The sequence below is a fragment of the Sciurus carolinensis genome, chromosome 3 (genome assembly GCF_902686445.1).
Source record: "Sciurus carolinensis chromosome 3, mSciCar1.2, whole genome shotgun sequence".
Lineage (NCBI taxonomy): Eukaryota > Metazoa > Chordata > Mammalia > Rodentia > Sciuridae > Sciurus > Sciurus carolinensis.
Window position 1 is genome coordinate 123,954,235 of NC_062215.1, and position 215,888 is coordinate 124,170,122.

The 215,888-nt window shown below is 36.8% G+C and overlaps 1 protein-coding gene and 1 non-coding gene across 5 annotated transcripts; one reads left to right on the forward strand and one right to left on the reverse strand.

Annotated features, from left to right (window-relative positions):
• Nucleotides 1-7,438: 7,438 nt before the first annotated feature.
• Nucleotides 7,439-182,230, reverse strand: Chn1 (chimerin 1). 4 transcript variants are annotated; one of them, XM_047547156.1, is made up of 14 exons: nucleotides 182,026-182,230; nucleotides 181,713-181,893; nucleotides 142,880-142,918; nucleotides 138,715-138,770; nucleotides 115,414-115,445; nucleotides 111,750-111,863; nucleotides 79,724-80,012; nucleotides 51,462-51,539; nucleotides 30,079-30,163; nucleotides 19,164-19,337; nucleotides 18,108-18,185; nucleotides 15,590-15,727; nucleotides 9,676-9,781; nucleotides 7,439-8,328 (listed from the first exon to the last, which is right to left on the reverse strand). In XM_047547156.1, the coding sequence occupies exons 2-14, from the start codon at nucleotides 181,729-181,731 to the stop codon at nucleotides 8,157-8,159; spliced, it is 1,380 nt and encodes a 459-aa protein (XP_047403112.1). In that variant the 5' UTR covers nucleotides 181,732-181,893; nucleotides 182,026-182,230; the 3' UTR covers nucleotides 7,439-8,156. The 4 variants fall into 4 exon arrangements, with proteins under 4 accessions (XP_047403112.1, XP_047403113.1, XP_047403115.1 ...); XM_047547157.1 differs by lacking the exon at nucleotides 51,462-51,539; XM_047547159.1 differs by lacking the exons at nucleotides 138,715-138,770; nucleotides 142,880-142,918; nucleotides 181,713-181,893; nucleotides 182,026-182,230 and adding an exon at nucleotides 137,195-137,212.
• Trnav-uac (transfer RNA valine (anticodon UAC)) lies at nucleotides 142,473-142,537 on the forward strand. The gene has a single exon. It is a non-coding gene; the product is annotated as a tRNA-Val (tRNA).
• Nucleotides 182,231-215,888: the final 33,658 nt, after the last annotated feature.

The window sequence follows — 215,888 nt, forward strand, 5'->3', positions numbered from 1 at the left end:
TTCCTCGTGTGAGACCTGTGTCTGCGGAGTGTTTCTCTGGGAGTTATCGACAAACCATAACTGCCCCTAACAAACTGAGCAAGGGAATTTAATTTGGTTTTATAGAGAGAAAAAGGCTGAAGAAAGCAAAACAAAACCAAAATGTGGATTGGTCATTTCAAAGTGACTTTCCTTGTAGGATGGAAACAGGAAAAACAATAGAAAAATAACTGGTTAACATTGGGTTACTTATTTTGTGTGTGTAGGGATTAGGGCAGAGGGAACTTCTTTATCATTCCAATTGAAACTGGCTTGTTTGGGAAACTTGGCTGTTATTTCTCTAATCTGGATTTCTCTAAACTATGATTTAGATAAACAGGTTAGATAAACAGCTTAATTTCAACTTGGTTGAAGGGGAACTATAGCCCAAGTGACTCCATTTTGGTTTTTAGCCTGGTCTGTTGGGGGCCTAGTGCAGGAGTTTAGTCCAAAATAGCCTCCTGCTGTAAGTTTTATGTAACAGTGGGGTATTTATATTCACAACACTTCTGAAAGCAAATGTGTGGATTTTTTCTGTACCAACAAGTTCTCTGACTGTCCAGACACCAACTGGGTATTCTATAATTCAATTCAATCCTGACGTCATCTACCCTGAGTAGATGCTACAAGTTAAAGGAGTGAGTCCCACAAGACTTCCCCCATTTCAGACACAGGTTGCAAGTTCCTGGGTGCCATCCATACTTCTGACTGACAGGCTATCAATCAAGGGTTTCTACAACCCCCTCCTTAGATGTGATAACTTGCTGGAAAGGTTGTTGGATCAGGAAAATACTTAAGTTTATTAGCTTACTATAAAGGAGATGACTTAGGAACAGCCAAATAGAAGATGTGCATAGAGCAAGGTCTAGGGGCCAGGCAGAGGCATGGCGCTTCAATGTGTTTGCCTACCCTGGAAGTTCATCAAACCTAGTTGTTCAAGAGTTTTTGTAGAACTTAATCTCCAGGACCTCTTTCCCTTCCCAGAGGTCAATGAGTGGGACAGAACATTCTAAACTTCTAATCACTTGTTTTTTCTTATAGTCAGCTCCATCCTGAGGCCATCTAGGAGCCCCACCCCAAGTCACTTCCAGTTTAATCAAAAGGGGTTCATTATGAATAATAAAAGACGCTCTTATCACTCAGGAAATTCCAGGGAAATTTTATGCCAGGAACTGAAGACAAAGACCAAACGTCTTTCTTATTACAGTAGTGTGCTCCCTTATCTGGGATTTCACATTCTAAAATTTCAGTTATCCGGTTTATGAAAATATTACATAGAAAATTCCAGGGGAAAGAGCTGGGGAGATAGCTCAGTTGGTAGAGTGCTTGTCTTGCAAGCACAAGGCCCTGGGTTTGATCCCCAGCAGCACAAAAAAAAAAAAAAAAAAAAAAAAAAAAAAAAGGAAAGAAAAGAAAAGAAAATTCCAGGGGAAAAAATGTCAAGTTTTAAATTGTAGGCTGTTCTGAGTAGCCTGATGACATCTAGAGCTGTTCTGCTCCAACCCAGGATGTGAATCATCTCTTTGTCCAGTGTATCTATCCATGGTATTCTGCTCTGGTTACTTAGTAGCCATCTCAGTTATCAGATTGACTGTCCTGGTATCACAGTTGCTTTATAACGGTCTCAAAGTGCAAGTATTATGATACTGGCAATTTGCATATGCCAAAGTGAAAAAGTAGAAGTTCTTGCTTAAGGAAAGCTAATCTTATGTTGAGGTTGCTGTTACGCCACCTGCAATTCCCCTCAGTGCTTGACAAGGATTCCGCTGAGTAATAAAGGTGTTTGCAAAGTCTCATTGTACTAGGAATTCGGTTGCAGACTTTCCTTTCTTGCTTGCTTAATATGTGTAGGTTTACTATTAATATTTTATGTGTTTTCCCTGAAAACAGGGGTCTTAACAGAACCAGGGTTAAAACATAAAAATCAGACTTCTTATGGAACAGTGATTTCAGATTTACTCATTTGCAATGAAACTCTGAGTAACCAAGAAAATACAAAAACAGATTCTAGCTGCCGATCCCTGTTAACTACTCTCAGATGACCTGAAACACGTAGGCAAATAATTCCAACCCCATCAGGAAGGAATAACAGGAACAGAAGAAATAAAGCATTCCTCAATGTTAATTTCACACAGTATAAGATGATATCATATATTTGTTAGCTCAAAATGTCTAGCATTTATTAACTGCAGCAGTAGTCACATGACTGACGTTTATTCAACCCTACTGAACTTGCTTTAACCTTTATGATCAGTTAAATATTAATATGTCTTATTGTTTAGTTATAGGTTATCACAAGTAAACAATTACTAGAATAATTAGAATACTTCATTGTCTAGTCTAGTAATGATCATACAAAATATTTTTGTTTTTCTCCTTGTGACTTTTTCCTGTTCTGAAAAATCATGTGTAACTGCCTACCTTTTAATGTATAAAAAGCTGGCTGGGAAAAATAAAATTTAGAACTTAGCATCCATTCCTTGAGTTCGTGTTGCTTTGTTTTCCACCTCCCCTACGCCTACTCCATCACCTGTGAACACCATGACCCCTGCTAGGGCTGGACCCCGGCAGGTTGCTGAGTTGTATGGTAAGAACAAATCTATCCATGAAATTGTGAAGAAGGAAAAAGAAATTAGTTTTGCTGTCACACCTCAAACTGTAAAAGCTACAGCCACTAAGCATGAAAGATGCTTAGATAAGGTGGAAAAGGCATTAAATTAGTGTATGTGGGTATGTATGTGTAGGAAAAGAACATGGTACATGTGGGTTTAGTACTCCAAGATTTTTGGCATCCGCTGGTGTTCACACCCTGTATCTCCGTGGACAATGAGGGTAGTAACTGTATACTGCAGGGAAACTCCAAGTTGTCAGGTTGAGACCATTGCTTGTCGCAGAGTGGCCATCCACTGTGCATGGAACTGGCCAGAATGAAGGAGGGACCAGGACACAATGGGGCTGATGGCACATCTGGCGAGCGGAAATGAGCGACTAATGAGTCCACCACCGGGACGGAGGGGAGGTCTCCTGTGACTGATGTCCCAGTACAGAGAGCACACACCCTCCCAGAGGGACAGGTAACTATGTGGTTATGCTTTTGATAACTTCCCAATAAGTTCTACCTCTGGTGAAGGCATTTTCATTTCAATCTTCTTTCAAAGGAATATTTAAGGTCAACTGCAAAGTACCAAATACTGGTGAGCTCACATTTCCCCAAAGAAAGGCAAATCAGCTGTCTTGTTATGCTGTCTTGGAGGCTTCTGTTGGTGTCTTCTGCTGAGGTCCAGAGGGGACAAGATGCACAATGAGAAAAAGTTCAAAATTAAAGCTTGACTGGAGTTAATGGACCCAGTAAGCTTCCTGAGAACTGAGGCTGCTCTTGTCCCATGTCCTAGCATGGTCCCTGGCACACAGGAGTCAGTAAGGCAGGTGCTCCAATGAATGAAGGAATTGGTTAGTATTATTGTTTTTAATTTGGAGAGACAGTGCAGGTATGAACTAGCTCTCTAAAAATTAGAGAGGCTGATGAAGACCTGACAATGCTGTTTCCTTCTTGGATTCCTACAGTTCACCACAATGCATGCCAGTCCTGTCAGAGTAGCCCAGAGGTTTGGGGAAGTGTGGTATGTGATGATACAGGCAAAGAACAGCACTGCCTTGGCTCATGGAAGGAAATGCCTCACTTAACCTGAGTACAGCAAATGAAGTTAAAAACCCTTAAAGATTTCTCTAAGAAGTTAACTTCCTAATAACTAGAATATACAGGCAGGAGAAGAAATATGGGTACCCTGAATTTCCAATGTACATTAAAAAAACTGCTTTTCAAGTGGACTTGGTAATAATACCTAATTATCTTTGGAGTGATAAACCCCAAATAAATTTTATTAAAAAATGGGAGGGGGGCTGGGGAGATAGCTCAGTTGGTAGAGTGCTTGCCTCGCAAGCACAAGGCCCTGGGTTCGATCCCCAGCACCGCAAAAAAAAAAAAAAAAAAAAAAAAGGGAGGGGGCTGGAGATGTAGCTCAGTTGTAAGTACCTGCCTAGCATGTGTGAGGCCTGGGGTTCAATCCACTGCAAAACAACAATAACAACAAAACCGCACAAAATCTGGGGATGTGGCTCAGTAAGTGCTAGGCCCTGGATCTGATCCCCAGCACTACTGGGGCAGAGCTTAAACCTGATGATTGGAACCTTGAACCTCACTTACTCAGAAGCTTTCCCTTTGAGCTTATTGAATAATAGAAATTTTGATAGATATCCATTTTAAAATCTCAGTTGGGCAAAGAATTATTTCTTCTGGTCAGTTAGTATAAATAACTGGCATTAAAACCAAAAATTTGTGGAGAAGGGAAAATCCTTGATTTAGCAGTCATTTCTTTAAAGCTTTAAACAGAAATAGGAAAGGAGTGGGCACTTGACATTGAAGATGGTGGTGTAGTGGATGACCACGAAGAGGTTTATTATTGGCCTCTCTGAGATAGAAAAGGATAGACAATTGAGAGTAGGGAAGGGGTAGTAAAGGTCGACAAGAGGGCAAGAAGGAGGACAGCCATTTGAACCTGCCCTAATGAGTTACAAAACGGTTCCTGTTTCTCAAAGGGCTTAAGTTTCCATCTCCCCTAAGAGCAACTGTGGAATCTGGCTGGTCACCTCCCCCTCCCCCACCCAGGACAATTAAAATATCAAGAACCAATTAAGAGGAGCCTATCAACTTGTCCTTTTATGCCTTTGAAAAAAGGAATGCTTTAAGACTTAAAATAGCAGCTTGCCCTACCCAGGCATGCTCATAAAGAATTTTGAGTCTTTCTATCACCTTTCTTTTAAATAGCATTCCTAGCCCTAAGCTGTGGCACACATCTGTAATCCCAGTGACTCAGGAGGCTGAAGCAAGAGGATCTCAAGTTTGAGGCCAGCCTCAGTAACTTAGTGAGGCCCTAAGCAACTTAGCGAGACCCTGTTTCAAAATAAAAAATAAAAAGGGCTGGGGAGATAGCTCAGTAGTCAAGTGCTTCTGGGTTCAATCCCTGGTACCAAATTCCTGCTTGCTTGCTTCTTCAGGGTTCCTCGTATTCAATCTTCGAGTCTGTGGAACACAACATCTTTATCCACTCCTGATTGGTGAAAACAGAAACCTACCTCCTCATGAAAGAGCATTATTATTGGGTGCTGGGGATTGAACTCAGGAGTTAAATATCTGAGCTACCCACCTTTTAAAAAATTTTCTTTTTGAGAGAGTCTCACTAAATTGCCTAGGCTGGTCTCAAACTTGTGATCCTCCTGCTTCAGTCTCCAGAGTCCCGGGATTACAGGCCTACAACATTGCATCCTGCCAAAAGGTCACGATTTAAGACATCTCCCATTGGCCAGAGAATGACATGTATACAAGTTTCAAGGTAATTATTGAGCAAACCTCCCTGAGTGGTTGGGAATTATTTATTTCATGGAAGTGTCACTCAACGTACAAGTGTGTTCTTAGCTGAGGGAGCTGTGATTTGTGTGGTGTGCCCTGAGTGGACGAGCCACACACCATCTGTTAGAAAAGCAACCAAGGGCACTTTTTACAGGGTTGGCCAACAATAACCATGTCTGCAGATGGGCTCAGAACTTTCTCTGTACATCTTAATATTTACTAAGACAGGGCAAGGAGGGTTGGTATCGTCACAGGTGTTGCTTCTCTTCAGATACACCTCTAGTTTCTAGAAAGTACACGCTCTTAAGTCAGATGCTTTTTTTTTTTTTTTTTTCTTTGTGTGATACTAGGGATTGAACTGAGGGGACACTCTACCACTGGGTTACATCCCCAACCCTTTTTATTTTTTGAAACAGTGTCGTGCTAAATTGCCCAGGTGGGCCTTAAATATGTGATCCTCCTGCTTCAGCCTCCTGAGTAGCTGGGATTATGGGTGTGGGCCACTGCTCCCAGAGAGCACATCTCTTTTTTTTTGGCGGGGGTGGTATTGGGGATTGAACTTGGGGCACTTGACCACTGGGTCACATCCCCAGCCCTATTTTGTATTTTATTTAGAGACGGGTTATTTAGAGTTGCTTAGTGCCTTGCTTTTGCTGAGGCTGGCTTTCAACTCTCAATCCTCCTGCCTCAGCCTCCTGAGTTGCTGGGATTACAGGCATGTGCCACCCTACCCGGAAAGCACATCTGTTTCATCTTTTTTTTCTCCTTTTGCGGTGCTGGGAATGGAACTGGGATCTCATGCATGCTAAGCACGTGCTCTCCCACTGAGCTACATCTCCAGTTCTTTTAGGAAAAACACAGGGTGAGTGTATTCTAATACAGTATATTCCTTCCCAACTGAATTTCTCCTTCAAAAGGAAGACCAGGTAGAGAACAGAGTTTAGCAATGAGCATGTGCAGTGTGGTGGGTAGGGACAGTTCACTAGATCAGATTTCTTTGGCAAGTGTATTTCATGGGTCAAAAGCATTGCCTTAATATATATGGCCTTTAAGTGGCCTCTAAAGAAATTTGTTATGTATAATAAATCTCTATATTTTATCTGTGTATTTGATGTTGCCCAGTGCAATGGTATTTTTCACAGGATATTGGTTGAGAAGATAGCTGTGATGGGATATGACAAGTAACTCCACTTTTCCCAATGTAAACATTAATGAAAGTGTACTACCAACTTTCCACTGTAGCCTAGGGGTGAAAATATAGAGTTGGAAAAACTCCATGTTTTATTCAGTTCCCATTATCTTTGGGGTTGTCTTGAAACTTCAGAAATGTCTTAATATTATTTGACTTTTTTCATATGGGATCTTACTATGTTGTTTGAGGCTGGTCTCAAACTTGCAATCCTCCCACCTCAGCCTCCTGAGTAGCTGGAATTATAGGCATGTGCCACCATGCCTGGCTATTAATAGTGTCTTATTTTTATAGAAGAATAGAACTTGGTTCTAGATGAGTGCTCTTTTGACAGACAAGGAAAGACTCTGGAGGGTCATTTGCTCAAAACCACATGGGTGGCTAGTGACAGTACTGCCCAGATCCTGGGTTCCTGGCATTTGTGCAAACAGGGTGGGACTCTCTCCATGTGGTGGTGGTGTTTCAATGCAAGTCAACCCCAGACATTCTCAACAAACAAATATTAGAAAGAGTCACTTTTTAAATTAACCTCCTTTCTTCTGATGAATCTAGAGGGACCTCTTGCTTGCCCTCTCAAAAAAGTAGAAAAAATATTCTAGATTTCTGCCAAAGATATATGAGAAGAAAAATAAATCCAATGAATGAGCATTCTGAATCTAGGCAGTTTTAAATTATTATCTTGGGAACTCACCACAAAATTTTTAACAGTAAACAAAAGGGTGAGAGTAAAGTACTTGGTATTAGATAAAAGGCCACATTTTTCCAAGTACTCTCACTCATGGAAACCTGCCCCCACCCCGAAAAAAAACCTACCAGTATTTTTGATTTCTAAAAGCCAATTTTAATAAATTAATAAATGCATGCCAGATAAAAATACAAAATTACAACTGAAAACCAAAGATAATTTAACAGAAGATGCTCTGTGTTGTACATTTTTATTGGTAGGATAACTTATTAAAGTAACAAATCTGAAAACACATTTTGCTTTTGCTGGAAAGAAAGTACTATGTTAGAGAAGAGCTAAGAAAAACTGGAAATAAACCATCTGTGGAAAGTCAGCATATGATATAGTCTATGGTAATACGACAGCCAGGGGTGCTGTTTATCCACTCGTGTGTGCATGTTTGTACAAGCATTAGAAACCAAAGGCATGGACCCCAAAAGCAAAGTCACAACAGGTTTACTCTGTGAAACATGCTGGATCACAACCACAGACTACCCAGGATGGGGAGGCGGTGCGGGTGCAGGTCTGCTGTTTCCTTGGCATGGAGTTTCCTTACCAAGTAGGGGGTAATCATGCAATAGCTTGAGTTTCTCTTAACATGATAAACACCCAGGATTACTAGAACCGGAAAGCGTGTGTTCACTGTTTTACAAGGACAGCTGAGCAGCGCTACAGAAACAACAGAAAGTTCCTTCATTTTAATCTGGTTATTTGCCCAAACCTCTAACGGAGAAATAATTCAGCTAATGGAGCCAATTAAATTACTATAAAACATTCCTTCATCTGTAAAACATTTCTTTCCCCCTGAAATTAAAAATCTAAAATAAAATGTCTTCATTTTTGATAAGCAGCTCCACCACCAGTCTCTGGTATCGTATATCGTTCAATGCCGCCATTGCATCTAGTTCTGGGGATCTCATAAGGGTTGGACCGAAAACAATTCCAAGGTTTTCTGCACTCATAAGATTTTCCTTTTCGTGGAGGGTCACCCTGCAAAATACAAGTAAAGGAACAGATGACTTGGGGTTCTCCATTGTGCCTGAGTACTGAAACAAAAATGAGACTCCCAATAAAGGCTGGTGCCCACTTACCAACTTCCACCAGGTTATTTCTCTGTACTTCTCTTTGACTTTGCAGTACGGACTTCCCTTCAAGTAGATTATGCTAATAAAGAATTTAAACTTCTGGGAATCACAGAGGCTCACCCCCAATTCTGAGTGAATGTTCTAGGCTATGAGTTCATTTCAACTGTGGGTTCTCTTGCCTTAGCCATAGTGCAGGGGTGCCTTTGCTCGGAGCAGAGCAGTCCCCATGACTGCTCCATCTGCCCTCCCTCCACCCTGGCTCTCTGGTTTCCTAGGCAGTCTTTCTGCAAGCGGAACAGTTTATTGAGTGCAGGGAGAGAACAGTTGCAATAGTAATAGGAAATGGCTCAGAGTAAGTGACACCATCAGGAAGTCTGTTTCTAATCATTTACCATCATAGCAATAACACAGACTATAATTTCACAGTTATTCCTTTGAGTGTGGAGCACTTAATTACATCCAAATATGAAATAAACATGAATTTATAAGGAGATGTAAGCATATTAAAGGTTTTAACTCACAATACTTTTAAAGAGGGAAAATGCGAACATTCATGAGTGACTAAAATATTTCAAATAACTGCCTTTCAGGCATATGATTTTTTTTTTGTTTCTAATTGTTTTTATATTTTGAAACCCTAAAACCACTAACAATATAATTATGAAAATTTTGCTTCAAATGGTAGAGATCAAGCATGACTAAGCAGGAAATAAAACTTCATCACTGTCAATCATTTTAAAGCATTAAACTCAAACTAGCTGAAATATTTAATTTTTCATTTCTTTTGTTATCCCATCACTTTTCGCACCAGTTTCCAGCACTGGCAACATTAATTCAACAATTTAAAACTCCATCCCTAACTCTGATGTTGTTGTTTTTTTCTGATGTCCTTATTTAGCAGCAAGTGGGTAAGTAAGCCACCTTGTAAGTTGCTTTTTTCTTGCTTTACTGTGCTACTCTCTTTACAGCTTTAACCCTTTACCCTTCCACAACAATTAATTCATGCCTTGGTGGAATATTGGTATTTCTAGCATATTTACGAGCATCCTGGAACTGCCAATACATTCAAGTCAGAATCTGGTCTGCACTCAAGACCACAGTACAGAATATTTTTAGCATTCAAGTAGTGCAATTTCTCACAAGAGACAATATAGCTTTATGCATTTATTCACTCAACAGATCAACTGTCCTTTCATTTTATTCTTAAAATCTGGATGCAAAACAAGTGTAAGATTCCAAGTCTGTTACTCACCTCTTTAGATGAGCCATGAGGTACCGGAGGGTTTCGCAGTGAGCAGGGGGCAGGAGTTTCAGTGCCTCATGAAGGGTTTCCAATTGCTCGTCAGGATCCATAATCTCTAAAATAGCAAGTTAAAAACCAAGGAGAAAAGCTTTAACAGTAGACTGGTACAAGTGGCTGTTTGGTGAAACTCTTCTAAAACTTGTAGGAAATGCTTTCTCACAAGGTCCTTGCATATAGCTTTGGGAAATGTTTTTAAGGTTCAAGTCCCAGATTTCCAAAGGTTCTGAGTTTCAGTGAAGCAACACTGTTTACTTGGATTTGGAGGGTGGACAACCATTTTTTTTTTTTTTTTTTAATTTGTATGTCTTAAGAGTCTGGCAAGTATGGAACTGGATACCGAATGTAGATATAACTATAAAAATATTTAGATGTATAGATATAGATAAAACCTTTTACACTCGAATTCATTAAAATGAAGTTATCTTAAAATATTACAGACAGGGCTGGGGAGATAGCTCAGCTGGTAGAGTGCTTGCCTCGCAAACATAAGGCCCTGGGTTCGATCCCCAGTACCGCAAAAAAAAAAAAAAAAAAAAAAAAAAAAAAAAAAATTACAGACATACATAAGGGTGGTACATTGTTCAAAATATCTTAAAAATCCCCTTTCACTGACTGTATATAACCCATGCTGCACCACTGTCCACTGAGGCCCCCTGGTAAAGTCTTATTGATATTTATACTTAAAAAATATTTTTGTTGTTTGTTTTCTGTGGTGCTGGGTAATGAACCCAGGGCCTCGTGCATGCTAGGCACTGAGCTACATACAGTCCTTTTTCTTTTTAAAATAAGAAATATCCAACATGTACTGGTTTTATGCATTAGACTGTTATAAATTACTGTGTGATATATACATATATTAAATCTATCTTCAAAACACGAGCACTTCCTATTACTTAAGATATTCAGAATAACATACTGCAGTCTTAAAAGCAATAACATGTTTTTCATGATGGTGGGATCCCTGAAATAATGTGATTCTTCCAAAGTTGACAGCCTTGAAGGGGAACATCATCATTAAGATATTACAGTTCAGTTTGTATGGGCCCCAAACCCAGCACATTCCTTTGAGGTCATGGGTTACATTTAATTCATCAATCACATCTATCATGAGAAATAAATGATATTTTTGGAATTCTGTGCTCTTGAAAGTGCACTACAGAGCACCTCCTGGCTTCCACCTGAATGCCAGGAAGATGGGGTGGCTTTTAAATGCTGGGTTTCAGTGCAATTGCAACGGGACCCAATTTCTAGTCTTAATCAGAACAGCAGCCTTGAAATGCTGGGGAGGCTACATTTGACCAGAATGTAATGTTCAAGACACAAGGCCACCCCACTCAACCCACAAAGGCCAAAACTTTTAAGTCTTTCTACCCTATTATATGAGCCAGCTCAGTAGTAATGTATGACTCTGGTAAAAACTAGTGTAAGATGAATGGGAAGTTTGTACCATTGGCTGAGCAGATTTGATAAATTTCAGAATATGAATAGTGACTGAAGCTTTTAATTCAAAGCTTCTGCCCAAATCTCCACAATTCCTGGTTCATCTTTGCAATGAAGAATATATTATTTCCCTTTTGCCATACTAAATAATGTATGGTGTTTGAACCTTGGGCCTTTAAAGACTGTCAATTCATAATACCAGTACTATCTCAGGCACAGAAATTCAATAATTTCTAGAATTAGGAGAACAAAAATTTATTTATTATGGAGAACTACTTCGTTTTTACCATAGGGCTACTTAATTTGAATTATTAAATTTGAAAAAGATTTTTCTTTTAATTTCTACAATTAATTTTTAGAAGAATTGAAAGTGCCCAGGGTTCATAATTTCAAATGGGTGGTCAGGAAAGACCTGGAGGAGAAAGGCTGAGTGAAGCCTTTGAGGGAGTGAGGGAGCGACCGCGACCCCATGGAAAGATGGAGGAAAGATGGCCGTGGGCAGAGGAGCCACACATGCAGATCGCGAGGGGAATATGCCTCTGAGGAGAGGTGGGGAGCAAATGTGGCTCAGGAGAGAGGAGGTGGCTCAGGTACTCTCTCATGCAGTGTCTGTAAGCAACTCCAAGGACTTGGCACATATCCAGAAAAATGGCAACGTTCTGAAAAAAGAAGTACCAAGAGTCGGCAATCACTTTTCATAGTTCTCTCCTCTGGCTGCCATGTGGAACAGACTGTGGAAGGGCAAGAGTAAGGCAGAAAGACCATCCCAGTAATCATCACAAAGATCCAGGGGAACAGGTGACAGTAGCGCGAACCAGGTGGTAGCGGTGAAGGTGAGAAGTTGGTAGATTCTGGGTGCATTTTGAAGGTAGAGTCCACAAGATTTCTCAATGAAGGATGAATAAGAAAGAGAAGAATCAAGAATGATCCAAGTTTTGGGTTTAGGTAACAGGAATATGGAGCCTCCATTAACTGAGGACTTGGCAAAGACCAAGGCGGGGAGAGGGTTTGGTGGGGTCCCTTGGAGAGGCCCACCAGACATGCAACAGATGTGCTGGATACAGATCAGCCTGGTGTTCAGGGAGACGGTATTTGCACCTCCATGGTGGAGATGTGAATTTGGCCTGTATAATAAAATACACTGAATATGATAGTATCAAATGGACAAGAGATTCTTCCCTGGAATTCATTCTTCCTTTTCTGCTACATACAGAAGTACTGCCCATTACCATTTTTTTTTTTTTGACAACATAACTCATTAGCCATAAGAAAACTATAGCAAAATTTAAGAGGCAGACAGACAAAATGAAATGTGTTCAGAGATGAACAGCCACCATCAGTTGTCACCAAATATAGAATGAGGTGAGGCTAATGCCACTGCCAACAGAAGGGCACTAAAGACGGACAGGTTTCTGTTGCATAGGAGCAGGGCTTTACGACTGTTACCTCTGTCCACCACAGTGGACTGGCTGCCTATAGAAGCAGTGATCTTGCAGTTACTGGGCATTTCAAAAAGAATGTGTGAGAGGAGGAAGTGTAGCTACATGACTCCTTAGAATATATAAAGGCTTGCTGGGATTCACTGGGATTACAGGCATATGCCATTCTATCTGGCTGTCATGTGGCTGTTCTAAGATCTCCTAGGAAGGCGCCTTTGATTCCTGGGCAGGAGGACCAGCCCTGGTCCTGCCAGGAGTTCCCCTGTGGCAGTGCGGTTTCACTATGGTCAGGGAGCATCCATGAATTATTGAGGGTGCCCTGTGAGAAACCCTGCACATACGCATTTAGATTATGCACAGGTGTCATGCCTTTGTGTTCTAGGGCAGCAGTGTCTTGGTGGGTGGGGAGAGGGAGCAAGAGGGATGGACAGGGCAGACCTAGACTGCACAGTAGGTTCAGAGGGCAATATGCAAGGCACAGGGAGGCCACATGGCTTGCAGACAGGTTGACCTGGCCTTTTCCAAACTGGCATCTCTTTTCACTTCCTATGGCCTCTCCCTCCCAGCTTTCACACTGAGCCTCTCCAAGGGAGACTGCAGAACAGCAGAGATCTACTAGCTTTTATAGAAGGAAGTTTTAACATGAACTCCGACTTTTTTTCTGTTAGCAAAGGATTCTAATAAATGCCAGAAACATTTAAAAAAATTTTTTTTTGTAGCTGTAGATGGATAGCATGGCTTTGTTTATTTTTATGTGATGCTAAGGATTGAACCCAGTGCCTCACACATGCTAGGCAAGTGCTCTGCCACTGAGCTACAGCCCCAGCCCTAACCCTGCCAGAGACATTTTCAGGGGTCATTCCATCTTGTCCTTCATTTGGAAGGGCTGCTTCCTCATCCTTCCTCTTTCCTTGTTTAAGTTTTCCTGGTCCCATCAGGTGGGCCAGGCAGTGTGCACAGTGAACAGAGCAAGGGCTTTAAGGAGGCAGAAGTGGGTTTGATTGCCAGGGGTGCTTCTAACAATGTGAACCATATTTCCTTTCCAAAATGACACCAGGGATATAAAGTGACTGATCTGATTTATGGTATTTCTTATGTGCTCTGTAACTGTTAACTTCTCTTATCTTCCTTTTAAGACACGGCTGTGTCTATACATCTAAAGAAAGAAACAGACTCCATTGCTGGAAAAGACATGTATAAGGATATAACATCCCATAATGTTATCACTATCAAACATGCACCACACACATTTGTATTATGTACAGGTTCTATGCCAGGCTTTTTGATGTTGCAGAAATCACATTTAAAATAGTTGAAATTACAATAGGAGGTATTTCTACCTTGATTTAGGAAAGCTACTTTCTTATGTGGTTTTAAGAGTTCTCTCAGGAGTGAGTTCAAGGGGGTTTTGCTGACTTCAGACAGGAAGGCTGTTTCAGAAACAAATCGTACAACAAAGGCAAATGGTTTGGAAGAATAATATAAGAGGAGATATTCCTCAGCAACTAGGGTAGGTGTAGGGAGAGAAGTAATCTAGAACTGTGGGGTCAAAGGGCCTTGAAATCCAGCAAGGAGGCTTGGATGTTCCCTGGATAAGGTGGTTGTGTGAGGTCCAGAAGTGGGTTTCAATCAGTGCTCTGTCCTCTGCTCCCTGTGTGCCCATGGCTTAGGCACTGAGCCAAATTTTAGTTTTAGTCCCAAGAAACACAGGGATAAGACACTGATGCAGTCCACCCAGTGCCGGGCTGGGGTCAGAGTGAACTGGACAGAGCAGCCCTTCACAGCAGAAGTGCCCGTCAGACTTACGATCTTTCTGGGGAACATTTGCTCCACAAAACAGGAGCCCATCAGCTCTCTCAGATAGTTTTCATGATCAGCACCAAGACGAGAGGAGTGAAACCACCATGGAGGAGACCTAAATCGTTTGTGCTGTCTAACTTGTTAATCAGTGTCAGTCTCACGGCGGTTCTCCTCACGAGAGCTGACCTGCGAGAAATGAGGGCTCCAAGAAACTAACCACGAAAATTCTCAACCAAAGCTGAAGGTGGAAACTAAAAATCAGGACAAAGGCAGTTTGTACTTTCATAGAACTTAGAAGTCAAAAATTAAATCATAAGCTGGTGTGGTGTTGCATATCTGGAAGCCCAGCTACTGGGGAGGTTGAGGTGGAGGGATGCCAAGTTCGAGGCCAGTCTGGGTAACTTAGAGACCGTTTCAAAATAAAATGAAGAGGGATGGGGATGTGGCTCAGTGATGAAGTGCACCTGGCTCAATCTCCAGTATTGGGGGAAAAAAGAATGCATATCAGTGTTACTAAGGAAGTGATGTTATTATTTAAAGATTAAGACAACATATGGTTTTAAAGAGAAAAGCAAAATGACAAAAATAGCATATCTTTTCTAAAAAAGTCATGCCAACATTTAAAACCTGTTAAAATTTCCCTTCTTTAGAAAGTGAAATGTGAATTACAGGTATGATTTTTACAGCATAAATAAAATTTGGCAAATGAAACTTCACTTTTTTTTCATTTTTATATTAAGTGGAATTTTTTAAAAAAGTCTCCTTGATCTAAAATGGTGCTCTCCTTGAAGTATGATTTACAGACCAGCGCTAGTTTGTGAACTGTTAGTGGTCAGCATTAGCTTATACATATACAGGGTAAGTATAGAAACTGAGAACAAGAATTGAGAAACAGTAATTTTTATGTTTGTTGAACAAAACGGTTGGTCTTGTTTTTTTAAATTTTATTTTTCTACTTGTATTTTACAAAGGTTGACACATCTAAGGTATAAGCTTATTTTGGAAAATTGGTATACTCCAAAGAAGCTTTTGATGGTAAAAGTCACAGATTAGAGAAGAGTCAAATTTCCTGCAAATATATTAACCATGGAAGATGTGAAGGAGAAATATTTCATAACATGTAGACAAGAAACTCAGCAGGAAGACCAGGCAAAGTATTTACCAAAGGAGGCATGTGTACTTACTGGCAGACTCTATGAACTTAGGGTAGGCATCATATGTGATGAGTGGAATTGGCAAATCCCTGAAGTACAGTTTAAGCGCACCAGTGATAATGTTGATATCTTCATACATGTTCACAGAAATATCTGCTTTCTCACCATCTTTTGAGGATGTTAAAAGAAACAAAAGTAAATATCTTTACTGTTTTAATACACGACAGTATTTGTACATGATTAGATATTAAAGATAAACAATGCTTCAGTTTTTAATATCAAACTCAGTGTTCAGCCATGGCGTGTGCCCATAATTCTAGCAACCTGGGAGGCCCAGGCAGGAAAATTTCAAGGTCAAGATCAGCCTCAGCAACTTAGCAAGACTGTCCCAAAAGGTGCTGCTGGGCCCTCAGATTCTCAAGCAAGATTGTCTTCTTCAGAATGGTCCCTTCTGCACTGCCCTGCATTTAGTACTTTATTTTGTTACAATATCTGAATTTTCACCTACTAAAGACTTAATTAGATCTATTCTGAGTTAGATCCTAGGCTAGATTTCTTTTATTTCATTTGGTTCATTAGATTTCTACAGATTACAAAGTAGCCTCTTCACTGCTATTCAAATGGCTAAAATCTAAAATACTGACATCAAAATTCCATGAAGACATGGAGGCATAGGAATTCTCACTTACTGCTGGAGGGAACGCAAAATGGTGCAGCCACTTAGGAAGATGGGCAGCTTCTTACAAAGCTGAACAGTGTCACATACAATGCAGCAGTGCACTCCTAGGTATGACCCAAATGAGCTGAAAACTATTGTCTACACAAAAACCTTGCACAGGTGTTTATAGAAACCTTGCTCATACTTGTTAAAAATTGGAAGTGACCAAGATATCCTTCAATAGGTGAATTGATTAACTATGGTTCATCCAAACAGTATTATTTAGCAATAAAAGAAATGAACTATCAATCCACAAAAAGATACAGAGGAACCTTAAAAATTCATCCTTGTTGGGCCATCTACTCTAATAAATACACCACACTAATTCAAGATGTTAATAAAAAGGTAACCATGGGCATGAGGGAGGGGTTACATGAGAATGTACTTTCTGCTCCATTTTTCTGAAAACCTAAAGCTACTTAAAATCCAACCTCTAAAAAACTGCAAAAACCTCAGCCTTTTAGACACTCACGGTTGTGAATCTGATCACCAGTGTCCATCTTTCACACTTGGGTTAAAATCATGTGCAATAGTGGCACAAATTGGGATAGAGTGCTTTCTGGAAACAAGTCAATGTAGACTTCGTCACTGGGGGACATTAGGAAGCATGTAAGTGCTGGAGTCCTAAGGACCTGGAGAAGAGGCTGGGAGAGCCCAAGGGAAGGCAGAAAAATGACCAAGGCAAGGACCACCTCTATCGAAATTTTTACTCAGCAAAAAGAATAAACTTTCTTTCTTTTCTATTATAGGGCTCCTGCTCTAATGAGTCATTTTTTTCTCTAAGAATCCAGATTTCAAGTATCCTGTTTCCAGGATACAGGCTACTTATCCAATTTTTATCTTGGAAAATAAAGTCTCCATTCTTATAGATCAGCTAGATGAAGGGCAAAACAGAATTGAGGTTGGTCTGGGAACCTTCTACCATTCCAGTAAATCTATGGGAAGCTGTCATGTTCATGATAGCTCAGTCTACTTACTCTCCAAGCATGGATGCCAGCAGACTGACTCAGGACTGTGACAACTGAGACCTACAATGATTAGATCCTCCCCACCTTTCCTCTAAGTTTTTAGTGTATTTAAATTTTTTTTTTTTTTTTTTTGGCTACTCAATCCACATACAGTCAATTCCTGTTCTTTAGGTTATAGTGTAAGTACATAAATATTTCTTCCTTGGGGAAGCCTCTTCTGATCTTCAGTATCCTTCACCTGCCTTAGTATATCCTGTTCCCTAGTTACTAATATTTTCCTTTATGGCATTTATTAAAATAAAACCAATAACTACCTTATTCCAATACTCAAAGGAAAGATACATTGGAGAGCCATGGAAATATATTCTAAATGTTATTTGAAAAAATAAGCCCCACTGAGCATCTCTGACTGACCCCTTTCATAGTGAGGAGGGCTTAGTCCAGAAGCTTCTCAGTTTCTCTTAGCTTTCTGGCCCTAACACATGAGCCAAAACCTGGATCTCAGTCAGCAAACAAGGGTGCCTAGGGAAGCGTGATGTCAGCAGATTGACTCAGGCCTGTGAGCTGAGACCTACAATGACTAGATCCTCCTCACCTTTCCTCTAAATTTTTGGTGTATTTAATGGATCTGTATGTCTTTTGGTGAACATGGACCAGACACAGATACACAAACCACGGCAATACAGTTAAAATGTATGCTTTCTCACTCTGAAATTTGACAGTTGAATGCTTACAGCTAATACCAAAATAAAATGCAAGTTAAGTCTTCTTTTGGGCATAATGGTCATCAATGATTTAGAAAAATAATGCAAAAAAATAGCAGAGTAACTGTCTGAGTTAATGACAGTGCTAAAGAACACACCTCTGTCAAAGGCCATCTTGACATCTTCAATTAGGTCACTAAATCCTGATACTCGGTATAGTCCTTCAGAATTAAGACCTGTGAAATAAGTACATAGGTAAATAAAGGAAGAAACAAACCATGGGAGTTAATTAGCTTCTTTGGAATTATGCCTTTTCTTCAAATTTTAACTTCTCTCCATATTCAGGCTGGGGAGTAATACATAAGAATAATAAAATAGGCATGATTAGAAACTTTTCACATTTTCTTCCTAAAATAAAGCCATTTTATTCACAGATTTTTAAAATTCTGACCTAGCCAGGCATGGTGGCGCATGCCTGTAATCTCAGCAACTCAGGAGGCTGAGGCAAGAGGATCAACATTCAAAGCCAGCCTCAGTAATTCAGCAAAGCTCTAAGTAACTTAGTGAGATGTTGTCTCAAAATAAAATATAAAAATGGCTGGGGAATGTGGTTAAGTGCCCCTGGGTTCAATGCTTGTTAAAAAAAAAAAAATTCTGACCTACTGTGACCTGGATATTTGTAAATTTTGTTCATTCTAATTAGATCAAATAATGTTAAGTCTTAAGGGAAATAATTCATCAGCTAATTACACTATAAATTCTTTTACATAACAGAACAATGAGATGAACTGTATTTCCAGGCCTGTAGCAGTTTTTTCCCATGTGGGAAAGAATAATTAGGGTGCAGCTCTAGTTTTTGGCCTTGGATAGTTTTAATAGGGCATTTATATCTTTGCTTCTTGGACCTATGAAGCAAAGACTGAAATGTGAATTTATCTCTACACATCTACTTTTGTAGACAAGAATCACTATCTATAAATATATTTTTAAGCATATTTTTCTGTAACTAGTTAAATGTACCTTGAAAGCAAACTGTTTACTTGTTAATTCATTCTAGATGTTCTCAGATGTTGAGATAATATGACATCTGAAACCATTTTCCCCCAATTTACTGAGTAAGACAGAGTGCTGTGCACTGATGCACTGGGAGAGACATCAGGAATTGCAGTGGTGGGAATTTAAGACTACCATGCCCCATGCCGGAAGTGCCTCACCTCTAGACTCGATCTCCCTGATGCACATGTCCACCACCATTGGCCGCTTGGTGATGTGGGCTTTCACAAGTGTCGTAAGATCACAGCTATACACCTTCTTCACATGCTTCAAGTCTGGCTTACAGTCATTTGGGACCATCTTGGAACACTGCTTATGAACATTCAAACCACAATCTAAGAAAACAATTAAAAAAAAAAGGAAAAAATTCATTATTATTTTTAGTTCTGAGCATCTTACAATGTCTATTTTAGCAAAAGACACTCCAGCTTGAATTAGGTTTTAAAAAGGACCAGTGTTCAGCATTCCTTGAGGGGGCAGAAACAATGTTCCCCAAAGGAAACTTTGGGAAAACTTTGGTTATAACGGAGGATACTAGAATGCTAGCCTCAGGACTCATCATTTACTTGTGATATGACCCCAGGAACATATGAAAGGAAAAGAAAATAAAAGTTAATGCATTTAATTGAATGTTTACATTTAATAATATTGTGCCAAAAGGTCAATGCTACAGTTTGAATGTGTTTGTTTTCTATAAAATTCATGTAACAATGTTGACAGATGGGGCCTTCGGGAGGTATCAGGTCATGAGAGCTCAGTGCTCATGAGATCAATGCTGCTATGAGGACATGTAGATGGCTTCTCCCTCTCCTGCCATGTGAAGACAAAGCATCCATCTTCTCTTGACTTTCCACCTTCTGCCATGTGAGGATGCAGCAAGAAGGGCCACATTAAGTGCTGGCACCTTGATCCTGGACTTCTTAGATGCCTGAACAGTGAGAAATAAATTTCCGTTCTTTATAAATAACTTAGTCTGTAGCATTTTGTTATAGAAACACAAAATGAGCTGAGACAGCTAACTAAAACTCAATTTCTTTAAAGTTACATAAAAATTATATTTAAGCTGACCAGGTTATATTCTAATATGCTTGATATGATTGCATCTCCAAGAGTAAGAGTATACAGGGCCCTCTTAAAAACAGTGTTGTTCCCATGTATGTCTATTCGGAGTCCTTTCTACATATGAGATTATGTAAAATCCACCCAGTAGCGGAGAATAACTATAACTGTTATTTGTTACTGCTGTTACCAGCTAACATTTATTGAGGGCTTACTATTGCCAGGCATGGTTCCAAGTGCTTTATTTTATTATTTTACTTAAACTTATAAAGCTCTATGAAATAGGTACTTTTCTCCTTAGTTTGTATCTGAAGAAACCAAGCATGTAAGCATTACATAATTTACCTGAGGTATGTAGTGAAAATGGGATTCAAGCCTTCGGATGATTCCAGAGTCCACATTTTTAACACCTATATCATATTGTCTCTACTGAAGTTATTCCTTTGTTTTGTAATTTTATTGGGCTATATAACAACAACAACTTCTTCTTTTTTTTTTTTTTTTTTTGGTACCAGGGATTGAACCCAGGGGTGCTTAACCATTAAGCCACATTCCCAGCCCTTTTTATATTTTATCCAGAGACAGGGTAAGTTACTTGGTAAATTACTTAGGGCTTTGCTAAATTGCTAAGGCTGACTCTGAACTTGCAATCCTCCTGCTTTAGCCTCCCAAGTCACTGGGATCACAGGCAAGTGCCACCACACCCAGCTGGGCTATATAACTTCTAAGATGCCAGAACCCAAACATTTTCTGGTTAATATTTCAAAATGTTTCTGGTTAATATTTCTGGTCAGTATTTCTGGTTAATACTTCATCTTTCAGCTACTGTATGGTAAGGTTTTATAAAGGATAAAGAGAAATACAAATATTTTGCAAAATTAGACTGAAAAGTGATAAAACTATAGCTGAATAAACAATTCAACTAAAATAAATGTCACTTTTTATTCTTAAGTTTATAAAACCTTTATGTTGACCTTTTGCAAAATCAGTCCAAATATGGCATATAACAGCCAGGTCCTAATTAAACCAACTTGAAAACCATACAATGCCATCATGACTGTGGTCTCTGGGTAAGCTTTAGCTTTTCTTGCTGTTCCTGGTACAGATGGGGCATAATACACACCTCAGAGAATTGTTATAAAAATGACTAAGCCAACGTGTTTGAATGATTTGCATATTGCAAAACTAGACAAATGCTGATGACCATCATTATCATTATAAGTTTTGGTAAAACTTAAAAGCTGCAGTCTAGTTATTAATGGAAGTAACAATACAAAGAAAATTAGCCAACACATAAATGGAATTATTTTTTCATTACATGCTAGACATGGCCAAATGAAGAACTTCAAGTCTGCAGCACCTAAAGGAGGAGTTCATATGTATGTCTCCATGTGCAAAGCCAGGTTAGGTGTGGAGGGAAGCTGGGCTGACATGTGTGTAAGTGACACTCTGGAGATGTTATCACCTGTTCCAATTATGTCCAAACATCACCACCACTGCTTCTTTGACTGCAAAAAGGCTTCCAGCGTGAAGAGTTCAATCTATACTAGTTGAAGAAAAAAATGCAGCACTATTCTATAAGGTTAAATGAGATCCAAATGACTATATAACCATAACTCAAATTCCTCTTGATGTCTGTATTAAATATGTAAGAATTCTGATTCAGTTATAAGGCAAACCAATGGCAAAAATGTACACCTAAGATATCTCTTTCCCCTAAACATTTTAATGTTTTGTATGCCCTCTATAATTTAGAGTTTGGTCTAGAATCTATGAGCTGTGTGATTTCGAATGCATGATTTAAGCTTTCTCTGCCTACATTATGTAAAATGGGAATAATATTAGTGTTTATTAGAGTCCATATGAGGCTTGAATGCTAATATATGTAAAGTACTTATGTACAGTAAATTGTGTTACTATGTTCTTATTTAGAGGAATGAAATAGCATTTTAAGAAGCCTTCTCAATGTAGTACCCCAAGGTTTGTTGTACATCGTTGTCATAGTCAGCATAAAGTTAGAAGCTAAGATGAAGTCAAGGTCAATTCTATATCTGTCAGATATGAATGTAAGGTCCTGGAAAGGGCTTGGAAACGGGATATTGACTTCCACATCTGCACTGTTCTTAATGTATTTCATTTACACAAAAGCATCTTCAAGTAAGTAGTGCACCATTTCTTTCTGCTCTCACCAATTTTAGAGAGTTTCATTGATTATTTTTTCAAATATCTTTGCAATTTTACTCTTCATCTTCTTTCATGGTTCCAACAACACAAATGTTACACCTTTTGTTACTGTCCTGCTGGTCTCTGAGGTGCAGTTTGTTTCTGAAAATCTATTTTCTCTCATTTGTTTGAGTTGGATAATTTTTGTTGACATATCTTCAAGTTCATGGAATCTTCCTCTGTCATCTTCATTTTGCTATTCAGTCCCTGATCCAGTGAGTTCATTTCAGTTATTACATTTTTCTAAATTTCCTTTTGACTTTTATTTTAATCTTTATTTCTCTTCTGGCAATTTCTAATTTTTTTCATTTGTTTCAAGAGTGTTCATCATTGCTTGCTGGAGCATTTTTATGCTAGTTCCTTTTCTTGACTAATTCCAACATCTACATCATCTCAATGTTGGTATCTGAAAACTGTCTTTTATCATTTGAGTCAATATTTTCCTGGTTCTCAGTGTAAGTAGATTTGAACTGCAGTTTGGATATTTTGAGTGCTGTTCCTACTTCAATCTTCAATTTCAGCAGGCAGTTAACTTCTTTAGATTTAGAATGCATGTCTGGGCTCATTTTTATAGACAATGAATCTGATGTCAACCTAGTTAAAAAATCTTTGTAATGCTATTTGCCTCCCTAATTTATGTTATCCAAATGGCGGGGATTCTATTCCACATCTCCATGGTGTACCACCTAGTTATTGCAGGTATAGTGGAAATCAGGGCTGTGCCTATTAACTTGACTGGATAGGAATGCTGTTTTGCATGTAATTACATGGTGGCCAGGGAGGACAGAGTTCTGATCTGGGTCTCAGCTGCTTCATTTCTACAGATCAGGGATGAAGATGTTTATGCTCATAGACTTAGGCTGAGAGGGTGCTATTTCTACCATAGGGTGTGAATAAAAGTCAGGGTCCTACCCACAGGTTCAGCCAAGGAGGGGGTGCCAATTTCTTACTGCAAAGTAAGAATAGATGCTAGTGCACTGTCCACAGATTCACAGAAGAAAAGCATGCCCTCCTGTTGCAGGGTAGAATGCAAAACATTGCATCCACAGACACTGCTGCTACTGCAACCACTGGGGATAGGCAGTGACATTTTTTTTCATGGTGTTTACCTAGAGAACAGTAGGTATGGCTAAAAGGTTTATTCCTGCTGGGCTACCTTTTCCCAGTGAATTGGCTAGGAAAAGTAGGCTTTCTGCTCTGCCTGCCTGCTAGCACTTATGGGTTGTGGGTTTCCATAGTGTCCAGACTGAGATATATAGGAAGGACAAAAAACACACTACGGGGGATCTCACTGCTGGGTTGTTCCTTGAGTCCTGAGGTTCCTATGAGCCCTCCTTATTTTCTCTAAGTTTTAGAGACCTTCATAGTTGATATAAATATCTTGCTCAGGGTCTCTTGTAATTGTATATGTGTGGAGGAGTGTGGGGGTGGCGCTGGGTGTTATAATTACTGGGAGGAATACAGTGAAATACATTTATCCATCTTGTCAGGAACTGAAAGAACTCTTACAGTGTGTTTTGAAAGTATAAAATTAAGCAAAATTTCAGTCTGTACACACAGGTCACAGTTGGGAAAGAGTCCTTGGTAACAATGTATTTCACAGATGAAGACAATGAGGTTCAGAGGGACTAAACAAGTTGTTCAAGTTATTCAGTGAGAAAAGTGGAAGAACCGAGAGGACTGCCGATCCCAGCCTGTGCTGTTCCCACTGAGTCACTCCTACTTCTTTCCACCAGCAGTACACCATGTACTTTGAGGTATTTTCTCAGCACTGAAGATGAATTTGCTATCTTTAACCTCTTATTTGATAATGTGTATTGTACCCATTATCATATATACTTGAGTTTAAAAACCACTGCTATATTTTACCCAGTCTTACACTTATTGATGATTGACTCTGATAGGACTTCTAAAAACATTTATAAAGTCTAACTATTATATTTTTGTTTTGTCATATTATTTCCCTATGCATAAACTCTAACTGGAAATCCAGGAGAAAGCCAAACAGCAAAATTTGGATGCATGCATATAAAAACATCTGAGTGGCATGATACTCTGATATTAATTTTTCTCCTTTAGTGTTTGGAGACATCTCTCATTTTAAACATCAGCAGGCTCTAAAACTTATTTGTGAATCAGTAAAAACTGAATAAAGTAAGATGACTGAGTTCATATTTAGGTATTTAAGGAAAAAGGCAATGTTCTGAACTAATATTCCTTTTCCTTTGAATAATAGAAAACCATGGGAAAATATATTATGCTCAATTTTAGCAATAAATATCAAGGCCAAATTTTTGACTATATTGAATATGATGAAGTCTTTACAAGACCACACTGATAGGGTGAAAACATTAAAATAAAGCATTTTTTTTTATACCCTTAAGTTCACAATGCAATACACCAGCCTTGAGCCTGCCCTAAAAATTGCTGCTGCAGGACTTGCAGTATATCAATATTTCATTTGCCATTAAGATTTTATTTGGTTTTCATACTTATTTATTAAAGTCATATAACTCCTATATAGTTCCATTTCTTCCAGGGAAGTTCTACACTATAAATGGGGGGAAAGTCCATAGAAGATTTCATTTGTTGCATCTCTTGGTTTGGCAGGTTATTTTATGTTACCATTAAACCACATTTTCCCTCTCCCAATCTCTCAAGTTAATAAGCACAGAAAAAACATATGAAAGGAGGAATAAAAGATCTGAATCATCTTATTCTGCATTTAATCAAATATTTCTATTACGCAGACTACTAACATCAGGCTCTTTTCCTATTTTCTGGGGCCTGATATTTCTAATACATATATATGATGCTATCTAGAATAGAGATCTATTTTTTAAAGTTAATTGCTAATATTGTTTACATTCTACTGATAGGATTATTATGGTGATGTATGTTTTGAAAGAAAAGATAATTATTCATTCTTTTCTATGCCTGTTTATTTTTAAGTAATTATAAATAAGTTTTACTTTTTTTTTTTTGGTGGTGCTGGGGATAAAACCCAGGGCCTTGTACATGCTGGACAAGCATTTTACCACTGAGTTACACTTAAAGCTAATGAATTTTAGTCTTAAATATATTTCTTATTTTCCCCCATAAAAGTAGAATAGCTCATATTTAAATGTGCATCACAATTAACTTTCATAAGCAAAATGAAGAGGAATGCCTTGTTCTTTGAAATATTTATGAAAATACTGCTTTCAATGAAGAGGCTACATGAAACTTAATCAAGTTTTACCAAATTCTCATTGACTTATAAGGACAACTGTGACTTTGAAGTACAATCATTGATGTAATAAAAGATATCACTACTTCTTTTCTTCCACCTAAAAGTTAAGTGCTTGTATACTTGAAATAATAGGTTTTATTATTAGGAAAAAACTGCTGCTATTTCTGTTTGGGGGCAGCAATGATAATGATACACTAAAAATACTAAGCCATCTTAATAATTAATGCTAAGTTGAAATGTCAGATTTAAAATAATGGATCATCATTCTTAATTTCTTGTTTATACTCTGATAAGGCTAAAATAAAAGCATTTCAGGAATGCTGCTGGAACAATGGTCTTTTCTGGGAAGGAATGACAATCTCAGTGATTAAAAAATAATAATACATTATTCTAACCTGTAAGCTTACTTTTTATAAAGAAAGGAAAAACAAAGCCAAACCCCAGGGGCTGGGGAGATAGCTCAGCTGGTAGAGTGCTTGCCTCGAAAGCACAAGGCCCTGAGTTCGATCCCCAGTACCGCAAAAAAAAAAAAACAAAAAAAAAACAAAAAAAAAAACAAACCCCAATTTGGGGAAACTAATTGATTTGAATGATCATCCTTTGGTTCTTTTTTTTTTTTTTTAAATCATGCTTCTTTATACACACACACACACATTTTTATACATGTATATATATATATATATATATACACACATTTTTCTTGAGTTATCCATGGAACTTTATTTATTTATATGTGGTGCTGAGAATTGAACCCAGTGCCTCATACGTGCCAGGCAAGTACTCCACCACTGAGCCACAACCCTAGCCCCTGATTCTTACTTTTTAAAAGTTACCTATTTGGGTCATAAATAATTTAGCAAGAGGAACATCAGTTCTGCAGATAGATATTCCCTTCAAAGAGTCATAAATTTACCCACTTTACGGGAGGTTACTACAAGGGGGAGGCTTTGGCAGAGGAGACAGCTTATGCTTCCCATGTCACCTGATATCACTGGGTTTTGAAAAGATTGTGCAATGTAATGATTAGCATTCTTACAACATCCCTGCTACTCCTTCAGCTCCTCCACTGTAGTGTGCTATGGCAAGCCTAGAGCATTCAGTCCTGAAAGGGCAGCTTGCTTGTCACAGAAGTAACTGGATTCAATGTGACTCCTACAGCAATATTGCAGACCAGGTGGTTTTGACACCACCCAATACTTTTACATAATATTTTTAAAAGAGAAAAGGTGTGGGTGCAAAGGATTAAAAATTGTATCTTTTGGTCAACACCCCCTTAAAAATTGCTGACAGCTGGGCACGATGGTGCATGTCTGTAATCCCAGAAACTCAGGAGGTTGAGGCAGGAGGATAGAAAGTTTGAGGTCAGTCTAGGTAACTCAATGAGACCCTCAGCAACTTAGACCTTGGGAATATAGTTCAGTGATAAGGCACCCCTGGGTTCTATCCTCAGTTCAGAAAAAGTAAAGAAAAAAATAAAAAAGAAACCAGAACAAAGCAAGTTGTCTTTGGGATCAAAAGCAGATAAATATATCTCTTGTCTGACAGGTAACGGTTCTACCATTTTCTTTGGATAATATTTTTAATGTTTAATGGCTATTGTATTAGTTTCCAATTGCTACTATAACAGAGTGCTACAAACTCAGTGGCTTAAAACAACAGGTATTTATTACCCTACAGTTCTGGAGGTTGAAAGTTCAAGATCAGTTTCCCTGGCTAATGTCAAGGTGTTCTTTCTTTCTGTCTCCAGGGGGACAATCTTTCTTTGTCTTTTCCAGCTCCCAGAGGCCACCTGCATTTCTTGGCTTCTAGTCCCTTCCTCCATCCCCAAATCTAGCTGCATAGTATTTTCTCTCATCTCAGAAACATCACCTTTCTGTGACCCTTAATCCTTTGGCCTCCCTAAGAACTCCTGTGACTGCAATTCCACTGGGCCCACTCTAACAAACCAGCGTCATCTCAATATCCTTAATTTTGCATCACCTGCAAAATTCCTAGTGCCCTGAAAGGTAATATGTTCGTAGGTTTCAGGGATTAGGAAGTGGAAATCTTTGGGGACCCTTATCCAATGCCTACCACAGTGAGTATGTATTCTCTCTTTAAATTCCTGATTCTTTGCTCTGTTTTAGATAACAGATGGCTCAAAGGATATATCAGTCTGAGTCACTTCAGACCTAAGAATCTCACTGTCAATCCAAATGTGAACAGTTGTCAAAGAAAACAGAACTAATCCAAATCTCAACTCCAACCTCTAGGGGTTTTTTTAATTTGTTTTATTTTGTGCTGGGGATTGAACCTAGGGGAGCTTTATCACTGAGCTACATTCCCAGTTCTTTTTATTTTTGAGACAGTCTCATTAAGTTGCTGAGTCTGGCCTTGAACATGCTGATCATTCCCCTGCCTTAGCCTCCTGATTTGTTGGGATTACAAATATGCACTGGGCCCGGCAACCTCTGCATTTTAAAAAAATGTGTTTATATTATATATTATGATTCAAATCTCAAAGAACACAATGCTTTTAAGGACAAGATACAACAATAAAATGAAAAATATCAAGGCTTTTCTTTCAATTCTTGCCCTTCACTCCCAGTAAGAGGGAGAGGTTATGAGTGTGGGTGGCTGTGGAGAGGGGGGTGGATCATTGTCTTTCTCCTTTCTCCACAGTTATTACTGTGATAGATGTTCCTAAACATTTCTTTCAAATATGATTCAGGATTGTAGTGTACCGCCACAAATTATTCACGTATGTGTTCTACTCATTCTCTGCTGATGGCTGACACAGAACTCCTATGTAAATGGCCTTCGCACTCTCAAGATGTAAATGGCACAATGTGTTACTCCCTTCAGAGAAAAGCTTATAAGGTAGTGATGGTCATGAATTGCTCAGGAAACTGTTGCAGAGTGTCAGCTGGTCAAGGATGTCTCAAAGAGCATACCAGGCTAATGGAGACCCTTATTCCTTGGCAGGCAACTTTTGATTTTGAAAGATTAGTTCATTTGCCTTTAGACAACCACGAGGAAGACTGTCTTAATAATACCACTTTATCAACACTTTCTATACCTCATTTTCCCGTCCAGTTCAAAGGCACACCCACAGTCTTTGTAAGGACGGTTCCTCATTCTGACTCCCCAGAACTCAGCCATAACAATAAGGTTTTCCTCATGACTCTCTCAAACTATACCCTGAGCCTTGATGGACAGTTTTGCCCAGTACAAAGTCTATATTTGCAGCCCTCTTACCCAACTCTCCATAGCAGGGAGCTTCCTGGCTGGCCAGCTAATGATATATGCCTGAAAACTTACTAAGCCCTAGTGATGTTTAGGAAATAATAACTGAAAGAAGAGTGACTTGAAATTTCACATGCAACACACATTGTACTTTGCTATTCAAAGAAAATGTAATTTAGATATATGAAAAATCCGACTTCAGAAATTTATGCACATAATGGACAACAAAAATATTCCACTTAAAAATCATGCCACAAAAGAAATAGGGATATTTCCAGTGGGAAGTCTGTTACTACAGTTACCATTTTGAAATAAATTACTTTTAGTATACTTTTTAGCATAAAGCTTTATGCTTAAAGACATGTAAGAATATATTAGTTTTACAAATTAAATAACAAAAAGAAACTGATGATCAAATACTGTATACTTAAAATTTAGGTGGTCATTTTAAAGCTTATGCTAGAATATAGAACAGTTTGAATAAATGGCCAATATTAAGTATATTCGTTCTATACAAATAAATTCCATGTTAATAACTACTTCATTTCACAAAGTTTTTCAACAAATCCCTCCGTGTGTGTGTGTGTGTGTGTGTGTGTGTGTGTGTTTGTACACATGCTAGTAGAATGAAGAAAATTACATTTATTTGGGGTTAATTAGGATTGTAATCTGCAAAAACAGATTCAAGCAGTCTCAAAAATGTGCTCTTGGGTATATGTGTAGATCTTAAAGCTTCTAAACCCCAATCTAAAGTACAAGGTCATATTTTACAAAAAATATGATATATAGATATATTTGAGATTTCAAAAATGTCATAAAATATTGTGACTAAGTGGTTTTTCAGAATTTAGTAACCATCTTTGAAGATAAATTCATAGAGTTTTTTTTAAAGGTTTGATTTAACAAAAAATTTAGTAAGAACAATCTAGCTTAGCAAGTTATCTTTAAGATTCAGTTTCCAAGGCAACAATCATAGGTCCTGGTACACTGCTTTTTTAAAAAGCATTTTTATAAATTTAGTTACTGCAACATCAAAGGCAAGTATTAATATAACTGCCTTACTTTTATCTCCTTTTATTGGACTTTTTAAACAAGCTAATGTCTTTTTCTTCAGTGGACTAAGACCATATTCCTAGTCTTCTGCTCATCAAATGCAAGAAGGTTAAGGGCAGATAAAATTCTAATTTCCAAAATGGCTGCCTGAGATCACAGCCATCCGACGTGTGTTTGAGTAAACAGTGACCCAATCTGTTGTGGATGCACGTAGGTGAATCTCCCAGTGCCCTGAAAATCACTTCACAACTGACTCCTTGAGCAGAGGAGGGAAACACTCTTACCTGCACATTTCACTCCCTGAGCGATGAGGCCCCACATGAAGTTGGCACAGTATTCACACCAGTGTGGTCCTCGGAATGTATGGACCTGGAAAAGAAGAGGAAGTGAGAAGAGAGGAAACACACAGATGAGGAGACACTTTCACATCAAAGCACTAATCCACAGCCATGTTAGTACCCAATAGGCAATACAGCTACATTTAGAAGAACTTTGTTTGAGAGGAATTAGCAAGTAGTTACAATTTTTTCAGAGTTTGAATTCCTCTTTGTTTTAGAAGTGGCGATAAATCAAACCAATATTCTGCAATTTACTGTGGAAAACAATTTCTACAGTGGAATTTTCCTAAGAGTCTCCTCAGGTACAAGCAGCCTCATCTATGTGTTATACAAATACTGGCATTTCTGAGTACTATGACATGAAGAAGGATAAGAAGCAATATCAAGTATGTTTGGATTCATAAGGATGGGTCACAGATGCAAAGGTGACACTGGTCACAACAAAATCATCAAAACACTTAACACGTTAGAAAAGAGAATTAATACATTTTTAGAAACTATAGAAGCTATAGTTAATCAGAAACTCTGAGTAAAGTGATTATTCACTGCTCATGCCAGCTCAGAAAGGTTTTACTGAATTTGATTCCTTTTTCCCTAAGAAAGGAAATCCCAAAGCAGAAAGGATTTTAAAAATGCTAAGATACATATAGATTTTTACATATACAAAAAGAAAGTATTCTAGTTTAACTCTGTGAAATTTTGCTAGAATAGGGAAGCACTGAATTCAATCCCTAACATTAAAGAGAAAAAAATCTTGAACATTATCACTAACAATTAAAGATTTCTGAGCACATATTGCCTGAAAACGTAGTAGAAAAATGACAGAAAAAGAAGTTACAAAGAAGGTACAGGGCTGGGGAGATAGCTCAGCTGGTAGAGTGCTTGCCTTGCAAGCACAAGGCCCTGAGTTCGATCCCCAGTACTGCGCAAAAAAAAAAAAAAAAAAAAAAAAAAAAAAAGGTACAAAGAAGTAACTGATAGGTATCAAAATGAATTTACTTTAGATAATTTCTTATATGTATGATTTCCTCCTGCAGAAAATAATAAAGCAAAAGAGTGAAAATCACAAAGTATGATAAATAGCTGCCAAATAGCTACTGCACATAGTGCAATTCACAGCTAAGACAGTCATCTTTTGTAATTGTTATATTAATTTTATAAAGTAGGTCTTAGAAACCAAGTGATTTTAAGGAGTGTGTGTGTGTGTGTGTGTGTGTGTGTGTGTGTAGGTTATAATATATCTTATTTCTTCAAACTTAAGATGCCATATATGCAATATACCATTATTTTTTCTTTAGTGAAAATATGCCAATTAAATTGCAAATCACTGATTATGAGATAAATTCCAATTTCAGTGATGTTAAGATGCAAAATAAAATGTACTTATTAAGAATCAGTGAGGGCTGGAGTTGTGGCTCAGTGGTAGAGTGCTTGCCTGGCAAGTGTGAGGCCCTGGGTTCAATACTTAGTACCACATATAAATAAAATAAAAGATCCATTGACAACTGAAAAAAAAAAAAAAAAAAAAGGATCAGTGAAATATGGTATATCAGATCAAAATACTACTGGCCAAAATATCCAAATAAGGGTGCAGTGGATCACACAGGGTTCATTCCAAGTAGGTCTGTGCCTGTGATGATGTGCCAAGTGAACTTGAGTACAAAATTTTATGTTAATTTTGAGAACAGGCCATAAATCCTTCCATGTCTTTCATGGAAAAAGGCCAGGAATGCAGACACAATTGCTTCTGGATTGTTAATGATATTCCAAGTCTGTAAATCGAAGGCATTTCCTGGAGTTGCTGAAGCAGAGCCCAAGTTCAAAAGTCAGATTCTGTGTGATGTTCCTGTGCTTGTCTCTACTCCTCAGAGTGAATAAAATTGAATAAAGTGTGCAGTCGGAGGGGAATATGTGAAGTAGGTAGTGCTGACTAATGCAAAGAATTTTGTAGTCATGGAATCACTAAAGAATTGTGAAATTACTTTTCGACAAAGTCCTTGGGATACAAATTGGATAAACCAGCATTACTTACTTGGTAAGATGAATACACAATATACACATATATAAAAACATAAAGTCCCAAGAATTACATTGTATCTGCCAGTTATCTCATGTAAAGTGTCTGAAAGTTACATTGGGAAAGTGAAAATAAGAGTATATGGTGTTTCATTTGTTATTACTTAAACAAAAAGGTTTTTGGCAAACAGCATTGACTACTGAGATGTTATAACAAAACTCACTTCCTTCCCGACCTTCTGGAGAACAGTGGCAAATGTGGCATTCTGAAAAGCATGGGAACATTTCTTCATATTACATATGCTATAGAAAGGATTTTAACAATCTGCATGTTTTTTAATTGAAGGATGAACATGTATCTCAGGAACTGTTAGGAAATTTTTGTTTATGCATTTCATTCTTGGTCAGTTTTTTTGGGGGGTGGTATAGGTACTGAACCTACTACTAAATTGAACTGATTAAATCTCAGTCCTTTCTATTTTTAATTTTCAGACAGTATCTCATTAAGTTGGTAAGGCTGGTCTTGAACTTGCAATCCTCCCACTTCAGCCTTCCCAGTCTCTGGGATTACAGGCATGCACCCTGTCTGGTTTGGACAGCTTTTTAAATTATTATTATTAATATTTTTTTAAAAATAAAGGCATCTTGAGTCATTAGGGGCTTCCCCCGCCCAATTACGTAGAAGACAGGCCTTGCAGCACCACAAGATTACTAAACTTCTATTTGTATAACATAGTTAACTGGATCCTCTTTTGAATTTTGTTTTCTGTTTTCTGTGACCTATATGACTCCATGACACTGGACAGTTTGTACATTTGATTAAAGATTTTTTGTCTACTTTATTCCTGCAAGGTAATCAAAAAAGAACTTCATTCATTCAGCACTTTATTCATTCATAAACATTTATTAAGTGATGATATAAAGATAAAAAGGCTCAGAGAATCCATGGTAGGCCTTTCCTGGTAGGAGGTGTGAAATGCTTCAACAATAATGCTTGCAGAGTGTGCCGGATGCTGGAGGGTGGGGCACTGCTCAGGCTGAAGATGTGGCCCAAGGGCTGAGCCCAGAGTCAAGGCAGGTGATTAGGCATGTGGGACTAGGCATGTGGGACGGAAAGGATGCGTTTCTTGGCCCTGTTGCAGCTGGTGCATTAGGGAGGGCTGTTCCATGGAAATCCAAGGTACAACGCACCAGAGAGAAAATGTGGTGTTGAGAGTTACATCAAAGTTCGGGGATGGGGGAGGGAATGACGGGCATGGTGGGAGATGATATAGGCAGATGGGACACTTTCCATGTCTACAAATGTATCCTTGGTTCCCTTAACGATGTAGGGCCAGGGGAGATTTTTATTTTTTTGGTATTGGGGATTGAACCCAGGGTAACTTTGCCACTGAGTTATATCCCCAGCCCTTTATTATTATTATTAGTAGTAGTATTTTTGGTGGTGCTGAGGATTGAACCCAGTGCCTTGTGCTTGTGAGGCAAGCACTCTACCAACTGAACTATATCCCCAGTCCTCTTTATTATTATTATTATTATTTTTTTAAATTTTGAGACAGGGTCTTGCCAAGTTACTGTGGCTGGCCTTGAACTTGTAATCTTCCTGCCTTAGGCTTCTTCATTGCTGGGATTACAGGCATGGGCCACCCACAGGGCCCATGGGAGATTTTTAAGACAATAAGAGGGCAAGGCTAGAGGAAGACAGACTAGGGAGGATACCATGGCAGCTGTCCAGGTAACAGGTGATGTGGTGATGATGAGAGAAAGGGACAGACTGGAGTGATTTAGGAGGCAGAATCAATAGGGCTGATAACTAACAGAGCTGGAAGCAGAAGAGAGATGAAGAAACTAGGCTAACGATGAGGGTGTAGGGGTCCACCATTGGAAAGGATGACATGAACAGAGGCAAAAGTAGAGGAACTGTTTTGGAGTGAAGCGTGGGGGCGCTGATTGAGGATTCATGGGAAAGAGGAGGTCACTGATGAAGCAGGTTCCCGAGGGTCAAATGGAGACAGGAACTAGGCAGGGTGGTTAGGGTTGAACAGGAAGAGTTGGGAGGGAAAGAAAATGGCCTTGCAGGATTACTGGGGTCCCCAGCTCTGAGAGTGAAGGGAGTTCATACCTGATAGTGTGCACTCGGAAGTCAGTTCTGTTAGATGCAAATAAGGATGCTGGGGAAAGTGGGAACCAAAAATTGGAACCGGCAAGGAATTCAGAGAAGGGCTGCTGGACTAAAAGCAAGTTTCTTTCCTTGTGACACTAAAATCATACTATACCAGTGACAAGAATGTTAAAGAGTGAAGTGATATTACTTAAAAAAAAAGGGGGGGGGTAATTGCTGTATATTTGAGCTTTATCTAAATGTTTCATTTTATATTCAGTTTTATATTATCAATGATGTTTACAGTCACATACTTAACAACTCAGGAAAAGATATCTTAAAAAAAATCAACTGTACAAACTACACAACTTAGACTGGCTCTTTAGTTTGGAGGACCTTACGTTAAGTGAAATAAGCCAAGCACAGAAAGACAAACACTAAATGTCCTCACTATAATGGAGAAGTTGGAAAAGCTGATCTCATAGAAGACATAATAGTGGTTACCAGGGGTTGAGGAGGTAGAGAGGATGGTTAACAGGTACAGGGGTGTGGCTGGAGAAGAGGGAAAACTTCTAAGGTTCTATAGCACAGTTGGGTAATCATGGTTGACAACAGTTGATTGTGTATTTTGAAATAGCTAGGAGAGAGGTTTCTGAACGTTCCCAACATGAGGAAATGATACTGTTTGTGATGATGGATGTGTCATTACCATGATCTGATCATTACACACTACACACATGTATTGAAACAGCACACTGTACCCCCAAAATATGTGTAAGTATGTGTCAGTTAAAATAGCTCTTTAGTTGTACTGTTCTATCTAATATAATCCAAACAGGTATTACTTCCTGCAGTCAAGTCTATAGGCACTGACATCTGCTGATAATTTTATTCACTAGGTTTGGTTATATTTTAATTACAACCATACTTTGTAATTAAAAATGATTCAAAATGGAATGGGCATTCAAAATATAATCATTAAAAGGTCAAAAGTTGCACCTCAGGGACTCTTTCTGCTTAGGAGGATGCTGAGAAAGTACAAGGTGGGACAAAGGGGAAAGGAGGCCTGGAGCAGGTCACATGGAATATGGGGATTTGGGCCTGAAACCTGACATCATTCCAGGGAGTGACTCTTGCCTGGAATGCTCTACCTATAGTAGAGGTCCATTAGCCATCTGGTCAGCACCTGGGGGATCAAAACTTACTGCATCTGGCAATTATCAAGAATACAAACAACAGTAAATGTTGGTGAGGATTTGGGGGAAAGGTACACTCATACATTGCTGGGGAATGCAAATTGGTGCAACCATTATGGAAAGCAGTATGGAGATTCCTCAGAAAACCACGATTTGACCCAGCCATCCCACTTCTCGGTTTATATCCAAAGGACTTAAAATCAGTATATTACATTGACGCAGCCACATTAATGTTTATAGCAGCTCAATTGACAATACCTAGATTATGGAACCAACTTGGGTGCCCTTCAACAGATGAATGGATTTTAAAAATGTGATATATATATATATATGATGGAATATTACTCAGTCTTAAAGAAGAATGAAATTATGGCATTTGCCGGTAAATGAACAGAGGTGGAGAATATCATGCTAAGTGAAATAAGCCAGTACCAAAAAACCAAAAGTCAAATGTTTTCTCTGCTAGCCAGATGTTAATTCACAATGCAGGGGAGGCTAGGGGGTATAGGGATAGGAAGGATAGTAGAATGAATCAGACATTATTATCTTGTGTACATATGTAACTATACGACTGGTAGTATTCTACATCATGTATAACCAGAAAAATGAGAAATTATAGTCCATTATATATGATGTATCAAAGTACATTCTACTGTTATATATAACTAATTAAAATGAAAAAAAAATTAAAAATTAAAAAAACATACTGCATCTTTTACAACATACACAACTAATGGAAACTCATTGTGCAACACAGAAACTCATTGTGTTATTTTTATAGGATTTTTAATACAATAGGCCCTAAATTTTTGTGTTTCCCTAAGTCTGTGTTTTAGTTTTCCTGCCTCTTCTCATTCTCCATGGCTGTCAGTTTTTTCTTTCTAACTGGTTTCTCCATTTTCCTATCACAGATTCTTAGTTGTGGACCAGGAAATCTAATAACAGAATTTTGCTAGCACTGGATGTAAACCAAGAAAATGTTCCATCTGCCTCTTAAAAGGCCTTTTGAACAATGAAAAACTGGCTCCTTGCCTGTGTTTCTTATAACTGATGCTAATGGAAAGGACAGTGATCTTGTGATGAATGGGACACTAACAGCATCTTACTTTATTCTATTGCTTCCACCAAGTTGTTAGCGACTGTTTCTTACAAGCAGAAACCAGCCTCTGCTTAAAGACATACACTGCTTTGTAAGGTGGGAGAGGATCAAGTCCTTTGTAAACAGCACTGTTTTTTTCATTAGAAGTATTTAAACAAATTATTCCATTGACTTACAAAAATCGTTTCCTTTGGGGAGGGTGTTTTGTTAAGACAATTCTGAAGGGCAATCAGTGCTAGCATGTACATTGTAAGTGAAGTCAGGGACAGTACCAAAAAAGCAACCGTATAAGTGGGCCACAGATATTTTTCTAGGCCATCTCTAAAGCTTTTGGTCCATCTTGACAAATGGAAGTGACAGTACACAGCACGAATTACACCTTAATGAACAAAGGGCATAACCAACTAATTTTAAAAAGCCCTTCTCTTTTTTGCAACTCGAAAAAATACAACTTTATTATCATGGCTTTTGGGATTGCTTTTTGCCTAGGAACAACTCCTTTCCATGTTAATAACTGTTAGAAGTCTGTCCAGAAAAAGACTGGATTAATGAATGGACTCCAATCAGTGATGACACTGGTCAGAACTAGGGAACAGGGAATGAGGTGGGTGGGATACTGAGGGGTCCAGGGGCCCAGGACAGTGTTGCATATCTCCTGTGCACTAACATAGGTAAAAACTGCAGCTATTCTCAATTGGATCTGCTGACCAAAATCCTGGGTTATATAAAGAAACTAAAGCACCTGCTTCTCATCATGTTTTTAGCATTCACACCTCCAGTTTGAATGCCAATAAGGGAAACAGAAAAAAAAAAAAAAATCCATGCTATGGAAAGATAAATTCAGCCGTGTCTTCATTATCCCTCCAAACCAAACACATTCCCTTGAGAAGTAAGAATAAATGCAAACAGCCATGGAGCATGCCTGCAAAGCCTGCTGCAAATGTAAACCGTGGTGTCAGCCACAAGAACACGTAGGGGCAGGGAAACTCTGCTGGGAAAGGTGGCAATGACATTTGAGCTGCAGTTTTTCATTTGGGCAACTTAGCTGAGTTGGTCCTCCAGTGTGGTATTTTGCCACAAAGGGAGAGAACAGATGACCAAAATCAAAATGAAAGGAACGGGGTCTGGGTTTGTGGCTCAGTGGTAGAGCACTTGCCTAGCACGTGTGAAGCACTGCGTTTGATTCTCAGCACTGCATATAAATAAAGTCAAGGTCCATCAACAACTAATAAAAATTTTTTTTTTTAAATGAAAGGAATGTAGGTAGCAGGCAATTGGGCAGGAAATTCCCTCTCACCCCTATTTTTATCTTTAAGGCAACCAGGATGCACTCTTTTAAGTGACTAAAGGCAGTCTTACCAGTTTTAAACTTTTGATTCATATGATATGAAAAATGCATGAAATTGTATATGAGGTCATGCAAAAAATGTGGGGAAAGTACTCAAATAAGAGTGTCTTTGTAGCAAGGTGACAACTTCCTGCCTGTTGTTCAGTTAAATTTAGTCAAGGCTACTGGCTGCAACTCTCGAGAAAAATCTATAGCAAACGGTGTGGTTAAGTACAGTTAAGTCATCAGCATTGACATTATGCTGGCCTTTCTGATGAAATGGAGGTGTAACGTGGTACCACAGCAGGACAGGCAGAAGAACTGTGCCAGGCACTTGCTGAAGCATAGCTTTAGGCAATGGTTGGCACTGCAGGTGCCTGGAATAGGAGGAGGAGCACAGTCAGTGGCCAGCAGCAGAGAGAAGTGAAGGAGGCGCTGGACAGCTGCAGCAGGGCCCAGGCGCTGACACCCTCTGTGATGAGCTGCTAGGAGATGATCAGACAGGGGAGGATCTGCAGGGTCTCTGTGAGGCACATAATTAACTGTGCAAGTTAACACAGCCAGGAGCATCACTTTGATCCAGATGACAAATAACAGAAAATTGGTGACCTAATGTTTTAAGAGTGAGAAAACTGTTCAAAATTGAGGGAAATGCCTTAAAAGCCTACTGGACTTCCATTGCCCATACCACAAATAAATGAAGTCCTGAACTATGAGAAGCAATTACAGAGAAAAATTTATATAATATTGCCCAGACTATATCAATACTGGTCTTACTATACCAGTATGGTAATTATTAGGGCAATATATTAATGTTTTCTACTTCCACATGAAGAGCATTTTGAAAATGCTGTTTATTAAATGGTGTATAAAACACTACTTCTTTAAACAAACAAGTAGAAAAATAATGAATTATCAATTCTACTCATAAGAATACACTCACCATGATTCAATGTAGGGTCTTATTTATAGTTTAAAATTTCTTTATGGAGTCCTTCATGATCTATCCACTCCCCTAGTCAATGCCTTGCCAGTGAGGGAGAAATATCTCTAACGTTAAAGGCGAGTTACTATAGCACAAACAAGTGAACTGGCTCAGAATCATACACAAACATTAATGCTACAACAAAAACATGGTTTCTGGTGTCAATATGCTGGTCTAAGCTGAAAGACTGGTCAACAATTTGAACTAGAGTGTTTGTTTTTCTGTGTTTTTTTTTTTTTTTTTTTTTTTTTTTTTTTTTTTTTTTGATGCTGGGAATAGTATCAGCAATTTGAAACCCACAAATCAGGAAGTAGAAACATTAAGGTTCTCAAAGCAATCCTTTTATCCATTTTTTTTGGTCATGCAAGAAGCTACAGATTGTATAACAAAAAATATAGTAATTATAACCAGATATTCAGAAACACTTTCCATTCCAAAATATGGATATTTAAAGTATTATAAAACTTGTAAGTTTAATTTCTTTTTAAATTCCTTTCTTCTAATAGTTTTACTGCTAAATTGAATCATACTAAAGGCTTTAAAATGTCAAATGTCCTAACCTAAAACACTTCTTTGAAAGTCAGCTTCATTACTTGGATAAATGAGTTTGCATTCAAATATCGGTAGTAAAAAATCAACAAGTGAATCAATACCTCAAAATACCAATCCTCTAAAGTTATGTTATGTAAGTATAATAAGAAAAGAAAATAAACGGACCAGCTGGTTGTGCAATAAAAAGCACTTTACAATTCATAGCTGAGTGACAGAAAATCTCTATACCATATTATAAATAGGTAAACTGAACACTGAGAAACAAAAAAGCCTCAGACCAATCCACATTACTTTATGATCCACAATTCCTTGAAGCCAAGTCTGCACTAATTTAATATTTCCACAACCAGGTGTCAATATTTCTTTGGCTTGGTTGTAGAAGTGTTGTCCAGAGACCTACTGTCAACACACATTACAATACCAAGACAGGCATCTCTATAAGACACCAGGAAGCAGGTTTGACTAAATGCACAGGAAATTATCAAACTATGTAGGCTGGGATGTATCTCAGTGGTAGAGTGCTTGCCTAGCATAAGTGAAGGTCTGGCTTTGATCTCCAGCACTGCATAAATAAATAAACAAACAAACAAACAAATAACCACCCAATATGTGGTTAAAATCCTCTTAAAAGTCTCAGTAAAAGAGATCCTGATTTTTCTCTATTTTCCCCCCCTAATATCACTGATTGCTGCTCTTTAATATTTCTTTCCTTCTGTTACTTTGTGTAATTGGTTCTTTTTCTAGTCTCTGAAGGTGGAAGCTTAGCTCACCAATTTAAGATTTTTTTCCTTTTTCTAATGTAGGCACTCAATGATACATATTTTCCTATAAACTATATTTTAACCACATTCCACAAATTTTAATGTATTTTTTCAATCAGTTCAAAATATTTTGTTTCTTGTGATTTCTTCTTTAATTAGTGTTATTGAGAAATATATTATTTAATTCCTAAGTATGTCATACTTAGAAAATTTTCAGATATTACTGATTTAATTTTTAATTGTAAGAGGATAGTTTTTGGATGAATTCAATTCTTTTACATTTACTGAGACTTGTTTTATGGTCCAGAATACTGTCTATCTTGGTGCATCCTCCATGATCACTTGAAAAATATGTACATTATGCTTTTGTTGGGTAGAATATTCTATAAATACTAATCAGGTCAAATTGGTTGATACTGTTGTTCAAGTCTTTTATATCCTACTAATTTTTAGCCTATTCTATCACTGACAGAAACGTTGAATATTCTAGCAATAATTATGGATTTGTCTATTTCACTGTTAGTTCAGTTGTTGCTTTCTGTATTTTGAACCTGTTATCAGGTATATGTAAATTTTAAATTATGTCTTCCTTCATTCCCATTGTTGGTCTTAGAAACTTCTATATTTGATGTAAATATACAATCTAGATCTAAGCCAATCAGCACATTCCATTCTTCTGACTGGAGATACTGGTGCAGAGATAGGCATGTACTATAACTGGATGAATGATTGCTAGGCCCAAAACCTGAACAAACAGTCTCTCTTTGCTGTAGACTATAATATGGGAGGATACAGAGCTGAGTCTCTGTCACCAGAGGAAGTCTAAAACTAGAGATCTGGGAGACAGGATTCTGGGGCATTTTAAGCCCTGAGTCGATGGATATCTTCAATTAATGCTGGACTGTTCCTACTATGTGACACAATAATTTCTCTTTTTGCCTTAGCTAGCATGGATCAAGTTTTCTGACATTTGCAATATAAAGTCTCCAAATGTTAAATATCATCCATGGGTCTCCCGCCACCCTAGCGACGTCATACATTAGTGGAGTAATGAGCTGTCGAAACAATAAGCAAAACATACTAGCATAGATGGACTTCTCTTTATGAACAAGGGAATGTTTCCTAAGTATGCAGAGATTAGGGCTATGTCACATGGAAGAGCTAGAGTTCCAAACAGAGATAGTTCTAAAAAAGAGAACAAGTGAACATGACATTTTAGGCCAGATTCAGGCAAACTGATTCACATGGATAACCCAAACATCATCTCTAATACAACAGACCGGAGAAGGTGACCTAATATGACAAGAAGCCTCTGCCTCCCATGATCAAAAACTAGATACATTCTTTTTATTTCAAACGTTTATGTCTGGTTAGCACTGCATAAAACATACTATTTCTGCTCCCCAAAGAAAATTAAAATATAGAAAATGAGCAATTGATGCTGCTGCAGGGATTTATTTTTCATTTTTTATTGTTTTTAGTTGTAGATGGACACATACCTTTATTTATTTATTTATTTGTTTGTTTTAATGTGGTGCTGAGGATGGAACCCAGTGCCTCATATGAGCTAGGCAAGCCTTCTACCACTGAGCTACAACCCCAGCCCTTGATGTAGGGTTCTTCAGAAGTATAATTCCACTGGATAACATCCTGGCTCTTTACAGGTCTCCTATCCTATGCCCAGAAGACTCTTAAGATAAAGAGGAGGGATTAGGAAACCTAAAAATACCCTAAATGATATGGTGTTTATCAGAAAAAGAATTTAATGTTTTTTCAGGTACTAGCAGTTCTGTGGTATAATATTTAAAAAAGAAAAGCCAGTATCTTTTTTCCCACCCCCTCAATACTGGGGATCAAACTTCACATAAGTTGTTCTAATACTAACCTACATCCCAGCCATTTTTATTTTTTTATTTTGAGACAGGGTCTTGCTAAGTTTCCCAAGCTGGCCTTGAACTTGAGATTCTCTTGCCTCAGCCTCCCAGGCAGCTGGGATTACAGGTGTATGCTACTGTATCCAGCTAAAAAAGCCAATATCTTATTTTAAATATTAGATTCCACTTCCTTTGTATATGACTGTCTCTTCTCCCTTCACCTTCGCTTCTCTAATGGAAACAATGATTTTTTTGGGGTGTGTCACAAACTATTATCTGATGAATGCTGACTAATGAGGATGCTAAGTTTACTGAGATATAGGGAATCTCATAATATAGACAATAAATGAGGTAAGATGTTAGAATGTATATATACTTTTAATCATCCCCATTTTAGTTAAAAAATTTAATGATGAATTATAACTATACATAACAGTAGAGTTCATTTTTATATATTTGTACATGCGCATGATGTAACAATTTAAGTTGATCAATTTCATTCCTCAGTACTCCCCCCCCCCCTTTTTTTTTTTTTTGCGGTGCTGGGGATTGAACCCAGGGCCTTAGTGCTTGCGAGGCAAGCACTCTGCCAACTGAGCCATATCCCCAGCCCAGTACTTCCCCTTTCTTTCCCCTCCTCCTTTCTCCTGGTTCCCTTCCTGTATTCTACTAGTTGATCTTCTATTTTCACGATTCCCTTTTTTTTTCTCTCCAGCTTCCACATATGAGAAAACATATGACCCTTAACTTTTGAGTTTGGCTTATTTCACTCCACACAATGCTCTTGAGTTCCACCCATTTTCGGATGTAAACATACTCTTTAGACTCATGCTTTGACTACCTTATTAAAGTCATGGTAGGCCTTGCTTCTAATAAGACTCTTGGTCTTCTAGGGAAAGCTGACATAAGAGGGTCAAGGAAATCTGACAATCTGTCAATTAAACAAGGTTTGAAACTAGAGATATGAAATATTACATATGTATTTCTCTTAATAGTTTAAAAACAAGCAAAATAGAATAAGACCCAATCCACAATTGAATCTGGAAGGGGAGAATGCATATATGATTTAACAGACTACAAAAATTAGACTTTAAAGTATCAACATGTACCAAGTATGGGAAAAACTAATCCTTGTGTGTGGACACATAAACTAAAGAGAACAGAATTCTAGAAGGAGTGACTTCTAAAATTTTTTGAAACTTTTTAGTTGACAGATAAAAATTGTACTTATCATGTAGAACATGATATTCTAAACTATGTACACATTGTGGAACAGCTAAATTGAGCTATTTACATATTTACATCTTTAAAATCTTGAGATTTTTAAGACCTGGTACCTTATTATTAAATACTGGAGTGACTTTTATTGTGTGTTAGTCCTATGAGTCTACACCCCTAACTTCTTGTGTTAGAAGTCACTTGCCAGGCTGGTTCTCTACTCAAGCATAAATTTTGGAGAAAATAAATTTTCTAAAATAACAAGTTGGCAGGTGGAAAAGGTGCTGTAGGTAATCAACACTGCATTAGATGTAGTTGTGTGCCAGAGGAGCTCACATACATTGCTGGAAATATGGATCAGTATTGGTTTTGGCAAGACAGGGTCAGGTTCCCCTCCTTAGGTATTTGAAAGTGACAACCCCAAATCTTGGTTTCATAGGTAGCCATGAGATTTTCTTTCTTTTTATTTTTTTCTTCCCTAAAATGTTTGTCTTGTTAGTGTTTACTTCCACAAAAGAAATGGAATACCTCGAAAGTTCCACTAACAGTCTTTTGATCAGAAAAACTTACAAATCTAACCATATTTTAAAACAACAAAAGTGCAAATAAGTGGGACTGTAGCAAACTAAAATGCTTCTATCCAGCAAGGGGAACAATCAATGGAGTAAGGTCTCCTATGAAATGGGAGAAAATATCTGTAAATCACACTCTTGTTAAGGGGTTAATATCCATATATATATGGCCAACAGGCATAAGAAATGAATGTATAATATCATTAGTCATCAGGAAAATGCAAATAAAAACTACAGTGGGATATCATCTCACACCTGATAGAACGGCTATTATAAAAAATACACAAAAAACAAGATAACAAGTGTTGGTGAAAATGTGGAGAAACTGGAATCCTTGAATAGTGTTTGTGGGGAAAAAAAGGAATATAATTGCTATAGAAAACAGTAGGGAGATTCCTTGAAAAATTAAAATAGATCCAATGACCCTACTTCTGGGAATATAAATATAAAAGGACCGAAATCAGGATCTCAAAGAGTTATCTGCACTCTGTGGTAAAGGCAGCATTATTCACAACAGCCAAGCTATGGAAACAACCTAAATGTTCATTGATGGATGAATAAAGAAAATGTGGTATATGCACACAATGGAATATTTATTCAGCCTGAAAAAAGAAGGAACTCGTGCCCTACGTGAAACAGGGATGAACCTGGAGGATATTTTGTGAAGTGTAATGAGCTGGTCACATAAGGACAAAACTACATGTCCACTCAGATGAGGAATCTAAAATAGTCTAATTCCCAGAGAATGTTTGCCAAGGGCTTGGAGGAGGGGAAAATGGGGAGCTGCTGTTCAACGTGTTTAGAGTTTGTTATACAAAATGAACATGCTCTAGAGATCTGCTGTACTATACTGTGCCTTTAGTTAAGAATACCGTGTTGAACACTTACTTTTTAAGAGGGTAGATCTTGTGTTCAATATTTTTAGTATAAGGGGGGAAAAAAAACCCTTACTAATATTGCAAATTATGCTTTGTATACTTTGTGTGTATGTAGTGCTGGGGATTGAACCCACATCCCTGCGTACACTAGGCAAGGTCTTCACCACTGGGCTGCATTTCCTGCCCTGCATTTTTATTTCTGCTATCAGTTTCAAGAAAAGATGTCATTTTAGATAACAACCAGTTAACATATTTGTATATGGAATACAGAACCATGAAGAATATGGCATCATTAGTTATACATAAAAACTGGCAAGTTAAAACACCTTTAATTTTATGTGTCATGAATAATACCATCATGTTCTCCTCATCCTTCTCATTGCATTGATATTTGCTTTTCTTTTGTGTATGTCCAAGTAATATGCGTTACATATTACTTATCCCCTCTGTCTATGTCTAGCAGAGTGTATGCACATAAGAGTTGCTCAATAAATACTTGAGGGATGAGTAATGAGGAAATAGAAAAAATATGCCAGGAAAGTCAAAACAGTCTTTAGATTAGGGAGGTAATGTGGGCAAGATGTTTCAACATTGTTAATGTTGTGTGTTAATGGGATTTTTCCCCACAGAGATTTAGTTATTATGTCTTCCAGTAACACATATATATATATTGAGTCAGTTTTTTCTGGGCCCACATAGACATGGTAGGGACTTCTACAGACCAAGAGACTGGAAAGGAGAGTGTTTTCAAAATATGTTTCCTCCACTTAAAACATTTTAAAAATGAAATACCAGCAACTTGAATGGAATAAAACTAAAAGATACTGTTATATAGTTTTACAAATGGTAATTTGTCCTGGCAAGACAGTATCACAGAGAGAAGTAACATTGTGAAACATGGGGAATAAAGACAGATTATGAAACATCTTGAGAGCAAACGTAACAGTCTATGAAAATAACAACATTTTGAGTTTCTCCTGAGTGAAATAAAGCACCATAAATTCTATACCCTATGAAATGGCTGTGAAGAAGTAGAACGCAACTATGTGCAAACCAACAAGAGTCTTGTGATGTGTCCTTTTGGATTATTAGTGGCAGGAAATGATCCAGATTGACCCTTGAGGTGTCACAGCCAGTTTCTGAGCAGCACTACAAACCATCGGAAGGACAGGCGGGGCAAGGCTGAGCACCCCCAGGGAAATGCACAATGAGTCCTTGTGGTCCTCCTTACACACAGCATGGGGCAGAAGTAAAAGGTAGAGTAGTATCTGTTCCCCATTTGGCTTTCACAACAGCTGATAAGCACGATACCAGAGAGCAACAGAAATGCAGGGCTCACCGGGACCTTACAGATGATCTTGTTCAGTCTCCCAGTTTCTTTTCATCAGCCCTTTCCATGTCTGACTGCCCTAGGCAGAGAGAACCCATGCTATGCACTTATCTTTGCTATTTCTGTCTTCTCTTGCACATGGCCCACATTCAAAACTAGGGAGAGAGAGTGTGTGTATATAATTTAAATATATATAATTCTTCCATTTAACCTCTTACTTGGAGAAAAACTTTATTCCTTTAAAATGTCTATGTCGATACTCCATGTTCATATGCATAAATGAAGAGTGACATTATTGCAGAAGCTTAATGAAGCATTCCAGGTTGCCTTTTCCATTCTGTAATGTTGTATGTTTCTTCCTTTACATTACTATTAATTCAAAACAATATTCAAATTGCTGAGCACTTAAAATGTGCACAGAGATTCTCTAGTTAAATATGAGATAACATGGTACCTTGAATTTCATGGCATTTTAAAAATTTAGAGAAATCTGATTTTAAAATACAATACAGATCTCAGGATCATTAGCAGAATTTATTTTTGTATTGAAATTCCCTGCTATCATGAGAGTGGTTTCAAAATAACAACAAGTCTACCATGCTGTACTGTGTACTCATTTAGTCATTCAACAAATGCTTCTTGAGCATCTACTAGTTACAAGCATTTTACTAGATATGGGGAAAGGCAAAGAATAATGGGGGAAAGGAGAAGGCTTTATGATGGCTGGTGGGTGTAACATAAAGGAGGTAACAGCCATGTTCCTTGAATGTGATATTTCACTGCTATTCAATATAACCAGTTTTTAAAGAACCTTATTTTGTATATAGGTTAATACTTTTCAAATGAACATATTGAAAATTTTGACCCATATGGACTTTAATAAAATTTTAATTATGAAAAAATAATTACAACAAATATTATGTGTCTCCACATAATCTAACCAGACTTTTAGAGAATTTACAGATCATGTAGTGTAACTCCATGATTAATTTAAAAACTATTTTTAGGGCTGGGAATGTAGCGCTTGCCTAGCTTATATAAGGCCTTGGGTTTAATCCCCAGCCTTGATGGGAAAAAAGGAAACAAACAAAATGCTCTATTTTTATTTGTTGATTCATTTTGTACTCATTCTCAAATGTGAATCAAATGAAAGACCAGTGGGCCTGGATTTGCCTGTGACACAGGAGAGACAGGAAAGACCACTTTGAGAAGAACTGCTGGTCACTGCTACCCTTCAGGTTATCAAATAGTGGAAGTCCAGGGAGGCTGGGTGTTCTATTATTTCTTTATCCTAGCAATCCTGAATCAGTAATATCATTAAATAGTTTAAGGTTCGTGGTATAATGTTATTTTAATTATAGTATTGATTCACATTTCATTCATTGATTCCCTGCTTGCATATTATCTTGGCAACATTAAATCTATTAATAATAACACATCCTTAATTTACATGCAGAATTTTGGTACTTGAAACTAAATTAACCATTTACCACTTTCTCTTTCTTTTTGTGGTGTTGGGGGTTGAACCCAGAGCCTTGTGCATGCGAGGCAAGCTCTCTATTAACTGAGCTATATCTGTAACCCCCCATTTACCACTTTCAAGACCACCTTAAAAGAATTAAATTTATGTGTTAAAGTATCTACTCACTACAATTTTCTTTTTTGTGGTGCTAGGAATCAAATACTAGGCCTTGCATATACGAGGCAAGTGCTCTATCACAGAGTACACCCCTGTCCTATAATTCTTAATGTTTTTAAGTACTTAATTTGCCTATATAGCCAGGCTTCTGCTAATATAATATTCTATCTGACCTTGCATTTCTGTTACAGAGTTTTCAACATTAAGCAACAAACTAGATGAAACATTTCACAGTTCAATTTGGAGGAAGAAAGAGAAATAAAAAGGATTTCACTGTATTCTGTGGTGCATAAAAAATGCAACTACGCTTATGTAACACCTACTCTGCCTGGGAGCAGGGAAAGAAGCAAATGCTTTCTTCAGCCCCATCATGCCAAGGTTCTCCTTTGCACCATGACTTCTGCAAATGGGGAGGAAAAAAAGGATTCAGAATAACCCTAAGTATACATATATTTCTTAGTATAAATTCAGAAAAAATTCAACTAAGAGGTGATTTATAATAACAAAAAAGTGGCTATCATGTCCTATATGTACCAGGAACTCTATATTTCTGATATAGAAAGAGAGGTTTAGAGAGATTAAGCAATCTGCCCAAGTTGATACAAGCTCCTGAGGGCAATGGCTGGGACTTATTATCATTCTATCCAGAAAACCTACAAATGTAGGAGGCAATCACTGCTGGGAATTCAATGTGGTGGCAGGGCGGGTGGCAGGGTAGAACGCCTGTTTTAGTTTAAAATGTCAGAGGTTTTGTTTTCTCTCTGTGTGATATTAGGATAGGGTAAGTTTGGAAAAGGAGAACTTGGTCCAGGGTACAGTTAAAATTATTTTTACTCTAATTTTTAACTGATACATAAAATTACACATATTTATGGGGAACCAGGTACCATGTGATATTTCAATACATGTATAGATTGTGTAATGTTCAAATCGGGGTCAATATATCTATCTCTTCAAACATTTATGATTTCTTCATGATGAAAACATTTAAAATCCTTTCTTCCACCTTTTTTGAAATTTCACTCAATTTATATCACTCTCAATTTCACAGTTTATATGGTAATCATTTTTAAGGGATGTGGTACATTTATCTCTAAAAGGACAACCTCCATAAGCATCTATCTATCCTTATGATAGATGCTTTATCAAATCCCCATAAATAACTACAGAAAAGAGACAGTCAGAAAGAGAAACTGTTACATAACAGCAAAATGGGAAACCTGTTTTTTCTACTAAAATGCCCCAAACTCAAATACCTCCAGAGTTTGGAGTCAGGTCCAGTTGCTCTGTTTGGCTTCATGGTGGTGAACGTTTCACCAAAGGTATATGGTACTCCTGGCTTCACCCTCCTGTCCCCCACTCCCCAGAAAAGATTTGACAGCTGTTCCACCTCACTGCATTACATAACAAGGCAGTTCAAGAAGCAAAAAAGAAAACCATATTGAAATGAGGCTTCTGTGAGTGGGCTGGTGGTTAGACAGAATAAGCTGTTACCAACACAGAAAATAGTCACTGGCAAGGCCACATGAATGATTATCCTCATGGAAATGTTCATGGTCTCCCCCACAACAAACCTCTGAACTGTACATACACATCACAATTAGTGACCTTCTAAGTGAGCATTTGTGTGGGAGAGAACTGCTCCTGCCCCAGAGTCTGAATTCTTTTGGGAATGTTCTCAAAGTCAAGTATGACCACCCTCCTTTACTTATTTATTTTTTATAATGCCACACCACAGACACATTTTAAAATAATAGTCATTTTAATGAGAAGAACCAATCTGAGACTTCAGATCTCATTAGCAACTCTAGAAAATATGTAATGCAACCCACTAACATTAGCTCTTTTCTGAGCATACTATTTTTAAAGAGCAAGTCCTAGCTGGTTTTAATGTTTTAGTTTTTTAGTTTCAGAGAAGGATTTATGTACTTGGAAAAGTAAACAAACAAACAAACAAAAAAAACCCCAAGACCCTACTATCTTTAAAGCAGTTTGGGTACCAGCTGGTAAGAGTCACAACTGGTTCAATAAATACCACTTTCTAGTTGTATAGAATTTGTCCATAAAGTCATGTGTGAAAGTTCACCAAAAACTAGAAGATATAATCTCAGCAAATCCTTCAACAAATATATTTGCTTTTAATCAATATTGATAAAAAGCACATAAATGAACTTGACTTTGTATTAAAATGGCACTCTTAAAAGGTCTGTTTCTGCTGACCAAATCAGAAGATACATCTTTGGAGAAATATCTTAAAATCACAGCCATTTTTAAAGAGTGTGCATGTAATCTTTGCTGAGGAACCTAAATAGCTATTTTTGTGACTTCACATGTATATAACTTTATATTTGCAGAAGGACCTATTTGGGATCATTTTCTCAGTAAAAGTTCTATAAGACCAGGTTATACATCAAGGAAGAAGAAAATGAGGCCTAGTAACCTGCATGAATTATTTGGGTTCATAATCAGATTTGTTTTCCATCAGGTATTTGATCTAATAGTCTCTATTTCATCTTTAAAACAAAGATATTGGTTGAAGGTAAGGTCCTTCGGAATATATTTAGAGAAGAAGAAAATATTATTGGGTTAGCATAGCCTACACAGTTCAGAAATATTTTTGTTAAGTAACTTAATCCTTTACTCCAAAATGATCTAAAGATCATAATAATCTACTCCTCTCTATGGAAAATACACAGCATATTGGAGGCATGGGATTAGCATTTGGGTAAAATTAATGCTGGTGTTAAAAAGCAGGATGAATTGCAAATTTGGAATGAAATTAGTACCAAGTCTGAGGTATTGTGTATGCTGACTAAATTAATAAATAAATAGAACATCAGGATTTCCAGCTTTAACACCTTTTGAAACCAAATAGTTCCTTCTTAACATAAAAGCTAACAATATTTTGTCTAAAATGAACATACTCATGTCTTATAGAACTGCATCATGAAGTTGTCCAACTATTGGGAAGTTGCTATATAAAAGCCAGTGCATCTACCTAAGAGCAGCTGGGCCTCCTTATGTACGACTTCACATTATATATTCTCTGAATTAAGATGCAAAGGACACAACTTCAAGGCCTTATATCATGCTAGAAGCACAGGAAAGATCTATACACCGCCTGCATCAATACACATATCCTCCTGACGAAAGAAGATTCAGGTTCAGTTGACAAACACATTAACACAATAATTAAAGAAGTACATACACAAGGTGAAGGCAAACACTCAAAAAGTGAGGAGAAGCTGCTAGTGTCGGCAGCATCACAGTCCCACGGTAGCCATCCTCCTTTCATCATGGTCAATTCATTAACAGAGAAAAGACAGAAACTATGGGAAATGCAGACCATCTGCTCAATCCAGATGCAACTACACATGCCTCTTACATCCAAAGCCTTTTAGCAGAAATGAACAGATAAGATCTAATCCTCCCCTGAAATAGCCAACAAAGGTATTTAGGCACATTTGCATCACAAATAAAATAAGGCCAAAATCATTAAATGAGACCTTTTTAATATTAGTCAAGACTTACCAGTGTCTATACACTGATTAAACAGAATATTAAAACAGATTAGAGAAAATGGTGATGATTTTGTATTAGCTTTTTTCAGTCATTCCTTAAATAAAATCAGGCTTAAAACATCTTCTTTCCCTGAAGAGCAAGAAAATTTTAGTCAAGTCATCCTAGTTTTAAAACGACATCAGAAGATATTCTTTTAGCATTACATATTCCAAATAATGAGCATTTCTTATGAGAAAAGGCTAAAAACAAACATTCTTACCTTGAAATTGTGAACCTTTTCATATTTTGGAATTTGCTCATTTTCTTTCAGAGTTGCTCTTCTAACAAGTGATGTCAACTGCGAATAAGCAAAGAGTTTCAGAGGTTGCCAGATTGTCACAGACGACTTTTGAGAACCCAGTTTCATTCCCAAGGCTGCTATCAATAAATCTTGCTGACGGCCCTCTTGTTTTGATTTGTGAACTGCAGCTCTATTAGTTTTCCTCCCCGACCAGGACTCTTTGGATGGCATTTTGAAATTCAGAGGAAAAAAAGAAAACCTGTATTGGTCTGTGTCTGTCGATGGAGTCTATTCAGCTCACATGAGCATTCTGCAGCCAGCACAGAACCCTAACCTACAGAGCTGCGGACACAGCACGGAGAGGTGGAGGAGGGTGATGAAGCACTTCTTGAAAAGAAGCTGACTAACCAGACAAATTCTTTCTTCTTCGTCTTTTTTTAAAGGGCTCTATATTTAAGCTTCTGAAAACTTAAGAGTCTGAGCAGAAAAAGAGTCAATGCTAACATATAGAACATTCAGCATCTCTCTTTATCCCTTTTTAAAGACATGCAATTATAACAAATAATAGAATTCTAAAAGCTTTCTTCTTTATTCAATACATTAATGTCCATTCTGAATGAAAGATGCCTACATACTGCTTGCAGTCAGTTTCTAGCGACAAGACACCCTGTGAACCCTCTAGCAGGGAGGACTGGGGAGGGAGGGATTTGCCGGGGAAGGCAGGATTAGACTGGCTGCCATAAGAAAGGAGATAACCAATGAAAATCAAGCAACAGTATTTAAGTACTCTATTCCTCAGCTCACTCTGTTTCTCCCTCCTCTCATGTAAGATTTTCTTGCCGGCTCAAGGAAAAAAAAAAAAAAAAGAAAGAAAAGAAAAAGAAATAAAATCAGTGGGAAGATAATGAGCAATGAATGAGTCACGCATTATTACAAAATGAATTTTTTAACCTATTAAAAGCAGAGGAAAATTAACATACAGTTAACATACCAGTTTTTTTTTAATGTTTTAGTAATTACTAGGTAATTTATGAAAGGTTAATCTATACACCTCTTTGTTCATTATGCTAGGCATGTACTCTACCACTGAGCTATACGTCCAGCTCCCTTCTTCATGCATTATAGACTAAGGCTAACTAAAATCCAATTTTATTTAAGGTGAAGAAAAACTGATAAATACTTTGATGAAAAATGAGTTTAACTAGGTATCATGCTACTTTCATGCAGAACAGAGAGCATACATACAAAAGCATGCATACAACATTATTAATATTCTGAAGTGGTCAGTTTTGCCTCTACTATGTGAAGTTTTATTGTGGGTCTATACTTAAGTAGATAGTCATTATTTTAATTATTTCATCTCAACATTTTTTATTCAGAGAACTTGAGACCAGATCAAGAGCCAGCTGGGAATAATCCCTTACGTTCCCTATATATGTATAGGTCCCAGATGTAGTAACTATGTTTTTAAAACCCTTGGATGTTTGTTGATAGAGGGTGCTGGGTAAGACACTCAAACTCAGCTCTTTAAGACCAAGACCTCCATTTTTCAATAAGGTGCTATAAGAGGTTTCAATTGTCCCATTCTGGTTTCCTGACCATCTTCACTTGGTTTCCTTATGCTACAATAATTAATTTTAACCTACTATGTTTCTAATATTATACTTTAAAGAATAATATTATACTGTAAAGAATCTTAAAAAATCAACATTTAAATACATTAGGTGTTGGGGGGTATAGCTCAGTGGAAGAGTGTGTGCTTAGCATATGCACAGTCCTGAATTTGATCCCCAGCATCAAAAACAATTAATTCAACTTGTAGGGCAAGCAATTTACTTAGATTTCATAACTTACAGGTGATATGAGCCCAAAGTATATTCTAGTTTAATAAGGGCATGAGTGCTCCTTAAACTGTTATTAAACTGTGTTAGGGATTAGGAATATTAATTGATTTTTCTAAACATCTCCAGTTTGTTCTTATTTTCTTGAGTCTATAGTCCCTTTTATTCTTTAAATAATATTTCTAATAAAATGCTAATATTTACTTTTACAGAAGATTCAATTTCACAAATTTATACCTTCAGATGATTAATGAAATATAAAATGATCCCATTTCAAAAGGAAATACAATGGAAAAAAATTCCTTTGCCTAACCTGCTCTTCAGCTTAGACCTAGTTTGTCATGTGATTACTAAAAATATAAAGGCCAACCAAATCTTTAGGTATGTACAGTCTAAAGTGACATTTATTCAATTTGCTGCAGGCACCAGAAAAGGAGACTCTAAAGGCAAGTTTAACAGTATTTTTCCCTCAAAAACATTTAACACCAAGTTCTTAAGTTAAAACAATCACATGTGTAACCTTAATAGCATTTTTTCCTGAGTATTTTTTGGTCAAGGGCCTGTGTTTTTGATTACTCCAGTCCTTAAACAAATATTAACAAATTCAACTGAGCATGAAAACATTCACAGTAGAGTTATCCAGAATATTCATGATGGCCTGGTAAAAGTGAACATTTTGCTTCTGAGAGATAAGCTTATTGTAGACATGGCAGAGTTATACTGTCTTTCATAATTTTTCCACTTAACCAAGAAATATTGGATTGAGTTGGGGATGTAGCTCAGTTGGTAGAGTGCTTGCCTCTCAAGCACAAGGCCCTGGGTTTAATCCCTAGCACACACACACAAAAAAAGGATTAATATTGGATTAATTATGATCTGGGCAGCTACCTAGGGCAGTAAGGAGATAGAAAATAACAGCTTAGATTTAAAAAGGTCTTATCTTCTCTCAAATGACTTACTAAGGGTTTGGTCACTATTATTCCTTCAACACAGCAGCAACTGCACTTCTGAATTAATTAGGGAGATGAGCTTACAAAACACAACACTAACTCTCTAACTGAACCACTATCAATGTTCTGATGTTCTAGATAAATGTATATAACTCATGCTTTACATTTATTTGGCCATATCTATCTATTTAGATAATAGTTATAGACTTTGATAATTACAGGGACTTAGCTAATCACTTTACACAGAGAATCTCATTGAGTACACAGATAAACCCTATGAGGCATACATTATCCTCATTTCTCTTTGTGTGTGTGTGCGTGTGCGTGTGCGTGTGTGTGTGTGTGTGTGTGTGTGTGTGTGTCAGGGATTAAACCCAGGGGCACTTAACCACTGAGTCACATCCCCAGCCCGTTTTTTAATTTTGAGACAGAGTTTCACCAAGTTGCTCAGGACCTTGCTAAGTTGTTGAGGTTGGCTTTGAACTCGAGATCCTCCTGCCTCAGCCTCCTGAGCTGCTGGGATTACAGGCATGTGTCGCCGTGCCTGGCTATATTACCCTCATTTTATAGTTGAATGAGAATTTAACAGAACTAGTAGGTGATAGAATTGGGTTCTTAAACACTGTGCAATATCCACCCAGGTGAGAAAATAAGAGGAAACTATGGAGTCTGAGGGTGGTTGTTCTGTTCTATCTCAGGTAGTTTCTCTGGTTGTCTTCTTTCAATTTCAAAGAGTACCAACAAATGGTAAAACAGAGCAGCACTGAGGAACAATGGATGCTAAGGAAAAGCAATAACTAAGATATTCTTGAATTCAGTATGTAGCCCACATAATAGGAGAAGCAGGTTTCATTGCTCAACGCACTCCCACCTTCATCAAGCCTTTGATGGTTTGCACCAGTTAGGTGTGATCTTACCTATGAATCTCAGGGTGCTCTGCTTGTTCGTTAACTATAAGACATCGTTATTACCTTACGTACATGTATGATTATATGAATGGTATGAATCTACATCATGTACAACCATAGAAATGAAAAGTTGTACCCCATTTGTGTACAATGAATCAAAATACAGTCTGTGAAAATGAAAAAATAAAGAAAAAAAGAAAAAAATTACAAGACATCACATTCTACTTCATATCTCAGTTATCTGTTAAGCTGTTTATGTAGAATTGGGTCTTATATAGCTTCATATTAACCTAGAATTTGCATGGTAGCTTGCACAAAAATGTTCAATAAATAATTGGTTAAAAAAATAAAACCAAATGAAGGTAGCAGATGTGAAATCAAAAGCTAAAGTTTAAGTACTGGCCTTGGGAGATTTGCTTGGCGCCTTGATTAACTCTTCTACATTATATGGCTAATAATAGCTTTTTATACTTCTCAGAACTGGGGTTGAATCCAGTCTTCAGTATGCTAGGCAAGCACTCTAGCACTACAGTGGTAGCCTTTCTTATTTTTTGAGACAGGGTCTTGCTAAGTTGCCCAGGCTGGTCTCAAACTTGTGATCCTCCTGCCTCAGCCTCCCAAGTAGCTAGGATTATAGGCCTGGCGAATAATACCTATTTTACAGGTTACTGGGAAATTTAAAGATGACATGTATTAGATGAAAAGACTATAAATAGTAAGTGCTCAATAAATGATAGCATTATAGGAGTGCTGTGCCAAATGTTAGCTGCAGGGGACACTGCAGAAGACAGCATCCTTAAGGAGTTTATAATCTGTAATCACACAAACATTCCTAGAAACTCTTGCCCTTCCCTTTGTCTTAAGACCCCTACCCAATTTCCCATATTCCAGTTCTAATCTTACCTTTTAAAAGGCATATAATGACATATGTTCTAGTTGAGGAAGCAAGGTTCGAATGAGGGGGAAAAGCGGAAAGGAAAGGAGATTATCAGTACATGTTAAGGAGCAAATTACTGCTTGTAACACTGCTTAACACTTCACACGACTGTCCAATTTACTGACTGCAAGCATTCTGGGAGGTAATGTTATTTATGGTCACTTTAAAGATGAAGAGCCTGGGGCTCCCCAAATGACTTGCTTAAGGTCACAGGGACAGGAAGTGAAAAGTCTAAGATCTGAATCCCTGTGTTTTTGTCTCCAAAGCTGACAGCTCTTTCTACACCTTATAATGAGATGAGATTAAAAACAAGATGTTAGAGATACAGTGCCTCTCATTCTGGCTCTATAAAACAGAAGAAGAGAGCTAACTGGGTGGAATCTAAAGTGATGGGACACATATCCCACCAGGTCATTCTTGCTGGAAACACCAGCAGGATTTAGCTTTTATTTCACTGGGAGTCTTTGGCCAGTCTTCAGACTTTACTCTGCCTACCCTCAATACTGATGCCACCTACATATATTTATTTGAATGAGGACAACTGGTCTGGAAAAAGGCATGGGGAATTGGCAGATTCCACAATCCCTCTTTCTACATTTGTCCATGCCATCTGCAGTACAGAGGACTACAAAAATGGCAAGGTGTGAAGTGGCAGCGGGTAGTAGGAGGGAAAATGAATGGATGGCCAAATAAGTGACCTTGGAAAGGAACATGTTCACTGCCTTTCAAATAAAGACACATCTGCCAATCTTATCGCCCTGCTGTTCATCTAGTAATGAAACTGGATCTGTATTGAACTTGCCTCTCATTTTCACCAAGTGTAGTATAATAGAAAACTTAGGCTCTGGGACCACACAAAAGTGCTAACTGTAGCCCTATAATTCTGTGGCTGTGGGATGTATGGTCAAATTACTAATTTATTTCAGTTTTTATTTCCTTATGTGTAAAGTGGATTAAAAATTCAACTTCAAATTAATTAAATGAGATAATGCATGTGAAGTATTCTGCATCATTTTTGGCATAGAAAGTAACCAATATATGAAAGATTCCCTTCTTTTCTCCATATCTGAGAACCTGTATTTCCAAGATTAAGAGTATTATGTGTGACTATGACATGGATTAAAGACCTAAGACCACTGAACGCTGTGAGCCTCAGGATATACTGTAAGCATCACCATTCTGTAATTTTTACCTTACTCTGGCGATCTTAAATTGCATAAACTCCTATGCTCAAACTGGGAGTAATTCGATCAAACTCCACTTATAGGAAAGGACTTTAACAGATTATTCACACCAACATACAAATGACTGATTATACTTCCTTGTCCATAAGCATTTGGTTTTTAAATACAGGACTAAGGCAAGCCAAAGGAATAAATCTACAACTATTGAAAGCCAGGACTTATGTACAGTAAGAGTGTTTTCTAGGAAACTGAAAGGACCTCATGCAATAAACAGCCACCTCCTTTGAAACATCATGGTAATATCATAGACTGATTAGCACAAAGCTAAATTATCTAAACCAAGTCATCATTCCTTCCAAAAAGCACTCAGAACAATGTTCTAGGTGACACGGCCCTAAGCCTGGGGAAACAGATTAACTAGATTAAGTCCTAGGTAATTATGGTTTCTGTTCTAATTGAGTGAAGTTCTGCAGTTTCTATAAAATGTTAAAAACTAAGTCATAAACAACACAGTTTTTCTGAAACTTCCAACATCAGATGTAACATGAAAACCTGATTCTATTCAACTCACCAAATATTTCTACCTTTATCCCCTGAATTATAATGGTTACACAATTTTTCTCCATTAAGCCAAGAGTGGAATATATTCTAAAATACTTAAAGACAATATGTCAGTTTCCATTCACTGACAAGAGCATGACAGTAGTAATGTTTTACAGGTGAAGAAGTGGTTTAATTGTCAAAACAGTAGATTTATAACTGTCATTTTCTAGGTGAAAAAACAAGCTCAGAGAGATTAACTACCTTTTTGAAGGTCATCTAACTAGTAAAAAGTGAAAGGACTTGAATCTAGATCTCCATGACTTCATATTCCATCTATCCTCTTGACTATTCTGCCTCTTATCTATTGTTGACATGCAATTTTGAAAGGTTATCAATGGAATGAATTTCTAGATCATTTATATTCTAGTATCTCAGATCACTAGGCATTTTAGTACTGACATATTTGAATTTATAGAATCTACCAGATTCAATACTTAATCAAAATTTCCAAATGCAGTATAAGTCAAACATTAGAGACATCTACTTTAGAACTCTTAAATTCCTTAAGTTACATTGAGATAAATTTTTATGTTGCAAAGGAAACTCTTACATATTTTGCTAGAGCTCTAAATCTTTATGTTACTGCAACAGTAACACCATAATTCCCAACTCAATCTTTATTACATAGTTTCCCTAGCATTAACATAATATCCAACTAAATAGATAATAATAATAATAAGGCACATCAATGCATTCATTTCAGTGTACAATAAACTTAAAACACACTAAGCTGATATCATCACTACCAAATATCATCTACTCTGACATGCTCCCTGACAGACTCATATATAATACTATTAAAACACGATATTTGAAGACACAATGTAAACAAAAAAGTAGTCCTTCAAGAAACAAGGAAAATATGATGAATTTTCCCTGAGATAAGTTTTGAGGGAGCTTTTCTACTCCATGTGAATAACGCCATGCCTAGGGAGGAAGGGTGAAGTGGTATGTGGGTTGTTTTCCAGTCCTGGTTCTTACTGATATTGGCCAGCTCTTTTAACTTTTCTAAGTCCCAGCTGAACTAAATGAGCTTTGTGATCTTCTCTATATTTTTAAAAGAAATTCAAAAGGAAAAAGGAAAATTAGTACACAGGGACTTGCTGAAAGAATTGGGTATGTCTATGTGGGAATGGCTGGATGGCTCTATCAAGTAGGTCTTCACAAAGTAGCTCTGGCAAACTTGTAATGGGCTGTTTTTGTTTTGTTTTGCATGACTGGTGTCCAGTATGGTAAGCTCAGAAACTTAATTTATCAATATAAAGAGATTATGTCTGTTTCTCAAGGGGAGATTGAAATTATTACCAAACTCATGAAACTGATAACAGTGATCATAATTTGGTAGACCAACATGCTCTTATTTGGTAGCACTCCTACACTGGAAATGAAAAATCATTAAGAAGCTGGTGAAAATGGAATCGGAACAGGGGGACTAAGTTAGATGAACAATATTTAAGGCAATGAGTTAAGACATATGAATCCTCTACAACAAGGATGGCCTTGCCAATGGACATCAAGAAGGGCTCCCTCACTTTAGGTCAGTGCTTAGATGGGTATAAGCAACTTCTACCTTTTATGAGTCTCCTTTTTTTTTTGCATATCTCTGCCATATCTTATGGTGATATGATGATTCATAAGACACAGTCTAATTTTTTCATTTGTAAGTTCTTAGAGGGTGGTAGGTTGTAGACCTGATACACTGAGAGTAACAGCACTTTATAGTGATACAATAAACAAATGGAACATGTTGTTCTTATCCTGCATTATCTATCTATATGTTAATATATACAGAAGTCCAACACACCTAATACTTGGTCATGGGCAGTGATGATTGTCTGCTGAAGACCATAACAACAGTCTTCCCTGGCTCTCCCCAAAGAAAGGGCAAAACTGGCTTCCATGGGAACTACCTTTCCATGCCCTACCACCCAGGGAACCTTAGGGCCTACTTGGAAAAAGTGTCATTATGTTTTTATCTTTCATTTTAACTGCTATCTTTGATCCTATTATCTGTAAGACTTAGAGAACCACTGTCACTGTTCTGTAACAATAGAGAAGGAGAAGTTAGAGAAGCCCCAACACTTTATCAATTGCCAGGGGCCTTATATTCAGTGTGAAAATTGTGAATCATACATGTTTTCACTTTCTCAAAAAAAGCTTTTAGTTGTAATACACATTTAGAAAATATAGCTAAAAGTAGACTCAGGTTATTACAATTAGGAGAGTTTTCAGATTTTAAACTGCCATGTGAGGTTATTTCAATTCACCGCAACTCAGTGAACATTTTGCACTCATCAATCCAGTGTATCAGAATAAAAGCTAAGCATCTTATTTTTAGTTTTCTCATTCCTCCAGTCAATTTTGTTGGTTAGGCTAGTATAAAGCCTAAGTGATTTGGTTATTTTAGAAAGGACCTGTTATAGATATATTTAAACTTAAGTTATAAAATCTAGCTTTCTATATATAACAAAAATAAACTGTGGTTTGATTAGGATATCATGGTTGCAATTTATTTGAGATGTTCATTTTAAGCCCCAATAACAATAAATGTTGATTCACGATATGCAGAAGACTTGTGTAGTTCAAACATACTTCCAAAAACCTGTTTTATTACTTGGAAATGGCGAGTGGCCTGAAGGTAAAAGATTTAACTTCCACAAACAATTGCCTGGGAGGAAGGGTAAGCAGGAGCATAATTCATAGATGCATTAATTGTCCTCCTCACTGCCAGGTTTTTCTTTGAAATGGCCCTGCTACACTGCACGGTTGCCATCAAGATAATGATGTATAAAAAGTAAAAATAACTTGCTTTGGGGAACTTTCTAAAACAAACTCTTTATGTCATGTCCATTATATTTCACTTTATACAATTACTGTTAGTTCAAAGGATCCTAATGAAATTAACTTGGATTCTCGTCTTCACAGGATAGTCATTAGATTCCTTTTTAAAACATGTACTGTGTCTCATATGGAACTTGACATCTTAAGAGTGATTTGAGGCATCTGCACAAGGCCTGCAAGTGGTGAGTATGGTAGAAAAGAAAGTTTGACTGTCTGCAACAATTGGCTCTAGAGAGGAAGAAGAAGAAGATTAGTCTGATTTAATTTCTATCTTTGGGTGATATTTTAATGCATTGAGAAGAGTCTATCCTGCTGATACCTTCTTCCACAAAGGATAAGTTAGTGGGAGATAGTTTAACAATTTATTTACCTTAGGTAAATAAGGTCAAATGCTACTTAAGGCTCTCTAATCAGTTGAGGCAAGTGCTTTGCTGCCTTTTCCACCAAAATGTCCTAACAGCAACCAAGAGTGTGAATGGGGATGTGCAGGGACCCAGAAGAGCCTCTCTAAGTTCCCTAGAATGTACCCATGCTTGTTTAATACAAACATGTTTTCAACCAATTACTAATGAGTAAAACTGATGCTCTAGGGAGATAGGTTATATTTATCTTTAGATTTATTTATCCACTTTTGGAACAGGTTTGGGTGTCTGAAAGAGGCCTTAGAAAATTTCTTCTAGCCCTAGGTCTCATTCTATAACCATGTTGTATATGAAGAAATGATTTGTGAGGTAACTGACTTAATTATCCCATTCTAGTTCTATTTTATAATAATTTAAGTTACTGTTTTCTGCCAATCTAGTTAAAAAATTTGGGCCCAGCTTTTACAAAGTCTCCAAATCAGCAGTACTTATACAGGACTCTGCTTCCATAAAATGCTATGTCACATAGACTATTTCATGGTGTCCTCACATTTGTTTTTCAGAAAGGAGTTCAATGGTGTTAAAGTATTTGCTTAGGGAGCAGAAAGTCAGTAATTAAAGCAGCCATGGTGAAAACTCAGGCCTCCTGATTTCACACTCCATTCTCTCTCTACTCTGCTGTACTTCCCTGAGACCTGAGGACAGGACCATTCAACCTGTGATGAGACTAATGATTAACCCTCTATGAGGCTCAATTTTCACAAGGACAGTCCAATCAGAAGCAGAAATACTTAGAGCTGAAAATGACCATTGCTTACTTAGTTCTAAGTCTAATGATTGGTTTACAACATACAGAAATATGGTCAGTGTGTTAGCTTTCCATTACTGTAACAAAATACCTGAAATAATCAACTTAAAAGATTTATTTTGGTTCATGATTTCAAGTTTCACTGCGTGATCACTTGGTGTTATTGTATTGAAAGACCTGTGGTGGCAGAGTACATCATGACAAAAGCATTGGCAGAGTAGTCCTGTTCACTTTATGGAACAAAAGCAGAAAGAAACAGGAGCCAAGGTCCCAATATCCCTTCAAGGGCATATGCTCAATAGCCCAACTTCTTTCCATTAGGCCTCATCTCCAAAGGCTCGAGCACCTTCCAACAGTGTCACAGGCAAAGGACCATGCTTTAACATATGGGTCTTTGGGGGGACACTCAAGATTTAAACTATGAGCGAGGTGCAGAGGCACATGCCTGTAATCCTAGCAACCTGGGATGCTGAGGCAGGAGGATCACAAGTTCAAGTCTAGCCTCAGCAACTCAGCAAGACCTTGTCTCAAAACAGAAAACAAAAAGTGCTGGAGATAGCTCAGTGGTAAAGCACCTCTGAGTTCATTCCCTAGAACCAAGTATGTAAGTAAGTAAATAAATAAGTAGCTCAGTGGTAGAGCCCTTGGTATATGGAGGTTATGGGTTTGATTCCAAGTACCACAAAACCAAAAACCTACTCTCCAAAACAATGAATTGAGAGAGTAGTCTCTTGATCAACAGACTCAGCTGTCTTTAGAAATAATTAAGCTTTCCATTAAAATTCACCATATAGACATAATTTACAAGGTGGAACACTATTCCAGTCTCAAGGATAAATAATTAACTAAGTTTTAATATTTATAATGGAGATTCTAGATTGGCTAATGCAGTAGTTATATAATCAGGATTCATTTTATTTAAAAAAAAAAAAAACATTAAAAAGAAGAATTTTGAATACTAGAGAGATGACCTGAAAAATTATAAGTACTTTATAAACCTTACAAATTTATTAAATGAAGGTAATAAAATGTTCAATGTAAATGTACATAATATTAAGCACTTATAAATAATTTTCATTCAACAAATATTTTATTGGATATCTATTATGTGCTGTGATTTCACTAATGAAATTGTGGTGAATACCAAGGAATAGAGATGTTATTTTCACAAGTGCCAGATAGCTAAAAAAAAAAAAACATATTTAATGAATAAATTACAATTGGGATAAATAGTGGGTAGATAATAGATTTTTTAAAATCTTAGTTTAATAATTCCATTTTGTAACAAAGGTTGAATTTATGTATTAAACTTATGTCTGTACCCCCTTTGAAGCTGATGCCTCCTCACCAGGGTCTTCTGAGACTGTAACAGGTGATTTCTATTCCTCTCTCCATTCCAGATCTCTCTATCCTTCCAATACAAAGGCAACTTTAAAATTCCTCTAAGGCCACAACCACAGGGTAGTTTATAATCACTCCCTGGAGTCCTTATACCAGAAACAATGCAGTCAGGGGGATGCAGTTTATAAGCCCTCTCCCTCCATCTGCCTAATCACTTGTTCCACAAGGAGTTAAAATAATTAAAAAAAAATTTTAAGTAAACTTCAGTGTTATTTATATTTAGGTGGTTAAAAGCTTGCTCTTGAGTCAAGACAATCTGTAAAAGAATGTCAGTTCTTTGATCAATTTTGAGTTGACTTTCGTGCAAGGTGAAAGACAGAGGTTAAATTTCATTCTTCTACATAGGAATTTCCAGTTTTCCCAACACTATTTCTTAAAAAGGCTATCTTTTCTCCAACTTGTTTTGGGCACCCTTGTCTAGTATCAGATAACTGTATTTATGTGGGTTTGTCACTGTGTCTTCTATTCCATTGGCCTTGATGCCTGTTCTGGTGTCGGTACCAGGTTGTTTTTGTTACTATAGCTCTGTAGTATAATTTGAGGTTCAATATGGTAATGCCTCCTAAAGTGCAAGAAGTAAAATAAAAAATCAATAAGTGAGATGGCATCAAATTAAAACGCTTCTGTACAGTAAAGGAAACACGAGCATGAAGAGAGAACCACAGAATAGGGAAGACCTTTGCAACAGCTTCTCAGGGAATTAATATCCAGAAATACAAAATACTCAAAAACTTAACACCAAAAAACCAAATAACCCAGTCAATAAGTGGGCAAAAGAACTAAACTGACACTTCTCAAAAGAAGAAATACAAATGGTCAAAAAATATATGAAAGATTGTTCAATATCTCTAGCAATTAGGGAAATCCAAATCAAAACTATATTGAGATTTCATTTCACTCCAGTCAGAATGGTAATTATCAAGAATACAAATAATAATAAACATTGGTCAGGGTGTGCGGAAAAAGGTACACTCTTACATTTTTGGTGGGATTTAAAATTAGTGTGACCACTCTGGAAAGCAGTATGGAGATTCCTCAAAAAACTAGAAGTGGAACCACCATATTACCCAGCTATCCCACACCTTGGTATACATTCAAAAGATTTTAAATCAGCACACTACAGTGACACAACCACATCAAAGTTTATAACTACACAATTCACAATAGCCAAGCTATTGGAACCAACCTAGGAATTTTCAACGGATGGATAAAGAAAATGTAATACACACACACATACACACACACACACACACACACACACACACACACACACAGGAGTATTACTCAACCATAAAGAAGAATGACATTATGGCATTTGCTGGTAAATGGATGAACTGGAGATTATCATGCCAAGTGAAATAAGCCAGTCCCAAAATGTCAAAGGTTGAATAAATCTCTGATATGTGGAAGATAGTCCAAAATAAGGAGGGGGAGGGATAAAAATTCTTTAAAAAAATAGATAAAAGAAAGAAAGACAAAGGGAAAAAGGTGAGAGGGAATTTCATCAAAATAGAGGACAGAGTACTGAGTGGGGATTGAGGAAGAGGAGGAAGGGACAGAAAAAGTAAGAACAACAGAATGACTCTGACCAAACTTTTGTATATGCATGCATGGATGTGGCAATGGTGGGTCCAAGCATCAGGCATATTCACAGGATGTAATTTAATAAAAGAAGTCGACTGTAAATGGGCTGAAGAGGGATGGGTCGAATGGAGGGGAGTTGGGTAAGTGGACGGCAGCAGGGGAGAGTTGGGGACTGAAATGGAGTGGGTTGTGTTCCATGCTTTTGTGATTATGTCAGGGTGTATCCTGGTGTTGTATATAACTAAAAAGAAAAATGACAGAAAAAACAATCTTGGCTCAACTTATTAGTTATGAGAACTTAGCTCTAAATCTCAATTTCTTCAACTATAAAACTGGAATGATGACTATACCTATACCTCACAAAGGTACTGAGAGGATGAAGAGATAATGCATGTGAAATGTACAGATTCCGCATATTTTCAGTATGTAGTATGCAGAGAAAGCACAAAGCTCTCAAAGATGAGATGGTGGTGATGTTGATGCCATTGTCAACACTAGCATTGTTCTTATTTCCTTAGCACAACACTTAGAAAAAGTAGGTACTAAATAAATGTTGAAAGAATGAGCAGGCAAAGTTCAGGGCACATTCATAAGCCTCAATGAATTTTTCAGATGCATAGATGAGGATCTGTCTGAATGATTCCAGCTTCCTCTGCTTACATTGTCAGAATAGATTTAATACAAAGAATATGTCTAATTTTTTGTCTTACAGCTAGGTTATTAAAATGTAACGGCTGGCTAGAAGTGCAAGGGAAAAAGCATTTTAAATATTATTTCCTCATTTGACAGCCAAAATGTATGCAAAACTATGAACTGAAAACATGTTAAGAGAGAAAATCTGTGATAACGTAGGTATCTTAGCAACATAGCTGATTAAAGGCAACACTGAATTGAAAACATTTATAATGCTAAGAGAACATGGGCCACCTAAAATAAGGATGCCTGGGATCCAGGAACTGAGGTTTCAGTTCTAAAGATGGATGAGTTATTGTTGTTCAAATTAATCTGCCAGACCAAAACAACTATTATTGGAGGAATAGTGCAAAGTGCCATGAAAATTCCTTGATGAATAAAAACTCTCTGCAATGCTGAGTTCAAAGATGATGATAGAAGGAAAGAAAATTTGGTTGCTATTATTTACCAGTATTAAGTCTTGTTCAAAGTTAGATGACTTTCCTTCTATGTGCCCATAAGCTGCTATAAAATTGCATGATGAAACTGTTTCATTATTTTCAAATGCATGCCTTAATAAAGAAGATATTAAAATAAGAAGTTCTCTTTTTTTTTAAACTTGCCTAAAGTATCTATAGGATTAGCTATAAAATGTTTTCAAGTGGATGCTCTTGTTACATTTTCTACTGTCAAAATATCAAACCACATCATCAGTAGAATAATGTTTCTTTGTTGTTTTCATTTTTAAAAGAATCAGATCTTTGAGATATTAAGTCTAGAACTGAATGCACTATATTATGCTTTTAATGAACAACAGCATATTAAATTAATTATCATTGGTCATGGTTTGTTTCTTTTTTTCTTTTGACATCTCCTCTGTTATACATTACATTATGTTTAGAGATTTACACCTCCTCATTCAAAAACTCTCCAAGAGAGAAACATTCCACCTCATATCAGACGATGTGAAAGGCCCCTGGTTCCTTCTACGGAGAGTTGTCTTAAGGAAAATAACTGTTCGCGTTTCAAGTTGAACTAGCTACTTTTCCACGAAATGACATTTTTTCACTTGAAAAAATGATCAACAAAAATTTTAGTTATTCAGGTTGGGGTGTTTAGTATGTTCTAAAAGTCAAACCAACCAAACAAACAAACAAACAAATGAACAAAGTGAGTCTGCCACCCCCACGAAAACGCCTGGTAGGCACTGATGAAATCTATACTTTCAAGTGAAAATTACGGTCTTGGAAAATCTGTATCTGACACCCCCAATCTGACAATTTCCCACTACTTAAGTGACTTTCCTGATGAGATCAATGATGACATTAACAACTGTATATAAAAAAAGTGTTAACATTTCTAAGAGCTACACAGCTCAGTACACCAATATTTTCCAAATAACAAATACACATATTATCACAGAATCGTGTGGCTGACAGATTCAAAGTTCAATATATACCAATGGATTCCCTTGTTACAGAATAAGAAAAGATTCCTGATAAGATTTCAGATTCCATATTGCGACTAAACTTATTTTGGTATGATGTTTAAGAAGAACATCCACAATTACCTGAAAAGTTATTACAAAACTCTTCCAACTGCACAATACGTGGGGTTAGATTTTCTTTGTATATTCCAACCCAAACAATTTATTACCACAGATTAAATGTTGAAGCATTTATGAGAATCCATTTTTCCCAATATTAAAACATAGGTTGGAGAGATTTACAGAAATGTAAAACTATGCCACTCTTTTGAATCTGTTTCATAAAATACTTTATTACTAATTATACTATTATGTTAGCATGTGATTTTTATTCATTCTCTCTCTCCCCCTGCCTCCCTTCCTCTCCCCTTCTCTGTTTCTTTTTTGGTACTAGGGATTGAACCAAAGGCACTGTACCACTGTGCCATATCCCCCACACTTTTAACTTTTTATTCTGAAAACGGGGTCTCACTAAGTTGCTTATGGCCTTGCTAAGTTGCTGAGTAGGGCCTTAATCCTCCTGCCTCAGCCTCCCAAGTCACTGAGATTACAGGTGTGTGCTACATGTGGCAATTTCATTGTTTCTTGAATGAATTAATATTTTTAAAAAATATGTTTTGGGGCTGGGGAGATAGCTCAGTCGGTAGAGTGCTTGCCTTGTAAGCACAAGGCCCTAGGTTCGATCCCCAGCACCAAAAAAAAATGTTTTAATTTCCAACATAATGAATACCAATAGATATAACCAACATAAGCAAAACCCCTTCTGAAGCCTACAATGATTTTAAAAGCATAAAGGGGCCCTAAGTCAAAAAAAGCTTAAAGAACCACACAGTTGTAACCTTTACTGTGCAAAAAAAAAATCATACAAATATGTATACAGAAAGAGAAACATGATGTCTGGGCTCCATGTTGAGCCTACTGAATCAAAATTTCTATAGAAATTTCTATTTTATTAGTAAGAACATTGGTCTGATTTAGGTTTTTAAATGAAAACTATTTATCACCATATATTTCAAAACTTCTCCCCAAATTTATGTTATATTATTTTCATTTTTTTATTTCTGCAAAGTACTATCATTAGTAATAACATCTTTTTATGAAAATTATGAAACACAAATCCCTATCCATTGTTATTGTTTTCCCTGCCTCTGAGAAATACCATGGAAAATTGTAAACTGCTAAATTGTACTTAACACCTGAGAGGGTTTTGTTTGCTTGCTTCCTTTTGTTTTTCTTTTTCCTGCCTCTAAATTATAATAAACTTTCTGCAATAAGTTTTATATATAGCCTCTAGCTATGATTTGAAAAGCATTTCAACTGTCTTAAAAATTCTGTTTATTTAGGAGGTGACTGTTAACTCAGAGGTCTTTTGTCAGTTTCAAAGAGCTAAGTAAGCTTCAGCTATAACAATGAAATGCTAATAAGCACTTTGAAGACAGAAATGATGAAAACCTGAAGTTGTCAACCTGAATTTAAATCATCTGTTGAAAATGTAAAAGTCTGTGGACTTATCTTAAATATAAATGTGATGTACTTTATCATATTATAAACTCTATCAACAGATTTCATTAATATGAAGATCAATTATGTTCATAACAATATGGTACAAATTATAAAAAGTTTAAAGAAATTTACCCAGATCTTATTCTTCTAAGTATCCTGTCATGTATTTACTTTTGTTTGGTTCCTAAGAAAGGAACAAGTCGTTGAATCTGTACATTTCTGTGATACTTAAAGAACAGAAGGTAGTGTTTGCCATAAACAACAATTAGAGAATTAAGTTATACTAGAAAGGAATGTTGTTTTTCTATATTAAAAATTTCAATAGTAATAAGTTTTCTAATTCTGTACAATGGAATCTTTTTTATTCTTTTTTCATTAGAGAAGAGTTTATTTAAAAACTGAACATAAGAGTTACAGTTCTAGAGTGACATGCCTTGGTGGATCAAGGGTCCATGTGAACCATGCTTCAACTCTTTTAGACAGTTTTGGGGGGTTCCAATTTCTCCTTTTTGAGTAATCCAATCACTCAAAAGTCAAGGACCCACTCAATTTAAATACTAACACAGTCCAATGTTTGACCTCTATAATGACACCGAGGGCATTTGGTGGAAGATTCTGGCTTATCTTCTGGAATTTTATCCTCAAAAATAAAACAATTAAAACACACCCCTAGAGTCCCTTGATAACTCACCATAAACCTGTCATCCCTCCAGAACTGTCTAAAGAGAATTGAAGCATGGTTCAGATGGACCCTTGATCCACCAAGGCATGTCACTCTAGAACTGTAACTCTTTTTATTCAGTTTTTATATAAATTCTTTTCTAATGTAACTATCATAAAATCTACTGCACAAGATTTTCACAAAGATTAAGGGATATTAACCTGGTTTATATGACTTAGCACAATTTCTGATATATAATGGCTCAATGAATGCTTTTATTTCTGTTTTTATTCTTAGAATTAATCCTTAAAAATGTATGGTAGGGGGCTAGGAGATCTTCAATTTCCTGAGGTCAAAGGAAATTATGTGTCAATCCTAGTCAGCAGCAGAGTCAAGTCTATACTTAAATCTGCATGTTTTCAGTCTTTTCTACCTCTTACAAAGTCCTCAACAGTAAAGAATATGAAGTCTGAAAAGCCTCTTGAGGGTTAACGAAGAGAACTTATGGGCAGAGAATTTTGACAGCCAGGAGGGACCTTGTGGTCATCTATGAAGCTGGGTTCTTCATTTTAAGACTGAGGCCCAGAGAGGTTAATGACAGGCTTAAAGCAACACCTTTAGAGTCATGGACTAGGATACACATCTCTTCTTCCAAGGAAATGCCCAATGAAAAATACTGGTTGGTTTTGTGTGTGTGTGTGTGTGTGTGTGTGTGTGTGTGTGTGTGTATGGGGGCCAGGACTGACGGGTCATTCAAATACAACATAACATGATACTCAATGCTTTTTCTGAAGTGTTTCCATTTCAGAAATAAAGGTGGAACTTTGTGAAAAACAAATCTCAAAAAGCACTAAAGAGAAGAAAGAAATGGCAGAAAGAGCGCTTCTGAACCAGGTGCTATGGATGACTCCAAAGCCATGACTAAACACTAGCACACAGAACTATAGTAATTTTTTTATGAGTGTTAATATCAAATGTTAAAGACCCATTACTATTTAAATATTCTGTTCTGGAGAGAAAAATAAATTTAATTAAAATATTTAGAATATTTTATATGATACCAAAAGTGCCTAGACCTGTTCACAGATACTACACACACACAAACACACACACACACACAGATACTTACATATATGTGTATACACACAAACATGGTGAATTAGTGCAGATAAAACATTTCCACAATTTCTGCTGCTTTGGCACTCTGATACTGTCTTCTTCCTGTCAGTATTCCCAGTTCTACGAGCCTTAAGCACAACATCTCCAGAACATGGCCAAAAAATATACAGCGTTGCAAAAAATGTGTCACAAGAAGAGACTTTAGAGCCCAACAACTGCTTGCCTAGAAAGAAGTTCCAGGTCATGGGAAGGTCTATTATAATCAGGATGTACTGAAACCAGTCACTGAAATTAATATGCAAAAGTCAAATTATATTAATATAGATTCTGCCTATATTAATATTCCTCTTTCATTTATATTCCAACTGGTTTTCTTCAGGGAGACAGGTGAACAGCTATAATTTTTCCAGGAATTTTATACAACTCACAGCCCACACACAGGAGTTTTTATTGAGGAGAATATCATTCTTCACTCTCGACTTGGGAGAAGAGAACTATTCCACAGGACTTTTGAGTGGGTTGCACCCTATGGTTTCAAAGACTGAAGGGAGAGAAATCTAAATGTATTTCCATGGGGGATTCTGGAATCATACCACTGCTACAATTTTCCCATTTGAGTGAGATTAGACTAGTGGTACCATGTGGTTCAATTTGGACACAGAGAGTTGAGGACATTCTACTCGCTCATCAACTGTGTGCATGAGTAACTCTGGTGGGACCCATCCCAGGCCAGGGGAATGGCAAGGGTTAAGGTGAGCTGGCTGCCTTCTGGCTCTGGAGTGCTTCCAGTTCAGGACAAACATCCCAGGGAGCAGAGGTTCTATCTCTCTGTACCTAGGAATTCCCCCTCACTGTGTACTCAAATTTATTAAAGGCTTTATTGCAGACTAAAAGGTAGAGAGTCCCTAATAATGAGACCGAAATCTTCAACAAGTTATAGTGCATTACAATCTCTGCGATACACCTATTGTACCTTTGTTGCTCATATTTCCCTAAGAAACATGATCTGAAAAATTTACAATCTAAAGTCAGAGATAAGGTAGGTAGGTATTCAAAAAAAAATTAAATGATGTGTTTATAAGAAGAGAAGATGAAAGGAAGAAATGCTACAATTATGAGAAACTAAAACATTAAACAGGATACTGTTGTATCAACAGTTAAAAAAGGATTCTTGTCCTGACAGAAATATAATCAGAGGTTGCTCTGAGGTCAGGGATGGGGTGGGATTTTCTACAAAGGGGCATGAAGGAACTTTCTGGGGTAATGCAATATTTTGATTGTAGTGGTGGTTACATGAGTATATACATTTGTCAAAACTCATCAAACGGTACATGTAACTACCTACAATTTACTGTGAGTGAATTATACCTCAATAAAGTTGATTTTTAAGAAAAGTTTTTCTTGGAAACATGAAGATATGGGCTCATTTGTAGTTTCCTCATTATAAGAAAATACAGAACTTTCTCAAGGGATATGGGACTACAATTTTTTCCTCACTATGAACTTGGGCAGCAACACAAAACCATTCTCAGGTTAATAAGCAAACAATTCCCAGGACAGGGACCCCTTCCTGTTGAGTGGGTGAGTAGAAGGGAGGTGTAAATCTCTTAAGAAGGTGCTAAACAATCTGCAGTTTATACAAAAGGCTCTGCTTCTGAAGGGGAGTTTTACAGTAGGTGACCTTTTACCAAACAGTGCTTATAAATAACTACAAGCCACAAATATTCAGAAGTTATAAGAAAAACATTTAAGTTGGACAAAAATGTAAAGTTTAATAATGTAAGTTTGGTCATCAGTAAACCTTACAGCATTTAGTGAATTTCACTAAATGGTTTTAGAAGTTAAGGAATATACAGAACAAGGTCAGTTCATTCCCATTATTGACAAACCGTAATGTAGCAGTTCATTTGTCCCTTGGTATCCTTAGGGCATTGGTTCCAGGATCCCCATGGATACTGAAAACTGTGGATTCTCAAAACCCCTTATATAAAAGTGCTATATTTGTGTAACTTTCACACACCTTCCAGTATACTCTAATACCATCTCTAGAATGCTTATCATACCTAAAATAATGTACACGTTGCGTAAATAGCTGATATGCTGTATTGTTTACAGAATAAAAATGAGGGAGAAAGTGTGTGCAAGTTCAGTACAGATGCATTTTTTAAAAATATAATTCTGGGGCTGGGGAGATAGCTCAGTCAGTAGAGTGCTTGCCTTGCACGCACAAGGCCCTGGGTTCGATCCCCAGCACCGCCAAAAAAAAACCCACAAAAAACATAATTCTGCATGGCTGGATGAACTTAGGATGCGACCCACAGACATGGAAGGCTGGATACGCATACTTAAAAGGAGACACACAAACAATGGCAACATCATAGCCATTACAGACGTCTATAATTTCTTGTTGGCAGAATCAAATTACTGCAATATGTTTCTTTGTGTGTGTGTGTGGTACTGGGCATTGAACCCAGGGCCTTGTGCATGCAAGGCAATATGTTTCTCTTTGAGAATTTTTGACCAGTTCTAGTGACTTGCAGGAAGCCCCAAATAGTTAAGAACTAATTTGTGAGGCTATATAAAAACAAGTTCTCGTAAGTCAAGAAAAGGTTAGAAAGCAAGGTTGTGACTTTCTAATCCCCGAGAGGTTCAAATATTAGTAGATAAGAGAAATGATTCCAGATAAGAAAGGGAAATATGATGAGGCAAAAACTTTAAGATAAAATGACACTTTCTAAATTGTTGAGTATGATACTGACGTTAAGGATTAAAAGGCTGGTTCTTTTCAGAATTGTCTACAGTTTGTCAAAAAGGTTAAGGCCAGGTCAGAGCTTGATAGTTTTATCATGCTTTGTACCCTAAAATGGTATCACCCTCCTAAAGTCACCAGAGTTGATTTCTGTTTCAAAAATTAAATAGATGTAGATTTTGCCAGTAATGATTATTTCTCCACCAAAATGTAAAAGACTCTGAAACAGTAATTATGGAAGAATTTCTAATAGCTTCCTTCCTTTCCAACACTCGAATCAGTAATTTAAGAGTTATTTTATTTGTTCAATTGGCCCAGATACAGAAATCTTTCCTAAACTGCAGCTGGCTTAGAAAAATATAATTTGGTCTTCTGTTGGCCTGGTTCTTTGGAGCTGAAGAACTGATGTGTTTATCTTCCATCTTCCTCTTTCCATCTGGTTTTCCCTAATGGCTTTCAATTACTAATCTTTCCTGTGGGTGATACGATGGAAGGGCAGATGAGATTCACACAAATAATTTCCTGGGCCCCATTGGAGTTTTCTTTAATAATTATAGCATGGGATTCTCTGGTGAGGTCTAAATAATCCCAACACACAACTGATAGCCAAGGGCTTGGGGAAGTGTCACTTACCATCTTGTCTTCTTGGACAAATTCTAAAAGAGGTGCATTTGCTACCACCATCTCAAACTATCTCTTGTCACAAAGACAATTTGGGGGGCCTCAGATGCTTTATCTATGGAATGAGAAATGGCCCTCCATACTTCGTAGGGACATTCTAAAGATTCTGAATTCATGAAAAGAAAAATACGCCGGTATCAAGTCAGGCTGAATTACTATACATTTCTTTCAGTCTCAGGATGGGTTTCTATTAGGGCCTTGAATTTGGCTAAGTTCATAAAATATACTCATTTATGTGTTCATTCATTTAGTCGCTTGACAATCATTTATATAAAATTCGAGGTGCCGAGTCAGAAGTGGAACAATACTGAGGGATGAAAGCCTTGGAACAAGGGTTGGAATGCCAGAATTTTATACTGATTTCTGATCCATGACTCTAAAAGTCTCTTTTGGTTTTGTTTTGTTTTTTTCTATCAATGTGTTTTCTATGATCTGCTGAGCTATTATAGCAGCAAACTCAAATTGAAGGGAGTTCAACTTAATACTCACTGAACTTATGTGATGCTTTACAGATGATATGCGCTGCCTGCATTCTGCACTCCAGATGCCTAAGTGTGAATAGGTGGAAACAAGGAAATATTAAAATGTAAGTTCTTTGAGACAGGGCTTATATCTTACAAATTTTTATTTCTTCCAGGGTCCAGCCTGTTTTCTTGCAAATAGGAAATATAAAATAAATGAAGAACTAAATGCAATTAATCTTGATAGTTGACTTAGTTCTTAGAGACTAAAGAAGAAATGGGGTTGATATTCCTGCCTTGCTCTTAATTTGTTTAAATTCCAAGATAACTTCTACATAGCAAGAAGAAACTGTTTATATAGATGGCTCATGAAAGACTATTTAGAAAGTGAAGTGTGAATATACTAAGGGCAAAGGAAGGAGTACACTGACCCAGCTGGAGTCAAGAAAATAGGTAAACTGAGAGGAAATGTGAAAGATTTTAATGGGTTCAACATGGAAGGCAGGTTCAATAAAAGTTCATAGGGACTGGGGAGTTAGCTCAGTTGGTAGAGTGCTTGCCTTGTAAGCACAAGGTTCTGGGTTCGATCCCCAGTACCCAAAAAAAAAAAAAAAAAAAAGTTAAAAGTTCACTGACAGGGCAGAGAAGCAGAAAGTGGTGATGTCTTACATTCAGAGAAAGCAGTAAAATAACAGTTCATACTAAAATGCAAATCTCACACATTTTGGCCTTCAAAGCCATTTTCTTGGGCAAAGATAACATGTTGCCTGATTAAAGATAAACAGAGGTATCACATTATTATTAAATGAGAAAATCCCACTTTCTTGATGAAGTATTTAGGAGCCTTTTGACATCTTCTTAAATGAACTTAAAGGGTAGTTCAAGCATGGAACTACCATGGAAAGAAAGATATAATTAGATGGTAAGGTGGTAAGTGACACTTCCCTAAGCATGGAAAAAGATGGGCCTCAAAGAGAAACCTGAACATGCTATTTCCAGCACAGGCTTAGAACAGATAGTACTCAGACCTATGAATGGATGGGTGTTCTGATCCCAGAGAGCAATAATGCTCCATGTAGTGCTTTGCATTTCCAAGAAAGCCCAAATTATATAATCTCATTAATACTCAAAACCACCAATGCAATAGCATCTGTAACCTCATATCAAAAATTGTGGCAAGTTCAGACTGGGGAAGGTTAAGGGCTTACTCAAGATCACTCACTAATACATACTGGCCGTAAGACTTCTGTTTTTAAAATTGTGTTTTCTTGCCTGGGGCCCTGAGGAATGGAGCAGGCCATCTATGGACTAAGACCTCTGAAACGGTGATCCCCCAAATAAACTCTTCCTTCTGTAATTGTTCTTTTTTTGCGGTGCTGGGGATTGAATCCAGGGCCTTGTGCTTAAGAGGCAAGCACTCTACCAACTGAGCTATTTCCCCAGCCCTATAATGGTTTTTGTCAGGTGTTTTGGTCACAGCAATGAAAAAGCCGACAAATTGCTTTGTAAGAGACTAAGTTAGTTAGCAGAGTAGGCTGTTCATGCCCCTTTTGCTGTTCTAAGGACAAAGATTCCTACCATTTTATAGAGGAACCCAAAGAATTCCAGTAGTTATGGCAGTTTTTGGTAGGATCCCAATTACATCTCAACTTCTAATTTTAAAAGGCTTTTATATACATATATATATAGACAGACAGACAGACAGACTGGTGATCCCAAAGTAGGCTTTAAAACTTGGAACTTAAAAGTTCAAGAAATTTCTTAAAAGAAGTTAATATGACAATATGTCAAGCATTATAATCATTCCAAATTTACAGAAGAACACAAACACACACACACACACACATGCGCATGCACATGTGTGAAGTTGGAGGGCACATGGGTTATTTAGCTTGTTGAAGCTTCATAGAATAACAAAAAAATTTATTTGGCATACCCATGACATCACAGGTATCACAGGAAATGATTTGGAGTTCATATGATTAATGCAAAAGTAAAGACATTCAACCTAGATGCAGAGTCTTGGCTCATAGTGTGGTTTCTGAAATGAAACTTGTATACTTTGTTTGGCACTTTATATTATTAACAGTTACATGAAACATTTTCTACAGCATAGTTTTTGGAGATTTAAAAATATATTATTAGTAAGTATAAAATTATCATAAGAACTAATGAATGATACTGGTCCAGTATCTGTTGAAGTAGATATATTCATTACTTGGAACAAGAAACTATTCAGATCCAATTTCAAGATAAATAAGTAAGTAAGAAAGTTGGGTTCTTGGCCAGTCTGGACTGCAAAGTTAAGCCACTGTAGATGAGAAAAAAGTCTAGCTTCAATCACATGATGTAATTTAGGATCAAATGTATTGCAATGTTTCAATAATTTTTTGTTTCCATTTATTATTTCAAGCTGAGAAGCAACTTAAATAGTTAGTGAGAAAAAAAAGGTATACTATCACTTGGAAAGAAAAAAAATTTTCCCTCATAATAGGCCACCAATAGGAATAAGGAATTCACTTCCTGTAGCAAGAAAATCTTCACAGCCATAATACTAGTCAACCAATTTTTTACAAAAGCTCAGATGCACAACTTACACTTAAGGACTGCAACAAACAAACACATGCACTTGGAATTCTTATCCTTAAATTCTGAAAAAAGAAACTTTAAAGTGATTAACTTATTGAGAGTCTCAAAGTGGGTTTTATAAAATATTATTTTCCCCAAAATATTCTTAGGTGATGAGTGATTCAAATAAGTTTGGGAGCACTCTTGAAGAGTTATAATCATATTAGATCATTAGTGAAGGCATCTAAAAAAGAAACAAGTTATTTTAAAATTTAATTTCTGTCCAGCCTATTTGAGTACAAAACCTTTTTTCAATAAGTGTTTATTAAAATTCTGTGGAATTAACATTTTATAAAAAATACCTTATCTCATATCAAAAAACTCAAGTCCCGACAGAATGACACCGAAGTCGTACAATTAGCTGGTGGATAAGCTTTCAAGATCCTACTAGGGTGTTCAAGTATTGTGCTGTCTCTTTCCTGTAACATTTACAATTCTCGAAGGATTACAGACTCTAAAAATCCTATTTTGGAGATCATCTGGTTCAAACCTCTCCCATTTAAGAGGGGGAAACAGTCTTAGAAGTGAAGTAGTTGGCCTGACAAGACACAAAAATCCACTCCTGTAGCAGAAATAGAATCCAGCTCTCAATTCCCATACTAGAATCCTTTCCATAACAGCATACTGACTCCTCTTTTTTTTTTTTTTTTTTTTTTTTTTTGTGGTGCTGAGGATGGAACCCATTGCCCTGGGCTTGCAAGGCAAGCACTTTACCAATTGAGCTATCTCCCCACCCCTAAGCTAAGACTTTTTGAGGCTAAGAATTTTCAGACAAGAGGGGATTTAGCTACTAAGGACCCATTAAAATACTTATTAAACCATACTTGTGTCAATAGATATTTTAAATTAATTAAACATGATTGTCTTTACTTACAAATGTCATCCATTGTGACAGGGAATCAATGTTTCAAGCTGTTGAACAGGTCATCATCCCTGTCCTGTTGGATGACACCTGTAAATAAAATAAATCTATTTTTGAGTGAGTAGACTTTAAGCTAACTAGATTTAAGATGCATGCAGTTTAAAGGAAAGAGTACTTTTTGAATCATTCTTAATTAAGTCCTACTGGAGAGATGTACTTCCCATTGCCAACTATTTCACTCTAGTTATGACTGGCCATCAGCACAAGAAAATCCACAGAATGTAACATGTGATGTTGCGAGAATACAAAGGAATCATGGCTCCTAGGGCAAAAATGGTCCTCTAGGCATTATCCATCTCCTGCTTCTGTGAATATCATTCTACTTTATAGGTGGCACAACCAAGGCCCTGGTAAGTTAAATGACTGGCCTAATGTTAAATAGCTAAATGTCTTTAGCTCAAGTCCTTAGGAGTTGAAAAGTACACACAATACATTAGCATAGGTTATCATTAGGCTGATTAGCTTTGAGAGACAGATATTGCACAAATGTTTACTTAGAATATTCTATCACATCTGCATAAAATATAATGTCAGTATTAAATATCAAAATATAAGCATCATTGAAAATGCTATGAGTGGAAGATCAAACAACAGTAAGAAAATGGAAATGTGACAGTGAAATTAAATATAGAATGCACTTACAACTTTTAATTCTGGCCACTTCCAAACTAGATTAGTGGTTTCTAACAAATATGAGTATATGAAAAACCATTTTTTAAAACAAAATTTCTACAGTCCATAATTTAAAACATTGGTTACTATGTAGCCACAAAATACCAATCTAAGTAAGCTCTGCTAGAAACTAAAATTTGGACTGTAAATGAACATTCTAACTTTCCATCCTATACCTAAATAATCTAAACTAACTAGAAGTGTTTTAGGATGCTGCTTTGAAGTAATATGGCTGTTAGAGTAACATGATCACAAAACTCATATTGAGCACTTACTGTGGGCCATAAGTTTGAGTGCTTCATACAGGTTATTTCATTCAAAATCACAACTTGATTACTATACAATTTTACAACTAAGATGATCAAAGCGCAGAGAAATTAAATAACTTGCACACAAATCTATTTGGTGACAGAATCCAAACTCAAAATCTACTGCTTTTCTTTAATCTAACAACTGAAGATCCTTGAAAAAACAAAAAAATGTAACAGAAAAATTAATATAGTTCCAATAAGAATACATAACATTCCCTCAACTAAATTCCACATAATATAAAACATCAGAAATTTTTCTTGGTCTCTTTTGGGGGTCAGGGTGTGGGAGAGAATGACGAATACTTTCAAAACCAATCTTAATACTAAAGAATCAAAACTTCTTGTTAAACTGAAATATATCACAAATAAAATGACAGTTATAAAACTTCAACTGCCTTTTATAATTAAAGTAAATCTTTCAGATTTAATTATTTTTAATAGTAAGAGAAACTCTCCCACTATGTAAGACTGATTCCCAAAATAATATAATAGTTATTAATAGACTGAATTAAATCTTGTGTATTAAAAATAAGCAAATTATCTCACTAATGAACAGAACTATTCATAAAGTGAATTATCTTTAAGGAAAACAAAAAAGTAATTTTGATCCATAGTGTAATCTCCTCAATTCCTGATATAATTGTAACTATTTTTTACTTGATGGTAAGTTATGTTTTGGACTCAAACCCCACAACTCTTTTAATGGGGTCATTTTTCTAACATTTTTAAAACCATAAAACTGATAAAGTAGCAGATAATCAGGACTTCAATACCTGGCATATTTAGCTGAACAAGAAATAGATATATGCAAAGCTCAGCATCACAGAAACAAGACATTAATGAAAATAAATTTACTTCTTAAAGCACGTGTGGAAAAATGAATCATCCTGGCAATAATGGCTTTCTGAAAAGGACCCCAAACAGAAAAAGATACAGTGTGGTTTTATGGTAGCTTACCCTTTTCTCTGATACCCCATCCTGGCCTGCAGCATCTCTCTCATCATGTGTCTCTTTCAGGACTGCCATGTGTTTTTTGTATGCTGGCTCTCTGTTTAAGGTTGTGTATCCTATGTGCTCATAAATTGGGTTTATCGTCATCTTGGCAATGTATTCTGCTGCCTTGGTTTCAATATAGAGAGTAATCAAGCCATCAGTCACCAGATCGTGGATGGACTCAAAGCGTTTCTCCCCAACAAAGTGCTTGCCATCGTAGTAGAGCCTGAAGTTTCTGGTTTGACTTCCAAATCTGCCTCAATGAAATGGGAAAGATGTTTTTAAGAAAAGTAAGCAAATGAATTCTTTCTGAAACAAAATAATCAAAAGAGAAAACAAAACAAAACAAAAAACCCAAAAAACCCCTATTGTTTTGTTTGTGTATGTCTCTTTGATTAAATAAGCGATGGCTAATATCCATGAATCACCTGGAATATGTGAAATTAAACTTTTGAATACAAAAATGAACCTGCAATAACTGGGGATAACTAGCCAAAAGCATGCTAAACCTAGAAGGAAAATTTTGTTCTTGTTTATCTTCTTAAGTTATTTCACTATGCCTGTAGGAAAAACAGGAGAAAACATATCTCATACCCTGTTAAAATACATTCAATATTCAACTGGTTAACAATGTAATACATGAAATTTCCATACTGACTTTTTTTTTTTCCTAAAAAAACGTAATGATCTTTAGATCCCAACATTCATGTCTTTTAACAGGAAAGTCCCACTCAGGGTTCATCTAAGTATGATGCCAGCAATCATTTAAAGTACAGCAGACTCCAGAACCTGAGTCATGAAGGACAGGGTAGCACAGAAACATACTTTTGTTATTTCTGACCAAAGACTTATTCTTCCTTTTACACACTCTTCTGTGTCTGCTGGTTATGCTGGGCAAGAAATGTTTGCAATAGTAGGGGCATATAAGTCATAAACTATCAGCCTACAGAAACTCTGTTTTCAATTTTGAGTCATGTTTTGATGACATGCTTTAACAAATGGGGAGGGATGGTTTCCTTTGATGATAATTTCAGTTTTTTGCTTCCTGCAGCAAACCTCAGAATTGGATCCAAGCTGGCATGACTGGCATCAACGTCCTTACAAGAAAGTGCACCAACTTTAATAAAAGTTGATGCCAAATGGCACCAAGGGTTGCCTGTGTCATGGTCTCCTGAAGGTAACCATGAGTGAGCCTAATTAAGAACCTAAACAAATTGGAAAGAATTTGTCTAAAGAAATTAGACTTTAATTATTATTTACTCTAGAATCCAACATACTATCCATGCTGGACCTTTTAACATATAATTTATCCATTTTTTGGTTCTTCAAAAGCAATCATTTTGATTTGCATGCATATGAATGATCCATATAATTATACTTTCTTGATCTTCACTTTACTTTCCTCTAAGGTTAAAGACCCATTTCTTCCAAGTAAATCTACATTATAATTTAAGTCTAAAAATTTAGGAAGGTAAAATTTACATATCAAAATTAAACATTAAGTTTTTTTAGCTTAACATACTACTTTTTGCCCATATACATTATTTGCTACTTATAAACAAACATAGAAAGTCAATTTACACTTTTTATAAGGTCTTTCAATTAACACACATAGTATGGTTTATCATTAAGTCCCTTTATATTTCAGTTGTATCAGAGGTATTTCAAAGAGTGCTCAGATGACATTACCCCTGCAGGGCCTTACCATTTTATAGTGGGCATTTCCACCATGAGTATTGACCTTAAAATACAGACTATTCAAACACTGGTGTCGGTCACTTGTTACAACTGTTTTCGGAAATCTGAGGTGTATAAGGAAAATAAGGCACGAAGGGAAGGGGATTGGACTAGCTTTAGAAGGGGTGAGGATGCTTTGACCGAGAGTAGAAGGCTACGGCTGGACTTCCTAGTGTTTTCCAAGGAGCTAATTCCTAATCTACCCAGAAAGAGGATTTCTGGCTACTAGTCGGGTGTTAGGTGAAAAGAGATTAAGTTTGTTCATTTTTCTTTCTCAGTTCAGTAACTTCAAGTGCTACTCCTCATGATTTCCAATTTCTCCTCAGCCTGCACTTCAGCTCCAGTCTGCCAATTCAATCACATTTTCAATCTTAAGGGAGCTATCTGATTACTAAAATAACTCATAATGTGGTTTGATTAAAAATTAGACTCAAAGGACAAAAAAGCCCCACAAATTTCCACTGGAATTTTGATTTTTTTTTTTTTTTTTTAAAGAAATAGCATTATTTTTACCAAGGGAACTGCATGTTTTCCTTGCCTACTCTGAACTGCACTTTTACTTAGGAAGTTACAGGATAGTGAAAGGAAGTTACAGGATAGTTTACTTAGGAAGTTAAAGGATAGCATAATGGCATAGGGTGTCAGAGATTGTACTACCTTGACCTGATTTGAAAAGCATGTAGTACTTTGTGGGATCATAAGTGCAGAGTGTGGACAGAAGATCTTTGAGAAGGGTGGGTAATGGATGTGTCTTCTACATAAGAAAAGTCATAAAAGGGAGGATGCCAGACATAAGGATAAAGGAAAAAACTCCTTCCTTATGAAAGTTTATTGCTGGCAGATAGTCGTTTATTCAACAATTATTTAACAAAGCACCCAGACACTGTTTAGTATTGGGAAGTTCATTATAAAGTTCCTGTTCCTTGGCAACTCCAATGGGAAATAAACATAAAAATAGATCAACATAAAGACATGAAGTATTAAATTTTTTTGTTTCCATGCTGGGGATTGAACCCAGGACCTTAGGTGAGCACTCGACCAACTGAGCTATATCTCCAGCCCTGAAATGTTGAATTTTAAAAATGTTCATCTTTAGATTGATTTTTTTAAATGACTATAAAGTGTGTATAATTGCTTCTCGACCTTTTGGCTAAGATCACATGTAGGAGTGTGGGTAACCTTGCTCTTACATAGAAGCTGTATATTTCTGTAAAGCAATTAATGAAACCAAGTGAATCCAATATGTCTTCACATTATAAAAACCAAAAACTCATTGCTTAATAAGATCCCAGAGTTATATCCAAATGCAAAAGCACCCCTGCAGTCTTGAAACAGGATTTGACAAGGGACATACAAGGGTCAACATGTGTTTAATAAATCCTTAGACTTTGGTATCAGATAGATGTGAATTTAAATTCTGGACCTGCCTTTTTCTAGTTGGGTGACTCTGGAAAAATCATTCTGCAGATTCCCTATCTAAAAAATAACATCACCCTACCCATATGTGGTCGTGAGAATTGTATCAAAATATTCAAGTCAAAGCTACACATATAAAAGGCTTAATGAATAGTAGCTTCCCTTCTTCTCTGTTTGCTTAGGCCCCTACAGAGGAAAACAGAATAAAATAAAACAGAAAAGAGAGCCAGTAAGTATGTATGGGAGATGGCTGAATAAACAACAGGCAATATGGGGAGTATAGGAGCATCTCTGCTCTAGTTCAATTTACAATCCACAAAAGCAAGGAGGAACTGAATGCATTTTTCTTCTGGATGTCCCTGAAAAAATTTATGCTACATGGTTAAACACAGTGGGCCTACCACAGAGTACAAAGCACAGAGGAAGCAAGCGAACAGTCTTTCCATGTGCTCTGTTCTCTGAATTCAACAGAGAAAGGTAAGTAAATAAACCCGTACTGAAAGTAGGACATGCTATATGGATATAGAGACAACTACTGACCTCTAGACTGTGGAGTAGAGATGTATACAGACTCTTAAAGTAAATAACTTCCCCTCCATTTCTATAGAATTTTCTTTTTCCATTTTCCCATATATTTTTTTATCTGCCCTTAACTAATAGCTTTTCATTCCTTAGTGAATACACTTGAAAAATCTATAAGCTCAAGAGTTTAACAGGACAAAAATTCATTTTCTCCAAAGTGGTATTGTAGTTAACAAAAAGAAAAGACAGAGATAATATGGTATGGACTGCTACTGTTGTACATAATTACAACTTTCTAGAAGGAGGATCTTTTATACCAGTGATTCCAGGTTTTGGTTTTCATATTTTAAAAAGTTGTTTAAAGCTGTGTCCAGTTGCATTCAGATGAATTTCAAAATATGTAATTCTAACATCTAACTTTTAAAAAAATGAACAAAAATCCTAATATAGTCCTTTCTATTTTGTAGTAAATGAATCATACTCATTAAAATTCAATTATGGCTAGGGATGTAGTTCACTGGTAGAATGCTTGCCTAACATGCATGAGGCCCTGAGTTCAATCCCCAGTACAAAAACAAACAAACAAACAAAAAAGTATAGAAGCACAAAACAATGAAATTATATATAAAGAATAGCCTTTGAAATGTCACTTCACTGTTCTAAAATGGAGAATTAGTTTTGATTTGAGGCCAAAGTTCTTTGGAAATATCTCTTCAAAGGAAATCTACAAGCTAACAACAGATGCTTTTTGTTAACAAACAGAAAACAAAACATATACAACATACTCATCTAAGCTAATAAGATGTTAGAAGTATTTCCAGAAACCAACATATAAAAACCATTTTATTGATAATATTTGTGTGCTATTTACCAGAGTCAAAGAAGCTAAAATAAATATAAATATCTCAAATTCATATAATTATAAACATACCATTAGGGGACAGGTTAAAACACACAAGAATATCATAAAGCATTAAATTCAGTATGAAACAATAAATTTAGATGAATTCTAATGAACCGAGAACACAGTTATATATGACTTTAAAATGCTTCCCCCATCTCAAACTTTGTTAGAATATGACTTTTGTCTATCTTGCTATATAATTTTGAATGGTAATATGGGGCAAAAGTATTATAATATGTCGACTTCTGATGATTTTTTTTTTGGCAGAAGAAATTATTTCCAGTGAAGCAAACCTGTTTGCCTAACTAAATTTCCAAGATGGCACTAGTTAGCTCTGGAAGGTAGAACTAATATAGGAGGATAGTTGAAAGTCTGTTTAAGAAGCAATCAGATATTTCCATGCCCCATGGATTCCTTATCCCAAATGTTACCCCTTCCCTACTGTGGCAGAAGACTTAAGTTCTGTTCTCTGAACTGGATGAAACAGACAGAATGTGAATTGAGGGACACCAGGCAGAGTTGAGAAGAGAAATCATCCTGAAAAACTAAGCGATTGTTTTAAATACTGAAGATTGAGGTTTCTGTTTCTTTTCACCACTAGGTTCTCAGAAAGCTTCCACCTTTCCTGACAAGAGAATGAAAGATTCTTGTCTGCCAAATCTGATTAATCCAACTGAAAAGACTTAAGAATAGAGACATCATCCTGTAATTGTCACACATCTCCCAAGATCTCAGAACTAATGATCAGTTTTTAAAAGCCAAATGCACCTAAATATGGGAAAAAAGAATGTGCTGGGGTCTCTTAAATACATAAAATTAATCATCACAGTATGTGTACTACAATTTTTCATTACTGGAAATTTACGTGGTTTTCAGGTTTAGCCATTTATGAAGATTATTATCATAGGTATAGATGTAGACATAAAAATAATCAACGGGGTTGGGGAGATAGCTCAGTTGGTAGAGTGCTTCCCTTGTAAGCACAAGGCCCTGGGTTCAATCCCCAGCACCGCAAAAAAAAAAAAATCAATGGCAGCAGTGTTTGCATATATACATATGTATACATATATACTATGTATACTTATATTTATGTATACATATATATAAATAACCTAGGTAATATACATGATATATTCCTCGGTAAAATATACATATTTCCTAGGAATCACTCTTTTGGGGGGAATATAATAAATATATGTTAGCAAATATATACATATATGTTAGCAAATTCTGATTCCTTGAGAATCGATTGTTAGTTTTGCTTACCTTTCAAGTACCAGAGACTGGCACAGTACTTGGCACCTATTATGCCCTAAGTAAGTCTCTGTTGAACAGAATTAGTAAATGGTTTCATTAGTACTTTCCCCTAAGTTGGTCAACTATATATAACAATGAAAATAATTTTTTAAAACACATGGGAGTTACAAAGAACTGTCAAAATACAACCAGATCACTATAGTCTTGTTGGACATGAAAGAAGTGATAACTACCATAATAAAGTTTGTTATTCACATCTGTAATGCTCTAAGTGTAATGATCTGTATAACATGAAGCTGCTTTCCATATCAACAATAAAAAATTTTTCTAATGCACTGAACCAATTATAATAACTTCTACCATTTTTCTTTATTACTAAACCAGAGGAAGCATATTTGATATTGTATCCATCTACTATATAAATTTATATTTTTACTTACAGAAAAGCATTGTTCATATATTTTAACCTTTGAAAACCAGAGTAGGTACAGAAAAGATCAATATGTTTATACGATTAAAAATTAGATTTGGCTTATTTGAGGATGGGTGATCACTTCTACTGAAAGTGAATCTTCCTTAAAATCAGTGTGCCACTTTAGGACAAAAATTCACACTATATTACAACAGAAATATACAAAAGCATAGAGTTATTCATGTTTGAATGCTTGTAGAGTTCTTTACATATATATGAGTATAAATGTATATACAAACACAAACCTATACATTCACATACATGTTTTTCATAACCCTGTTTATTTCCTATATACAATATGAAGCTTTTACTTAATCATTTCTGTATTATACATTCTAAGAATCACACATGGAATAAAATTTAATATTTTTCTTGATGATCCAACTGTATCGTAACATATTATTTAGTGTGTAAATACAGTAATATCCCAGAAGCTATTGAAGTATACTAAGTTGACCTTCTATGATGTAACATGCCCCTTGGTACTGAAAAATTAGTTCTCAGATATAATTTTATATTTTTAAAATCCTCTTTGCAGTTTATCAATGGTGTTCTTCCACTTTGCTACTTTTTATCCACTGTAAATCTGGAGAAAAGACTCAAGAAATTATTAATGAGCAAAACAACAAAGGAATCATAAATATCTGTCCACTTCAGGGATCCTTAAATAAGAGTAATAATCTGAATGAAAAAAAACAACTTTCTGCAGTTTCTTATTTATGCAAAGAATGGTATCACTGGGAGTGTTCAAAGTCTGACAATTTATAATTCAATGCAATTCTACTGAATAAGCCCAGTAGATGCTAAACACTGTACAGGCTCAAGGAAACTAAGAATAAAGTTTATTTTTGCCTGGGAGGACCTCAGTTCATTTTAAAAAGAGAGACAAATAAGAAGATTTACTGTAGATAGTTACCTTCAGTCTAGATATATTCAAGGAACAAATAAAGATCTTTTCAGAAAACAAATTAATAATCATATAATCCAAGTGTAAATGTACTTAATAGAGACTCAAATATAACCTTGAATGAAGAGATACCAATCCAAAAAATCAAAACACCTAAGTCATGAATAGATTTCTAAGTGAAACCTGAAACCTAGAAGCACACAATTATTGGAACTCAGTGAAAATTTTCAAAATCCTAGCAGGAGGGGTCAATCTGTTACAGAGAATGACTACAATGGAGAGCTGAAGCAGAGCCAAAAGCTAATACAATTGTCTGAAACAAGAGCAGATGGGAGCAGGAGAAGGGAAGAACATGCACTCAGAAAGATGACAAGAACCAGAGGCAGCTCTTTTAGCCTGGAGATAACTTAAGACATTCACAGGACAGCTATTCTGCTTGACTCAAGCAGGTCAGGACATCTGGGTATGTGTATCTGTGTGGGAGTAAACCAAAATCAACAGTACAATAAGATAAGGGCAGTGTATCAATATGTGGGTCAAAATACAAGAACTATAGAAACCAGTTAAGAAGTTGTAGTATTCCAGGCAAATGCAGAGCCCAGAAGAACTGTTTTGAAAGAGTAAGAAAACCATTTCACTTTAACTGCAATAACCTCTCTCCCAGGCTGGCTCAGGTCAGCTCTGCTTCTAGCTTCTGTGTGAGGTGGGGAAAAAGTGACAACTATTCATTTTGGAGGGTTTCCTGAGGGACTAGATTTTTTCTTTCCTGATTCACAGCGCTAATGAAACCAGCATTGTTTGGATGCCAGGGGGCACACTGAAAGCACAGGAGAGTAAGGACAGCTTGCTGCATTAATAGAGGGCCTGTAGAGCTACACAGAGTCCAGCACAGCTCCATGTAATTGGGAAAAGACGCCCGATTCATGGCTCTTCCCTTACAAGGGACGGAGAAGAGTTGGAGTGTGCATATAGTGTTTTGGCTTTTCAGAGAAATGTTCAAGGGACTAGTATGTGTCTTGCTAGGTAGTTGTCTCTTGATACCCATCGGAGAGCAGTTTCAGGACTCCCCACAGACCAAAACTTGTAAAAGCTCAAGTCCCTTATATAAAATGTTATATCTGCTTATAACTTGAGGAAGGAAACTGACATCTAAGTTTAAGAAGTTCAAAGTACTCTAACCAAAATAAACACAAAGAAGTTCACTCTGAGATGCAGTATAATCAAACTATCAAAAGTAAAAAAGAATCTTGAAAACAGCAAGAGAAAAAGAAAGCTTCATGTCTATGGAAATATGAATTAACTGAAAAAAATGTTAATTAGTATGTTGTTATGGTTTAGATGTAAGGTGTCCCCCAAAAGCTCACATTAAAACAATGCAAGAAGGTTCAGAAGAGAAATGATTGGGTTGTAAGAGTCTTAACTCAATCTATGAATTAATACCTGATGAGATTAATTGAAGTGGCAGGGAGTGACTGGAGGAGGTAGAAATAGGGGCGTGGCTATAGGGTATATATTTTGTATCTGGAGAGTGGAATCTCTCTCTGCTTCCTGAAGATGTGAGCTGCTTCCCTCTGCCACACTTTTCTGCAATGATGTTCTGCCTCACCTTGAGCCCCAAGGAATGGAGTTGGCCTTATATGGACTAAGACCTATGAAACTGTGAGCCCTCAAATAAACTCTTCCTCCTCTATAGTTGTGCTGGTTGGGTCATTTAGTCACAGCAGCAAAAAAGCTGACTAAATTGTATGTATTTATATAGACAATGAAGGGATTTCAGAAAAGGATAAAAATGTATACAAAAAGATTAGGAACAAGAGTGGGGAAAGTACACAGGAGCATCAATTAGATCATCATATTTCTTGACCAAAACCTTGCAGTTTAAAAGCTAGTAAACTAATATATTCAAAGTGTTAAGAGAAAATAATGGCCAAGAGTATTATATTCAGCAAAACTGTCCTTTGATAAATGAAATAAACAAACAAACAAACAAAAACTCTTCCAGATAAAGCTGAAGGTGTTCAACATTATTAGATCTGTCTTACAAGAAATGCTAGGACACCAATCAACAACGTGAAAGCAGGACTGGGGATATGGCTCAGCAGTAGAGAGCTTGCTCAGGAAGCCCTAAGTCTGATTCTCAGTGCAGCAGCAACAAACAAACATATGTACTTAGCAACAGATATCAGAGCACCCAAATATATGAAGTATACATTATACATATGTATATACATACACAACACACACATATATACATACATACACACACATGTATAAAACAGCTATATTTAAATATATAAAACTGCACTTAATTTTGATGCAGATTTTAAAAGACAAAAGCATAAGAAATAAAGTTATGTTAATGGATAAAGAATATGTAAACATGTAATTTGTAACATTAATAACATAAGTGGGGTTGAGGAGACATAAAAGAGTAGAGTTTTGTACATGACTGAAGTTAAATTATCAGTTTAAAATAGGTTGTTATAACTATAATTTACATAAGCCCTCTGCTAATCACCAAGAAGATATCTATAAAAGATATGCAAAGAAAATGAACAAAATCAAAGCATGTCAATACGATAAAAACAATGAAATATAAAGGAAGACGATGAGAGAAGAAAAGAGGGAAAGCTGCTCCAAGAGAGAGAAGAGCAAACAAATGGCAATTTTAAGTGCTTCCCTACAAGTAATGATCTTAAACATAAATGAAGTAAACACTCCAATACAAAGACACAGAGTGGCTGAATGAATAAAAAAACAAGATGCAACCACACACTGTCTACGAAAGGCTCACCTTAGATGTGAGGACACATACATGCTTAGAGTCAAAGGATAGAAAAAGACATTTCATGAAAATATCACTAAAAGAGATCAGGAATGTTCAAACCTGTATCAGACACAATAGACTTCAAGTAAAAAACTGTCACAAGAGACAAAGAGAGAAATTATATAATGTAAAGGGTCAATCCATCAGGAAGATATAGAAATCATAAACACATACACCAAACATCAAAGCACCTGATTATAAGAAGCAAACAGAATTAAAAGGAGAAACAGATATAACACAACGACAGTAGCATTTTTCAATATCCTAATTTCAAAGATGGTGAGAACAACCATATAGGAGATCGATAAGATAAGGATTTAAATAACGCCACAGACCAAATGAACCTAACAGGCTTACACAAAATACTCCATCCAAGAACAGCCAGAATATATGTTCTTCTCAAGTGCATATGGAATATTCTCCAGAATCAAGCACATGTTAGGTCACAAAACAAATCTTAAGAAATTTAAGAAGAATGAAATCATATCAAGTATCTTTTCCAAATACAATGAAATGAAACCAGTTCTCAATAGCAATGGGAAAACAGGAAAATTCAAAAACATGAAAATAACACACTCCTAAACAACCAATGGGTCAGAGAAGAAATGACAAGGAAAACTAGAAAATATCTTAAGAAAAATGAAAACATTAAAACATATTTATGGGATTCAGCAAGACCAGTACCAAGAGGGACGTTTATAGTGGTGAATGCTTACACTAAAAAAGAAGAAAAATCTCAAATCAATAAACTAATTTTACATGCTAATTAGAAAAAAGGAACTAAAACTCAAAACTAGCAGAAGGAAAATGATGATAAAGATTACAATAGAAACAAACAAAATAGAAAGTAGAAGAACAAAAAAGAAATTGAGTAGTCTTCTATCATATCATATATATATACCACATGTTCTTTATTCATTGATCTGGAGAATATCATGCTAATCCAACTAAGCCAAACCCAAAAAACCAAAGGCTGAATGTTTTCTGTGACATGTGGATGCTAATTCACCATGAGTGGTGGTAGTGGGGTAGCTAGGGAAGGACAGAGTTACTTTATATCAGGTAGAGGGGAAGGGGTAGGGGGGTAGGAAGGATAGTAGAGCGAAACAGACATTATTACTTCAGGTACATATATGACTGCATGACTGATGTGATTCTATAATATGTACAATCAGAAAAATGAGAAATTATACTCCATTAATGTATGATCTATCAAAATGTATAGATGTATTCTACTATCATGTACAATAAATTAGAACTAAAAAGTTAATAAAAAAAAGAAATTCACAAAACTGAGTTGGTTTTTTCAAAGGATCAATAAAATTGACAAATCTTTAGCTATATTAACTAAGAAAAAAGAGGAGACTCAAATGACTAAAATCAGAAATGAAAGAAGAGACATTACAACTGATGCCACAAAAATAAAAAGGATTATAAGGAGTTACTATGAAAAATTACATGCCAACAAACTGTATAACCTCGAAGAAATGAATAAATGTATAAACATATAATCTATTGAGAATGAATTACAGAGCAAGAGAAACCTGTAACTAGAGTAAGGAGATTGACTCAGTTATTAACAACTTTCCAACAGAGAAGTCCAGGACCAGAGAATTCCACCAAACAAAAGAAGAATTAATCTCAATCCTTCTTAAACTTTTCCAGAAACTTGAAGAGGAGACTTTATGGTTTAAAAGTTTAAGTGATTCCCTCCAACACTCATGTTGAAACTTAATCTCCAGAGCAATAGTATTAAGAGATGGGGCCTTTATGAGGTGATTTTCTGGAATGTTCCCCAAAGTCTCATGTGTACAAAGGTGGGGCTTTTAGGCAATGGTTAGATTATAAGGGCTCAGAGTCCTCGTGATTAATCTATCAAGTAGATTAACACATTTGAAAGCTAAATGAACAACTGGGAAGTGGACACAAATAGATGGGAAGACATCTATGTTCACAGATTAGAAGACTTACTACTGTTAAAATGTCCATACAATCCATCGCGATCTGTATATTCAGTGTAACCTCTTATCATACTTCAATATCACTTTTGTAGAAATAGAAAAATATCCTAAAATTCATATGGAATATCAAAAGACACCAAATAGGTTCAAATTTCCTTACTTAAAAATATATTATGGGGCTGGGGTTGTGGCTCAGTGGTAGAGTGCTTGCCTAGCACATGTGAGGCACTGGGTTTGATCCTCAGTACCACATACATACACACATACATACATAAATTAAGTTATTTAAAAAATGAAGTCACAGTAATCAAAACTACAAGGACCTGGTTATAAACAATGACATACAGACCAATGGAACAGAATAGAAAGCCCAGAGAAACTCACATGCATATGGTCAAATGCTCTTCGACAAGAATGCCAGCAGTACACTATAGGGAAAGGATAAACTCTTTGACTGATAGTGTTGGGAAAACTGGATGTCCACATGCAAAAGAAACTTGCATATACCAATTACAAAAATCAACTCAAAAAGCACCAAAGACCTAAACACAATACCTGAAATTATAAAACTCCTAGAAGAAAAGCTTTATGACATTGGAATGAACAAAGATTTCTTGGATAGGACACCAAAGTACAAGTACCAAAAGATAAAATTGTACCACACTGAACTTAAAAGTTTCTGTGCAGCAAAGGAAATAGTCAAGAGTGAAAAGGAAATGTACAGAATGGTAGAAAATATTTGCAAACCATTGTCCGATAAGGGGTTAATATACCAAAAATATAAAGTACTTCTATAACTCCATGACAAAAAATAATGATTAAAAGAAATAAATATTTCTCCAAAGAAGATAAATAAATAGCCAGGAAATATATATAAAGATGTTCAACATCACTAGTACCAGGGAATGCAAATAAAAACCACAAAGAGATATCACTTCACACCCAGTAGGGTGGTCACTACCAAAAAAAAAGAAAACAAAACAAAATAACCCAGAAAATAATAAATGTTGATAAGGATGTGAAGAAAATAGAACCCTTGCATGCTGTTGGCAAGATTTTAAAATAGTATAACCAATATGGAAATCAGTTTGGAAATTCATCCAAAAATTAAAAATAGAATTACTACATGACCCTACAATGACTTCCTCATCTGTATTCCCAAGAACTGGAAACACTCATGTCCACTGCAGCACTTTGGTGACAGTCATGATCTGAAAAACACCTAAATGACAAATGAGTAAATAAAGAAAATATGCTATTATATACACAATGGTATATTATTCAGATTTTTAAAAAGGAAATTCTGTCGTAGGCTTCAACATGCACAGACCTTGAAGACATTATTTTAAGTGAAATAAACCAATCACAAGGAAAGAGTACATGATTCTACTTATTTGAGACTTCTAGAGTAGTCAAAATCATGTGAACAGAAGGTAGAAAGGTGATTGCTAGGGGCTAGGAAGGAGGAGAAAATGGAGTTGTTCAATGGGTATAAGTTTCATTCATACAAAATGACAGTTTTGGAGATTTGCTGCACAATGTGCATATAGTTAAAATACTGTAATTACACTTAAAATTATTAAGAGATTTTAAAGAGATATCAATAATAACTCAGGAGAATGGGATTATAGATTAGGAGAACCGAAGGACAATCCATTCAGACAAATTAATAACATGGCTTGCTTGGTAAATCCAAACACATCTTTCATAAAAGACAACAGAATATCCCCAATCTATATACTGAACATGTGGTTAAAATTATACTGAACTCTAAAGCCATATTTATGGATGAGTCCATGACATTTAGAAAGTCCTTTACTATTTTTGTCTTCAATTGTTTTTTTAATTCATGTGAGTTAGATGATGCAAAGTCACAAAGGCTAAATCTAAAATTAAGAAAAACAGGGCTGTGGGTAGAGCTCACTGGAAAAGCACTTGCTTAGCATGTCTGGGTTTGATCCCCAGCACCACCAAAAGTATAAAAGGAGAGAAAAAGTACTCCTTTACATATGAGATCTATCTAGATTTATTATAACCCCAGTAGAAAATAAAGAGCCTAGTTTATATTCCTGCAATACAATTGGGTACGGCTGCACAACTCATTAATTCCTCTGTACCAGATATGCCAAAGATTAAGTTTGCAAAAGAGAAAACTTGGAATCTCTCTCTCTTTTTTTTTTTTTTTTTTACATTTTTATCTGTATTCTGTTCCCTCTTTCTAACCATAAGTCCATACTTGGTTTCATTTGTTTTCAAGGCATAATGTTATCAGTTTGCCACCTCTTCTTAAACTTTGTTAATTTTTAGAAAACTAAACATAATTAAGTTACAGTGTTTTAAAAAGCATATGGTGACATTTGGCTGGGGCAGAGAGGGTAGGTATATGAATTTAATATATACTTTTCAATGAAATCATTTTAGTAATAATACATATATGTGGGCTGAAAGTTATGATAGATAAGTCCAATTCATGGTTAAATGGTCACACATGTTTTTACACAATTTTGAGAAAGACATGCATTCATCACTATACAGAAGCCCACATTCTGTAGATTTCACATCATCCTACTCATTTGCAAAGTAAATGAGTAAATACAATTAATTGCATTAAACATTTATGTAACCTTCAATGGTCAAGGGTGTTAGTGCTTCTAGTTTGTTTCCAAAAGCACTGTACTTAATTGTTTCTCAATTAATCTTCAAAATTTGAAGTTGTGGGTAAAACGTCAGAATCAACTACTTAAATTTAACGTATATCACCAACTGTGTATATATTACACACCTATCACCTAATGGGATATTTACATTTTTATCATAGCAACATTCAAATCATATGTATACTTTATTGAAATGAAAGTGAAAAGTGGAGTAAGGAGGGAAACAGGAATTTTTTCCCCCTTCTATTGATATATTCTGGCAAATTTTAAAACTGGTGTGTTCTGAAATCTGTGTGTTCTGGCAAACTCTGAATAGAAAAGGTTAGATAATCATTTGGAACCTTGTGCTCTTTCTTACTCAAAATGGATGTTCTAGTTTCTGAAATTCACTGAATTTAAAGAATAAAAAGATGATAATTCCTAAAATAAGCAATATCTTAATCACTTGTTATGCTTATTGAGTTTATTATTTTGCATCTTATAATCTAAGAAAAAATGCATTCACTCTTCTGTGTTTGGGCAGGGCAAAGTCTCCCTTTGAATAGCTAAGAGTAAATGACATCAGTACTTGCCTTAAGAACATAATGGAATTATCTTCAGAGATAAATCTGAGTTTGGGTATATTTTATATGTATATAAACATTTCTAAGACATGTTACTTCCATTGGGAGGATAAAAATAAATTCCAAAATTTATAAGCCCCCTCTTCTATACTTCACATAAGCAATACAAAGTTTCATCAGTCCATGTAATTAGTAGTTGAGCTACATTATCTTTGTGTGCACTTTTATTTTAGAAACAAACTCATGATATGATAGAAAACAAAAATAACTATAATGGAATTGAAAGCTGGCTAACAAGATAGTTCCCACAACCTAGAGGAGAGAGGTTCTTTTCACCTGTTTCTCTTCTAGGACTATCAATAAAAAGAAGTATGGGGTGAAAAAGGCAGGGAGGGAACCAGCTCTTAGTCTTTCCAAAATGACTGACCTGCTCCTAAATAAGACAAAATAAGACAGAAACTCCCCTTTTCCTTCCATAGCAGATACTGCTGATACTCCTTCATACCCTCTCCCCTCTCCTTCCTTAATTACAGAACCCTTGGTTGTCAGGTGTGAACATGGCTCCCTAGACTGAAGCTTCCATTTCTCGGCCTCCCTTGCCTTGTTGGTAGGAGTACAAATGATAAGTGAGAAGGGTGTGGATCTTCAACCTTTTGAATGTGAATATAAAGTCTGGTGCTCTGTGGGCACCATGAGATTAACTAGGAAGCCATACGCAAGAAAGCAACCAAATGGAACTAGTTTGGGTCTCTCACCTTGTAAAGAGCTACAACAATATGAAAGTAACTCCCAATTTTTTTTTTTTTTGGTGGGGAGGCTTGTGGGGATCTAACCCAGGGCCTCACTCATCCTAGGCAAATGTCTATCAATGAGCTATGTCCGCAGGCCTCATTTCCTGAACATAGGAAAAAAATAAACATCTATTTTGTGCAAGGAACTGTTTCAGTTCTTATCTGACTTCTTACAGTAAAACCTAATGCCACTTTTCTTCCCTTAATGCAAAAGATAATATACTTCTGTTATTCTGAGATTTTCTTCTATGAGATCAAGTCAGAGTACAAAAATTTTTAAAAAGTGATACCATGACAACATTTTACCCAACAGCTGCCACCAGTTAGTCTTATCTAAGTGTATTACAATAATATGAAAATTTATGAGCTAAGAAAAATGTGTAAACAGTAATTTCCTAAAATATTGCCCCTTATCTGATATTATCACCTCAAATATGCTTTTGTCTGTTATAATGACACAGGAAAAATCAAGAGCATAATTTTAGATATTTTAATGGAGACTGGGCTTGCTTAGAAAATTCCCAGAAAGTCCCTGGGGAATCATGCTGCTTTATAACCTCTTGGGCTACCAGTAGGACAGGCGCCTTTGCTTCCTAGACCTCCCCACCTTGCCATCTTCTTCATTTTCTTTTAAATGTGCATTTAAGTTAGCAAGGTCTTTTTAAGTGAAAAAGTAGTACAGGAGATCTTGTAGCAGAAAGGTTTTGCTAACTGAAAAGGTAAGGCAGCAGGAGAAAACAACATGATGTAAAGAGTCATGGTGTAAATAAGCTAAAAAAAATCACTGATTAAAAATAATAACTATACTGGAAAAACAAAAGTCAAGTGAAAATAAAAACATTGACATCCTATAAATATCATCTTGGTTCCTTTGTCCATGACCCAGTATATTTGTCAACTTCAGAATGGGTAAAGAGGTCAAAGATTTGCCACATATATAGCAGTAACACAGGCAGGGGTCCACACCAGAGACCAGCAAGCTTTAGCCTGAAGCTCAAATCTAGGCCACTGTCTACTTTTGAATGACTGGCAAGCTAAAAATGGGTTTTAAATTTTTATATTAAGTAGATATGTACATATTTATATAACAAAATATTCTCAATTGGCCTTCAAAACCTAAAATACGTACTACTATATCCTTTACCAAAAAGTGTGCCAACCCCTGGTCTACATGACTAAGCACGTCTGTCTGTCTGAGGCAGGGTTTTGCTATGTTGCCCAGGGTAGTCTCAAACCCTTGCATTCAAATAATCCTCCTGCCTCAGCCTCATGAGTAGCTGGGACTACAGAGACATACAACCTCACTTGGCTGGCCACATCTTTTTGATAAGGGTTAAGGATAGGAAAAAGAAATGTAAATCCGTTTAAGGTGTGTGTCAAATGACACAGTACACTTGATTAGCAATAAGATGTTAAGAATAATTCCCAATAATTAGAAAAGAAAGTACTACCCAGAATTTGAATGACCGGTTAGTTATTAGTAAATATATTCTATATATATTTACTAATATATCCATATATATATATAAAAGTTTAATAAATTATTATATAAATTGAACAAATTTATCAGTTTTCATGTATATATGTGTGTTTAATTTGTTTGCCTGCAAGACTTTTCAGAGTCTATAAAAATTTCTTCAGGACAGAGATACAAAATATAATATTACCCAGCTTTATTTTAACTTATTTCTGTGACATCTAAAATATCTTGAAGAAAGCATGACATAGAATACAGTTGGGAAAATATTTACCTCATATGACATCAGAATAAATTAGTAGAGGATTAAAAAGTTAAATACATAAAATATACCATAAACTGGGTGTGGTGGTGCATGCCTATAATCCCAGCTATTTGGGATAAAGAACAAATACCTTACCAAGGACTCTAGGAAGCAAATGGTACAGCTTCCTTCCCTCACTCTCCAGCTCACTCTGCCCTAGTCACACCCTTCCTTTAGAGTTACGCATGGTTGGGCATTGCTGGGACCCACATGACAGCCATAACCTGGACATGCAAGTCCACTGTAGGATTCCCTCTATTCCCTGTTCTCACTCACTCTCTTTCTTTAATTTACTCTTAAATGGCCTTCAATTCTCAAATTAGACTTGACTTTCTCACAAAGGCCTTTGCTGTTTATAATTTAGACTTAGATTGAGACTTTGGATTTAGACCAACTCCCCCTTTATATAGTCTGAATGTCCTGTGGTTCCCCTCTACAGCACTCACCTCAATTTTTAGCTTTATATTTGTGGGCCAATTTCATTAAAGTCTAATTTTCTTTCTATCTGATAAACTGTTAAATTCCTTAGGGCCAGGGATTATGACTTATTCATTCTTGTATCCCTAGCACAGATAAAAATACCGTTACAATTTTCTAAAAACAAACAACAACATTTTTTTAAAAAAGTATAAGCTTTAAAAATGCCACGCCAGGCTCGGTGGCACATGCCTGTAATCCCAGTGGCTCAGGAGGCTGAGACAGGAGGATCAAGAGTTCAAAGCCAGGCTTAGCAAAAGTGAGGCGCAGAGTAACTCAGTGAGTCCCTGTCTCTAAATAAAATACAAAATAGGGCTGGGGATGTGATTATTTCTGGGTAGTAGTTTGAGAGGTGATCTTTTTCCTTTTCTTTGAAGTTTTCTACATTTTAATGTTTTCTTTATTGTATACATACTAAGAAAATATACTAATTTCCTTAAATAACTATTTCCTTTTGTGCATTTGCAATACAATTCAATTTTAGGCACATTTTTAGGAATGTATCTACTTTTTCAAGTAAGGGATGCCTTACGTTAAAGTACCCACTCTAATGTGTCATATCAATTACCTAGCAGGAGAGTAACTCATATAAATTGAAATTATTAATACAGACTGGACATCTTTAATCCAAAAATTTTAACTGTTCCAAACTTCAAAATTCGTTGCGTGCCAAGATGTTGCCACAAGTGAAAAATTCCTCCCTTGTTCTGTTTTGACAGATCACAATTAAAATGCAGGCATGTTAAAAATACAGTAAAATGGTTTAGGGATTTAGCTTAGTGGTAAAGTACTTGCATAGCATGCCTGAGGCCTTGGATTTGATCCCTAGCATCACACACATATACACATAAATCAAATATATATGTATATATATGAATCATATATATGTATATATATGAAGGTAATTTTATATATATAAACATATATAAACTTTAAATTAAAATATTATATATAAACATATATATATAAACATAAAATTACCTTCACATATATACATATAAGCATGTATGTGTGTGTGTGTGTGTGTGTGTGTGTGTGTGTATGTGCGTGTATAACATAAAATTACCTTCAGGCTATGTATATAAGGGGTATATGAAATAAATGAATTATGTTCAGAGTTGGGTTTCATCCCAAAGATATCTCACTATATATATTGCAAAAACTGTAAAAATCTAAAAAAAAAAATTTAAAAATTTAAAAAACACCTAAAATTCAAAACACTTCTGGTCCCAAGCATTTCAGCTAAGGAATATTCAACCTATACCAATATTTTTAAGCTTATGGCACTGATAATATGGTATTATATTTTCAAGTAAATTTGCTATTCTTTCATCAATATCAATTTTCTGATACTGCAGGACCACCAAATTCTACTGTCAAGTGTGTTATTACCTATTCTTAAATCCAGAATATTTCCCATAAAGTGATTCATAGTCTTACCAAAAGAAGCAGAAAAACAGTTTTGAAAAATTATTCTACAGAACATTATTTGCTACTTATTTGGAATAGCACAGGAAGGTTTGCAGGAAATGAAATGAAACCATGGTAACCAACTAAACCTATCATGAGCTACTGGATCAAAAGAACACATAGTACATTACACGTCAACGCCTACTAACAACACAATTCTTCCCCAGTTCCTTTTGATCCTTTTCTTAAAATATGAAAAAAGATTTCAACCTATTTCCAATATTATAAAAATGTTAAAGCCCCTTTACTAATATCTACTATGATTCTCTGGCTTTACCCAGTTCACTTTAAAAGTCAAACTAACATCTTGAGATTCAATTAGGAATTATGGGTTCTCCTTAATCATTAGTAAAATTACAATTTTTAACACAATGCATTTTTAAATTTTCTAATACAGTAGCAATAGTTTCTACATACTAAATCTTCAAAACTGTAAAGATCAAATAACATTCTCCCAGGAATCCCTTATATAATAGAATTTTATCAGCATTCTGAACTCAAAGCTACAATAAATTATATCGCAAATGAATTTACAAAATACAGGAGTCTTATTTTATCATCTTATTGTCCATTCTATCAGCAAGCATCAACCCCCATCATAGGCACTGAAGTTAAACTGGAAGAATCTAACTCAACATGTTCTTAAACTACCAATTATCAGCAAAATTAATAAATAAATAACATAATGAATACTTTTGACAGGCATTAGCTGTTTGTTACACAACTATACATCCAGGCAGATAATAGTGCAAGCCTCTGCAATACTACAGATCATCTTTGGTGCTACAGTTAACCTCCCCTTAAAAAATATCATTTAAAAAAAAAGAAATATACATACATGCCATAAAAATAGATGCACAATCAATTTCTGTAAAGATAGGCAATCAATTGTGAATGGCATTATCTAGGAAGTGGAAATAGAAGGATATGATGGGGAAGTACATAGTCACCACATACACATTCTTCTTATATGAAAACAATTTTAACACATCTATCTGTTGTTTTCATAATCATAATAAAGATGTAATAAATGACATGGATGCACATATGTTGCTATTTTAGGAGAATTACTGCTGTTATGGTTATTCAAAATATGTATTATTACTATTCTATTTTTTGATGCTGGGGATTAAACTCAGGGACTAATGCATACTAAGTATGCCCTTTACTACTAAGCTGCATCACCAGCCCCTACTTATTTTGTTAAATAATCACACAGTGATCTTATAATGGAATACTAATATAAATTATTAAATTTCAAATACATTTGACTTTTCTCTTTTGGTAGATAGAAAATTAACTCTTGAGAATTAGTTGGAAAAATTCTCATCTTTAGAAACTCTGAATGTTCTTCTGCTTTATAAAAATGGTAATGCGTTGCTAACTTTAAAATCTTAATTTTAAAAATGTCATTGATTTAAAAGCTGATAGTTTATTCCTGTATCACACCTCTTATCAACTTATAAAAAGAAATGCAGGTTTATTTTTAGATGTCGTTTTTAAGAAGTTATATTTCTCCACTTCTTGGATTTTTGCTCTTGAGAAAGTTAAGCTTTGGTTTCCTCATCTGTAAAATACAGAAAAAACTATTATCTACAGCTTGGGCTTATTCTGTAAATAAAACTCAGTTTTCCAACCTGCTGTCACAAACAGGATACAGATGACAAGATATCCAACTTATCTAGTCTTTAAGGAGGCTAAGAAGGATCTGAGATGACAAAAGTCCTTGGGTCAGGCATGGCCATGATCAGTTAAATGTGCATTTGCCTCCAGGTACCACCCAACAGCATCTTTTTCTTTAAGTACTACAATATGAAAAAGGCTGTGAAATTCTAGTCACATAAAGTACCTACTATGATGCCTACAATAGTATTTAATAAATGTTGGCTATTGTTATATTTACAAAACTTTAAAGTCCATTAATAAAATGTCTGGATGTGTCAAATAATTTTTTAAAAAAATAACAATGTGTTATCAACACATTCTGGAGTTGTATCTGTTTACTGAGAAACAGATGTTAAAAAGAGAATCCAGTACATCTCCTAATGCACTTCAAAGCAGACAGACCTCAGATTCTAGTTCTCCTTTACAAAGTAGCTTAGAGATTAGAGAGTGATCATCCTCTTAGAGTTCCTATTCATTAATTCCAAAACAACTCCACCTATAATCTAATGGTCAATGGAATTTGCCTTAAAATACATTTCTTTAGTTTTTTTGGTTCTACCTTCTGCTTTAAATCTATTGCTATGTATGCGTACTTTTGAGAGAGAACTGAAGTTTGAATAGACAAGATACTAGGGAATAAAACTAGGCTGAGGATAAAAATTTGAAAAATAAAGTGCCATTTAAGAGTAAAGTACAAATCGAACCAAAAGGAGCTATCACTTCACACTAGGATGTCTATATTCAAAAGGACATAACAACAAATACTGACAGGATATGGAAAAATTGGAACTTCCCTTCACTGCTGTAGGACTCTGGAGGTATAACCACATTGGAAAACAATTTGGTAGTTTCTCAAAAGATTACTTTTTTTTTTGGTGCCAGGAATTCAACCCCAGGTTTCATGCATGCCAAGCATATGCTTTATCACTGAGCTACAACCCAGTCCCAAAAAAATTACTTAAAAATTACTTAAAAGTATGACCCAGTAATTTCACTTATGTCTACACAAAAACTTAAACATAGTATTGTTCATAACAGCATATTCATAGCAGCATTATTCATAATAGCCAAAAAGTACAAACAATTCAAATGTCCATCAACTGATGGAAAAATGTGGTATATCTATACACTAGAATATTTTTTCTAGTATTATTCATTAACTACAGGAATAAAGTACTGCTAAGTGTTACAGCATGGATCAGCCTGAGAAACATGCTAATGTAAAGATTTCAGTCATAAGAGGTCACATGTTATATGATATCATTTGTATGAAATGTCCAGGATGTATAAATCTATATAGATGGAAGTGGATTAGTGGTTGCCTAGGGATGAGAGAGCTGAAGAGGAGAAATGAAAAGTGAATGCTAACAGATATAGAGTTTCTTTCTAGGGTGATAAAATGTTCTAAAATTATGTTGCATAATTTTGTGAATATACTAAAAACCATTTAATTGTACATTTTAAATGGCTGAATTAGTATGCTAATTATAACTTAAAAAACTGTTTAAAAAAAGTATGATATGAGAACATGCAAAAGTCATGCTTGCAAATAGAGGTAGAAAAAAAAGTTGCAATTTTGTAATATATAGAAACAGTGCTTGGTTGCCAAAGGTACATGTTTCATAACAGTCTTTGGATAGGAGGCAAGTCTTTTTCTGGTACACACACACACACACACACACACACACACACAAAGAAAGAAAGAAGGAAAAGAAGAAGAAAAAAAGAAAAAGAAAACATGAAAAAAAAAGAACTGGTGAAGCCACTACCCCTTAAATTTTCTTTTCTATAGTCTTTCAGGTTCACTGATCAAAAAGAGGGCTGAGAAAACTCAGGGTTAGGGGATTAGGAGTTTTGTGCTTATCTGAATTTTCCGAACAGAAGAAACTTGATAGATTTTCTTCCTTCTTTTCCTTTCTATTCCCAGCCTTTAATACTAATTTGTTAACTGAAAATGAGAAAATAACTCAAGGCTCTTATAGTTCATCTATTTTAAGTTTTCTCTCCCCGTAAACAGAACACAAGGACAGTTATTAATCAGAAGGTGCTCAGTGAGCAAGGAGTCCAGACCAAGGGGAACTGTGTGAATCATTGCTCAAAGTGTGTTTCCCTGAGAGACTCCAGAAAGAGAGTCTCATGATCACATGAGTTCTATTAACCATACTAAAGTGCTGAAAAGTACTGCAGAAAAAGAATCCAAGTAGTTAAGAGTAATTGTAGGGAGACCCACATGGCGCTTGGTACTCACTCCATGCTGGAGACAGCACTTACCAGTGTTGGCCGAGACTCCTGTCCCACATAGACCTTGAGTAGATTCTCAAACACTGGCCTGTGACTTCTCTTTCTCTGGCCCTATGGCTGACCAATCTTTCTTTTGATCGATTAGTTAAGTAAGTTGATACATTCCATTTATAGTCAAATCTTCTGAAATTTAGGAAGTATTGACTTTCATTTTGACCTAATGTTAGTTATAACATTTCTTCTAAAAATGTTAGTTATAACATCTTTCTTCTAAAAATAAAACAATCCTATTGATGTTTTTCTCTAATTATAAAATGATATATACAATTCTTTTTTTTTTTTTTTTTTTTAATCAGGCAATTTAAAAGGTACAAAGAAGTAAAAATCACCTTTAGGTTCACTGCTCAAAGATAAACACTGAACAATTTGGTGATCATTCTTTTAGATATACTTATAAATACACCCAAAGATACATAATTTTACCTAAGAATTATGTTCTGTGTAATGAGTTTTTATTTTATTACTGTTCTGTGTAATGAGTTTTTAGATTAACATAGGATATGACATTTCAGAATTTATCAAATAAGAAATGACATTTTTAAAAGAAAATATAATTTGTCCAACCATCATGCTTTTTCAGTTTTATAATTCTCATTGTTTGAAAACTCCAAATAATTCTTATCTTGATGTTAGTCATAAATTTAACAGGAAAGTTCCAAGTACTGTGGGCTTGAAGCATTCTCAGGAATATGCCCAAATCTGTCCTGGAATATCCAGATAAAGGATTTGGGGATTATCAAAACTCTTGCACATATGTCATTGTGTTCTTCTCCCAATTTAGAGAAGCTAAAATGAGTCAGATTAACAGAAATGTCTCTGGAGTTGCCAAATTTAGAGCTAACATTTCTTTTCAAAGTGAGCCCTTTAAAATCTATAAGTTATCAAGAAACCTTTTTGAAGATCAGTTCTCCATAGCCAAAGGAAAACTGCTTATTAAATTAATTACCTAGGTTCAACTAAAAAGAAAAAAATCTAAATTCTGGTAAAATTCAGTTAGCACCACCCTTTCTATTCATCATTCTTACTGCTTCCAAAATGACCTAAATGGTAAATGCAACCATCACTGCCTTCTATTCAAAGCCTTCAGTGACTCCTATTTCCTACAGATAAAGTCTAAACATTTTTATTTTTTGGTGGTACTGGGGATTGAACCCAGGAGTGCTCTACCATTGAGGTACATCCCCTGCCCTAGTTACTTTATATTTTGAGAAACAGTCTTTGCTGAAACTAACCTTGAATTTGCAATTCTCCTGTCTGAGGCCCCAGAGTCACTGGGATCACAGGCCTGCGCCACAACATCCTGCTAAGCCTAAACTCTTAGGCATGAAATACCAGGCTTTCCAGGCATACTTATTCCTCAAATTTCTTGTCCCCCAAATTCCCTAGCAACTTGACAGACACCAAACATTCCATGTTCTATAAATTAGTGCTTCTACCTAATAAACTTCTAGTCTCCTTTAAAGAGCCAGCTTAAATGTCTTCTTCTTTGCTTGACCTACTTGAATAATACTGGGCAAAATATAGATAATAAATGGTGCTATTTTCGATGGCTCGGTTATCTGGGGGATTATCTTAACTACCCCAATTTAACCATGACAACCAAGACCCTAATTTCCGTGAAAGGCCTTGATACATATTAGTGACACCAGGGATAAGTATTTTAAGGCACATATTTGTCAAAAGTACTATGGATTTCAATGGGCTAAAATTATTAACACCAGGTGGGTTTTCCAATATTATCATTAATTATTAAATTAATTATTAAATTATTAAATTAAGTCAATTTGGAAAATAATATTTTAAACCAAGTTTTAAAAATATTATATGCAAAAGAACACCACCAAAACACAATTTACCAAACTTTGGTGCCTGGCCTCCTTTAACACTGTCTTTGGTGGGGTATGGTGGCACATACCTGCCTTAGCAACTTAGTGAGACTCAATCTTAAAATTTAAAAAAAAAAATTAAAATGCTGGGGATGTAACTCAGTGGTAGAGTGTCTCTGAGTTCAATCCCCAGTACCTCAAAAAGAAGACAACAACAAAAATAAACAAACTTTCTTTGGAACTCATACGTGATTTTCCTACTATTTTCTAAAGCTACAATTGAATATAGTACTTTTTTAAGTATATTTTTTAGTTGTAGGTGGACATACCTTTATTTTATTTTTATGTGGTACTGAGGATTGAACCCAGGGTCTCACATGTGCAAGGCAAGTGTGCTACCACTAAGCCATAACCCCAGCTCTGGATATATATATATATATATGTATATTTTTTTTTTTTAAGATGTTGATGGACCTTTATTTTATTCATTTATTTATATATGGTGCTGGGAATCAAACTCAGTGCCTCACACATGCTAGGTAAGTGCTCTACCACTGAGCCACAACCCCAGAAGTTCAAGATTTGAAGGGTTCATTCTCACTGCCTAACAAGTAAACTATCTTAATAACTATAGCCTACTAAGCTACATTGGCCATGTTTGACTGTTTAACTGGTATCCAGTTTCCTCTTGCTTCTTTAACCTTCTTCCTTTGTTTAAAGCAAGAAAATTATAGACATTGTTTGCTCATTCGGCTTTGCTCTCAAAGACTTCTTTTTCAGAAGAGGTTGACCCCATTTCTGAGCGCTGGGAGCAGGTGCTAGTTAGATGAGCAATCACTACATGTATTTTTCTGCAGGTATTCTAATTCAGAAGTAGGAAAGGGAAAGATGTATACTTACTTGTATGGGGAGGAAAGGCTCCTTTGTATTCTCTTGCTAGGATGAACAAGGAAACACATAACTCTGACAGCTATCTTTTGACCCCAAGGAAAACCAACCTTAAATTGGAGCTGATGCTGTGAGTGGCCATGAATAGAAACAGAAAGACCACAATTCCTTCATGACATCACAGGGGTACTGACCATATATGCTACTATTAAACATTTCTGAATTTTTCATTATGTGAAGTATTTCCTTAAATAAATTACACTTAAGCCAGTAAAGCCTACTTATTTTGAGTATTGGATAATACTTGCAGCTGAAAGCATATCAACTGATAGAAAATATAATTTTTTGATTTGTTAGTTTGTTTGTGGTACTGGTGATTAAACCTAAGGGCACTTTACCATCCCTTTTTATTATGAGACAGGTCTCACTAAGTTGTTCAGGATGGTTCAAACTCCAGATCCTCCTGCCTCAGCCTGCCAAGTAGCTGGGATTACTGGTCTGCACCATTGCACCCAGCTGAGAATATAATGCTTGAAAGTGGGATAACAGACTTAAAAATTTTTTTGGAGAAATACTGGATTATGCTCATTTTACAAATTAGAAACTAAAGTCTAAAAAGGTTTACTATTTATAGGTCAGACAACTAGAACAAAGGTTTGTCACACTCTAAAATCTAAACTACAATTTCATTTCCAAAGTCTCAACAGTGAGAGTAGGTAACTGCAATTATTCTATGATAATTTTTAAAAATCTCAATTTCTTATTCTTTCTGATCTTCCTCTTTCAATTTATACATTACATTGAAAGGGTTTCTGTTTAAGTGGTATTGTTTTAAATGTTTCTTCTTCTTGCATTTTCCTTAGTTTTTATAAAATATATACTTAAGATTTTTTTTCTTCTCAGTAAAAATGAATTAACTTAACTATTTAAGCAATTATGAAAAAGGGATATCTTTTATCAAAGGGAAACAATGTTAACAGAGAGCCCAAGAACATACCAAAGCAATGTATAACTTTAGTCCTATGCCATATCAAATGAGTAATAATGATTTTTTTTCATATTTCTAAGAAAACTCTTGGACAGAGTCCAAGTAAACGTGCCCTGTATTGAATGGAAGACTTGGAAGGAGCAACACTAAGAACCTAATGTACAGCTATAATTTCACCTATTTACTACTGTAGTTATTTAAGGAGAAAAAGTCAATGTCAGTAACAAAAGTGTTGAGTTAGTAAAGACTTTCTTGCAGTCACAGTAATTAAAAGAAAAGCATGCAATTTTCAGATAAAAACAATGAAAAAAATTCTCTCTGAATAGATTGTGAGTATATATCTACCCAGAAATTGTTTAGATTTTTATCAGGTACAGTGGTAGCAATGAAAAAAATATATCCAAATCTTGAAAAGGTCATTTCATGTGATCACTCAAATCACCTTTCCACAAATTTTGTCCTCTCCTTATTTCACTATTTCTAAGAAGCAAATGAAAATTCTGGTTCTAAACAATAACACAGTATCTGAAATTAAGAACTCAATGGATGAGTTTAAAAGCAGATCAAAAATAGCAGAGGACTGAAGATATAATTCAGTGGTAGAAGTGTATGCTGGTATGTGTGAGGTCCAGGGTTCAAACCTCAGCATTGAAAAACGGATGGAAGGAAGGGAGGGAGGGAGGGAGGAAGGACAAATAGAAATACCAGAGATTGGAAGACAGACCAAATAAAAAACGTTCAAACTGAACTTAACAATTTTTTATTCTAGCAGGAATAAATATACAGTACCTCATAAAATGGTCTTTTAAAAAACTAGTTTTAAAACTATGAAAACTTTTTGGGAAACACGTTTTCAATCAACTTCTTAAATGATATTACTAATAAATGATATTTGTCGCAAAATCTCCTTAAGCTAATTCAAATGTCATAATCAACAGAGAGAAAATCCCGAGTCCCTCCGAAACCCATGAATCATCACCCAGTGCCAGGGCCTTCTCTTTGCCTGCCCACTTGGAATATGCAAGTGTCTATGGATATGATTTCTTCTACAACAAACTTTAACTGAGCAACTTTTTTCCTGAATCAAAGCATAAATGTGGGCAGAGGCAGAAAAGCCAGACAAGGCCTGGCCTAAAATTCAGGCCAAAATGAGGAATGGATGAAGACACAGCTAAAGAGGAAAGAAAGATTTCACCCACAGTGGACCTTCCATGACATGTGGTAAGAACCTTTTATTCCGACTGCAGAAAACTGGCACAGTGACAGTATATATACTATACACTCCCCTAAATATCACCTCACATTACACACACAGTTCACTGGTGAAGGAGGATGAGGGAAGATGCCAATAACAGAGGGGAGGTATGTTCTTTGAAAACTTATACCCTACTAATCCCTACAACTAATCACCCCTACAACTAAGTGAATGCTAATTACTGCCTTCAGATTTTTAGGTGTTTTTTTGTTTTTCCTTTTCTGTTGTTGTTTTTTTTTTTTTTTTTTTTTTGTTAAAGAAAGGTGTGGATCCAGGACACAAAAGGAAAACTACAAAACTACAGTTAATTTTAAAAGCAACTTATATTTTTAAAAAACCTTGATATATTTTAACAGTGCGGCGGCGGCACACACCTGTAAACCCAGTGGCTTGGGAGGCCGAGTCAGGAGAACCGAAAGTTCAAAGCCAGCCTCAGCAAAAACAAGGTGCTAAGCAACTCAGTGAGACCCTGTCTCTCAATAAAATACAAAAAAGGGCTGGGAGTGTGGTTCAGTCGTCAAGTGCCCCTGAGAGTTCAATCTCCAGTAATCCCCCCTAAAAAAAGAAAAGGAAAAAAATATATATATATTTGATATGGATATAGTGTGCAGTGTATTGTAAGGCGGAGGCCTCTAGATGAATGGTTCCAGGGTCTTAAAACCTAAGAGAAAAATAATTTCTTGGTTTTTATCTTGTGGAACAGACTGAATAACAGGGTCATCAGCTTATAAAGGGAATACAGATATTACAGCACATTTGGAAGGCCAAGTGATGAGCAGCTTCAGTCATTTGGTGCTGAGGTGACTATTGAGAACCCTGAGTTCAAGACATTTCAGATTTTAGAGCAAATGCATAATGAACACTGATGGCTAGAAATTAGACAAATTGTTATCCCCAAATGGATCATGTATGATGTTAAAAGCAAAACGAACTGATATAAATTGGGAGTATCACATAAGAATACTACACTTTTCTGCTATGCATCTAGTTTAAAACAAGTATCAATCACATTTCCGCACATGAACAACTCACAATGCATGCTCGCTAATTATTCCTATCCCCATGAGAGCTCCTTTTACAAATAACATCCTACAGTGATTTTCAATTATAACAAAATAATTTATATTACCCCAGAACTATGAATTAATTCTCCCATCCATCTAATGATTACCTGTTCTCTAATTTTTATTCTAAGGTTTGTGGGGTCATGTGGATATAGATACAGTGAGGATAAACTTAGGGTCATGAGTAGAATGAGAGAGGATAAGAGGGCGAGCAAGAAGAAGACCATGGAAGGTCTGGGAGCAACTTCACTCCAAAATAAATCCTTGGTTTTCAAATATTCGTTACAGTCAGCCAGTGAAAACTGCATGGCAGCTGTTAAAGGATGAGATCCAACAGAGTGCAATGGAAGTACTTGAACTTTCCAAGAGGCAAAACTAGTTCAAATTAAAGTTTTATAACTGGCATATGATCCTGGAGAAAGGTAGGAGAAACAGCAACAAAGAGGAAAGGAAGAGGGTAGATTTCTGCCTCCTATTTTACCCACCTCCTCTTCCTTACTTTGCTCCTCTAGCCTTTACATCAAGGCTTACTTACCCCAGACAATCAGATGACCAGACTATTTGAAAATGCAATGCTGCAGAATTCTAGTACAAAATGTTAGGAGTCAAAAATAAAGAAAGCAAAAAGAAATTCTGTGATTTGCCTCCAATCAGTCTTCTAGTTCCAACAGTGATAAAATGAATAGGTATTTGGATTGCCAAAAGAGATGTTTGTCCCTCTATACCACAATCAAAATCTCAAAAAAAAAAAAAAAAAAAGAATTGAAGGGAGATTTATTCTTCATAACTTCCCACAAAAAGCAAATTTTCATAAACTACTATGACAAGCTCTATTCTCTAAGAATGCAACATATTCAAAATTTGGTATGAAATAATGATGAATTACATCATTCTAATTATCAGAAAAATTAATATTAAATCTTGTGGACAGGATGATATCCCTGTTCACTCACAGGCATAACTGGTTGGAGAAGGAGTAACACATGTTAGCCTTAAGCACTAACATAATTTCTTTTTTACATATTTTTTTAATTAGTACATTATAGTAGTACATAGTGATGGCATTCATTGTTACACATCTGTACATGCACCTGATACAACAATACAATTTGGCAATGTCATTCCTCAGTATTTCCCTGTGTTCTCTCCTCCTTCCTCCCCCCTGGTCTCTTTCTTCTACTCTGCTGATCTTCCCCCACCCCACCACCACCTTTCTTTTCTTTTTTCTTCTTTAGCCTTCCATATAAGAAAAAACATACGACCCTTGACTTTTTGAGTTTTATTTCACTTAACATAATATTCTCAAGTTTCATCCATTAACCTGCAAATGACATAATTTCACTCTTCTTTATGGCTAAATAAAACTCCACTGTGTATATATACCACATATTCCTTATCTATTCATCCACTGATGGACATGTAGGCTGGTTCCACTGTTTGGCTTGTTTGTGAATTGTGCTGCTATAAACATGGGTATGCATGTATCACTACAGTATGCTGACTTTAATTCTTTAGGATAAATACCAAGGAGTGGTATAACTGGGTCATATGGTGGTTTCATACTTAGTCTTTTGAGGAACCTCCATACTGATTTCCACAGTGGTTGTACTAATTCACAATCCACCAACAGTGTAAAAGTGTTCCTTTTTCTCCACATCCTCTCTTGCATTTAGTATTGTTTGTATTTTTGATGACTGCCAATCTGACTGGAGTGAGATGAAGTTTCAGTGTAGTTTTGATTTGCATTTTCCTAATTGCTAAAGAACTAATATCATATTTCTAGGCATTTTTTTTTGTGTTTCTGGGCACAACTACAAGCTAAGAACAGCCAAAACACTAGGCAAAGTTCATTGATAGGGAAGGACCAAGCACTCCTAAGAAAAGCTATTTCAACTAAGATCCAACTATGAGAAATGATATTGGCTTTAGATTTATGAATTACAAAGAACTTTCTTTAGACTCTTTCCTTATTCAAGAAATAGATGGCAACTGACAACGCAAGACAGACAGGGGAGAAAGGATAAGATGGAATGGAAGGAAGCAGCTACAACAAAAATGCATTTAAAGTTTTAAAATCCTTAATTACTGAGTACCACCATTCAGAAGGAATTTTTAAAGGGTCTCGAAGCTATTAAAATGGTAATTAGGTCCAAAGAAAACAAGAACCAATTCAATTACATGCTGGATGCTTTTAAATTTTAAAGCCCTCTATTAAGAGGATTTAAATGGAGCACAGTTATAATTGCAGGTCTATGACCAACCTTAAAGCCAAAGTGTAGGTTCCTGGTTGCCGCTGACTCTCCCGAATGAGGTAGCTCCCCTCAGCCACACTCAAGAGCTGGTCAGCTGCTTCTCTGGAGATCATGCCGTGAAACCTGAGAAACAAAGTCAATTCAGAAACTGCATGCTTTCCACATTTTATCAATAAAATACTTCCCCTTCCATTTCTCTAGACAAAATACTGTCACATAATTGAAGGAAAGTGCTTGGGTTTAACTATGCTTGTGTTTCCCTGGGCCTGGCCTCTGGCCAGCTTCTCTGTGTGATAAGAACTGCATCAAAGTAGCTATGGAATCTGGTTACCAACCACAAAATCAAAATTCACATCCATCTAAAGAAGATCAACCACCTCTCTCAAGAGGATAGTCCTTACTTATGTAGCCATTTGACCATATGACTTCCTAAAATATATACAGAAATGTGTTCTGTTTCATTTCTTTTCACTGGTGCAGTTGCTCTAAAATTTTGGCTTAGCAGTCTATGCTGGCAATTTTCCAGGACCCTGGGTTGTCCTTAATTGGCATGATTGCCCAATAATGTGCATAATCTGCATTATTGAATACTCAAACCACAAGCAAACAACTACTCCTTGCTTTTACTTTCTGTCAAAATCTTATTTCTGATTAACAAAGAAAAAAAGAAGGAATAATAAACATAAATAACACATTTTTTACATATAAATTCATCTATAATAATTTGACATGAAAGATTAAAGAAAAATGTCAGCGATGACAATTTATTAAAAATACACAATCACCTTACACTTGTATGATGACTCACAATTTACAAAGAACTTTTACATATGTCATGTCCTTTTAGTAACTCAAAAGTAATGAAGGAATTCAGGAAATGTCAATTCAAAATATGCTTTTTTTAGCATATTATTTTGAGCTGAAGGCATTTGAAAAAATAGCAAATGCAGGAAAAGTCTTTCTCTGAACTCTTATCTATCTAAAGACAGATTCTCCAAAAGTAAATCAATTGCCATCAATTCCCTCCCTAGGAATTTCATCAACCAGGGAAGACTAATTCTTATCACAGGAGAGGAGACTACAAGTTGACATCACACACAGGTGATCTTTGACACTAACCAGCATATCTTTCATTTATTCTTCTCAGGGACTATTTTTGTTTCCTATAAATCATTTATTTTCTCCTCAGAGTAGATGGCCTACATCTTCCCTTCCCTTCTCATATTAGGAGCGTACATAAGCTCTCAGTCTCACTGGGTATTTATTTTATTTTTCCTGTGATGCCCCTGTGCATAACATATCAAAAGTTAACAAATCTGCATACTCTCCTCCTGTTAATCTTCCTATTGTTAGTCTATTTCATAGGCCCAGCTGTAAGACCTAACAGGGTAGAGGGGAAGATTGACTGCTCAAAAGAAACTTTGTAGCTTCCATTGGTACAGAAGAAACAGTGATTATCTGAATTTGGAATAATAAATTATAAAGGCCCTGAAATGGCACCTTAATAATTTAGGAACTTTACTAGGAATAAGTGGCAATCTCGGTTTTTCCTCACGGGCATGGCTCTGTTTCTCATAACCAACTTAAAACAGTTCATGGTAGATAGGTTTATATTAAGACAATCAAAACAGCTAGGTTTGCAATGGGCTTGGGAAATTTTCATGTCCATAAATTTTTCAATGTTTCAGAACTAGGTTCTTATGCTAACACCTTTAAATTTGCTGGAAGCAAGATGATAGTGATCTATCCCTTGCAGTAACACATACCATTGGATTAGCTTACTGGTATATACTTTGAGTTAAAGTGACGTCAATTAATACAATTAGTAAAATGTAGTATCTATTTGCTAAAAAAACAAACAAACTTAAGTACCTTTAAAAAAATCAAACTCAAGGAAACATTTTGAAATAAAAATTGATGATGAAATGTAAAGAATTTTAAAATTATTCATATCAGTTGAGCCAATATTTCTACCAAAAAAACCTAGGGATGGGGCTGTAGCTCAGTGGCAGAACGCTTGACTAGCATGTGCCAGGAACTGGGCTTGATCCTTATTACCACATTGAAAAAAAAAAAGGCATGCTATTCATCTACAACTACAAAAAAAAAAAAAAAAAAAAAAAAAAAAAAGATTAAAAAAACCACCTTATGCACCAAGATATGTCTTATGGTATTATTTTTAATAGTAGAGATTGAACATCCCTAACCCAAATATCCAAAATTTTAAATTCTCTGAAATTGAAATCACTTTTGATCCAAAGTATTTCTGATGAGGGATACTCAATCTGTACAGTTTAAAAACAGCCTAAATGCCAAAAGCAGGAGAATGACTACAAATTATGATATTACTGTAAAGAACACCAGTAATTCTCAACTTTGGAATCACCCTCCTCCTAATACACAAGTAGGTGTGTGAACCATTCACAAGAGTCCAGAAAATGTACCTAGATTTTTAAATAATTTTAAAATATCTGCTATATGCATGACTATTTAATACAACCAAGTCATGAAAAAATTATTTTATTGGGATAATGGTAAAAATGTGATATTTTTTCTCCCAAGAGCTATATTTCTGTTTCTCAACATTCAGAAAAAGAAATTATCACAGTAACATTAGAAATTATCACAGTAGCATTCTGAACCCTTTTTGGCATAGTCTACTGCCCAATTGTACAATCATGAAGCCAATTTAAAAAATTGTTACAATGTTCATCATCAATATTAAATGGGAAAAAATCAGGCTACAATTTATATGTATAATATCTCAATTTTATAAAACACATTAGGAAATAGACCTTTAGAAGGTAATACTTTAACTTGTTGTGGTGGTACACACCTATAATTCCAGTGACTTGGGAGGTTGAAGCAGGAGAATTACAAGTTTGAGGAAAGCCACAGCAACTTAGTGAGACCCTGTCTCAAAATAAAAAGGGCTGGGGATGTGACCCAGTGATAAAGTGCTCCTGGGTTCAATCAGAAGGAGAAAAGGTGGGGAGAAGGAGGAGGAAATAGGTAATACTACTACTTTTTTTTTTTTCTTCTTTAATTTGGATTGACCCAAGTCATATACACAATTCTTTTTATTTTTTGAGACAGGGTCTCACTAAGCTGCAGAGGAGGCTGGCCTCGAATTTGTGAGCCTCCTGCCTCAGCCTCTCAAGTAGCTGGGATAACAGGCATGTGCCACCATATCCTACCTAATACTTTAAATCTTAACCATTGTTTCTGGGAAGCTATGATTTGCTTTCTTTTCTTTTTCCCTGATCATAGAGAGAATATATACTGCTTACAGAAAATATGGGGGAAGAAAGGTAGAAATATAGACTAAATCACCACACCCTTCTATATGTATGTGTGTGTATGTATCTCATACAAAAAACACATACAAATATAAACATTTTCATCATATATATTTAGAAATATTTACTCATATGGCTTATATCTTTAATATTACTGCATGTACATTTTCCATGCTATTTTTTTCTTTATACTTCCCTTTATCTTTTATAGTTTTCACCAACTAGAATTATTAGACTTATAATTAGCAAAAGAAAACCTAACTCCACCAAATTGAATACTTCCTTTATTCTGCTTTTATTTTTACTAAAAGCACCATCTTCTTGTCTCTTACATATGCCAATCTACACAATGTATTCTGGTAATCCATACTTACTCTCTTCCATAATACTTTGGTCTGTTTTCTACCTATTGAGGAAGAAAAAAGAAAATATATTTGTGAAAGTGCAAATGTGTATTACATTAACTCAACATTTTGTATATGTATTAAACTAAAGCATCTATTACAAAAAAACATTTATATAAGATTCAAGGTTGGAGGATGGAGTCCCAGTTCTACAAAAGGATTCATTGGTACCTTTTAAATCGGTTGCTTCACTTCTCTAAGCCTGTTTCTTATCTATTAAACGCTGTGTATGTGAAGAGTTGAACTAAACTATCTTTCATTTCTCAAACTGTAATGAATTGGAAAAGATATTTACATCACTTTATTCACAGAATAAAATAAAACATCCAGAGACTTAATGCCACAATCATGTCATAACAGATTGTGGCTTTCTCTCCATCTCTTCTATTCCTCTCCTTCCTGCTTCTCCATATTCTCCATTCTGTTAACATCACACTACAATCCTGCCCTTCTGTTTTCCCAACAGCTCTTCCCTCACCAGTTTCTCTTCCCCTAGCTTTCATGGCATGTGGGCTGGCTATAGCTGAGGAAAGTCTCAGAAGAATAGACTGAAGAATTCTTACTGGGAGGACAGAAAGATAGAAGGCATTTGCCCCATGCATTAAACAAATATTTGCTAAGCAATAAATATGTGATAAACATTACTGTGCAGGGAACGCATGACTGAAAAAAAAAAAAAAAAACAAAAGTGTCATAATTGTTTTGGAACTAATACTATAAAGTCAAACAACAATAAAGAAGTTTTAAAAGGAAAACATTAAGGAAATAGAAAGTATAGGAGTGGTTAAGTGCTATCATGAAAAAGGCTTTTCCCTGAGATGTACCACAGACTACATTCACTGAGCTCTTGCTATTTGCCATGTTTCAGTTACATTTAGAGGTCATTTAATCCTCACAAGACAGGGATGATCCTGCTTCATCTTCATAGGATAATATTATTCTCACTTTGTTTTTCATGACAAAGTTCACCTTTAATTTTTACTTTTGACAAAAATTTGCATATATTATAAAATCTATACATATTATGTACTTGCATAATATAGGTATATATGTATTATATATAGTATGATGTTTTGATACGTGTATACATTGTGAGATGGCTAACACAAACTAATTAACATATGCATTACCTCATTTTTGTGTGTGTGGCTGGAACCATAAAATCTACTCTTAGCAAATATCAAGTATACATTGTTAATTATCTATAGTCACCATATTGTACAATTGAGCTCTTTAATTTATTTCTCCTAACTGAAATTTTATATTCTATACCGATATTTCCCCAATCACCACTCTACCTCTAGCCACTGGTAACTACTACTCGACACTCTGCTTCTGAGTTCATTGTTTTTAGATTCCACACAGAAGTCATGGGAAACAAAGTGTCTCCTAAGAAGGGTTTAAGAAGTTCCCAGAGAGAAGGAGGCATCCAACTCAGGACCAGCAGGGTTCTTAGCATATGTGACAGAAAAGAATCTCAGCATGTGCCAGTCAGAGGTATAGACAGAGGTTTACTTAGGAAAGGAGATACATATTCAAGCAAGAATGGGGGCAGCCTCAAGAGAGAGAGGCCTTTGCGGGGGAAAGCAAGGAGTATGCATTCAAGGGAGAATGTGCACCATCTCGAGAGTGAGAGATGTGCTTTGGGGGTTCCCAGTTCTTCTTTTACAGGAAACTTGGTGAGGGGTGGGTATTGAGAAGTGTAAAGGAATAGTAAGCGTCCAGTGATCTCAAGGTGGTTTGTGGTTGTCTGGTCAATCTCTAGATTCTCAGGCTGACGCAGTCTTCGTTTCTTATCAACAAATAGCACTGGACAGTCCCCTAAATTATAGGTTCCTCAAGATATTGTATTTTTCTTGGTTTAATCTACTTATTGGAGGGTTAAGTGATAGCACACAGGTAGATTTACAGGTTTCCCAGAAATTTTGGGAGTAATGGGCCTACAGTAGAGACTGACTTAGGAAGTGACATGTCTGAACAAGTATGTGGAATTTCTGAAGTAAATTCATTTTTTTCCTTGTCCTTCATTTATTACTACCTATTTACCTATTACTTCTTCTAACTTCTATTCTAACTTAAAGTATTTGTCTTTCTGTACCTGGCTTTTTTCCTTCAATATTACATCCTCTGGGTTTATCTGTGTTGTTGCAGATGATGGGATTTCCTTCTGTTTAAAGGTAGTACTCAATTTGAAATATACAGTATTACACTGTATATTAGAATGGAAAATATGGAATTTCAGTGCATATTTCTTTATCGATTCATTCATTGACAGACTCTTGGGTTGATGCTATATATTGGCCACGTGAATAATGCTGCATAGGAGTGCAGCTATCTCTTCCAAATTTTGGGTTTATTTTCCTTTGGACAATACACAGTAGTGGTATTGCTGGATCATATGGTAGTGAAGAAATTGAGTATCAAAGAGGTTAGATAACTTACTTGTTCAAGTGGTAGAGTTAAAGGTAAAACCACAATTTTTAGACACAGCAAAAGAGGCCCAAGCCCCTCTGCATGTGAAATTGACTCATCTGAATGAGGCTGAATGTGGACAACTTCAAAGCCTATTTTTTCAGTGATCATCTCCCTAGGTTCTGCATCAAGCCTGGTTGCCAAGTCTAGATTACCTACCCGCTGGTCAGACCTATGACTGTTTTTAGCAACTCTGAGGTATTTACTCAATAGTATAGAAAGAAATCTGTGAGTGAAAAGCTGTCTGTCATCTCAAGCACACTCTGCTGGTTTATCAGATTCTGGTCTAGTACATTGTGTTTGAGCTATTTTGGGACTCTCTAAATTATAGGTAATTAATACATGGATTTTTTTCTTTTTCCTGCATGGTAACATTTTAATTGGAAAAACCAATTTCACTTCTTTGTGCAATTCATTCTAGTATCCCTTGAGTCCATATAAATTTGTGCTTTGACTTCTTGGTTCTCTCTCATAAGAGTGAAATAAACTTTTACTGTGTTCATTTTCACTTCTTTTAGGAGAGTCAAGATTTTACCTTTTCCCTAAAAATTATTCTTAACCCATACTTTATTCTTCAGGAACCTTCTATTTTCTGCTGAGATTGTAGTCAGGTTATTCGTTGTCTTACCATCCCGCCTGATTTGGTCTGGTTCCATAATTTTTTTTCCTCATAAAATTCACTGTACTAAAAATATGCCAGTTGGTCCCTACAGCAACCCATAATGTCTATTCTATTTTTAGGTCCAGGACTTTAAAAAGTGGGGTCATGGATCTGCTTGAAAACAAACCTTTGCTTCTGAGATGAAAATTCAATATTTAGGTCTTAACTTAAAGAATTAACTTATATGATAAAATGCTGCTCAGAAGAACACTATCTGTTCAAACTGAAAATGCATAAATGCTGTTTTTACTCTAGAACACTTGCATACGTACATGCGAAAACATGTATAAGAACGTTCATATAAGCATTATTCCTAGTTATTTTTAAAATGGAAATAAATACACACCAATAGAGGAATAAGCTGCTTTGTAGTATAAATAAAATGCAAAGTTTGATGGAATGATGTAGATCTATATCGTGACTAACATGGATGAATTACAAACTACTGAATACAAAAATAAGTTACAGAATAATAAGCATAATATGTCATCATTTAGGAAAAAGCACATACACACTGCAATATATGTTTATAGCATCAAGAGCAATCTGGAAGTAAATACACCAAATTCAAATAGTTACCTCTTGTAAAGTAGGGGACAAATGATCTAAGGGGGCAATTGGAAAGGTGTAAAAGAGACTTTAATTTTATCTATAACTGTGTAATTTTTATAGAAAAATGCATTCATACATTAACTATATAACTAAAGTCACCTAAAAAATAGAAATCAAGAATAACTTTTGGGTGACCCAATATTGGGGCTTCAGACACATTAGAATGGGGTCCCCAACATTTGGGAAGAGATCATGGTCTTTCTATCAAACCATGAGACCTTTGCAGCTGGTTGAAGGAAACGTATTACATTTCCCAATCCAAGATAAATATGGATTATTTACTCAACAGTCCTGTAGTAAATTTCTATTATGCTTCCATTAACTGTCTAAGTAATCAACTTCATAACAAAATTGCTTTTGGCATTATATTCTAAATAACTTTTTTGCTTTACCCAAAATAATTCTGAATTTTAAAACATTAGGTAAACCTTAAGGATTAAAACAGTACTATTATAAAAAGGAGTATGTCCAAAATAAAATTCCCATAGCAATTTCACCTTTCCTGTTTTTTTTTTTTTAATGGAGATGCAAAACAACAAATTTAAAGTTTTTTTTTTTTTCTCTCTCTCATCTACTAGTGAAGATCAGCATATGTCATCCCAAAATAGGCCACTTTGGCACAGGGATTTTGAATTGATGGTGATTAAGGAACATCAAACATAGCAGAAGCTTGCTATCCTCTCCCCTCTGCCTAAAAGCAGGGTATGAATTTCACTTTTATGAAGGAAATTTATATCTATAAAGCAAATTTCCATATGTGAACATGTGCTCCTCTCCTATACCCCAGGAGACTAACTCTAGAGACCACTACTATCACCTGAGAAGACCTGAGTCCGAATAAAAAATTTTTACCAAATAATCTATTTAGCATAGATTTTCTTCCCAATGTATTCCCCTTCTCAAACCTAACACTGTTTTCCTTGTCCAGTCTCTTTTCCCACTTTATGGCCCTTTATTAAAATAGTATTTTAACAAAATTTTAACAAAAGGGTTATTATCCCTTCTTTAGGGTTTTTACTTCTCTTCTGTGAATCCTCCACCCCATGTACATATGAAATAAACCTTTTCTTCTGTTAATCTGCCATGTGTCAGTTTAATTAGCAGGTCTCAGCTCTGAAATCTAAGAAGGTAAGGAAGTTTTTCTTCTCCTGCAAGAGCATTTAGATGCTTTAGTGATGTCTAAGATATTGTAACAGAGGCTCCTAGGATTTGAAGAAGGTCCCGTCATTGCCTTAACTCATTCATTTTGTTTCTCTGACCTGTTCTCTTGGAGTTATTTCTCCTTGACCAGCTTATCCCAAATTCTAGGAATGGTGAACGCTGCAGGCAAAAACCCCATGACAGAAACTGAAACTACCTCTCAAGTGGTACTGACCTTCCTGTGGCCAGCAGGTCTCTGCATGACTAGATCTGAAATAATGATCAACCAGACCCTAATATGCCCAAGATTGCTTAACCACACAAACTTCTTGGCCTGTGCCTTTGTTCTCCTACATAATCCTGGAGCTATTGTTAGTACCCCTAAGACAGTGCTTAGGATGCTAGTCCATCTCCCCAGGATTGGTCATGCTGAAAAAAATTTCTTTCCTGTTTCACCACCATGCATCTCTTTGCTACTTGGATTCTTTCTGGGGCAAATGACCAGACCTGGTCTTTTGGGACCTCTGAAGATCTGGGCTAGGATTCCACTAATACTAGTTAAGTAATGGTTTAGAACAGTCTTTTCAAATTCACAAAATTACTCAGATAATCAAACTAAAGGGCTAGTCAGAATGTTAAAATGATTAATGATCTCAAATTATTTTACTTATAAATGTATCATATTAGAAATATGAATACTGCATGCAACAGTAAAAGCATTATATGTTTATACAAATATTTATATACTTGATTCCAAGTTTTGTAATTTCATAACAACAATCAAGAGACTAAAACTCCAGAATAACACTGGCTGAAGTCAATGTGACCTAATGGGTAGGTTGATTTGAAAACAGTGAAAGATAATGCCTGTTTTTTTTTTATATGTGCCACTGGAAGTAAGGAACTGCCATGGACTGAGACTTGGAAGGCTGTGGTAACAACAGGTTTCAGGAGGAAGGTGAAGATCAGTTCTGTTTTAGACATGTTATTTACATTTGAGATGTCTATGAGATGTCTCTGAGAGGATTGCAAAGTGGACAATTAGATTTACAGTCTGGCATTGAGGAGAAAAGTCTAGATTGGAAATATAAGTGTATTAAAACCCAAAACTGGCAGAATCATCAGGTAGTCAATATCGGTAGAGAAGAAACAAACATCACCAACTGAGCCCTGCAGTATCCAAGAAGCAAGAGATCAGGGAGAGAAGAACCAGAAAAAGAGACTGTGGGGGAAGGAGAAAAACAAAAATAATGCCAGGTCCTAAAAATGAAGAGAGGAAAGTGCACTGTGGGGAAGAGCTTTTCCACCTTTGTCAAATGCTGCTGACATGATGAGCAAGAGGAGAACAGAATGTTTGCTTTGCATGCAGCAGGCAGAGGTGACCATGCCAAAGCAGTTCTGCTGGAGGTGTGGTGGGTGAAAGTCTGACGGGAGGAAGGGAAGAGAAAAATGAGACGAGCAGGGCTAGAGATGAGAAGTACAGACAATATTTTCAAATGTTTTCTACAAAGGAAAGCAAAGAAGTTGAGTAAGGCAGGTGGAGAAAGGAGGATCAAGAGAACTTTTTTAAAGATAGGGAAATAATAGATGTTTATGGCTAATCAAAATAATCTTATAAAAAGAGAAAAACAATGGAGGAGAGGGGAGAACGGCTAGGATTACATACTAAAGCAGATGAGAGGAACTGGAGCTGGCCTAGTGGAAAAAGCTGACTGTTATCTATGGGAATGACAGGACACAGAATTTAGAAACTCAAATGCTGAGGGTAGGTAGATGTGATGGTGGAAGTTTGCACACATTCCCTTCTGACTACTTTAATAAAGAATAAAGAAGGATACAAGATTATGGGCTGGAATATGGAGAGGGAGTAAGTTATTAGAGGTTTGAGAGGAGAGAAAAAAGGTGAAATGGACAAGGGAAGCACAGTGAGAACACCAGTGAGCACGAAGTACCAACTTGAAGTTCCCAAACCTAGTGGGGAAATGGGAGTTTTGAGATGAGACTAGATTCCCCACTTCACCAATTACCTCTGGGTTCTTTTCTCACAAATTTTGAAGAATAAAATCCATGGACAATCACAGAAAGGAAGAGTAAATGCAGTAGGATTTCTTTAAGCTAGAAAGATAGAACTCCTTCCTTGTGGGAGGGGGCCTGATAGCAGAAAAACACATTTTGGTGTGCTAGCTTAGGAGCTTTAATAAGGTAGAGCATGGAAAATCTATGTAAAACAGGCACTGAAGACAACACCAAAATCACTGATCAAAATCTCTGTAAAACAGGCATTGAAAAGTATCAAGGCTATCTCCTTCCTATAATTTCCATTGGGTTCACAGGCACTGTCCCTTTTTCCCACCTCTGGGACAAAAGAGTTGCCTGGAGGCATACCCACAGGTGAGCAGGCCTGCCTGTTTTAAAGGTTCAGTCTGTTAGCCCTGGATTCAATGATCCTCTCTTGTTTGTGTTTTTTTGTCTCTGTTACTGGTCCTTTAAGACATGGGCCATGTTCTGTTGATCTTACTTGTACAGTCTCTTGAACAGAGAGATCTTGGCTGAATGGGTCACCTATAGGTATAAGCCTAAGAGAAAGAAAGGTTGCTGTAACACAACCTGGCCTTTGAATGTGTTTTCTGGATTATTATACAATCTTGAAGTTGAAGTTGGTCTGTCAGGGGTAAAGTATATGAGACAGATCCTGTATGTATAGGCATTTAGACAGTAAGGGGTCTGTACAGTTGGGAACTAATACTGAGGTGCCAAAAGGCAATGCCTCTGGTGTGCAAGGATAGCAGGACACCAGAAGAAAGGGTTAAAAAAGATTTTAGTTAGCCCCAGGCAGCTGCAGATCATCTCACAGTGGGTCTGTGGGTCAAGGACACTAGCCCTAAGCTGGGGGCATGGGGGGTGGAAAACTGCCTGGGCTGTAGAAAAACGGTCAAAGAGAACCTGGCCTCTGCCCTGCCTTCCAGCCCCTTTTGCCCATTGGGTGGAGGCTGTTGGACACAAAGCATGCAGCAGTAGGTTCCAGCACTGTCGGTTTATGACCTGGGGAAAGGAATAGTCTTCCTCTTAAGATGTGACAAGACACCCCATTTGGCTAGGGGATATCCATCACTAGGGCAAAGCCGTTCTTGCTATAATAGTGTCCCATCAAACTAATGCCTGGGGACACTAAATAAATAACTGCACCCAGAAAAGAAAAAGATAGAAACTAAGGACAACCTGTGTTTTGTAGGCAATCTCAGCAAAGGGATCTTCAAGGAAGCCTAAAGAAAAGGCTGGAAAGGGCCTCCTCCATTGCATATCAATATGCCTAGTATGAAAGAAAAGCCTGAGAGGAGCCTCTGGGTATAATTGACAGTGGAGAACTCAAAGTTGATGGCATTGTGATAATGGTAAGGGAGATAGGTCAGGCTCAAAATATCCTGTGCTCCAACCCCTTGAGAGAAAAAAGATTAAGACACAGTTTTTATATATAATGAGTTGTCCAAACCTCTCCTGGAATGAAATTTGTTGTGTAAATTAAATTCACAGATAACATTCTTAAGGATTGTTTCAGAATATGAATTTAAGAAAGGGACCAAAACTAGAAAAGATAAAAGAAAGTTATAGGTATGGAAATATGTTTTAATATGAAAAATTAGAAGGTAAAAGAAATGCTTCTGGATGAGAAAGTATTTTGTCTGGTAAAGTAATATTCTTGGGCTAAAGTCCAAGATGAAAGAGAGGATAAAACGAAGGACGCAGGGAAATTGTGAATGTCTAAGTAAGTTGCAGAAGGTTTGCAGAAGGTATATCTTAAAAAATTGGTGTTTGTGATTAAATTAGCTATAATTAGCACAAAGTTATTTGAACTTTAATGTACTAGTATGAAGCAAAGTCTGAAACATTGATCTACTCTCATCTATCAAGATAATTTTCTTATATTTGTTAGGTTTTATTACTTGTGGAAACTAAGTCTTAAAGGAATTAGGGTTTGTACCTGTTTTAAAGTCTTAAATGATTACTTTGTAGGTGGTTAAACAAACAACTTACCTTAAATATATTCAACTAGGTATATGTATGCTTCTGAGAACTATACCTGTCTAAGCCTGTCTAAGTGTTATGTAAAAGTTTATAAAATGAAAGTTTATGTAAGTTTAATGGCAAGATAAACAATAAGTGCTCTCTTTTATATGTATCTGATATAGAAGGGCCACACTGTCATATATCTGTTTGCTTTGACTAAGTGAAGTTTTGATCATTAACACTGTTTCCTAAGTATATACTTAGGGCTATCCTTTGATTTTTGTTAATGCATACAGACTTGTGATTATTGTTATCATACACTCTGGATTCTAAATTATACTTTAAAAGTTAAACAGTTAAATGTAAAGCTTAGGAGAACACTTTGCCAAGTCGGTGTTCTCCAAACTAAAATTATGTGTACCAAAGTCTCAGATTTGTATAAAAATAACAAATTTGGTTGGCTCAAGTCCCCAAGAGTGATCTCTGAGGAATCTCAGCTGACTCTTAAGAGTAGAGAGGAACAAGGTTAGTTTTGAACAACTTGGTCTTAAACACCTGGCAGAAAAGTATAGCCTAAGCACAGTCCTACATGGATATTTAAGAGGGAAAACAATGTTTTTTTTAATGTAACTTAAGATGTACACTTGTATCAGCCCTACCAAAAGTAAGTAAGCTAAAGGCTATAAAGGAAGGGTTCTTGTGTGAGAGTGCCTAATAATAATGATCACACAGGACTCTAGAGTCACAAATTTGTCCTTAATTAATTTGAGTCTGATCTCATAGAACTACAAATCTTCCCAATCTCTTACACTGACAAACTTGATCTGTTTTTCACTGATAAGATTATGAGTTACTGTTTTCATAGACTGGATAAAATACTAATTGCTTTTGTGTTAATTGTTACAAAAAAGTAATGCTTTGCTGTCTTGTTTATTGTTGGCTTAACATGATCCCTGCCCTATGTCTGCCTTGTCCAGTCACCTGCCATCTGCTGCTAAGGACCTCTGGACCGCTCTGATGCTGAATGCCCTTAACTGTCCATGCCCCACCTGATAGAGAACAAGGACTTTGGATTACTTCCCCCAAATTCGCCCCTTTTCAGCAGGAAGCAGTTTGGAGACATCATTGCCCATTTTTGCATAGAAATGGAATACAGAAATTGACAGTGGGGAAATGTAATGGTAGTCCACTTCATGCTTTAAATATAGCCTTGCTGCTCTGTCACTGCGACTTATTTTTAAAATGGACATGTTTCTTTCTCTTCCTCTTTCCCAGCTCCTCCCTAATCTCTCCCCTTCTCTAATCTCAGGGGAAGAAGGATTATCTTTCTTCCCCATCCTGGCAGATTAATCTGTCCTTGAGTACACACCCTCCATAGAAACAAAGTAACCCAGACTTTGGGGATGGTACCTGATGATCTTAAAAACGACTATCTCCCAAATTAACAAGTGGATTACAACTACAGCAAAGAACCGGTGGAATGTAGCCTTTGAATCACCTCTTTGAAAGCTCCCATTCCTGCTGATGGGCAGACTCACAACCTTTGAGACAGGAATACCCCGTGCTTCTCCTTTGATAGCCAAGCAATAAACCTTTTTCCTATTTCTTAAAACCATGTCCTCATTATTGGATTGACATCTGGGACAAGGACAGAGTTTTGGCAATAATATCACCTATGAAATTTTTACCTGTGTCTCTACAAATATACCTACACACACACTTATTTTAATTCAACCAGGTGCTAGGCATAAAATAACAAAACAAAATCACTTTTTATACAATAGAAAATGACAAATGTATATTTCATATTTATATCATATATTGCACTTCACTGAATATACATACACACACACACACATACATAATGACAGGGCTGTACACACAAAAATATGTACCACTACTTTATGGGTAAAAAGAGATTATAAAGAATCATTCTGACTGAAGACATTCATTTTATGTGCTAACTTCAGAAGTAACTCTCCTCTAAGATATAACTGAATCATGTAAAAGCATTATTAAGAATGCTTTGGGGGTTTTCAAGATGGCGGACTAGAGGGCGGCTGCTTTTCATGTTGCTCCAGGACTCAGGATTCAAAAGAGGAGATAGTGAGAGACTTGGGACCAACTCAAAGCCACCGGATGAGTCTCTCCCGTTGGGGAGGCGTCCCGGATGGGGCAGTAGCACCGGAATGCAGGGAACTTTGTGAAGTAGAGTTGCTCGGCGAGACGCCCCTCCCCCCACTGGAGCAGTAAACACGGACCACTGGGAACTTTGCAGAGGAAGCTGCCCAGCACAGCGCTTGGTTTCAGAGTAAACTGCCGGGCTTCGGCGGCTGACCAGAGGACGGCCTGCATAGACAGGCGATTAGGTGCAGAACAGGGTCCCAGGTCCTATGCGGCTTTTCGGTGGAAGAGCTGCCAGAGTCAAGCTGAGGGGCGGAGCGAAGGTTCCAGGACTGCGGGCAGATTCTCTGAGGAGAGGCAGCCTGAGACTCGTCTGCGAAGGGTGAGGCTCCCAGGCCCAGGAGGTAGGTCCGGGCCCCTGGGAATGTTGTCTGGGAAGGCTGCCCTGCCCAGGCGGCAAGATACCCTTCTCCCCGCTGGAGCAGTGAACGCAGACAGCGGGGAACTTTGCAGAGGAGGCCGCGGGGCACAACGCTTGGTTTCGGAGCAACCTGTCGGGGCTCCGGCGGCTGCCAGAGGAAGGGCAGCGAGCTGTTTGGACTCAGAGCAACCTCCTGAACAACAGTGGGGGGGCGTCCTGAGGAGGTGGAGGTGCACAGTGAGTTGCTTGATCTCCAAGCGCCCACACAGAACACCGGGTGGCTGCCTGGAGGAAGAGGCGAGCGGCGGGTCACTGGGGCTTGGAGCATATGTACAAGGCTCCAGGTGGCTGCTCAGAGGAGGGGTTGCATAGCCAGGCGATTAGGTGCAAAGCACGGTCTGGGGACCTAGGCACCTTTTGGTGAAAGAGCTACACAGAGACAAGCTGAGGGGCGGAGCGAAGGTTCCAGGACTGCAGGCAGCTTCTCTGAGGAGGGGCAACCTAAGGAGACTCATCTGCGAAAGGGTGAGGCTCCCAGGCCCAGGAGGTAGGTCCGGGCCCCTGGGAACGTTGCCTGGGAAGGCTGCCCTGCCCAGGCGGTAATTGTGGACTGAGGGGAACCTCTAGGAGGGGAACTGACCAGCGAGACCTCCCCACTGGGTGAGTCTTCCCCGCCAGGTGAGGTTTTCCCACAAGGACGGTAAAATCAGAGACACAGGCCCAAACAGGCCTTGCCTCAGCCCACAGCCTAGTTCCCCTTTGGATGACCATTGGTCAACAAGTGGAGGCACCTCTGCCCACTAGTAGGGAATATACCCCACCTGAAGACCACCACCCCTAGAGAGGCAGCTTCCTTGGGGAGCACCACATTATCAACTTCCTCCAAGACTTCAGGCTACTGAAGGATAAGAGGAGATACACTAGCAATCTTCAGGGACATCATAAGTCAATAGAGGAAATCTGCAACATCTCAGCAGTCCACTGATACCTGAACGACATGAGAAAACAAAGGAAGAAAATGCCTCAAACAAATCTGGATGTTACATCAATAAAATCCAATGACACCATGGCAGAAGAAATGTCAGAAAGGGAGTTCAGAATGTACATAATTAACATGATAAGGGAAGCAAAAGATGAAATGAAAGAGCAAATGCAGGCATTGAATGAACGCACCAATCGACAGTTAAAAGAGCAAATACAGGAAGCAAAAGACCATTTCAATAAAGAGTTAGAGATATTGAAAAAAAAACCAAACAGAAATCCTTGAAATGAAGGAAACAATAAACCAAATTAAGAACTCCATAGAAAGCACAACCAATAGGATAGAACACCTGGAAGACAGAACCTCAGATACTGAAGACAAAATATTTAACCTTGAAAATGAAGTTGAACAAACAGAGAAGATGGTAAGAAATCATGAACAGAATCTCCAAGAACTATGGGATATCATGAAAAGGCCAAATTTGAGAATTATTGGGATTGAGGTAGGCTTAGAGAAACAAACCAAAGGAATGAACAATCTATTCAATGAAATAATATCAGAAAATTTCCCAAATCTGAAGAATGAAATGGAAAATCACGTTCAAGAGACTTAGAGAACTCCAAATACACAAAATTACAACAGACCCACACCAAGGCACATTATAATGAAAATACCTAACATACAAAATAAAGACAGAATTTTAAAGGCTGTGAGAGAAAAGAACCAAATTACATTCAGGGGGAAACCAATACGGATATCAGCAGATTTTTCAATCCAGACCTTAAAATCTAGAAGGGCGTGGAATAACATTTTTCAAGCCCTAAAAGAAAATGGATGCCAACCAAGAATCTTATACCCAGCAAAACTTACCTTCAGATTTGACGATGAAATAAAATCCTTCCATGATAAACAAAAGTTAAAAGAATTTACAAAAAGAAAGCCAGCATTACAGAACATTCTCAGTAAAATATTCCATGAGGAAGAGATGAAAAACAAAGAAGCAAATCAGCAAAGGGAGGAGCTACCCTAAAGGAACTCTCAAATAAAGAGGAACCAAGTCGTGTCAAAAATAAACAAATAAATGAATAAAATGAGTCAAATGACCGGGAATACAAATCATATCTCAATAATAACCCTGAATATTAATGGCCTGAATTCATCAATCAAAAGACATAGACTGGCAGATTGGATAAAAAAGAAAGATCCAACAATATGTTGCCTGCAAGAGACTCATCTCATAGAAAGAGATACCCATAGACTAAAGGTGAAAGGATGAGAAAAAACATACCATGCACATGGACCCAGCAAAAAAGCTGGGGTATCCATCCTCATTTCAAATAATGTGGACTTCAAGCCAAAGTTAGTCAGAAGGGATAAAGAAGGACATTTCATACTGCTTAAGGGAACCATAAATCAGCAAGACATAACAATCATAAATATCTATGCCCTAAACAGTGGCTCACCCATGTATGTCAAACAAATCCTTCTCAATCTCAGAAACCAAATAGTCTATAATACAATAATACTAGGTGATTTTAACATGTCTCTCTCACCACTGGACAGATCTTCCAAACAAAAATTGAACAAAGAAACCACAGAACTCAATAACACAATCAATAATTTAGATTTAACAGACATTTATAGAATATACCATCCAACGAAGAGTGAATACACTTTCTTCTCAGCAGCACATGGATCCTTCTCTAAAATAGACCATATATTATACCACAAAGCTAATGTTAGCAAATACAAGAAGATAGAGACACTTCCTTGTATTCTATCAGATCATAATGGATTGAAATTAGAAATAAATGAAAGAGTAAAAAACAGAAATTACTCCAACACCTGGAGATTAAACAATATGCTATTATATGATGAATGGATAACAGAAGATATTAGGAAGGAAATTAAAAAATTCTTAGAGGTAAATGAGAACAAAGAAACATCATATCAAAATCTCTGGGACACTATGAAAGCAGTACTTAGAGGAAGATTTATTTCATGGAGCACATTCAATAAAAGAAGTAAAACTCAACAAATAAACCACCTAACACTACAGCTCAAAGCCCTAGAAAAAGAAGAACAGAGCAACACCAAAAGTAGTAGAAGACAGGAAATAGTTAAACTCAGAGCTGAAATCAATGAAATTGAAACAAAAGAAACAATACAAAAAATTGACAAAATAAAAAGTTGGTTCTTTGAAAAAATAAACAAAATTGATTAACCTTTAGCCACACTAACAAAGAGAAGACGAGAGAAAACCCAAATCACCAAAATTCGGAATGAACAAGGAAATATCACAACAGACACGATTGAAATACAAAACATAATTAGAAGCTATTTTGAAAATCTATACTCCAACAAAATAGAAAATTCCGAAGATGTCAACAAGTTTCTAGAGACATATGAATTGCCTAAACTAAACGAGGAGGACATACACAATTTAAATAGACCAATTTCAAGTAATGAAATAGAAGAAGTCATCAAAAGCCTACCAACAAAGAAAAGTCCAGGACCTGATGGGTTCTTAGCCGAGTTCTACAAAACCTTTAAAGAAGAGCTCATTCCAATACTTCTCAAAGTATTCCATGAAATAGAAGAGGAGGGAACTCTCCCAAACTCATTCTATGAAGCCAATATCACCCTGATACCTAAACTAGACAGAGACACATCGAGGAAAGAAAATTTTAGACCAATATCCTTAATGAACATCAACGCAAAAATTCTTAACAAAATTTTAGCAAATTGCATACAAAAACATATTAAAAAGATAGTGCACCATGATCAAGTGGGTTTCATCCCAGGGATGCAAGGTTGGTTCAACATCAGGAAATCGATAAATGTAATTCACCATATCAACAGACTTAAAGTCAAGAATCACATGATTATTTCAATAGATGCAGAAAAAGCATTTGATAAAATACAGCATCCCTTCATGCTCAAAACACTAGAAAAAATAGGGATAGTGGGAACGTTCCTTAACATTGTAAAGGCCACCTACGCTAAGCCCATGGCTAATATCATTCTAAATGGTGAAAAACTGAAAGCATTCCCCCTACAATCTGGAACAAGGCAGGGATGCCCTCTTTCACCACTCCTATTCAATATCGTCCTTGAAACTCTAGCCAGAGCAATTAGACAGACCAAAGAAATTAAAGGGATACGAATAGGAAAAGAAGAACTCAAACTATCCCTATTTGCTGATGATATGATTATATACTTAGAGGAACCAGGAAATTCCACCAGAAAACTCTTAGAACTCATAAGTGAATTTAGTAAAGTAGTGGGATATAAGATCAATGCTCATAAATCTAATGCATTTTTATACATAAGTGATGAATCTTTAGAAAGAGAAGTTAGGAAAACTACCCCATTCACAATAGCCTCGAAAAAAATAAAAGACTTGGGAATCAATCTCACAAAAGAGGTGAAAGACCTCTACAATGAGAACTACAGAACACTAAAGAAAGAAATTAAAGAACACCTTAGAAGATGGAAAGATCTACCATGTTCCTGGGTAGGCAGAATTAATATTGTCAAAATGGCCATACTACCAAAAGTGCTATACAGATTCAATGCAATTCCAATTAAAATCCCAACGACGTACCTTACAGAAATAGAACAAGCAATCGTGAAATTCATCTGGAAGAATAAGAAACCCAGAATAGCTAAAGCAATCCTTCGCAGGAAAAATGAAGCAGGGGGTATTGCAATACCAGAACTTCAACTGTACTACAAAGTGATAGTAACAAAAACGGCATGGTATTGGTACCAAAATAGACAGGTAGATCAATATACAGAATAGAGGACACGGACACAAACCCAAATAATTACAATTTTCTCATACTAGACAAAGGGGCCAAAAATATGCAATGGAGAAAAGATAGCCTCTTCAACAAATGGTGCTGGAAAAATTGGAAATCCATATGCAACAGAATGAAACTAAACCCCTATCTCTCACCATGCACGAAACTAAACTCAAAATGGATTAAGGACCTCAGAATCAGACCAGAGACCCTGCATCTTATAGAAGAAAAAGTAGGTCCAGGTCTTCAACATGTCGGCTTAGGACCAGACTTCCTCAACAGGACTCCCATAGCACAAGAAATAAAAGCAAGAATCAACAACTGGGATAGATTCAAACTAAAAAGCTTTCTCTCAGCAAAGGAAACTATCAGCAATGCAAAGAAAGAGCCTACAGAGTGGGAGAAAATCTTTGCCAATCATACTTCAGATAGAGCACTAATCTCCAGAATCTATAAAGAACTCAAAAAACTCAACACCAGGACTACAAATAACCCAGTCGACAAATGGTCTAAGGAAATGAACAGACACTTCACAGAAGACCTACAAGCAATCAACAAACATGGAAAAATGTTCAACATCTCTAGTAATAAGAGAAATGCAAATCAAAACCACCCTAAGATTCCATCTCACCCCAATTAGAATGGCGATTATCAAGAATACAAGCAACAACAGGTGTTGGTGAGGATGTGGGGAAAAAGGTACACTCATACATTGCTGGTGGGGTTGCAAATTAGTGCAGCCACTCTGGAAAGCAGTATGGAGATTCCTTAGAAAACTTGGAATGGAACTACCATTTGACCCAGCTATCCCACTCCTTGGCCTATACCCAAAGGACTTACAATCAGCATACTACAGAGATACAGCCACATCAATGTTCATTGCTGCTCAATTCACCATAGCCAGATTGTAGAACCAACCTAGATGCCCTTCAGTTGATGAATGGATAAAGAAACTGTGGCACATATATACAATGGAATATTACTCAGCCATAAAGAATGATAAAATTATGGCATTTGCAGGCAAATGGATGAAACTGGAGAATATCATGCTAAGTGAGATAAGCCAATCTCAAAAAACCAAAGGAAGAATGATCTCGCTGATAAGTGGATGATGATACGTAATGGGGCGTGGGAGTGGTTAGTTTTAGGGTTAGAGTTAGTGTTAGGGAGGGGGGCAAGAATGCAGGAAGGAAGGACTATATAGAGGGAAAAGAGGGGTAGGAGGGTTGGGGGGAAGGGCAAAAATAACAGAATGAATCAACCAACATTGCCCTATGTAAATTTATGATTACACAAATGGTATGCCTTTACGCCATGTACAAACAGAGAAACAACATGTATCCCATTTGTTTACAATAAAAAAAAAAAAGAATGCTTTTCAAGTTTTTAAGTATTTGCTTATTTCTAAAGCATGCCTAAAATACTAAGCTGTGGATATGGATATCTTATTTTTATAAAAAGAATTATTTTTATTTTCAGTTTCAAAATTTATCTTAACAATAGATTTTAAGAAAAAGACTTGAACTAGGGATAGAATAGCACTTGCCTAACATGTGCAAGGCCCAAGTTTGATACCCAGCCCATTCAAATAAAGAAAGATAAAGAAAAAGATTTTTTTTAGCATGAACAAAATCAATCGACAATATTTTCTGGAATCAAAAAAAAGCACTAGTTACAATTTGATTTTTTGTGAAATTATTTTAGCTATTTTGCATTTTAAAGTTATGCCCCAAATTATTAGATTTAATAGTTGATAATTCAGGTTGTAAAATACAGTGCTATACATCTTGGTTGCACGTATATGCAAAATTTCAGCTGAGAAAAAGTAGAACATGGAATTTGTCACCAGAACTAAATCTAGATCACAAGAAAAGAGTCATACAACATGGCTCTAAATATAAGTTTCCTAACAACTGACATAAATCCCCTGTCCTGGAATTTACAATCTGTGATACACTGCCATGGTTGAAGAGAGGGGAAATGTGTACATGCGAACACACAGGGTCAGTTCTCCTTTTCTAGGAATGTCAGAGGAATTTCTCAAAGACAAATCTTTTGGATTCATTTTTTAAATTATGATTTGTTTTTGTTTTTGTTTTTTTGGTACCGAGGATTGAACCCAGGGATGCTTAACCACCACATCCCCATTCCTTTTTAAATATTTTATTTAGAGATAGGGTCTCAGTGAGTTACTAAGTGCCTCACTAAGTTGCTGAGGCTGGCTTTGAACTCGAGATCCTCCTGTCTCAGCCTCCTGAGTTGCTGGATTACAGGCATGTATCACCACGTCTGGCTAAATTATAACTTGAAATCACAGATAATTAATACATATCACTTAAAAGAAATATTAACCTACCAATTGTATTAACTTTTCTTTTTTTCTCACCACATTTAGTTGAGAAAAACAGTGATCCAAATCCTCTGTTAAATACATGAGGCCAAACATTAACTAGAATTCAGGACCTTTATCCTTAGTGTTTATCACGTCCAATAACCTTCAGATCTTCCAAATCAAATAATCATTTAATCAAGCCTAAGACTAAAACTTTCTTCCTTAAAGAAGTAATTTTAGACTAAATCTATTCCACTCTGATTAATCCTTTATTACAAATGGATATCCTTGTTAATTGTTACATAGAAATTTAACTTAATAGAATGAGCCAGGTCATCAGGATTGGTGGTTTATACTTTCAGTGTCACTATAAACCTAATCATTATAATAATATTGGATATGAATACAATTTCCTTAAAAGAAGACAATTATCCCTATTTAGTTACTTATTTTTAATTATTACTGGGGAAAATAGAAGGATACAGTCAAATATAGAAGTAACCTATCACCTCTAATTTTCAAAATAAAGATACATATTTTACATATCCATACTTAATCTTCACTAACAATCAAACTTAAAAATTAAAGACTGCAATATTCAAATATGTAAGGATGGTTACAATGTGGAAAGAGATTTGGTCCACAGTAAATCTTTTGCACACAGAGCAGCATTCTCTGCCCTCCAATTTACCATTAAAATTTGTTTGTAGCCACTTGGTAAGCTGAGGCAGGAGGAACACAAGTGCAAAGCCAGGTTCAGCATCTTGAGGCCCTAAGTAACTTAGTGAGATCCCATCTCAAAATAACCAATAAAAAATGGTCTGCAGATGTGGCTCAGTGGTTAAGTGCCCATAGGTTCAAACCCTGGTACCAAAAAAAATTTTTTTAAATAAAATAAAAACTAGATTGCTAATTTTTTTGTAAAAGAATATTCAACCAGAGTGAAAATAAGCACTACATTCTTCAATTTAAGAAATAAATGCCAGTTGTACAATTTGTTTTTCTGACTTCCCTATGCTTATATGCCTGACTTTAACCAACAGTATAGAATGTGAATGGTCTAATTCCTCAGATGATGGCAGTATTTGGCCAATCACATCACAAAGCTAAATCAGAAGAAATTATTTTCAGAGACTGTCAGAGCCATCCGCTCCTCCAGTATTCTACATTGTATCTGCATCAAGGTGGCTCACCGGAAGGCTATACACTTAGCCCACATCAGCTTAGCCCTTTAAAAATGAACTTCACTGACCTGTTGTTCCTTAATGCTATCTATGCCAACTGAATTTTTATTAAAGGAATTTAGTTTAGGAAAAAACAGGATCATATTAGCTTTATTGATCTTTAAAGAGTTATATAATTTATTACTATGAAAAACTTTTCACACAATTACATCTATCCTTAATCAGCATTGCAATCAACTCCTCGAGTTTTCTATTTTTATTCCTTTCATTATATTTTCATTTGTGTGGCTTCAAATTCTTTAGAGAAAGGCATAGTATAATTATTTCTCAATAAAGATAATGGTGCTATGAATAAATACTTCATGTAATACTGTCAATATCTCATTTTCAGTGAAAAGTTATGTCTAGATAGAACATGAAACAAAATGGAAACTTTTATTTGATAGTATTTTAAGTTCTTGCTACATGTAAAATTAATCATTCTTGATGGTGGCACAGTATCAATGAAATTCAATCAAGCACTACATACTGCATACTTACATATCCAGACTGTACATTCTCCAAATAAACTGCAACTGGACATTCAAAAAACAATCTCATGAAAGTCCTGCTGAATTTTGTAAACTTGGTTCTTTTTGTAACTGTACACTTCCAAAGCTATAGTGTTTAAACAAGATGTCACAAAAATAAAATTCCATTTTTACATTTTTATCCATGAAGCAACTCTTTTAAATAATGTATCACCTAAAAAAGTTAGTTGCTATGATTCTATTCTATTTCATACATAGTCTATATTCAAATTTCTTGAATTGTGCTCAAAATTTATAGATTTTAAACACACACATACATATATACATATATGTATGTATGTGTATGTACATACACAACTTCAGGATTCAGTCAAGGTGCATACAGTGAATTTAGTTACTACTTTTCTTTTGTCTCCTTTAATTTTCTATGGTCTCACCACTGTTTCACATTTTATGATAATGACATTATTTATAATCCCAAATAAATGTCTTAGAGAATGTACATATACTGGGTTTGTCAGATTCATAATTCATGATTTGATTTTAGTTGAACATTTTTGACAGAATACTACGCAGGTAACATTGTATGCATCCACTGTATAACTTCTGGAGGCATGTGTCTCAGGATGCGTGTGTCAATTCATTCGACTAGAAGTAATACTAAATTAGTTAAGAGTATTATTACCAGATCTCCCCATCATAAGGGTGGGTTTTTCTCTTTGCGATTAATAAATAATTGGTGGTTCGATATATTGAGATCATGTGAATATCCTATCCTGTTCAATTATAGGCTTTCACTCATGGCTTTAACATCTAATTATGATTCTTGTTATAGTCAAATAAAAGTGTAAACTAGTGTTTTATAATTTTATCATTCTTTCTACATTTTAACTGCCATTTCCCTGTAAAGAACAACTTTACATTTCCCTCTTCTTTTTCACCTTTTTGTATTGGGATGGGTTATTATTTTTAAAATTTTTTGATTAATTAAAAATTTTCAAATGATCCTTTAGTATCATTATGAACTTATGAATTATTTCATTCAGTGTATTAAAATCAATTACTATAATACTATCATTATTCTTTTTCTTCTATTTCTAACATACTGAGGATTGAACCCGAGGGCATCCTGCACTGAGCTACATTCCAGTCCTTTTTAGAGACAGTCTCACTAAATTGCTCCAGCTGGCCTGGAACTTCTGATCCTCCTGCCTGTGCTTCCTGAATAGCTGGGATTAAAGGCATGCACCATCATGCCCACCTCATTATTCTTTTAGATGTTCAAATTGTCCCATATTTTCTTGTGGGAATCCTTCAAGCAGGCTCCTGTATCTTTTTGACATGTCCCCATTGGATTATGAGCATTCCTTGCTTTCTAACAACAAAATGTTCAAGGATTTCTTCCCTACAGTCTGGAATCAGGAATTTCTCTGGCTCCTTTTAGGAGGAAATATTTCAAAACCAAAATCTAGGCATTCTTACCATGGAACCACAGCATCCCTTTCCATTGTCTGAGAAAGAAAACACATTTTTAAAAGTCCACAAATTCATATTAAATAGCACAATTCAAACTGAATGGCACAATACTCTCCCCAACTTTGTCTCATTCCTTCTTTATATCTCTTAAGAACCCTAGTTCCATAAAAATTCAATATAATTACTCATTTGCTCTATCTTATGCTACAGATAAATAATTTCAGGATTATTAGACAAGTATCACTACCAAAAACATAGATACTATGTATAGTTAAAGATGATCTTTTTTTTTTTTGGTCCCTCTAGGTTGGTATAGTCAGAATGCTTAAAAGCTACTTAAGTTTTCTGATAATTATGTAATAAATTGTTATAATCTTAGTTTTTTAATCACTTATTTAATTCTGTTAGTTGAATCTGTGAAACATTTACATAATTCAAAAGTCACAACAACATATATAAAAATATATTCTCAGAAGTCTCACTGCCATCCCTTTCCCCTCTCCAGTTTTACCCACCCCTTCCTTATAATGGCTATTTCGCTGGTTTCTGGTTAATTCTTCCTGTGTTTCTCTTTTGCAAAATTAAGTTTCATTTTCTTATTTTCCATTCTTCCTTACTACAAAGGACCATATATACTGTATACCCATACTGTTTCCTACCATTCCATATTGATTCAGAGGCATATTCCTTGTTCTTTTTACCATTATATTCTATTCAATAAGTCTCCTTGTACATTTAGTTTTGTCCCCAATGTTCTTCTATTACTAACAATCCTGCAATGAAAAACTTTGAACATATGTTCTTCTACATGTGAACAGGTCATTCACCAGGGTAAATCCCTAGAAACTGAAGTAGGTCAAAGGGCAAATTTAGGTATAGTTTTGTTAAGTATTACAAAGTTCTCATAAAGCCATAATATTTCATATTCCCATTAGCAATGTGTAAAAGTACCTATTTTCTCATAGGCTGGTCAATTAAGTGTAAGTACACTGTAAGTTTTTAAATTTCTACCAGGCTACAAAGTGAAAATGGCCTTTCTATGTATTTTCATTTGCAGTTTTCTTGATTTAGCAACTAAGTTGAATGTCTTTTCATATATTGTCATATGCGGTATCTTCTGGTGTATTATCCATGCCTTGTTCATTTTTTATACCAAGATTTGTTATATTTTTCTTTCAATGGAAAAAAATATTCTAATAATCTTAAAATAACACCTTCAAACTGTGTTTTTAAAAATAAAGAATGGAACATAAATCATGAAATTACTGAATTAAAATAAATTCACTGAATATACTAGCATCACTTAAAACTACACTATCATATTCCATATGATGTTTGGAATAGTCCATAAAGGAGTGGCAATTACATCAAGTAAAATGTTAAGAAAAATGCATTCAAGTAACAATTTTACGATGACAACAAACATACTTGATCAATCTTCAAAGAACCAAGCCTCTGGTGAAGGTCAAAATTTGGAAAAAAAACGACAGAGAAGAATTTTGTTGTAATGGTTTCAGTATACCTACCTCACAAGTACATGTAATTCTTCGAGGATGAGGAGCTTCCTGTTGCAGCTGATATACTGTGAGAAGGCAGAAATGAAAGATCAGTTTCCCTTATGTAGACCTTAGGAACATATTAGGGATAACAAACTGGCTGATGTCTATATTCATAAGAAAATTGGTATAGTCCTATTTGCTATTACATTAAATTATGCTGTGAATGAAACAGAGCACAAATAAAAATAAATTTAGTGGAAGTTTAAGAGCAAGCACAAAACAAAATCTAAATCCACATAAATATCTTTTTACCTTATAACAAATCAGTGCTGGATACTTAGCTGTTCTCTATAACCTGTCATTTATTTTTTCTAATTTATTGTGGCTGTATTAAAGCATACCTCTGAGATAAATCATCAATGTTGTTAAACTTGAAACTAAAATTAGGACTAATAGGCTAGAAATAACACATACATTTATATTTCGAGCATCTATTTTCAAATATAATTTCCCCTAAAAGCAAAATTTCAGAGACAAAAATACTACTACTTATTCACTTCATACCACTAGGTATTCAATCACTTATGCCATAGGATTAAATGCAGCACAAGAACGAATTCACCTACTAAATTAACTTGCCAAAAGAGCTGATAAGTTTAAGTGTATCTGAAAATGGATTAGTGAAAATTATACTGATACCAATGACCTACTTTCAGCCTTGCTTACTTCAGGATTTTTTATTTAAAATGAAAAATGAATGAATAGGATGTGTGGCTGTTGAAACAGGTATGTTTAAACTTGTTCATCTCTTGAGATTTCTTTTTCTGTTTCTAAATATATAATCACATATAAATGGATTTAAATTAATACTGTAGTTAAACATTTAGATGTTTTGTCAATATAACATTAAACTATCCAAACATCTGATATTGTCAAATAATGCATGACTCATTTTAACTGAATATGATTATATTGGTTCCATCTCTGACCATTTTCATTCATATATGCCAATGGTACATATATAAAATTAGACTTTATGTATACATATATAATTAGACTATATGCATGCATGTTTATGTACATATATAACATATACTGAGAACATACATAGACACACTACTCTATATTGCTACCACTGTGTAAGTCAGTGACTTAAAATAATTTCTGCCACAGAGAAAGTGCTCAATAAAGAATAGCTATCATTACATATAGGTGACTGATACTAATACATATAATCCCTATAATAATATTTTATTACCAGGATACATTTAAGTTCATCACTAAGTTATTACATCAGGGTAATGCTATAATTTAAGAGGAACCAAGAAGATATACTTTTCATGTTTGAAAAATAAAAAATAAAAATAAAAAAATAGGGCTGGGGGATATAACTCAGTGGTAGAGTGCTTACCTAAATGTGAGACCATAGTGCAGTCCCCAGTAATACAAAAATATATAAATAAATAAATAACAAAAGTACTTCCTCAGTAATGTTTGAAATTCTACTGATAGAAATGTATTCCTTTGCCTTTTTCTCATGGCTGCAAAAATTCCTGAGAGGTATACATTAAAATAATTTTAGATGCTCATATTTCATTGTGAGAATGTCTACCAAAAATATAACTCTGGCCAGGCGTGGTGGTACACGCCTGTAATCCTGCTTGGGAGACTGAGGCAGGAGGATAGTAAGTTCAAAGACAGCCTCAGCAACTTAGCGAGGCCCTAAGCAACTCAGTGAGACCCTGTATCTAAATAAAATACAGAAAAGAGCTGGGGATGTGACTCAGTGGTTAAGGTCCCTGAGATCAATTCCTAGTACCAAAAAAAAAAAAAAAAAAAAAAACACCCAAAAACAAAACTGTAACTGGGCATGGTGGCACATGCCTGTAATTCAGTTATTTTGTAGGCTAAGGTAGAAGAATCTTAAGTTCAAGGTCAGCCTCAGCAACTTACTGAGGCCCTTTCTGGGGAAAAAAAAAAAAAAAAAAGGGCTGGGAATGTAGCTCAGTGGTAGAATGACCTGGGGTTCAATCCCTAGTACCAAAAAAACAAACACTCTTATGAATATAGTTTTATTAGAGATTAAAGAGATGAAGTGAGAGAAGTTAATCCTGAGACAAAGAAGGGAAGAAAATACTGAAATTTAAAAAAATTAAAATGGTGGGTGTGGGTGTGGAGGAGTACCAGGTATTAAACTCAGGGGCATTTTACCACAGAACTACAACCTTAGTCCTTTTAGGGAGACTGAGCCTCACTTAGTTGCTGAGGCTGGCCTCAGACTTGTGATTCCCCTGACTCAGTCTATTGGGTCACTGGGATTTGGCCCTGATAGTTAAAAGAGTCCAAGGATATCTGTAAATCAACATTCCTCCTTAAGGAAAGGCAAAACATGATTTGTAAGAATGGAGGATTCCTTAGGACCATTCCTCCATACTAGTTACTGTGACCAGAAGATGAAAATCCAGATCATGTTTCAGCTTTTATCAATAGTTCTCAAAAGATTAGTTGTTTTCCTTTGTCAATAAAATGCTCTGGAAAGTACTGTGACCCACAAAAACTCACCTATGATAACTGAGTGATAGTCTAGAAGAACATCAAAAAAGTCACTAGAGTTGGGGCTGAGGATATAGCTCAGTTGGCAGAGTGCTTGCTTCACACACACAAGGCCCTGGGTTCAATTCCCAGGACCACCAAAAAAGTTACCAGAGCAAGGTAAATGTTGACTGTGATTCAAAAGTATACTGTAGTACCTGGTAAGCATCAGGAAGCATTTAGCCATTCCATAAGCAAACATTATGTTAAGCCCGTAGGAACACTGTCACATGAAAACTGAACCAGATTTCACCCTCTTTTCATCATTTTCAAAAGGTATAATTGTTTGATTTCTTTTTGTCCTTCTAGTTGCCCCAAAGGCTACAGTTCTGTTTCTCAGAGAGTTTTTATTCTTTGAACTTCACTCACAAGAGAAAAAACAATTTCTGGCAGGAGGGAAAAATCACCAATTGCAATATTTACAAACTATTCATATTTTACTTTTATAATTAGCCCAAAGTGGCAATTTATTAAAATAAAATTATCTCTTATTCTGGGAACAAAAATCAATGAGAACCCGAATTACTTCTTTAGTCAGGAAATTTGAGCAACTTAAAAACATCAATGCTTAGAATAACTCTCCACCTTTACAAAGATGTTAATATTAGGTTGCTTATTCAACAACAGACAACATACAAAAAACTTACAGTACTGTTTCTGTAATAGTAGTAGTTTTTTTAAAAAAAACTACTTTGATTATACTAACTTTATAAAATCAGGAATCTCGGGGCTGAGGTTGTGGCTCAGTGGCAGAGCGCTTGCCTAGCATATGTGAGGCACTAGGTTCGATCCTCAGCACTATGTAAAAATAATAAAATAAACAACTACAAAAAAACTTTTAAAAAAATCAGGAATCTCTTTTGCTTAATAAATGGTATTATCTAGGAAAGAAGGAAAAATGAATTAAGAACCTCAGTTCTCTCAAAGAAATATTTATTCTAATGCAAAGTATAAAGAGAAATAGAGGAATCTAACACACCTCTTGCATTTGCCTAGCATGTGTGAGGCCCTGTCCTCATAAAAAAGGAAGGAAGGATAGCTACACTTCCACATTTTGAGAAAACTATTATTAAAAAAGACCACTTTTCTTTTGCGTCTTTTCACTCATTTTTTCTATTAACACAGCTTCCTGACTTATCATCATTTATATATTCCTTTTGTCTTATAAAGAATCAGGATCATGGGCTGGGGAAGATAGCTCAATTGGTAGAGTGCTTGCCTTACAAGCACGAGGCCCTGGGTTCAATCCCCAGCACCACAAAAAAAAAAAAGAAAGAAAGAAAGAATCAGGATCAGAATAATTAGAATGCTTGAATTCTTAGCTCCTCCTTGCACTGGTCTTATCAGTCATTCTAAACAAGTGATCTCAGGGTCTACTACATGGAATTATATGACTTCAGAAATACCAATAGTATACTGATCTTGTGGAAACACTTGTACCACAATTATTTCTTTTACCCTATTCCCCAACTTTGTTGTGAATTAATTTTTCAATAATGGGTACATAATAGAATTAATCTTTATATCTAATGATCCCAGTATGCTTATGTTACTTATAACACACTATATCCCACATGATTAAATTTATTTGTATACTTACGGTAAGATTTCCAAACAGGAGGTCTATATTCATCTGTATCTGAAAGAATAAATATCAAATTAATATGACTGAATATTTATATTTTGTAAAAGATGCTTTAATCTTTAATTCATTTAATATATGTCAGTTGAACTCAATTTGTCCTAGACATTGCACTAGGCACTAAAGAGTATTCAAAGATTTTTTATCCTTGGTCCTTACTTTCTTAGACTACAGTTTTACAAAAATGTTCAAAGAAATTTACTGTATTCATTAATTTTTACAGCTGGTACTCATTTCTTAGAGCCCCAATGTAATACTCAATAGTCATTATTTATTTGGGCTTAATGATTGTTTCACTGAAAGAGCTCTAAATCATTAGAATTTTTCTTTTTCAGTCAAACTGACCAGATAATTTTAACTTCCAGAAATGTAGGGCATTTCTCTATTCTCTCACCCCCGTTCTGTTTGGGGATTCCTGTGTAACAGGTCTTAGTAACATGAAAAGAGAAGAATAGCAAGGTATCACAGATCCTAGTCCCCACCTGTCCTGGACAACCAAAGCCAGGAAATGAGAAACACCTCCATGGAAGAGAGTATCTCCCAGAACCACAAAGAACAAGGAGGTGAACACCTGCCTTCCAGTCCAGTTCCCTCACTTTGGTTGAGTGCAATAAGAGAGACTGTGGAGAGGGAAGGAAGACAAACACATGAGGGAGATGAATTAATTTAGAGAAAGGGAACAAGACAGTGTGGTCTGACTTCTCATCAGCAATGCCGAGATGAGGAATCATTCTGCCACCAGAAGCTCTGACTGTAAGACTATGTGGATAAACTGGAAGATCATCATGCTTTTGGTGTAGAAAGGTAAGGCTAGTCATATCACCTGGCTCTGTTGGCATCTAACACAAAACCATTAGCAAATCTGATTCTAGAAATCTTACCCAAGGAGGCAAGAAAAATTCTAGAAAGTTTATTCAGAAGGTTAAACAGGAAGCTCAAAATGGTCATGGAATCAAAACATTCAGACTTCAATCCCCAAACTTTAAAATGTAACCTCACACTTGGTTTATGATGTGTTATCATAAACCACACAAACACTCCGAGTCAGAGACACACAGAAGGACTACAAGTACGGGGCATTTAAATACATAAAGAGAAAATTCTGAGTCACATGGAGCCCAGAAGTGTTCAAATATGTTTGCTTAAAGAACAAATAAAAAATTACATGAATAAATGGACAATGAAGTAATGGCAGCAAATACAGTTTATTCTCATTTATTGTAGTAGTTATATTCTATAAATCACCACAAAGATTAAATTTAGTAGCAAAGACTGAACCATTGCTCTTAAGGGAAACAGAGTTAGGTTCCTGTGTGCCTCTGGTCACAGCATTTTCATTAACCAACCAATAATAACGTTGCTTTATGTGTGTTTCTCTAAAGACCCCTTGTTTAGTATATGCTTTTGATTCATTAACATTGGTCTCACGGCCAACAGCCACTGTAACTCATGCCTGCAAGAAGCTTCTATCCATGAGATACTACAGCCTCTTTGCGCTTAGGAACACAAGGCAGCACCACAGCACTATGCTTGGGGTCCAATTTAAACAGCAGAATCACCACCACCAACAACAACAAAAAAACCCACAAAAATGCAAAACTTGTGGCACTAAGCAAACCACAAAAAGGATTCTTCACAGGGCGAAAAATGAAACAAGAAAGTGGACTTTTTTCTGATCCTAGTTTGGAACAGGCAAGTCAAACAAATTTTTTTACAGCTCTGTGAATATTTGTAAATAACTACAAAAAACACTGCAAGCATTTGTTCCAGGTTTACAAGTAAATGCTAATGAGTAGGCAAATTTACAAATACCTAACCTATGAATAATGAAGACTGGTTGTTTATAGAAAGCCATTATTTAGGGAAAATGCTACTACAAGTGAACTTGCCCAGTGATGATAAAAAGTCAGAATGATGCTGGATGTGGTGGTGCACTCCTGGAATCCCAGCAACTCAGGAGGCTGAGGTAGGAGGATTGCAGGTTTGAAGCCAGCCTCAGCAACTTGGCGAGGTTGTAAGCAAACTAGTAAGACCCTGTTTCAAAATAAAAACTTTTTAAAGGGCTGGGGATGTGGCTCAGTGGTTAAGTGCCCTTGGGTTTAATCTCTAGTCCCCCCCAAAAAAGTCAGAATGAAACATGACCTTAATGCAGTGACACACACACACATACATTTCCTCTGCTAGGGTATATGTGTACATTTACATGGAAGGGACTAATTATATTGAGCTTTGTCTGAATAAGAAAATCATACGTAATTCATTTGTATTTTTTTCAAAACTAGAGAATTTCTGTCTGTAAGCATTCAAGTCATTTTCACAATTTCACTGATGATAAACTGATGATTGCTACTACACTGTCATTCAATTCTAAGAAGGGGATGTGTGGTTTATAACAGGAGAATATAAATTCACTCTCTTGATGCTCACCCATAGTTCATGAGTGTAACAACCTCCCTGCCAGGCTCCAAGCTATAAACTGAAGTGATCACCAGGTAGAGGACACCCCAGGATGGGAGGAGGCATTTGACCAAACTGGAAACCTTGTGCTACAGTAAAGAATTTAGCCTCACCACAGAAAAGATCTGGCCTTTGCCCTTGGATCCCAGCAGATAATCTGACTGCCTGGATCTAGCCATAGAATAACAGTGAGATTTAGGCTGGGGCTTTTGGGTGATATCAGCTGAGCAAATGGAAGGGCAACCCATCGACTAGGTATATATAATAAAGCCCCAATAAAACCGCTGAGCACTAGCTTGGGAGAGATTCTCCATTTGTGCTGTCACACATAAATATGTGAAAAGTATGCATCCTGACCGGACGGAGGAAACACAGCCAGAGCTCTACTCTTGTGTCTCTCCTGGACTCTGCCCTACATGCTTCTTCCCTTGGCCAAACTGACTGTATCCTTTCCCTGAAACAAACCATGACTGCCAGTATAAGAGCAGAGAGTTCTGTTGAGTCTAGAAAATCACAGATTCTGAATGCAGCAACTTGCAATTGGTGTGAGAAGTGAGGGACGTCTTGGTGACAGAACCCTCTAACTTTGTAGTTAGCCCTAACACCATGCAGACCCTGTGCAAGTCCTGAACTTATGACCAGTGAGGGACTCCCAGAGATCACTTTCATTTTGGTAAAAGTGAGAGAGAAATAGATTACTGCTCAAAGTCCTGACTCAGGAACTGTGTACTTAGTGCTAGACAGGGCTTTCTTAGGGGAACACCAACATTTACTTGCTGTGTGACTTTGAAAAATTTACTGCCTCTCTGAATCTTAATTTCTTAAGGTAGAAAGTGGGACAAAAATATTTAAAATGGGAATACCAACAACACAGGTTTGCTACAAGGATTAAGTTAGGTATTATATATAGTATAAAAGTACACAGCACCTAGACGCCTTTATAAATAATTAGCCTCTGTTGCCATCACCAACAGTGAATTTAAGAACACAGTATTGCCACATTAGCCATGAGCTAATATAAAACCACCTTAGTCATGTATCCCTTTACTATTTTGTTCTTCCTTGTACACTTTTACCATTATAGAAGACATTTTCCAAGATGCTACAGAACACAATCATGTGGCCAAATTAGCACTCAGCAAATAGCCCAGAAATATTGGGAGAAAAGTTTAACGAATTTCTTTTAATATTAAAACATTCTAATTATTAGTGACACTTAAGAGCTCAGTTGGGTTCTCAAAGTCTTTTCACTGGGCATGTGTCTCAGTGGTAGAGGGTTTCAACGCTAGCACCCAAAAAATAAAAACAAAAACCAAAGTCTTTTCCTAGCAATATATTTGTGCTGAGGGTGGGGGTGGAGTGTAAACTGGTGCAACTTCTCTAGAAAGCAACTGGTGATATATAACATAAGACTGTATCCAAGGGATACAGTCTTTATATGAGATGCTATTTGAAGTAGACCCCTTAAAACTTGTGGATTTTTCTTATGTTTAGGGGTAGAGACCTTAGATACCTTTGCATGGATCTTTCGGTTGAGAGCAGAGTTGCTTGAACAACTCCCTTAGGAGGCAAACGGTAGGTGGGACATGCAGGGAGGGCACTGGGAGGGGGAATTTGAGAGGCTTAGGAAAGCTGCCTCAATCTCTTCATAATGCAAAATTAGTGCTAAAGGCAGAGCCTAGTTTTTCCAGGGAAGAAAGAAAGAATCTGGGAAGAAAGAAATATTACCCTGATCTTCAATTCCTGAAATTTGAAATTAAGAGATTTCTATAACAGAACCAAGACCCACTCAAGTTTTCTCATGGGGGAGGGAACCCCCTCTTTCTTGAAGTGTGAGAGTTAATATATCACATATAATGGATGTTAAGTTAATAAGTTTTTGAATGGCCTTGGCGCATTATTCTCTCCCAAAATCATGAAGAGAAAGATTTCTCTAATGATGATTTAGAAAAATACTTACATATTTTTAAGGAAACTATACAATGAATATATTACCTTTATGCTAGCTGGGGGAAAAAACCTATTAAAAACAAAAAAAATGTAAGTTAAACTATTTGTAAGACAAGGAAAACATGGAAGGTGACTCAAAGTTTCCTTTAATAAATTCCACTGGAGGCTCAAATTGTTTTGTGTGGGCTCTTTTTTTATATTTTATTTTTTATTTGTTCTAATTAGTTACACATAACAATAGAATGCACTTATGCATTTTGATAAACCATACATCAATGGATTATAATTTCTCATTTTTCTGATTGTATATATTGTAGGATCACATGAGTCATTTGCTGGTAAACGGATGGAGTTGTGCAGGCTCTTGAAAGGAATACACCACCAGAAAACTCATCTTTCTAGTCTGAGGTTTGAGATCACCCACACTTCTTTTGCACACTTAAACATCATGAAGCACTACCTTCTCTTTGAAGTCTGTGAACACTCCTTCATTACCTCTGTGGGTCTTCTGCTCCCTGTGGTAAATGAATCTGCTGAATTTCAAGTATTTATTATGGAAAAGGGAACGGTTTCTCAATTAAATTCTTTCTCTCCTGGTTAACTGGTAGAATGTCAAATCAAGGAAAATTTATCTAAACATTTTTATCATGTTTATGAAAAATAATTCTAATTTTTCTTACCTTATAAAACTCAAAGGTACAGATTTCAAGATTTAGTATTACATTAATCTTTTGTATTTCTTCTCTAAATATTATAAAATATTCATTTTTACTTTAAATATTAAAATTTTCAAGTTTTTTGCCTGTGGCTTTAAGCAATAATTTAAAATTTCTAGTGAAAGGTATCTAGAATTTTTTTTCTTTTTTTTTTTTTTTTTTTTTTTGGTGGACACTAGGGATTTAGCCCATAGTCTCTCTATCACTGAGCTACACCCCCAGTTTGTTTTCATTTTGAGACAGGATCCTAATGCTGGTCTCAAACTGGTGATCTTCCTTCCTCAACCTCCCCGAGTCACAGGGATTACAAGCATGCACCGCCATACCTGGCAGGATATCATCTTTAACATACTATAATTTTATGATGTTAGGGCCAGTTAGGAGATACTCAAAAGTTTCACTTATTGATAGAATCAAATCTACTTATAAATACCCTAATGGTCCTAATTTGGGATAATTAAACCATGATCAGAATAAATAAATCTTAATGGTCTCTCCAATTAAACCTTATCTACTACATCTAGTACATTGATAGATGTTAAAATGATTAAAAAATGATTTAAATTATTTCATTCTTTTTGTTATGTATAGTTTTATATAGCATTATATATTTATGTCTTAAGCATCCTTTGGTTTAGAACATATGCTACTTATGACCACAAAACTTTAAGTTTGATTAACTTTTTATTTTAAAAGATAAATAGTTCATTCTAGAACAGGTTAGTCTTAAATTCAAGCAGTTTATTGCATTAAGTTCAAATCAAAGGCTTTTACGACTTTAAATAAAATGATGAATTTCTCACAGGACTGATGCATTTTAAGTAAAGTTTAGACTAATGACAGTATGAGTAATATTTTAAAGCATATCCACTTCATCTTTAAAAATAATTTTGATTTCTGTAAGAAGAATATTCACTAACAACAAAAAGATCATCTTCCCTTCAAAAGAAAGCTTACCTTTCAACCACCTGGCAGGAGATTCCCTGTACTGTTTAATCCTAAAATGCAAAGCATTAATGATTCGTCCCTGCCTGTTACTGTTCTGTTTCTGTACCAAATTTGAACACACCAAAATGATAACATGCTTGTGACCATAATACTCTTATTATAAGTGATCTTTAAAAAAAAAAAACAAAAAAAAAAAAAAACACAAGGACTTCCTATAAGCAATAAATACCAAACAAGTGCTATTGCTAATATTTGAATGGCGCAAAGAAAACAGCTAAGTTCCTTACTCCAAAAGAAATATGTTTCTTGGAAACATTCAGAGTAAAATTTAAAGGTTTATAATAACATACAATTCAAAATTAATAAGGAAACAAATAAAATGAGCTATGCTACATTTCTAGGTACTTCACATCCTGACTAAACTTTTTTCCTAGAAAAATGCTTCAAAATGTGGAAAGAAAGCATTCCAACCAAGATAATTAAAATTCACCCTACAAAGCCATGACCAAATCAGGTCAGTTAAATTCACCCTTAGAAGCAACCAAGTCATTTAAAACAGCTACAGATTGAAAACTGATGTGTCATGATTCTACTGTAACAGAAATAAACTAATCTTAAAAACAAAGAAAATTATTTTTAATGCTTTACAGAACAATGACCCAAAATTATTAAAACATGAGGGGAAACTCCTTCTGAGACAGTTCTATTACAGCGTTCATACATAACTTCATCAGAGATATCCAGAAGCAAAATTTTGCGAATGCAGTGCCCAACCCCTCACCAAGGACCCGCAGCCTGGGCAAGCAAAGTCTTCTAAATGCAACTGAAGCCAACTTGGAACCCTCTCCTTTTCAAAACTCAGGCTTGGCCTTTAATTAAAGACCTAAGCAAAGCTTCCTCTCACCAGCTTGGCAGCCCTAGCAAACAGACTACACAAAGTCCTTCTGCTCACTCAAATCTTTTCACTACACTTTTGGAAACAAAGAGCTACACACAGTAATTGGGTCATTTGACTCAACTGCAAGGTAACAGGGGTCATTTTCCAACCCCCTATTTCTACTTCTAGACAACAAGTCCTACCTCTGAGGCTTTCTCCTTAAAGGATTTGGTGGTTTCTGATAATGTTTATGCTAACACACTGGCATGCTTACAGAAGGTCCTCAGATAGGCCTGCTCACTCACAGGGTCTCTAAAAAGGAACTTCAACAGGAGATTTAGTTCCTGCCAAGCCTCTCAATAACAACTCAGTATTCCCAAATGGCTCCCATTTGGATTTTGTTAAGTAACCAAAAAAATTTACCTTTAGTAATACGATAGAGTCCCTTAAGTCCTCTAGCCCACAAAATAAGAATAAAACCAGAAAACTCAACACTGGCAATAAAGTATACCTTCTACTTCTTAGCATCTCACATCTATAATTAAAATGCAATAAATTAATTTTTATGAGGTTCTTATACTTGAACCTCAAAAAATGTCATGTATATTTTACAATTTTATATATATATATATATATATATATATGATAAACACATTTTTCAGACTTAACAACTTAGACTTTTAACCATCCATAGCACTCGAAATTCTCAATACTAAAACACAGCGGATGAATACTCTGCAGAATTTCTACATTTTATAAATACAAGTTCTGGAAAATAGCTAAAAATTATACCCTTATTGGTGACTTTCTAGTCAGCTATCTAAGAACTATTAACTTAGTTATCACAAATGTCCCCACTTCCTTCAGCAGACACAATATATATCTTCCTTGTTCTTTTCTTAAAGGGAAAATCACAAAGTTATTATTCTTCTTCTTTGGGACAAATTACTTACAAACCATGCTTTTCACATACTACAATATAGTTTTGTACCAGTGACCCACCTGGACCCTTGCCCTCGGGAAAGGAATCTATCACCATATTCTATGACCTAGGAATAGGAAATATAATGTATTTATTAGACTGTACATTATTCTTTAGCACAGGCTCAGAGATATGATTCCCCAGTGATAAGAGTCAATATGCCATTTTTACCAGCAAGCTTTAAAACAAAGTATCAAAGTCTCCCTCACATCATTGTCTTCAAGCTTTATCAATAGGACAGGTGCTCAGAAACTGTGATACACTACCTTTACATGAAAATCTATGGTGAAAGAAGAGGTAAAAGCTCTTATTACAAATGTTTTGATATCATAGGTAACGGAGATGAGAAAAAATCACAGTATTCCTCAATCTCATGATAGTTTCCAAATGCATTTCTGTTCAGCTGAACTTCTATGGGAAAATCACTCAGTCAACTAAGAAAAAAAACAAGTGGATTCTAAAAAATACAGAGAAGTTCGTTTTAAATTATACGCTATAGAGCCAAATGTGGAATAAGGCAGCTCACAGCTGTAAGGAAGAAAGTAAGTCAGATATGGAAGTAATATTATGTCAACCACAAATGAGCAGAGTTGGATAATTCTAAGTACATGTTGACAGTACTAAAGTATAATAAAATGCTCAGTATGTTTTAATTAACTATGCTTTGCACACATGACAGTATAAGCTATCAAGATGTAAAAACTCTTTGGAAAGAAGAACCTATCTTTCAAATTGACATGTGCCTATTTTTCGAACTTTGAGAAGAGAACCAGGCATCAAGGACCTGGGTGTGGTGTCTCTTATTGACACTTGTGTCCGACAAGGCTTAAAAAGAACATATAATGGACTGTCTTAATGAAGTTCTTACAGGGGAGGTTCTCAGCAACTTAGCAAAACCCCTGTCAAAAACTAAAAAGGAAATGGGGGATGTGGGCTCAGTGACCAAACAACCCTGGGGTTCAATCTCTGGGACAAAAAAAAAAAAAAGAAAGTAATTCTTGTAGGGTTGAGATGTAGCTCAGTGGTACAGTGCTTGGTTAGCATGCATGAGGCCCTGATTCAATCCCCATTAATAGCAAAAAAAAAAAAAAAAGAACGAAAGAAGCTCCTTTAGTTGAAGCACATGAGAAACAACTGAACAGAAGTAAAATGAATGAAAAGTCCATGTTTTTTCAGTTATTAAAAAAAAAATGCTTTGAAAAGTGAAAGTGCTTTTATAAGTCATTTGGCAGCAAACTGGTCTGACTTGAACCTAAAAGTATTTTTGTAAGTATTTTTATACTTTTTAGACTCACTATATAACACATTCAGTGGCAAAATCCTCATGTAAACAGATATGAGAATATTTAGTCTTTATCCCATTGAGTGTGATTGTTCATTGATTGTATTGCAAAAATATTATTAATGTGTGATTAGAGTAATGACTCAAATACTGCTGGGGGTTTTATAAAATATACTATATGCATATATGAAATATATTACCTTTTGTCTATAGCCATACCGCCTTGATCATGCCCAGTAATGTATGCATATATTACCTTTCTAAAGTCTGAAAAATTCTGAAGTCTAACACACATCTGGTCCCCAGGGATTTGGATAAGGGATTATAGACTCACCACTGATATTAGTATTTATGACTGATCATGTTAAAACATACATCATAATGTCACTCTTCTGCTGGGTTCTCTCCAATAGCTTCTGAGTCATTCTGAATAAAAACCAACCCCCTTACAATTGCCTACAAAGATTGCTATTTCAAAGAGAACCATAACATTGGCATTACCTGATAACTCGTTAGAAATGTAGAATGTAGGACCTAACTCCCATCAGTGAAAAAGAATCCGCATTTCCACAAGACCAAGCGAAACTCCTTGTTTTGCACACCCAAAGATTTTTCATAAGCACTCACCTGCAAAACTCCTAGATAATCGGTCCCCCTTACTTCAGGATTCATTCACTCTTTTACCTACTCTTCTTCAGCCTCTGGTTCCCTTGCCATTCGTCAGACATATGAGGCACACTTTCATCTAGCTGTTTCTTCAGTCTGAATAGTCTCCCCAGGTATCTCTATAGCTTGCTCTCTGGCCTGCTGAGTTCTTTACTCAGTGAAGCCTTCCCTATCATTACTTAAAAAGTACAAAACACCCAGGCACGTCACATTCCTTTTTCCTCCTTTGTACTTATCACGCTCTAAAATATCATTCATTTAAACAATTTATGTTGGTTTGGGTTTCTCTCGCTCCACTAGAGTATAAGCATGATGAGGGCAGGATTTTTTGTGTGTCTGTTTTTCACATTGCTGTACCCCAGTAATTCTGTGTGGTTTGTGGACCCTTGTGGGTTGTCAAGACCTTTCCAGGGAGGTGCACAAAACCAAAGCTATTTTCATAGGAATACTAAGGAGTACTTTTCACACTGCATTGACATTTGCACTGGGGGTGCAAAAGTGATGGTGGGTAAAATTGTTGCTACCTCGGCAAAAAACAATGAACTGCATCAGTTGTCACTGTCCTCATCATCACCACACTCCTTATAAACAAATAAGCCCAGTTCACCTAGCAGTGTCATGATGAAACAGTTAAAAGAACAATTTAGTTTTATTAAAACTTGACTCTTGAGTATACATCTTGTTAAATATTCTATATGACAAAGTGGGAAGTGTGCATGAGGCACATCTGTTGCATACTGAGATGATGGTTGTTTTGAAGAAAAGCATGTGTGAGATCATTAGAGTTGTGAGCTGAAGTAACTGCAAATTTCATAAACACCATTTCACTTGAAAGAATGACTGACAAACTATGACTAATCAGACGTGGGTATTTGATAGATATTTTCTCAAAAATGAACAAAGTGAGCTTGTCACTTCAATGAAAATAACTGACAGTATTTATTGCCAGTCATAAAATTTAAGTTTTCAAGTGAAAATTAGAATTTGGGGAAACTTTTATCCACCATCACAAGTTTGACAAGACCGTTAATATTCAAAGACTTTTCCATGAAATTGATGGTGGTATGAAAGAATATAATTTTTAAATAAATTGTATAATGAAATGTGTTAACATTAGAAGATTTGCAAAATTCAATGAAATAATCTTTTTGAAATAACAAATGCATGACAGCACAACATCATATATGGTAAAAGATTCAAATACAAGATGGACTAACAGACTTTAAGATAACAGTACAAAATGTTGACTGATAATTTCAGGGTCTGCACTGCATACAACCTTTAAGAACTATCATTTATCAAGTTTTAGTATAACATCAAAGAAGAACATCTACAATTATTTGCAAAGATTAAAATACTTTCCTCTTTTCCAAATACATATCTGTATAAGGTTAGTTTTTTTTATATACCAATCAAAATATATTGTAAAAGATGAGTGCAGTTATGAGAACCCAGCTCTCTTAAGTAAGACATTTAAGAGTTTGTAAAAACATAAAAGAATACCACTCTTCTCATACTTTTTAACATAGTTATCTTTCATAAAATGTTATTTATGCTAACTTGTAAAGGATTTTTATTGCTTTTAATTGGAAATAAATTTTTTTCTCAACATTAATTTTAAATACAGTGAATTGCAATTTTCAAATAACCACCATAAGCAAAAGTTCCATAGGGTTCTCAATAATGTTTAAGTGCATAAATTAGTCCTGAGATTAAAAAATTTGAGAACCACTAGCCTAAAACAATAACTAGTACACAGTAAATTTTGTTGAGCTGAACACATAACATACCAAGCTTTTGTTAAATTCTTTTGTATTTATTATTTTCTTTATGCTCAAACAACCTTATGAAGTAGAGATTTTTATTACTACCATTTTAGAAATGAAGAAATCAGGACTTTAGGTCATGGCACAAAACAGTTTAAAGTCCTCAGCAGCACCACCAGGACTTAACCAAGATTATGCAGCTCCAAATCTCATGCTCATAACCGCTACTGATACTATAATAAAGGTTTATAGGTTGCAAACAAGAAAAACTGCAAAGTCTGGTGACTACCTCCAAAAATACTAAGGCAAGGAGGAGAGACAAAACACAAAGATAAATGACTTAGGAACTGAGGGAAGACAATCTAAGTTCATATGAGCGGAAGAAAGGCCAGGACAACCACTCACAGGCAGATGCTAATGTATGAGGAAATGTTTCAAGTGCAGTCCAGGAGAGTCTATCAATAGGCTAAAAGAGTGGACAAATAACCCTTAGGTGTCTAGCTTCAAGACCAGCTTACAAGGACAGCAGAGACAAGCTGTGGTTACGTTCATTCCTGATGCTGTTAGAGCATTCTTGCTACTGTTGGTTTCCCTGTACCTCAGAAGTTTGACTGTAACCTTCAGTGAAATTTTTAGGATGTTCTCTGGTTCCCATGTTTAAAGAGAATGGCCACTTCATGAAATCAATCAAATTGAAGAAGTGCTGAAATTGGCTCAAAGACAAGAAGGGTTCTTACCTGCATTTTATGAAGGAGTCCTACAAGGCAAAAAACATCAATCCCTTTCCAACTTCAAATCCTCCTAAGCTAAAAATTCCTGCTGGAATATGCAGATATACTTTTCACAATCTAGAAATTCTAACTTCCTGTAATATTTAAACTATGAATCACTTTTGCTGGCAAGGATTAAAAAATGAGTGATCTAACATGGGAAGGAAAAAGAGGTGAAGTGGGTGGCAGAGGAGTAGTCAAGGATTTTGTGATGCAGCTTTCAGACAATGGAAGTTGGGACAAAAAAGCTAAGTGGAGATCTTGGAACTGTTCTCACTCTACTAGGAAGGAGGGAGGGAAGCCATAAAGTCAGGTTGATAGATTGTACCTATTACACACTGGGTTCAGTGATGGCAAGGAAGTAAACTAACTCTAGCAGAGGGAAAGTTAAAATTCTCCATTATGTATTTGGAAGACTGGAAATAGAAAAATATAACCTCTTAGTTTGCATAAAATCTGTTAAGAATGGCCAAAAAAATATTTGCAAAATTTTATATGAGGGAGACCCTAAAACATTTCTAATATACAAAGGATGACAAATGAACATTCATCTTTCTTTTTCCAGTGTTGTATTATCATTTTATATCACTGAATAATAAAAGAATGTTATGAGGGTTTTCACATATTTACTAATAATTCATGATTCCCCCAAACACTATTTTTGCCTTGTTCCCTTCAGTTGCTCAACCACAAATCCATTTACATGGGGGTTTTAAGATTAGAAAGAAAATGCTTGACACAAGGATTATGCCCACTGGTATTTTCCACAGTTGAGTGGGCTGCTGTCCAATCTTCATGCCTACTTCCTACCACAGCCTATACTTCAACATATGGTATGCAGAACTACAGTGACTCAACATTTCGCTAGATCATAAAACAGAAAACATGCATATGAAACAAAGTCATTAAGCGTTTTAGATTCCACAGAGCACTGTGGACTTCCTGCAAGATATTAGTAGACCCACTCAGGCTGTTAGTTCCAAAACACATTTTTCTTAGGAAGAGCAAAAACCTGGAACAGAGGCTGATAAAAATACACATCAAGGTCACGGAAACTAACGACTAAAAGAAAGTTCTGGTATATTTCTAACAAGGAAAGCAAGCAAAGTTGGGGGAGGTGGAGGGGAAGGTAAAGATAAAGGATGGCTGGGAAGTGGCTCAGGAGGTCAAGAGGAACATTTTCTGCTAGACTGATGTGAGTTTCAGGACTGATGATGAGGACCTGCCTCGCCTGCTAGTTTTGGCAGTGCAGGGCAGTTGTTAAAAGTGTGGCTTCAGGGTAGAAAACCCTGGCTAGTGCTGACTGTGAGTCTGACCTTGGGCATGTCAATTGTACAAATGAATATTAGTTGCTATTACCACCTCCCCAAATTTCTTAACTTGATTTTGGAAGTACCTGACACTAATTTCCACTCTAGGATATTTGTGGTGATACTATAATCTAAACTATTCCATGGTAACTTTTTTTTTTTTTTTTTTTGTCATTCTGCAATGAATATTTCCTAAGCTATTGGGCATCTTCTGTAGGATGAATGGTGAACAAAGCAAACAGCTTAACAAAAGTGGACACGACAATATATATATAAAACCGAGCATGGGACACAGTAGAGAAAATGGTACTAGTTAAAGCCAGATGTTTAAGTTAAAGTAGTACAAGGAGTCTTTTCATGAACATAGCTAACTAAACTCAATAAATTCCTACAAGCTAATGGGAATCGGTAACAAACATAAACAGAAAACCTAGAAGTCTCTCAAGATATCACATGTTAGAGAACTTTTCAAAATGTCCTTATTTAAAAGATATCAATTCTACCCTCATGCCCATTTCTATTTTGGGACTTAGAAAACTGTACAAAGTCAAATATACTTCACATGTGAAATATTGTAGTCCAACAGATTTACCAAAATGAAAAGGTGGATCTTTAATTTATTCTTAAATATCTACAGCCTTCTTTTATCTCCAAGCTAGAGCTAGAAGTTTTTTAATAAGCAATATTATTTGTTATTCAAAGAGCAGACTGAATGATTTATGTCATACAGCTGTGAACAAGCATTTTGTTTAAAATACTGTCTGCATGCTTTACTGCACTAACATTGTTAGTATGCCTTCCAGGATGCTGAATACTAGAGATTGGAAAACAAAAGGTCATTGTCACTGAAAAACTAAAAAAGGGTTATCTGATCCAAACTGTCAAGTACAGAGAAATGACAGCAATAGAAAAAAACATTTTCATGTGCCTTTATCAGTCTGGAAGAAAGAATTATTTATCATTAGTAAGATTTTAACATTAATATAGCGTAACAAAAATATTTTTTATAGTTTATAACTAATGATTACATTTAATTATTTCCCATAAATTTTTAAGTATGTGGTATACTTTTAAAAGTTAATATTAATGAGTTAGCAGTAAATTATTTCTGACAATAAAATGTTCAAAAAATAGAGATTTGAGTACTAATTTTATATCTTTAATATATACTCATACATAAGTTTCTTTCATGTATGTACATATATATGAAATAAACAGTTTCAGAAAACCTAAGTTCTCAATACATACATACTTGTAATTTTTTTTTTTTTTGTACTGAGGATTTAACAAAGGGGTGCTTAACTACTGAGCCACATCCCCAACTTTATATTTTATTAGAGATAGGGTCTGCCTGAGTTGCTCAGGGCCTCACTAAATTGCTGAGGCTAGCTTTGAACTTGCAATCCTGCCTCAGCCTCCCAAGTTGCTGGAATTATAGGCATGCCACTGTGCCCAGCATATATACCTGTTGTTTTAAAGAAAATTCTCTTGACTTTCCCTAGGAACAGGCCATAAAAAATGAGAACAACACAGAGCACACTGGCACAAGCTGGATCACCCACTGGAGTTATCAGTTCTAGTAATCTTGCCTAATAAGGAAAATAATGTATGCATTTTATGGTTAAATGAAGTATTTTCTAAAGACATAAGAAAGTCATTGGTTGCAAACATGCATATTAATGTCGCCATTGTAGTCCTCTAGTAGTCAGCAGTCGAAAAGCTAATGTAACCAGAAGTAGGCTAAACTAATAATCAAAAGATATAGTGTTCTCACTAAAAGGAATAGGGGAGGGTTCTTTTCATGTATTTCAAAACCAGTGTTCATTTTTGCATTTTTTTCCTACAATTTTTTATTTTGAAAATATCTAATAACAAAAACAGTTGAAATATTGTAAGAATATCAGTATTTTTTCCATCCACACTCACTAATTGCTAACATTTTGTCCCATCGTTACTGACTCCTCCCTCTTCTGTTAGCAGCCACAGCCATTTCAACTAAGCTTCAGGCATGCAGCACTTCACCTAGAAATGGTTCAGCGTGCATATGCTAAAAATAAGAACATTCTCCTACACAACCACAAAACATTATCACACCCAAGACATTAACCCTCTGTATGCTAGGAAAAAAGTCATAACCATTTACCGTCTAGGGTCATGAATCCTTTTAATTTTTATATAAATTTTAATTCCTTTTATGGATAATTTACAGATATAAAAGGATAAGTTGGGTGCAATAGTGCAGGCAACCAAAGTAGAGACAGTTGTCATCACCAAATAATAACTTCTAATGTGCTCAAAGATCTAATAAAGCAATGGATTAAGTAATATAACCTGTCTCTTTCACTTCAAGTTGTATAAGTATATTCTAATTAGGTCTTTGTGTGTTTATAATTAGGTCTTGGCATATTAAAATATGCAGACAAGTAATTTTGCAAACTGCTTGATGATACACCAAAAGATATGAGACAAAGTCAAAAAGTCACAAGCTAGGGCTAAAAAGAAGGCAGGTAAAATTACGGCAAAACTGTCAGCATCAAGGCTATTGAGTACCCAAGAAGCCAGTGTATCACTGACAGAACCAATGACTTTTGTCACTGAAAATATTCCTTTAACCAGTATGTTTTGAGACAGTAAGTTTTTGCTAGCTAACTTGTGCGAGGTGCAGTGGCACAGGCCTGTAATCCCGGTGGCTAGGGAGGCTGAGACAGGAGGATCCCAAGTTCAAAGCCAGCCTAAGCAACTTAGTGAGGTGCTAAGCAACTCAGGAAGACCCTGTCTCTAAATAAAAAACAAAAGAGGGCTGAGGATGTGGCTTAGTGGTTGAATACCCCTGAGTTCAATCCCCAGTACCAAAAACAAACAAACAAAAGATGCTTACTTGTGAATGAGCAACTTTCAGTCTTCTGGGACAGAGCAATTTAACTTCTTAGCAGATGACATACCTATTAAAACTCCTAGTAAGTGAAGCATGAACACACAGTCCAAGCTATTCAGTATCCTCCTGATGACTGCCTGAACATATCTAACAACAACAACAAAAACCTCCTCCTATTTGCATTAGCAGATATTATTCTTAGTATTTCTTAATGCAGTTTTCCAGGGCACTCAATTCATCGTACATTTTGTTCATCAACTTAGGAAAGCTATAGTTGATATTTTTTCCTGATGATATGAAATAACATTAAAAAATAGGCAAATTATGGAGCATAATATTAAATTTGCACTGTTTTTAACATATAGCATTTAGTTCAATGAAATTTCACACTTATATCGGTTTGTGAATGTGGAATGTCTACCAGCAAACCTTACCCAATTCATTTATTCTCCTTAGTTTTTGGTGATAAATAATGGGGAAAAAAATGTAACATTAGGTTGCTAAAGGTCACTTTTTCTGTAGACAACAGCAAGTACCTTCCCCTGTTATTGACATATTTCAGCTGCTGCTAGAAATATTGTGTCCATTTTGAAATTTGGGAAATTTGAAATATTTAAAAAAACAGTGTTCCCTTACCTATACAATATTCTCTCCCAATAAAATTCAGAAGCATTGTACTAGCTTAAAATGGATTCTAATAAAGATTCCAATGTTAAAAAACACTTCATGGACTGGAGATTACTTCCATGGTAGTATGCTTGCTTAGTATGAGCAAGACCATATCTTGTGTTCAATCCCCAGGACTATAAACAAAATAAAACAAATAACCCATTCCACTACCACCACCAAAGAGAGGAAAAAAGACCTTTAGAAACACACACACACACACACACACACACACACACACAGGGAAAACTAATCTAGTGTCAGATGTCAGGGTAGTGATCAACTTTGGGAAGGCAGAAATGGGCAGTGACTGGGAGAGGTTTCAAGAGGGATTATCTAGGATTCTGGTAATGTTCTGTTTCTTAAGTTGTACTTCCACAGGTGTTTCATTTTGAAATAATTCATTGACCTTATTTCTGTGTTTTACTTATTTGTATTTGTATTTTACTAAAATACACTTATGTGTTATTTTTCTGCAAGTATGTTGCACTTAAAATTCTTTATAAGTCCTTGGGGAATGAATAAAGATGACTGTTTACAATTCCACTGTTCTTAGTGTAACACCATAGTTATACCGGACCATGAATGAGGAGGAAGATGCAAAAATTATCTCAAATAGTGATTGCCACATCCCAAAAATACTCAAAGAGGTCCCACATATAAATTTTAAGATAATGATCAGAAATAAGAATAAATGAGTAAAAGGTATTCGAGTATAGACTCAAATTTTAAAACCAGTGCATTCAGGAAAAAACAAGTCTGCCAATTTTCCAGCTAAAAAGACAAATCCTTTCCTTGATAATCATATACATGTCTACATTTTCAGAAGAGATGTTGGAAACACCCCACAAAGAACAGATTTCTATTTGAGTTATTTAATTTTCACTTAGATTCAAATGTGGACTATAAGGTGTGGGGCTGTAGTTCAGTGGCAGAATGCTTGCCTAGCATGTGTGAGGCACTGGGTTTCATCCTTAGCACTGCACAAAAATAAATAAATAAATAAATGAATGAATTAAATAATTATTTTTTAAAACGTGGACTATAGATCCAAACAGGGAAAAAAGACAAGGATTTCTACTGTTTGATACAAAAAGGTTTTATTTTTTCTTTCTTTTTCAGAATTTTCTTAGAATTTAGAAGAAAATAACTGGAAATGGGCACAAATGAAAGCACAATCTCCACTTATTGAATGGAAAAAGCAATCAAAGCATTTTAAAAATAAAGCTTAAGATCTTACTACTCAAAGATGCTGGAGTATGAATCAGCCTTGGGTGCTATGCAAACATCCCCTCCATCTGCTCTCGTATTACATCTCTCTGACCAGTGTTTCTGAAGAAGTTTCAGTTCAGAAATTAATTTAAGTTCAATGTTTACATAAACTCAATGAAAATTATTTAACTTTAAAGAGATTGTTTTACAAGCTTTTAAAAAGAGATCCAATGCAAAAAGATATGATGTAAGTGACAGCAACTTGAAACTGGACACTAAAGCCTTGATATAGGAAATGGCAAGCAAACAAAGGAATAGTTTCCATGTACAGCCTGCCCACAGAACACATTCATTATGCAAGCACAGCAGCAAAACATATAACAATTGTTTTAAAAAGGAAAGCTTTAAGGATTCTTTCTTCATATATAATGGATTCTTTCTTCACAAACCTTCAAAAGATGTTGAAAATGAGTACTTTCACACCTTCTAAAATATCTGGTTATAAGCTTTAGATTTTTCAAGTCTGACTCAGTTTTCAACAAGTTCCTATTATTGCTCTTATTTCATAACATGCTTTTGCTTCTACTGCTTAACCACATTTATGATAGGCTAAGAAAAATCAGAATGATACAGATTAGTGCTGCTGTAATCCTAAAATGTACTAGTATACTTTTCTGTTCTTGGTCTTCCATGAACATGTAGCTCCTTTCATTCAAATTATTGACAGGAGATAGGATGAGTTAGTAATCTCTGCTACTCATGAGGATGAGGTAGGAGAATCTAAAGTTCAAAGATTGTCTCAAAATTAAAAAAAAAAAAAAGTGCTAGGCATATAGCTTAGTGGCAGAGTGCTTACCTCACATGTGTGAGGCCCTGGGTACTAGGGAATAACATACACATACACACACACACACACACACACACTCTCACACACACTCTCACTCTCTCTCACTCTCTCTCTCTCTCTCTCTCTCTCTCTCTCTCTCTCTCTCTCTCTCTCTCTCTGGACAGGATTTCACAAAGCAATAAACAACATAAAACTTCCCTACCAATCTCAAGACAATTTCAGCATCTTTCCTTTTTCCTAACAAGACTGTTAATGTAAACAGAAAACATGTAAATCGGTATTAATTAAATGTTAAATATATAGGGGTAAAAAGGAGGCTAATGTAACTCATTATGTGTGGGTAGATTCCTATTGTCCTTCATTATTGTTCCACTCAGTAAATCTCATTAATAATTGGAATTATAAATTCTAATTATCAGAATTAGAAATTCCAAACTATATTCTTTGCTTTAAACAGAAAAATAACACAATTACTTTAGAACAATTACTAAAGGCCAGTATCCTTCTAAATGTCAGTATTTTAAGATGTTCGGAAACTAGTTGCACATAGATAACATTTCTCAAAAATTATATATTTCTTTTAAAAGTATTTAAAAGGTAAATAGAGTACACAGATGCAGTCTTTTCCATTATATGGATTTCAATGAAATTTTGAAATAACCTTAAGATCACCAACAAAAGATTCTGGTTCCTATACTAGAAATATACACTTTTCACAATGTCAAACTGAAGTTCATCAATTTTAAGAAGTTCTGATTCAAGCTTCTAGAGATCTAAACGCATTTTATATATGTAAGTATTTAGATAATCCTTCTTAAATTTTGCTGAATTTCCTTAAGCTGCTGAAAAAACAAAGGAAACAAGTTAGCAAGTGCCATCTTGTGGGCTTCCTGGAAACTGTTTTTACTCTATTCAGTACAGTTCCAGAAGCAAATCAATAGAAATGCTTACTACAATATTCTCAATAATCAAAATGTTACTGCAATTTAAATCAAAAGGTTAATTTTCTAGGGTCCAGAGAAAATTAACCTTTCCATTTAAATTGCAGTGATACATCAATAACTGTAATAAACTGTTTTGTGGATTTGAGTAAGATCCTTCTAAAGAACTTGAAATATTTATAGTCAAGCAATCACATTTGATCCTTACATTATCCTCAGGGGTTAGGCTAGAGAGAGATTATGCAATGAGGTTTTAGAATCTGACACCAAAGGAATTTTTAAAAACATTTAATTAGTAAAGAAGTTACAATAACTCTAATTTTAGAGTATAGCAACAAAGCTATAGAACAGCATGCCATGCCAAAAAAAAGGACCCTTTGTTTTCCATGAAAACTAAACCAAAAAAGTTCTCAAGAATTCTAAGTTACAGTGGAATTTATGAATAGATACAGCCATAGATTGCCTGTGTGTGCATGTCTATTAAGCAAAAGTTTATAATATGAGTTAAAAGTTAAGGTATATAGTATATCAAGATAAAAAAATTAAAGAACAGAAAATATTCTGAGAGTCACAAGGTACATATGATTCTCTTTAGACTTTATAAATGGTATGGTTTTGTTATTTCATATAATACTAAAGAGGGAATATTAATATTCGAAATTTACACAGCACTGCCATTTACTTAGAAACTCAAATTATATTTATTGCCCTTACCTTATAATACTGTTTTATAGACATAAGGAGAATTGTTTGTATCTGATTTTTTAGGCTGAAGAATCAGAAAATTTTTGATAGTTTTTTGAAGACTATTTAGATGGTAGCAGTCTTACATTAATATGCTGTATTCCCTGACTTGGTTACTGACAACTTTTATTCTATTCAGAATGAGAGAAAGGGAGAGGTTACTATTAATTACTGTGGTGATAATCTAAACTGATGATAGTATAAACAACAACAACAAAAAAACTCCAAAATTTTCACAATGTAGAGTATTACTGTACCAGGACATAAGAGTTTACAAGGGTGAGTAACCCTGGATATATAAAGTGGTACCAATCGAGTAGGTGAAAAATGCAGTATGACTTTGAATAATGAGAAGGTGTCCCTACTCAAAAGGTAAAACTGGGCAGAGGAGAAAAAGCAAGAGTATGGTGGGTTGTCAGCTATCTTCTCCAGACCCTAACTGTATCTCAATCATAGAATCTTCAACTCACTGGCTTCCCCACCATTTCGTCTTCCATCCAACTCATGCTTTGTCTTTAGAATAATTCTGTCCTCCCTGACCAAAGACGAAGAGCAGATCAGTTGGGTTTTTCATTTCCACAACGCTGAGTAACTCTCTATAGGAGAGTTACCATCTAGGTTCCTGTAGTTGCCTCACTGTCAGTCCAAAGATATGTTTTCTTTGGCCCACCCAGTGCTTTTCTAGGTCAAAATTACCAACATTTAACTTCAGGAAATTCCTGAACATTCCCTATTGTCTATGTTACCTATCTGCCCACTGTAAACATCTGACCTGTGACCCCATCTTACATTTTTTTCTAACTCCACTAATTTTTTCTTCATGGCTCTTTTTCCAGAAACTCTTCTTTGGGGGTGAAAAGGGAAACCACACAATAGCATCCAAGATTATACCATAAGACATTACGGTAACTGCTTGAGGATTCTTTCCCAGTTTTCTTTTGGGTACTGGGGATTGAACCCAGAAGGGCTTTACCACTGAGCTACATCCCAGCCCTTTTATTTTGAGACAGGGTTTCACTAAATTGCTGAGGCTGGCCTCAAACTTGCAATCCTCCGTCCTCCATCTCCTAAATCGCCATGATTAAAGACATGCATCACCACACCTGGCTTCCCCAGGTTTCTTCTTAAATGGAGCTTAATCCCAGTTCTGCTATTGATTGGTGATGCAGCCATGCCTGAAGGTTTATAAAGTGTTCGCCTTTTTTAAATGTTGAAATATAAAACTTTGAGACAGCTTTCTGCTTTGCCTGCCTCTGATTGGAAGAACTGAGGAGATCTGTGCTATTGTTTGAAATTTCTTTATGAGAGAATAGAGGGGGGAAAAAGACTAAATACTTGGGAGGAAATGGGGGGAAAACATTATTTTGACTAAGTATAAGTTGGTCTAAGATTTGATAGCACTTTTAATTGTCTACAACCTCCCATATTTTAATAAAATCAGCACAGAGAATGATACCATTTTGTGTCACTAATGATTTTTTCTTAGTGCTTTATAATTGATTATTTATTATATATTAACAAGTATATTTAATTGCCTGGCAATAATATGATAGATATTATCCTGTAGCAGCTTTCTCAGGGGTTGTGAATCAAATGGGAAGCCTATTAAAAGTCATCATTGATTTGAGTTCTTTAGAAAAGAAACACTATAAAAGTGATAACAGTATAAACATACCAGTTCATCCAAGTTTACGACATTAACAAGGCATAATTTTTGTAATTAGGAAAAAGTTCCAGATTGTCAAAAATTAGAGACATAGACTTGAAATATAGAACATGAGGGTTTAAAATAATAGACATCATTCATTTTAGTTTACATTGTTACTCTTAAATCTGCCTTAAAATTGTAAGTTTGAAAAAGTAATGTTCAATAGTAATTTTTAAAAACTGCTGTAATTTTTCAATAACATTGGATGAAATTCACCTACTATAAAGTCTTGGTCCCTCAATCTAGGGTTTATTCATTAAATACAATTTATTTATTTATGCTGGAAGCCTATTTAAATTTTAAGACGTCAATTTGTATGTGCATAGAGGGGGATACTTTATCACTAAGCTACGTGCCTAGTTCATTTTGTTTTTTATTTTGAGACAAGGTCTTGCTAAACTGAAAAGACTGGCCTCCTGCCTCAGCAAGATAAATCTCAATTTTTAAAAATTGTAACTTGCCACCTAATTATGGCAACTGGCACAGCTACAATACACAGCAGACAATATATTAAAATTTCACATTTATTTTAAATGTACCCTATGAGAAAACTACTTTGGGATGTATCCTTTTAAACTTAACATACATCAATTTTCCTTCTTCCCCTGATAATGAAAATAGCTCATTACAAGATGTTGGACATTTTCTGTTGAGATTCTTATCAACTTTTAATTAGCTAAAATTATTTTTAAAAACAGTTGTAAATTTTTCAAATGCTTCTGTTCTCCCTAAGGTCAATTATTATACTTAAAAAAAAAGAGAGAGATACAAGGAGAAAAGTCTTGATTAGAGGAGAGAAGTCAAAGGCATCTGAGAGCTGGGGCTGTGGCTCAGTGGTAGAGCGCTTGCCTAGCGAATGTGAGGCACTGGGCTCAATCCTCAGCACCACATAAAAATAAATAAATCCATCCACAAACTAAAAATATACATATATCTATTTTGTTTTTTAAAGGCATCTGAGTTAAATGAGGTCTCACCCCAAAGGAACAAGTCCTGGGAAATAAATGTACAATCAGTGCTCTGTCCCCCAACCTGCCTGAAGCTGGAACTCTTGGGGCGGGCGGGTCGGGGGCTGTGTGTCTGTCAGAGAAGGTCAAGGGGAGAGAGACTGAGGAAAACTATGAAAAGAGAGCAAGAGCTCCTCTGCCTGGACAGATCCAGGAACAGCAGATGTGGAGTGGGTGGCAAAATAGTCTCGTGGCTCACCAGAGAATTACTTCCACCTGTCTGAAAAGTTCAAGGTGACAGGCCTCAAAGTGTTCTTCCAGTCTTCCCGCTGTACAACAATGTGTTTCCTCCTTTTCCATTTTTTTTAAAATTACTATACAATAAATCTATCTTATTCCCTTTTCTTGTCCTTTTGAAATAATTTATCCTTTTTTCCTCTTTTCAGATAATTTCTCATTCAAGGAATATAACCTCAAAGTTATATAAACATTATGATTAAGAAAAACTCATGAATTGTATTTTTAACAACTCATCTTTAACTACATATTCTGTGCATACATAATGACCATCTTTATAACATCCTAATCTGAGAAAACTAATAAATGCCATCCTGAGATTGAAAAAGTAATTATTACCAAAAACAACTTACAGAAATAGCAAAGTGAATTTCATCAAAATTTTTTCACAATTAAATGAAATATTATAAAAAATAGGTGAAATGTCCTATAAACCATTGAGTTTACCATTCTTTATAGGTTACAGTTTAACATACTCCAGCACATTCTGAAAAAAAGTCATTAATATGAGATTTTGAGCCATTGCTTAGTATAAGAACACTTTTTAAAAATCAACTCAAAATGGATCAAAAACCTAGGAATTAGACCAGAAACTACGCAACTCCTAGAAGAAAGCATAGGATCAACAATCCAGCATATAGGCACAGGCAATGACCTTCTCAATAGGACCCCTAAATCTCAGGAAATAATGCCAAGAGTTAATAAATGGGATGACATCAAATTAAAAAGCTTCTGCACAGCAAAGGAAACAATTAAGAATGTGAAAAGAGAACCTACAGAAAGAGAGAAAATCTTTGCTAGCTGCCCTCCTGACAGAAACGATATTCTAGATCTAGAATATACAAAACTCAAAATACTTAATACCAAAAATAAATAAAATAACCCAATTAACAAATGGGTTATTCGCCTGTAAACCCAGTGGCTCGGGAGGCTGAAGCAGGAGGATCTCGAGTTCAAAGCCAGCCTCAGCAACTTAGAGAGGTCCTAAAGCAACTCAGTGAGACCCTTGTTTCTAGGTAAAATATGAAAAAGAGTTGGGGATGTGGTTCAGTGGTTAAGCACCACAGGGTTCAATCCCTGGTACCAAAAACAAACAACAACAAAAAAGACACATCTCAAAAGAGATCAAAATAGCCAACAAGGGCTGCAGTGGTAGCTCAGTGCTAGAGCGCTTGCCTAGAAAGTGTGAACCAATGAGTTCAATCCTCAGTACCACATAAACTAATTAAATAAAATAAAGGTATTGTGTTCATCTACAACTAAAAAACTTTTTTTAAAAAATGGCCAACAAAAGCCAGTGCTGTGGTGCAGGCCTGTAATCCCAGTGGCTGGGAGGCTGAGGCAGGGGGATTGTGAGTTCAAAGCCAGCCTCAGCAAAAGTGAGGCACTAGGCAACTCAGTGAGACCCTGTCTCTAAATAAAATACAAAATAGGGCTCAGTGGTCAAGTGCTCCTGAGTTCAATCCCCTCCCCCCAAAAAATGGCCAACAAATAAATGAAAAAATGTTCAAAATCATTAGCAATTAGGGAAATGCAAATCAAAATTACACTGACATTGCATCTCATATCAGTCAAAATGGCAGTCATCGAGAATACAAATAATAATAAATGCTGAAGAAGATGTGGAAAAAAAGGAACACTTTCACACTGCTTGTGGAATTGCAAATGAGTACAACCACTATGGAAATCAGTATGCAGGTTCCTCGAAAGACTAAGAACAGAACTACAATGTGATCCTGCTATACCAATCCTTGGTATATATCCTAAAGAATTAAAGTCAGCATACTACAGCAATACATGCATACCCATGTTTACAGCAGCACAATTCACATCAGCCAAACTGTGGAACCAGCCTAGGTGTCCACTAATGAATGAAGGGACAAAGAATGTGTGCCATATATATATATACACACATACAATGGAGTTTTATCCAGCTATAAAGAAGAATGAAATTACAGCATTTACAGGAAAATGGATGGAACTTGAGAACATTATGTTAAGTTAAATAAGCCAAACTCGTAAGGGTAAAGGTCATACATTTTCTCTTACATGTGGAAGCTAGAGAGAAAAAAGGGAAAGAAAGGGGAAGTGGGGCAACCTTATGAAAATCTAAGGGAAATTAGTAGAACACAGGAAAGGGACCAGTGACAGGAGGAGACAAGGGAGGGGGAAAGTGCAGGGGAGTGACATTGGCCAAATATCTTGTTACATTATGTATCTATATGAATATGTAACAAAAATTCCACCATTATGTATAAGTATAATGCAACAATTAAAAAATGTGTAAATAAAAATAAAAATAACTTAATGATTTAACTTTTTTGCTGGTTTCATGATAGGTTTTCTGGTTGTTTGTTTGTTTGGTACCAGAGATGGAACCCAAAGGTGCTTAACCGTGGAGCCAAATTCCCAGCACTTTTTGTTTTATTTTGACAGGGTCTTGCTAAATTGGTTAGGGCCTTGCCAAACTGCTGAGTCTGGTCTTGAACTTGTGATCCTCCTGCCTCAGCCTCCAAGCCTCTGGGAGGTATGTGCCGCTGCACCCCGCTTGTTATAAGTTTTTAAAATCATTTATCTTGAAGCCAAGTATGTTTCACTAAGGTTTTTGTTAATCTACATAAAATGCGATCTTTAATTTTTTACTAGCTTCACTGTATTAGGCTGAAGGTATTTTTTGTGATATCAAATACCCTTTTGTGTTTTTACTTAAATTCCTATTTACTTCAAGTAGTTTGCATTATTGCTAAGGTTAGTAGAAAGTGTTTTAAATATAAAAATGTAAACATTGTTAAGATGTAAACCAAATAAACTAATAAATGTGTTTACATATGTAAAAAAAATAAAAATAATTAATTAATTAATTAAAATAACAACAAAAAAAAAACCACTTAAAAGCCAATTTTTAAGCAGAGGACTAATCTTCAAATATCCTATGAACTTAGCTAACCTACTGTCTTCTGAAAAGGAGACTCAAGACCAGCATGGTAGTTATTCAAGAGGCTGAGGCAAAAGGATCACAAGTTGGAGGCCAGCCTGCACAACTTGGTGAGATCCTGTCTCAAAATAAATTTAAAAGACTAGAGATGCAGCTCAGTGGCAGAGTGCCTGCTGCCATGTGCAAGGCCCTGGGTCTAATACCCAGTATTACAAATAAACAAACAAAAACACCCGAGAGACTTGATAGAAAGTATTTCCCTTCACCATCTTCCTGTTAATGATCTAAAAAAAAAAAAAAAAAATCTAAAAGAACAGAGAACAGTTATCAAATCAGAAGCTTTCATCATTTTTACCTTCAGCAAGGTCTTTCCAGAAGGAGGTTTACTGCCAGTTGAGTACTGGACACTTGGCAACATTAAAGGGGCAAACCCGTCAACCTGGATTAACAAACCCTGTGTACGCAGATACTGTTTATTGTCCCTTCTCTGCTTTGAAAGTATAAAGAGATTTTTACAAGACATAAAACAGTATAAATCTACTATAATTTCACGATAAGCATTTGGGAAAAAAATTATGCTGACAAGAGCAACAAAGCCCACAGTAATAGATGTACCTGTTAACAAGAATGTATGTACTTACAAACTTACAAGATAACTGGGCAACAAAACAATATATGAAAATTATAAGATATAAACTATTGTTAACTCAGTTAAAGCATAACAAATTAATTTTAAAAATCTAAAGAATGGTTAACATTTTTACTCGGAGTACAAACTACAGAACTACCATGGTTTGAAAGCTATTTTATTCACTTAAATATTTTTTGAGCACTACTGTGTGTGAATCACTGTGCCAAGTTCAAGTATTAAATGGACTACAAAAATGAGAAAGACACAGACTTTACCTTAGAGAAGCCATCAGCCCAGAAAATTTATGACAAAGATAAGGTATAGAATTGCTATGAAAAGAATGCATTACAAATAAAAATGATATCTCAGAAGATGAAGGGATTTCTTCTGATAAGTGGCAGGGAGTGGACAGAGGCATGTGGGTACAGAAAGGAAGGGCAGAGTCATAAAGTTGAAAATAGAAATAGAAATAGGTGTGAGAGTCTTGCAAAAACCATCTGCAAGAGCTAGCAGCTGACCAGTTATCAGAGGCAAGCAAAAGACAGAAGAATGAACAGTAAGGCTTTAAGGTTAAAGTGTCCAGAGGAAATCCAGAGAGAGACCTGGAGCCTATGAAGAAGGGGGTTGGAGATGGAGGTGGGAGTCATTCACATTGTGCTCACTGTTAAAGCCTATGTACTTCCAAGAGAGAAAGGAAGGTCACTTCTGAAAAGCACTAAGAAATGATGAAACACAATGCCTTGAAGTAAGAGGAAAACAAAAAAAAATTTTTTTCAAGATAAAAGAGACTATCAAAAATATCAAATAGTGCAGAAAGATTAAATATGAGAACTAAGAAAGCACCACTGGATGCTGGCTATTAATTGACAAAGCACTTCCAGTTGAACAGAAAAGCAAAATATCAGGTGACAATTATGACAAGATGCTCTCCTGACCAAACTTTAGTCAAGTTCCTCTGGGTCCTCTTCTCTAACAGACCTCAACATTGACCCTGGTCCTTGCCAGGCCTGTATGCATAGCCCAGTCTTTGCAAGGAACCTGCTACACCTACTAAACCCCCCACCTCTGATAGCTGATCACTTTTTTTTTTTGGGGGGGGGTGCTGGGGATTGAACCCAGGGCCTTGTGCTTGCAAGCAAGCACTTTACCGACTGAGGTATCTCCCCAGTCCCCTGATCACCCTTGATGTCTAATCTTCCTCCCCCTACCCTCCTCCAGTAGTACTGGGGATAGAACACAGGGTGCTCTAACACTCAAAGACACGCTGTCCTTTTTATTTTCTACTTTGAGACGGGGTCTCACTAGGTTGCTGAGGTTAGCCTCTCGCCTCAGCTTCTTGAGTAGCTGGAATTACAGGGGTGAGTTGCTGTGCTAGGCTTGATATCTAAGCTAATTCCTCCTCCCCCACCAATAATATTTGTTCAGGCTCCCCTGCCCTCAACAAGAATACTGTTAGGTCAGGTTAGCAAGAATTCCCCCAGCCCTTGATGTCTCCCCTTAGTAACTCTCCATCCACTATCCCCTCAAACTGCTTTGTCTCTGTATGTCATAGTCAATCTCAATCTCTCTCTCCTGTTACAACAGCATTAACACTTATCATGATCATCTTCAATAAAATCTTCCTTGCTATTTTAACAAGTGACGAGATTTTTTTCTTTAACAGCTGTCAGCTTCTCTTTTCACTAGGGATGAATGACATTCACAAAACACGCATAAGTAACTATGATAAAACACTGCTCTCTGGGGCACTTTGGTTAGAAAGAGATGGAAGACACGGGTTACATCAAGCATGCAGAAAATGGTGGTGGGACACAGAGACTGGTCTTTCAACAAACTTTTGGCAATAGGAAAGGCATTAATAAGTCATCTTGGTACTTATGGTGATACCAAAGTTCAAGAAAGGGTTTATCACATGGAATTGCAAAGCATGGCTGTAATCAAAGAGAAATGATCCAGAGGAAAGGAAATAATCCAGAAAAGAAAAAACTATCAAGACAGAGAAAAACAAATTCTCATACTAATTATTTTCCATCTTTTTATGCTGTATCTTTTCATAAATCACCACTAATTCTTCTTGCAAGAACAAGAGGCATAAAAGTCTTCTTGGTCCACTTATAAATATGAATGTTATTTATGTATGCTCTTCTGGTAAACAAATGAAAACTAGTGGGAATGTCCATGTAGTACACAAACTTATTTTTATTAAAGATTATACTTTTTTTTATTTTCAGATCTCTAAAAGGTTAAGTTAGCCATTTTCATACTAAATTCCTATTCAATCTGATTATGTTCCCTAATGTGAGGGTAAAACATGAACAAACCAAGCTAATTTATGTGCAATTTCTTTGCACTACTAAAATGAAAATGAACAATAGTTTAATGAAGTAGAATTTGTTACATAATTATGACAAATAATTTAGAAACATCTGCTGGTTGTTAATAGTACTATAGTTAAACCTCAAAGAATATGCTCCCAGAGAGATCTCCATTCTATTCAAAGTATTGAACTTGCAGTTGAGGAATACACCATAGAGTATGGAACCACAGGATGACAGAATGGCATGCTTCTGAATCAAAAACAAAACGAAAAAAAAAAAAAAAAAAAAAAATGGGGCTGAGGAGATAGCTTAGCTGGTAGAGTGCTTGCCTTGCAAGCACAAGGCCCTGAGTTCGATCCCCAGAACCGAAAAAAAAAAAAAAAAAAGAAAGGAAAATACAGGGTGTATAACATAAGAATTTGGACCTGATAATTAACTCCCAAATATAGGAGCTACAGTAGACTCCACAATTTCCACCATTCATTCAAACATTTGTTGAGTAACTGGTATCATCAGACACTGGTGGTTAAGGATAAAGAAGGTACGCATAGCTTCTCATGAGGGAGTTTCACCTAAGTCAGGAAACAAAAAAATTTAAACTATCCATTATATCACCACTTGACAGATGCTAGGGCAGAGATGTATATAGGGCACTATGGATGGAGAAAAAGGGTAACTGACAAAGGAAAGCTACTCAGAAAAGATGACTATTCATACCGAGTACTGGAAGATGTGTTGAAACAAGTGAGAGCAAAGGAGAGCTAGGGAAATGATGGTACCAAAGGCACACAGAGAGAATTCTTTCTGGAAACTTCAAGTAATTCAGTATGGCTAAAGCAGAGACTCTAAGGGGGAGATGGTGAGAGATAAAGCCAGAACAAGAAGGGGTCCTATCTTCACAGATTATAGGCAAACTAGGGAATATGGACTTAATGGAATGGGGAAGCACCATCAATCAATTTTAAATAGGGAAGTGAATTGTTAAACTAACCATTTCTAAGAAGTAGGTTTAAGTGCCTGTTTTAGTCAGCACTTTTGCTGCTGCGACCAAAAGACCTAACAAGGAAAAGTTTATTTGTCACCCACAGTTTTAGAGGTCTCAGTCCACAGCCAGTCAGTTACATGGCTCTGGGCACAAGGTGGTATAAAACACCATGGCAGAAGGGCACAAGGTGGTATAAAACACCATGGCAGAGGAATGCAGCTCAGGACATGATAATCAGGAAGCAGAGAGAGAGCTCCACTCAACAATATAAGCCCCAAAGGCACAACCCCAGTGACCCACCTCCTCAGTCACACCCCACCTGCCCACAGTTACCACCTCGTTAATCCTAAGTGGAGTAATGCACCAATTAGGTTAAGGCTCTCTAACCCAATCATTTCATCTCGAATGCTCTTGCATTCTCACACATGAGCTTTTGGGGGACACCTACTATCTAAACCATAATAGTGTTCAACTGAGGACTACAGTCAAGACAAATAAAATAAAGGAAAAGGAAAATAAAGGAATAAAGGAAAAAAGATAAATGAAAGCAAATATTTACATTGATTCAAGGTTGTTCACAGGTTTTGAGTACAGAATGATATGCCATTATGTGTTTATTCTTTGTTCATCCATTTATTCACTCAACAAACAAAATGGTAGAAGGGAAAGTTGTGTATCTGGTCTGGATTACCTCCCAAAGAAGAAGTAAGCATTGCCTGCTGGTTGGTATATTTTTTTACATTTTTAGGAGGCAACAAAAGTGTCACAGTGGCTAGCACTATCACAGAAATCTGATCTTTCTTGTGATTAGCCTGATCCTGGTCTTCACCAGAGCATTCTCAGACAAGATCACAATAACACAGGGCACATTTTTAGTCACTCACATACCCAGAAATATTGCAGAACCCCTTTTTGACAATGATCAACAGACTTGTTAAAACAAATGGAGAGGGACTGGGAATGTGACTCAGTAGTAGAGCCTTGCCCAGCACACTCAGGGCCCAAGGTTCCATACCCAGGACTACAAAAATCAACAAGCAAATGAAGTATCTTGGATCTTTGTTTATATTTTTAGTAACAATAACATTGGTGACAATATTAACTATGTGTTTTCAACCACTGTTCTAAGAACCTTAAATACATGATCTCATTTACTTCTACATAAATATAAGAGAATTAATAGCCCCAGTTTACATATAAGAAAACTGAGATGAGAACATATATATAGTAGACATTCAGCAAGGAAAGGTTTAAGTGCAGCTCTTACTCCAAAATTCAAGCTCTTTCCACCACACTGTCATCTGTAGAAGGATCATCCTGCACAAGCTTCCATCTCAGAGAAAAGTCTAAAGAACTTAACCGTGATTCAGAGGGTCCTAGAGAATCTGTGACCTTCTTCCCCATTTGCCTCTCTGTCCTCATCTGCTACCTCTGCCTTCCCTGACCACTCTGAGATAGAAGCACCCCCACAACTCTCACTCTGCTTTATTTTTCTTCTCAGCACTTGCCACCTGACACATTATATAAATTTTTAGTTCTCTTTCTCCTTCCCACTGCAAATACAATTTCCTTGAAGGCAGGAACTAATACATACATGGTACATATTAGGCACTTAATAAAAACCCATCAAATAGGCAAGTAAACAAATCACAAAACAGGAAAGCACATCCCACACCTCAGAGCTACCACTCAGCAAAAATATCAAACAGCACTACTCATGGGTCTCCTTTCGCTCACTTACTGGTATCATCCATTTCCTCCCCAACCCACTATGTGCTTTTTCAGTACTGTTTTGCTTTTTATACCACCTCTTACAAACCCTTCTTAGTAACACCTTGCCCTCCAAACAAAACTTCTACTTTCTTTTCATTTATAGCATAACTCCCTCAATCAAAATGCTTGCCCTATGTCTGACCTCTTTAAGATCTTCAGTAGAGAAATTGTGTCATGTTATATGAAGATTTTCATCTATATTTAGCAAAGTATTCCTTTTAGGTAACATGCTAAAAATCACACTTTCTAACTTTAATGTTGTAAAACTCATTAACCGTGGAAGTATTGCAGGGGAAACCATTTCAGTCAAGTATCCCTCATATGGATATCTGCAGCACTCAGCTGCTGCCTGTTCTAAGCTACTTCAAATCCTAAAGTCACCTCTACCGAAGTAATTTCCCAGCTATTAAGGAGCTAGGAAACAGTGACAAAGTTTCTACATAAAAGGTATAAAACAGAAAGAACGTACTGTATGAGCTGAAAATATGTGCTAAAGGAAGAAATGAGAAAATTAGGAAGGATTAGCCATTTAAAGAGCCTAGAAGACCAGGTAGCTTGTGAAATGTCAAGTCTGTGGTCCTAAAAATCTATTCAAGTAGAGATTTTTTTAGACTATAATCCTTTTTCAGTTTGCCTTACACCATAAAATACATGTGGTCCAGTGAAACTGAAAGGTAAAAAGTAGAAAAAGAAAGGAACAACTTTCAGTGGAGCTGAATTTAAACAATGAGGTGGCCTAAAGCCACACCACTGAGCAGCTGGCAACTGGCCTGGCCTGACTCATCTTCCCTTCTCCCACAAATTACTCAATTGTCGGCATTAACTCTTCCCAAGTAGTACTTACTTTTCTCGATTTAAAACACCCATTCTAAAACACTTTTATCTATCAACTTTTAATTAAGCTTTTTGTTCTCTGGTGAACAAAAGAGAATAAAAAACTTTCTTAAAACTCAAATACTCTAAAAGATTCTTGGATTCTTTTAAAACTAGAATTTTCTCTTTTTTTTTTTTCTTTTTTTATAGTTTATAGTAAATGTTCCTTTAAACTGTTTTTTTTTTAAGCTCAGATGATTTTCTACTAAATATGGCTTAATTGAGATATGATTCACATACTATAAAATTCACCCTTTTAAAGTGTACAATGCAGTGGTTTTTAATATATTCAAAAAAGCATTCACTTTTATAAAATTAGGTGCCAAATTAGTAACATAAATTAGTAATTTTGTCACAGCTGATTTTTTTATTCAAAATGACTAAATGTAAAATATGGTCACACTCTCCTGTTCCTATCTTGTTTTGAAGTTTATGAAAAAATTTTCTATGTAAGAATGACTATAGCTAATAACTCAATTAGACCAGTCTCAAGGACTTATCTTGAGTTAAATTCACATACAATGTTCGGTGACAGTGACTTCATTTAGCTTACATATCAGTTTTTTGAAAAAAACAAACAAAACAAGAAAACTACACCCTCCATCCCCTTTATTAATGGCTGTTCTCCCAATAATAGCAAACTATTGATTCCTAAGTTAAACTAATCTGATAAGAAAAAAAGTATAACATTTTACTAATGTCATTCCTTTAGAACTGTTATTATGATATATAAAGTATGACCGAACAGTAATTTTCTGCCTAATATTCTTATGGTTGCTTTAAATTAGTGTAAAAAGATGGAGGAGGTTTCTGGAAGTCAAAAACCTTACTCCTTTTATGTGTACAGTTGATATGCATACAGTCTATGTGCAGATATATAGTATATATCTCTAGTATTAAATTTTCATGGGGAGAACAAGGCTGGGGGGTGACTTTTTTTTAAGGAAGGCAGGCAAAACCTAATCTAACAAAGTTACAACTCTTTCTTTAAAAATATGTCAAATGTTTATAATTATGCATATCACTATCTTCTATCTTCAAAGATTAGGTTACTTATACTGTGGTAATCTGCAAGGACAGAAATGACTCAAAACACTGTATCACCAATATTCCTTTAACATTATCACTCTTCCCTGGTACCAGATCTCCACATTTTAAAGACATTAAAGCTGACATATTAAGTGTTTGACTAGACTGGTAAGAGAAGAAATGCTGACAATTATTTAATTAAGGATGGTGTTTTTACTGGTTTTGTTTTTCTTTTCTTTTATAGTGAGGACTGAACCTAGGGGTACTTTATGACTGAGATGCATCCCCAGACCTTTTGATTTTTAATTAATCAATTTATTTATTGGTACTAACAACTGAATCCAGGCGCACTTTACCACTGAGCTACATATCCTGTCCTTTTAAAAATTTTTTTTTTTTTTTTTTTTTTTTTTTTTTTGGAGACAGGGTCTTGCTAAATTGCTGAGGTTGACCTGGATCAGCCTCCCAAGTAGTGGAGATTATAGGTGTGCACCTGCAGGATGGTGATTTTGATGACAGCTAAAAAGATAGAACGTTCAGAGAAAAGTAGATGGGCTCTCACTACTGGGCCACCTTCTCATATTCTTTGGAACTGAAAAATAAAAATGTCAGCAGAGAGAGTAGTCAAGCAGCAGTTTCCTTTAATATTAGCTTTTGGTCAAATAAATCAAACAAAATGTTCATCTGACTTGTCTTTTTGAAAATAAATTTTGGTACAGTCAGATATGGGAAATCAGAAAATTTCTTAACTTTGTCGCAGAAATGTGCCACTGCCATCTGATTGCTACAAAGAATCTTTACAAAGACATTGACAGGAAACCTTGTCAGGGTAGTAATAAATACTAAATGAAGATAATGAAAATGCTTTTATGGCAGAGGGTCTGAGAAAAGATGGGAAGACACTACAGAAAAATCATAAGTATTAGAATTGATCCAAAACAGTAATGATGGTGACTAAAAGGTAATAAGAGAAGAAGCAGGGATAGGGCAGGGGAATGCCAGAGCTAACTCTACTCAGATAGAGAAGAGTATTATTCAAGGTTCAGTTAGCCTGGGGATCTTACTCAGTTCCCAAACTCATCAGTTGGTCACAGCTATAAACCACAGCTTCATGACAGAAATTCTTGCCACAGGATGACTGGCAAAATGCTTACTCACCCAACTCTACCAGCTAAGGATCTACTGGTGTGGGCAATCGGGACCTCTGTCAAGTACATCAGCTAAAAAATCCTAAATTAGATGATCACAGACTCTTCTATCATCCCAATAATTACTAGGGAACAGGTACTACCTGGGAAGTTTCAACAAAGCCTACATGGAATTAGGTAGGTAGTACCGCTAACTATATGGAATCAGGTAGTGAATTAGGTACATTCACTAAAGTTATGGAAAAAACTATGAAGTATCATCAGTATTTAGCATTAAGACAAGGAATGCATCTACTGCAAATAGATGCGTATTGACAAAAAAAGCAAAATGAGTGAGTGAAGTCTGAATTAATTTGGAAAATTTTTGAGATGGTGATTTTAAAACTATATCAAAAATGGTTTCAAATCTTTGAACTTTCAAAGGTGCACATTTTCAATGCCCAAAATAAGACCATAAAATCATGAAACACTTCAGTCTGATTCTTCCATCAAAGAATAAAACATAATTTGCATTAAAATATGTTAAACAATAAAGATGACTAATAGGCTGACAGATGGTCTAAACTCTTCAACTTAACAAGCCTTTGAGTTTTTGCACTTATCAAGTAAAAACAATTAAGTGTATATGAATTAGGAAGTTTTAGAGGCGCTCACTTTTTAAAACTAAGTTAACTTTCACTAACTTCCTACAAAAAGAGCATTCCTTACACTTATAAAAAGCCTGAATGGAAATGTCAAACACAAAGCAGGGAACTAGACTATAGTCCATTGTTGCCCTGTGCTACTTAATACAATCAAGATACGCAAGATAACCTGGCAGGGAGCCATAGGTGGAAATTGTTGAGCTGTGATTTCATGACTGACAGATCACATTCATCTAGCTTCTTGTCACCATCTCACAGAACTGTATCATCTCATTGCTCCTCGTTATAAGTAAATATAAAGGTCCTGCACCCCCCCACACACCCCCACAAACAAAATAACTATAAAGGGACATGAGGTGCTTCTGACTAAGACCAACTGGTTAAAGATAGTAAGATCTAAAATCAGATCCATTTCTTCTCACTCTTGTGTATCTCCCTACACACACACACACACACACACACACACAAATAACGAGTTGGGCAAGTTAAATCAAATCTTCTAATATTTGTCTTCAATTCAATAGTACTCAAATGTGAGGATACATAAGAGAAACAAGGGGAGTCCCTTTAAAATCCTCTTCCTCAGGTTTTTGGGTAAAGGAACCTACATTTTTAATAACAGACATCCACATGAACAACGAGTGATCTACAACTGCACTTAAGAACTGCTGCTCTGCTGGGCGTGGTGGCACATGCCTGTAATCCCAGCAGCTGGGGAGGCTGAGACAGGAGGATACAAATTTCAAAGCCAGCCTCAGCAACATTCAGGCATTAAGCAACTGGATGAGATTCTATCTCTAAATAAAATACAAAGTAGGGCTGGGGGTGTGGCTCAGTGGTACAGTGCGCCTGAGTTCAATCCCATAACCAAAAACAAACAAACAAAAAAAAACCCAGCTGCTGCTCTAACATCTTCTGTTCACAAGTGTAATTTGCTTCATAACACAGACATGTTCTCTCATCATAACAAAGTAAATTTTGTAAATGGAATTCTATTTTCCGCAAGTGGACTTTAGAATTTTAAAGACAGTTTATTTATTCAGAAGGGTGGGAGCAGGTTCTTATACTTTCTTCTCTAGGTCAGATTCCATGTGTTTTATTTCCTCATCTCCACCTGGGTAAAGGCTTGAAATTTACTTTTAAGAGAGCATTATCTTCCCCAATTTATCTGTTTTATTCATCAGGAATGTCAGCATTCTAAAAGTGCTTGATTTCTAAATCTTACTTTTGAAAACAAACCTTAAAAATGCAGAATATCTCTTCAGGAAGAAAAATGGATTAGAAATAGTTTCAAAGAGAAATCCATTGGAAATCTTACTATACAACAGTTGCTAATTAGCTACAACAGCTCCTCAAAAAAAATATCAATTACGAGTAGAGCCATCATTTTTAACTTTTGTACACAGAAGTACACATTTAAGGAAATGGTTTCCACTAAATAATACAGATTAGATACAAGGTATTGGATAACAACAGAGAGTTTATTTTCCGAAGAGAAAATAAAGGTAACACTGATACCAGCAGCTTAACTCACTTTGAGATATTTATATCAAAAAGCATTTAAGGTATGTAACACCTCTAATGTGCCTGGTTAAATGACATAATTAAAACTTTACTGGAAACTTGATACTGTGAATAACTAAGACTGTGTCCTTGTAGCTACCATTGCATATCATTAATCCTTGCTTCTTTGGAAAGCTCAATACTTTGTCTAAATTTTCACATGCTGAGTTTTCTTGAGGTAATACAATCTGTTTTCATAAAGGAAACTATGTATCTTCTCAGTCCTTCCCAGTCCATTGTCACTGCAAATCATGAGGAAAAAAACACCTTGAAATCTTAGCCACTGAAACAATAGTGTTGCAGTAATTACATCACAATAATAACATTGCTTTCCTAATGAATACTCGAAAATATTCTCTTGGTTACAGTTATCTTCCAGTAACCAACTTTCTTCTGTCTGATCTCATTCGTTAGAGTGACCACCTCCCATTTTAACTAACACTAAATTCACAAATTATTGTTTCCAATGTAATATACCAAATCCCCCCCAAAAAAATCCCCCAACAATTCAACAGGAAGCAACACACGCATTGGGTAATTCTAGGGAGGTTGGGGATGCTCAGACATCTTGTTCATAACAAATAAACTTTCCAGGATCTTTATTTACCGACTTGGGACAGGTAGGTCTAGAAACAACTAGACAACTTCGCTCCCAAGTTGGCATCTTATCATGGTGCGTTTACAAAATACCCAGGACCTCAGAGCTTCCCAGCCCAGAATTGGCCAGGGGAGCACACGCCCATCGGCCCTGCCTGGAGAGGAAACAATGGGAGAGGCGCGAGGGAGACAGCCCCGCGCTCCGGGAGCCGTAACTCCGCTGCCCCGGCCGGCGCCCGACACCGCGCGCTGCGCCCCTCCCGGGGCGCCGGGCCCCCAGCCGCGGGGCGCGGCCCACCTGCGGCGGCGCGGGAAGGGAGAAGAGCACACTTACCAAACAGGGTCAGGGCCATTGTAAAGGCGCTCGCCGCCTGCTCGCCTCCGCCCGCCAGTCCACGCGCTCCTCCCAGGCGGGCCAGAGATCACCGCATCGGCCTGACGCGCTCACACCTCGGAGGGAGCGGGTGGCCGAGGGGCGTGGCAGGAGAAGCTGCAGGCCCGGACGCTGGGGGCCGCTGCAAGAAAAAGTTATGCACGCGTTATTGTTGGGCGCACCCGAACGAAGGGAGCCCCGCTAGCCCTTGACGAGCCGGCACTTGTCGCTGCCATCTGACTACTATGCGGGGCGAGCGCGCTGGCGGCGATACCTGCGAGGCGGAGAGGCTTGGCCGCGGCGCAGTGGCCGGCAGGGAGGCGGCGCCGCAGTGGCGGCGGCGGCGGCGGCGGGAGCGGAGCAGCCTCGCAGAGCCCCCGGCGGGGCGCGCTCACTCCGCATCCCGCGGCCTCGCAGACGCCATCTTGCGATAGCGTCTCCCACGAGCTCGGCCACTTCGCCTCCTCCCGCCTGCCCCTCGGGCTGCCGGGCCGAGTGCGTTCCCATGACAACGGGCGCGCGCGGGGCGCGGGGGCGCGCCCTCCTCCCCAGGGTTGCGAGGACCCGCCCGCGCCCCCCTAGAGGCGGCGGCCCGGAGTCGGGGTGGGGCGGGGCGGCGTGCGATTTAGCTGAAATCCCAGGCTTTCTTGAATGGGATTTGAGGAGGCGCGGAGAAAAGATGAACTGTTACTCGAAAGCAGAAGTCACTGGAGGATGCTTCATGAAGACAAGCACCCAGGCAGGGTCTTCTGGGGACCGGGTTCGTTTGAGGATAAGTGTCTTCTGGCGTCCCCAGGGTTAACAGACTGGAGCCTGTGACCTCAAGCTGCCGCGCTGGGAAAGGCAGCCTGGCGCGGACCAAGGCTCTGAATGTTACTTTCCTCCACGTTAGGATTTAGGAACCGCCAGGACTAGTTGTGATCGGATTGTCATACATGAGGAAACAGGAGTCGCTTATAAAGCATCTGGGATTACCTAAAATAATTTAGGAGGCAGGTGCTTAAAGCTAATTTTCTTTTTCTACATTAGACCTCTTTGATATTGTCTAAAGAGAAATTAGCATTCCTTACGATTGGCATTCCTCTGCCACAAAAGATGGTTCCCCTGAGCTTTTGGTATTTATCTGATAATCACTGGCAACATCTTTTTTTCTGTGATGTTTTCTCGCCTGTCTTTGCTTTAAATAATGAGGAGCCGTATAACGCCTTGATATTATCAGCCAAAAGATGTTCCTGGAAAGCTCAGTTATGATGTTTTTCATCGTTTTCATTTAATGTATTCAAAAAGTCAGTATTCTTTAATTACTATAATTGTTCCCTACTTAAGAAATTCTCTTTTTTTCTTGTTTCTTTTCTTAGAGACGTGATACAATTTTGGTATATAATCATATAGATTTTCTCTTTGGTTCTTATTTCTTCCTACATGCATATTCCCTCTTTCAGTTCCTTGGGTTCCCCAATGTCATTTCCCTCCTTTCTCTCATTGTCACCTAATTCTTTTAAGAATATTAGATAAATATCTTCTAGTTAATGTATCCTGGTGATCAAATCTTTATAAAAATGGTAATTACTACTTCAAATAGAGCCACAGTTAATTCATCATCATTTCACAGCAGATCCAAGCATTAGAAGAAAAAGCAAAGCGGGTTGAAAGGAGGGGCAAGCCTTTTGTTTCAAGTCAGCTAACTAAAAAAAAAAAAAAAAGAAAGAAAGAAAGAAAGAAAAAAGAAAAGAAAAAAATAATAAAATAATTCAGCTTGAATAGGCAAATGTTTAAGATGCTGTGTGCTTGAAATTTTCAGGTGTAAATTGACTTTGCTTTAGCCACTGACGTAAAAATTAATCTTAATTCCCCAGAATTTTAAGTCTTTAAAGAAAAAGGACTGGATTTTAAACAGGCTTTTTTGCTCATGGAAAATGGCACACAGCTCATAAAGATAAATGGAAACCGAAGAAGGCTTTGTAGCATAGATTTTATAACCATGTAAAGATTGCTGCTGATCTACTCTGCAACCAGATGAATAAAAAACTGAAGGCTCCATTTGCTATCTCTACCGGTGGTCTTCAACCTTTTGGGGGACCTAATTTCTCTTTGAGACTCTAATGGAAATATTATCCCTCTTCCTAGAAGGATAGGAATTCTTGCACAATTTCAGGGGGATTTATTCAGGAGCCCTATGTTATATTCCCCAGCTATCCTTTGTAATCTCAGAAAGTTTTGACTTTTAAAATTTGTTTTTTAAAATTCACAGCCAGGAGTGGTGACACACACCTTTAATCCCAGCAACTAGAGAGGCTGAGGCAGGAAGATCACAAATTCAAACCATCTTCAGCAATATATCAAAGTCTTAAGCAACTGAGTGAGACTGTCTCAAAATAAATACATAAAAAGGGATCCAGCTCAGTGGTTTAGCATCCCTGGGTTCAATCCCCAGTACCAAACAAACAAACAAATGAAAAGTCTTTCACATAGAATCATGGAATTTTGGACAGGACAGGACCAAATTCCCTTGATTTACAGATTTGAAAAACGGAGGGCCCAGTGGTTAAAAGATTTTCCCAAATGTGTGTGCCTATTTAGTGGCAGAACTAATAGGAAAATCTTGGACTTCTCTACCCTCCATCCCCCACCAATTTAAAACTTGCACGGTTTGAATTTAAAAGGAAAAATCTGTTTAGTATTAGAAGTAGAGTAGCAAGGGGGATATTTTGTCCTCAGCCACTTTACATGTTTGGGTCTTAGAGTTTGGGAAATTGCATCTTGTCCCAAAGAGACTTTATTCACATGCTCTTCTACTCAGAACTACATGTCCAGCCAGGTTTAAAAGGGAAAAGTACTTTATTTTTTGGTTCAGTTCTGTTAGAGAGGTGCCTGAGCCTCAAAGTTTTGGGTGTCAGAGCTCTTGGGGAGTTCTGTCTGTCTCTTGAGGAATTCTCCTGGGGATGACTTGGGGGCGGGGGATTAACTGTCCTTTGCTCAGACTTGCCTCCCCATAGTACAGCCAGGCATTGGTTCTAAATATGGCCAAAGCTGAATCCTAGGGATAGACCCAGTTTAGGCTGAAGTGGGGACCCCCACCCTTCCTCTTATCTATACAAGTCCTCAGTACTTCCACACCCAAAACTCACACAGAGCTGTTTGTAGTGTACAATCTGAAACAATACAAAGTGAATGTTGCCACGTATCTTTTTAAAACATCTAGCTTTCCATAAAAGATGCCTTCAATTGACTTCCAAATGATTTGATGGTCTGACAAATTGCTTTCTATCTTGATCAAAGTGCTCTGTCTTGAAAATAGTATTGGTTTTTATAATTTTGCACTATACAGTGAGGATATGAAGGTGTTTCTTTACTCACTTAGCTGGAAATGAAGCAATAGCCTTTCAGTGACTGATTCAATGTGAGGAAGGGCGTTAACTACTTAGAAGTGATTATTATGGGTGGAGACTTCAGTTTATTTAAAAAAGGGGGAGTCAAAGAATGTATTGACTTTTCTTTTCAAAACATTTTTTGTTTTCATTCAAAGATTTAATTTTGTGTGTAACAGGAAAGTAATTATAAGGCCGATATTTGTTTGCTCTATTACTAACTAGTTGTTAGGTTTTTAAACAAATAATTTACTCTTTTTGGTTCCCTGTCATTGGTAAAATGAAAGGATAGGATTAAGTTATCACTTCCATCCCTTTTAGGTTTATCTGCCATTCTGCAGTATTTTAAAATCTTTAACTGGATTACGGATAAAACAAGACATTTTTATTTGAATCTTTAGTATATGTAGAGTGCTGATATATCTAAAGTTCATAAATACCCAAGTAATAAAGAAGTCATATTTTATTAATGCATTGATTCTGCTGTTTCATCTTCAGTCTGTTATACTAATAATGTTGCATTTATTGTACAGAGAGCAACCATTTTCAGGTTTAACAGGATTAAAATGAAATGTATGCAGTGAACAATCCATTTTAAATTTACTAAGACAGTTTCTCATTTTTATTTAAATTTTGTTGACTAAACAGAACTTAGACAATCCTTTAAAATTGTTTTTCTACATCTTAAGCTAATGACTTATCACAAGTGTTTTAGATTTTTCTTTTTGTTGCTCATTTAGCTTCATTCCCATTGGTAAACATTGATTTGTTCCTCAGTTTTGAATGAAGCAGAAATTAATGAGGCAGTTTCTGCCTCACAATAACAAGTTAAAATTATAGCACTTTATCATGTCAACACAGCTTTAAACACTAGGAATACCAGTGCTATTAGCACAGTTCCCAAAATAGTGCACAAGTTTGCTGTTGAATAAAAAATTACACAGCAGTATTTCTACTAATGTGATAGAAACATTTTCCATTCCTCAGTTACACCAATTAAGGTTAAAATTATTTATTTACATAGTAACAATATGTGACATGCTCTCTATCCTATATTTATGTTATCAGTTGAATTTGTTTCCTTTGTGTGAATTTGTTTGAAGTGAATTTGGGATCTGGTTGTTTTTTTGAAGTGGGGTAACCAGGGCTGTTTTTTAATAATGTTTTCCTTAAACACTTAGTTTGGGTGAGTTTTTGCTCCTCTTTTACCTCAGACTTTCTGGCTTAACACTTTACCTGGTATTTGTATGGCCTTCAAAGTACAAAGCCATATACATACTGGTAACTAAGGTAGCATTTGCCTTGAACATTTATTTAGACCCCAAAGCTATTTATGAAGAGATAAAGAATATTTATGCCATAAATTATAAAATTGGTCATTAAGCTTAAAGAAATTAATGTTTAGGAGAATCAGTTGTGTTCTATTGACCACCAGAGGGTGCCTAAATGATATCTATTAGAGTAATGTTGGGCCTAGAAATATAATTCAATTTGAAAAATACATAAGAAACCTAAAGAATTAAACCCTCTCTTGGTTCCCCTACACAGTGCTTGCTGGAGTACCAGAGGATATTCCCACCAAAATTATCCTAAAAGGGAAGGTGGCTATTGTGGTTAAGAACAGTCCTGGATTTGCATACTACTGAGGAAGAACTGCTAGTCCTTAGTAAATTACTTCCAAACCAAAGAAACTATAGAAGGTGTGTGTGTGTGTGTGTGTGTGTGTGTGTGTGTGTGTGTCAAGGTGCCAAGAGAGGAGAAATTGGAATTAAAAATTGGAGTGAAAAAAGGTTTTCTGTCCTTGACCCAAGAAAGCAAATTTCTTGTTAAATGCTCACTGCAAAGAGAAAATGTTAGTTCAATAGGCAGTAAAAGTACAGGTATTACCATGAATCCTAGGTTAGAATGTTTAAATTTTGTGATAAAATTTATTTTGACATAATGTCAAAATGACCACTCATTTGGAGTGCCCCCCCCAAAAAAGGGGGGGATGGAGGTAAAAAAGAGGTCTGTCTTTAATTTGTTTTGAATAATATTTTTAAAGCATAGTTATTTTCTGATAAATAATATAGCAGATCTTTTGGAATTTTTATAGGCTTAAAAATCAAATGCATGTCAAATATACACTATATAAAAGTGCAATGATTGTGGTTGCTTTCAAGTAAAAGTTTTTGTTCTGTCCTACAATCATCGTACTTTAAGCCAGCACTTCTATTCAAATGTATTTTTCTGAGGTTACCAGGCATATCTAATGCACAGTGTGGCTAAATGTCTATTTAACTTGAGCAGTTGGATTTCTGCCAGATTTTTTCAAGAGGATAGAAGGGGATTTGGCTACAAATCAAATCTCCCTAACATGGCCATGGTTTTTCTGGTTAATGTGGGTGTCCACAATAAAGATGACTTATTCAAGTTGATTACATTGTGAGTTATAAATCGGCAAAATAGCTATGAACTCTGGGTGAGAATTCTATAATATCTAATTAAATAAAGGAACTGAAAAGGAGAGAGTAAATTTCCAAGATTAAAATCATAATATGGGCTCAAAACTTGTCTACTTCTGTGATAGAGTTTTTATAAAGCTGCTTTGTATCCTGTTGTAAAACAGGACTTGTATCACACATTTGGGATTGAATTCATCCATCCATCACCCTTCATTAGCTTAAAAAATTCTAAGTACCATCGATATACAAGGCATCATGCTAGATTCTGGCAAAGGAGTCAAGGATGAACCAAACGGGTATTCAGGCCTAAAAAATGTGCAGTCTTTGTGGGTAAATAAGACGCACAATGCAGGCATAGTAGCCCACACCCATAATCCCAGCAATTTGGGAAGCTGAGGCAGGAGGATTGAGGATTCAAAGCCAGTTTCAGCAGATTAGCAAGGCACTTAGCAACTCAGTGAGACTGTCTCTAAATAAAATATAATCAAGGGCTAGGGATGTGGTAAAGGGCCACAGGATGGGTACACATTAAATGTTAAAGTTCACAAAAGATAAAGATTATTTCCAGCTGATGAGATGGGCGAAGGCTTGAAGAACAATGAAGCTATGAACAGGAATTAGGCAAACAGAAAGAGAAAGAGAGAAGTGGAGTTTAGGTCAGAGGGAGGAGCATGAAGAAAGTGAGAGAGTTGGGAAATCATGAAGGAAGCATTGCTGGCAGGAAGGTTTGACTGTAGCCAAGGACTCATGAAAGGGAGTAGTGGGAAGTTAGACAGGTTAGGATGGATGTAGAAGATCAGGTTTTTGCCTACTTCCTACAAGTGCTTAAAATAACTAGGAATTTGGATTCATTATGTAAAACTCTAGTCTCAATTCTTTTTTCTTTCTTTCTTTTTTTTGGTACCAGGGATTGAACCCAGGGGCACTTAACCACTGAACCACATCCCCAGCCCCTTTTTATATGGTATTTAGAGACAAGGTCTCACTGAGTTACTTAAGGGCCTCCCTGAGTTGCCGAGGCTGGCTTTGAACTCTTGATCCTCCTACCTCAGCTTCCTGAGCTGCTGGGATTATAGGCATGCACCACTGCGCCTGCCTCAAATTTTTATTTATTGCCCTATTTTCTAATAACAATTTAAATTCCATGTTGGGTAGCAAACCCCCAGGCCTTGTGCACTCTGTCGCACCCCAAGCCACTCCAGTAACAAATTTTCAAATCACACACACACACACACCCCTTAAGGGACAATGTACCCTTAAGGTGAAGTACCTCTCTGTTATTTGCTACCTTCTTAGAACTTCTTGGACACCACAGTACATCTTTAAAAAAAACCTAGTCAGAAACAGCTGAATTTGCATCTTTCTTTGCTTCACCTCTCTCACTATCTATGTGATCTGGGGCAGATTGAAATCTTCCTGGACTTCTGTTTTCTCCTATGTAAAATGGAGGTACCCTCTTTATCAGTTAGTTTGCAACTTTTTGATAGCAATTGTCAGGAAATTCAAATTAACTTAACCAAATGAAGGGGTTTTATTGTCCTTGTAAAGGAAAAACCTACATTCAGGATGAATTTCAGGGAAAGACTGATCCAGCAGTGCAAAGAATGTCCCTGAAGGACCTAGCTTCTCTCTCTAGTGACTATCTTCATACACCCTGCTCCTCAGCATGGCATCTCCAAACTCTACTCTTGTAGTAGTAAGATGGCATCTGAGCTTCTAGATGTTACCTCTCCATCAAAGGAAATAAAGAGCCTTGCACAGATTCTGGAATCTCTTTTACTTGTTGACCTGAATTTAGTTAGGTGCCTGTCCATGTATCATCACTGTGGCCAGGAGCAAAGGAGTGAACACAAGGCAGTCACAGGTTACCCTGAGTTATTAGTCTTCTCAAACATTGTGGCTAAAGTGAATCCCCCACAGAAAAACCAGGGAACTGGAAGGAGAGAGAAGGGAAGGGACAAGAAACAAACACATCTGCCTTTTAGAGTCATTCATAGAATTAAATGAAGCAAGAATGATTACTTAATGTGTTTCTTCTTCCATGTGGATTATTTTCCTCAGTATTCAGTAATAGCCAAATTTTCTCTGAAGGTAGGGACCCAAGTTCTCTCCTTACAAAACAATCTCTTCTCAACACATGAGTGATGCCCTCCTCTTTTATCTCACAGAGACTTTCTTCCAAGACTGTGGACACTTATAGTGGTATAACAACACAACTTGTTGTGTTGTACAACCTACTTCATTGTTTGTTTTTTCTTTCTTTCTTTGTGGTACTGGGGACTGAAATCAGATGTACTTTACCACTGAGCTACATCCCAGTCTTTTTTATTTTTTTATTTCAAGACAAGGTCTTCCTAATGTGCCGAGACTGTCCTTGAATTTGTGATCTTCCTGCCTCAGCCTCCTGAATTGCTGAGATTACAGGTGTGCGCTGCCACGCCTGGCCTCAATTATTTTATAGAGTGTGTTTGTCTACTATGAAGGCCAAAAAAAATTTGTATTTATTTTCATTTAATCAGGCATTTGTTTTGTCATGTTTTTCAATTTCAAAATAATTGAAATCTCTTTCAAAAATGTACTTGATTCACCCTGGTACTCCTCCCCACAAAATGTACTTGATTCAACATCAAGAAAATTACCTCTTATATGTTTTAGGATCTCCATTTAAGCCTGAGTTGGGACTTCAAATCTGGTTGCGTGTGATGAACTCATATGTGGAGCTTCATAGGAGCTAACAAAAATTGATATACAGGGATGGGTACATATGATGTCAATAACAGGCTTGTAACTCTAGAGTTTGTCATAAAAGGAATAGTTTCTGGGTCCTCAAGTGGCTTAAACTCTGCATAGAGTTTCTATATGAGCAATAGTCCACCTGGCAAGAGTAATTAAAACAAGTGTAGATTTTGCTGGCATTTGACAAAGAATATTATAGGGTATCCAGGTTATACTGCAATGAACTCATTAAAGCTCCCTCCGTTCCTCTTTTTCTGCCATAGTCCACAGCCATTCTGGAGCAGACCACCCTCAAACCCTAAAATTCTCTCCCACACCTCAGCCTATGTGTCTTTTCTGCAACACCCCCATCCCTATTTATTTTTTTAATTGGTGCATATTAATTATGCATAACAGTGGTTTTAATTGTGGCATATTCCTATATGCACATAACATAATTTGATCAATTTCACTCCCTACTACCTCCCTTTGTCCTCCCCTTCTCCCTCCCCCATCCTCTTTTTCTACCCTACCTATTTGTCATTTGGTTGATTAGTCTCTGGTTTCTGTTTGCTTTCTTAACCTTCAACTATTACTAAATTCTTCACTTTGGAAGGGACCTGAGAACTGGCCAAGCAAGAATCTTCCTGTCTGCCCCATCTCTCGTTCTAGTCTCTCTCTGCTCATTATATCCCTTCTATACCCCAAACAGCCAGGAAATCTTTTATTAATAAAAGAGTGAAATGGTAAGAAAGATGACCCAGACATAATTCTAATAAATTTTGTCCCTAACTTAACTATTGTCAGAAATTGTGTGATGTACTTTGCCTACATTTTTTCATTTGAACCTCACAGAAACCTTGCAGTGAGGGATGTGGGAATGCAGGATATACAACTCAGAGCTTCCATGCTTGGTTAACTGTAGAGAACATCTTTCTATATAAAAAGATCTAACCCCTGACAAATGTTTATCACTGACATATTCACATGCATTGATATCATTTGCTCATAGGGTATTCTTTACTTAAACTAATATTTTGCTATAAAAATGACTTTAGAATTAATTCTGACATTAAACATTTATTCACTTGACAAAACATTTATTGATGATGATAATGAACTAGAAGTCCAAACATAGAAGATGAAATTCAAGTAATAAAGCAAACCACATGTACTTACAAAACATCTGTTATGAACTCAATATTTTGCAAAGTATTCTGACAGAAAATTTTTACACATGTTTTCAACAGATCTATGAAAAGAAATGTTATATAATTGGAGTAGGGCTGAATTTTTTTAAATGCTGGGGGGAGGGCCTATCTGCAGCTCTTGCCCTCAGATCTCTCTGGAAAATGGTGACTGGTGGGAGACAGCTGGTCAAGCAGAGAAGAGGAGGAGAGGAAGGAGGGAAAGGAATCTGTATGTCACTGGACCATCAGTCCCTCCAGAATGCCCAGACATTGCTTGCCCAGGAATTACAAGAGGTCAAAGATAATAGGTTTTTCAGCAGATGAGTGACAGGATGAAATTTGTTTTGCTGAGAAGTAAGATTCTAAAATTCCACTCTAAGGTAGAACAAATAAGTCCCTGTTGAGTGCTTATTGTACCCATGAGTGACTTCATTAATTTTCCTTTCTTTCTGAGCTTGGGTCAGACTGATTCTTAGGCTTCAAGAATGGTTAAGTGCCTGGTACCTCTTGAGCTGTGAAGGGAAGCTGGCTGTCATAGGGCCAGTCTTCCTGTGTTTCCTGTGTTTCTTCTGAGGAACAATGCAATTTGGAGAAAGATAACCTCCAGAGACAGGGTGACATAATGTGCTCGTCCCAACCCAAAGAGGAAGACACTGGAGGGAGAAAAATCTCCTGTCTGCTCTCAGCACACTCATGTCTGTGTCCTCCACCCCTTTCCTGTCCTTGGGGCATTGGTCTAAGTTTGTTTCTCCACATGGTAACTGATACTTCTATAATACCCAAAGTCATCCCTCCCAACTATGATGGGAAACATCAGTCTGTTACCATTCAACATTCATTTTTATCCCATTACTTAATGGAACAACAAATTTGTTTCTCCAGCTTATCTTTTTGTACAGTACCTTTAGGGAAGAGCTGGTGTTTTCTTGTCTTACAGTAACCAGGGCCAGACCCAGGCATCCCTTATATGGGGGAATCAGCCTGGATAGTCCTTCCACTCTCACAGAATCTCAGGGCCTTAAATTTCCACCCCTAAGTTGTGAGGTGGACTTTTATTTATTTGAAAATATTTAATACCAGTTCTTTTTTTTTTTTTTTTTTTTTTTCCTCATTTGAGGGACCAGGGATTTGAACTGTTGTCCTTGGGCATGCTTTAATACCAGTTCTTTAAAGAATATTTCACTTCCAAGCCTGTGCAGCATGTGGCAGTAGAGAGGATGTGCTAATGCAGATGCTTGGTTACTATAAACAAAATATATAGATACATAGATGGTTACTGTTCAGCTGAGATCCCAAAACGTTCATTTAATCTGAAATTCTCCAGGAAGTCACCCCACCCAGAAGTAGTTCATTTTTCTCTTAACTCCAAGAAAATTAAGTATGGGTCTTTGTTATGGTTTAGATATGAGGTGTCCCCCAGAAGCTCATGTGTGGACAGTGCAAGAAAGTTTAAAGGTGATATGATTGGGTTATGAAAGCCTTAACCTAATCAGTGCGTTAATCCACTGATAGCCATTAACGGGGTGGTGACTGTAGGCAGGTAGGGCGTGGCTAGAGGAGGTAGGCCACTAGGGGCTTGACTCTGAGGTTTATATTTTGTCCTGGAGAGTGGAACTCTCTCTCTTCTTCCTTGTTATGTCCTGAGCTGCCTTCTTCTACCATGCCCTTCTTCCTTGATGTTCTGCCTCACCTCGGGTCAAGTGCAATGGAGTTGACTGTGTATGGACTGAGATCTCTGAAACCATAAGCCCCAAATAGACTTTGCCTCCTCTATATTATTCTTGTCAAGTTTTTGGTCACAGCAGTGAAAAAACTGACTAAAGCAGTCTGAATGCATTTTACATTGTGTGCATTTTATTATAATTATTTTAATATATATTCAAACATAATTTAGAGACACACATACATTCTATCTTTCTACCTCTTGGATACTTACTTAGCTTATTAAAAGTAGGGTTCAGTTGCGGTTTTTCTTTATATTTCCCAGTCCATAGGTACTTGGCAAACATTTAGTTGAATGAATTGGTGAATACATTAACGTACTCATGAAAGTTAATACAGTGATTTCTAAGGGGCTGGATCCCCTAGTGGAGAGCATGCTAGAGGATCATTCTGCTCAGTAGTTTACATTGCCCAGCCTACATTTTGGCAAAAGCAAAATGGAGAGTTCTGTTTAAAGTTTGTCTTACTGCTTGGTGGCATGACAGAGGATGAAGGCACCTCATGACATGCGAAGGTTAATTATACCCGCTGTGTGTTTGGCTTTTCCCCATTTAGTTTGTTTGCAGTTCAGTGGAATAAGCTCTGCAAAGTCAAACCAGACTTTTTTTTTTTCCTCACCATTTTCCAGAAAATATTACTTAATATAAATGGTCTTTCTATAACCTAACACTAGTGGCCCCTTTTATGCAGAAGTCCAGAAACAGTTCCTACTTTTTCTTCTTTAAAACTACTTGAAAGTGCTAAAAATATTATCCCATAGACAACAATTACAATGATATGTATGCAAAAAGAAAGAGGAAACTATTGTTAATTTCACTACAAAAAATCAATTGTTCACATTTTAGCTTATATTCTTTGAGACACTTTTCTCTGATTCTATAATGTGATGCTTGCAATCATAGATCTGTCCCTTTCTCTACCTGCTCGAATCCAAATGATTGCAAGAGGTGTCCCCTTGTTAGTACCATGTAACCCTACCCCCTACAATAGATGTTTGGTAGGTCCATGGAGGGTCAGCAACCAGTTGGCTATTCAGTTACCCTCTTTCTGAGGATGAAGTGCAATATTTAAATTAGCAGCTGTTGGAAATAATCTTTGACCATGTGGAAGAAGAAACTGGGAAAATAATCCACAGTGAGAGAGATGCACAGAGAGAAAAATATGAGAGTCTTAACAACATCCAAGTGTTTGATTCCAATTATTCTAAAGCTCCTTCTGTAAGTAGAGCAGATGTGGCCATGTGCCTACCCCAAATCAAAATCCACGTTCCCATTCCCCTAGGAACATCTGTTCCTGATGGCTCATAAGAGAGTCATTTCCCAGAACTTGCCTTGCATGAAGGGAGCTGCTTAAACCAAAGTCACACATCTTTTCCAGGAGCAGTTTTATGGTTTGAATCTCAAGTGTCCCCCAAAAGCTCATGTGTTGAAGACTCGGTCCCCAGTGCAGCAGTGTTCGGAGGTGGAGTCTGATGTGTGATTGGATCACAAGGGCTCTGCCTTCTTCAATGGGTTAAGTTATGTATGGGTTTATAACTTCATAGGCTATTAGGAGGTGGTGGAACTTAAGGAGGCAGGTCTGAGCTAAAGGCAGTAGGTCATTTGAAGGGTATATTTTCTCCTGACCATTCTTCTCTTATTCTTTTTCTTCCTGAGTGGTCACCTCTGCCACACACTCCCACCTCCGTGATGTTCTGTCTCACTCTAGGCCCAAAGAGAACTGGGTCAACCATGGACCTGGGTCAACTATAAGCCTTTCCTCCTTTTAAGTTCATCTTGCTCAGGTTTTTTGTCGCAGTGATTGGACGTTGACTAACACAGGCAGCCTACATCTAATGACTGACTGATACGTAGATATAAAGGCCCGGGTCCCCTGTCTCAACAGAAAACAACTCTAGAGCTCTCAGGGATTGATCATGGCAATGGTTGCAGCTATATCCCATTTCAACTTTGCCCTTTGCTCAATCCTGCTTCCCTTACTCCCTTAAGATACTGATTCAAAGAGCACTGCTCAGTAAATTTTCTGAATGCAAATCTGTCTCCATCTGTTTGCCGGAGTGGATGTGGCAAAGCTGCCCCAATGCCCCACATAATCCACTCTCCCTTTCCAATGTGTCATAAAAAATCACTCTACCGGGCTGGGGATATAGCTCGGTTGGTAGAGTGCTTACCTCGCAAGCACAAGGCCCAGGGTTTGAATCCCCAGCACTGCAAAAAAATAAATAAATAAATAAATCACTCTACCTTTATTACCTCAGCTAGCACAACTGACTTCTTGCTATTTGTAGCCCAAAGGTTTCTAACTAATGTACTATTTGCTTATGATAAGTTTCTCAAAGTAAAATTACTGTTACACATTTTAAAGATTTTTTATCCTTGATGTCAATTGAAATTAACATTTTCATCTATGTTATATGAAAGTAACCATTTCCCAGACTCTGCCCAACACTGTGATATTTTCCTTTTCTACTCAATCATTCAACAAATATTTTTTAAGTGTCCTCTGTGTACCTGGCTATATACTAAGGACTGGGGATAAATCTCTGCCCTCATGGAGCTTGAATTTTAGGTAAGACAAACAGAAAAACTCATAGTTTTGGAGGTTCCAGCCCATGATTTATTGGCCCTATTGGAGGGATTTGAATAATGATATGTACCCACAGGAGATTTCGAAGATGCCCCTGGCTGCTGTGTTAAGAAAAGAATATGGTGAAAGTAAAATTGAAGCTGGAGAACAGTAGTAGTCTTTGCCTATCTACTAGAAGAAAAATAGTAACTTGTTGTTTATTTTGTACTTGAACAGCATATAAATAAATTCGTTATCTGTACTTCTTCTACTGAAAATGAACTATTTAAGATCTTTGCTGATTTTTCTATTAGAATATTTACATTTTCTTATAAACTTTCAATGATATTAAGAACACAGTTCTAAAACAAGGAATATAGTTCTTTGTCATCTCTCTCTCTCTGTATGTATGTGTATACACACACACACACACACACACACACACACACACACATTCCAAAGTTTTGTTTTGTTTGTTTGTTTTTCCAGTACTCGGGATCTGAAGATTAAACCCAGGGATGCTCTAACACTGAGCTACATTCCTAGACCTTTTTATTTTGATTTTGAGATAGGGTCTTGCTAAATTGCCCAGCCTGGCCTTGAACTTGCAATCCTACTGCCTCAGCTTCCTGAGTCATTGGGATTGCAGGTGTGCCCCACCAAGCTCAGTTTCAGGTTGTTCTTTTAATGCTCCTTATATATTTTTTGATAGAGAATGTTTTAATTATTATGGAGGCAGATTTTTTTAAACAATTTTTCTTTAGGGATTCTACTTATATTATCATACAAAGTATCATACAAAGTATTTTGTAAGGTGATCATTTCAGTCTAGAATTTTAATAAAATTTAAATCAATAGAAATTGACTTAATTACAGGAACATTCATTAAATACAGGGTGTTTAAACTGGAAACCAGATGAAGAAGATTGAGGCAGGGCACATGACATACCACAACCAGCAACCGAAACCTTGTCTAGAATCACAGCATCTTCTTTATCCATCTCTTGGAGCTTGCCAGCCCTCTTCTCTCTGCTTCTTCCTAAGCAACTGCTTCATTCTTCTCCCCTCTTCTCTGATAAGTTGTTCTATTCCAACACATGGCTCTGATGTAGCTGCTCCAGTTTTAGCACCACTGACAAGCAGGCTAGTATCTCTGTGCCCCATTTCAGTTTTGGAGGAAGAGAAGCTAATTTGCTCAGACCAATTTGTAGAGTGACTGACCCAGGGTCAAGGAACTGTGGCCAGGCAGCTTGGGAGTCAAAAGACATAAGGGGCTCATCTTGAGAAAGGCAGTTCTCCAAGGGAATAGGGGACACCAGTTGAGCCATAAAAGAATATAATCTGTATTCATTTATATTTAATTCAATATATTTAAGCTTTAGATTTTTCATACATCTGAAATCAATTTTTGTGAAAGATGTGCTTTGGAACTCTCACTTTATTTTATATTTTATTGCAGAAGTTTAGTGAGTTGTCACAAAAATTTGATGGAAAAAACTTCAAACCTGTGACTAAATTATAATTGAATTAAAGATGTTTGTTTCTTAAATTGTTTAAGAGTCTTTGACAACTATTGTTATTTAAATAATGCTTATCTGATTGTCAGAAATTCCTTTCAATTATATGTTTTGTTGTTCTTTATAAGTTTAAAAACAGAGCAAAAACAAAAACAAAAACAGGTCAAGTGGCGCATGCCTGTAATCCCAGCAGCTAGGGAGGCTGGTGCAGGAGGAATGGGAATTCAAAGCCAGCCTCGGCAACTTAGCAAGGCTCTAAGCAACTCAGTGAGACCCTGTCTCTATATAAAATATGAAAAGGTCTGGGACTGTGGCTCAGTGGTTAAGCACTCTGGGTTTAATCCCTGGCACACACATACAAAAACATAGGTCAAAGGCTAGAATCGGACGAACATGATTGCTCTACATAATAATTTATAACACAAGGAGGATGGGAGCTAATATGAGGTCACTCTGTTCACAAAATCCTTGCTTAGACTTGAAGAAACAGCTGTTGGTCAAGGAGTACAAACAAGTTACATGATGAATAAGTTCTGGGTATTTAAGGTGGAGTATGGATAATGGTAAGGATATGTTGATTATGGTAATCATTACACATTGTATAGTATATCAAATTATCATATTCTACACTGTGAACCTATACAATATGTGTCTACTAAATATTTTGTAAATATCACCTAAGGTTTTAAACATGTAAGTTTCCTATACTCTTACAAAGAAAAGGTAAGTGTGAGAAAGCCAGCTAAATTTGGAAAGGTACCATGCAGCAAGCAATTAACATATTTTCTCCATCTTTTTTCCTGTGGAAAAGGAATGTGCTTGGAGAAATCATAAGAATTTCTGTAGAAACAGGACCATCCAAATAAAAATCAGGTAATATCATTGCTAGTATTTATTTTGAGGGGGTTTGCCATTGCCCAGTAAAATAATTTTTAAGTAATTTATTATATTTTTTAAAAATAACGAGCCAAATAAATGTAGTGGACTAAATATCACAGTTGAATATGTCAAAACACATCCTACTGTTTCCTATAACTAACAAGAACAAATAAAGAAAAAAATTACAGTTGAACTTGATTTCTAATGTTTGTATAACCATAAAATTCTGACTTACTGACTTACATTTCTCATGTAGTAATGTGTTGGACTATATGAAACTATTAACCAAATGCAGTATTTCTCCAAGGTATTTAAAGTCCTCCAAAGTTAAAACTTCCAAAGACTAATTTGCCATGGATACATTAAGAAATTTGGGCTAAGGGCTAGCTCAGTAGTAGAGTATGTGCTTAGCATGCTCCTGGTTCTGGTTCATTAACACTTCCTCAAGAGATAAGCAAACTATTTCTGTATGATGTAAACCATGAAGTGAGAATATTGTAATGTGATTTCCATGAAAGTCATAACTCAAGACAAGTGGTAACTAAAAAGCAGGGCAGGATTATTGTCTCTTTTCCAATTCTTTTTTTTTTTTTTTTTTTTTTTTTTTTTGAGATGGAATCTTGCTATGTTGTCCAGGCTGCCCTGGAATTCCTGGGCCCAAGTGATCCTCCTTCTTCAGCCTCCGCAGTAGCTGGGACTATAAGCATGTGCCACTGTACCTGGTTTCTTTTCCACTTCTTTAGTGGGGCCTCTTTTTGTGTGTATATGATACTGGGGTTTGAATCAGAAGCACTGTACCACTGAGCTACATTCCTAGCCCCTTTCACATTTTTATTTTGAAATAGGGTCTCACTGGTTTGCTGAGATTATCCCTGAACTTGCCATCATCCTGCCTCAGCCTCCCGAGGAGCTGAGATTATAGGCAGGCAACATCTAATGTGACTTATTTAAGGAAGATTACAATCCTTTCATCCTCTGCTCAGTGCTTATCAAGTGAAGAGGACATGTCCAGCACTTTGACAGGCTGGAGTGGCTCTCAGGATGGGTGAGAAGAAAGTGAGGAATCTGGCAATCATATAATTTGAAGAGCAAGTGAGGGCCTTCAGAATGCTGCTTTTGAGTAACGGGAGACAGAGAGCAGACAAAATAACAGCTTTCAGATAATTGAAGTTCCAGCCCCCAGAGGAGGGAAGTGACTTCCTCTGTCTTGCACCTGAAGTCTGCATGGAAGGCCTGTCACAGACGTGCAGACTGGAGCTCAGCGTGAGGACCAGCCCTTTTCCAGCACAGCTGTTGGTGATGAAGAGCACGTAGGGGAATGGGAGGATCATACAGGAGTACTCCCCATCCTTTTACATTCTAAAAGTACATGACTCAATGATTTCATCGTTGTTGTTGTTGTTTAGAGATTTTTGTTTAGATTTAAAGGAGGATAACCAAACACTAGGCCAATGTATTGCAAAAAATAGTAGAAGCAGCTGCCTTTTGCCTTTTGCTCTGAAGGTCCCATGAGAAATGGAAGGAGCAAGAGCTGCCTCTCAGGACAGATTGTCCTCAACTTTTCCATCAAGACCATGAGTTTAGAGTTGAGTCTACTTTCACAGTTGCTGATACTTCTGCAACCTCTGCTGATACCTCTGAAACCTCTGGATGTTAAGATTAGGCCTGTGACATCTATGTGGTTGTGGTTTTCATTTCAGTCATTCCTCTCAGTCCTGGAGGCACATAAGACAGAGTTGATGGTGCAAATCCTACCTGCAAGAGCATTTTCTTTCTGAAGAAAGAGTTGCCAGACTGTTCACTAAACAACTACTGGCTAGATGAGCCTGAGCTAAGTAGACACAAAAGAATTAAAATGAAGTGAGAGTGGGTTTTTTTTCACTTGTTTGTTTTCAACCCTAGCCCTTACTTTTTCTTTAAAAGACAAAGCAAAACAAAACTTTGTTCTCAAATGCTACCCTGCCTCCCTGGTGCTTTTTGGAAAAAAAAAAAAAAAAATATATATATATATATATATATACACACACATATACAGAAATGAAAAATGAAAAAAAATAGACATGTGTACACACACACACACATACACACATATAGGAAGATAGTGTAAGAAACCCACGAAAACCACGCCAGACACAGGAAATCACATAAGGGAGTTTATTAAGCAAACAAAGTGTCTCCCTGCAGGGTAAGAGAGAAAATGAGAGGAAAAGAGAAAGGGCATGGGATAGAGAGAGTGGAAAAACAAGGAGGAGAGAGAAAGAAAGTGAGTAGAAGCAAGAAAGCAAGAGAAAAGATGGCAGGGGTGCTATCCCTAAGCAGTTGAATTCCGCAGGGCTAACAGGGGACCAATAACGGAGAAGGATACTTGCAAGCTGACTGATGAACCAATAGCTAGCTAGGATGTTCACAGACTGATAAGTAGTTAGGAGGCAGGGAAATGGCTGCAGCGGAAAGGGCGGGGAGAACAGCTTTCAGACTGACAAGCTAGGTTGTGATGCAGCAGAAAGTGGGGGCAGCTTTGTATTACAGATAGTATATTAAATGACTATTATTAGAAAATCTGTTTCTTAAATATTATAGATTCACATGGTAGTGAGAAATAGCCCATGGACATTTTGATATATGCCTGTTTGTGGGGGGAAGTAAATATCTCGTAATACAGAAAATCTTAATTAAACGTAGCTTGTTTAGTCAAAGGGAAGCAGCAAGAGGAGTCAGTCACCCTGGCAATTTTTTGCTTTGGGTTTTATTTTTTCCAATTATAAAAGGTATAAATGACCATTGTTGGAAAATTATGAAACTTTCTAGGGTCAAAGAGGCAAATATAAAAAAAATGCAATGTTTATATTATTGTTATTATTATTATTATCATTATCAATATTAGTACCAGGGACTGAACCCAGGGGTGCTTAACCACTGAACCACATCCCCAGTCCTTTTTCTCTTATATAGTGATAGGGTCTTGCTAAGTTGCTTAGGGCCTGGCTAAGTTGCTGAAGCTGGCTTTGAACTAGAGACCCTCTTGCCTCAGCCTCTGAAGCAGCTGCTCCATTTTACATTATTAAATGTGTTACTCTTAAAATGTTTCAAATGCTCTAATGCAAAGTATTAGCTGTTAACTCTCCCTCTTAGGGTCTCAGAGTAGTCCACCAATATTCCTTCTCTCTATATAAAAAGAGTCTAGAGAGGCTTCTGGTCTCTAAAAGTATGCTGATTCTTTCAAGTGCTTCAAGTCCTCAGCACTAATCAATCCGCTAGAAAGAAGTCTCAAACAAGCATCTGATCCAATCCATGTGCACAACTTTGTAGACTGTTGTGGTAGTAAGAGAGATGGCGTTAAAGGATTCTGGGTCAGATACCAGAAGGCTAGAACTTAAAGATCTTCAGTCAAGTATGTGGTAGTTCAATTTAATTAAAATTGCTCTGCTAATGGACTCTCCTTTGGATAATTGTATTTTTTTACTTGTTAGAGATGGGTCTCACTATGGTGCCCAGGTTGACCTCAAACAATCCTCCTGCCCCAGCCTCCTGGGTACTAGGATCATAGGTGCATACCTCCATGCCTGGCTCTTTATATGATTATAAATACGAGGCAGCTTAACTAACACTTCCACAATCCTGAGTCCAGGGATTCAGTAAGTGTGGTCCCTGAATCGATAGCATTGCCATCACCTAGGCACAGCAATCTGTTTTTAACAAGCCCTCCAGTTAATTCTGATACACACTAAATTTCAGAGATCACTGCCTCAGGTGCCTCCCCTGAACATGGGAATTGGCTCTGACCAGACTCACTTGCACTCCAGTTACATGCAGTGTACCGGAATCAGGATACAGCTATACACAGCCATTCAAATCCTCTAACTTCCACACTTAAGATCTATGCATTTTACTGCATTTAACTACAACTAGATTTATGTTTTAGAAAAACCGCAGCCAAAATAAATATCTGAGGAGTTTTGTTGGGGCTCATAATATCCCTTTGAAGGAAGGTGGCTAGGCCCAGGCAGCCATGGCAGCACCACTCTGACCAGCAATCTCTAACCTGCCAGAATATGCCATTCCATGGTACTGACAGCCAAGGAATCTGTCTGCAGCAATCCCAAAGGAATTTAGTGATGCTGTTTAGCACTGAATGAATCTCAAGCAACAACCTCAACTTGTTTAACATCATCCTAAGTATCTCTCTGAGTTGTGGCACACAGTCACAGGAACCCCTAATGTGACACCAAAAGAGGCAGGTAGGAGGAAGGACTGGCCCTTTAAGTTGGATGCACGAGGAATTTACGAAGCAAAGATTAAACTCAGCTGACTGGACAGTATGTACAAGTCCCAGGCAACAGAGAAGCTGTACCACAGGCCATGAGAGAAACACTCAGTGAGAAGACTCTCCTCTGCAGACATGGTCCAGAGGAGGGTCAGGAGAAAGAAGGAGGAAGAGCACATGGGCCCAGAGGGTTGCAGGGTCACAGTTCTATCAGGCATCTGCTCACTGCCTTGGTCATAAGGGTGAAGTAAAGACTCCTGATCACCATGGTGTGGACCATGCACCTCATCTCAGAAGCACGGAATCTCTCTACCTCAGCTTCAAGGGGTCTCATGTGTTCTTAGCAAATGAAAACACATGGGGATGTAGTTCAGTGGTAGAGTTGCCAGCACACACGAAGTCCTGAATCCCATCCCCAGCACCACAGAAAAAAAAGAAAAGAAAAACACTCACCAAGTTTCCAACCTCCCATCCTGACCCACCAAGAAATGCCTTCATGATCAACCACCCCCTCCTCTGCTCTCTTTCAGAAAACCCACTTAGCCTTGCATCTGGACCCAATTTGCTAATTGCTACACTGCTGGGAAATGTGAACCATGCACAGCAAGAAAAAAGTTGAAGAAAAACTGCACCAGCAGGTGGACCCAGAGTCCAAACTATACCCTGCTTCTGTGCACAAGGGCTGGCAGCTCCTTCCAGACAGCAAGTCCTTAGAGTTGCTTCTGCTTTCCCTTGGCCTTCTGAGTTATGTGAAATGTGACCTTTCTTCTCTCAATATTCCTTATGAGGTATTTTCCAATCCCACCCTGTTCAGCTGCAATGTAAACAAATTGGAAATTATTCTTATCAGAGTCAGTGAACATTCCCTTCATTTCCCCAGCCATTTCAGGTGGGGAAGCAGTCTAGATATTTGGTGTCCAGTTCTTACTCAATTTTATTTCTGATGCTTTAATTTATTTAGTTTCCCTATGATGGATGCTTTTTAGTTCGTTTGGCTACTCAGCATCCACATTTTATTTCTATGTTTTGTGAGTGTTGGTGGGTAAGGCCTCTCTCCCACTACAGAACCTGAAGGAGACCGATGATCTCCTGGGGAACTCACATGCGTACATTGGACCAAGGCCCTACAATTAGATGCTGCTACTTGTGAATTTTTTATGTACTGGGAATTGAACCCAGAGATTTTACTACTGAGCTACATCCCCAGCCCTTTTTATTTTTTATTTTAAGACAGAGTCTCACTAAGTTGCTCAGGCTGGCCTCGGACTTGTCATCCTCCTGCCTTACCCTCCTGAGTTGCTGGGATGACAGGCATGTGCCACAGCGCCTGGACACTTGTAACATTAATGCTTCAGCAATAATGCAAAGATGAGGGCCCCAGTGAGAAGTTATTTCCAGAGAACACAGGACAGAGTCTGGTGGTTGGAAAGTAGATGTTCAGGGGCAAGAGAACCAGCAGCGCCTTCCTAGTGACAATCTCTTTTGCTTACAATTTTTGGAACTTCCTAGAGGGTTTCAGCATGTCAATAATTTGCCTTAGTTCTTTGTCCCAAATTCTTTCTTTGCCTTTCCATTGTAGACTAGATCTGATTCTGTGTGTCTCTGTCCTCAGTCTGCCTGAGATACAAACCAGGCCCAGCAGCTGTGGCAGAGTATCAAATGGCAACAAGTCTAGTAAGTTTGTCTTCCTTTTCAGTAATACTCCCAATGCAGAGCGTTAGAATTTTTTAAAATACTTTGTCTTTTATCCTTAAACCATTGATTTACTAAAGTAAAGAAGTGTGCTCACTTTAAAAACAACCCAGTCGGGTGTGGTTGGGCACGTCTGTAATCCCAGCGGCTTGGAAGTCCAAAGCCAGCCTCAGCATTTAGTGAGGCCCAAAGCAACTCAGTGAGACCCTGTCTCAAAATAAAATATTTTAACAAAGGAGTTGGGGATGTGGCTCAGCAGTTAAGTATGCCTGGGTTCAATTCCTGTTACCAAGGGCAGGAGGAGGGACTTAATCCACAGGAAAAGAAAAAAATTAAAAATAATAGGATCCTCCTTTCAGTACTCTGAGTAAAAAAAAGAGAAGGGTTTCTATAAACTGAATATCTAAAATTTTTGAAAATAGAGAAGCCAGTGCAACTTCTAGAATCTTAAAAAAAATTGATTACTTTGTAAAGGAAGCTCTTTGTCTAGTCTCTTTGGTAATCTGGTAAGTCCTTACCACATAATAAGTACTCCACTTAGATCTGTGATTTTTCCCAACCACACACCACCACTCCCCAACCCCTAACAACCTCTATTCCTGCTGAATAAAGTTAAAGGGGGAAAAAAAAAAAAAAGAGCAAGGGATACTTTAGACCTGAGTTTCTCAGTTTCTATTGGACTGGATAATTCCAGAGTGGGGAAATGTCCTGTGTATTGCATAAGGTCTAGCAGATTTAGCATGACCTCTTGCATGAGGTCCTGACTCCTATCTACTTTATGCCAATTAGTGATTCTAACAGTTTGACAAGCCAGAATGTCTCCAGACATTGCCACCTGTCCTTTAGGGGGGAAATTACTTCCGGTTGAGAAAAACTACTTCGGGTTCAACTATCTAAATACTTCTGGTGAAGGCATCTGTCATAGTGGAACAATCTCTACACTGATACTCATTCACTTTTATTGTAAAGTCCTGCTCTTGTGGATTTTGCATTTTATTTGGTAGACTGTAATGTTTATCTGTGGCGTCTACATTCTAAAACTTTCCCCCCATGTCATGAACCGATGATGTTGAGCAGCGTCTGTTTCTTTGAGGCCCAGAGTCATCACTGGAAACATCAAGGGTCAAACTGCAGCATGATGCAGTGAATATCCTCTTGGTCTACTGAAGGGTGGAAAGGGGCTTGTCCTGATGCAAAAGAGCCCTAGTATCCTCTGCTGCTTGAATTTTGTGTCAGCTTTATATTTTCATATTTCTTCTTTCATTAAATGCACAAACACTTGCTCTTCTCTCTTCCTCTCTTTAATCTGTAAGGTGTCTTCCCACTGTGTGTCTGAATCAGTCCTGATATGACCTTATGATGACTGTTATGAATCTGGTATTGACTTATTAACCAGAGTTCTGGTTAAAGTACATTCTATTCTTTATGGCTACACAGACACCTTCTCTCTTCCTAGTTTCTCATCATATTCTGGATGGTTGAGGTTTCTACATATCCATCTTTGATAATAGTAACTCCATGTTACTGCATGAAAACAATAATCATAATGATAATACTTCACCATTAAGAAAATCTGAGCAGATTTCACCTTGTAACTGAGCTATTAAAGGATTTTAAGGAGCAGGTGTTATAATCTGACATCATTCTTGTAACAACGTGGCAGAGGGTCCAAGGCCAGTCTGAAGTTTGATACGTACATCTCACATTTGTATCTACCCAGAATTATGTGCTGTGTGGTTGGTAATATAATTTTATAGTAGAGAAAATGAAGATGAGTTTTATTCTGGGTTTATTCTCACTTTGGGGATAAAATCAGTAAGGGTTGATGTACTAAGGACAATAAGGTTTTGTATAAGAGCAGTACATGTGCTAAGGGGACACATATTTGAACCACAGGAATACTGGAAGGGAAGCCTCTTCCCTATTAGCTATTTGGGCAGAGAGAAGTTAGGGATGTTAAAAAACCATGAGCAGAGAGCCATGTGTCTCCTGATATATAGACTCTGCTAAAAAGTTGCTAGAGGAGGGTAACTATGAACCCATTGCTCAGATTCTTACCAAGACCTGCTTGGTAGGAACCCAGTAGAAACTTCTGGGAATCAATATTTCAACTCCTAAAGATAGACGTTTTTAATCACTATGTAGAATTAAATAGATTCACATTTTATTGAACTGCAAGTCATCTAATTTAAAAAATTGAATATTCGTTCACATTCTGATCAGATTCATTTATTCCACTCAACAAATATTCAGTGAGCATCTCTGCTGTGTCAGACCTACAGAATATAAAGCTAAATCATATATTGCAAAGTTACCAGACATATTCCATGCCTTTGTAGTGCTTACAGTCTAAGGGAAAGAAGAGCACTAAAACTGTGTGATGACGGACTTGTGTTCAGGGTGCTATGGAAACTGTCAAGAGACTTCCAAAATGGCCTCACATGGACAAAGTCTGCCATAAATGATTCTGTAGGTTGAGCACTGAACATCAAAGTTTTATGAAAAGCACCCTAGACCTGTGCAGTACAAGATCAGTCAAGGAAGACTCTGGAGAAAGTGATGTCTAAACGAGAGAGCTTAGATGAAGAAGTAGTTACATCTGTCCAGCTGAGAGCTAACTGTCATCAGGGAAGGTGCGTCAGTGGGAGGTATATTCATCCTCACTCTCATAGTCCCTTCTTTCCATTCTCTAGAGCAGATTTAAGAGTTTATTAAGGAGTAGGTGGGTGTGGTAGCTCACGCATGTAAACTCAGCTTTTTGGGAGGCTGAGGCAGGAGAATGACAAGTTTGAGGCCAACCTAGGGAACTTAGTGAAACCGTGTCTCAAAAAAATAGAGTGCTTGCCTGGCATACATGGAGCCCTGGGTTCAATTCCCAGCACCACAAAATAAAAAATAAAAAATAAAAACAAAAAGGACTGGGGATATAACTCAGTGGTAGAGCACCACTCAGCTCAATCCCCAATTTTGGGGGACAGCAGGGCAGGAAGGAGGCAGACGAACATTAAGGAGATAAAATCAAAACAATTTCATCATTTATTAGAAAAATCAAGGTTGAGACGGAGGAATCTTACTTGGCCAATTATATTGACAAGTAAAACTTACAGAGTTTTAGGTGTATTCTCCCATTTAAACTCACCACAATCCCCTGATAGAGTAAGTATTATTATTCACATTTCAGAAGTTTGGGAACCAAAACATAAAGAAATTAATTAACTTCCAGTGGAGTTGGGCCACCAGCTGAAAAGGTCTGCCTCCAGAGTCATCACTCCCAGGGGACCCATCTCCTGAGACAGGAGAAACAGAGGAGGGGCAGGTTTTATGAGGGGTTCTGGTGAAGAACAGGATAACACTCAAGTGGAGATGTTCATCAGTCAGGAGCACCTGGGTCTGGAGCTTGGGAGAGAGATCTACAATAGGAATCAAGATGCAGGAATCATCTGACTACAGATAAAGCAGAAGCCATTGGAATGAGAATCATAATTTTGAGCGTCTAGATTTGGGAAGAAGGAGCTTAGTTTCTTTCTCTTTTGTTTTGTTTTTATACCAGAGATTGAACCCAGGGGTGCTTAGCCACTGAGTCACATCTTTCTTTAAAATTTTGAGACAGAGTCTCACTAAGTTGCTGAGTTGTCTTTGACTTGCAATCCTTCTGCCTCAGCCTCCCAAGTCCCTGGGATTACAGGTGTGCACCACCACACCTGGCAGAAAGAAGGAGCTTACAACAGTGACTTTGGGAATTCAAGAATTTAAACAGTCAAGGAGGCTGAGAGAGGCAGAAGGAAAACCAGGGGACTACAGTGACCTAGCGTCAAAAGAAGAGGTTGTCTGAGAAGGAAAGGCCAGTGGTATGGAATGTTCCCAATATGCTGAGTACAATAAAGAAAGGAAAATGTTCATTAGATTTGACAAGACAAAGGCTAAAGGAAATCTTGGCAATGGTAGATTCAGTGAAAGCCAGACTCCAATGGATTCATGCATGGAAAGGAAGAGAATGGAAGATAGTATATCACTTTAAAATTGTTTGTTCAAGAAGGGGCAGAGTAAATAGGATGGTAGCTAGACAGATATGCATGTGGAAGACTTCTGTTCATGCAAAGAGAGCATAGGAATGATTTGAATAATTATAGGAACAAGGGTACAAGATGTATTTAAGTGGTCAGTTAACACTGGTGTTCATGATGTCACGGGAGCACCAGCCTTCTTTGCATGTGAATCCTCTGGTTGTGCCTTTCAGATACAAGGAGGTAGGTGGGCAAATGGAATGAAGGGTACGGTTTCTGCTAGGCAGATACAGTAAAAGTTTAATAAGGCACTTAGAATTGTGGAAAGAGATGACTGAAGTGACAGCATCATGACAACTTAGTTGAATAGAGAAGACAGTGAAGGCAAAGGAGGAGGCGCTGATAGGAAATAAGGGGACCACACGTGGTTAGAGTAATTAAAACAGCATGGAAAGGATAAGAGTTTAGGGCCAGAGAGAGCTGTGCTTGAACACAGAGATTCCAAGTGGGCAATTTTGGATGCTGATGGCCCACAGTCTGGTCATAGAAGGACAGGCGGAGCTCAGAATGGTGGTAAGTCCCCCGGTTATCAGCCTACACTTCTGGGTCAGAGAGACAGGAGACACCTCCAGGTGCTGCTCAGGGACATAATAAAAAGGCAGGGCAGCTTGATATATACAGACTCAACCTTGTCCAACGGCTGGAACAGATATGCTTATGGGTTAAATTGTGTCCCCCTTAAATTCATATTTTGAACTCCTAAGCCCCAGTCCCTCAGAATGTGGCCTTATTTGGAGATGGGATCTTTACAGAGGTAATCCAGTTAAAATGAGATCATTAGGAGGGGCTCTGATTCAATGTGGCTGGTCCCTAAATGGGAAAATTGGGACACAGCCATGCATAGGGGGAGAACACCATGTGACCCTGGAGATGGCCATCTACAAGTCAGAGAGGTTTCCCTAGAACTGATGTTTCCCTCACAACCCTCAGAAAGATCAACCCTGCAAACACCTTGATGTCAGACCTCCAGTCTCCAGAACTGTGAGACGAGAAGTTTCTATGGCTTAAGTCTCCCAGTTTGTGGTAATTTTTTTTTTTTTTTTTTTTTTTTTTTTTTTGTGGTGCTGGGGATTAAACCCAGAGCCTTGTGCTTTTGAGGCAAGCACTCTACCAACTGAGCTATCTCCCCAGCCCCTGTGGTACTTTGTTATGGTAGTCCCAGCAAACAAATATAGATAACTGTCCCAAAACTCTCCCAGGAACCCCTGGCAGCCATTGCTTTATGTATTATTGGGCAGAATTTATTTTAGCCCTGACTAAACTAACAATCCCCAGCAAAGGGGCTGGGATGGCCATGATTGGTTTAGGCGGGTCCCTGAAGCGCAGAAGGCCTGATTCTTGAACAAAGTTGGGCCTGAAGGGCGAGGAGAAGGGAGGAACTGCCAGGAGCCCAACCGCAGTGTGTACCAGCAGACAGCCTGGGGGGTCCAGGCCTTATCACAAGCTCAGGCTGCCGGTGTCTGCCCTGTTCTCCTCAGCCAGGAACTTTGGGACATGAGGCACACACATGATTTACTTATATTGCAAAACTATATAAAAATACCCTAAAACATACACTGGATGAGGAACTTTCTGTTTTAGGGAAGAACAACTCAATGGACCCTCAGAGAAGGATTAGTCCCTTCTACTTTAACCCTGAGTTGATGGATTATACCCAGAAATGAGCAGCAAAGACAAATTCTCATGACTAACGTTTCAAATTTAATAAGACTAACTTTACTTATTAACAGAAAAGTATTTACTTTCTATTTTTCTTGGAAACTAACTTATTTCTTTACTTGGAAATAAAACCTTTTTTCTTACCACCCAAAATGTATTCTTACTCAGTCTCCAAACAAAGGATAAAATGAGGAAAAGTCAAAAATAAAATGAACAGCAGCAGTGAGGGTCCCACTTCAAATATGTCCAGGATGGTTGGTTACCAGGGTTACAAGTGATTGGTCACTCCAAGGGACAAAGCAGAAAGACAAAAAACAGCTCCAGAAGACAGGGGACATGGGGGGCTTTCCCATGGGCCGTCATTGCCATGACTGGTGTCTTAATTCCTTCTTTCCTCAACTCCCGTCTCCTAGGTGCCGGTCTGCTGTTTACCATGCTTCTTTGGCCTGAGCATTCCATCTTTCATGGGCTCCGCTCTATTTCTAACCTGCTTCTCTTCCCAAGTGACATTTGGGCCAAGAGGGAATCTCAGACAACATAATGGCAATGAGGAAGGATGGGGCTGTCCCCACGTTGGTCATCTTGTCCTTGCTAGAATCCCCCAAGGTCTTTCCCTCTTATGGACTGGAGTCCACTGTACATGAATTTCTGTACTGCTAATTGGTGGATCTTGTCCAAGTGTCTGGTTTTGAGCTCCAGTTTCCCTGAGGCCCCAGTGTCCTGACCCGCGAATCTTGCAGGCTCCTAAGTTGGCACTTTTGTGCCCCTCCTGTGGAGCACCATATCTCTTCCCCACACTCTTTCTCATTCTGGAACTCTTGGGTTCAGTGAAGCTGTCCTGGGCCTGTCCACCTCCACAGTGCTCTGATCCACTGCAGAGCCACCTCCTGGACTCATGTTGTTCTGGCATCATTCCCAAAACAGGGGATCCCTAAGAGGTTTGCCATCGTCCCACCACAGCCTGGCCTGCCCATAAACTGGGGAACAGGAAATAACCCTTGCAACTGTTTCTTCAAACCTATCTGCTAGGTATTGTCCATTCTTGCACTAGAACATTGCCCCAGTAGAGCGGGCAAGGAACAGGCCCTCACAAGAGTCCAATATGCATTTGCCCAAAGCTCTGTAAGCTCCCCGCAGTCAGAAAGTATAACCTGCGTGTCACATTCTGCAATTTCTCTTCTCAGTGGCTCATTACTCTATGATAATTTTCCAAGCTTATTTCTCAGTGTTTGGACACAGAGTAAAAAAACCCTCGTCTGTTTAAAGGCTTCATTCTTGCAGTGGAAAGTCAGCTTCTCGTTACAATTTTTTTCTATAATGAACTTTAAAATATCTGCTTTGAAAGTCAAAGTTGAGCAATAGCTTCTTTGTTCTAGACTGTTTCCAACATTCCTCTGAAGGTCATGCACCTAGAAAACTATTACTGCTTGATGATGGGGGTGGGAAGAGTAGAGTAATGGAGTGAATAGTACATAATTTAATATCAAAACATTACCCCATTACAGAACCGTAGCTCTGTTACTTTCCAACTGTGTAGCCTGGGGAAAATTACTTATTTGTTCAGAAACTCAGTGTCTTCATTTATAAAATAGGAAAAAAATCAGTAAAACCTGCTTTGTGATCTCATGAGGATTAAATGAGATAAATCATATAAAGTGTTCCGTGTAATACAGAACTCGTAGCTCTTGGTTTTGAAGACACACAGTTATACCCCAATTCCATTTTGCAATAAGGTGAAGTAAAAATGAACCATCAAAAGAATGTAGGAAATATTTTGAACAACAATGAGATGATTGTACATGTGGCAAGCACTAACAGCTTGTAGACTCAGACAACCCAGTTAAGCCATGGGGAGTGTATTCAATATCCAGGAGGAATGTGCAAGAGTTGAAGGCCATCTCCAATGCAGACCAACATTTAAAGGGCAAGCAGAGAAACTTCAAAGGAGGCTAGAGCAGTAGGGGAATCCAGAAGAATGTGGATTAAAAGTCATGGGATAGAATCACTTCAGTAAGGAACAAACAGACACTCGGGAAAAATGCTGCAGAGAATCCTTCAGAGTCCAGATTCCATTGGGTTAAGGAACGCATGACAGAATTGGGGACAGCAAGTGCAGACAAGCTTTTAAAAGACTGGTTGTGAGAAGGGACAATGGAACTAAGCTAGAGGGAATCACTGAATAAGTTTGAGGTTTGTCTGCTTCTACCATGGGAGAAACATCCACGTTAGAAATGAGTCAGTAGAGAGGGAAGGAGGTGGATGGAGGGACCTGGAGCTGGTAGGGGGTGCAATATCCTGAGGAGGGATGCCCAGACTAGATGGAAGCACTAGGTTCTGACTTCGACAGAAGAAGACACCTCTCCTGTCCTAACTGGAGGGCAGGAGAGGAGCTGGGTCCACTTGCAACTTAGCGTACAGATTCAGTGGCAGGCAAATGAATGACATCCATGTAATCATTTCTCTTTTCTCTGTGAAGTAACAGGCAGAGCAATTTCGTGCAGGAGATGGAAACCAGGATAAAGGTTTGAGAAGAGTGGCTAGAGACTACTAAGGCTACACAGGGCTCTGTGGGACTCATTGAAATGCCTTATAAAGCAAATTATCATCATATTTTGGTTCCAAAAATTAAAAAATTTGAAATTTGGGAAGGATATTTTTCTGGGCCTCCAAGAGCCTATATATATTCCATCCAATTGGTTACCAAAAATGCGCAGGATTTCATCTACCCAACTATTTATAGTGATAGTCAAAACACCAAGCCAACAAACTAAACACCCCAAAAGCCCCCTAACAATTTGATCTTAAAGTACAGTGACTTGGTAAAATAAATTGCTAGTGAGTTGGTTCCAGAATTTCTTTAAGAAATGAATGCTCTCTTCATGGTTAAAGAATTTTCAATGACCGCTAGGTGGTGTTTTGTTCAATAAACTCAAGGCTAAATTTTTCTTCTAATTTCTGTTTCAAAAGGGAATATGTTGAAAAGTAAAAGTTACCAGTACATTTTGGTCTTAATATTTATTTTCTGCCTAGTTCCAATATTCTACACCAGTTACAGTATAAATGAAAACCTAAAATGATTATTATACCCTATATTATTTATCTACCAGTGAAAGGGAAATGAGTGGGTTTTGTTTGTTTGTTTGTTTGTTTTGTTTCTTGTCCCTTCCAAAAGATCAGGGAAATGGTATGACGCGGGAAACAAGTGTCATATAAGAGAAGTATGAATATTCGCCTGCTTAAGAAATCATTTTGAATTCATAATTCTTTCAAATAGTAATTTCATGCTTTCACAAATCAATTCTTTTTTAAAATAAAGATACGTAATAGACTTTTTATTCTTTATTTATTAGTTTCTGCCATTGCTAGACTAGATATATTAAGTTTTCTGCTGCAAGTTCATTACTTAAAGTCCTTCGTTAAAAACCAGATTGCCAGACTGAAGTTGTGGTAGAATGCTTGCCTGGCATGTGTGAGGCACCAGATTTGATTCTTAGCACCACATATAAATAAATAAATTAAATTAAGGTCCATCGACAACTAAAATACACACACACACACATATGTAAATAAATATGTATAAAATTTAAAAAATTGTCTAATTGTGGATCACTTAAGAAAACACTCTCAGTCAATCCAACAACTATTTAAATAAAATGAATGTTTTCTCTAATTACAGGTGCAAAACAATATTTATTTATTTGTCTTTTTTATTTTTGGTAGTATTGGGGATTGAACCCAGGACCCTTTACATGCTGGTCGAATACTCTACCACTTACGTATATCTCCAGTTCTTTTTGAAATTCTTTTCTTTGGACAGGTTCTCACTAAATTGCCTAGCTAACCTCTAACTTTTGATTCTCTTGCCTTGGCCTCTCAAGTAGCTGGGATCACAGGAGTGCACCACCATGCCCTTCTGCAAAACAGGACTTTACATATTAAACCAATGCCCTCCTTTCCCTCGGTGTTCAACCTGGTTTTGAACCCTAACTCTGCTCCTGTTTTAGTCCATTTTCTGTTGCTATAACAGAATAACTGAAACTAGGTAATTTATAAAGAAAAGATGTTTATTTTGGCTCAAGATTCTGGAGGCTGGGAAGCCCAAAATCTGGTGGCTATCTCTGGTGAGGGCCTCATGCTGCCTCAACTCATAATAGAAAGTAGAAGGGTAGTGGACATATGCAGAAGAGGCAAAACACAAAGGGTGGACTTATTAATTTAAGCACGTCATCTTTTTTCTGCTGGATCCCGGTGACCCAGGCATTGAGTTCATTTACAGGTCATTGAAAGTTCTATGGCTACTCATCACTCAGGTATGCTCCTCTAGAAATCTTGGTAAAATTTAGCCTAAACATGTTTCAGGATCTGAGTGAGTTCAAAAGCTTGCCACTAATTCCACCCGCTACATTCTCCTGTTTCTTTTTGCTTCTACCAAGTCTAGATCTTCTTGGTTTAGCAGATCTAGCAGATCCTTCTCTTTCATCCTAAGAATTCTGTGATGGTCAGTGACTTCGCTGAAATGTGGCTTGACACAGGCCAGGGTCCCAAAGCATCCCACCTGGCCTACAAGCCGTCTTTGTGGCCTCCCAAAGCCCCCTGTGTCCCTATCGAATGAGCCCCATTCTCTGTCATCTCAAGCCACCCAACTCTCTAGTTCCTACTGCTGCTGATTGGAGTAACTGTGACAGTTCAGCCTATATCACCCAGTTCATGAATCAGAACTCTCTCCTCTTGCGATCCTTGGGAAATACTATCAGAAAAGTCACAAAATCACTTACTGCACTTCACACATATAGTAACTCCTTACCCAATTCTGTCCATCCCACGAGCAGAAGCTAGAGGAGTGGACAGGTTTGGAGCAGCTGGCAAGAAACAAACCAAGATCTGAGCAGCACACTTTCTCCGCAGGGCTTCCTCCATGAGACCAGAGCTCAGTGGAGACTTTTCCTCCTGTGTACCCACAGGCACATTGCATAAAGAGCTCTTCTCAGTCAATGATTAAGTACCAACACCAATACCACTTCTTAAAAGATGAGCAAAGAACAAACTCTGGCTGTAGAAGAAACACTAACCTATGAGCACTGACCTCGGGCCCCTTCCTGGAGCAGGAGGTGGACGGGTGGTAAGGCCTGCACCAGGAGGCTCTTTGGTCAGGTAACCATACAGACTGCAGACCTGATCCTAGAGCTGGTTCCTGAGTCCAAAGAGAGCCTGAGGAGATAAATGCGGGAGCTAAGAAGCCACACAGTGCCTCTGAGTGTCCCTGGCCCCGCAGCCCTCTGGCGATGGGCTCTGTTCTCAGGCTCTAGCTGCCTCCCTGTACCCACTTTGCCTTCAGTAAGAATTGAGGCCAGATGGGAATATCAGAAAAGACCTAATGAGACTTTCCTGAAGGTCCTGGGATAATGGGGGTGGGGGTGAGGTAGGAAGAGAGTGCCATACAGAAAAAAAAAAAGCAAAATTCAAAAGCAAGACCAATTCAGATCCTGACCAAGCAACTCCCCAACAACAAACCCCAATAATAAGAAATACCTACCTTACAGTCGGACCTTCCCAGGGCTCATAATCTAGTGGCCTTCCTCACTCTCAGCCCACTGGAATTTGGAGCAGTTCATACCCAGAGATCTCCATGCCTCACATCCCAGTCTAGCTGTGTGTGACATTAATTTGTCACTTACTCCAACCCAAAGCATTTTTTTAGGGAGGAGGGGGGTGGACTAAACTGTTCCCAGACTGACTGGCAGTGGGAGTAGTCAGGGAAAATTCCATTCCCCTAACAGACTTAGATAACCATCTAATAATTATGAATACGTTTCTCAAAATCTAGGTTAGTCTGTCTAACATATCAGAATGTTTGAAACATCAAAGGTTGAATTGAAATTGTTATGTCACAAGCTGAGTCTAATTCTTTTTTGGTCTCCAAAAATTTAAAAGTCTTGGAATCCAGTTCATCTATGTTTCACTTTCCTACAAGAAGTTTGGTGATATGTTGAAAAGACTTATTTATATTTTGATCACTTTTTATTCTGTTAATAGAAGTATTTTAGATTAGGTTACTCTT

Coding starts and splice junctions, on each gene's coding strand:
- Chn1 (XM_047547156.1), bottom strand. Junction 30,164..51,461: donor AAAAGGTTCACAATTTCAAG/GTAAGAATGTTT, acceptor CTTCTTTTCCAG/GTCCATACATTCCGAGGACC. Junction 19,338..30,078: donor TCAGGGAGTGAAATGTGCAG/GTAAGAGTGTTT, acceptor TTGTTTTCTTAG/ATTGTGGTTTGAATGTTCAT.